The sequence below is a fragment of the Trachemys scripta genome, chromosome 6, assembly GCF_013100865.1.
Source record: "Trachemys scripta elegans isolate TJP31775 chromosome 6, CAS_Tse_1.0, whole genome shotgun sequence".
In the NCBI taxonomy this organism is placed as follows: Eukaryota; Metazoa; Chordata; order Testudines; family Emydidae; genus Trachemys; species Trachemys scripta.
The window spans coordinates 110573290-110861647 of NC_048303.1; the positions used below are offsets into that span (position 1 = coordinate 110573290).

At 42.1% G+C, this 288358-nt stretch overlaps 3 protein-coding genes and 1 long non-coding RNA gene across 8 annotated transcripts; all 4 read right to left on the reverse strand.

Moving 5' to 3' along the window:
• Window positions 1–1825: 1825 nt before the first annotated feature.
• On the reverse strand, window positions 1826–13277 carry LOC117879521. Its single transcript, XM_034774770.1, has 9 exons — window positions 13166–13277; window positions 9938–10054; window positions 8385–8459; window positions 7086–7154; window positions 5936–6004; window positions 4834–4893; window positions 3833–3907; window positions 3189–3354; window positions 1826–2149 (listed from the first exon to the last, which is right to left on the reverse strand). Exons 1-9 carry the CDS (start codon window positions 13242–13244, stop codon window positions 1876–1878), a joined length of 984 nt encoding a protein of 327 aa, XP_034630661.1. The 5' UTR covers window positions 13245–13277; the 3' UTR covers window positions 1826–1875.
• A 15616-nt stretch (window positions 13278–28893) lies between these two features.
• Window positions 28894–175332, reverse strand: MOB3B (MOB kinase activator 3B). 2 transcript variants are annotated; one of them, XM_034774049.1, is made up of 5 exons: window positions 175131–175332; window positions 128573–128654; window positions 118115–118694; window positions 57538–57740; window positions 28894–33542 (listed from the first exon to the last, which is right to left on the reverse strand). In XM_034774049.1, the coding sequence occupies exons 3-5, from the start codon at window positions 118530–118532 to the stop codon at window positions 33513–33515; spliced, it is 651 nt and encodes a 216-aa protein (XP_034629940.1). In that variant the 5' UTR covers window positions 118533–118694; window positions 128573–128654; window positions 175131–175332; the 3' UTR covers window positions 28894–33512. The 2 variants fall into 2 exon arrangements, with proteins under 2 accessions (XP_034629940.1, XP_034629939.1); XM_034774048.1 differs by lacking the exon at window positions 128573–128654.
• Window positions 175333–182675: 7343 nt separating this feature from the next.
• On the reverse strand, window positions 182676–190386 carry LOC117879675. The gene is made up of 3 exons (XR_004646340.1): window positions 189804–190386; window positions 189637–189718; window positions 182676–186444 (listed from the first exon to the last, which is right to left on the reverse strand). It is a non-coding gene; the product is annotated as an uncharacterized LOC117879675 (long non-coding RNA).
• Window positions 190387–208057: 17671 nt separating this feature from the next.
• C9orf72 (C9orf72-SMCR8 complex subunit) lies at window positions 208058–233131 on the reverse strand. 4 transcript variants are annotated; one of them, XM_034773795.1, is made up of 11 exons: window positions 232957–233124; window positions 227513–227999; window positions 223942–224001; window positions 222862–222957; window positions 222096–222160; window positions 219474–219546; window positions 214409–214525; window positions 212455–212690; window positions 211845–211902; window positions 210830–210939; window positions 208058–210733 (listed from the first exon to the last, which is right to left on the reverse strand). In XM_034773795.1, exons 2-11 carry the CDS (start codon window positions 227954–227956, stop codon window positions 210547–210549), a joined length of 1446 nt encoding a protein of 481 aa, XP_034629686.1. In that variant the 5' UTR covers window positions 227957–227999; window positions 232957–233124; the 3' UTR covers window positions 208058–210546. The 4 variants fall into 4 exon arrangements, with proteins under 4 accessions (XP_034629686.1, XP_034629687.1, XP_034629688.1 ...); XM_034773796.1 differs by lacking the exon at window positions 232957–233124 and adding an exon at window positions 232284–232724; XM_034773797.1 differs by lacking the exon at window positions 232957–233124 and adding an exon at window positions 230828–230847.
• Between the last annotated feature and the right edge of the window lie 55227 nt (window positions 233132–288358).

The following is a 288358-nucleotide window of genomic DNA, read 5'->3' on the forward strand; positions in this document are numbered from 1 at the left end:
CCGTAGTTTGCCCACCCCTGCTCTATTGAGAAGAACCATCAAATTGCATTGCATCCTTGACTGTTCAATAAGGAATCGGATATTAGCACAACACCTTTGAGCTGCATGGTCCTACAGTGTTTTACTGCTGTACCTACATAGAGTCCCACTGACTCCAGTGGAGCACCACTCGCACTCAACAAGTTGGGGTCTACATACAGGAATACTTCTGCTGAAATGCAGCCATAACTTACAAAAACATTCATTAAACCCAGGTTGTGACTTGCACTCCATATGTTTAATAAAAATATGTTTATAAGTGTGGATATGATGTAACTGGAATATGCTTTATGCAAAAGGTCTTTTGTGAACTATCATTACAATGCTTATGATCTACAGAGTGTGTTCATTCTATTTGTATGTATGTATGTATCATTCTTGTATCTAAAACTAGAAATATGAAGTATAACTCTGAGGTCCTATTGTAATTATGCAAAGTGTGGGCCATTAATGGTGGTTTAGAATCTTGATGGCTCCCATTGTCTAGGACAATTGACTGTAGATGGTGCGTTTACCTGCAAGTCTCCACTGCATACGTGTGGGCCAGTCATGAAGAAATCCCCTAGTTATCAGCTGAGCTGGAACTAACAAGATTTGTACCGGGGAAAGGATTGGGCCCAGACTAGGAAGGAATCTAGTCTGTGAAAGAAGCTAATTGCAACATCTCTGAGGGTGAGATTTACTTGTACTCAGTTTCTTAATGTATTAGACTTAGACTTGTGTGTTTTGTTTTATTTTGCTTGGTAACTTACTTTGTTCTGTCTGTTATTACTTGGAACCACTTAATCCTATTTTTTATACTTAATAAAATCACTTTCGTTTATTAATTATTCCAGAGTAAGTGATTAATACTTGGGGGAGCAAACAGCTGTGCATATCTCTCTATCAGTGTCAGAGGGTGGACAATTTATGAGTTTACCCTGTATAAGCTTTATACAGAGTAAAACGGATTGATTTGGGGTTTGGATCCCACTGGGAACTGGGTGTCTGGGTGCTGGAGACAGGAATACTTGCTAAGCTGTTTTTAGTTAAGTCTTCAGCTTTGGGGTCGTGGTTCAGACCGTGAGTCTGTGTTGCAGCAGGCTTGCGTGTCTGGCTCAACAAGACAGAGTTCTGGAGTCCCAAACTGGCAGAGAAAATGGGGTCAGAGGTAGGCTCAGCACAACAGGTGACAGTCCCAATGGGGGGGGGTCTCTGTGACCAAACCCGTCGCACAGGTATTCTTATTTGTCTTTCTCAGACTCGCAAGGCTATTCTCACTGGAATTCTCAGTGTCTATTTCAGAAAATAGTTTAATGCTAATATCTTTAATATCTTTTTTGATACAAGGTAGCTATTATTGAAAAAAATCTTTCAAAAATGTGATTTATTGCTCAGAGAGTACATCATTACAAACCTATACTGTATATGCCCCTGGTATTGGCTTATATGGCCTCTTGAATTTACTTCACAAGGTCACAATAGTAAATCGCAATAACAGAGTTCCTGGGAAAGACTTCTTAGGTCTTCCTTTTGCCTACATCTTGCATTGTGTAGATGACCGTATTTAAAAGCCAATTCTGTTCTGTTCCTTTCACCCTGGATTCTGAAGCACTTAGAGTATAGTATGCCTGCAAACATTTGTGATCCAGATTTAATTTCAAGTCCCTTTCCCGTCTCCCTTTTCTATCAGAATTTAAAGTTAGTTCTGCCTCCTTCATGTAATTGCAAGTTGTAAATTTTAATGAATCACAAATGCATGCTATTTTTATAAAAGTAGCTGCAGGGTTGTTGTTTTTTTATACCGGCAGCATCAGGGTTCAAAGGTTTTGTCAATCCTACACTCAGGTGATTGGTTTATAGCTCATTTTCGCCTGTTTTTGAAGCTTTATACAAAGTAGCTCCACTGCGAGTTGATTCATCAGAAATTGATGATACATCATCTACTGACTTTATATTGGATAATGTTCTTGTTTTTGAATGTCTAGACTGTGAATTGCTCCTTATCTCTGACAGTGTTTTTTCATCCCACATACTACTGTCTGCAGTCTTAGAAAAAGAAGGTTGAAAATAAGATAGAAATGCCAGTCTCTGTTGCTCAGCATGAGTGGTGGAAGCATTACTAGAACCCCTGAAACACAAAAAGAAAAAACATTTTACTCATTAAATATTATGTTGAGAACAAACACCCTAGAGAGACATTCTTGGAGTTGCATATAAATTACCAAGCTTCCACTTTTCAAAATTTTAACTAAGCAGGAAAAGTTCATGTATTTGATAAGAACGCTGTAGTACATACACTTCCTAGATTCAACATTTGTTTGAGCATTTTTTGGTGATTTTCTTGCTTTTCGCCTGAAGGGGAAAATGTTACCCAAGTGATTGAATGTGTGTGTGCCTTTTCCCAAACAGGAGAGAAAATAAAAGTTGGGTTTGTTTTTATTTGGTTACTAAACTTTTTGCACAGTTCTACATAATATTGTAGTATCACTTAAATGTTAACAATAGCAACCTTACATCTTAAAACCTTTATGTATTTCAACACATAATTATCTTTTCTTAAAGCATATGTATTTCAACATGTAATTATCTTCAATATAAGAATATTACCCTTCACTCTTAAAACCTTTATGTATTTCAACACATAATTATCTTTTCTTAAAGCATATGTATTTCAACATGTAATTATCTTCAATATAAGAATATTACCCTTCACTCTTAAACTGCTTTACCACTTCTGTGCACTGGAGAAGAGCAGTAGTTTTCTTTTAAGAGTTAATATTCTATTAGAATATTTTAACTTTAACAGAAACATATCAGGTGTGGGGGGCATTCTGGGATCTAGCAGTACATCCCCGCTCCATATACATGGTGCATTAGGCAACACTATCGTGGATAATCAGAAACAATAGGCTTATGCATAAGTCTGCCTTATACTTCCTAGGGTAAAATCCTGAGCTCTTGAGGCAACACAAAAGAGCCATTGTCTTATGGGAAGTAGAAATAACTCAGGTCTCTTAACCTGGATGTTGTCTCCAGCATTACACCAAAGAAAAACACAGCTATCCCATATGGGAGCTCAGAGGTGCAATGGGGAGGCCAGTACAGAACAGGTATTCTCATCATAGCCTCCTCCCAGGACTCAGACTCCATGTGATAGGAAGACTTACTTTTTTTGTTTGCTGAACTGGTTGAGAGTCACACCACAGCATATCATAAATATTATTAAAATGATAAGAGTTGTAGATGATACAGCAAGCATTAGTGTTTCCCTTACATCTTTTTTTCTTCCTATATTTGCTGCCTTCTTTTGAATAAGATCACCCTTATCCGACACTAGAAAAATAAAACAAGCCAGACCAATCAAATTCAAACAATGAATGCCATGTACATAGAAATGATGATTTTTTAAAAAAGATTATACCAGTAGGTTCTGCATCAACAAATGAGCAGACTGATAAAAAGGCTAGACATGCCTCTGTATAGATCCCATGCTTTAGGGCTGTTTATTTGACCTTTGCATACATGACCACAATTTGGCCTAAAGTGAAGATCTTCAAGTCACTGCCACACCCAGACCTGTACCTATGACAGAGGACGTTCTGGTAGAAGTTTAACAGCCCCCATGGAGTACAGAGATCTATGAACATTTTTAGTTTAATCAAAACACTTCCTCCCTGCCCTCCACATCCCCCCCCCCCTCCGATGACCTTGTGTTCTTGAATATTCTTGAGCTCTATCATCTCCATGATCCCAGAAGATTATTGTCTGGGAAATCAATAAGATTATAGTAAGTACTGTACTATGTTCTTACTTGGTACTGGTTTAAAAAACATGTTTCTTGGGTGATATTCTGTCTCATTGAACTCAGGAGTTTGGTTATCCAGTTCTGCTGGAAAGCAAAAAAACCTGTGATGCAGTGAAAACACAGGTGATGTAATGTGCCGTTTCCCTATCCCCTGACATATGAAGTTAATTCTTTTGCTTCAGAATGGAAGCAAAGACAATGTAATCTGAAGAGGCAAGGTGGGTGAGATAATATCTTTTATTGAACCAACATCTGCTGGTGAGAGGCAAGCTTTCAATCTTACCCAAAGCTCTTCCGACCCACCTTGTCTCTCTAATATGGGACCAACATTGCTACAACAACATTGCATACAGTAATGTAATCTGCAAGCAGTTGACCATATTATAAATTATTTCATTGCAACTATTATAATAGATCTTGATTTGGTTATCATAGAATATCAGGGTTGGAAGGGACCTCAGGAGGTCATCTAGTCCAACCCCCTGCTCAAAGCAGGACCAATCCCCAGATTTTTTCCCCAGTTCTCTAAATGGCCCCCTCAAGGATTGAACTCACAACCCTAGGTTTAGCAGGCCAATGCTCAAACCACTGAGCTATCCCTCCCCCTTTTGTGAAATTAAATGTATGTAAACATTTAGGGCCAGATTCTCAGCTGTTGTAAATTGGTTTAACTTTGTTTAAGTCAATGGAGCTATGCTGATTTACATTAGCTGGAGATTTGGGCCATTGACTTCAATGGGGCCAGAATTTCACTGTGGCCTTTAGTTGTTGTGCAGTCTGTTTTTTGCTTGCATTGATTTTTTTAAGACCTAGTTGCATCTGGATTCTCTTTTATTTCTTGATTGCAATATGTTCTAATAAGCAATCAGATTAACACACATTTAATTGTCTTTTAGCGCATCCACAGTTTCTAAAAACCAATTAATTTCCTGCCATAAGTGTTTTCAAAGGGGCAACAAAACTATTTGCATAAATCAGCCAAAAATTCCCTGTCTGTAGACTTTTACCTGCAGATAGGTCTTTCAAAATTGGGTCCTTGTAAATGTTCACAGGTTTTGCTCTTAGATCTGTAAAAGGATGACAAGAATCAGTCAGTAGTACTTCAGTCATTGCACAGTAAAACCAATAGCAAGTAATTTATTTTCATCTGTTTAGGTCTGATATACAAATTCATAATAAATAAGCAAGTTGTAGAGCCATTTCTTTCCTTATGAGTTGGATTAAATTTGGTCTTTAAAAATATTTTTGCTAAAATGTTCTTTACTTGGAAACAAAGGAAGTTAAGCTTATTTTTCAGAAACATTCAGGAGAAACAAATGACAATTTAGACACATGGTAGTTTGCCTTGCCAAAGGCATGAATTCTTATGTTATTATTAGGAACTTTGCAAGTGAGCCCAAACAGAAAAAGAATATATGACTCAAAAGGCCAAATTATTCCTTTACATACACAAGTGAGTCTTATTTACTTCAGTGAAATCCCCACGTAGACCTTTGGGATTAAGGCGGGTAATATGTTCTTTCGTGGCCAGCCCAGTTCCAAAATGGTAATAATCTTTGGTTGTTCATAGAAGGAAAAAAATTAATGCCAGAGATACAGACTAGAGAATTCTTCAAGAATTTGATGTGAGCGCATGTTCTAGGGTTTAAAGCACATGACGGGGTATCAGGAAACCTTGGTTCGGTTCCTTTCTCTGACTTGCTGGGTAAGTCATAACCTTTTTGTACCACAGTTGCCCCATTTTTAAAATAGGGAAAATAATGCTTGCATACTTCCTGGGAGTGTTGTGAGGCTTATTTAACCCTTTACACTGCTTTGAAATCCTTGGATGAAAGGGGCTACCATAAGTGCAAAGCATTTTTATAAAATCTGGATATGGTTCTCAACTATTTTAGAGTCAATGTAGATATTTTGGAGTCAATGTAGATGTAGAATTACAGTCTCTTTAATTCAGTTTTCTTTGTTAATTTCACTTTTGTCAATTGCATTCAGAATATTTTGAGAAGTCAGTATTGTTTTCTTGTGTAATTTATGATTACAATTATTTTAAGTTTTAATTTGGCCATTTTAACTGTGAAAAGATGTTTTGATGATTTCATCATACCATACCTCCACTAAGTGATTCCTCGACTGGGCCTTGAGTGATAATGTTGAGATAATGAGGTCCAAATTTGGATTCTAGAAAAAAGAGTTGCAAAGACTATTTACAGTTCAGAACAGCCTGGTCACTAAAAGCAAAAAAAAAAAGTTGTTGTGCTTGTCCTTATTCATAACAAAATGGGAAATGTTGAAGCAGCACTCCAATATCTCTTGACAGGATAGCGCAATGTAACACTATTACCCATATTTAATGAAAGAAAAATCTAAGAATCATTCAGTTACGAATTAGCACTGTCAAACAGAACTTTTGGTTTTAATGTATTACATTCCCTTGTCTGCAAGTCAAGACCTTTGTGCTGGTATAATGATATACATATCCCTTCAAACAGTAAAAAGAGAAGTTATTGTCCTTGTATTAGACATGACTTTGCTATCAACCTCCTTGCCCATCATTTTGTCAGCAGTTCTTTTGTTTTTAGCTAGATGAATCTGTGAGTTCTTGAAGTCAAGTACTGACTTGAATCCCCTCACTCAGGTCCCTTTTCTATTTATTGCTGTCCAGTTCAGTGCAAAATACTTGTATGTAATGGTGGTTAAACTCTGTAATTGATGTCTCCTATTCCAAATGTGTGCCTTTGCAGAACTGACAACATATGATCTAGATGCTACCTTCTTTTGGGCAAGAGAGAGGTGCCTCTATTAGCCTGGGGTTCACGGGGTGAACCTGCTCCTGGAGTTGGGTGTGTAAGCCAAGGCAGCCCAGTAGTGCAGTGCACTCAATCAGAATGTGGGAGACCCAGGGAAGATCCCCTCTCTGCATGATTTAGAGTACAGAGTTGAACGCAAGAGAGTCCCCTAATCACCAGGCTATTGGGTATTTGGGGTAAAGGAGGGGACTCTTTCAATCTCTCCTGTTGAAGCTGTTTCACTTTGTATACATAAATATTCATTGGGCCAGAGAGAAAGAGTGACTTGTTAACCCATTAGTTAGGGCACTTCTCCTGGGCTGCTGGAGACTCAAGTTCAAGTCATGGCACCAATGAATACAACTAGAAAATCATGTCAGAGCAGTGTTTTAAAGTTCTTTTCGTTTTTAGCGTATTACAGTAAATCATTACAAGAGCAATACTCACAATAACGCCTTCCAGTGTATTCTTACCTTCAGAAGGCTGTGCTTCAGAACTCTCTAGTTGTTCCTCTTCAGCTTTTTTGATGGAGAGCAATTTCACTAGAAGATTAAATATACAAATAGGTTTGAGTACAATAGGATCTTTTAAAGGTATGAAGTTACTATAGGGATGGACACTTGAAAAAATTCCAACATCTAAATATAGGTTTTTGCCAACCTATTCTTACTGATTCTGTATCCCCATTTGTACTTTGGCAGCCACATAACGGAAGACAGTGTGACTCATGCCACTGGTCTGAATGGCAGGGGCCAGGGGGATGGGACAACATGGCTTTTGATTGAGGTCATCTTTAATGTTTCTCCAGTATCAGCTGGTGGGGATGCTGATGGGTTAGCACTAGTCCATCACCCTTTGTGTGAAGTAGCTCAGGCTGCAGAAGCGCTATGTCACTACAGGCCAGCACAAATTCTCATTAACTTCAGTGGTTCAGAATTGGATTGTAAAAGAATGTACTAAAGAAACAATTTTGATCCAAATTGGAAAGAGTTTGTGTCCATGTGCACATACTGTCTTGTGCATTGACAAGAAATTATTGTACAAATAAATGAGAACATTAAATGTAACATAAAACAGAGAGTAGTTTTCTTAGCAGCAATGTTTGTTTTGTGAGAAATGAGTAAAGAAAGTTTGAAATAAAGTTTAGTTTGAAACTAGCACTATTCCAACTTTTTATCCCAAAAATACAATGTAAAAGTAACAACATGTTCTGGCTCCACAAAGTTATCTTACATTCCTATAATTAAATATGGATTGGGGTGTGGATTCTGAATGGTAAATATACTGGATTTAAATGTCTTTTAAGCATCAGCCACCAACAACGCTGATCTCTCCAAATTAGCAGGGAAGAGGAATCTTCTGAGCTTCTCAGTTAAATGAATGGGAAACTTGTGAGATCCCTTTGCTTTTCTCTTCTCCCCACAAGTCACACTGTACCACAAATGATTTCTGGATACTTGCCGTTGACACAAAATATTGTACTAAAAAATAGAATGGCAATAGAATTCCTTCCCTTCCATCCACACAGCCCAAGAATATGTTAATGGTTTGAGGCTACCTTAGGATTTCTTGTTTTAACATTCATCCATCTATCAGGTACTTACATCACAGTCATGTCATGTCAGTGGTATCTGAGTGTCATGCAAGGAAATACACTGTTTTTTCTTTACTGCATGTTTCTATCTTCCCTCCTGCCCCACTCCTCCTAAAGTGCTTCAAAATTATTCAAGTCCCTGCATGTAGGTTCTTAAATGGTGACTTCGGCTACTCACAGTACTCCCGTAAATTCTGCATACTGTTCTTCAGCATTAACACATCTTTGGACACAGGCGGATTTGTAGAAATGTCTAAATAAATTTTAAATAAATCAGTTAAATTCTTATTTTTGACATATAAGGCCACATTTTCAAAGGAGAGCATAATGCATGTAACTCTGAAAAACACATGCCCCCACTTGCGAATTTGGTTAATGTATATCTAGCTACCAAGTTGTGCATGCAACTGTCTGATTTATGGATGCAAGTGTGCATTTGTTGAGGCACAATGGGTGTATTATTTTTGTGGGTGCAGCCACGGTATTCTTTAGAAATTTGTTTTTTTACTGTTTTTTAACAGCTTACAGTACAATTAAGATATGTTTTAAAGATTAAAATTTATAATTCTCCTTCTTTGCTTAGCCTTCTTTAGCCTTCGTAATCTGTTTTGTTCCATTCTATAGTACAGATATTAATGTAATAACTGATATTTTAATTTCGGTAGTTTTGCTGAGAGATCTATTAAGTGCTGCATGATTTCAAAAAATTACAGAAAGAACTAGTTTAAAAGAAATCTATACATGTCTAGCGACCATTTTATACATCTATATAAATCTATACAGTTCTTTGTCCACTGCATTACAAATTCATGTATTTAAAATGTTTTTAGGGTTAGAGCAATGCTACCTTATCTAAGCCATGATGGTACTAATTTAGTCAGTGCTTAAATTTTACTAGCAGTAGGACAGGTACCCCAGGGATAAGGAAAAGACCGAAGAACTGCTGTAGAAGGCTTATTTCCCCCTCTGTTGGGCATTTACTAGTTCTTTGAAAGCCTGACAAATGAGAGAGACTCTCTGGATCTCCGGGAGGGAAAGTGACAGTCTATGAGCATCCTAGAGTTGAGTGTGTTTGGTTCCGTTGGAAGCAACTTCAATTCATTCCTGGATTGAAATGTTGGCCGTTTGTTGTCTGTTTGCATTATCATTTTGATTAAAGGTGGTTTTTCCCCCGACCGTGCTTTGCTGCACGTCTTCTCTTCGGCTAGTGTTGTGGCCACTCTCCTGCCATGATTCACGCACATCATGACTGATTATGTTTGGTACCTCAGGCTGAGATGTACTGTGTTGCATTCTTTCATGTATCTTTCTTATAATGGTGATGCAAACATTCTCTTTCCATCCTATGCATAAGAACTAGGAATATTGCATCACCGTGGAACTACAGATTTCTGTTGCTAGAATATAACTCATAATATATTATATATATATTTATATAGTCCTAATCTGCAAAGGGATCCACTGTGAAGACTCCTATGCCTATATAGCATCCCGTTCAGCAGGACTCTGTAGGGTGAGTTCTTTTGCATGGTAGAGGATTATAGAGAACAAAGGGTTCTTGATTAATTGTGAACATAAATTTACATGGAACAATTCATATGATATAGAAAAGGGAGAATTTCACTATAGGAGAACATTTTTAAAGCTGCAATTTGTAGATGATTGTACTGACATTGCTGGTATATTTCTGATGTTAGATCTATATTTTGGAGTCTTAAAACCTTACTTCACCTGTTTCTAAAAAGATCTCATGGTCCTCAGGACTTTGTACAACGTAGTTATTACCATCATTATCATCTTCCTCCTCCTCCTCCTCCTCCAAGTCATTGACAGGTAAGTTATGGTAGTCTAGAAAAATGAGGCAAATTAGTTGTCAAAACTGTGATTTTTTTTGTACTATATTTGCTGAGAATCAGAGACATGCTGTGAATTTTATTTGCTGCGACAAATGGATTTAAAAACAATACAATTCCATGGGCTGTAAAAATGCTGACAGTCTTTCTTTGGCAAAGATTGACATAAGTTGTATGCATTTCTAAATCCTGCGTATTTTTCTGCACCCAGGATGTAAAATATTGATCCTTAGAAATTGCATCCTGTAGTCCAGAGAAACTCAGGTGCAGCTTCCTACTTCATCGGCAACTCCTCTGGGCACAACATGCTGCTCAGAGCATTTCTCAGTTTGGTCAAGGAGTAGCTTTCACGCTGCTTGACACGAGGAATGCCGTACAGAAAGTACAGAATAATCTGTACCCCTTTCCATCTTTCCAAGCAGCAGGGAGAGGATAGGGATCATAGGGGGGAAATCTCTCAACCCATCCTCTTACCTACCGGAAGCCATTTATTTTTACTGGTATAAACTGGTCTTGTCCCTGTATTTCTAAAGGGCTTCTTACCATATGGTATTTAGGTGCAGAAGAGCTTGTAAATCGTATTACTTGTGACCTCCACTTTATCCCCCCACAGGTAAATCATTTAATGGTACAGAGCTGTCATCGTGGTTCCTACTCAAACCCCCCTTCCAGCTGCTCGAGCAGGGGACATGTCCAAGGCATACCTGCACCATAGCAATCCATGGCTGCTTGAAATGGTCCTTAGGGACTCTTGACAGCTAGTGCAGTATAGAACAGCCAGAATCATAGAATATCAGGGTTGGAAGGGACCTCAGGAGGTCATCTAGTCCAACCCCCTGCTCAAAGCAGGGCCAATCCCCAGACAGATTTTTGTCCCAGTTCCCTAAATGGCCCCTCAAGGATTGAACTCACAACCCTGGGTTTAGCAGGCCAATGCTCAAACCCCTGGGCTATCCCTCTGATCTGCACTGGAAGAATAGCCAACCCAGTAGCAGAGGGCTGCAAAGGTAACCTAAAGCCACCTTTTGCTCCCTCCACTTTGGTGATGAGCTGAGCATAATTTGGGCAAACTAGAGAACTGACCTGTGTCACAACATTTGCATCCTGCTATCCTAAATATGTTGAAATTTGCCTTGAGCAAAGGAAGGACTTGAATCAATACATAGCACACATACAAGGGACTCTATATAGAGACATTAAACTTGCAAGAGCATTTGAAGGATGTTTCAGTTGACAAATTACAGGCTGGATGACACAGTCATAGTGCCAGTGGAAACCCAGCTTGAACAACAGAAGCCTGGAACTACACAAGGACAAAATCAAGAAATGATGCAGAGAAGCTATGTAACCTTTCTATGACTTACCTAATATGACTGATTCCATATGTTAAGCCAAGAACAAGAAGTAACATCTGAAAATGACAGGTGGAATGCAATTCTGAGGTTCTTCCTTCTCTTTTAGGTTTAAAATATAAGAACCTGATTTTTTACCCCCAAACCTATGGTTTTGAATGAGATCGTGTAACAATTTGTTACATCAAAATTGTAGGAAATTGTGGAAGTAAATTCATGGAAGTCAAGACAGTTGAATTATCAATTTTGTCAATTTTTAAAAGACCTGCAGCCCCGACCAGTCAGCTCAGTGTTTGTTTGGTTTTAGCACATTCTGATTGGTTTGGTGGAAACTCCAAAATGTTAAGTGCCGAAGAAGCAAAGAAGTTGGTAAAAGTACACCAGACCCTCGCTAGAATGCGGGATTTGGGATCCATACACGGGACCGCGTTAAAATGAATTGTAATTAAAAGTAAATTAAAGTAATTAAATTTGGGATCCATGGCCGCGACCGCGTTATATGCGAATCCGCGCTATATAGACGCGCGTTCTAGCGAGGGTGTGGTGTATATCAGTATCTAAGGGCAGATACAAAAGGCTTACTGTAGGCCTAACGACTTAGTAGATTAGGGACTCAATTATTGTGCTTATATTTTACTTACAGAATTGCATGCTTTTCAGATCGGACAATGCGTGCATCTTGTGAAGTGAATACTATGATATAGGTTTGGTATTTCCTTTAGTATATCGTATGTCCGATTTTTGGATAATTTCACAGTTTTGTTTTATTTTTCTGGGACAAGTTATTTTTTCAGGTTGGGGAAAATCACACCAACCTTGCCATCCAATAGTGCAGGAAAAGTGGTCATACAATGAAATTACAGTTAACATAGAGCAAACAAAAGAAAATATTACTTCATGCAGTGTGTAGTCAGCCAATGGAAATGACTGCTCCAGGGGATTATCAGGTCAAATACTGTGTCTGGATTTTTAAAAAGTTGGATAACTTTATGTTCAAAAATAATTTTTATAGTTATGCATGGTAAGAGAAGAGTCATCCAACCTCATGCTTCAGAGCATGAGATAATTGTTGCCAGGGTAATGAAGGAATTATTCCCTTGCGTACAGCATTATTGGCAGACTATGTGCAATAAGAATTCATTCACCTTCCTCTGAAGCAGCAGGGATTGGCATCACCCCAGCAGAGTACTGGTAGATACTCATTCAGTATGGCAGATCCAAAGTTCCTAAGGACCAAATTCTGTCATTTGTGTCGTGAAAAGAGTACTGGAGTGGAGAGCAGGGAGGTTCAGGGGCAGGCCTTGTACCATACATATCAACTCAACAGACCCTTTGTGGTCTGCTGAGCATACTAGTCTGCCCTTCCTTCCTCTGAGCATGCTAGTCTGCCCTTCCTTACCCCATGACTGAGCTTTAGCGGCAGCATTCTGACTAGGTTCTGCAGAGGTGCAAAAGTAGGATGTTGGAGAGGCTCTGCACACTTCCTTTCTACCCTCCAGCACCCCAAGGGATGACTACACTGAATTTAGTTGTATATTTTCAAGCAGACACTGCTAAAAGTGCCACCGAGGGGAACGGATTCCTTAAGATTTCTGGAGGAAAAAAAACTATAGTCATTTAAACAAAAACAATAAACAATCAACTCCTCTCCCCCCCCAACAGGTTAAGGGAAAAATGCATTCAATCTATTCCTAGAAGTAACAATACACTTCCTTAACCATTCTCACCATATAGAGGTTTTGATGAGATCATACCTTTAGAAGATGAAATTAGCTTTTTGGTAGTCCCTGCAGAAATAAGCAGAGATAAAAAGAGAAAAAGTATGGGATTCATAGGGAAAACTGTTGTGCGTCTCCAGTCATTATCCTGGATCTGTCTCACAGTTTCCTCTTACAGTCATCAGTTTCACATTCCAAAGTAGATCATTGTGATGTCACCATCGCTTTTAGAACCAGCACAGACCAATCAGAGAAGAATATGCCTCTGAATTTCTGGAAAGAGATACCACAGATAACTTCTGAGATTTTTAAAATGACACTTTATCTTTGAATAATATGTTTGTTTTTTAATGTTAGAAATGGAACGGTCTTTGGGTAGATAAGAAGAAACAAACTTTTCTCTGAAAAAGTTTCCTCAGTGATTAATTACATTACAGCTTCTTTTATTTTAACAAAGCTCTGTGGGGCAGGTAGCTAGTGCACATTTTTATACCTCTTTAGACCACGAGAAGATGTGTCCCCATCTTACAATCAATGCAAATTTAAATATTTAATATTTTTCACTAGACTGCATGCTTTATAGTGATACAGGTTCAAAAAACACAGCATCTGAATGAAAACAAAGATGACCCAAACTTATTACTCTCTGATGCATCAGAATGTGATCCTCTTAGTTAAAAAAAAAAATGTTTCTATACAAGGTGTATTAAATATCAACATGGGCCAATTGTTACCACAGGTCTATTTTATTCTAAGGTGAAACACTGCTATCTCAGATACCGATGTATAATAAAATTGTTGGCCCGAAGTGCCTGTTTAATGGTCAGCACTGTAGATCCTCTTCAATTTTAAAATACCTCTTAAAGACGAAGAGAACCTAGAGTGTGAGAAGTATAACAGATAGAGAACAGAGATAAAAAAGGAGAAATTAGAGGGTGGTGGATGTGTCACTGAATCCTAGGGATCAAAGGAAACACAAATGGACGATATATTTGATTGTAGTGCTTTTCCTCTGTGCTTATCACATTGCAACCGCTGATCTCCATTATCATAATGATATTTTTACGTACAATACACAGACCAGTACTGTATTACAAATACATTGTAAGGAAATGAAAGGGCCCCCTCTTATGGCTATGATGGGAAACAGTAATTTTTCCTTTAGTTAAAATAAAATAGTAAGTACAAGTGCTTCTGGGGAAAGGAAAAATAAAAGTGATGAGAAATAAAAAGACACAGGAAGAACAAAGACTGAGAAAAACATAATAGCATAGGAAAAATTAAGGCTCGATCCTGATAGCCCTTATTAAATAAGTAATCATTACTCAGGAATTGTCGCACTGAAATCAGTAAGTGAGTGAGGGTTGCAGGTCTGGGACCTAAAATAGTTAGAAAAAGAACATGAAAAAGCAAAGGAGTACGAGAAGAGCTATGACAAACACTGTTCCATAGCTGGGAGATATTGGCAGGTCAGCGATCTGTACAGCAAACGCTCCCTGACCATACAACCCAAAGATATGTCCATAATGATCTTGTTAATTGCCCTTCCAAGAAGCATTAGAGTTTGGCTGCAGACACTTATTCTTCAAAAAAACACATTCGGACTGGCCACTTGAACCTCTTTGAGGTTGATTATTGTTTATGGTATCCCACAATGTGCTAGGTGCTTTCCAGAGCAGAAGTTTCAAGAAGTTTCAGTCCCTGTCCAAGCAGATCACAGTCTAAGGATAACAGAGAAGGAGACATAGGTTAGGGGAAGGAGAACAACAAATAAGTAATTTTTATACAAGTTAACTAGATTCCCTGTAGGCACAATGGCAAAAGTGGGTCTATGAGGACGGCTATGTGGACATGTGTAGGGGCCTGACATATGAGTTCAAGGCAGCCATACTATGCCTAGGGTCCACATGTAAGAAGACATAGAGATGACTGAATGAGAAGCTGACAGATGGGTAGCCTATGATGGAAACATTGGTGGAGCAGAGATAGTGAGGGACAACATAAAGCGAAATAAATAGGGAGAGGGAGAGACAGCTTTGAAAGGTGACACAAAGCTTAGATTGGATGTGAGAGCAGCTGGGGGAGCAAAAAGAGGTGTTTGAGTGGGCGAGTCCCCAGATCAAAGCAAAGGACAAGGAAGATAACTTTACTGTGTATAGCCTGAAGGGGGATAATGCGTATGTCAGGGAGTGACACTATTATGTCTTAGCTGTGCATCAACTCCCTTAGTAGTGCACCAGCAGGAAATCTCTTCAGTGAATCACACATACCTTCTATGTTATGCTACCCCTCCCCCCACACTTATGCTATACTTGGGGAGAGAGGAGGCAGAGTGCTGAAGGGAGGAGGAAAAATAATAATATACCCTTGTGGATATGAAGATGAAAGGGGGGCGACAGGCGAGTGAGAAGTTAAAGGGAGAAAATAGCTTTAAATTGCCACTTTGTGAGAATGGGGGCAAACTACCCTTATCCATACTGCGCTTTCAGTCATTTTCAGTTCTATTTCAAGGAGCTGTTCAACAATCCCAGGCAACTTTCATAGAGGAAACTAAATCAACACTGGCTGCTGAGCCGCAAACTTTTGCCAAAAGGGCAGTTGAGCCTCTGGGGACAGGAAGGTGGAATAAGGGGGCCAAATAGCCCAGGGAACCTTAAAAAGGGGGGAGGGGGCATTGTTTTAGGACAAATGAACAAACAAGTGTTTTCAAAGTAGAAGAGGGAAATGTGTAGAGTAGAATTTGTAACCTTTCCCTTATTATTTAGCTTCTCTCTATACTCGGAACTACTTTTCATAATGGAAGGATACATTGCATGAACACCACTTAACTATTTAGAGAGGGGGGAAAAGCATTTTTTAAAGAATAATATATAAACGGAATAAGCCATACTCCGGAAGAAATAAGTCACCTTATGGAGTATATTAGTTGAGTACTGGTGGTTGAATGTCTTTGACTGAGTGCACCAGAGGTGCCCATTGTTAGCTTACTAATGCCCGCTGTCTTGTGGGTTATTGCTATGTTAATGCACACCTTGAAGTGACTTATTGCTATGTTAATAGACACTCTGTGGTGGGTTATTGCTACATTAATGCACACCGTGGAGTGGCTTTTTGGTATGCTAGTTTTGTATGTCTGTAAGTATGGAATCTATATAAATTCTGTTTCAAAATTAGTTTATCAAACAAGTGACATGCACCCATGGGAGTCTCGTCTCCCAGTGAAATATATTTTGTAGGGTGGATAGGTTTTTGCCGGTAACTTATCACACGTGGAATAATGCTGTGACATGTAGACCTGACTCATGGAGCTATGCCTGCGTATGAGGAGAGGTACAAACAACAAACCCTGCACAAACAAAACAGGATTCTGATGACATGGTAACTACATTAATGGCATTCTGTTGATTTGTGATGTCATTAGAATTTGTAAACAGAACCTTTTAACAGGGTGTTTTTCAGTCTTTGCCTGTTACAAGATTTAGTTAAAAAAAAAAAAAAGATGTTTTTTGAATATAGAAAAATGTCTTTTTTTTTTTTTGTCTGTTTAAGTTTTGGAAAAAATATGTTTTGGAAATTAAATCATACCAGAAGACATTTATTTACAGTTTGATTCAAGAGAGTTCTAGAACTCTTTTGATTGTGGAATTATGACATCTATGGTAATTCAGCCAATCATCATAGAGTTAGCTTTAATTAATTTGCATACTATAAAATGTAAAGCCTGTATTGGCCTTTATATATATAAACAGAAGGGAAGATTGTGCCAGGAATCTCAGCCCAGCACCTGGTTCCTAGGGAACAATTCTGTTTCAGGAACTGACTCTAATCAGACACCAAGGCAAAAAGCAAACTCTCTGGCTGTTCACACAGCTCTGCATCAAGGACTCATGCCTCTACACAGAAACTAACATAGCAAAATACCTACCACCACCACCACAGCATCTTCCCAAGACTGAACACTTGCTTTCACGTTAAAAGGAACTCTGTGCAACAGTGACACGTGGTGACACCTGCCTAATATTATTTAATATGGATATTGCCATAGCCCCTAAAGATCAACCAGGATGGAGCCCCATCCAGAAATGTAGTAAATAGCAGTGATTTTCTGATTGTATTGCTTATATAGGGCCAGATTGTGGCCTGGTTTGCATACCCATGGATAGGACAAAAAGGGTATAGGTTGTTTCCTTATTTCTTGCACCAGCTGGCAGGATCACGGGTAGTAGCACAGGAAGGAGAGCAGCTTCCACGCAAAGAACACCATGCCGAGTAAAAATCAGCTGCAGGGTATTTGTCCCTCGGAGCAAGGGGGTACTCAGACGGCAGACTGTGATTCTGAGCGTCAGATGCAGGCTCAGAGTCACAATCAGTCTTTACATCTGCTCCTGGGGCAGTACAACAATGTGTAGTAGTTGAGTCCAGAGATGGGTCAAAAACCTGGATGTAAACACCCATTGTGTTTGAAATACAAATTGGGATCTAATTCTGGCAAATGGCCCTTAGCTTTTTAATGCGCTAAACCAAACCCCAGATTTGAACAGCTCTAACTTCAGAGTATTTGAAACTGGGTCTGAGTTTTGCAGCTTGAAAATACCTCTATCTAAATAGTCGGCTTATTTCTGCTTTCCTGAATCTTATCTATCGCAGGTTTATCATCTCATAGCATATTAATTAACTATCTTGCAATGTATCTGCAGTGGACTTATTGTCTTGTCATATTAATTATGTGTCTCGTTTTGCCATAAATCATTGATCTCCCCCTGCCCCCACCCCCTTTTCAGGAAATAATTAGTCTGCCCGCTCTTCTAATGAATAGGCACCCCTGAAAGATGGACCCTAATGAGATCTATCATGCTCATTTTTCTATTATGGGATTTGGACATTCTGCATATTACAATTATTCTACATTTATTTTATTTAGGGCCAATTCTTCTCCCCTGGACCAAGCCCCTGAGTGAATGGGTTTGCACAGCAGTATTCCATGGGAATAACATTCTCCCCCACTCCAGGTCATTCTGGATGACAGCCTCACAGCTGCAGTCCCTATCACATTTGCTGTGCCTCCCCGCCAGGGTGTGTCTCTTTGAGAAGATCTGTGTGGTTGTAGAGCTACCAATCACACCTGCAGCCCTCTCCTAACCTGCCCCACAGCACCTCTCCATTCTGCAGCAAATGGAGCCCTTAGGATGCCCAGGAGATATGGAATAATGAAGTTTGTTTTAGGGTGGTAACATAATGAATATAGGTGGGAAATGACAATCAGTCTGAAAGGGAAAAATAATCCGAGGAACCTCATAGAATGAATGTAGACATTTCTCCCCAAAACCCTTTGTGGCTGGCTCACTTTTCCGGTCAAGCAGGAAAATGTGCACACATATTTAATCTACCAGCCACGATTCACCTGTTCTAGGAAACAAGCATATTGTGGAAGAGTGACTGCCAAACATCTTCGCAACCAGTCTTGTCAACTCAGACCATTTAAGAAGGATTCTCATGATAGTCTGATGTTTTTGTAAAGCCCCAGCTCCTGGAATTGTGTGATTCTGTGAGATTCTTATCTTGCAGGGGGATAGCTCAGTGGTTTGAGCATTGGCCTGCTAAACCCAGGGTTGTGAGTTTAATCCTTGAGGGGACCACTTGGGGATCTGGGGCAGTAATTGGTCCTGCTAGTGAAGGCAGGGGGCTGGAGTCAATGACCTTTCAAGGTCCCTTCCAGCTCTAGGAGATAGGATATCTCCATAAATAAAATTTACTTAAAAAAATGGAAGTTTCTCACCCTCGTGCTTGCAGAGACACCTAAAGGCTCAAAAAAGGAAAAGAACCCCAGAATGTATTACTTTTTAATAATCTCATGATTTTTAAGCCAATCTAATGATTTGGTTGGCATGCCTCAAGATTTTTGAACATTTGGGTTTGGCAATATTGAGCAACTCACCTTAGAGACTGCACAGATGGGGAAATATGCAGGAAACCTGAAGACTACTAAGGAAGTGTTGTAAGCCAGTCTTAGCTCCCAGAAAATACTCAGTAATTCCCAGAGGGGGCAATGAGACAATAGATTGCAGTCCCTATCCAGTCCATCCTTTGTCCCAACTCCAATGGACAAACCAAAGCTGCACTGGACGTTCCAAAGGACACTCAGTATCAGTGCCCAAGCAAATGTACCAATGACCTTAAGTATTACCAATATTGATGTGTTAGATGTAAACATTAAAATAAAAGTCATAAACAAAAAAATTGACTATTTGCTATTAAAAGAGCACGAAGATGCTGCAATACAGTTTCAGTTTGATTGATGGCTTTCACCTGCCACCTTTCATCAATGTTAACAGGAATAAACCTGAAACTTTGAACGTGAATATAATATTTTTGCCTTGAAACTGGAAAGCTAGACAGCAATTAGCACATTTTCAGAAAAGTCCATCCAGTGAGGTTTGTAGTTTGCTCTTCGGCGTAGGTTTACCTTAAAATGAAAGCAGATCAATTTGGGTTTTGCTAACTAGGAAATGGTTCGTTAACTTCTGAGCTAGTAAATTTACACTCAGATCATATTGACATCTACCTTGACCTAACAAAAAGCGAGCGAGGGTTCAGGAAGGCCTACCTAATTTTCTTTCCATGTCACAGCAGACTGTTAACCAGCGGTTGCAAAGTGCTGTGGCTAACCAAAATAAAAGCCTACTTTAAGTTATGTTTCTATTGTAATCATTTCTACTGTAAAAATATCGAGTTATTTTGATGGCATTTTCACTGCTAACAACACAAATGTTTGCAAAATATTTCAAAGTTGTTTCCATTTTGCAGCATTCAAACTGGGGCCTATTTTCAAACTTCTGTGAAAATTTTCTGTCTACATTTTTATCAAAACGTCATCAAAATTGTTAACGATTTATGAAAATTGATAACATTTTGAAAACAACAGATCTATTTTGAACCCTGGAAAACTAAAATTTACCTTGAAATTTCATTTTTTTAGGGTGATTTTTAAATTTGTTTTGACCACCTCCACTTGAATCTGTATGTGAATGAGCTGGTGCTATTGACATTTACAAAAGCAAGAACAAGAGTGGAAAAAGGTTCCACAGATATGAATTTGAATTCAAACGTGAGTTTTGATTCAACCATGATAACAATACTACTGTGTAACCACACATATCCTTGACCCACAACGGATCAATTTTTAAGAGTGGTAATTGAATCTCTGTACAATTTCTTCCTCACACGACAATGTTAACTCATTGCTTTCTTCCCATGACATCACTGGAAATGGCTCTCCTACATGCTAATTTTTTTAATTTTAGAAAAAGAAAGCATCAATTATCTCACCACACTATTAAGAAGAGTGTAAATATCAGAAACTGGGCTGGCTCTGGTCATGCCTAATGGTCAGAGCCAGAATCAGGAGCCCAGGGTGGTACTGGAGCAAAGCTGGAGATGCACTAGGAGCAGGGTGGGGGCAAGAGCAAAGCAGGAGCAGGCTAACACCTGGGGAGTCTGTTGCCCCCATCAGGCAGAAGAGACTTCCAAGCCCTGGAGTGACATTGAACACACTGAGCTGCTTGTCCTCGTGTGGGGCTTATATACCTGGACTGCGAATCACATGACCAGTTCCTGCCTTGTGGATTGGCAGGTGCCTAGCACAGGAGTCACTCATCACCAAACCAATGATACACTTTTGGTAGAGTCTTGTGGGAATTAATTGTATGAGCTCCCTACCTCCCCATAAGCAGGTCATTTGGGACCTGACCACATGGAGCTGCCACTGAGTTGTTCTGTGGCCCATAATGCATCATCCTTGTCGAGTTCCTGCCTGATTGTTCCATCTGAATGCGGAGGTTTGCTTCCGTCTGGAATGAGCCCCCTAGAGGATGCCATGGGATCCACGTGGATCCCTTTGGAATGTTTAGGAAGGCAGGGTCCTGTGCCCCCAGAGCACCACTCAGGCAGCACAGAGCCAGTAAAGCACATTGTCATGAACTCCCTGGCTTCAGCTATGTTGGGACCACCCCACTAAAGGGATATTCCCTACTAGAGGGGCTTTGTGGAACTTTCGTGGGTAGGCTGTAGGGCCCAGGTCCTCAAAGGCTTCTAATTTCCACTGAAATAGAGTCCTCCTCCCCCTCCGATCCTAACCCCACTTATGGACTTTTCCTCCCTGAGCTCTTTCTTGTGGAAGAAAGAGATCCAGCCCGATGCCTTAATTTTTTTCCAGTCTCTGTTTACTTGGCTTTACATTTGGATATACATAGCAGGGATCATGGGTTTATCAGACGACATTTGTTTTCACTGCAATAAGTATCCAGCGTGTGCTTTTGTTTTATGTATCTTACACTAGTAAATGCTTTAGCATAACACAGCCGTAACAACTTTTACAATGAAAGAGTGATTTTCATTATGACTATTACATTCCTGATGTGATATCCAGAGCTGCCTCTCTGTTGTCTGCAGATTAATTCATTCCCAGGGGGAATCTCCATTTCATAGCCTGCTTATTTGGGCTCAGCCCAGGTTTTGGCTCACAATGAAGCTTTCCTATGAAAAATGACTTCTTTATAAGAGACTTCTTCTGGAAGGGCCCCAGTCAAAAGACTAGTGTGCACCCTGTTGTGGATTTGACCGTAATCACAGTTAAATGGACATGCATTGCTGTGCAATCTGTAAAATAAACACACAAATTGGCTACTGTGCACACAGTCGTAGCAGCTAATTTTGTAAGGACTTGCAGTGTGTACCCGCAAATCTGTAGCAGAGCTCTTCTGGCAAAAAGCAGTCGGCTTGGCTCTTGATCTTTAGACATTCTGTACAATCCATGTAAGGTTTCAATCGTGTAAGGCACTGAGCACCCTCAATGGGAATTGAGAATGCTCAGCTCCACACAGATGGTGTTCTGCTCCTTATTTGAACTTGTCGCATCAGAGTCTGTACAGGGGCTGGGTTTGCTCACATCAAGGAAATGTATTTCACTTCTTTCCGTTTTAAGTTACCATTGTGACCTTGTTGATAGTGTTGTTGTAGCTGCGTTGAACCCAGGATATTAGAGAGACAAGGTGGGTCAGATAATATCTTTTATTGGACCAACTTCTGCAGGTCAGAGAGACAAGCTTTCAATCTACACAGAGCTCTTCTTCAGGTCTGGGAAAGATATTCAGAGTGTCACAGCTAAAAACCAGTAGTTAACACACATTGTAAGAAATCATTCACGGTGAAGTGGGCAGTTAACACATCTGTTGTCATAGGACAAAATGGTGGGATTAGCGGGTTACAGATTGTTGTAATAAAACATAAATCCAGTGCCTTTTGGAAATTCACTTTATCAGAGATCTTGATCAACTGCAGCTCTTTCAGTCCTGAATACTATCCCCTTCCTGCATCCTTCACTTTCCCTGTAGACATCTGTACCAGTTTTAAAACTGAAAAACAAACTCGCTTAAATTAAATGTGTCTAAAGTAAAACTTAGTATTACTAGCTTGAGGTCCAGGAAATGAGATACGGGTCCATGTCTTCCACAACACAAGTTTGCTGCAAACAAAGGAAAAATTAAGGACCTGATTCAGCACTGCCTTGCATCTTGTGCAATCTTTCACATCAGCGCAAAGCTGGTGTAAAATGATCCTACAGCTGCCTAGTAGTGTTTCACACTCATTTTTTAGTAGTATAAAGGACTCTGCAAGGGGTGAGACAGTAGAGAATCAAACTCACTCCTACCCCAAATTCCACCAAGTGCTATTACTGTACCTGATGTCTCCCATTCTTTTGCTTCTCTGGACCTTAAGATGGAGCCACAGTAATGACTCAAGTGTTCAATCCTGCAGGTTCACTTCAAATGGTCTCATGCACCACAAATGATGTTGATTTTTCTTGATGTTTGCAGATAAAGCAGATGGAAAAGCCACAGTTCTTGGACTAGCTGTCTCATTGCTCTTCCCTGCTGGAGTGAGATGTGCTGTGGGAGGAATCCCTGGATGGAGAGACCCATAGGTTGTGCTGTCTCTCTCTCCTGTGTGATCTTGTTCATGGGTGTGGGCTGAGCTCCGAGGCGGTCTCTTGGCACACTTCCAGGATCAGATTTCATAGATGCGGAAGGACGTGAAGGCAGCAGCGACAATGGAAGAAGCGCCAACGATGTACCACCAGGTGAAGAGCCCAAAGGAGATCCCTTTCAGAATGCAGAGAAGGCCAAAAGAGAGCATGGCCGATGGAGACAGTTCAGCTGGTCCCGAGACGAAAGTCTGAATGAATCCGTCTCTTTCCCTCACTTGTGTCTGCCACCAATACACCCACACAGCACACAGACAGCAATAGATTCACTTTAGATTTCTATACAAAGTAAAGTGTAAGAGGACGGTGCTTTGTGAACGGCTCACATGCTATTGTGGCACACACACAGTTCTAGCTATATATAATAGCACATGGCTAAAGAGAATAAGATTGGATGGATCTGTAATCACTACTTGCAATTACACTAAGTGGATGATAAGCCTTAGCTTTTTATCCAGGTTTTTCCCCCCCCGTGCCGCAGATTTACAGTTAACTCCACCCCCGCCCCCCCCTCCTCCGTTTGCTGAGTGTCATTTGTGCACTGGGGCTTACAAAGCACAAATCTTTTATTTGTAAAAGAACTAAGATCCCAAAACTTTAGCAGAACATGGGCTCAATCCTGCACAGCAATTAAATATGGCCTGCAAATCTTTCACTTGAAGAGTGGGTGAAATAAGAGCCTCGTTCTCCCCACTAGTGGAAATGGTGCAGCTCCTCTTACAGAGCACCCTGCTCATTAGTGCGCAGGCGAAAGCTGGAGTAGAGGGTAGGGCCAGAGGACCTACCGCAGTGCAAATCCTACAAGAATCTACACTTATTGCAGGGTTGGGGAATATTCTTTCCTCTGCCTCTGCTGCCTGGCCACTTGCGGAGATAATTATTATTTTTGGACCAGCCCTATTCATTCATCAGTCCCTAAAGGCTCAAGTCCTAAGATCCTTCACCTATAACACCCATTCTTTTGATTAACCCTTGCACTCGACCCCCAGATATTTCATTTAGAGCAGAAGAAACATGTTTGGTAGGGGTTTGGGAACACAAATATTAATTAGGCCAGAGAAAGCATTAGACTGACTATAGCTTAGTGATTAAGGCTAGGTCTACACTACGGGGGAAGGGAGGTCGACCTAAGATACGCAACTTCAGCTGCGTGAATAGCGTAGCTGAAGTTGCGTATTTTAGGTTGACTTACCTGGCTGCCGTGTCCGCCGTCAACTCCGCTTCCGCCTCTTGCCGCGGTGGATTTCCGGAGTCGATGGCAGAGCGATCAAGGATCGATTTTATCGCGTCTTCACTAGACGCGATAAGTCGATCCCCAATAGATCGATTGCTACCCACTTGCCTGAGGGGTGGCCGATCCTCCTGAGGGCGGAGGAGGGATTTGAAGATGGAAGGGCCGATTGAGCCATTTGTCTCCCATATCCGTGGCTGAGTAACCTATCCACTTGACCTGAGGTTCCCAAACTTTTTTTGTTTGTTTGTTGCTCAGTCGCCCTTCGGAGAGCCATGTCACCTGCATGCCAGCTTCCTGGGGTCTGGGGTGCCAAGTACGCATCAGGGGCAAGAGAGGCTGTGCAGTACCCATGGGGAGTGTGGGGGGAACTCACCATGTGGCAACTGAGGAAGCCTTCTGCTCCCTGCAGCGGTTGGGCGGTCTCGGCTGCCTGTGCAGAAGCAAACAGGGTGGTGCTGAAGGAGTGGGGTCAGGAGAGGAGCAGAAAGCTGAACCCATAGACTCATAGACTCATAGACTTTAAGGTCAGAAGGGACCATTATGATCATCTGGTCTGACCCCCTGCATGCTGCAGGCCATAAAACCGTCCCTACCCCTTCCCTGGACTCTGCTGTTGAAGTCCCCAATCCTGTTTTAGGTGACTTCAATCGGCAGAAACCCTCCTGCTAGAGATCCCTGCCCTATGCTGCGGAGGAAGGCGAAAAACCTCCAGAGGCTCAGCCAATCTGCCCTGGAGGAAAATTCCTTCCCGACCCCAAATATGGCGATCAGTAAGACCCCGAGCATATAGGCAAGAGTCTCCAGCCTGACCCCTGTCAGCCATTATACAATTTACCTACCATTTCATAAGTATTGGACCCCTGCTAGACACAGCCCCTTCCTAACCCCGGCCCTTCAGCACAGTCCCATTTTCTTCCCCTCCATGGGCTGTCTGGCAAGGGCAGTGGCCGGGGCTCCATGCCCTAGGGCCACGCTGAAGGACTGGAGTCAGGAGGGGACTCTGTCTGGAGGTGTGGTCACAGGGTGCAGCCTTTGACTCTCCACTCACAGAGTCCCCAAGAACATCCTCCCCAGGAGAGGAGGGTAACTGCTCATTGGTAGCTGTGGCTAGGAGGGAGGCGAGTAAGGTTGGGAGCCTGTTCCCTCAACAAGACTGCCTGCACAGAGCCCTATCCACTTCCCCAGCTGGACAGAGCCCGCTCCTCACCCCAGCCCTTCAGTGGAGCTCTGTCAGATCCTTGCACTCCCCTCCAACCACCTCATTGTGGAGATACACCTCAGTTTGGAAACCTCTGCACTAGGATAAAGATTATAAGGGAGGTCCTCCCCCCCATTGTTTTGTGTGAACTTGCCTGAGGGCCCCAAGCTGGTAAGTGTGGCCAGATCCCACCTGCTGGACCGGGTCCCTGCACACCGGTTGGCTGCGTGCATATCTTTCCTAGTTTGTGAATTATTCTGGGGCTTAGGCAAGAGACAGGCACCCAGACACCTAGCAATGCGCATTCTCAGGCGGGAGATAGGCACCTACAGTGAGGCTGCAGCGTGCATGCCCAGAGGGAAAACGTTGGTGTCAAAGTGAGCGTAGGAACCTACCAGGTTAGGTGACAGTCGAGAAGGAGTTTTGTAGCTCACAATGGTACCTAAAAATGGGACTTAAGCACCAGCGCACCTTTGTGGATCCCACCCTAGGCCTGTGCGTCACTGAAATCCCACTTCAGGATTTCACTATTCGGAACCACAGGAGCAGATCCTCAGCTGGTGTTAACTATCACAGCTCCATTTGCAGCCGTGACCATTTACCTCAGCGGAGGCTCTGTCCCAAGTGAGTAAGGTTTCCATTCAGGTGCAAAACCTATGATTCCCTTTTTTTAATAATTTCAAGATCAAATAACGTAAATAGAGACTATCTTCTAAAGGAAGCACAAAGAACAGACTCCTATCCATTACGAATCACAAAAGGAAATGTACTTTTAGGCTAGCCGCCAATCCAAACATTTCAGTTTATTTCAGAGCCCAGTACACTACTACAGGAAGATTGGAAGCGTATAATAACCTGCTTCATGAATTCAGCTCTTGGGAGATAGCATTTGATTTTCCTTAATCATGTGAAAATCCAGGATGTATTCTCTTGCTCTCAAACCAGATTGCTCCTGTTTGCTAAGCCCACTTTCTACATCTGAGTGATGCAGAAGGTGCCTAATATGGATATAAAAAGGGATTTTCCTCCATTTGTATTGATAAATACATTGCAGAGAATTTCCACTGCAATGTAAGTCATCAATGAAATGTACCTCTGTTTACAGGGTGTAATTCTCATCTGTGGACATGGCTCCATTCGCAGCAGCTGAGCATCTGTTCCTTGGTGTTTATCCTTCGTGGTATCATACTCCTCTAACATATCTACCTCCATTTGTTGCCCTGGATTGATTGTGTGCTTGTCTAGTGGTTATGTAGAGAATTGCTTTTTGTGGCTCCAGTACTGAGCAAGTTTCCTTCTGCTACTGACATTGCTACAATGGAATCTTTAAACACAGAAGTACACCTCTACCTCGATATAACGCGACCCGATATAACACGAATTCGGATATAACGCGGTTTTACTATAACGTGGTAAGATTTTTTGGCTCCCCAGGACAGCGTTATATCGGGGTAGAGGTGTATAATTTACCTTTTCAAACTGTATCCGTCGGCAGCAGTTCTCAATCTTTTTCTTTCTGAGGCCCCTGCAACATGCTATAATAATTCCACAGCCCACCTATGCCAAACAACTGTTTTTCTGTATATCCAGTAGATTAAAAGCTGGGGCTGGTATTAGGGGGTGGCAGGCAGAGTAACTGCCTGGGGCCCCCATCCCACAGGGGCCCTACGAAGGTAAATTGTTCAGGCTTCGGCTTCAGTCCTGGGCAGCGGGGCTCGGGCTTTGGTTTTCTGCCCTGTGCTCCAGCGAGTCTAACACTAGCCCTGCTCTCTAGATTATTTTGGCAGACCACCTGAAACCTGCTCATGACTTCCCAGGGGACCCTGGACCTCTGGTTGAGAACCACTGTCCTTCATGATCCATTCAGCTAATGGTCCTTAATCAAAGTGCAATATAAGGGCTAATGTTATGGAAGGAAACTTCTGTTACAATGGTTTGGTTTGGTTTTCAAAATCAATCTTGTCTATATTTCTTAACATGCAAGTAGCTGTTTTTCCCCCCTACATCTTTCTGTCTTTTTTCATTCAAATCCAGAGTCAATCTTTTTCATCTTACTCACATGATGAGTCCCACCCAAGTCAATGCTTGAGTGACTAAAGCGAGCAGGATTTGGGGCCTGATCTTGTAAAACTGTAGTGACATACGGCAAAATGGCCCAGTTCACGTTAACACAGGGAGCAAATAAGTATAAGGCATCCCCTTTCACCCTTGCGTTGGCTACCCAAGCCATGAGTAGCTGTTAGCAAATGAGGGGGCGGGAACTGGGCAGAGCCTGGGCTGTATCGCCCAACACACCAGCAAGCATAGCTTTTCCGGCATTTCGAGGGAAGTATGGTGGGTGCGGTATAAAAACAAGCCTAGGAGACTTCTTCAGAGCAGCAGGGAGACTGAGACAGAATCCTCAAAGATATTTATTAAGGTGCCCAACTCCCATTGAAATCAATGGGAATTAAGTACCTAACTACCTTTGAGTATCTGGGCCCCTTCCACTGGGCAGATCACAAAGTGACAATACAAGCCATAATCCTGTGGGACTACTTGCTTAAGTAAGGGCTACTATTCAGCTCCCACTGCAGTCAATGAGAGGCTGGCTATTGCTTTCAGCGGGAGAAGAATCCAACCCATTGTCGCCAGTGTTGTGTCAGTTCTCAGGGGCCTATATGCAGCGGGACTGACACAGTAATCTAACAGGTCTTTTCCATCTCTCATTCCTGTGATCCTGACGGATTGTATCTTGCAGTATGAAAATGACGCGTGCATTTATTGCCCCAAAGAGTTACATACAAAACAACTATAGGCAACGTAAGCAGGGTTATGCATCTTTTATTTGTGATGTTTGAATTCCTCAGGTTCACAAACTAGGATTGATTTGACAAGTAGTCTTCCATTTTATCCTGTTTTTTGTTATATGACTTCAACAGTTAGTGTCGGTCTCGCTTTTCATACAGCTGAACCCTTCATTTAATCACAAACAGAGCTAAAATAGTCTAAAATTTCTTGGACATTGCTAAAAAAATTAACATGTTGAACAGCACTGGTGCATGGAAGGAAAAAAGGAACAGTATATTCAAATCATTTGTTAGAAAAAAGCATTTCCCCTAAAAATTATGAAACAAAAAAGCCTCTGTATCTATTTAGTGGTGGGGAAAAACCACAAATGCGCACACAGGCACGCACACAAGCTCAGATATCTAATTCATTTCTTCCCAGGGAGAATATTCTGTTATAAAACTTTATTATAATATATCCATTTAAAAACAGGAAAATCTGTTACACAGAAAAGAAACAAACAAACAATCTCCCCATTTCAAAGCTCCAACTTTGTTTGGCTACCTTCCAAATAGCATTGCCTACCTCTCTCTCTCTCTCTCTCATGAAGAAACACAAAGATAAATTGGATCACACTAAATTTACATTAACAAAACTACAAGGTTATCATTAGTGATTCAGAGGCCACTCTTGGTTTATTTTGCCTTTGGAACCAGTAGGAAGATCCCATTCTTCCTTCTGATATACGCACTGCCCCATTACTGACAGCTTGCTAGTGTTGTGTGATACCTGCAGCATAAACCCATTCCTAAAGCACTGCACTTGGCAGCAGACACATTCCTATTTTATACACATTTGATCCAATTCTGTAGTTCTTACTCACAGCCCTCACCTTCTTTTCCTTTATAGAGCGAACGAAAGGAACAAAAACCAAGCTCTTGGAGCTAAATGTTGTCAAAGGGCAGGAATGGAGGCTGTTTGGTTTGGGGAGGCATAGCTCGGTGGAGCTGGGGAAGAAATCTATGGCAGCAGCATCCTCCAAACTCAGAGGAATTTCCCCATATAGGATAATCATGACAATATGTGGGCACCGGGCCGTTGCATGAATATACTAGCTCTTTGTAAATCCCCGTGGGCTTACCCCACAGATCATGAGGTATCCTCGGGTCAGGAGAGCTGCACATCCCACATTGTGCAAGGCTTGCTGCCTACTGGGGGATAACTTGGAAGGAAACTCAGTTTCCCATGTGCAGTTTCTTAGCCTTCCCATGGGAGCACATGATTTGGCTCTTAGCTGTCACTAAGGCAAAACTCCCACTGAAGGTCAATGGGACTTTTCCCGGAGTAAGAACCAAGGGAGGACGTTAGCATTTGGCCCCATTGTCATTAGTCAATGAGTAGTGCATGTATTACACCCAAAAGAAAAGTCCTTCCCAAAATTCCTCATCACTGTGTGTCTTGGGGTGTTTTGGTCACACAGCAACATCCCAAATCCTGGCATAAAGCTAGCAATACTCTTGATGAACAAAAGCAGGTTTCTCTTGTTGGATTCCCCTGAAACTGTTATCTTTAGCATTAAGATCAGGTAAGCACTGGAATAAAGGTTAATCCTTTTTTAGAAGGCAAGAAACAGAAGACACAATGGCTAAAACCTGGTTGAAGTATTTAGGGAGTTAATGGCAAAAGAACAGAAGCATACATATTTGAAGTTGAGCCCAGAAGACAGTTAAGAATTCTGCCTATCAGTGAAGTCTAGTGGGTGGACTTCCCCTCTTAGGTTAAGTGGATTAGTTAGATGTACATCCACTGAAGTTTTAGCTACTCTCTTGTTAAGTATCCCGATGAGTCTGTGTAAAATAGGGCCTGTGATTAACAACTGAAATAAGATTATATTTATCTCTGACGCTAGGTGGATTATCAAGGGTGAAATTAGAATCTCCTGGACTAATGTTTACAGTACCCTGACTCTGCTCGCTAATGCAGGGATTAATTTAAAACTCGCAAGTCTGACGATACTCCACATTCTACCCTTTGCTATTGTTGGGCTGTTAAAAGTCACAGAGATGGAGAGGGAGGAAAATGAGCCATGCCACATTGTTTGAGGCACCCAGGCCAGTGCTGAATTAAACACTTATACTATCTGCAGAAAGATATAGCAGACTCTTGTTGGGAAATAATCTGCCAAGTCAAACCCCAGAAATGACAGGTACATCCAAAATGGTCGTGCAATAACATACATTTCATTATTTCCTAGCATTGTTAGCTTTAGGGATGAAGGTTTGCATGGATTTTTTTGTAATAACAAACTTACTCGGGCTGCTGTGAGATGCCCATTTCATAATTGCGCTTTGGGCCAAAATGTGCTTAGCCTTGCGCATGAGAACAAAGAGGAGGGAACTCAAAGAGCCGTTCCTTACCTCCTGTACGGGGGTCAGGCACGATCAGGTCCTGGTGTTCCCTCAGCACAAGGATAAGACTAATATTAGCAGCAGCAGGACTGTGCCCAAACAGAATGGGCCAAATGTGGGTCTATGTCTGCATCCCTTTTCTACATAGGTCTGTGTAGGCAGCAAGCACACACTACACCTTTCAATGGCTGGTGCCGCTCCTGTTTTGCAATGGACTCTCCTAGTGCCACCCAATAGGAATTCTGGCTGAGACAGCCAGGATGTCTCTGGGGTCTCTCTCTGCTGCAGAATCTATAACAGCCATTAGGGAGAGCACAATAGTTATTAAACTGAACTGGACCTAATTTAAAAACAAACCAAAAAAAAAATTAAAAAAACAGTTTTTCAAATTTGGTGAAATTATCACCATCACAAAAAAGTTATTCAAAACAACAGGGAACAAATTCCTGCACATTTTAGAATAGAACTATGTTAATTAGACCCAGACAGTATATAGTAAGTGGCTTTAGTGAAAGGTAAAATAAAAATGACTTTGTAGATAAAATATTAGGCTTTTCAATTTTATCTAGTCACGGTTTGATTTTCTGCCTAAAGATTCCATGGATTCACATCTTCTTTATATAAACTTTCATTGCATAGGGCAAAGCTGTGGAAATACTGGTAGTGAACCGCCATTTGTCTTAACCCTTTGAAATGCTAGAAATTAACAATACAGGATATGCCACACCAGACCAGCAGTTCTGTCTGTGATGGTGGCTAGAATTAGATGCTTCCAAGGAAGGTACAAGAAATCATGTGATGGATTATTATTAATATTCTCTCTAACCATATAACTATTTTTTTAAACATTCCTACTAAGCTCTTGGCCTCAGTGATATCTTGTGGCAATGAGTTCCACAATTACACAGTGGGTAAGCACCAGCCAAATGAATGTTAAGAAGATCATGTGTAGCATAGTCCCTGTAGTGCATTCAAGAAGTAGCTTGATTGCAAAAGAGCAATGAAAGAGGAAGGAGTACTTTAGTTCAATGTAACAAACTGAAAGTTGAACATTCCTTGAAGGCAAGGGTTAACACTATTTGCGTAATTCTAAAGATATGGAAAAACTTCCAACTTAGCAACAATGAATTTTCATAGCTCAAACCCTTTGTCCCTGCATATATGTGATCATTGACTTCTGCACCTCTGCTGCAGAGCCTATTAAATCAAGCAGGGGAATAAGACGTTATCATTATGTGCAACAATATGAGCTCAGATATTTGCTGTTATTCTTTAGTGTCTGCTATATTTCAGTCTATCATATATCATCACTAGTACTCCATCACTGGATACTCTATGAAGTTTGCTTCCAATACTACCTCAGAAGAAGCAGAGACTGTTAAAATCACTTGGTGGGAATAAATGCTTAGGGGCAGCAGGAATCAGCACATGATCTGAAAGAACATCTTTATTATCGAACAAAAGGTCCATGCCAAATTCCTTAGAAGGCACAGAATATATGGGACTATTCTGTATATTTTCCACTTGTTAAAATGTGTCTCTAGAGACCTTCTCTCAGTAAATACGATTACAAATATTTCTAATGGGCCCATCACCATGGCACCAGGCACACTGTACATAAGTTAATGAGTTTAAGATGAATACCTTAGGGCAGATGTTGAGGTCACTGATTTAAATTAGACTGTATACTGGGAACTGTTATACTATATGTTTGTAGTGTGGAAGACAGCCTGTCTTATTAGACAGTATTTACATGCAATGCAGTCATGCATTATGGTTTTGACCTCACCTTCTCCCAAATAGTCTTCGTTAATTTACAACCCCTTTTCCCCCCACAAACGGAATATCTCACCTTGAAAAGAATGAGGTGGGGGAGAAAAACAAACAGGACAGACCTAAAATTACATGCATGCACCAAACCCCTGTGGTCACCGGTACATAGGGCATTTCATTCAACTCTAATTACCACCACCCTTCTTTGTACAGATACTGGGCCAGACTGTGCTGTCAGTCACACTGGTGTAACTCCACTGAACTCACGGATGTTACTCTGGGTTTACACAGATGGAGCCGAGATCAGAATCTGGCCCATCGTCACCTAACTGAGAGCTGAACCAAGAAAACAAGCAAAGTACACACTGCCAGATCTGCTGGGGAAAGCAGCTGTGTTCCTATGGATGTTGAGGCTCAGTGGCATTTTGGAATATTTACCCACAAACCTTGGCTGGCGTCTAAAGTCCTATGCAGACACGGAAGGCTCCACCTGAAAATCTTGCTGAAGTTCCAGAATTCTTAATATTGTGCTGAACTTGGAAAACAAAGTACACAAAATCAAAGTATACAAAATCTTTTCAACTAACAACACAGGTTCATTTCAAAATTACAAATATACAGGCCAGCCTAAAAACCTGAGTTCCAGTAAAGCTTGCACAGCAGGAACATGGAACGTCACTGTGACCGAAGAATTCCTCCTCAATAATTCAGGAACCAGAAAAAAAATCCAAGACAATTCTTTCTCACTTGGTAATCCACATCATTCAGAGGAGGCTCCTAGCAGCATTTTCAGGGTTAAGAGCATACATAATGTTGAGAAGCATCTGTGAAAGTAACCTTCTGTCCTTGACTTTCCCACCCGTGGGAATTAACAGGCAGGTTCAGCCCAGGAGGTCTCTCATGATCTCTAGCTTTGCAATAAGGATGAAATTGGATTTCTCTTCTGTGCGACAGGTGGCTCTTTAGTGACACATCCTGGTTGTCATCTCTTTCTGTAAAACAAAAGAGGGAATTAAAAATCAAAAGGTCACTGGCTTTACAATATGCTCACAGCTTCCGCACATTTATTATCTGCACATTTCACCACACCACAAACAGCAGTGTAGCTTCATGTGTCACGTGTCTGTGCTATTCTTTGTTATCTTCAAGGACAGTGCACGTAATTGGCAATTAGCATAAAATCTTTTATCATTTCTGACATTTTTAATACTATCTTAATTCCCTAACTATGGCAGCTAAATGGCACTGTGTCCTACATAAAGGAGATAAATCACCTGCAAAAGTTCTCTTCAGCTATCATGCTGGAAGCATTTTAGGTTAAAGTAAGAAATGGAATTCCAATTTGTCACTGAACTCAAAGGCAAGAGGAATAATCCTCAATTCTGAAAGATAAAGGTAAATATTCTAGCTAGTTACACACAGAGAGACACAAATGTTAGATCTTCTCTAGATTTAGGCCAGAGCAGCCGAGTTTGGATTCAGAACTGGATCTGGGAAATTTCCCAAACTTCAGCAGCGTTCTGATGTGGGATTTGGTTCAGTCCATTACAGAGGTGGATCCAAGCCATGAAGTTTGGATCTGGACTTCAATGATATTCTGGTACATGGTTGTGGTGTGGAAATACCTCTAATTGTATTCCATATATCAGAAGAAGAATATTTTACATTTAGATGGCACCTTTCCACCTGAAGGACCACAGAGCATCAGTCCTATCCTGCAAACTCTTGCTACCAGGTATAGCTATTACTACTACGAATAGTCTCATTGACTTCAGCATACTAACATCTATGCAGTGTGCTGCAAGGACACGGACTATAGTGGGGTTACTACTCATGACAGTAAGTACTAAGTAATATTTGCAAGGTGAGGCTCTACCGAGGGCCAGCACTAGTGAAATGCAGCCAGGTGGAGGGTGGCAGTCAACTGATATAACAAAGTACAGGGAGAGGAAAATTATGGTGAAAGACAAACTATTACCCATTAAAATTGCTGCAGGATCTTCAGTGTCAATACACAGGATCTCAGATTATAAGGTTGCAACCAAAAAAAGATTCCACATGTGATCACAGATATTTTTTATTATACAGTTAAATCATAGTACATACATTAATAAATGAACTGTATGGTCCTCAACTAATCTACCTCTGAAATATCAAGGACTGAGCTACTTAGATCTGAACTCGAGTGGCCAGAGAAGCTAGCTGTTCCAAAGCTGAGCTCATATCACTCGCTATCCACACTGGCCAGCAGTTTTTAATGACTCACGATAGGATTGGTTTATACATCTGTAACTAGGGATCTAAGTGTTCATGCGTGCTAAAGTATACTGTGCAATGCATAGATACATACTCAAGAATATAAATTAATTCTACATAGGATTAAATAACACTGCTGAAATGTAAATGTAACATCTCACTCGCAACCATGTCAATTTAACACCTGATTGGGGAAGTGGATAGCATAGGGTTTGGAAATGAATTATGGCATCTCTTCTCCAGAGCACTGCTTCATATCCAGCCCACTTTGGTAGCACCCACTATCACGTGACCACTCTTTGGGGCTTATCTGAAAGGAGTTTGGTAGTCTCAGTTCAATTCCTAGAAGGCCGGATTCATATCACAACTAGCAGTGTTAGCAAAAAGGCCAAGGATTAACTAGATTTGGAAATTAAGTTGTCCTCTCAGCCCTAACAGGACTTTCTCTGGCTCAGGGCTGAGGTACATTGGTATAGTCACCGCCTGCGTGTACCTAGTCTCTGGATAAGTAGCAGACTGTAATCTATCACTATAGCACCTTTCACAGCATGCATTAAATTCACTTAATAAAACTGGACCTTGTTACACCGGCAACTGCTTGTCTGGATCAGGGACACTAGCCCTTAATTTGCATGGGTGGCTTTTGGTATTTAAATAATATCTAAGGGATACGTCTTCTATGTCTTCCTGCAGAGTGGAACCAGCACCCTTCTGAGGTAGGGAGTTCCAGAGCTGTGAAATGTTCCACCTTCCTCCTCAAACACATCCAGCTCCTTGGAAATGTGGCTGAGCTGTGTTTCCAAGGGTTAGCAGGAGCTAGGGGAGCAGCACAGCGGAGCCAAGAGATATTCAAGCAGATGCCATGTAGATGACTCTAATCATAATGTAAAGAAACTGAAATGTAAATAAAGGTCATCCAATCCACTTTAAGGCGCTGTTGGGAACCTGTGCTGAATGTAGAGATATTTCTATATGTATAAGCTAAATTCATGGCACCCCAACTCTGCTAAGGGACCCCACAATCTAAAGATTTTAGCTTGAGAACCTTCGTCTATGGTGGAATTTTCTTTATTCTTTACTTCCCTCTATAAAAACGACTCAGCTGAGGAGTCACCACCACAATGAAAAACCTGGGGATCCATGTTCAGACGGCTCCTCCACACATGGATTGAGGAGACGTGATCATACCTATTGTTTTTATTCATGTCCAACTCTCAATCAGCAAGTACACATCAAATTAAAATTCTGGCGTGTAGACCAGAGATTCTTTACATCAGCCTCTTAAATCCATCCATTGTCTGGAAAATGTAAATTGCATTAAAACAAAACAAAGCTTCTTATGAGTTCCTAAAATTCACCTTATTTTATCATTTGTTTAATAACATTAACATGCTGATTACTTCCCAAAATAAAGGGTTTCCTGGCAATCCTGTAACTGAAAATTTATCTTGTACTTTATAACTCATTCCTTCAGGATGCTTCTTTGTTCTATAGCACTGCACAGATTTTATGCCTTCCACATCTGTAATCAGCTTCTACATCAGCTTGTTTCGGAATTTCTATAGCATCTGATATGTTGCTCTGAATCAAAATGTTGGATGATAAAAGTAACCGTACAGAAGCTGGTCCAATAAAAGATATTGCCTCACCCATCTTTTGTCTCTAATATCCTGGGACCAACCCAGCCACAACTACACTGGAATATGGAATGCTGTCATTGAAGGCTGTTTTAAAGCAAATCATAAGAATGGAGTAAGCTGCTTTGCTATTGATATTAAGAGGTGGTTAAAAAACCAAGATGAATGTTTCATGAATATTTTCATGAAAAAAAAACTGCAAATTTTTCAACTACCTCCAAGCCACAGGTTTTTCCTCCAGAACAATGAAAACTAAAAAGCCACATTCAATACAATTCATTACACTGCTGTTTGCTTTCTCGTACGCAAGTGTGATCCCTGTAATCTTACTACCTTGGAAGGTCAACAGAAATTTCTACCAGCAGACACACAAACAATCATAAGTAATTTATAGTATATTAATATCATGCTCTCTTGCTGCACATTGTTTCCTGAAAGAACAGATTTTAGGACCTGAGGGGAATTCTGCAGCATCAGTTTTTATGTTTTTTATTTTAAAGGATCACAAAGCACCAAATCGTGGTGGGGACAGTCAAAAGTTGTTGAAAATACCGATCAGCTTTGCTAACTCTCAGAAGTCTACTAGGAAGAGCCTTCAGAGTTCATAATACTCGATTTTTCCAGACAACACTGTTAAAAGAATGAATGGATATTCAAGTGCCTCAGTGCTGCTACAGGCCCTTCCAGGCCACTTTGCATTCTGAGTCATCTCCACTGAGTGGAGCCAAACACACTGATATTAAACTAGCAGAGTAAATTCTAGAACTTAGTTTTTCCAATTGTATAATAACATCATCCTCTGAAAATTTTCCACATGCAGAAATTCACCCACACGCACTCAGGAAAAACAGACTATTGAACAACTTCTTAGCAGCTGCAATGTCAATGTCTTCATCCTGGCTTCAGCCAGCCCTGGTGGTGTTTCCCCCCTGTCAGCAAACTGTTGATGCTTCCTGAAGCAGTGTTAATAGCTGCAGATGCTTAATTAATGTATTTGGAGCCTAGATACCAGAGCGATGGGCTCTCTGTAAGTCTGATACACGGACCAGGCAGACAGACACCCCTCCTTCTGCCGCTGCTTCCACACAGCAACTAGAGGAGACAGTCAACAGTTTATGTTTTTTAGGAAAACAAGAAAATAGTTTTGCAGAAGCAGGGAATTGGTGTCAGTAAATCTGCCCATTTTGCAGGATCAGAGGGAGGCAAACTCTTCCTGCCCAGATCAGTAATGAGCAGAAAAAGCAACAATTTGAAACTCAAACGTCCTGTTCCCTGCTCAAGAAAAAACAGAGCTCAGATAGTGAGGGGATCATTAGAAATAGCTCAACAGGCAGCAAGGGGATCCTATGAGATATGGAGTTTATGCACACTGCGTCTACTGAAGGTTTTTAAAACACGCCCCACGTTAATGCCTGAAAGGTAGCATTTGCAAAGCACAACTGTGAATGCTTCACCTCTAAAGTATTCATGGAGTGTAAGTCTGCATTACAAGGTCTCAGGTTTTTGCTGAGGCAGAATTTTTCCTGTATGTTAATGAAAAAAATCTCATCTTGTATCATAAAATATGTAGGGTTCTGTCTGGCTGCATAATTAGTTTCATGGTCCCATCCATCCTGTGCCTTTCCTCCATCCTCCACTTGGCTGTGTTGCTGCAAGCTGCTCTGCAGTTCCATCCTTGCCTTCACACTCCTATTGAAATGGCCTTCTGTTCCAACACCTGTTTGGCTTTGGTGTTGGAAATGTTTGTAGGAGTCGGAGATTCAGAAAACGACACTCAGGCTGACAATATCACCACTGCTGAAGCAGAGAAGAAGCCGTTTCTAAATGGATACACACTGTTCCCAGGAAGTTAACAACAGAGAAACAGTCAAAGAGACAAGCAGGGCTAAATTCCATCCTATGCATAGGTACAGGTTCTATTGACTTCAACTGACCTCGGAGTGATATCAACAAATTGAAGATACAGATTATTTTCTTTAGAGGGGAGTGTGTGAAGTGTGTGTGTGTGTGTTGTTTCCCTTAACGGAAATTTACAATAGGGAAGAAAAATAACTAGGAAATGGTTTCTAGAATAGCAATAGAAATTATTATAGAGGCGACAAAATATGTTATCGTCAGTCACGTTTTTGATGGGGTGTTTTTTTGGGAGGAAGGGCTGCACGAAAGGAATGTGACTAGAGATGACTTCTTGTAGGAGCAAATGTGGAGTATTCCATTATAAAATGTGGAAACAATTAAAGCCTTTTGTTTTTGGTTCTTTCCACAGCAGTCAGCTTTTTCTTGTCAAATTCACAGCACCGTCTTCAAAAAAGCAAAATGATTATCCTTCCTTCAAATATTTTAACACTGTGGTTTTAAATCTTTATTCATTTATGGACATATACAAAATTTTGAATGGCAGTGCAGACGCCTTTGGAAATCTTAGACATAGTCTGCGAACCCCCAGGGGTTTGCGGACCACAGGCTGAAAGCCACAGTCCTATGGAAACGGCAATCTTTTGCAGACTCCTTAGACATAGATTGCGGACTCCCAGGAGTCCGCGACCACAGATTAAAAACCACAACAAACAGTCTCACCAACTCTGGTAGACACTAAGAAATGTAAAGCCAAAGCCCGGTTCCATTTAGGCCAATGCAAAAATCCCACCTAAGTGGAGGACATTATGCCTCTATAATCTCAATGATGCATGGAAAACTTACACAGGAAGTTGCCATTAACACAAATTGGAGTCTAAATCCTCCCACGCTCTGATGGGAGAATAAACGCCATAGTCTTCATAGTACAGTGATTATCTAGAAACGTAGTGTTCATTTTAGCTGGGGGACAAGAGTTGGGGGACATTCTAGACAAGTAAAACCTATCATAGACAATGAGGGTATAAGGGGAAAGAAGCGAAGTGAAGAGAGTCAATTTGCTGGCTAAGGACTTCTAAGGAACAGTAACACAGGAATTTGCTGACTCTCTGGTCTGTGGTGCTATGATCTTGAGCCCCAGGTGGGAATTAATTGGTACACAGATAGACTAGACAGACAAATTAGAGTCAGGTAGACAGAGGAATAGAAAGTGAAAGATTAAAACCAATTTTAAAATATATTAAAGCTTATTCCTGTGCCAAATAAATGTTCCCACAGCCTACTTAGTGGGGACAGTTAGTAATGAAGTCTGGACTTAAATAAATTTTTGTTTTGTTTTTGCAGTTCCCCTTGAACAGCCATTAGAAGCAGTGATAGAGTATTGACTTGCAATCACTGTGTGGCCAATGAATCAAGAATTGTTGCTCCCCGTGGTGTTGGATTATATAATTAACTCAACAGCTGATGGCAGAAATGATTGGTGTTGTTTAAAGATGCCGTGCAGAGCAAAACCAGAAATTGATTCAAGAACAGATTTACTTGCCAAATATGCCCAGGGACCAGGCTGTTGGGGCATTTAAACCCAACTAATTTGTAACTAACTTAAAAAAAAAATCCTTTATTCTGCCCTGTCAAATCATTTTGTCACTTCTTGGTTTGCTGGGATCATCCCAGAATGCAATTTCACAAACACCAGAAGTCTCACTGCAGTCCCTGGTTTTGTGTTGTCACAGAACGATGCATTATGGGATATTTTTCAGGAAATACCAAAATGATTTCCCAAACAGAACACACACGTTTCTAAAAAGTTAATTCATCTTTCTCTGTCTAATGAATGCTTTCTCCTCCCTCCAACATTAAGCACATGCATCTAGACTTAACTCAATTTTTATTTTTGCTTCTCAGTTCACCTGTAAAGAAAGCAAAAAACCCAAAGAAAAAAAATTGAGCAGTTTACTGAGTCTGTGAGGACGTCAAGAGCTTCCAGCATTTCTAAAGGGTAAATTCACTTTGGGGAAATTCCAGAGCAGCCTGATCAGAGTTCCTCCAGGGAACAACATGGTCCCATCAATGTGACTCGGCTGCCCCAGTAAATAATCTTGTTCTCCAAAGGAAACTCTGTTTCTATCCTCACATGAATCAAATGTAGAGTGTGCAAAACATCAGGAATGATAATTGAGATCTTAGCTCAATCTGGGTACTTGATGGAGGCATAGATCTATGTTTCTGCCTTAGAAGGGAGCTAACAGGAAACTAGGCTAAGTGTCAGGGATGATTAAAAAAGATGGCAAATGCTATAAAACCTCACAGGAAAAACAATTAAAAAATAATCCCCTTCAGAAATACTGGGACTCCTGCAGAGATTCAAATCCTCATTCACTCCCCCTGTAATTTCACAATCATGTCAGACCCAGGGTGTCTACTGACAAGCACCAGCACAGAGGTGGCTTGGCCACGTTTTCCCCTTACATGATGCTACAGCTGCTAGTTAAATCATGGGGGCAAACTGCCCCTCTTCACCATCCTTTGAAAACTACCCTGGCTCTGGAAAGAACAGTAAGAGACAATTATGGCTGTCCCAGCATAGGGGTGCTACTGAGGGAAGGGAGGAAAGGGCACAGGAAAAAACGGTTACTCACCTTCTCGTAACTGTTCAAGATGTGTTGTTCATGTCCATTCCAATCAGGTGTGTACGCGCTTATGTGCATGGTAGCCAGATTTTCCCATAGCAGCATCCATTGGGTCAGTCTAGGTACCCCCGGAGTTGCGCTCAATATAGAGCCCTGTCAACCCGCCCCACTCAATATACAGCCCTGTCGACCCGGCTACTCTGACAGAGGGGTAGGATGGTGGGTATTGGAATGGACATGAATAACATCTTGAAGAACATTTACGAGAAGGTGAGTAACCGTTTTTTCTTCTTCGAGTGCTTGTTCATGTCCATTCCAATCAGGTGACTCATAAGCCCAAGTTCAGGAGGTGGGGTTGGAGTCATCCACTGACTGGAGCATCGCTCTGGCTTGCTGGGTGATTGCATAGTGCATGGCGAAAGTGTGGATGGAGGACCACATCACCGCCCTGCAGTTTTCCTGGGTGGGAACCTGAGTCATGTCTGCTGTTGAGGAAGCCGGTGCCCTGGTGGAGAGCGCAGTGATCAAAGCAACAGACACCTCTGCCAGGTTGTAGCACTCCTGGATGCAGCAGGTGATCCACAACAAAATCCATTGAGAAGAGACAGGAAGACCTTTCATTCTGTCCGCCACAAATAATTGGACCAAGTTTCGGAAGTGTTTCATTCTCTCGATGTAGAAGGTTAGCGCTCTGCAGACATCCAGAGAGCGCAGCCTCTGCTCCCTGCCGCTGGAGTGTTGGCGAACAGGTCTATCTGGGGAAAACCCCACTGATGGAAGACTGAGTTCATGACATCCAGGTGACGGGACCACTTGTGGCCGTGGAACGACCTGCTGAGATGGTCCGCCAACTCGTTCTGTATCCCAGGGAGGTACGATGCTTGCAGGTGTATCGCGTGCTCTACACAGAAGTCCCACAGCATGAGGGCTTCCTAACACATGTGGTGTCGTCTGTCAGGACTGATGCACATCTCTCTGCTAGGTGGGCTCGGAAAGTTTGGCACGCCAAGAGCACCGCTCTCAGTTCTTTGACGTTGATGTGTAGAGCGAGATCCACCTGAGACCTGAGGCCTTGTGTTCTGAGGTCTCCCAAATTTGCCCCCCAGTCCAAGTCTGATGCATCTGTCACTAGTGAGAGGGATGGCTGGGGGCTGGTGAAAGGGACCACTGCAAATACTACCTGCGGGTCGAGCCTCCACAGGAGGGAGTCGAGTACCGGGCGAGGCAGGGTTACAATCCTGTCCAAACTGTCCTGGGCTGGCTGATATACTGACGCCAGCCACATTGACACCAGCCATGACTGAAGATGTCAAAGTTTGAGTCTGGCATGCTGTACCACATAGGCATAAGCTGCCATGTGTCCTAGAAGTTTCAGGCAGTTCCGTGCTGAGGTGGTGGGGAACTGTCGGAGACCTCAAATAATGTTGCCCAGGGCTCGAAATCTCGCTTCGGGAAGGAATGCCCTGGTCTGTGTCGAGTCCAGTACCGCCCCTACAAATTCTATCCTCTGAACCGGGGACAGCATTAATTTCCCCTCGTTCAGTAGCAGGCCCAGTTCACCGAAAGAAGCTCTTATGAAGGCGACTTGCATCTCTACTTCAGTCCTGGATTGGTCCTTGATCAGCCAGTCGTCGAGGTACGGGAACACCTGTACCTGCTGCTTGCACAGGAACGTGGCCATGACTGCCATGCACTTGGTGAATACTCGAGGTGCTGCTGACAGGCCGAACAGGAGGACTGTGAACTGGCAGTGGGCGTTGTTCACCACAAACCTGAGGTATTTTCTGTGGAACGGAGTTATTGTTATGTGAAAGTACGCGTCCTTCAAGTCGAGGGTGGCATACCAATCTCCTGGATCCAATGAAGGTATGATGGAGGCCAAAGAGACCACACGGAAATTGAGCTTCTTCATGAACTTGTTGAGTTCTTGCAGGTCAAGGATGGGCCTTAGCCCACCTTTGGCTTTCGGTATTAGGAAATACCAAGAATAAAAACCATTGCCCTTCTGCTAAGGAACCTCTTCCACTGTCCCTAGCAAAAGGAGTGAGTGCACCTCCTGAATAAGGAGTTGCTCATGGGAGGGGTCCCTGAAAAGGGACGGGGAAGGGGGAGTGGAAGGGCACAGAATTGGATGGAATATCCCCTCTCTACAGTGTGGCGCACCCAGTGGTCCGAAGTGATATGGGACCGAGCACGGTAGAAAGGGGATAGTCGGGACGAAAAGGTAAGGCAGGATAGATCAGTTTTTTGTTCTGCTGCGCCATCCTCGACCGCACCTTCAAAAAGCCTGTTTCGGGCTGGAAGGTGGCTTGGATTGGACAGGGGAGTTTGAGAGGGAGTTTGACAGAGGGAAGCTTATGATGGTTAGGAAGACCCGCAACACCCGTGCCAGCACTGCTTCTGTCTCCTTCACCTGCACCTGTAGCCAGACAGAGTGCCTGAGCATGGATGCTTCTACCCAGATCCTGGTGTGGTTTTGCAGAGTCTGTAACTTGCAATTTCCACTTACTTATATCCAGGCTGGGGGGACCATCCAATGTAAAAGGTGCCTGCTGGTGGAATCTCTCAGGCAGCAGGTGGGAGAGCTACAGGAGGAGGTGGCTAGGTTGAGGAGCATCCGAATCCACGAGCAATTCCTGGTCAGTGTCCATGTGGAGACAGCTGAGATAGCTGTCCCAGTACACAGGACTGCTCATACACCACTGGTGGAGGAAGAGATGGTTCAGGGTGGACACTGGCAGCTGGTTACTTCTGGCAGCAGGCAGTGCTCCACCCCTGCTCTGAACCCTCCCGCTGTGGTAATAGGTAACCGTTATGCTCTTCTTCATACAGGAAAGAAGGAATCACCCCCTACAGTAAAGGAGGAGAAGCCTCGTACCCCTAAGGCTGGGAGGTCTGCTGCCACCACTGTAAATAGGAAACATAGGGTAGTGGTGGTCGGAGACTCTCTGCTGACGGGGACGGAGGTGCCCATCTGTCGCCCTGACATTTCATCTCGGGAGGTATGCTGCCTGCCGGAGGCCCGATCCGAAATGTTACAGAGGCATTGTTGAGGAGCCCTCTGACTACTACCCCATGCTACTCATCCATATGGGCACAAATGATACTGCGAGGTGTGACACTGAGCAGATCAAGAATGACTACGGGGCTCTGGGAGTACGGGTGAAGTAGTTTGGAGCGCAGGTGGTATTCTCTTCAATTCTTCCTGTCAAAGGTAGGGGCCCAGGCAGAGACAGATGCATCATGGAGGTGAATGCCTGGCTGCGAAGATGGTGTCGCCAGGAGGGCTTTGGCTTCCTCGACCACGGGATGCTATTCGAGGAAGGACTGCTAGGCAGAGATAGCGTTCACCTTTCGAGGAGGGAAAAGACCCTATTTGGACACAAACTGGCTAACCTAGTGAGGAGGGCTTTAAACTAGGTTCGACGGGGACAGGTGAGCAAAGCCCACAGGTAAGTGGGGAACATAGAGACCAGGGAGATGGGTCGGAAACAAGAGGGAGTGTGGCCTATAATGGCAGACAGAAAGGAGGGTCAGGGCAAAACTGGGAGGGAAGATCGAACCAGTATCTTAGATGCCTATATACAAATGCAAGAAGTATGGGGAATAAGCAGGAAGAACTGGAAGTGCTAATAAATAAATATAACTATGACATTGTTGGCATCACTGAAACTTGGTGGGATAATACACATGATTGGAATGTTGGTGTGGATGGGTACAGCTTGCTCAGGAAGGATAGACAGGGGAAAAAGGGAGGAGGTGTTGCCTTATATATTAAAAATGTACACACTTGGACTGAGGTGGAGATGGACATAGGAGACGGAAGTGTTGAGAGTCTCTGGGTTAGGCTAAAAGGGTAAAAAACAAGGGTGATGTCATGCTAGGAGTCTACTACAGGCCACCTAACCAGGTGGAAGAGGTGGATGAGGCTTTTTTTAAACAACTAACAAAATCATCCAAAGCCCAAGATTTGGTGGTGATGGGGGACTTCAACTATCCAGATATATGTTGGGAAAATAACACAGCGGGGCACAGACCATCCAATAAGTTCTTGGACTGCATTGCAGACAACTTTTTATTTCAGAAGGTTGAAAAAGCTACTAGGGGGGAAGCTGTTCTAGACTTGATTTTAGCAAATAGGGAGGAACTCATTGAGAATTTGAAAGTAGAAGGCAGCTTGGGTGAAATATCGGCAGAGCATCATGGCGGGCTTTCTCCTTGAAGGTGCGCAGGGAGCGACCGGTGCTGGCAACTTGTCCTGTTTAGGAGGGGAGAACAGTGCCGTGAGATGGAGCAGTTCTTGGGCTGCCTCAAACGCCTCCAGAGTCGAAGTAGGTACAGCTCCCGACTCAGCCTCGGTGAACGAGGAGGGTCCTGACTCAACTGCCCTTCCACACAGGGCAGGAGTCGACATGACCATCAGCAGTGGTGGAGTGGAAGTAGTGCGGCCCAACTTGGGTCTCATAACGGCTGGCTCCTTAGGCCTAGCAAGGGGAGAACGACCCCTCTCTGGCCTCTTCTTCTTCTGTGGCACCTGTGTGTAGCATGTGGGCCATGAGTGGAGCTGGGCCAGTGCCGTGAGTCCTTGTTCTTACTCGGCACTGGTGCTCATGACGACAGTGCCAGAGTGTTCCGCACCAAGGAACAGGAACTCGGCACAGGGTCCCTCGACCCAGGATTGGACTGGGGCAGAGTGCAGCCTCCATTAATAGGACCTTCAGGCACTGATCTCTATCCTTTAATGTCCTGATGGCACAACGATCCTTCTGATAGCGCTCTCCTAAACACGAAGTGTGAGGATTGCTTCTGGGCATACACTTGCTGCAGGCTTTGAAACCCGGAGACCCCGGCATGCCCCACTGTTGAGAGAGCGTAGGAGGGGAAACCAAGGGAACTTAATCTAACACTAAGGGCTACTAACTATTTAATTAACACTACAGAGCTAATGAAAACTATTTATATAGACTGCTAAATGCGCTTGCCGAGACAAGAGTACAGGGAAGTTCCAGCTAACCATCACCGGCGGTAAGAAGGAACTGAGGGGGTGGCGGATCGGCAGGGCTCTATATTGAGCGCCATAAAGGCGTGACTCAAGATGGCACCCAGACCGACTCGACGGATGCTGCTATGGGAAAATCTTCCAGCTACTGTGCACGTGCCCGTGCACACACCTGATTGGACTGGACATGAACAAGCACTCGAAGAAGTAGTTACATTCCTTCTAGAGAGCCCCATTCAAGGAGTCCATTCAATAACCTGGAAGGTGTGTATGGAGAGGGAGTTTATAGCTGTGCACCAGACTGCATCTGGAGGCCAGTGCTGGGTGCAGAATATAACAGACCTTTCAAAAAGGGTGTAGCAAAGGCCACCGGTGATGACTTATAAAAGACATTATTCCATGAACAGTCACCCATCCTGTCATAACATTGCCAACCACAGCCACTCAGGAAGGGTCCCCCAGCCAAGGCTCCAACTTTTGGAGTCTTCACGTGGCCCTAAAGACAACAGCCCTGTGAAGAGAAATTCTTGTTGTGAGAGACAACGTGAGGACACTGACAGCAAAGGGAATTACCGTGGTGCGAGGCAAACATACACTTCTCCTGGCCCGCAGTAGTGGCTTCTGTCCCATGGTGCTGGGCCCAGCTCCCTGCTCCGGCTGTTGAGTCCTGGTGCACTGGGTCAGAGCGCCACTCAGGTCTGGCCCAGCTGCCCCTCTGTCATGACCTGAGTGGTGCCGTGTCCCCATACATCAGGTTGCAACATCCAGAGTGGGGAGCTGGGCCCAGTCCTGCAGGACAGAAACTGATGCTGCGGGGTGAGTGCAGGCAGGGTGAGCCTGCTCTCCAACCCCATTCCGCCGAGGGCCTCCCCTCAGAACTGGGCTGGGATTATGGTTGTGCTGCTAGGGAGGACAGTGCACATATGTAATGCAGGGGTCTCAAAAGGGTCACCTTAGTAAAAAGATTAGGAACGACTGCTCTAGACAGCACCAGAAATACACAGATCCAGACAAAACAAGAAAACACCTACACACACTTCCCTGCCTCTGTTTCCTCACCCCTTTTGAGCATTTTTGGGGGTTAGGCCAGAGCCCTGTAGGGGGTCCTGGATCCTCCCCTTTCTTCTCCTGCACAGCCTTGCCTTCTGCTTCTAGTTCCTTCTCCTTCCCACTAATTTGGCTTGGCTAGTGAGAAAGTCCTCCTTTTATAAAGTTGCAGGCCTCTTTGTCAGGTGACCTCAATCAACCTCATCGGGTGATACATTGCTCAGTTACAACCCTACCTGGAAAAAGAACAGGAGTATTTGTGGCACCTTAGAGACTAACAAATTTATTAGAGCATAAGCTTTCGTGGACTACAGCCCACTTCTTCGGATGCATGGTTTTCCTGGTCTGGCCACCTTCTTTGACTAAGAGGGCTTCCATTTCAATAGAAGACTGCCAAGGTTTAATGACCCTCCACTGTTAGCCCTGTATTGCCAAGCCTTGTAATTTTATCCCTAAATAAGTAAAAAGATGCCAGAGATGGCAGGCTAATCTTACAATCAAAATGGAGTTTGTAGTTTGATAAAGAGATCAATACAGAGAATTCATAATCTCAAACTGGAAGTCATAAATTGTACACAGATTCCCCAAATCCCCATCAATATTAGGCTAGATGAAACAACAGGTGGTTAAAAAAAAGTTTCAGATGGAGGTGCTATTTTTAATATGACTGTGCCCTTTTAAAGCTCTTCAGCATTTTATGTATTTGGAGGAATAAAATCCCTGCAGATTTGTCTAAATATTTGTCTAAAGTTTCCCACTGATTCCTACTGCCTCTAGTTTATCTTTATTAGACTGGGAAATTGTAACTCTTGCTTTTATCATGTCTTAATGATTGCCTTTGAAGCAGATGTATTTATTTTTTAACAATTTGTGAAACGTGAATTCATTTTAAAGGAGGACAAGTTCCACAGCAGTCTGCAATTCAAATGTTAATGGAGCAAGCTTTAAGGCAGGACCTATTTAGTACGCTCCCCACAAGAAACAAACATACATTTATGCACCCACAAGAAAGAGACAAACTGCGTCACAGCTTAATACAAGTCAGGTTGGCAGTTTGTCCAAAACATTATCAAAATCACAAACTGTACCACCCAAAACCTGGCCTGGTTTAATTAGACAAAGGAGATCATCAATAGGAACATTCTTGATGTTTCCTGTCCTTTCCATTACATATTTGGACACTGAGCAATCTAATCATCTAATGCACTAACAATAATCAATAAAATATGCATGCAGAAGATGACAATTTTGAAAACTCTGGCACCATTCTGTGGCTCGGGCCTTGCCTTTTCTGTTCATCACAGCTGAGAGTAAAATTTTTCAGCCACACAAGTCCTAGAATGCTAATTTTTGTTTATTTTTTACATGGGATGGAGAAAATTTGTAACTGTCAAAATCTCTGGTCACTTTGACAACATGTAAAATAGAATATTGGTCAATAGGACTAGTGCTCACAAAAGATGAACTCTAATTGAAAAAGATTTTTAAGAAGGAAATTCTTCTAAAAAGAAGAACAGCTGGGTTAACAGCAAGGAGTCTGGTACTGGAACACACGTGAATGAAAAAGTAAAATTTACACATAAAAACATCTAGTCATTTATATTCTCTTGGATATTATTTCAGACTAGCAATATTCTATTCTTCCACTTTTGTATTAGTATTAGGACTTATATCCACTATATGCAACAGGCACTAAGAGGAACACTTTTAAGAGGTCAGTATTGTAAGCTTGCATAGTAACATTATAGCATATGTGCCTGACTTAACAAATTACAAGTGTATGTCTAATTTATATGCCCAACTGTAGTCAAATAACCATTATTAGCCAGTTGCACACACAATTAAAATATTTGCATGCCAAAATACTATGATGGTGAATGCAAATTAGATGTGTAATTGTACATTCAAATATATAGCAAATTTGTTCTAAAAAGAAGTGATAAGTCTTTAGTGGACCATTCTGAAATGATCAGCTGTAAATGGTGCATTCCATCCAGTAGAGATATCCAATTTTGTGGGAGGGTAGACAAAAATATATTAGAGAAGGGCCTAGGAATCAAGATTTCAGTTTTTCAAAAATAACTAGTTGGGTGTTGGTTTGGCATACCCCTAACTAGGGCACTTCCAATTCTGTATCCTTTTGATCTGAATGACCAAAGTGTGATGCATTAGGGAAGGAGGTAGAGAAAAGTTTCCAGTTTCTTGAACAGATTTTAGAGTTAGAAGTTGTTGATTGTAAATTATTGATCATCATTCATCACCATCATCATGTTGCCATTACGCCTGTGGCAGCTAGGGCAGCGATGAAGTTCCTCCACTCCTGTCTGTTTCTGGCAAGTCTTTCAATGGTTCCCCAGCTGTGCCCCCGGTTTTTCAGCTCAGCTTCCACAGCTCTTTGCCATGCTGTTTTCAGGTGGCCTAGTTTTCGCTTGTCTTCAGGTGTCCACCTTATTGTTACTCTGGTGATGGAATCAATTTCCATCTGAAGCACATGGCCGATCCATCTCCAATACCTCCTAGCAATGATGGTGCTCATATCCTCTTGGCTGACTGTGCCAACAGATCTTGGTTTGAGATTCTTCTGGGCCAAAAGGTACGGAGGATATTTCTGAGGCAGGTTATGGAATGAAGACAGTTTGTACATATCATTTATCATCATTAAGCACCAACCATATACTTGGACTCATACAAGCCCAAAATACAGGCTGTCTCGCCCCCCAAACAGCTTACAGGCTAAACAAAGCAGAGAGAGTACAGGACACAGTGGAAAGTCCAGAAGAGGGAATGAAGAGGATATTTTAAAAACAATATGTTAATGTTATTGTTGACTCACTTCTTGTGGGCAGAGCAGAAGGAATGAGTCTTCAGGGAGGATTTAAGTGAGGACACGGAGATACCATGGTGATGGTTTTATAAAATCAAAATATACGGAGAGAGGGGATAGGATAGATATAAAAGATTTGGATAATGAGAGCATGGTGGCTTGAGTGAAAGGACATGGTTTTCTCACCCTGCAGGCCAGATTCCCCTACTGCTGCACTGGCAGTGCAATAATATTTCTGTTTTTTTTTTAATCTCTCAGTCTATTGCTCTAGAGATGACCATCCCATGTCTACATGCAGTACCATCACTTCACAGTGGGATGCAGTACAGTAGAGAGAGACAATGGACCGGGAAGGTGCAAATTCTTGTTTCAGCAGAAACTTCAATAAGAATGACCAAAGATGATCAAAAAATCTAATGAATTATAAATGAATTTATGTTTTAAGTTAAGTTTGAAAATTCCCCAGGATGTTTAATCATTGATTTTAACCAACATGCCTTTCAGTTCAATGTAACTGGACAAATGTAACGAACTTGGCTCTTTTTTTAAAAACAAAAACAAAACATCCCCAAAAGCTTGCTGGTGCTAATTTCAGATGGGGCTATTAACAGTACAACTGAGGAGATATAGTTTTAGGATTTCTGAAGAGGAGCAGTCTGTCAGTAAGCTGCATGATTAATAAACATTTTATGTTACATAGATAAACACACAGCAAAATGGCCAATTGTTTTGTGAAAGGACGAACTGTTTGCTGTAAACTGGATAGTAACAGTAGCTGCTTGTGGCTCAGCCACAGCGACAACAGTGTTGTGTGATAGAAAAGCAAAGTGGTACTTGGTATGCAGTGCTGCGGTCTGGGGATCACGCTAGTCATGCCATGGGTAAGCCAACAATGGGAGAAGAGTAATCTTAGTGTTTAATGTGCGCTGTTTGCCCAGAATACCTCTAATTAATACACCCTAATAAACATGGGCTGGCATCAAAAGTGCAGTTGAACAGACAAAGACACATGGAGAAATACTGACTCAGTATCGTGAATCCTGATCATGACTTCATTGGGCTGCCGGTTCCCTCAACACACTGTTTGGGCAAAATCTGCAAATACAAACATAAAACGCTATGCGAACACAGATGTCCATGTCTACAGTGTTTGGGAAAAGAACTACACTTTATGTGGGGTTGGGTTTTTTAGTGTAAGGAAGATGTTGGCCTGACAGCCCTGGAGACTGAAATACTCTGTCCACAGAACAAGTTATGGCATGAACAGAGGCAACTCCTGCTTCCTGGCTAGGAGCTGCAACCGTGCTGGAGGACTTGGAGAGAACATCTCTTCAGTTTTCCTGCCTGTTCAAATCTCTGGCTGCTCCTCCGAAAAGTCTACCAATTAACGCTAATTAACATGCATCGGACAAAGCACATTTTATAAAGGAAGACACAATAGTGCCTGATGTTAATTTGAGAAATGATCATGTACTTCAAAAACAATGAGGCTAGACTTCACTTTAAGTTATACCTGTGTAAATCTAAAGTAATGATATTGACTACAAAAGTAATACTCTGCATTCACATCAGTGGAAATATGAATAAAATCTGGCCTTGTCATCACACACAAGGGACAGAGATAAGGCTAAGTTACACAGTCTGAACCGTGGAACTTCCTGAATTAAAAGTGCGCAACTATACGTGTTGGGGGTGCTGCTGCACCCCCAGGCTTGAAGTGGTTTCCATTATATAGATGGTTTACACTTTGGTTCAGTGGCCCTCAGCACCCCCACTATAAAAATTGTTCCAGCGCCCCTGTGTGCAACTGTGAAACGTTAATGCTGCCCAGTGTAGTGTACGTTTTTTGATGTAATATATAGCATTGATTACTGTAAATCAACAGGACATACAGCTATTCTGATTAGGTTAATGTAATAAAAAGCCATCGCTTTACTCTTTGGTTTGTCTACTCAAATTCTTAGACTTGTATTAGAGTAGAGTTTTCTATAGAAAAATGTAAAACCATTCTCTTTCAGCAATTTTAGATGCTTATTTTTAATTGCATCAAATGTTAAGTGAAAACTTATTGGAGCCCCTGCCCTGTTTTGAAATCAATGGCAGTTTTAATACTGAATATAATGGAGCGGATAAGGACATTTTATATTTGATCACTGGGGGACAAATTTAGTCCTAGCATGAGATGGTACCAACTCCACTGGATTCATTCCATTAATACAACTCCACTGATTCTACTGGAGTAGCAATCGCTTACACTAAGGCTGAATGTGTCGCTGTATCTTTAAATGAGAAACTGTTTTTAATACATATGGTAAGCAGACATTTAGAAAATATCTTGCTTTAATTTGCTTCATCTATGTCCCATTTTATTACTTTTTGTTCTCATAAAACAAAATACTTGTAAGAAATGACATCTGGGAGCAAGCACAGATTTCCTGAGGGAGGAGGAGAAGTAGAAGCCACATCAGGAGGAAAAGTGAAGCAGAGAGCCAAATTCTGCTATCACTTACACCAATGCAAATCAGGAGTAACTCCACTGATGCCAGTGAATTTACATCAGTGTAAGAGATCAGAATCAGACCCATAGTTTGTAAGGCACTTTAGGATCTTTCGTGGGCTAGTCTACCCTAAAAAGGCGTTGTTGCTATAACTACATTGGCATAGCTACACTGGTAGAGCCCCCTATCTTGCAGCTTATGCTGGCATAAGGAGATCTTTTGCCTGCCTAGTTAAAGCAATTCCCTGAACAACACAAGATCAAGGACGCTTTTGCCAATCAGGGCCGGCTCCAGGGTTTTGGCTGCCCCAAGCAGCCAAAAAACCCCCCCACGATCTGCAGTGGCACTTCAGCGGGAGGTCCTTCGCTCCGAGCGGGAGTGAGGGACCGTCCGCTGAATTGCCGCCGAATAGCTGGACCTGCCGCCCCTCTCCGGAGTGGCCGCCCCAAGCACCTGCTTGCCAAACTGGTGCCTGGAGCCGGCCCTGTTGCCAATATAGCTGTGTCTACCTACAGGGTTTTGCTGGCATAGCTATGTTGGACAAAGGGTGTGGATTTTTTTCACACCTGAGTGACACAGTCATGCCACCAAACATTGTAGCATAGTCCTGGCCTGTATGAAAAGCATTATGTAAAACATTGCTATACTTATTAAAACAGAAGAATACGCACACTGAAATATACTGCTACCTATGGCCAATAGGTTGCCCAGCACTGGTATAGGTATGTTTACATTTCAATACAATTTTATCTAGATTTGAATATAAGCTCATGTGTGTGCTGGGATTTCCCAGCTCCTAGCACATGATGGGAGAATCAGAGCTAGCAGGGGCGAAAGAATCACTTTGTTCATCCCCTGGCATTTTGCAGGACTGCCCCATCCATCACTCCTATGAACCTCTAGTGCAGGGATCGGCAACCTTTGGCACACGGCCCACCGGGATGAGCCCCTGCCAGGCCAGGCCAGTTTGTTTACCTGCCGCTTCCGCAGGTTTGGCCGATCACGGCTCCCACCGGCTGCAGTTTGCCGCTCCAGGCCAATGGGGGCTGCGGGAAGCCGCAGCCAGCACATCCCTCGGTCCGTGCCGCTTCCCGCAGCCCACATTGGCCTGGAGCAGCGAACCGCGGCCAGTGGGAGTCGCGATCGGCCGAACCTGCAGACGCAGCAGGTAAACAAACCGGCCCGGCCCGCCAGGGGGCTTACTCTGGCGGGCCGCGGGCCAAAGGTTGCCGATCCCTGCTCTAGTGTAACTTGTAATGCAGGAACTCACGGGAGCCCTGGATCTGCACACAGCTCTATGACATTGTGCCAATGGAAAACTTGAGTAGTTTTGCTCAGGTAACCTGAACCTTTAGATTAAAACCCTGGTTTCAAAGTACACTTTGGGTACCCAATCCCAGCGTATGTTCTCACCCTCTCTGGGACCTTGCACAGGATTCCACAGCAAGGAGACTGGGTATATTTTTTGATTCATCTCTCCTCCTAATGAGATCTAATGTAACTGCATGTTAATCAGTAATGTTCAGTAACCAGAAAGTGTGCTTTTAAAAACTCTTCTGCCTTTGTGATCCTTGTTCCTTCAGATGAACTCCACCATATTCTGAAGCTAAATTTAGCCTCAAACTCCCACCATTTAAAACAAATTCCTTTAAAAATGCTAATAAATCTAAAGAGCAGGAGACAGCCCTGCCTGTAAGTTGCAGGCCAGCTCAATGCATTGAGTTAAAAAAAAAAAAAAAAAGAACACTGCAGTGCATCAAGGACTGTGCTCACGGCTTTTCAGGAACAGATTTTATTGCACTCCCAAGTCACTGTTATCCAACAAAATGCAACGTACTGGGAACAGACCCTCAAAGCTCACAGCATCTACATCTGACAGCTAGAAAGTGACTGAACTGACACTCTTACTACAGCTCACCATTTTAAGGTGTTTTTACCATGTGCAACTCCCACTGTCCTCCAAGGGAAAAAATCTTGAGGTACAGGGCTGGCATTAGATATAATTCTTGTAGGCAGCCATCTAGAGCACTAACTTTTTTTTTAGGAGACCCTGCTCCAGCCACACTAATCCCCAGACAGGAGAGTTTTCAGGAGCACAAGTGAGAAGCTCTCCCACCAACATAGCGCTGTCCACACTGGCGCTTATATTCGTGTACCTTATGTCGCTTGGGGGTTGATTTATTCACACCCAAGTGACATAAGTTATGCCAACATAAGCAGTAGTATAGATGTAGTCTGTGTTTATACATTTCAATTTGTTACTGGTGGAAGCACCTAAACTGGCTAGAAAGCAAATCCCAAAAGGCCTCGCTAAAAGGCCAACAGTTTTTCATACTTTTTTTGGAAGTCAACAGAGCTAACCTGAGCTGAAGGCTCAAGTGCCAGTTTCAGGGTCTTCTCTGTGGAGGAAGAGGGGATAATTGTCATACTACAGCCACTATGGCATTTTGCACTTCTACGGTACCTTCCATTCAAGGATCACAAAACATTTTGCAAGCATTCATGAATTTAGCCTCATAACACCCCTGTAAAGCTGGTATTATTATATCGGTTTTATAGATGAGGAACTGATGATAGAGATGTTAATTGGCTTCCCCAATGTCACACAGGAAATCTGTGGCAACAGAGTGCAAATTCATTTACCAAGATTGGGCTTGAACCACAAGACCATGAATGACTCAAATTAACGTCTGTAAGTCACTCTAAAGATGTAACGCACTATACAGTTGCCTATTATTTATTACGAATGGCACTTGGTTCGCTGCAGGAAAAGAGAACAAGCATCAGGAGTGAGGCATTATACATGCAGCAGGGCTGGTCAGTATATTGCAATCTCTCTGGAGTCCCATTAGAATTTTTACCAAGAATCAAATTTAAATTTCAAAATATTTACAGTAATGTCTCAGGGCGTCCTGCTTATCAGCTGTTCTGAAGGGCACATTTTCAAAGACTTTCTCTAGGATTCAATCATCTGTCCTTGTATTTCTCCTTTAGAACTGCCTGCAGTGCTAGCAAGTGAGTCAGCTCTCCCTTTTGCCACATGGGACAAAGAACTTTTAGAACTCTGTCAAAATAACAAGGTGTCGGAGGTGGAGGGGAATGACCCACTAATCAGCAGGGCTTAAAAATACAGCCCCCATCTTTTGGTTGACTCAAGAACTAATCAGGTAACTGCCTAAAGGAAATCATCTATGTACAATCCCAATTTGCTCTTTGATTTTACAATTGCTATACTGGGAATTAAAAGTCAGATAAGCCCCATTTTAAAAAGCCATCATCCTGCCTCCAGGCTAGTCTTTGTCAGCTTTATTATTATTAATCCAGTACCAGCATTTGGAGTTGTTTCTCTTTTTCAAAAATACTTTGATTTATCAGCCGGCTTTTGGTTTATAGAGCGCATGGCAATCGGTTTATTTAATCAGAGCTTGGCCCATTTTCTAATTTAGTGGGATAATTTTGGCTCATTTCCTGCAACGGTGAACTTGCTGGGGCACAGCTCATCCTTAGCAGTTGCATTAACGTTTGAGATGATTTGTCATGTCTGTGTTCACTTTGGCAATCAGTTCCCTCCTCTCTGCCCAGAAGAAGAGGAAGATACAGACATATGTTTTTATGCATTTCCATGCTGTGGTCTAGGCTGATGGTTGCCAAGAAGATTCTGGAAGCGAGGCAGCGAGAGCAGGTGGGGCTCCATCAGCCTGCTGACATGGTACTTCCTGATGCAGGTCAGGGACATAACCTCTTTGAAGTTGTTGAATTCCATCAGAATTCTAAATAGAATTTCCATTCCCAGGAGCAGATTGCTGGAATGCACGAGGATTTGCACACAATGGACATATCATCAGCTGGATTCCATTCCTCGCTCTGCAATTGACTCACTCTGGACTTGGACAAGCTCCTTCGTCACTCTGGCCAAATTCGGGAATAAGGGGGTTACCAACTGAAACCGTCTTTACTCTCTCTGTATTCTGGGGCCAGCACAGACCTCAGGACTGCTCTAACTTGTGGAGCAGTGTTCTCCAAACACGCTCTGGTCTACTTCTCATATCTCCTGCCTCTGACATGTACCCAGGCTGGGCACTGAGATGGGGGATGAGGTTGAGCTGCTTTAGCATCTCTATGCCTCTTTTCTGTAGCCATATCCTCAAGGGCCTCTTTTCATCCCTTTAAGGCCCCTTTCTGCTGCCGGTGTGGTGTAAAGGGGCCACAGTGCAACAGAGAATCATCCCCTCTATGCTTAAGTTTTCCCATCTGTAACATTGGCATAACAGGTACCTACAACAAAGGGATGTTGTGGATTAATTAATATCCTAAAAGGAAATTTCTTAACTGGTCATTCCTTTCTGGGGACCATTGGGAAACTCTCGTCTCCTTTGTGTCACTCCACATTTCCTGCTCCAGTCAAGATAAACACATAACCCTTCCTCCACACACAAACAGAGGCATCTGCTTTACACACAGAGGCATCTACTTTTTGCACATGTGCATGCAGACACAGAGAGAGAAAGACACAGAGGCAAGCGTCTGCTTTCTACACACACAGGGATGCCTTTCTGGTCAGCCATGCTCGTAATGTGCATTTAACCATTAAAAAAGCATAACAGTGCCAACGCTTCCTTAATAACTTGTAGGATACAGAATTGCGACTTCGGACTTGTGGAGAACCCTGAGCCCCATCCATTCTAAAGGTGCCCCCGGGCCCAGTGCTAACGTTTGCACAGAGAACCCCTTTCCAAATTGAACCTTCCCTCTCCTCTTGAAGATGTTTTTAAACCTTCAGGAAATAGTGAAAGTATGTCCCATTTCTGGAATCTCATCTTTGGAGACAATAAGTTAAACATTGATCTATCTAGAGCCAAGTCTCCTAAATCAAGGGAAGTGTCTGGTTTTGTCTGAATCTCTGACTGAAAGTGAATAAATCCAAGTGCAGCACACCCACTACTTTTACAAACACCTACATAATTATTACAAAGGAAATCCTACTTCACTGTTATACAGGTCACCTCCGCCCTCCCCTCCCTCATCCTGCACTCTATTCTTACTACTTCCCCAATTGTAAATGCTGCAGTAGAGGGAATTGGCCTATTGCAGAGGCATGAGTTCATTTATTTAAATAGTCTGTCTTGAAACACAGACATTTCATTCCTAGTGGAGATCAACTGTGACAGGTTTGGAAAAGGCTCAATTAAGGGAAAGAAAAAGGAGAATTCTCCACCACGTTAGGCTGTAGATTACCACTTACCAAAGGCTCTAGCTCCTTGCGGTCTATGACGTTGAGCTCTGTTACAAAGTAATAAAAGTGCTTGTAACAGGTATTGACGTGGGCCTCAGCTCCCATGATGATGATGCGGTCGAAGTGATGAATGTAGACGTGAACGAATACCCGGAACAGCCTGCACAGGATCTTCTTGCAGATCTGAAGGAAGTTCTTTGGAAAGGGAACACCTGTGAACAAAGAAGGGAGGATAATTGCTTTAGATTAGATCACGGCTTTCTGAAAGGGAGTTCTGAAGATTCAGTCATAGGCTCCAATCCAGCAAAGCAAGTATGCCTAGAGCCCTGTGCACATACAAAATTTGTATCTGCATCCAATCTGCACATATGGTCTGTGGATATAAAGCGGATATCCGCAGATTTGCAGGACTCTAGATATAAAATTTGGATCCTCATCCATCCACGAGTTGCAAACATGGTCCATGGAGATCTGCATCTGCAGATCCAAAGTGGATATCTGCAGATTTGCAGGGCTCTATTTATGCCTGTGCTTATCTTTTTACCTACGGTACTGTGATCACTCACTGTAGTGGGGTGGCCACCCCGCTCCTGCCCAGAGGGGTTAAAACAGACCTGGAGAGGGCTACAGCTGGGAAAAGAAAGGCTGATTGGGGAAGCAGCCACAGGTGAGGCCACGCCCCAATCGGGCCATGGCTAGCCCTATAAGAGGGCTGAGAGCCAGAGGCTGAGAAGACACTCTCTCTAGCCTTTTGAGAGAGAAGGACCTGGCTGCCTGGGAAGCTGAGAAGGGTATCTAGGGTGGAGCAGTGCTGGGGAAGGGCAGAGGGAACTGGGGAGCTCCAGCCTAGCAAAGCCCCAGGCTGCAGGCCGAGTTAAGGGCCCATAAGAGTACTAGGGCAGCCCAGATATAGGCAGAGGCAGCTGGTTCAACCTCCCTTGCGGATGATGAGTGGTTTACAGACTGCAGTCGGCCCCAGGGACCAGGGGCTAAATGGAGACGGGCGGTAGCCACTGAGGCAAGGTGGGGGAAGGGGGTTGGGAGTTCCCCTGGGAGAGGAGACTCAGACAGAGGGAGTACTGCGGTGGGCAGAACCCCTGGGTAAAGGGTACCAGGGTCCGGGAGGGACGTGGGGGCCAGCGGCAGTCGAGACATCAGACAGCAGAGGGTGCTCCGGAACTGGAAAAGAGCTAATTCCCTGGACAACCAGCAGGAGACACCGTGCCAGTGAGTGGTTGTCCCGCCACACTCACGTTTAAAAGTGATCATGAGCTTAAGTGCTTTGCTGGATCAAGATTATAGGCACTGGTACTGGTCCCACAGACAATAATGAGGGCCTTGCCATTTACTTTAAGGGGGGCAGAGCCAGATGCTTAATGTCCACGAATATGAATCTGATTCCCAAGTGTACCATCTTGCTTAGGGCTTGGCTACACTTGCGAGTTACAGCGTATTAAAGGAGCCCCGGGCGCACTAGCTCACTCCCCGTCCACACTGGCAAGGCACGTAGAGTGTTCTGACTCCGCGGCTACAGCGCTGCTGGTACTCCACCTCGGCGAGTGGAAGAACGTTTGCTGCACCCCCGCTGGAGCACTGCAGCACCAGTGTGAACGAGGTGTTGCATTATTGCGCTCTGATCGGCCTCAGGAAACGTCCCATAATCCCCGTAAGTCAAGTGACACTCTTGTCATTGTTTTGGATATGCCCTTTGAAAGCTCCGTTTGACAGCTGGCTGCTTATCTGCTCCGGGACAAAGCAACCATCAGTGTGGAATGCTGTGTGAGAGAGACAGAGGCAGGGGGTGGGGATCTGCTGCTGTCTGAACTTACAAGACAGCATGCTGACATGCTCTCAGCTCCCCAAAAACCCACTCTCTCCCCCCTCACATACACACAACACACACCCTGTCATAGTCCACCTCCCCACCCCCATTTGAAAAGCATGTTGCAGCCACTTGCATGCTGGGATAGCTACCACAATGCACTGCTCTCTGTGGCTGTTGCAAGAGCTGCTAATGTGACCACGCCAGTGTGCTGTCAGCTGTCAGTGTGGAGAGACTACAGCGCTTTCCCTACTGCCCTCTACAAAGGCTGGTTTAACTCAAAGCGCTCTACATCTGCAAGTGTAGCCATGCCCTTACACAAATCATTTTCAGCTCCAGGACTATGAGATTAAGCCCATGATGCACATGATGAGCTTGGTTCCAGGGGATGGATCTCATTGACTGTGTTGCCATCTTTATACAAAGTCTAAGGTGGAAGAGACTGCTCCAGTCACTTTTTAATCTTCATCCCTATTCTATGCACCTTTTACAATTGTTATTTTAATAGAATGTCTCTTATACATTTGGGGCAGCTGTCCCAGTGTCCCATGCACTGTAATGAACAGGCGCACACTCCAAAGCAAGCATTGCTGCACCGAAGAGCACTTCAAAATTCTCTTAAACGAAACCTGATCTTGCAAAGTGCTCTCTACATTCAATTGTCATTGGACTTCTGTAAAAGTTGAAGGCCTTCAGCTCTTCACAGGATCAGGTCCTTAATGAGCAGATATAGAGATAAAACAATTTACTAGCACCCCATCTAAAATTCTGACCTAGAGCCAGCTTTGCAAAGTGTTTTAGTGTGAACTTCATCACAGTCACTTTGCATGGCATTTTGCGCCCTCCTGATTTTTGCTTGGATTCTGGGGTTTGAGCAGATCCAACAGGAAAAGTTATATTCACCATGTTTTGCAGAGATATCACCCACTGGCCAGGTTCATTTCAAACTTGGCCTGAGTTCATCTGAAACTTGATACAGGTTCCCTCTAAAGGGTCCCAAATGCTTGGCCCAAGTTTCCAGTTCAGAATGAAAGTCAACACCAGGTGAACACTCACTTGGGCTTGTGTCATGAAGGTTTTGCACAGCTGTAATTAGAAACTCTGCAGCTCCCCTCACAGTCTTTTGTTCCAACTGCGATAGAGCTTTCCTTACTATTCCTTTATACCCCTTCTGAAGTGTTTTACAGTTACACTTGAACTTATACAATACAGCAATTGATGTGAAGGCAGCAGCTGTGTATGTTACACATTATTTCAAAAGGGAGAAAACACTAATCTTTTTCCTTTGCATAATTTATTACCAAATGATTCATCTGGTTAGTGAGAAACCAACCAGGCATTTATATAAGGAGATTTACTCCTTTTTAAATGTTTGGCGATACAAAATATGTCTTCTCTATAAGTAACTCAAACACCAGGCTGACAAAACCAAATAGGGAAAAACCCATGTTCAGGATCTTTCCCCTCCACTTCCAAACACCAGTGTCCAGACAGCACTCTCAGTAATGTTGCCACCTACTTACATTTAATATTAGTTGAAAGCATCTGTTCGTCTCCTTTAAAATATTACTCAATCCTCGCATCATCCTTGTGAGAGTGCTACAAGAAAGTATATTATCCCAACTTTACAGCTGAGTAAATTGAGGCACATAGAGGCGAAGGACTGCCAAATAAGTACGGAAGAGAACAAAGATAAGAACAAAGATAAGATCAAATCCAGAAAGCAGAAACCACTCCTACAAGAGCAAATTCCAAGCTCGTGGAGGGAGAAGGGACATGGCCACATAAATCCACTGAACAGATGGGAAAAATATAGACATCCTGCAGGAAACCTATGAAGGCACATTGCCAGCCAATCCACTTTTTGAAAAGAGAAAGGGGTGGATTAATTCCCTTCTGATGGAGCTCATAATGCCAGGCCCTGGTCTGTAGCAACTCATCAAGTCATACTGAGACTCCAGAACAACTGGAGCCATTTTCAAATGCTTGAATCCCAATGCACAGGCTGCTCCATGTTAGTTAATGCTGCTGTAGTCAGCATTAATTTACAGGGGAAATTGCACCTTATTTCTACTACCTTGGAAAACAGCATAAAGTGGCTGCTCCCCAAGTCCTTCTCCGCTTCTGCCAGACACACAGCCTAGTGTTTGCAGCATTTCTCATTCATGTAAATGGAGAGGAGTTGGTGGCAGCTGTTACAAGAGAGCTTTATCTTGGTGGAGGTGTAAATAGTTAATAGATACAGTGCCATTAGACGGTGCTCAAGAATATGCAGTATAGCTCCAAGGTTTTGCAGAACTCAAAAAACCTGGTGAATGCAGCTATTTACATGAAGCGCTTAACAGCGGCTATGTAGTCTACGTTATGGTTGCATAGCTGCGTTTTCCCTCCAGAGCCACCTTCTCTGGCCCTTCGCTGTGTAAATTAATGCCCATCTGTTACCCTGCATGTCACATGAACAAGGAGAGCAGACGAGTTTAAGTATCTTGTCCAAGGCCACAGAATGAGGCTAATATCCAGTACTCTCAGGAATAGAACCTAGAAGGGATCTTGCCTCCTAATCCACTGCTGTGACCACTAGAACATATTCCCTTCCTACCGTATGCATTGATGACTTACACTCAGAAATGGTTAATCCAAATCATTTGTCAAAATGTCATGTTTATCCCCGGGCTGTGGATAAACCTCAATTAATAAGATCTAGCTGCATTAATTCAATGGCAAACAAGACCACCAGTGAAGTCCTCCATATTTTGCCTCATGCTTCCATCCGCCCAGCACCAAATTTGGCAAGACAGGAATGGTTCACATCGATGTTCATGAAAAAAAAAACCTCATCACCACAAGCGAGAGAGCCAGGGCCGGCTCCAGGCACCAGCGCAGGAAGCACGTGCTAAGGGGCGGCATTTCGTCCATTCTTGGGGCGGCACAGTCTCCGAGCGGCTTTTTTTTTTGCTTCAGCAGTTCGGGTATCTTTATTTATTTATTTTTGCTTGGGGCGGCAAAAATGGTAGAGTAGGCCCGGGAGAGATCTAGGGATTGGGAATGAGAGATAAAGCCGGATTCTGCAAGGTGGTGGAGGTGGAGAGCTCCCTTATCTCTCATTATAATTTCCCACGCACCTAACTAAAATGTATCCATGATGCTCAATCCTTAGCTCTGCTGAGTTGAGAGCTGTCACAGCTGAGGAGGGGTTTCCACATCATCTTTCCGCTCCCCACCATCTTAGACCAGTTGAAAGCCAAAACACCCGCTGATTAGGGATGTAAATAACATTTAAAAAAGGCCAGCAGCCTGTGGCAGTTGCCAAGGATCACAATCCTTTACTCCACTTCTGGCATGCACACGCGCCCTGGGGGCCAAAGGAAGGGGGCACAGAACTGGCTACAATAGGTCTAGCCAATCATAACTGCTATCCATCTGTAAGAAGTGCTGGACTCCCAGGGCACAGAGCATGCAGTTCTGGAGCTGTGAATTCGGACCCCACAAAGCTGAGATTTCGAGGAGGTGGCACTGTATCGTTTTGCCTCAGCAATAACTGAATCCAAATGGGTAGAATTATCCCAGGGCCTTTAAAAACAGCCATGATTATTTCAAATGATCCCAATTACTTTTCTTCTCAGGCCAAGTGAATACAATATATCAGGAAATGACGGGGACACCAATTAGCCCCTTGCTAATAAGGTGGATCAAATTTCAGCCTTTGGAGTGTTGCCTAACTCCATGAATGACTGCCCCACTGCTGTGCTCCAAAAATTAAAAAAAACCCACAAGAATCTCCAAAAGAAAATGTTTTAAAATATATTTATGAAATGTTAAGGTCTGAACAGGAAATCACCTAGGACTGATTTGTGTTACTATAGGTTTGCTCAGATGGATAAAGCGTGAATTCTCCACGGCTCCGTGTTCTGCTGTTTCGACATGCTCCATAATAGAGAGTAATTAGTTCCCTTTCCCCTGGGATTGAGTGACATGTCATTGCTAGCATACTGTCAAAATGAAGGAAGAAATTCGTAGGCCGTTATTAATTAGCTACCATTAGTTTAATAAATCAAACCAACGAAGGCAAAGGGCCTGATTCTCTACTGCCTTGCACCCTGTGTGCCGATTTACAGATGTGCAAACTGGGTGTATAAACCTACTGCTGGTGTGAGTGGAGAATTCCTGTTGGTGGCCTTTTACATGCACTTTGCACTCGTTTTGTAGAGGTGTAAATGACAATCAGGGGGTAGGGCAGTAGAGACTCAGGCCACAAGGCTGCACATGTTCAGTGTTACCATAACGACCTACAGGAGACCAATTTTGGGGGGGAGGGACAGCTCAGTGGTTTGAGCATTGGCCTGCTAAACCCAGGGTTGTGAGTTCAATCCTTGAGGGGGCCACTTAGGGATCTGGGGCAAAATCAGTTCTTGGTCCCGCTAGTGAAGGCAGGGGGCTGGACTTGATAACCTTTCAAGGTCCTTTCCAGTTCTAGGAGATAGAATTTATTTAATTTAAATTTTCACAGCCCCGAGACACCTACAGCTCCTCTGGACTTCAGTTGTGGATGCTCAGTACCTCTGGAAATCAGGCTGCCTGCAAAATCCATTGCACTTACTGTAGATGTAAAATGGACTGAGGCATCTAATTTCCATCACAGATTAACACATTGGTATTATTCATCCTTTTCGAGAGTGTTAGGGAATTCACAACACTGTATATTAGAAAGGGAAATCATTTGAATTCCACAGGTTTGTTTTTTGGTTTGCAGTAGTATGATCAGATCACTGGCTTAAGCTTGCTTTTATCTAGCGCAGGGGTTCTCAAACTGGGGGTCGGGACCCCTTAGGGGGTCGCGAGGTTATTACATGGGGGGGGTCGCGAGTTGTCAGCCTCCACCCCAAACCCCACTTTGCCTCCAGCATTTATAATGGTGTTAAATATATAAAAAATGTTTTTAATTTATAAGGGGGGGGGTCACATTCAGAGGCTTGCTATTTGAAAGGGGTCACCAGTACAAAAGTCTGAGAACCACTGATCTAGCGGCTTTATGGCTATACTCTCTCCCTCTAAATCCTTAGCATGTTAACATGTAATGCTAGCATGTTAAATATATTTCTTGCTACTTTATGGGCTATTAATTGTGCTCTGAGTCCTGAGGTCCTTACTCCTTGGGATTTTGCCTGACTGAGGGCTGAACAATTGAGTAGGACCTCAGGATTTGGCACATACCAGTGTAAATACGCAGTGGCTGCGGCTTTACACTGAACAAATGTCAACGGCCTTCCTGCTCTGTTTTATCCAAATCAGCAAAAAAAATGAACACTCCCTGGTTTCGGCGTCTGCCTAAATTTGAAGATAGGCTCAGTTACACTGGGGTAAACCCAGAGTAACTTTTTAATGTTGATGTTAATGTAGTCAGTGGAGTTACTCCAGATTTAAATTGGGATGTGTGAGATCAGAATTTGGCTGAATGTTTTGATCCCATTGCAGCACCCACTGTTTAGATGTAAACCAGCTGTGGAACGCTATTAGTTCTCAGGAGTCACTTGTATTGATTTCACTTAGTTCTCTGACTTGGTAGATCCCCATTTTTCACTAGCTTGGCTTACCAACAACACTATTTACCTCCCTCTGCTCCACAATCCTCTATCTGACACACAGCCCAAATTCAACCCTTCCTTTTCTGGCACTTTGTAGTAAAAAAAAATAAAATAAAATAAAATTTATTTAAACAGTTGGACACTATTTTTTAATATAATAAATTCCAAAAGAGGAGATTACTGTCTTAATGTAAGACAAAGGATATTGGAGGCAGAGGAAGCGCAAAGGCACTGGCTTAAATTGTTGAGCTATGGATATTAAAAAGCAGAACAACAAAAAGATGACAATGGAACTTCTGAGCTAGCTGCTACTTGCTGGAAAAAAAAAAAAGTGGGGGGGACTTTTGGATGAACTGACTGGCCTCAATTCAACTCCAAACTGAGCCAAGGCTCAGTGCTGTGTGAGAAGAGGAGCGCCAGAAAGATTCTCTCTGTTAACCTGGAGTTCAGAGACCCAGGGCTTCTGATTATGTCCCAAAAATATGCCAAGTTATGCAAACGGCTCTCAAGCATTCCAGCCATGCAGGTCAAGCTCCTTTGGTTCTATCCTTGCATGGATACACGCATAACCCATAAACAATTCTCTGGGGATACAAAGGTCAACTATATCAGAGGCTCTCGGATACCAAGTGATGGGTGCAGCATAAAAACAAGGTAGTTTTATTTTATATCCCCTCTCACTTGTCCATACTCCCCCATTTTTCTGTTGCTGTTTGCTTGCACTGAGAAAGGCCTAATCTGAAAAGCTCCCACTAACTTCAGAGAAGAAGAAGAAGTGGGCTGTAGTCCACGAAAGCTTATGCTCTAATAAATTTGTTAGTCTCTAAGGTGCCACAAGTACTCCTGTTCTTTTAACTTCAGAGAGCTTTGTAAGAACTTCAGAGCCTGATTTACTGAAGTACAGAGTAAGAGCGCTACTTCTTTCTTTCTTTTTAACTTGAAAAGTTATTTTCTTCTTTGCAAAAACAGCCTCATCTCTCCTTATCTCTACAGGTTTTATCTGAAACAGGACACGACTTCACACTTTGCACAAAGTTACTTTGATCTTGTAGCCAGGCTGGGTGAGTGCACCCACACCTGACCCCCAGATTATTTAATACACTGGTAAAGGGAGTGACACACCCCCTTCTAGTAGCTGGTCTTCAGGCTTTTTCAAATTGTGACCTAATGTTACAACAACAAAAATTTCAGTACACTGTGGAAGTAGAGAAGTAGAAAAAAAATGGACGGGAATGTAAAGGAAATTTCAAATCCATGCAGTCCCCTTATGTAAGCAAAAGTCAGGCTAGCTGTAACCCTAATAACGCAAAATTTGTAAAAGCAAAAATTGTGTAAGAATTGGAAGTGGAAAAAAAAACGGTGTAAAAAGTTGTTGTGACCTTGTGTTAAATAAGTATGGAATGCAGACTATAGTCTAAATAAAGGTAACAAAAATAAAATATCAAAATAACCTATGTATAAACAAAATGCAGCTGTTGCCCATTATTGTATGTAACAAAGGTATAAATGTTTGCTGTAATTGTGTACCTAAGGAGAGACCTGTTTTGCTCTCTCCCTCCACACAATTGCTAAAAAAAATAAAGTATCTAACTTGCTGCACTGAACCTGAAAGTAAAAACTGTTTTTCTCCAACAACACTTTGCCCATCTAATCATAAAGACTAAAGGATAACAGCCTAGTACTGCTACCAGCTAATGAGATAAGTGGTACCTCAGATTATATATTACAATGGAAAAGTGTGTGCACATCCCTTGCTAGTGGGTGGTCAACTAGAGGATAGCAGCCTATTACTCCCACCAACAAATGATCTGTTAGTTCACATGGTAGAGGTATGTGCTGTTGTGAGGAAGAGCCTGGGTTCAAACACTGCTGGTGTCCCTCAAGGGGGGTTGTAATACAATTGCTCTTCACAAGACCAAATGGAGCCAGAGTGAGAGAGGGTGAATAGATGCCCTGAGTTGAATGGGAAGGCGTTCCGTTTTAAAAACTCAGAGACTAGACCTTCTGACGCTTCTCCCTGTCTCAACATATGCAGAACTCCCAAAGGGCCTGCAGAATGTCAACTCCGAAAGTCTGCACAGTCCTATGTCTACATGGGGAAAAGAGCCACCCTCGATACCGTCTGAAATTTTTGTTTTTGAGGAAGCCGGTGGTACATTTCAGACTTGTTACATAGATGTGTAAGGTTCCTTAATGATGTACACCTGCCACATGACATGGAATGAAAATAAATCCCCATTCCAGTGAAGTCTTCTGGGATCCTAATGGTATGTTCGCAATGATTAAAAATGTCTGTTTCTGGGGTTGTTGTTTTCTTTTCATTCTAGTTCTATCTGGGAGAGTCTGGTGAGTACCTTGGTGACTGTGCATAGAAATAACACTGGATATGTGAAAATCCTTCCACAAGTTGTAGAAATCATTCATTCATTCTCAATACTTCACTTAAAAATACATATGGGAAAAGAAAATAGACGTCCCTTGGCAAAGAGACTGAAAACATGCCATTTCAAAACTAAAGCTCAGCTTTGTAATAAGGAGCAAGGAATAATATTCTCCTTCCCCCGCCTCCTACCCCCAGCCCCAAACAAGAGTCTTGTGAAAGATGCCCTAAGCTATTGCTCCTGGAAACTCTTCTGCAAAGAATCAATCCTTCCAAGCAGATGTTTCATGTTATCCGTGTGTTACTCAAGGAAGCGTCTGCCCCAAGTGCCAAGGAAAACAACCCCAGTGTTGCGGGACTTTGTTCCTCCCCAAAATAAGCTGACAGCTGCAAGTGGTTAGAGATAAACCAGGCTACTATGTACTTGCATCTTCTCCACGTTGCCCTCCTGCCTGTTATCACTGCAGCTGGGCCAGAACAAAGAAAAACAGACTAATCTATAATTATTATTTATTATTATTTTTACAGGAATGCCATTAGCAGGCAGATGAAAATGCTGCTGCTCTCAAATTACATCTGATGTGCCTTCAAAGAATGAAATGACTAGTTGGGCTACCGTGTACTCCCGTACTCTAATGATGCTCAGATACCACACTGATGGGCTACACAAACATAAGTACATTAGACAGATGGATTTTGTTCTTCTGTCTCAGATAGAAGAACAAAAAGGTCAGAACTCTGTTAAATGAAACCTGTCTATATCCAACCAACAAGCATCTTCCCTATATAACTACCTTGTTTGGTCTTACAGTAGATTTGAAGACAACTTTGCCGCCACAAGTCAGGAAGAGGATGATGTACTTTTCTTTCGCTTGTTCAACTAGCTTAACAACAATCTAGCCAGAGGAGGTATCTTCTGGGTAAGACCTAAAACCACAAATCCCACTGAGGTCAGTGGAATCAGGCTGTGCGCGCGCTCTGAAGATTCCCTGGCTGTTTTCCTAAGCAAATTTAACCTGGTGTCCTTGGCCAAGATTTCACCTTCTCCCAGTTGTGCTGTGTGTTAGTTGGTTGCTGCCCTCTCAAATGAGAGCTGGCCACATTTCAATGATGCTGTATGTATATAGGGAGGGATCTTCAAAAGCTTGCAGCAAGGGGGGGCAGGGCAGGGTCCTAGCTGAGCCTGTAGCCACTGTGGAAGCAGAAAAACTGAAGGGAACTTGAGAAGGAAGGGCATTTCCAGGCTACCAGTGACTGACAGGTCTGGTTCTGCCCCCAAGCTGTAAACAGGTTTAAGTATCCATTGTAATGGATCTGTGGGCCTTAGCACAGTGAAGGCACTGGGTGTGATGAAAAGGAAGGACAGAGTTATGTATCCAAGACATTGAAAATCATAACGCCTTAGCCTCCGCAAGCAGCTCTGGATGCATATTAACTAAGCAGGGTGACATGATGGAATTCTGTGGCACTCTGCATTTGAGCGTCTTTACACAGCATTAATATATTATTCCTCTTATTCCAATTGGTCCCAAAATATCTCTCTCTCTCACACACACCACTGAATCACTCACTACTTAAATGCAGCCACCTTGGGGCAGGAACGCAGCAACCATTTAGCAGTTTAACCATTTAAACATAAGAGTTTAGCGCATGAAGAGAAGAACACCATCTTCAGATGAACCTGCAGGGGGAATTTAGGTAAGCAGAATGTAACTGCCCCATGGAGGACTTTGGGCAAGACATCAAGATTAACATCCCCCACTGCATGAGGAGCCATAGGTTCATTAAATAACTTTGTCCTCAAAATGCTTGTTCTGGCACTGTGAGCAGTAACACTGCCTCAACGTTCCTCTGTGGTTGTATCCTTCGTCAGCAGAGTCTTTATTTTTGTTAGTAACACTCAGTATATTTAGAAACAAACATTCTGGTTTTCCGTTTATTGCACATGCGGACTAGAAAATGAAGCCATTTCAACAGCCCTTTTTAAAAAAAAAAAGCATATAATTTTAAAACGACAGATGTTTATTTTCATAAACCTGTCTCTTCCCTGGTACCACACTGAGGTTGGTGACGTTACAGCTGTCAGTATGAATCTGAATGCTCCAGACTGGGAGTGATACAAGGTAAATCTCAGAAGTAGCTGTCTCGGGGGAGGGAGTCTGGAAGGATTACCTCAGGCCCTGTTGTGGTACCAGATTGTGCTAACTACTCTGGGATTGCATTGTGAGGCAGCCTGCAGGTACCAATACTGTTGAAACAATGGATGGAGAGATATGTCTTTGGGAAGCCATTCCCTTCCTCTCATTTTTATCTGTCAGAAACAGTCCCTGAAGAATTCACCACTCTGATACACACTGTCAAAGACAGCTGGTGGATATAAAATATGTCCAACACAGCAACCTCTAGTGTTTATAAGACAGTCATAATAGGGAGTGAATCTATAATCTTCATCCACAGGGTGGTTGGGGCCAGTGCCCAAACATGAACTCACTCAGTCAGCAGCCTCTTGGAATTAAAGGGAGGGGAAATGGTCAGATGGAAGACAAAAGTTTCATGTGCCCTCTTGGACTGTCCTGTCTCGCTCCCAACATGTGACTGGGGAAGTACACTCACACAAGAGGCTTTGTGTTTGGGAACACTTCACAGTGCAGAATTTGCACCACAGAACTCAAACTACTAAGGCAGGGGTACCCAAACTTCCATGACACCACGAGATGCTGTGGGAACTCACCTGTCAGTACTCAGATACCATGGTGACGAGCACAATGCAGACAGACCACACAAAGAGGGAAAGGGCTACACTTTTGCAAATAAATATTTTAAAAAGCTGCACACACGGACGTATGTAGTCTTAACATTTGTTTGTACTTATATCGGCCTTAAAGGAAGAAAAGAAATTGCTTGAGTTCCCCAGTGTTAAAAACACGCTGTTGATCAGCTATTTTCATCCTGCAGTTAGAGGAAAGGGGCCCATGGGCCACATCTGGCCACTGAGTGGCGCTTTCAGAAGGCAAACCTATTGTGATGCCAACTTCTTTGAGTGTAAAAAAACACTTTAAAACGCATAAAGAGAAGAGCAAACCTCAGCAGGCCAGGATGGATTTGCAGTAAAAAGGGATTAACCCTCTTAAAGATACCGTAGACTAATATTTAGCCTTTTAATGTGTTTACATCATCTATCTAGCCTGGAGTCTGGTGGCACCTTAAAGACTAACAGATTTATTTGGGCATAAGCATCCGAAGAAGTGAGGTTTTTACTCACGAAAGCTTATGCCCAAATAAATCTGTTAGTCTTTAAGGTGCCACCAGACTCCTTGTTGTTTTTGTAGATACAGACTAACACGGCTACCCCCTGATACTATCTAGCCTGGGTATTTCTAGTGCAGCCATCACCACAATATTTACACACCAAACAGAAAATTAAGGGTATACCTATACTGCAAAGAAAAAGCAATCGCACCAAGTCTCAGAGCCCAAGTCAGCTGACTTGAGCTCTACATTGCAGAGCTAAAAAAAACCAGCGCAGATGTTCCCACTCGGGCTGGAGCCCGGGTCCTGAGACCCTTCCCCCTTGCTGGGGGTCAGGGCATGGACTCCAGCCCAAACACCTTCTGCACTGCTGTTTTTAGCCTCGCAGTCCGAGCCCTGCAAGCCCGACTCAGTTATCCCTGGCTCCGAGACTTGACGCTGTGGGTTGTTCTTTGCAGCGTAGACATACCTGAAGAGTCACTTTAGTAATATTTGTTAAGCCAGGGGGTCTCAACCTTTTTCTTTTGGAGCCCCCCCTCCCAGCCCCAAATGCTATAAAAACCCCATGGCCCACCTGTGCCACCACAACTGGTTTTCTGCATATAAAAGCCAGGGCTGGCATTAGGGGGTAGAAAGCCGGGCAATTGCCTGGGGCCCCACGCCACAGCGGGCCCCCGCAAAGCTATGTTGTTCAGGCTTCAATTTCAGCCCAGGTGGCAGAGCTCAGGGCCCCAGCTTCAACTCTGCACAGTGGGGCTTTGACGTTCTGCTCTGGGCTCCAGTGAGTCTAACATTGGCCCTGCTTGGTGGACCTCCTGCAACCTGCTCATGGACCCCTGGTTGAGAACTGCTGTGTTAAGTGATGACAGTGTGTTTGGCCATGTATAAGACAGAGGAGAGTCTGTTCACCTATAATCTAAAGAAGACACACTGTTGCCAGATCACTTGGAAGCCAAGAGAAGGGAATAATTAGGATTTTTCTTTCACCAATATTATTATTCTATTACCTATCTGCTTGTGAGTATCAAAAAAGAAAGGGACAGCTGGTCAGCTAGCATAAACCAGCACAGCACTACTGAAATCTACAGGCATGAGGTGAGGATCTGGCTCTTTGTCTTCGGAGAGAGGGTTGGGCCAAAACTGGGAACCAACAATCAAGAAAGAATCCTGCAGTGTCCATATGTTGTTTCTTTCTCTCCCACTATCACAGATTCATAGATTATTAAGGCCAGAAAGGGACCATTCTGTTAATCTAGTCTGACCTCCTCCATAATTCAAGCTATAGCATTTCACCCAAGGATTTCTGCATCAAGCACATAACTTGAGACAATAAACATGTGCCACAGCTCCAGTACTGATGGGCCTAGGGCTAGATGAGTTACATCAGTCATTAAACGCTAAAGTCTTGCTGGGTGGACAACCTTAGGCTAAATCACAAGACCTGCCTATGATCAGCTAGTGTTACTTGTTTCCATCCACTGTCCCCACTCTTCAGTCTTCATCACTGCACACAGGTTTTGCTTCTATTTTCCTGTTTTGCATTCTTGTCTCCCCCAGGAAAGAGTTCCACCCTCCAAGCAGAATGCTTGTTGTCCCTTCCCCTCTGAGATTTTCACCGTGGGCACCACCACTAGACATTACATCATTAGTCCTGCTACATCATTAGATGTAAACATCCCAGGCTTTGCTAATTAGAGCACCATAAATACTAAAACTACATGCCATATGAATCTATACTGAGCCTATTAAGTGGGCATAAATCAAGTTCCACATCAGAGAATGGTGAGATCTTCTCATGTTTGGCATGAATCATCACTTTGCACAGTGGGGTATTTTCCACACGTAGAAGGACTTTTTGTTTTGTATATAGGGTTTTTAATAAAAAACAACAAATGACAATTATGTCACTTTTTTATGGTGCACTGAGCAGTTTCTCTCCATCTGATCTGTGCATGTCATGTTCAACTCAGACAAACCCCAGGTCCCCTAAAGGCAGCAGAATATATCCTGTTATATAGATCCCAGCCTTAAAGCACACAACTCCAGCCAACTACTCTAGCCATCGTCTTTCATTTTATTTTCTGCAGTATTCCTACATTTAAGCAGATTCTCTCAGTTCAGTTCTATCCTTGTTTACACAGATCTGTCTTATCCCTTAGGTCATACTTCACATCTGTGACTAAGTCAGAACACTAGATTGTCTAGCAGCTTGTTCTATCTACTTCACATTACAGTACAGCACCACCACCGAGGAAACGTGGTAACAGCGATACAAAGAGAGCTCTCCACTTAATATAGATGGTTCCATACGTGAATATCCCTCCTATAATATCCCTCCTATATCAGAGGGATATTAAACCCCCAAGTCTCCAAGGCCATATACAGAATCACAAGACAAATGTAAATACTGGCACGACTCAACAGGTCCACATTTTTTATTTATTACCCATTAAAGTACTAGATCCATGTGGCAAAAGGCAGCTCCAGCGCTGCTCCGCTTGTCAGATTATGCTGCGTTTGCACTGCTAATGACCCACTGGAATAATGATTTTTAAAGAGCAGCACTAAACATCAGTAATGCATATGGGGGGCTGTGTTATTTTTCATCATCACAGAAAAGATTAAAATATGTTCCTGCTACAGATTATTTTTGCCTTGCTCAGTTACATTCTATCTATCCACCCATCATCATCCCCCAAGAGTGGAAATTGCAAACGTTTTTATTAAGGCAGTTGAAAAAAGTTATCTAGTTTCCCCCTACATTTTGCATGAACCTGTGTATCCTTGGCTGCACTGATGAGCTTACTGTTCATTGGTCTCCGTCTAGTTCCCAGGGGACCTGGGTTCACCGCAGGACAATCTATTATCACAAGTGGCAGTCTAAGCAGAGGCCAAAGAATGAATGGGCATGGAGACTGATCTTCCCTCTCATTCCTGGAGGTGCCCTCTCCAGACGAGGAGTAAGGCAGTGCAGCGGGGAGACAGTTTCACTGCAGCTGCCCATGCTGCACCTGCTTCTGTGGATAAACAGGACTTGAATCTTCAGGGCTATACGGCCAGTCCCTTTCACCAGCACTAAATTTGTACACAGTTTATTTGCAAAATTAACTGCCCCTGGACATACTTCTCATGGCATCACAAGAGACATGCCTATATTTCCGACAGAAATAGCATGCCAGTGGGACCCCACTGCCTATCAGGGGATGGAGAACGCTGCTATCACAAGCATAGTTGTGCTACTGAATATCAAGGTCTGGCCTGTTCTCTGAATATACCTATATATCCTGCTTTTCAAAGGGCAGACTCAAAAGAGTTTCTTTGTCTGAGAACACTGGAAGAAATTCCCACCACAAACTGATACTAGAAAATTATTTCTGAATTTCTGAAATTTCAAAATAATTATTAGATGGAGCCAAAACTCCTAAAACAACAAAAATCTCTACATATACGGCAAAAGATATTTAATAAAAAAACCAATGTACCCTTTGAAAGTTTCCACTATTTGTAAAACAAGCTAAATCAATTATTTAAAAATAATTAACATTAATTATTACTGTTTCCAAGAGCCAGTGATGTACCGCTGGGACATAAAGGCTTTCCTTGTTAGCCTATTACAGCTGATATAAAATGGGTGGAAAATAAGCAGGAAATAGTTATAGACCATCTCGCTCATGAAGGATGCACTACAACTTCCTGAGAGAAAAGGGCGGAGCTCTCACACGTCCCATGGATTTACAGGACCTTGGAAGCGTTTTCCTTTATTTAAATTTAGGAAACAGGATGTTGGATTATGGGGCCAAACTAACTTCTGGTATAATGTAGGTGCTATTCCCATCGATTTCAAAGGGAACCACACCAGAGCAGTATCGTCTGCATTATCTTATCAATTGAGGGTATGTCTACACTGCAATAAAAGACCCACAGCACTGAGCCTCAGAGCCTGGGTCAACTGAGTCGGCTTGCAGGGCTTGGGCTGTGGGACTAAACATAGCAGTGTAGACATGTGGGCTCAGGCTGGGCTCTGAAACCCAGCAAGGGCGGGGAGGGGGCTGTCTTAGAGCCTGGGTTCCAGTCCAAGCCCAAACATTTACACTGCAATTTTATAGCCCCCTAGCCTGAGCCCTGTGAGCTCAAGTCAGCTGACCCAGACTCTGAGACTCTGTGCTGAGGGCTTTTTTTATCCCCGGGTAGACACACCCAATGTGTCATCTTTAACAGAGGTGGATATGACAAAGCAGAGTACGTGCATGGAAGGAGAACTACTCACTACACAAGCTCCAGGGCAACTGCATGTTATTTTAGGCTTCTTTTTTGTAGCTACTCTGCAATTCTTGTGGCTGTGAGAGTCGTGGGGTAACAACTGTAGTCAGTTTGTCAGAATCTGCTATGTGCATTATGGGGGATTATGCACCAGCTATTAGCTGAAGGATATTGCCTTTAATGAACCAATGATCTGATCTAGTAAATCCTTTGTTCATATGTAACTTATTCAGGGAGAGATCAACTAAAGCAAACCACAAGTTAAAGACTGCACACAAAAGTTAATGAATCATACAAATCTTCTCCCCTGTCCCCTCCCATCCCATTCCCCCCCTGGCCAGTTTGCTGCAAAAGCAAATATTGTTAACAGTTTATTTGGGATTACTTCTCACTGCAGTTATAAAGGAGGTACAGATCTGTCATTGGAAACAGTGTTTCATTAATTTTTCTAAAGCCATCTCAAGCCTAAGGGTTGACAGTGACCTCTGGAATTGTTTTTACAACTTATCAGCTGCTCCCTGACATATTTTATTAGCTCTTTGTGGCACCTAATGAAGTCTTAAAAAGCTGTCTGGCATGATAGACTAAAGGAACTTCCAGAATGATCACTCTCCATGGATGTAGCAGCCATGGGGCCTTCAGAGAGAAAGCCAAATTGGACTGTGGTTTAAGTGGCAATCACCTTAGAAAAGTCATGCTAGGTTTGAATTCGACCCAACCAATGTTCTCCGACGCTTTCCTTATTAAAACCACGTGAGTGCATGCCTCCAGTATGCAGAAAGTAAGAAAAGGGAGGTGATGTACTGTACTGATGTATTTTGTTGAAGTAGTCTCTAATTTTGAATCCATCGTCTATTGCAAGCGCAAATGGCAATATTTAGATACATGAAAAAGGGCAGAAAAAGAGGCCATGTGTTATCAAATTTTCACTGTGGACTAAAGCACAGGAGAAATTTCTAGTATGCATAAACAGTATATTGGTTATTGAAGTGCGTGGCTTATCTTGTCTTCTGTATAGAGTATTCTGATCAATTTCCTTTTCCAAACCAGTGGCATCTCTAGCTACTACTAATGGGAGAGAAAGCAGCTTTAATTTTGATTTACTGAGTGCAGTATTTGCTACACACAGATTTTTTCTTATGGTCATAAAAGACAATGAAGACATTTCATTGCAGGGTAATGGAGATGCTTTTAGATACATTCTGGTGGGAAGCAACTCTACCGACTTTCACATGAAATATTTTTATTGTGTTTTATGGCAGCAATATGAAAGAATCAGACAAGCTGTATGCAGAGGTTTTCTCCTCCAGAAATATCCATATGGTGATTATTTTATTTATGGGCATGCTGCAAGAGTGGATTCATCAGTCTCCTATAATGCTCTGTGTTATACATAGAATTCATCAGGAATGCTGTATTTACTTTCACGGGATATTTTCTTTTTTGCCCTCCAAGGCTGATCCTACTTATAGGTGCTGCTGTCACAGGGTGCTGTAGTATTAAGGATAAACTGTATGAAAATTAATTAAGTAGCATGAGCTCTCCACTCCCTCATGGAGCAATGTGGCTCAAAGCCATAAATCAGCGGGAAAAAAATTACTACTGCAGCCCAGCTAAATTACACCTAAATACGTTAGATGGCCATAGACCTATGTTCAGTCACCTTTCTCGCTGACTCAATTGTATGAATTATTATATTATGTTACTTACTCACATCTCATCTTAGCTGCATAGTAAATTTTATGATCTGCCATATTACTCTCCAAATAGATATGATTTTTCTCATAGATTTTTTCTGGGTCTCTGGTTTACAATGAAAATGTAGAAAACCGTTAGCAACAAATTGCTATTTACTAATGAGATTTAAAAAAAAAAAAAAGATTTACTTATCTTGCCAATGTTACCTTATAGAATGACATGTTATAACCCATCATAGCCTGGCTGTGTGCACACACACATACAAAACAAACAATCAAACCTTGCTTATCAGAAGACAACTATAAAAATAATTTGAGGTCTGGAAAATATGTCCCACAATGAGAGACTTAAGGAGCTCAACCAATTTAGCCTATCAAAGAGAAGATGCGGCAGGGAGCGGAGCCGCACTTGGGGCCAGGAGCAGAGCCACGGCCAGAAACTGGGCTGCAGCTGCAGCTGGGGTGGGGCGGTGGCCGGGGGTGGAGCTGAGCAGAGCTGGGGGCAGAGCAAGGCTGGGTGGCACTCCCCTCCCCACCCTCCCATGGGGGCTGGCCAGGGCTCCGCCCCACCCCGAACATTCCTCTGTGTCCCCCTACGGGGGCATGCCCCACAGTTTGGGGATCACTAATCTGTAATACCTACACAGGAAGAAGATCTCTTACATTCTTGGATCTGTTAATCTAGGCTGTATTGAGTACAAGGAGCCATAACTTGATCCTATGGCTAGAAGCTGAAGTTAGAAAAAATCCAATTGGAAATAAGATGAAAATTCTTACCAGTTAGAGTAACTAATCATTGGAAAAGCTTACCAAGGAAAATGGTAAACTCATCATCACTTGGTGTCTTTTTAAATTGATATTGGACGCCTTTCTGGAAGATCTGCTCAAGTTCAGCCATACATTACTAAATATGATAGTGGTCACTTACATGGCGAGGAAAAGCACTCCAGACATACTGGGCAAGAGTCTGTGCCATGCAGGAGGTCAGACTGGATCATCACAGTGGTCCCTTTTATCCTTAAAAATCTAAGAATTGTTGTTATCCCATTAGTTCTTGAGATATTGTAGAATACGCATAACCCTGTGATTAAGGAGGAGTTGTAAGAGGGGTGAAAACAGATCTCTTTACCTTACCTGCAGAGACTGGAGGAAAATGGGTGAGAGGAAATGATGATTGTGGCATCTTCTGGCTTCTGAGCTGTGGTCATATTGCAGACACTTGCAAATACACTGAAAGGTCCTTTGCTTATCCCAAATCCCATTTATCTGAATTAATTTTACGTTCCCTATCACAGTCAGATGAACAAACTTTGACTTATATGTGAGGTGTGTATACAATTTTATACTCTGAAGTGTGTGTCAATGTTTTAGGGGGGAAAGGCTGGAGAAGGGGAGAGGAATCTGGTGCAAAAGGGGATATATACGTAGCTTGTCACACAGGAGTTGAAAATCAATCAAGATGATGCCTTAGCTGACGGGGAGCTGACTGGACAATAGTGTTCTACTTTATTTACTTCATTAATATGGTTTACTTCCAACAATCTTGTGCTCAAAGCAGAGACAAAATGAAGTGTGCTCTGAGTGATCTCCTTTGAGAGTCTTGTTAAAACTCTGCCACCAAACTGAAGGGATGGTTGGGGTGACCTTCACACCTTTAGTATTTTCCCTGCCTTTGTAGATTCAGCTCAATCATCTCTACCCCCAGTGCCCATCAAAACGCTTCCTGAGAGGATCAGATTGCATCCAACAACAGTTGTACAAAAAAAAAAAAAATCTTGTTCTGTCTATGAGGTCTTCACCTGTGTTTCACATTACAAAAACGGAGTACTGCACCATACTGTCAATATACTCAGAAACCAAGTAAACTTCTCTGGCAGACACACAGTTTAATAGCTATTATCCTCTTGCTTGGTTATGAGGAAGAGGTTTTGTTTAAATAGTTCCCCACTCTTCCACTCTGCAGACATTCATGCCCCTAGAATGTGGGGTTTAATCAGACATTAAAGGAAAATGATTTTGCTGGGAACCCCTTGTTAAAATAGGTGAACATTGCTTCCCCAAAGAGAACGGCAGGGCAAGAATAAAGGGTAGATGGCAAAGTCCTGATCCTAAGCCCACTGAAATCATTGGAAAGATTCCCATTGACTTCAACAGGCTTCAGATCAAGCTCTTGCATGTTTTCATGACACTTTACCAGAAACCCATTATTTGTGGGGATGAAAAGGCCAAAAAACCATTTGAGCAGTTGAGAAACGTCACCACTTTCCAAATTATCTCCCAAAATAAAGGGTTACATTAATAGGCTTTTACAGTCTCAGTGTCTCTTGGGCCTGTCCCAGATGGACAGAAACAATAATATCAGAGGAAACAAGTAGGTACCTGCACCATTACATGACTGAAGATGTGCTCAAAGCCAGGCAAAACATTCTGCTCTCTCTGAGATGCACTTAGCTGTAATTAACCATTAGTACCTAGATTCTTACACCAGCCAAAATCCATTCTGTGACACTAATACTGGCAATTTCATTTAGATTCTTAATTTCACAAAAGCAATTAAAAATACAGGTCACAGAACAGGAGATATCACCACAGAAGAAATTAAATGTTCTGAACACTTGATTTTTACTCTTAGGATACATACTCGGTTTAGGTTGATTTTCAGTGAGCAATTATGAAATATGTCCAAATAGTTTTAGTAACTGATTCAGTATCATAGATCAGGTGTCCCCCTTGTGGTGAGTCTAGCTCCAATTACTCCTTTAGTTTCTCTGTTGAGTTAGACAAAATCTTACATGTGCAAAAATAACATCTTATGTCTACCTGGGCAGTTTCTCAGGAATGATCAAAAGGCACGTTGCAAATGATAGAGGCATCAATTCACTCTCCCATGAAATGCAGCCACTTCTTGAAGTGGAAGAGACAGCTGTTTAACAGTACCCAGCAAGTTCAGAACCAGAAGTGGGGTTAATCGAAATATACACCAGTGGAAACGAGAGCAGAATCTGGGTCACTGATTTTGGTGGATTTAACGGGCGCAACTGAGACCATGATCTGGCCTATGGGTTTGTCAGTATGATGTCTGACAGCAGAGAATTCTACAGGTTGTCTCAGGCCTGAAGGGTGAGGCTACTAAAGGCTTTTAAAACTTTATATTACCTGTTTAACTCTCTGTGTTTTTATAGTAGCCTGATAATAGCATTGGGATTGGGTGTAACACAATGAATGTTTTCTGTAAAAGCAAAGCATTAAAAAACATCCAATGGAAGAGACCATAAAACTGAATGAATCCACCAGCTGAAGAAAAAAAAAAAAAAAAAAATATCAGGCAACTGTCTTTAAATTGTATTCAAGTGAACAGGGCTTCCATTTATATTTAAAGACCTTCTCCTTGCTGCAAGTGCATTATCCCCAGATGATGAATATTCGGGGTGCTAGTCTCTTGTGATACCTCTGGGGAATAGACAGAGTCAGATAAAACCCTGAAGCAACCAAACTAGCTGGAGAAAGAGAGGGTGCTGTGGCCTGTTTCATTGCATCAGACATTTCTAGCACCATCCACAACACTGAGGATACAGCTACACTACAGGGGGGGGTCGATTTAAGATACGCAAATTCAGCTACGCGAATAGCATAGCTGAATTCGACGTATCGCAGCCGACTTACCCTGCTGTAGGGACGGCGGCAAAATCGACCTCTGCGGCTTCCCGTCGACGGCGCTTACTCCCATCTCCGCTGGTGGAGTAAGAGCGTCGATTCGGGGATCGATTGTCACGTCCCGACGGGACACGATAAATCGATCCCCGAGAGGTCGATTTCTACCCGCCGATTCAGGCGGGTAGTGTAGACCCAGCCTGAGAAAACACCATTGCAGACGTACAGTGGTCTCCAAGTGGACCTACTTGAACCTGAAGAACTAAGGGCCTGACCCAAAGCACAGTGAAGTCAAAGGAAAGACTTTGGATCACGCTAAAATGCTAAGAGACAAAACGAAGGAGCTAAATAAGGTGATGAAGTAGCAGGTGAAAAATGATCTGAAGTCTGAAGTGCATTATTTCTTGCTGAGATCATTCAGTTCTGTTTTCAGTTCTGATAGCTATCGAAAATCACCTTCAGATTAGTAAGCTTTCCCTACTATCCTTACCATCCTTACTATTCCTTACCATCTTAGGCTAAGTCAACATAGGGCACTCAAAGCGATTTAAGAGTACCCACTCAAAGGGGTGGTGACAATTTTGATACATTGGTGCGACATATGTCTATAAGGAAAGCCTCTAACTTAAAATATTAAAGGCTCCTGAAAGTCGTCAAAAGCTTTGAAATGGAAGCAGGCCCTGAAAGTCATCAAGCAACAGAGCATCATCTTTATTGTCATGGGTTAAAATATAATGGCTCTGAGTGGAATTTCTTTATTTTAAAATCTCTAGAAAAAGGACAATTGCAACTAATTTCCAACGTTGTATTAGCCAGACCTTAACCAATGATTTTTACCAGATAAATAACCCTACACTATATTTAAGGGTCGCTGAATAAAGGGGTAGCCCAGCTGAGTTAGGTGCTCCACAGGTCAGGTGAATTTCAAAAACAGCAAACAATTTACAAAATTGTAAATAAATACAATTATAATTATCCAACAACAAGTTACCTGCCTGTAGCACCTAATTAGCATGGAATTTTGAGCCTTAGAGCCGAATTGAGCCCTGAAAGAAATGGAGTTGTCACTGCTCAACCCAAGGTAAAAAATTCATCCTTAAAGTACTTTTAATACTAGATGTGAAAATGGAAATGTTTCTTTTCTGCCTTTCCTTCAGCTCCCTACCCAGCAACAAGGAAAAGACTTTTGAAGTATCATCTGGATTATCTAACAAAAGGTACAAAATGTCTACAGTATGTGGAATGTGCCTAGTGCTGAAAAGTCATTCAATAGCACATCTAAACGGAAAATTCCTCCGTAATAATGAAAATAATTTCTGGCTTCCACAAAAACATAAATACCATTTAATTGCCTGGGGACCTTCGAATTCCTGAGAGCCTTGATTGCTGCTTTCAAGTAGAAATTTCTTGGCCAGTGCTAAATGGAGGCGGCTCAGCAGCATCAAAACACGGGTCATGTCATCACAAGTTATTTTAATTAAGAAAAAAATATTTCTGTATGGCAACAGTTATGTAAAAAATTCAGTTGCTTGACATCTCTCCACTCAAGGTCTCACAAAACCCACTTAGAAACCTGTATTGTAATTCCTACCAAACATGGCAGATCTCAAGGGAAAAGAGGGGGGGGGGTGCTTTTAAGCTTAGTTTTAGTCTAAAAGCTATCATGAGTCTTCAGGTGATTGCTTTTTTTCTAAAAGCCCCAGCTCCTGGAGTCATGAGATTAAAGGAGAAACTCAGTTTTCATTAAAAATAAAACAAAGTGAAGTTTCTAGCCCTCATGGCTGCAGGTATAACCCACACACCTACTGGGTGTGGTGCTCTGACCCATCTAGTGGCACCGAGACCACTTAAAGAGAGAGTTTAATGAGTCTGCTAACAGTCATATGGCTTTTAGCTCATGCAGTAGAGGCTCATGCACTAAGCTACAGAAGTCCCAGATTCGATCCCAACCACCGATGACCGGGGTCTGTCGGTGTTATACAGAGATAAGCTTGAAAATGTGAACTCTAAGGACTCAAAGAGCAGAAGACAAGTAAAAAGAGCCCAGCATTTTTTTAAAAAAATCTCTCACAATTTTGGGGGCCTGACTCACAGTTTTTGAATGGTGACAGTACTGTAAACCCTCACTACAATGCAGTGGGCAAAGAACAACTGTTTAAAATGTAAACAAATTGTAATGAGAGAAACCTGCTCTCACTTGGTCACCGGAGTTAGAGGTGACTAGACCCAGCCAGGCGTCCTCCCAAATCCTGAATGGTAGTACTGGAATAGTTTGGATTTTTCCCCTTACCCTCAACACCCACATGCATTCACTAGGCTGACAGCTTTTTCTCTTCACTTTTAACTAACTCTGATATGTCAAAAAGAGCAGGGCAGGTTGAAAAGTTCCCTTTGAAACTTCTCAATGGAAAATTAGGTTTTTGACTAAACAGAAATTTTTAGGTAAAGTGTCTGATTTTCCTTAGGATACTTTTGGTCAGCATAATCAAAGGGTTGTTTTGTTGTTTGGTGTTTTGTTTTGGTTTTTGCTTTTTCAGCACAATTTGTTTTTGATGAACATTCAAAATTTGAGGCTGAAAATCTGATTTCTTTTAATATTTGCCATATTTTTTTTGGGGGGGGGGGGGGGGAAATCCAGTCAGCTCTACATAGACAAAGTAGCTGTATTTTTTTCTTTATGTTTCTATCATGCAACACATTCCCACCCTTGCACACACTCAGAGACATTTTGCTAGCTTGCCACCATCATCCCCATCCCCCTTTCCTGAAATCTTAAATGGGAACCCGCTCTCCAGCATACCATTTTAAAATTACTCTGGGGCAACCTTATTTACATATGCTGCAGGAAGGTGTTTTTTGTTCCTTACCAGGCCTGTTTATTAATACACTGTGAGATCTACAGTCTAGCTCAGGGGCAGGCAAACTTTTTGGCCTGAGGGCCGCATCGGGTTTTGTAAATTGTATGGAGGGTCAGTTAGGGGAGGGGGTCGTGGCCCGGCCCCCACCTCCTATCTGCCCCTCCCCCCCGGGACTCCTGCCCCATCCAACCCACCTGTTCCTTGATGGCCCCTCTGGGACCCCTGCCCCATCCACACACCCCCGCTCCCCGTCCCCTGACCGCCGCCGCCCCATCCAACCCCTCCTCTCATTCCTGATGGCCCCCTCGGATCCCTGCCCCATCCAACCGCCCCTTCTCCCTGTCCCCTGACTGCCCCTGGAACTTCCGCCCCGACTGCCCCCCGCCGCCCAATCCAACCCCCCCCTCCTTCCTGACTGCCCCCCAGGACCCCTGCCCCCATTCAACCCCCTTTCGCCCCCGACCCTTATCCACAGCCCCGCTCCCTGACCACCATCCTGAACTCCCCTGTCCTCTATCCAACCCCCCCCTGCTCCCTGCCCCCTTACTGCGCTGCCTGGAGCACCGGTGGCTAGCAGCGCTACAGCTGCGCCGCCCAGCTGGAGCCAGGCCATGCTGCCACCACCGCACAGCACAGAGCACCAGGTCAGGCCGGGCTCTGCAGCTGCGCTGCCCCAAGGGCTCACAGCCCCACCGCTCAGAGCACCTCCTCAGGGTGTCCTGGAAAGTGTCTGAACATCAAAAGAGCACTACCTTGCTCTCTTCATCAGTCAAAAATAGTCTAGTAAAACCCAACACCTGGTTTAATACTTCCAGTGAGGCAGCAGTGACTCAGAAGGTTTTCAGAGTAAAGCTTCAATGCTTCTCTTATGTAGCTGTCAGATTGCCTCCTGCAGAATAGGAGGAACAACTAGCCATGCAATGACCGCCATACAGCTACCTCCCTTATCTACTGCAGAACTATGAAGTGTCTTAAAAGATCTCAGTGCACAACAACTGGAGACCAGCAAAAATCAAGCAGGACCCGGTCCAGTGTTGCTGACATCTCACAAAGGTGTTGTGGGGATCTGTTAGCTGTCTGGGCAATTCTTTGAAGATATAAAATAAGCACTAACTATTGTCATCATCTACATGAGAGAGAGAGAGAGAGAGAGAGAGAGAGAGAGAGAGAGAATGGCCAATAAATGGTCAGGATTAGTAATTACACCAATAACTTGAGAGGTGTAATAATCGGTTTCCTAACACAGTGGCGAGCTCTCAGCTTGAAGCCCATGACCAAAATCCTCTTCTCTGAATCTTATCTAGAAATGAGACGCATCCTGTCCTCGGGACTTGCTGAGAGATTTAAGAGATTTTTCTTAGCCTGCATCTCTTTGGTTCTATAGCTTTGCAACACTAGCCTTTGAATTTGCTTGAGTGCATCCATCTGACTCCACAGAGGTTGAAAATCAAGAGGACAATTTTACAGGAGGGATCCATCACAATCTGGGGCAAGAAGTGGAAAGGTGAAAGCCTTTGTGCACTATGCTTTGGAATGCCATTCATTTGCTCTGGACTCCTCAATGGTCCTATTAAAAAAGGGGGCTATAAAGTCAGGAGGTAAATCAACACAATGAGTTCAAGGCCAGGGAAGAGAAGCATGAAATAAAATATCCCTCACGCAAACCTTCCAGAGAAGGAGGGGTGGATGTGCAGTAGGAGCAAAATGACCCCAAGAGGGACTAGGCACAATCTAGGTATTTTCTGTCCTTCCAAACCCCCTCTGTTGGCCATAAAAATAACCATGTCATCAGGAAAAATTATTCTGGAGATGGTCAGACAGCAATCAGATGTCTGAGTGAGGAGACAAAAGGAGTTGGAGACAAAGCATGAAACAAAGTTCAGTTAATATTTACAGTATCTGTATAGCCACAAGTGCAGTACAGGAGAGAGTGTGGGCCTGATTTTCCATTGCACTGCACCATGTGCAAATATATGAAAATCAGGGCCCTTTAAAAAGCTGTCACAACTGGGCACCCAAAACTGTAGCACCCAAATCACAAATCACTTTTGAAAATCTTGGCCAAAATGATTACAGTACAGAGATTTTAAAAGCTACAATAGATACAATACAATACAAAAGTTAAGCCCTTGATTGTCTCTGAGGTTAAAGCTAAAGACAATTTCTCAATGTTTGTGTCTTTGCACTCGAATTTATTTAGGAAAAAAATCAAAAATACTAAAACAAACAAAAAGATATGCACTGTTCAAGACAAAGTAGACAACTGGAAATGTGAACTTGGAGCTCTTTACGCTCGTCTCTCTTGTGGTAATAATCCTATTGGTATGTGGCAGTAAACTGATTTCAAATGTGGTAAGCAGATGGAAAGCTTTATAGGTATCTTTAAATATCTTCAGATGATTTTACAGTTGATGTTTGTCCCTGGTAGGGGAGGGGAAGTAGCTCATTAAAGACCCAGTGCTAAAAAGAAGAAACATCTGCTGAAGCCAACAGAGGTCTGTAGGCAAGAGTTCAGCAGCTGGAGTCTGCAGCTAATAGTCTTTACGTTCTTAGTCTGTCTTCAGTCACTGGGAATCACTATGGAGAGTTTAAAAGAAAGCAGTGCCCCTTGGCTTAGAGTATCCTGGAAAATCATATGGAAAGCTCAACTTGACTCTCCGTGCATATAAACTGACAAATAGGTTACAAATAAAATATTTCAGTCAGGGAGAATGGGATTTGTAACAGGATATGGAGCACTGTGTCTCTGATTTGCTGGTTTAAAACTGCTCCAGGTGAACGCGAATGCTTGTCAACTCTCAAAAACAAAAATGTGTGCAAGACATCGCGCCCCAAGAGAGTTCGGAGCTGATCAAGAAAAGAGCTGACGCCACACCCAAAAGCTGGAAACATTTTTCCATTTAACTTTTAAGGATAAAATACCAGAACTAGAAATACTGGCTGCAGATTAATTTTCATCATATCTACTGATATGAAAAAAAAATAAGCATAAAATAATCAACAGCCATTGGGCCTGATTTCCATTGCCCTGCATTTTGTGTAGTCACTTACACCACTGCCAAGTCATTTAAACGACCATGATTCTGATTAAGTAGCATTTGATACCATTTTCCATTGGTGTAAATGACTACACAGGGCTCTAAACGGACACATGATTTCTGGCAAAAGGGAAGCAGCAGAACGCCCCACCAGAGGGAGGCTGAGAACATGAAAATGATTTATAGAGCGTGTGTAGTTGGCCTCTTTTGTACTAAAATATAAAATGCTACAGAATGAATTTCTGGGTCCTGGACTCTGCTCAAACCCTATCGGTTTAAATAAAATGGACCTTACTGTTGCTGTCAGCTAGTGCTAATGGTGAAGAACTGTTGGCTTCAATGATTTGTGATCTGTTGTCCCTGTTGCATTACATCGTTACTGAGCATTGAACTATCAGGAGCTTAGTTACATCAAGATACATTTAATTTGTCTTCATCCTGTCTTTTTCTCTCTCTGTTTGCAAGACGTGGGCCTATCAGCTGAGGTACATTTCTCTTCCCCTTAAAGAATATGAAAAGGAATAGAACTAATTGTACACTGGAGAGATTTTATAGATCCGTATACTCTTTGCTACATCTTATCATGTACCTGTGAGACCCTGGCACCCCAATATTCACCACTGTCATGTAATTAGGATATGTTTGGTACAAAGTATGTCTTGTGAGGTATCATTCTAAAAGTCTTGATCTGCTAGACATTAATATCTCATTGGATGGTATACGCTATCGTCATATGTGAAGTTATGAAGTTTGCCTATGTATGGGTTACTGAAACATGTTGTGAGGCTGAAAACACCCACAAGCAGCCTTTCAGGTACAACAGTAAAAAGGCCAAACAACGTTAATGGCTTATTGAGGAAATGCACACAGGTACAAGGATTACCCCAGGAACTGCGTACAATAGAAACCTCTCAGCGATAGCACTACACAATGGGAACGGTTTGGCCCAGCAAAAGAGTTTTCCAGCAAGTGGGGAGAAGATATAAATGGGGGACAATGACATCATGATGGTACCTCACTCTCCCTCCAACAACACACCTGGAAACACCTGAAGGGCAAGGATTGATCTGTGGGAAGTGATGTTCCCAGGCTAGAGGGATTTTTAGCCTGTGTATGAAAATCTGGGAAAGCCAAGGCAGCTTGTGCCTTAATAATCTGCCAGCCTATTTATCTCTCAGGGTGAGAACTTGCTAATTCATATTCTACCTATTTAGTGTGTTAAGATCAGTTTGCAGTTTTGTTTATTTACTAAGGTAATCTGCTTAGATCTGGTTGCTATCACTATAATCACTTCAAATCTATCCTTTTGTAGTTAATAAACTTGTTTTTGTTTTGTCTAAAACCAGTGTGGAAATCATACTTGGGGCAGAAAGTTGTTGCATAGCTTCCTCCACATTGAGAGAGGGGGCGAATTTCATGAGCTTAAACTGTGCAGCGCAAGACGGTACAATTTTGGGTTTGCACTCCAGAAGGGGGGGTGGCGTGCCTTAGCAACTGGGAGGTGCCTTAGTTGAGCCTTCCCATGCAGAGCTGATCTCAGCATCTGTGCGGGAAGCTGCAGCTGGGTGTGTCCCTATCTGTGTGTATGCTGGTGAAAGAGCAGGCTTGGAGAGCTTGGCAATTTATCACAGCACCACAGTGTAAAAGGGAGCCCAGGCTGGTGGGCTCAGTGGTACCCCAGTTCCAAATAGTACCCGGGGGGGAACCCATCAGAGTACATCCTAACAATGCTCATAGCCTTTCTGCTTCACTATCCAGTACATCCGGAATGAAAATTAATAATATTCCAGAAGACTTAGAGAGATTCCAATACAGTGGTTGGGCCATGTAACAACCCTGGTTTTTAACTGTACAGTGTCATTAGCAGGCTAGTTTACCAGGTAAGATTACACTGTTATACTGGCAAAAAAAATCATTAAAGAGAAGTAACTATAATCCCAGTAGTGACTATAATACTAGCTTTAAGTGAAGGTATCATAGGACTCAGTCCTTCAAGGTGCTGACACTCTGGCCCTGATCTAACAAAACACTTAAGCATGTGCTTAACTTTCAGCACACAAGTGTTTTGCTGGATTAGGGCCAGAATGCTCAATATCTTGCAGGATCAAGCCCATTGTCCCTAATGAAAATGTTTTTACCCTGCCCTGGTGCTGGTAGAAAGGCATTATCCATTATCCTTTGTGACAGAGAGACTAGCAACCCTGCTACATATTAACTGGGGAGGTTGTTCACCATATCTGCTTAAACGTTTTTAAAAACATATTTCTTTTCTTTTCAGAACTATATCCTGGAGACAATTCTGGGCATAGGAGCTAGTGCTGGCTCAGCAAAGATGGATCTAGGCGCATGAGCAGGCCGAGAGAGGAAACACGCACAGTGCACATACTTCCACTGCAGAGACCCAGTTTGTACAGCAGGAACGGAAGCAGGTTCAAGGCATGGGGGGTCTGGGCTTATGGCCTACACTGAAGCAGCAGTTGAAGCTGGTTAGAAGAAGGGGTAAAATATCTTCTTGTGGGCACAGATAAGGTGGGAGGTATAGCCTCTCACCCATGCAGGTGCCACCCATCCCAGGGCATGGTAGGAATCATTAGGCTAACACACAGCTAAAATCATGGATCTTACCAGAATAAGAGACATAGCCTCAAAAAGAAGCAAGTAAACAAAAGCTCAGTGGTTTGAGCATTGTCCTGCTAAACCCAGGGTTGTGAGTTCAATCCTTGAGTGGACCATTTAGGGATCTGGGGCAAAAAAAAAAAATAGCTGGGAATTGGTCCTGCTTTGAGCAGGGGTTTGGACTAGATTATCTCCTGAAGTCCCTTCCAACCCTGATAGTCTATGACATAAAAGCTTAGACCCAAATGCTAACCTCAGACCTGTGCATAAACCTCACCATGAACTCTGGGAGAGCTGTGTCTGACCAAAGGGCAGAATTTGACTCTTGGACTGTACAGTTTCTTTAAGGCCATTCCAGCTACCGGAAAACGAAGATGGAAGTCAATTGACACTAGGGACTCTTTGAAAGGCTCAGAAAGCGAGTCCCCACTCAATCCTCTTGGGCCAACAGCATGGCAAGTAGTGGAAACATAGGGGCCATTTCCACAATACAGCAAAGGGTTTTTAGCAACGTAGCTCCCAAGAGGCATTGCCCAGCTAAAGCACCACTTTGAAAATGTGCCCCAAAGGCCCCAATGTGGGATACGGAAGACTCTACCCTGGGGAAAAAATAATAGCACACTGCAATCTCTGATACACGAATAACTAGATCACTAACTGCACAAATAACCTCAACAGCAGCTCCTCTCTCTTGCACTGAGAGTATTACAAAGGAGCTGTAAGGTCTATTAAAGGGTCTAAAATGGCCCCCAGGGCTACTCTAATTTATGGCAGTTTCCCCAGGGCTCAGAATGCTCAGCAGAGCTGAGTGATGCAGCTAATCTCTCTTCCTCTGACATAGTCTCATAAGACAGAGTCTGCAAGGGGGCAGTGTAGTGCCACTTTTGTCGGCCCTACATAACTCATGCACTGGGGAAATTCTCCCTGGTCTCTTGCATCTCATTGCCCAAGTGTCATAGAGATGCGGGTAGCAGGGGGCACAAAACCAGCCACTATTTTTGAGACATATATGTATGCTGTCCTAATTGCTCCTGGCAGTTTGCTTCCATATTCTGAGATTCTTGCAAGAACAGAAATCATTATTAGCTCACCCTTCCCTTTCACCTTTCCCCAAATTATGAGACGTGGAATATTTGTTTTTAGGGAGATTTTTGAAAGTGTCCAAGGGGTTTAGGTGCTCGAGCCCCCACAAAAATTCAGTGGGTCCCACGCTCTTAAATCCCCCCCATATTTCTTTATCCCGACTAAGAAGCCCATGTGATTCTGACAATAAATAGCAAAAGAAATATAGATGAGAGAAAATAAAAGCAACAAAATCCAAATGGAATGAATACATCTTTTGTAAATAGAACCATAGAATCATAGAATATCAGGGTTGGAAGGGACCTCAGGAGGTCATCTAGTCCAACCCCCTGCTCAAAGCAGGACCAATCCCCAACTAAATCATCCCAGCCAGGGCTTTGTCAAGCCAGGCCTTAAAAACCTCCAAGGAAGGAGACTCCACCACCTCCCTAGGTAACGCATTCCAGTGTTTCACCACCCTCCTAGTGAAATAGTGTTTCCTAATATCCAACCTAGACCTCCCCCGCTGCAACTTGAGACCATTGCTCCTTGTTCTGTCACCTGCCACCACTGAGAACAGCCGAGCTCCATCTTCTTTGGAACCCCCCCTTCAGGTAGTTGAAAGCAGCTATCAGATCCCCCCTCATTCTTCTCTTCTGGAGACTAAACAATCCCAGTTCCCTCAGCCTCTCCTCATAAGTCATGACCCCTAATCATTTTTGTTGCCCTCCGCTGGACTCTTTCCAATATTTCCACATCCTTCTTGTAGTGTGGGGCCCAAAACTGGACACAGTACTCCAGATGAGGCCTCACCAATGTCGAATAAAGGGGAATGATCACGTCCCTCGATCTGCCGGCAATGCCCCTACTTATACAGCCCAAAATGCCGTTAGCCTTCTTGGCAACAAGAGCACACTGTTGACTCCTATCCAGCTTCTCGTCCACTGTGACCCCTAGGTCCTTTTCTCCAGAACTGCTACCTAGCCATTCGGTCCCTAGTCTGTAGCAGTGCATAGGATTCTTCCGTCCTAAGTGCAGGACTCTGCACTTGTCCTTGTTGAACCTCATCAGGTTTTTTTTGGCCCAATCCTCTAATTTGTTTAGGTCCCTCTGTATCTGATCCCTACCCTCCAGCGTATCTACTACACCTACCAGTTTAATGTCATCTGCAAACTTGCTGAGAGTGCAGTCCACACCATCCTCCAGATCATTAATAAAGATACTAAACAAAACTGGCCCCAGGACTGACCTTTGGGGCACTCCGCTTGAAACCGGCTGCCAACTAGACACGGAGCCATTGATCACTACCCGTTGAGCCTGACGATCTAGCCAGCTTTCTATCCACCTTACAGTCCACTCATCCAGCCCATACTTCTTTAACTTGGCGGCAAGAATACTGTGGGAGACCGTATCAAAAGCTTTGCTAAAGTCAAGGAATAACACATCCACTGCTTTCCCCTCATCCACAGAGCCAGTTATCTCATCATAGAAGGCAATTAGATTAGTCAGGCACAACTTCCCCTTGGTGAATCCATGCTGACTGTATGGATAACCCCTATGGGAACTCTGGGTGTAAATCAAAGTCTTCTTAAACACTTAAAAAGAAGTATCATTTTCACCCATGTTAGCTTCGATAATGGAAGGTCAGAGATTTTTGTTTTTGTTTTAGAAACAGAACTGGTAAGACATATTAATAAAAAGGAATGAAAGGAAGTTTTGTCTCTGTTAACAGCTGAGATCCCATAATAGGAGGCATGCTAGGATCAGCTCAGGCAGATGACAGGAGAGAGAACAAGTAAATCCTTCATTTCAGCCGAAGGCTACATTCCACAGGAAGATTTTTTCAGCCTGAACATTTATGTCATCAGTTATTTCACTGTAAGGCTTCCCAGCTCTTGTGCAGGACAGCTGCTTCTTCAAAGGGAAGTCCCAAGCGCTCCGTGATCGAACTGTCTGCACAAGGCATGGAACCTGCAAAGCCAAAGTCTTACCGTGCTTCTGCTGACAAATATTTTACTTTACACAAGTGACTGATGCTTTGGTGTCAACAAGCTGCAATTTATTTGTTTTCAGTTTTCCTCTCAGAAAACAATTAAATGTGCTGCACAGTTCTCTTCGGGGTTGTCTCCGCCAGAGATTTTGGTCATGCTGAAACTCAGAATGGGAATATGTGTGGAACATCTACGTTAGAATTTATGAATGTGTTAGTTAGCCTGAGTTATTGGCGGTCTCTTAGCTTGAGTTACAGCATGGCCAAAAACTCTAATGTAGCCTGTTTATTGCAATCCCTTCATGTGTCTCACCACTTGGAAATGATAGGCACGGTTACCTTAAGAGCCTTAAAAGCTCCACTGGTCAAAGTGAGCCAATTTATGAAGAACACAAAGGGCCTGAATCTCCTCTCATTATACTGGTTTTACACCCATAACTTACGTCAATGGAGTTTGCTTTTCACTTACAGTCCTGTAAAGGAGAGCAGAACGGGGGCCAAAGCCTCGAAATCATTGTTGTCCAGTTGAAGAAGAAAAGAGGAATTGACATGTCCCAAATAGGAAGCTGTCCATTTCAAATCGGTTCCAGTCTAGTGTGCTAAGTCTCACTGCCTCCAACAGCCTCCTTCCTCACCAGCATTATTTACAGGGAACCCTCTGGGCAGAGACACTCATTGCAAAAAAAATAAGATGAAACTAAACCAACTGAAAACTGAGATTCCTAAAACACTAAGAGCGTTTTGTCAGGGTAAGGAAGCAGCATGCTCTAGCACAGAGGACATGGGACTACAAGGCAAGAGACCTGAGCACTATTCTGTATTTCCAACCCCAAGCATTCAAAAATCATGAATCTTGCACCAAAAATTATGAGAAGTATATGAGAAGTATATGTTTTTGTTTTGTTTTTGTTTTTTAATAATACACCTGGGGTTCTTTTTATGTATCTTCAGTTTTCTCTCTGCAACCAGGGCTAGAAACTTATAGTTTTATTTTAAATGAAAGTTGAGACCCTCATGTATTCACATGGCTCCAGGAGCCGGGGCTTTAAAAAATACCAAACATTATGAGGTTTGGTAACCATTTATTCCTGGCTCCGCCACTGACTTACTGCGTGACTGTGAGCAATGGCTTAGGCCCATATTTCGAAGAGAGGCTGGATATCCAAAATTAAGGCAGAGAATTTTGGCCTTATAAATTATCTCTGTCTCCATTTTCCCATCTGTGCCACAAGGATAATCATACTTACCTTCATTTGCAGAGCGCACTTTGAGAATTGCAGTTAAAAAAAACAAACCCTATATGACTTCAGTTTACGTATAAAGACAGCTTGGTATGTAACTAATTTTAAAGCGTATAAATTTTAAATTGCCTTATTGATCTAATGCCTAAAAATTTGCTGACACTTTATAAAAGGCCTGACTTCATCCAGGCATGTGGTTTGGATCATCCTCAATTGCTCCACACTTTACAGATTTGTCTATTACTGGGCAAATTTCTTTGTGTTAAAGCTTATTAGGATTGACAGTATATGAACATTATTTCCCATTATTACACTAAACTAACATTGGTATACACGTTTTATGGTAAACTATATAATACAGTATCTGGACTCAGGTGACCATCTGGCTATTAAAAGAGGACATTTTTCCCTTACCAACAGTACAGTTTGGCATTTAAAGAAAGCAAGATGTACTTTTTAAAAAACTTCCATCTATTGTCAAACGTTAGATTTCTTTCATCCTGGGTGTTTCTGACTTCATAGGTCAGTGCTGGGTCTACTTCCCTTGCCCCGATTCTGAGTGCTGCTGATTCATGTTATGGGAAGAAGGAGCTGAAAACTTCTGCTGTAGCTTTGTGAACAGCCATGACTGTGCCGGCGCTCCTGAGGCATGCAACTAATTGTGAGTCCCAAGGAGGAAGAAACAGTGTGTGTCAGAGGTGGAGTAAACCTGACTCACATCAAGCTGCAGGTACGTTTGGCTTTTTTTTTTTTGGTCATCTCTTTTCCCCCACTTGGAAAGTGGGTTCTCATTCAAAGTCACATCCAATAGTTACCAGGCAGTCACCTCAGCCATTCATTTGCTCATCATTCCAGAGATTTTAAATATGCCCAGAGGATCAGCCAAGTAAAGGATGACACCTTTGATTCTTAGAATCATAGACTATCAGGGTTGGAAGGGACCTCAGGAGGTCATCTAGTTCAACCCCCTGCTCAAAGCAGGACCAATCCCCAACTAAATCATCCCAGCCAGGGCTTTGTCAAGCCTGACCTTAAAAACCTCTAAGGAAGGAGATTCCACCACCTCCCTAGGGAACCCAGTCCAGTGCTTCACCACCCTCCTAGTGAAAAAGTTGTTCCTAATATCCAACCTAAACCTCCCCCACTGCAACTTGAGACCATTACTCTTTGTTCTGTCATCTGCTACCACTGATAACGGTGTAGATCCATCTTCTTTGGAACCCCCTTTCAGGTAGCTGAAAGTAGCTTTCAAATCCCCCCTCATTCTTCTCTTCTGCAGACTAATGAGGGTCTGTGTTCTAAGAAACTCCCATCGCTTATTTGCGTGGGAAGGACCTCACTCTTGTGGTTAGGAGCGTGTCTTCTGTCAGATCTTCGGAAAACAGAAGCAGTCACAGCTTGGCTTCATGGGGTCTCCTTCAGCTAAAAAGAATTCTTTGAGGTTCAATTATAACCATAGGGCTTTGTTTCTCCCACCAAATGCATCTGAAACGAGGAAAGTGATTTTATATTTCCCTACTCTTGCTGCATAAGTAAGCTTTGTGGTGGAAAAGAAAACCCACAATAACAAAAAGGTTCAGGGGTCTCTCTCTTGTGAGGGATGCCTGCTCAGTTCCTCTTTGTGGCACCAAATTATCAGTCCAGCTCAACAGTGACTGGGTCAGACTGTCTAGCTCTTCTCCAGGAAGTGAGACAGTAACATGGGCTGCAGTCTATTAGCACCTGGCTTACTTCTAACTCTGCTCAGGCATGGGGAGGCAGCTTTGCCCAGCAATAGCGGGAAGGGAAAGTCTGGTGCTTGAATGGACACACCTAAAGGTGGTTATCCCAGGCTGCAGCAGGATGGGGAAAATAAAGTTAATCCTAATACAGGGGGAAAACCTTCTGGCACTTAAGAAATGGGAGAGGATTATTTCATTTTGACAGCATGACAGCCAAACAGTATTTCAGCAACCCATCAGCTCTCTTCCTCGTCTGCAATTAAATGAGCTTGCTTCGTCACAGCCACACGGCTGCGATTGTGTGCCATCTGCAGCCTTCCAATAACAACCTGCATAGGCGGAACACAGATTGTGGTTCTCATCTCACATTGTTGCCTGTGCTTCTAACATTGTGTTGGCTGGTGGGTTTCAGTCACAGCTGCCCAAGCACAAAAGCGCTCCCAGGGTCTGTGTCAATTCAGAGATGCTTACAAACACAATCACGTGCAACCACAACGCAAGGGAACAGTCAGCCAAATCCCAGCCTTAGTTACACTTGCGCAACCCCATTGCAGTCACTGGGTTTTGTGTGTGCAACCGAGATGCACAGATGTAACCAAGGACAGAACATGTCACATCCTGGTGCTCTCTCTTTGGGGCACTGTGAAGGTGAGAAGTAGTTCAAGGGGCTGTGTGTATTTGTCATGGTCACATTTTCTATAGGGCCCAAGTCATATAGTAACAAGAGACACAAAAGGCTTGTGTTCAGCAGTGAACTGAAGAAATATGGCACATAAGCATCAAAGGAAAAACAATCCTTTTGCTCATCACCCGTCTATCTCCACAGGGCTGCTCCATATGGTGGACATTTTTAAGAGGTATTTGCATCACTGCTTTCAAATGCTGACAGCCAGCTGTGCTAAACAGCACCCCATATGAAGACTACGGTGTCATGAGCTGCAGGACGTTAATGAAGGCAGATGGGAGAAGCTTTTCCCAGAGGTCAGCCTTCTTACTCAGCAGACGGTGCTGTCCAGTGAAGACTTCATTATCATCAAGAGACAGAACAGGAGGGTTGAGAGAAAGGATCTGATGGGAAGGGTGTCCCTGAACAGAGGGCTAATGTTTATCTATCGTTGGGTTTTACGCTGCTACACAGTGGTGAGTGCTGCACAGTACCTGAGCACCTTCTATGAAAAACCAATAGCTGTAGAATTTAGGAAGACAGACGCTTGGACATAGCAGCCAGTGATTTACCAGGACTATGGAGTGGATGGGAAGCAGAAGCAGAATTCAGTGACTGTAATGCATAGGAGATGGCAAGCCTGATTATAGCAGTTATATGGCAATATGAAACCACTGAAATCAGTGGAGTTAGCATTCATGTCACGCTCTCAGTCAGTAGGGGAAGCTAATGATCCAACCAGCAGAACAAATTTGGTGATGAATCCTGGTCACATGCCACCTGAGGCATGTTGCGCATATGCTAAGAAGAATGGAGTCACACCCAATGTAAAACTAGTATAACAGAGAGGAGAATCAGGCCTTAACGTCATAAAAACTTAGGGCCAGTTCCACAACTGGTGTGCATCGACACAGCTCTATTAACTTCAAAGGAGCTAGGCCTACTTACACCCACTGAGGATCTGACTGCTGGATGTTAGAGATGGACTGGACCTAGTAAGGGTCAGCTAGTCTTCCCTGGAAACACAGGCTCTCTCTATATATATATAATCTAGTTGCTATGTTAGTTTTAAACACCTCTCGAGATGGTGCTTATACCCCTTCCATAGCATAGCCTAATAGGGGGTTCATCATTAGGAAGTTTTTCCTGATATCTGCCCATATTTCCCTCTTCCATTCCATCACAATTCTAATCACCCCAAACAATTAATTTCTCTTTGTGATGTTCAGGCCCTTCAAACAGTGACTCTGCTCCATCCCCTTAGCTGTAATTCAGCCAAATGTGACAACAGTTCAGCCATCAAACACTGGCAAAAAGTTAGTGGCCAGCTTTAAAAATGTTTAATTGTTTGGGTTGATATCAAATCATAAATGTGAGTTAAATATTATTGAAAAGCAATTATGTTGACAAGGAGGAAGGATGGTCTTGTGGTCAATGAACTGGGATTCAGGAGAATTGGATTCAATTCCTCAACCCAAACTCCCTGTATGATCATGGGGTGTCACAATCTCTTTACCTTGGTTCCCTGCCCGTAAAATGAAGATAATAGAACTACCTATCTCCTACACTTTGTCTGCCTTGTCTGTTTGGATTGTTAGCTCCTCATGTCAGGGATCCTTACTAAGTGTGTGTACATCAACTGGGCCTCGATTTCCGTCGGGGCTTCCAGGTCCCCACTGTTATACAAACGATAAATAAATAATCATGTACTAAAATCCTCTGAAAAACGGCCAGATATTATATTTACACTGATGCAGCCCACTGATTTACCTATTATTCTGGCTTGCTATTGAGATATCTGGTGAGAACCCACAGAATATTAAAGTGCCCAGAGCAGGGGCTGTGACGTTACACCCCATATCTTCATAGAAATATGGTTATGATATGAATATGGCATAACTAAGGTATAATTTATGCAAGATAGCTCATGTAAGGTATCATTGGAAAGGTTGTGATTTACTGAATGGGATTATCCAATTTGTATGCATGTATCAATTCTGTATCTGAAGTTAGAAATATTGACTATGTAACAATTACAACTGTGTGTGTATTTGGGAGACACCCACAAGACAACAGGCCATCAGCTTTGATAGGCCATTAGGAAGAAACAATAAGACGTTAAAGATACTAATCTCTCTCCTTCCTGAGAGGGGTCCTGGGACATATCTGTGACACTACTGGGTCAGGTGGTCCTGTCACCTGGTACTCAACACTACCTTGGACTTCTAGTAATTTTCCACTAAAAGCGGGGGGAAGGTCAAGACTGGGAAACAAAAGATTCCCACCTCATGCCTACCCAAGAATTAAGACTGCTGAAAATACCTGAAGAGACAAAGGAACTAACTTGAGGGGAAAGGCAGGGGTGAGTCCAGATTGAGACAGGGGTCCAGTCTGTAAGAAGAGATAACTGGAACTCTTAGCTACAGAAACTCTGCAACTTGCCTAAAATAACATTTAGGGTGAAAAATTACTTCTTGAAACCAGTCTCTAAGATCTTAAGCTTAGTATGCGAGTTTTGTTTTATTTGTTTAGTGATATGCTTTGTTCTGTTTGCTATCCCTTATAATCACTTAAAATTTACCTTTTATAGTTAATAAACTTATTTCTTGTTTATAACATAACCCAGTTTGTGCAATTTAAACTGCAGGGGCAGGAGGGGAAAAAGTTGTGCATATCTCTTCACATTGAGGGAGAGGACAAATTTTTATGACCTTGTGCTGTGCAGATCTTTCTATCCAGCACAAGACAATATTATCTTGGGTGTATTTTCCAGAGGGAAGCTGCACTTGTGTGCTGGGCAATTTCCTTGCCGAACCTTCCCCTGGAGAGCTGTGTGCAGCCTCTGTGTGATTCTATAGGTGGTGCTCCCTACCTGTGTGTGTGTGCTGCCAGAGGCCGGAGAGCCTGATTCAGCAAAACAGGGAAAGGGAGTCCAGGCTGGTGGAGCAGGCAGGCTCAGTGAAATCCCAGTACATCAGGTGACATCCCAGAAGGGGGTTCCAACCCGTCACAGACACACAGAAATCAATGAGAATTTAAAACAATAGAAGTCAGAGATGTGAAAGACCTAGCAGGTCTAGTCCAGGCAGCTATCATATCAGGATTGTTCCTTTTAGTATATTTGTTCATGCTGCTTCGTTCATTCTAGTTTATCGTGGCAAAGGGTGATAAATGGTGTGTATTGAGAGTATCACAAAAAACAAATAACGCCCTCTCTCCCTAACCAGACTTTATCAAGGGAATGAAAAGCGCAAAAATCAAGGGCTTCTCAATTTCTTAGGTTGAGATTATTTCACTTGGAAACTGAAAACTGACTGACCATGAGACTGGAAGGTGTTAATCCCCTTTGCACTGCAAAACGCCATCCAGCCACTCACATTTGGTTGCTGCTGACACTTGTGTTGGGAAACTGGAAATGTCAGATTGGAAGAGGTTGGTGAGGGGCAGGGGGACAGGAAAGAAGATAATATCAAGTATTTCACTGCAATATGTGAAAGGCTCCTAAATCCTATCTTTACCCTCTATTCCATACATGCTGCTTTTTTCTCTAGAGTGGGTGGAAAGATGTTTCAGCCTAACAAAATTTAAGACAAAATATCACTACAATGCTCTAGCCTGACCTAAAGATCTCTGGTGACATTTCAAAATAAAAATAAAGTTTTTCAGCAGAAATGTTTCAGTTTGGGGTCAAAAACTCAAAAGATTTATATTTTTCAGCGGTGCGTTTTTCAACAACCAGCAAAATAACGATAATTTCCCACAGAAAGCAGATACTTTTAGTGAAAAAATTAATTCAACCAAAAACCTAATTTTCTATGGAAAAACAGTTTTGATAGACAATTTTCAGCCAGCCCAATAGTACAGTATTATACTTAATTTATATAGTGTTTTCCATGTTTGGAGCTAAGACACATAACAAATATTCATAAGTTGAGCATTAGGGGACCCCATGAGTTGCATAAGCATAATTATGCCCATTTTATAGATGACTGCATTTGTGATCTCTGTATAAACCAACACAAGTTTTCATCTTTGTTAGTTTCTGGTTTGTGTGCTGAATTATCCAGTGTTGTCACTGATTGTATCATGAGTTTTACTACATTTGCTATTTTTCTTAACGCCCCAGTAGCTACAATAAGATTATTCTGCAAAAATCTCAGCTTTCGTTTAAAAGTAAGCTTCTAGCTCTCATGGTTTCAGTGAAAACCATGGACTCCGAAGAAAATAAAAAGAACCCAAATTTATAAATTTATTAAATCTCATGGTTTTTAAGCCAATCTCCTGATATTTTAGGGCCTGACCCATGATTTTTGATTGCTTGCGGTTAGCACTTCTGATTACCTCATACGTAATAACTAACATTATTTTGCCTGCGTTATGAACTTGGTTATATTGACCAAGAGAGATCTGCTCTGTTTATAGAACGGACAGACATTCATTTGAAATGGGACCAGACCTTTTGGGGAAAGTAAACTTTCCAAATCACCAAGATGGAAAGCCCCAAACTGTCCATTTAAAAACAAAACAAAACACAAAACACCTTGCCCTGCCCCTTTCCCGCAGGAGAGGAGGTACTACACTACTATACCCTAACAATGGGTTTGAGGCTGGCAACCTACTCACACTGAGGCAGAAGGCAGAGCACTCAGGGCCCCGTTACTGCCATGGTCCCGCCCCTTCATTCAGTCTTGGACTAGCAGCTAAAGCCTGGAATAGGGATCAACCACCACACAGAAGGCAGCATGCATGTCAGAGTGAGGAGAGAGGACTGGTGACTGACTGGTTCTCAATCAGATTTGGGAAGGGGTCTCTCCTAGTATTGGGATGGTCATAAGATAGCTAGAGACATCTTGAGGAGTCTCATCAGGCTCAGGAGAGGAGCTAGGAGCAGGGCTCCTAATGGGATGGGGTAGAAAGCAGTGAAATGGGTCAGCCAAATTGACTGGGTTCTCATCCCTAAACGTAGAATCTGAAAAGTTGAATATCTGTTCAACTTGAGGACTGTAAGGGTTACACATTCACATGGCCAGATGGTTTGCAAGCACCAGCATCGTATGGTTTAATGACTAATAACACTAAGAATCCAAACAGCCACTCAGCTGTAACAGCACTGCGTTCCCCCTTTACACTGTTCAGCCATCACAGCACTCGCTTTTCATCCGCCCCAAGGTGTGTAAAGCTAAATTCCTTCTCCTTTTCTGGAGCAAACAGCCAAAGCTATACTCAGACAGCAGACACGGGAGGTAACTGCTCTACTCAGCACTGGAGTACTGGGACCCGTTTTGGGCACCACACTTTAAGAAAGATGTGAACAAATTGGAGAGAATCCAGAAGAGAGCAACAAAAGTAATAACAGGTTTAGAAAACATGACCTCTGAGGAAAGGTTGAAAGAACTGAGCGTGTTTAAATACTACAGCACTGCAGGGTACTGTGACTGACAAAGCATAACTTTATAACAGTCATGTTGAGATTTCTGAACTGATTGTTTTACCCTCACTGGCAACATACAATGAAAATGCTGTCTTTCATTCATTAGAGGTGATAAATATTTACACACATGACTCAGCTCATTTAGTGGAGTGCTCCTCACTCTAATACGGCTTTGTCTGACACGCTGCTGGTGAACACAAACTGCTTGTTAATTTGGCTTCATGAGCAACAAAAACCTGGATTAACTGGGTGACATTTAATGGCCTGTAATATACAGAAGGTCATAATAGATGATCTAAGGGTCTCTTCTGACTTTAAACTCGATGAATGAGAAACCGGAAGTCGATCAGCTAGACCAGGGGTGAGGGGTCAGCAACCTTTGGCACACAGCTCGCACGGGTAAGCATCCTGGTGGGCCGGGCCGGTTTGTTTACCTGCCGCATCCGCAGGTTTGGCCGATCACGGCTCCCACTGGCCGCGGTTCACCACTCCAGGCCAATGGGGGCGGCAGGAAGCAGCATGGGTCAAGGGATGCCCTGGCGAGCTGTGTGCCAAAGGTTGCCGACCCCCGAGCTAGACCCAGGCAGGGCAGTTACAGGCAGAAAACCGCGTTTTAGGGCCCCATTTGTCTCTCAAGTCCACATCTCTGTATTCCAGCCTATTTTCAGCTGTGTGCCCAGTATCAAAGTTCTCAATGATAAACTGGTCGAGGCTCCAAGAAGAAGGGTTGGGATGGTTTCCCCCTTATTTCAGTATTTGCCAGATGGCTCTGTGCTTTGTGTTGCCGCTGAACAAAGAACAGCAGTGGATGGCCAGTTAAAAGCTAATGAAAATAACTTGTCTGCCACAGAGTTTGTAGTGTTTTTGTTCTAACTGCCGGCACCTATGAAACCTCCGATATCTGGTTCCCCCTTCCAACTGGTACTCAGAAACAGCAACTTGTCACTTGAGACAAGTACCTATTAAAATTACATAAGCACAGGTAAAAGTGATCCCAATGCACAAGGCGACAGCAGGCAATTAGGATCAGCAACAGACCACACACTTTCCCTTCCGCCATCTCACATATGGCATTAGTCTCTCCAAATGTCTTTTCTTTTCTTCTTAATAAATTTGAGTGCAAGATTGTTCCCCTGCCTGCCAGAAACCTCTGGGTCCGAGTCTGAGCATCTTTTAGGCTTCTGAATGGTGTTTTAATTTTGATCTCCATCAAATAATATCCAACCTGGCACAGCATCCCCTAAATAAGAGGGAATCTGACATCAATACTTGGATATTAGGCCAAAGTCTGTTATCAGTTAAACTGGTATTTCTCTAGTAAGTGGCAGTGGCGTTACTCTAGATTTATACCTGTGTAACAGAAGAATCTGATCCACTAATTTTAGGAAGGTTTACTATGTGATATGCTGTTAATTATTATGCCTAATAGTTCATTTATTTACCAGAGTGTCACATCTGAACCCAGAATTTTTGCAGATGAGATGAGTATTCTCTACTTGATCTGTGGCTGAATTTAGGGCTGAGCATCTAACACATTCTTAATGAAGTCAATGGGAGTTACACATGCTCGCCACTTCCCAGGATCAGGCCTCTCCCATTCATCAGGCGCTGACAAGAAGTGACCTGAGCCCAGTGCAAAGCAGGCAGGCTCTGGTGTGAATTGTCTTAAATGCTGTAGCATTGCCCATGAATTTCAGTTCAGACCTGCAATAACTTTGGCTGTTCCAGTGCTGGGCGGTCTGCTGAACAGAGACTGCCTCCCGTGATGCACAGTGCTAAGCTGTGCAATAGTTCTGACACATGAAAAGAAGGCACTACACACTCATTTTCATTTGTGCACCATTCTTCAGGGGCAAAAGGCTGCCTAGGTGTCATTAAATGTAAAAGTTAGTGCACTCGGCCTCATGCTCTCCACTTTAGTTACTGACTAATACATCTAGCACGGGAAATACAATCTCAGAGAACAGAAACTATATCTAGAACAACCACTGACCTCTGCAGAGCAGAAGACAACTGATAGTGACAGAGTACATCACTGGCATACAAGAGTTATTGCTATGAAATGACTGTCACAAAGGATATGCTCTTCTTCATTTTCTCATTTGCTGTGTTCCCTAACCAGTGTTCCCTTAACCTAACTCGGTGTTTAATATAAACACACAACAATGTTATGCTTTTACATTTGGGTCTGCAACTCAACTGTGATCTAGGAGAAAAATGCAGGCAACATGGCTCCTTCAGTACTTCATACCTACCGGTACATCAGTTAAGCTATTAGACCTGTCACACACATTCAGAAATTTCCAAAGTGGTGTATAGCGATTGAATTGCACTGGTCCTTATCTTCAAGCCAGGGCCCAGTATACCTAAAAGATCGCCTAAACCTCTGAGATGAACACTGAAAACAATAACTCCACTCATCAGGCACACTGGAATTTTCTAGCACCGGGATAAAGCTAATCTGTGCACGAGACAGAGCTTTCTTGGGGGGCTAGTCTGAGACTATGGAACTCCGACAGGAACTAAGGACCCACCATCACAAAGCTCACTACCTTCCACTCCAAGTGCAAGGCACACTCCTTCAAGCTGGCTTCTCTAATATAAGCACACCGCATTGTATACATTGAACAACATTCTACCAAACTAAAAGACTATATTGCACACACAATTCTCCCCAAGGGAAGAGGATTAAAGAACAAGCCACATGTGACAGATGTTAGTCACATCACTCAATGCACTACCAGAAGGTGCTCAGATACACTGGGAATTATGATGATAGAAGAACCTATACAGAATAATTCTCTCCAGCACTGAGGAATCCAAGAGTGGTGTGAACTAATGTTTTAAACTATCTGAGTATGTGGTCCCTGATGTATATATATTTTTAAGCATAAGGGATCACACATGGCTTTTATTATAAGAAGTTTAACCAGTTACTTTTTAAGCACATACTTGAATTAAGACCAAAAATGTCTATAAAGACACGAGGGTTGCCTTAAAGTAAGCTTTTGTCTGTTTGATTTCTAATTCTACCATTTGTTTCCAAAAAAATAAAAATAAAAAACAGGTCCAGATTCAGACCTGGTGTAGCCGGTGCAACTGTGGTGTAAATGGGTGCAATGAAGTTATACCTACTTACAAAGCTTTGGAATTTGATCTGTAGTGCATATGACAGAGGCAGCCACGCAGATCCATAGGGAAGACTATATTGAGATTTGCACCAAACACTGGATTAAAATTCCTTTATTCCTTAATGATTAAATTGTATTCTGACTATTATTAATGCACGACTGTAGCATCTGAAGGCCCCTTTATGATCAGGGCCCCACTGAGATTGGTTCTGCACAAACACACAAAGACATACATGGTCACTGCTCTCAAAAGCATGTTTTCTAATGTAACACACTAAATAACTCCTCCGAGCACAACTGAATTTTCCACAATATGTGTGTGGCAAAATATTTACTAACTTTTGCAGAGCAAACATGGGGAAATGAACCCTGTTTGAAAATTTTCTCTGCGAGTTTCACTTTCTTCGGGTCCTTCTTGCTAAACAGCAAGAGACACACCAAATCCAAAACGTCACCGACATCTGAAGTCTCATTCGTGGACACGAGAACGAATGGATATAAACTGGCCGTGGGGAAGTTTAGGCTTGAAATTAGACGAAGGTTTCTGACTGTCAGAGGGGTGAAATATTGGAACGGCCTTCCGAGGGAAACGGTGGGGGCGAGGGACCTGTCTGGTTTTAAGATTAAGTTAGACAAGTTTATGGAGGGAATGGTTTAATGGTAAAACATATTAGCTGAGGAATACTGAGCAATGGTAGGTAAATATTATAATGGCTAACAAGGGTCAGGCTGGAGACTCTTGCCTACATGCTCGGGGTCTTACTGATCGCCATATTTGGGGTCGGGAAGGAATTTTCCTCCAGGGTAGATTGGCTGAGGCCCTGGAGGTTTTTCGCCTTCCTCCGCAGCATGGGGCAGGGATCTCTAGCAGGAGGGTTCTCTGCCAATTGAAGTTACTAAAACACAGGATTTGGGGACTTCATTAGCAGGATCAAGGAAAGGGTAGGGACGGTTTTGTGGCCTGCAGCATGCAGGGGGTCAGACCAGATGATCATAATGGTCCCTTCTGACCTTAAAGTCTATGAGTCTATGAACATCTCAGACACAAACCACTTTTCAAAGGTTTCACACAAAGAGTTATTCCCCTGATTCATAAGAATGTCATTTAGCTCTGCAAAAGAAAGTCACTCACAGACGCTTCAGCTCATTAGCAAACTTGCTTTCCATTCTAATAAATAACCCGCATGTAAGCAGCCAGTTCCTCACACTCAAAACAGACCATGTGAACTCCAGTACCATGTACAAACAATATACTGCTGACTTTACCCCTGCTGTACAAATGTCTCAATGCAATAGCTCCTAGTCTAGGTGAGTGTGGAGTTCAGGTTGTGAGTGCGATTGTGAGCCCTCTGTGTGACTAGCCCTAGTTAATGCAAGAGGCATCTGACCCTACGTGATCAGGACCTGCTAGAGCAGTTACTTCCCGCTGGAACAGTTGAACTCTCTAGCTCAAGAGTAAGACCTATGTATGCAGGCGACAAAGCTCTTCTTGTGACTGGCCCACAAATCTGCATCCTGCTCCCAGGAGAGATCAGAGCACAAGTCTCAGCCCCTTTGGAATGAAATATCAAACCCACTTATTGGTCCTAACCGTGAACTTTCCTTCATTAACCCCACCATTAACAAAAAAACTCTACAGCATGGAGAAAATCTGAAACCTTCTTAGGTTCATTTTAATAAACTTTCTCAGATACCATGGTGATGGCCATGATATAAAGGAACTAAACAGATGGGGAGCCAGCCTTGTAATATACACTCTCCAGTTGAGAAACAATTCCACCCTCATGCCAACTGAGTGAAAGATTCCCTTGTGAAATAATGTCTAAGAACTGACAGTTGTTTTCTGCTGCAGACTCTTGTCAACAGAGGACTGAGATAAGGTGTAATTTACATGTTTGAACTGAAGCAGACTTTATCCTCCATTAAGCTGCACACATGGCAACAAGCCAGCAGCATTCACTGGGGAAGAGGACTCTGGTGAACCACAAAGCCTTTTGTCAATGCGGAGCTTGCACTTGGAAAAGGTTCTCCTCGTTTAGATCATTAGGCCTTACATGCTATACCACTAAAAGTGCTTATTTGAGGTTTACTGCATTTGTACTTATGGCAGGGGGAACATGAGATCTTTTGATTCCTAATTTTGGGCAACATGGTCGTTTTCCAATCTGCTCTATGCAAGTGGAGAGTGCGGGGGGCTCAGAAACAGCCCAGGGAAGGATTCACGCTGCACAGAGGTACTATTCCTTCTCTCCTTCCACTTTACTCCAACACACCGCCCCTCAACAATAGCAAATAACTGCCCTTGAGCCCATATCAGCTCATCCAGGGACTGCAGCAGGCACTGCTGCTGATGGATTGTTAATGGTCACCATTTAAGAAGTGGGAAGCAGAGTCTGATTTTCAAATTTCAGCTTGAGTGTATAGGGCTAGCAGTTCGAAAACATACCTTAGAAATGGGGCAAAGCTGCTCTGAATGCCACTGAGAGAGACTAAATCTGGGACTCACAATGTCATTGTGAGAAAGCTTCAATGATGATGATATTGGCACTTTCAAGTGTTGAGAGCTCCTCCAAAGGAACGTTTACATTGAGCGTCCAAGTGACAATCTCTGCTCTCGGTCACTCCAGAGCAGTCCCACTGAAGTCAGAATTACACTGGTCTACATGAGAGCAACAGTTGGCCAAAGCTGTCCTGTTTCTGACCTTGTAGCTGTACACTAGCTAGTCGCTGAAAACTCCCAATATCCGATCCCTAAAGAACATACAATGTGTTCTGAACTGCGCTGTTTCCATACTGGATACTTACAAACTCACAAGTAGCCAGTGTTTTGAGTCTTGGCATTAGTCTACTAACTAAAAGAGCAGTGCTGTCGCTCCTGATTAAAATGGCACGACAGATGGGATGGGTGATAGTAAGGAGCTGTGGTGATCACTATTACCCCGAAGTAATTAAGAGTGATTGGGCCTGGAGCTTGTCTAGACTACTTCTATGCTTTGGCCCTCATTCTTTCATAGGCACAGAGCCTGAGGTGGTTAACGCATGTTATAGAACACATAAAAACAAGGATAATCAGCTACACAAGACAGGCGTTGAAGTGGTGAAAAGGCCAGGCTTCTAATTATCTTGTAAACTGCATTGTTCATTATCCAGAGGGGGCTCGTGGGATGCTTCTCAGGCTTGCTGGAGGAGGCGGCAACTGTCTTTTTTTTTTTTTTTTTTTTTAAGTTTGTGAGTTAGTTTATCTTCTGGCCCAGTTTATGCAGAGACAGGTGTTAGCTCCTGAACAATAGAAACAAAAAACTGAGTGGTGGAGACTGACATATAACCTAGGTCGGCAGGGCCTCAAAACCTTTCTTGAAAGCAGAAATGTTCTGCAATTGTCACACACACACACACACACACACACACACACACACACTTGATGTGGTTTGATGACTGGAGAGATGCAATGATCACACACCTGTCCGTGCCCTGTTGATTTCTTCACTCATGCAGGGCAAAGAGTGCAGAAGGAATCGCCCTCTTTTAACCTATCTCACTTCCCAAACACAGAAGGAGAAACCTATGCTTTCCCAGATCAGAGAGTTACGATACTCTGCTGCGGTATAGAACTGGCTTCCCCTAGTAGTCCACCAAAGTCCAGGGCACACTGTTTACTCAGGCCTTTAATTAATAACCAGTGCCAGGATAGGGTGAGACAAGGGCATACAATATGTTTTATACCTTTTGGTTTAGTTTATCTTTTATAGCCAAATGGAAATTGTTAAATTAATAAATTCTATTGAAAGAAGCCAATTCTTCCTTAATGGAAATTCCCATGTAATTTAATAGGGATTAAACTGATAAGGTATTAATGAAATTTAACAGGACTAAAGCTCTTAAAGCTCTCTCACTCAACCCTGAGGCACACTGAAAAGAATCCTGGGATAAGCTAACTTCTCAAACACGCACCCGATTGCCAGCCCGACAAAAGATCTTCCAGGCTTCAGCCTACCCTGGAAACAATGGTCCATATTGAACCATTTCAGAACATTGCTTGGCAGATGCTGTCGTCATCTCATACACCCCTGGAAGATGAGAGATCACAGTCATATTGTGGGTTGACACCACCAGGACACTATGGTCTAGACCATAAATTCGTGTTTGCTTTGATTGTTTGCCAGTGGTGTCAGATTTACACCAAGCCTCTTCTGAAGCTACTTATAGGCTCACTAATTTGGACTTGGTTATTTGAATGCTGCTATTCCCTCTCTTGCGATCCTAAAGAAGAAAAGAACTGGCTTCTATAGAAATTACTCTTAAAACCAGTCAAATTTAATAGAGAATTAAATCCTTGCTATTTTGTTTTTGTAGGATTCAACAATAGGGTTGCATCTGAAGAAGTGAGGTTCTTAATGCTTGCATCTGAAGAAGTGAGGTTCTTACCCACGAAAGCTTATGCTCCCAATATTTCTGTTAGTCTTAAAGGTGCCACAGGACCCCCTGTTGCTTTTAACAATAGGGTTACAATTCTCTATTCTCTATTAAGCTGTATAGGACGGCCGCAAAACAAAGATTTTAGTATTTATTCTATAGGATTTTCCCAAAAGGTTGTTACTGGAGCTAGTTGATCATGTGGGTCATTACTCTTTTTAACATTACCCAACAGCCTCAATATTGTTGTCACTTCCATGACAACAAATGTGCTGTCCCAAAGGCTAAAAAAGGGTATGTGCAAGTGAGAGTGTAGGGGTTGTGGTGGGAAGAAGATCGAAGTGTGAGGAGGAAATGGACTATGAAACAAAGCTCTTCTTTAAACCAAATCCAGCCTTGGCATAAGCAGATGAGGAACTAATGTACAAGGGACCTGCTTTAATTTATACTCTCTTGTTAGCTACTTTCCTGCCCATTTGGAAAAGTCTTGTATTACTACTGGAAAAGTAACACTGCTCTACAGCCAAAATGCTTCTGAAATAAATGTAGTCAAACTTTACTAATTCTGGGTCACTGAGAACAAAAATGATGCTTACAATTGTTGATTGGCTCTAGTTTTCAAGATATGCTATTGGGTCAGTATATACGACCCTTGACTTGGGAAATGGTGGAGGATAAGTGAGTTATAAAGGGAAGGGATCTCAATTTAAACCAGAAATGACTAAAATACATCTTTGACTGGATCTATGAATAAATCTATGACTGGGTTTGGACAGTACTTGCTTTTTAGGCAAAACAATGAATGATGCAATCTGAAGCTAGTATTGCATCATACATGATATGAATTGCATCATGTTATTCCTAGAGGTCATGGATGATGCAATCATAACGAAGCTTACATTACTCTGCTGAACAAATTGCCCTATATCAGCTCTAGAAATCATACAGTGTCGTGCTCTCTTATTTGTCAGTATTTGATTTTGCAAAGGGACACATTTCTGTTTAGCCAAAGTGAGCAGAGATGCCTCGTACTTGTGTGAACAGTGCGGATAACTTCTGCTATGTTTGTGGTGAAGTGACTTTTGCATCACAAAAGCACAGTATAACCACTATGGTTAAGAAAGCCTATCACCTTTATTTTGGCTGCAAAATTGGAGATCAGGACAAGAGGTGGGCCCCACACATATGCTGCAACACTTGTGCAACAAATCTTCGCCAGTGGTTGAACAGGAAAAGGAAAACTATGCCTTTTGCAGTGCCAATGATTTGGAGAGAGCCAACAGATCATACCAGCAATTGTTACTTCTGCATGGTGCCTCCAGTTGGGAAAGGTGTGTCAAAGAAGAAAAAGTGGACTGTGCATTATCCAAACATTCCATCAGCTATACGCCCAGTACCCCACGGAGAAGGACTGCCGGTTCTCGATGCACCAGAATCATTCTCACTTGAGTCAGACGAGGAAGAGGATGAAACTTCTGGTCCTGAACCATCAATGTCACAGGACCCACATTTTCTCCCATCCTCCTCCTCTGAACCACACCTCATAACACAAGGTGAACTGTATGACCTTGTCAGGGATTTGGAACTACCCAAGAGTAAGGCAGAGATGTTGGGCTCCAGACTACAGCAGTGGAATCTCCTGGCAGGTGATGTTAGGGTTTCCATGTTCCATGACCGTCAAAAGGATCTTGTCCCATTCTTCTTCATGGAAGGTGATCTTGTAGCCTGCAACAACATCGATGGTGTGATGGCAGCCCTCAACATCGTTCATGATCCAGATGAGTGGAGACTGTTCATTGATTCATCGAAGACGAGTCTTAAAGCTGTTTTACTGCATAATGGCAATGTTTTGCCATCAATTCCAGTTGGTCATGCAGTCCATATGAAGGAAACCTATGACAACATGAAACAACTTTTGAGGTGCATAAACTATGACCAACATCAGTGGCAGCTTTGTGGTGATCTGAAGGTTGTTGCTCTCTTGCTTGGTCTGCAGACTGGATACACAAAGTACTGCTGTTTTCTCTGCGAATGGGATAGTCGTGCAAGAGATTCCCACTACATCAAGAAAGATTGGCTACTCCGACAGTCATTGGAGCCTGGGAGGAAAAGTGTTCAGCATCCACCATTTGTTGAATCAAGGAAGATTTTGTTACCACCCTTCCACATCAAGCTGGGTCTGATGAAGAACTTTGTCAAGGCCATTGACAAAACACAAGCAGCTTTCAAGTACCTCCGTGGAAAATTTCCAAGGTTAAGTGAAGCTAAGATAAAGGAAGGTGTCTTTGTTGGTCCTCAGATTCGTGAACTTCTTCGAGATGATGCATTTGACCATGCACTGCGTGGCAAGGAAAAGACAGCATGGAAAGCCTTCCAATTAGTGGCAATAAATTTTCTCAGAAACAACAAGGCAGACAACTACAGGTTGTTGGTGGAAAACCTCCTCAAGGCATACAAAAGCCTTGATTGCAACTTGTCACTAAAGATACATTTTTTGCACTCTCATCTAAATTTTTTTCCACTGAACTGCGGAGCAGTGAGCGACGAGCATGGTGAGCGATTTCACCAGGACATTGCAACAATGGAGAAACGCTATCAGGGCAAACGGAGCCCATCAATGCTTGCAGACTATTGCTGGACAGTGACAAGAGATGCTCCATTTAATGAATACAAGAGACAAGCCAAGAAGCGCCGAGTAGACACTGAATAGGACTAAACTATGTACAGAATAGTTTTTTGCCTTTTGTTTCATAATAAATTTTATTTATATAACCCTTTTGCTGATTTTTAAAGTGTTACATAAACAGGATAGATGAAATATTATCATGTAAAGCAACCATAAACACATGAAAAGACCTAGGTTTACAATTTATGATTAAAACTCTATCTATACAATATACATAGACATAAAATGTAAAAACTTAAATATCTTAGAAACAGTAGCCAATCAGTTGTTCTAATTGTCATATTTGAATTCAGCACATCAAAATACATAATAAATAGCACATTTTCTCTCTGAAGCAGACGACTTCTCAAAAATTGTAGACCAGTGTAATCGACAATTGTAACTATTCTATAGGACTTTTTTGAACCATTCTATGTAACTTAATAGAGAATCATATCCCTGTCTTAAAATGCTCCTCAGCAATCCCTCGAGGTCAATAATGATCTCTTTCACAGGTTTTATTTTTCATGGGGCCTTTCGTGACGGAGGAGTCCGATCCTTGAGCCACAGGCTCGTTGGCAGATGCTGCAGGTGGTGTTGGAAGACAGGGTTGGGCTGTGATTGCTGCGTGACAACTGTCTTTCCTTTCTTTCCTGGCATTTTTCTGCAACCAGGGCAAGGCGATTTTCCTCAAAAGTGGACGTTTCTTCTCTGACAAGTCTTCACCAGTTATCCTTATCCTGGGCTGCTGTCTCCCAGTGTCTGGTGTTAATGCCACATCTCTTGATGTTTATCTTGAGAGTGTCTTTAAAGCGTTTCTTTTGGCCTCCCCATTTCCTTTCTCCTTTGGGCATACAGCAGTTGTTTTGGTAGGCGTACATCAGGCATGCGCACACAGTGCCTGCTCCACCTCAGTTGGTGCTGGATAATCAGGGCCTCAACACTGAAGATGTTGGCCTCTGTAAGGACACGGACATTAGTGCGACGATCCTCCCACTTTACGTTGAGGATCTTCTGAAGAAAATGCTGGTGCTGGCATTCTAGGTATTGCAGATGTTTTCTGTGGGTTACCCAAGTCTCACGGCCATAGAGGAGAGTTGGGATTACCACCGCTTTATAAACTAAAAGTCTAGTGTGTGTTCTGATGCTGTGATTGTTGAACACCCACCTGGCGAGATAGTCTGCCAAAGGCAAGGCTGGAACAGCGGATTCTGTGCTGAATCTCAACATCTACGTCTGCCCGCTGTGAGAGATGGCTATTGAGATAGGCAATGTATTCTACATTTTCCAGTTCTTCGTTGTCGATGTAGATCTTCCTTGATGGGTCTCATGATTGACCAGGGACTGGTTGGTGGAGACCTTGTGTTTTGCCGATGTTCAGAGTTAGCCCTAGGCTTTTGTAAGCTTCAGAGAAGCGATTAAGGGCTGTTTGAAGATCCTCCTTTGAGTGTGCAACTACAGCACAATCATCTGTGTACTGGAGTTCAGTTATTGTTGCCGATATTACTTTAGTTCTGGCACGGAGACGAGAAAGGTTGAAGAGGTTGCCATCAATCGATATTGGATGCCAATGCCCTGTGGTAGACAGTACTGGGTTAATGTTTTATAGCTGCTAAGAAAATGGAGGAAAGGTTGGTGCCACTACATAACCTTGTTTTACACCAGTTCGGATGACAAAGGGCTCAGAGGTAGAGCCACCGCGCAGGATGGAGGCAGTCATCTGGTCATGGAGGAATCTTACAATGGTGATGAATTTGCTTGGGCAGCCAAACTTTGACATGATTTTCCACAGAGCCTCACAGCTGACAGAGTTGAAGACTTTGATCAGATCGATAGAGGCCGTATACAGCTCCTGGTGTTGGTTAAAAAGAAACTATACAAACCCTACTGAATGTCTGTTAGGATCCCCGGTTTCATCCATATGACATTCTATAGAACTTTTCCCATAGAATACTATACCACTCCCTCACCTCTCAGGCCTGATCAACGCCAGGATCTGGAAGGTGTTAGCTACCACGCATTCACACCCTACCATACACAGGGCAGTGTACTTTTTAAGATGTGTTAAACTGGTCAAGTGAAAGCCTAGGGAAGAGCCTCAGTTTTAACACTGCATTGGCTACACTAGGCTGTTAACATGTGTTAGCTAACACCTTCCAAATCCTAGTGTAGATAAGGCCTAGAGCATAAGTAACTTTGCACTTCCACTGAATGCCAAACCGGTGCTCCTTTAGTATTTACCCAGTTTCTGATCAATTTATTCCCAATGTGTAACTTACACCATCACTTAAATAACTTATCAGTGCTGGAACTATGATGCAGAAGTTCTTGGCTCCCAGCCCATGTTCAATCTACCAGAACATACGGTCTCTCACATGGAATTCTCATCATTTCAAGTTACATGCTTGATGCAAAGTCACTTGGTGAAGTTCTCTGGGTTATGTTATGCAGGAGGTCTAACTGTCCCTTCTGGCCTTAAAAATCTATGAATCTGAGTATTTTTTTCAGTGACTCTTCAAAGAGAAACTTTTCCCCCCCAAAATCTCCATGAAAAATAATTATGCCCAATGTAAGGCTCCGGGGGAAGGGGAGGGGGGGAGAGGGGAGAAGGAGGGAGAAAGAAGAGCCATCAGTAATTTAATTAATTTTGTGCACACAATGAGCACATCAAACTGCTGTTAGATCACCCAGTTCCCCTCTCAGCACTGTCTACACACAGCATATTGTAATTAATCGCTCTCAAAGATGAAAATTGCAACTCACCAAATACTGCAATTGTTCCCAGGATCTACTATTTCCTGATCCTCGAATATAAAAATGTTCACCATGCCTTTTACCTGCTGACCAAAGATCATATGGAGGGGAGGGGGGAAAAGAGAAAAGAAACTGGATGGTCCAAGAGATACATAAGAGGGTATGGAGCCTTTGGTTGCTAAGTCATCAATTTGAATCCAGTCTGGGTAGACAGTCACTGAAAGTTGGTGCCACGTGATGGTTGTTTGAGGGCCTACATGATGAGTTGGTCTCCACTGGAGAAGAGTCCACATCAATAGTGCTAGGCTTCAGCAGCCAAACCTCAGCCAAAAATTATATCCTAGGTTATCTACCTGCTAACCTGGGTTTAACTCTACCACAAAGACTGGTTCTTGACGGCTGCAATCAGTCAAGCATGAGTTTACAAAAAAGGGAAGAACAGGCTTATGTCCAGAATAGAGCAGCGGTATTCAGACATGTCTGACTTATCAGCCAAAGAAAAAAGAGCTTATCGCCATAGAGAGCAATGACATGAATTCTACGAAACTCGAACCCCATTTCTAGATACATTTGTATATTAAAAAAAAAAAAAAAAAAGTTGAGATGTTTCAAACCAGCCATTCCACCAAACCTCTTCTCATTTCCCCTCCCCCGACTTTCCGCCCTCCCTGCCTCTCCCTATTCATGTCCACAGTCTCCTATTTTATTACTGTTATTCCCACCCTAACATGTTATGTTTATGTTGTCTGGCTTTGTGCTGCTTGGCCTTGCAGCTTTGACATGTTGTAAAATTGCACAATTCTATAATTCTGCTGGCGATCCCATGCAACATGTGGTATTTGGAAACATATACAAGCTGGAAACCATTTAGCTTTTTGTACTTTTCATTGTCTGGTTGGTTTTTTTAGGAAAATCAAAAAATTACAAAAAAAAAACCTGCCATCAAAACCAGTGTTGATGGCCTCAACACAGTAACCTCGAGCGGGCACAGAGACTGAACTATCTTTCACACTACAGATATAAATCCTATAGGCAAGGATTGAGGCATATGAGTAGGGGAATGCAGGGAGCTTGAAATTTGTGGCTATATAATTTCAGTCTCTAGAACTGTTAGCCTCGGACATGCTATAATCTCACTTCACAAAAATTCAAACAAACTGAGAACAGTGGGGAAAAATTAAGGAAACCGCTCTTCACAGCAAGAGGCTATCACCACAAGAGACCCTTTAAGGCTTCACACTGTCAGAAGGAAGTGCGCCTTATCTTCAGCCAAGTGGTTTTGTTAGCCACTCACCACTCTGCTATCAGCACCTCAAGTCCCATACCAGGTCCTGCTCTCATCCTCCAGTCATTCCTGTGTGCTAGCAACAGCAGATGCTAGCAGGAGGGAGAGAGAGAGAGAGAGACTGTGAGATCAGCAAATGAATGGCTCAGAATGACTGCAGAAAGCACAGAAGGAAATGACCATAGACCACAGGAAACACACAGACTGACCCTGATGGGGGCCCAGGGATGAGAGTAAATATATACAGATGTCTGTGTTATAAATTGGTAACAATCTCATTTTAACTCACGCAATTCCTAGTTACAGTTTTTTAACCACAAAGGAAAGGAAAACAAAAACAAAAACACCCAAGACCCAAACAAAAAGAAATCCAACAGGACTGGCCCTCCTGACATTTTTCAACCCCTTCAAGTAGCTCTTCAGTAAAAGCTGTGTTTAATAGCAATTATGGAAATCCTACTCTAAATAGTCTGCATGATGTATATAAAATTAAAGAGGGTGTTATTGAATAGGATTAGTTTTGGAAATATGTACAGTTTCTATGGATTGCCATTACAAATCCCTCCCTGGATTTCCTTAGGTAAATTCATTTGCTAATGGAAACGGCAGCTCAAATACTGTACAAAGGACACATGCTTTTTTTAAAGGAATCTATGGGAACTGTGCACTGCAGAGATGCACAGCAGTAAATTAATCCCTCCATTAACAGCCAGACTTTTATGATGACAAGTTTCTTTTTGCAGACCCTTCTCTCCCTCCTTTTTATGATCACAGAGGTAGCTGCAGCGTAAAGAAGGCCTAAAAAGAGGTATAACAATGCTCGCTGTGCTCTAAAACTACTGTGGTAGCAACAATAGTGCATGGCACAAGATAAACCTCTTTTGCTCAGATATCCGTTTGTAATGAATTTCAGTTGCTTCAAGGAAGGAGCATTTGGAATTTCACTGTGATTAATTTTTCAGAATGAAAATAAGGAGAATCGAGATCATAGAAAAGAGAACACGCACAGGGGAGCTGCGACTCAGAGAGCAGCAACCAGGGCCAGATTTAGGGGCAGTGACCCGCCTGGGGTGCTGCAAGGTATTCAAAAGTTTCACAAATGGAGGGGGAGGCGCCAAACACACTCCTTGCCTGGGGCACAATTTGGTCCAGGGCCAGCTCTGGCAGCAACCATGGCACAGCACAGTCCCAAAGCTTCTGTCTCGTACAGTGGGGCAGTGAAAGGCAGAACATGGATGGAATGTGCCAGCTAAGCACAGCTATTATTCCAAGAGCTTTCCAACCAATACGTTAATCGTTGGGTGGCAATTATCTCCATTTTACGTATGTAGAAACTGAGGCACAGAAAAGTTTCCCAAAGTTTCCCAAGGAGTCACTAACTGATCTTGGAATGGAACCTAAAAATTTTGATGCCCGGGCCTCAGGTCTAACCTCTGTGGCACTTTCCCATAGAGCTCTGAGAAGTTCACCCTGGACTAAGCAGCGGGGAATCCATCTCGCAGACACCAGCTAACTGCTTTTATTAACAACGAGGCTTTGGGAATTTAACAACATAGTGGACGAGAATAACAAGATGATTCCTCTCATTGGACTAACAAATAATTCATAATTCACAAGCTTTCAGGACAAAAAGTTCCTCCAGTCACCTCTTCCAAAAAAGAGGATTATTAGCACTGAAAGCTTGGGTATTATAGATTATTTGTTGGTTCAATAAAGCTGTCAGCATGTTATCTGCCTCTCCCAAAGCCACAGAATTGACCATAAATATTTTCTGCACATATAAACAAAGTCACTGATATTACCAAAGGGAAGTGAAACACTGCAACGGGCCGTCACACAACCACGGTTCAACAAAGCCCACATACATTTCAGTGAAAGTTCAAAAATCAAGGAGACCTGGAGAAATCAAAACCGCTTCCTGCTGCCCATAAAATGAGGCGCAGCTTCCTTTGAAACCTGCCTTCTTCCTGCTGTACAATGAACTGGGGGAGTTTAGGTTACAGCCTGTAACCACCACCTCTCCTACTGATGTGCAACAAGAGGAAAGGAATAGGGACAAGTCTCTGGAACACAAACCCACAACAAGTCTGCCCACCCACACGATGATCAGAGCTGGGCAGTAGGCAATCCAAAGGTCAGCAGAGCTTACTGATATTTGCAATCTCGCTGCATGCCCTCACCTCCCAACAAACCCTTCTAAACTAAGCCAGCCTGAGTAGTCTTTCAACCACTTGATTTCAGTATCGCCCTCCAGTTGCTACTCTTTACCTCAATCAAGCCAGATCTTTTCTGAAACTCACGCTGATAAACTCAACATTCCCTTATCCCTTAGGATAATCACACAGCTTTGAGATTTGCAAGAAGTTAGCAATAATAAAAAGAAATAGTTAAATCAAACCTCCTCTAAAGTGCAGTTCTACCTTGAAAAGTGACTAAGGAAAAATGTCGCATCCACAGTTAGCAGCAGTAGCCATCATAAAGACTTGGGCACAGACAAGATTTAGATTTTTTTTTTCCTCCGGAGGTTCGTTTCTCGCTTTCCCCCGTCGTCTTCTTTTCATGGGGGGACAGGAGAGGGGGTAAAGGGACCATGGATAACAGTCCACACTGTGATCCAGATTCTCCACTGTCTTGCACTGTGCACAGCCATTTCCACCTTAGAGAAGTGGATATAAAACGCCACCATTCTGATTAGGTAACTTTTTATGCTCATTTTGTATAGGTGTCAATGGCTACTTAAGGTGCAAGGGAGTGAAGGTTCAGACCTGATTAGCCTCAGATAGGCTACTATGGTATTGCTGCCCTTGCTGTTGCCACCCCTAAATAATTAAGCTAAGTGGCTTACCAGGGATGAGTGGCTGGGCTGAAAAGATTTTAAATATTTTTAAAAAAAAAAACAAGCTAACATTTCATTTTTTGACGTGCTACCCCTATGGAATGCCTGACACCTCCCCAACAGCACTCCAGTGTCCAACACTCTGAATTCAAGAGCCATTACTATTAGGAAAAGAAATGGAGCATTCCAGGCACACAGAGTGAAATACAGTTTGTGGCTCTAGGCTTTGCTTGGACTCACCCACACTAGTAGGGAATATGTCCTCATTGTTGATCTGCACCTCGATCCAGTCCATGAGAAGGTTCATATACTGGGGTGCTGGCAATGCAGTGGGCTTCTTGTACTTCAAGTCATCCTGCCACCGGTACTCATACTTAGGGCCCCCAGACATCATCGGGCAGGTCCTCTCTGTGCAGAACTCACAGATAGTTCCATAGATCAGGTTGATCCTGTTGAAAAAGTCAACCACGTGAACTGCCACCCAGTCATTTAGGTCTTCTCCATTGGGCAGCTGCACGGCTGCTTTCAGGTCCACTCCCGAGTTCAGCGAGGCCTGTGCTCGTTTATGGAGCTCAAACCTCTGGGTCCCAGGTTCAAATTTGCGTTTGGGACGGAACGTCTTGTCCTTATTAAAAACTTGCTTGAGGGCTATGGACATGTCTGGTAATTTTCTGCCCTCTAGCAATTGGCTAAGATTTAAAGTATATATCCCAAGTGATGACTTTCCTGTCGCAGGTCCCACTCTCGTCACACAAATTGTTGTCAATGTCTATGCAGTCCACCAGCTCTTCCTCTTGAAAGCCCAGAAAACCTCATGTTCCTAAAGACATGGAAAGGTATGTTAGTGTTAAGCCCAGTTCTGGCCTTGTCAATTTGCTACTGTTTTATCATCACGCTCAAAACCACGGGAAACATATTTTTAGGGAGCTGAAAAGCAAATTTCCAAAAGATATAAGCCAAAATTTTCAAAAGTGACCAGGTATTTTGTGTGCCTCCATTTTTTAGTGCCCATTGTGAAAATCCTTAAAAGGGCCTGATCTTCAGCATGCCCTGAATACCCGACCACTTTAAAATGTCTCAAGTTGGGCACCCAAATCCTGAGGCTCTCAAAATCACTAGTCACTAGCAAAAGGGGAACGAAACATGTCATTTATAATATATTCCCAGGCTCTTACTGCATCCATAATTTCGGAACATACCTTTCAGTTGTGCTTAATTTTACAGTGATCATGTCTCCTTTATTTATAAATTTAACCAAGAGTAATACTGTATCTCACAGTATCGATACAAAATCTTAATTATAAATCCATGCTCTCCTCTCTGTGTCTATAGATTACAAGTATGTTTTTGCAGTATTTGTTGAACTCTGTATTTTTAATTAGTGAACCTAATAATTTTACATATCCTATAGGATTTAATGGGATGAAACCTATATGACTTTATTGAAATAATTCTTAAAATGTGTAGAATAAATGGAGAATAACATCCTTTATATTGCTCTTTTGAACCATTCTGTGTAATTCTATAGCCCAGTCCTAATTTTCTATTAAATTCTATAGTGGTTTAAAAAAAAAAAAAAAAAATCTATGAAAAGATTGTCACTTTCTAGAAAATTCTACAGGGCTTCTCCACAAGGGAATGCTACGCATATTGATCCTCAAGAGTTTGCGGTGTGTTTTCTGAATAGGTCTGACAGGACACCATTTATGGTTTTCATAGTTAGCCTGTCTGAGGGAGAAATTATTCCTTCCATAACTGCGTTCTATGTACATGTGCCCAGGGATTATTATCATAAGTAAATGAAGCATACTAATAGCTGATGTGGTGGTTGGTGGCTAGTTTAATGGGAGTTTTTCTTGAGAAAGAAGTAAGGGGTTTACGAATAAATCTCTAGAGAGGGGGTGTTTCATGCAGCGTGTTATTCAAATACAATAAAAGTTTTCAAATATGCAGAGAACTACAAAAATCTTGTACCATTAACTTCTAATGAATTCTCTTTAGGGGATTATGCTGCTCCACTGTTTTCCTCAAGACATGCACGCACACACACACACAAATTTTGCTAGATCACACGTGCAAAGCACTAAATCTACATTATTCTGAAAATTATCTCCCAGGCCTTTGCCAACTGGGTAGGAGGAGAAAGGAAATACCCTCCCCCCATTTTCTATCAACACAAGATACCAACACAGACCTCTACAGACAGTAATCTGGTGTGCGAGGCATCCTCTCCAAAATAAAGCATTTATAACCATAAAGAAAACAAAAATAGTCAGAGATTGGCATCCTGCCAATTTGTCAGCAAGAGCAGCTAAGCAATACTGGCACATCCTTGTGCTGCTGCTGGCACATCCTTGCACTGCAAGGGGAGCTAGCGAACAGGGGACTGCAAAACAGGAGAGGGGTTTGTGGGAGGGAGTCATAATATAATCCCTATGGTTAGGAAGGGCTGCATCGCCAGAGACAACACTGCTCCTGTCACCTCCACTGTATCCAAACAGACAGCCTGACCATGGATGCCTCTACCCAGATCCTGGTGTGGATTTGTGGAGTCTGTGGTCTACATTTCCCACTCACAGAAAGCCAAGCTGGGGGGACCATCCAGTGTGAAAGGTGCCTGCTGGTGGAATCTCTCAGGAAGCAGGTGGGAGAGCTACAGGAGGTGGTGGCTAGGCTGAGGAGCATCCGTGCCCATGAGGAATTCCTTGAGAATATTCATATGGAGACATCCAACGCTGAGGGAGCTATCCAGCTAGAGAGGACTGCTATTACACCACTAGGGGAGGAGGATATGGCTCTGTCACAGGGAGGACACTGGCTGCTGGTTACTTCTGGCAGCAGGCAGTGCTCCACCCCTCTCTCCCAACCGACCCACCATGGTGATGGAAAACAGATATGTTGCCCTGGCAACGAGTAATGAGGAATCACCCCCAAAGGTGCAGGAGGAGAAGCCATGTCCTCCCAAGGCTGGGAGGATCGCAGCCACCACTCCCACAAGTGACTACAGGGCTCTGGGAGTAAGGGTGAGGGAGTTGGGAGCACAGGTGGTGTTCTCTTCAATCCTGCCAGTCAAGGGTAGGGGTCCAGGCAGAGACAGATGCATCCTGGAGGTGAATGCCTGGCTGCAAGGATGGTGTCTCCAGGAGGGCTTCGGCTTCCTTGACCATGGGGTGCTGTTCCAGGAAGAAGGACTGCTAAAGATAGATGGGGTCCACCTATCGAGGAAGGGGAAGAGCATATTTGGATATAGACTGGCTAACCTAGTGAGGAGGGCTTTAAACTAGGTTTGATGGGGGCAGGTGACCAAAGCCCACAGATAAGTCAAAAACATGGAGATGTGGGAGAAGGGTTGGAATTTGGGAGGCGCATGGGCTGTTATTGCAAGGATAAAGGAGAGAAGACAGAATTGGGAGAGAAACTCAAATCAGTGTCTTAGATGTCTGTATACTAATGCGAGAAGTATGGGGAATACGCAGGAAGAACTCGAAATGCTAGCAAATAACACAACTATGGCATAGTTGGTGTCACAGACTTGGTGGGATAATACCCATGACTGGAATATTGATATAGAAGAGTACAGCTTGCTCAGGAAGGACCAGCAGGGAAAAAAGGGAGGAGGTGTTGCCTTATATATTAAAAATGTATATACTGGACTGAAGTTGAGATGGAAATAGGAGACAGACTTGTTGAAAGTCTCTGGGTAAGGATAAAAGGGATAAAAAAACCAATGGTGATGTCATGGTAGGGGGTCTACTACAGACCACCTAACCAGGAAGAAGAGGTGGATGAGGTTTTTTTTAAACAACTAACAAAATCATCCAAAGCACAGTACTTGGTGGTGATGGGGGACTTCAACTACTCAGACATCTGTTGGGAAAGTAACATAGCCGGGCACAAATTATACAACAAGTTCTTGGAATGTATTGGAGACAATTTTTTATTTTAGAAGGTGGAGAAAGCTACTAGGGGAGAGGCTGTTCTAGATTTGATTTTGACAAATAGGGAGGAAATGGTTGAGAATCTGAAAGTGGAAGGCAGCTTGGATGAAAGAGATCATGAATGATACAGTTCACAATTCCAAGGAATGGTAGGAGGGAGAACAGCAAAATAAAGACAACGGATTTCAAGAAGGCAGACTTTAGCAAACTCGGGGAGTTGGTAGTAAGATCCAATAGGAAGCAAGTCTAGGGGGAAAAACAATTGAACACAGCTGGCAGTTTTTCAAAGAGATATTATTAAGGGCAGAAGAGCAAACTATCTCACTGAGTAGGAAAGTCAGGAAGTATGGCAAGAGGCCACCCTGGCTTAATCAGGAGACTTTCAATAATCTAATACTCAAAAAAGAGTCCTACAGAAAGTGGAAACTAGGTCAAATTACAAAGGATGAATATAAACAAATAACACAAGTATGTAGGGACAAAATTAGAAAGGCCAAGGCACAAAACGAGATCAAACTAGCTAGAGATGTAAAGGGTAACAAGAAAACATTTTACAAATACATTAGAAGCACGAGGAAGACCAAGGACAGGGTAGGCCCATTAGACGTCCCCTCAATGAGGAGGGGAAAATTACAGAAAATGTGGAAATGGCAGAGGTGTTTAATGACTTATTTGTTTCATTTTTCACCAAGAAGATTGGTGGTGATTCGACGTCTAACATAGTGAAGGCCAGTGAAAATAAGGTAGCATCAGAGGCTAAAATAAGGAAAGAACAAGTTAAAAATTACTTAGACAAATTAGATGTCTTCACATCACCAGGGCCTGCTGAAATGCATTCTAGAATACTCAAGGAGCTGATTGAGGAGATATCTGAGCCATTAGCAATTATCTTTGAAAAGTCACGGAAGACCGGAGAGATTCCAGTAGACTGGAAAAGGGCAAATATAGTGCCAATCTATAAAAAGGGAAATAAGGACAATCCAGGGCATTACAGACCAGTCATCTTAACTTCTGTACCTGGAAAGATAATGGAGCAAATAATTAAGCAATCGATTTGCAAACATCTAGAAGATAACGTGATACGTAACAATCAGCATGAATTTAAATGTCAAGAACAAATCTTGTCAAACCAGCCTGATAGCTTTCTTTGACAGGGTAACAAGCCTTGTGGATAGGGGGGAAGCGACAGACGTGGTATATCTTGACTTTCGTCAAGCTTCTGATACTGTCTCGCATGACCGTCTCATAAACAACTAGGGAAATACAACATAGATGGAGCTATTGGGGTGCACAACTGGTTGGAAACCGTTCCCAGAGAGTAGTTATCAATAGTTCACTGTCATGCTGGAAGGGCATAATGAGTGGTGTTCTGTTCTGTTCAAGATCTTCATCAATGATTTAGATAATGGCACAGAGAGTACACTTATAAAGTTTGCGGACGATACCAGCTCGAAGGGATTGCAAGTGTTTTGGAGGATAGGATTAAAATTCAAAATGATCTGGACAAAATGAAGAAATGGTCTGAAGTAAATAGGATGAAATTCAATAAGGACAAATGCAACATACTCCATTTAGGAAGGAACAGTCAGTTGCACACATACAAAATGTCAAATGACTGCCTAGGAACAAGTACTGCGGAAAAGGATCTGGGAGTCATAGTGGAGCACAAGCTAAATATGAATTAAAAGTGTAATACCGTTGCAAAAAAAGCAAACATTATTCTGGGATGTATTAACAGGAGTGTTGTAAGCAAGACAGGAGAAGTCATTCTTCTGCTCTACTCCGTGCTGATTAGGCCTCAACTGGAGTATTGTGTCCAGTTCTGGGTGCCACATTTCAGGAAAGATGTGGACAAACTGCAGAAAGTCCAGAGAAGAGCAACAAAAATTATTAAAGGTCTAGAAAACATGAATTATGAGGGAAGATTGAAAAAATAGGGTTTGTTTAGTCTGAAAAAGAGAAGATAGAGGGGACATGATAACAGTTTTCAAGTGCATAAAAGGTTGTTACTGCAGCAAGGGAGGTTTAGGTTGGACATTAGGAAAAACTTCCTGATAGGTTGGTTAAGTACTGGAATAAATTGCCTAGGAAGATTGTGGAATCTCCATCACTGGAGATTTTTAAGAGCAGGTTAGACAAACACCTGTCAGGAATGGTCTAGATAATACTTAGTCCTGCAGGGGACTGGACTAGAGGACTTCTCAAGGTCCTTTAAAGGCCTAAGAGTCTATGATACATGGATCATGGGTTGACAGACACTTTCCCAGTGGCATCTAAGTCAGTGGAGAGTGATGGATAAAACTGTCCAAGTTTCATGCCCAACACACCCCTTGAAGCGATGTTAAACCAAGACCCAGATAAACCGCCAGGCAGGGTAGGGAAGGAGATTCCACCACCTTCCTAAATAACCCATTCCAGTGCTTCACCACCCTCCTAGTGAAAGTTTTTCCTAACATCCAACCTAACCTCCCACTCTGCAACTTGAGACCATTACTCCTTGTTCTGTCATCTGGTACCACGGAGAACAGTCTAGATCCATCCTCTTTGGAACCCCATTTCAGGTAGTTGAAAGCAGCTATCAAATCCCCCCTCATTCTTCTCTTCTGCAGAACTAAACAATCCCAGTTCCCTCAGCCTCTCCTCATAAGTCATGTGCTCCAGCCCCTAATAATTTTCACTGCCCTCTGCTGGATTCTCTCGAATTTGTCCACATCCTTCTTGTAGGGCCCAAAACTGGACAGAGTACTCCAAATGAGGCCTCACCTATGTCGACTAGAGGGGAATGATCACGTCCCTCGATCTGCAGGCAATGCCCCTACTTATACAGCCCAAAAAGCCGTTAGCCTTCTTGGCAACAAGGGCACACTGTTGATTCATATCCAGCTTCTTGTCCACTGTAACCCCTAGGTCCTTTTCTGCAGAACTGCTGCCTAGCCACTCGGTCCCTAGTCTGTAGCAGTGCATGGGATTCTTCCGTCTCAAGTGCAGGACTCTGCACTTGTCCTTGTTGAACCTCATCAGATTTCTTTTGGCCCAATCCTCTAATTTGTCTAGGTCCCATTCATCGCCCTGCCCCTTGATTCAATATTAAAAAGTAAAACTATTCACTGCCTTTGCAAGGCCAGACTCTACATGTCAGATTCATGGGTCATGTTCAGCAAAAGGTGATTTTGATCTCTGCTAAATGTGACTGAAGCAAGGAATGTGCAAAAAGGCAAAAGAGGCTATTTTCAGTAAAAAGACTCATTTTCTCTCTTCGTGGGCTCCCCCCCCCCCCATGTGGAAGTTCAATGGGAAAGAGCATTATCTGACTTCCATAGGATCCTGTGGTGAACCAACCCATCTGAGATAATTCTGTGAGCCCTGCCTGCTGTGGGTTTCTGCCAGTTTATTAAACACCCTCTTGACCCAAACAGCAGTACAGAAAGGAAAGCATTTTCCTCTCGTGAAACAGCCAGCATTCCCACTTTTGTTACATTTTCCTGCCCCCTCATTAAAGCAACCAGCTCCATGTGGTTTCCAGAATTTAACTTTTTTAAACTGAGTGCTCATGAAAGGCAAAACCTTAAGAGCCCAGGAGAATGAAGCTTTCACATCATTTACAGGCAAGGAAGGAGCAGGGTAAGCTGTCCCACACTGCTTGCCAGGTTGCCTCAACTCCAGCCTGTAGGGATGGTCCCATGGATGAGTGGATAGTTTAGGCTGGGATTTCCAAAGGAGTCTACGGGAGTGGGGCATCCAACTTGCAATGGAATTCAATGGGACTTATGGAGACGTGCAACTCTTTTAGACTTAATTTGAAAATCCCAGCCAGTCTCTAGGCTCAGTCCAAGCCTAAAAAAACCTCAGCTTCAGAGCTCAGACTGCCATCAAAGGCTGCTAGTGGGGGTGGGGGTTAGGAGTGAGGTACAACATGAAATTGGAGTGAGACCACCAAGCCATTTCACACAGGCCACCCAACGGCCATTAGATGGCAACACATTTCAGCCACTACTGAACTACACTGGTACCAGTGATCTAGCGATGGCAGGTTCAACATCCCCTCTACAGTGTTGGAAATACAAACAAAATAAAAACTTATTGGTGCTTCAGAATCCGACACTATAAACAAAAGGGAAACCCCTCAGTCTAATTTCAGGCAGCTTGAAGCACAAAAAGTAACATTAAAAAAAAAAAATTAAGTCCTACCCCCAGCTGGTATAAATCAGTCTGGCTCTGTTTACTGTCAATAGCGCGAGGCCAGTTTTCATCTGCTGAGGAGGAGTTCTCAGTTTTAATAGTCTGAAATATTATTGGTAACAGATTACTTAAGCCATTTTGAGCCTGGCTTTCCTCAGGCTTATACCATTGTAACTGCATTGATGTCACAGGAATTACTCCCAATTAACACTAGCGTCAGCAGCAGCAGAACCGGGTCTATTATTTTTAATAGCAATATCCTTTGAAAGAGGCGTGTCTCAGTTACCATCAACTACCCAAGGGGTAGATTTGTATCTGAGGAATAATTCAGTTCAGTGAACTCCCCATGCATGGGAGGGATAGATCAGTGGTTTGAGCATTGGCCTGCTAAACCCAGGGTTGTGAGTTCAATCCTTGAGGGGGCCATTTAGGGAACTGGGGTAAAAATCTGTCTGGGATTGGTCCTGCTTTGAGCAGGAGGGGGGACTAGATGACCTCCTGAGGTCCCTTCTAACCCTGATATATTCTATGTAGACAAGTGCTATGGATGATGACACTAACTCTGTTAGTGTCTGATAAGCAGATGCTGAGATCTCCTCACGAAGAAGAGGTGGAATCCTTACCGGCTTCACCAGTGGCACCACGGAAACAGAGGCTGCTCTCACTGCATCTACCACTCAAATACGGGACTTGGACAAACTTTGAAGCAGCTTTTAGTGAGAATATCAGACGGATAAAGGTCACAAAGGAATAGAAAGCACTTCTTAAGCACCCAGTCACCACAAAGAAATCCATGTACAAACATATTGTCTGAGTGACTAAGGACAAAAACATCATTTGCCATTTGTGTAAACACTTTTAATTAAAATTGCACAATTCGACTGAGTTGTAATTGCAGTCAATAAAAAGAGGATACATTGTGCGTATGAACACACAGTGTTTATGCACATACCTTTCCTACAATGATGTCACACCACACTGCAATCATTCATTAAGCCTCATCATGCCCCTGTGAGGCAGCACAGTACTATCCCCATTTTATTGAGGAAGGAATTGGAGCAGGGTGAAGTGACTTGTCTAGCCTCTGTTAAACAGTGAGCCTCTATTGGTACCCGAGTTGGCAATATACTCGAAAATTCCTCATCGCCAGCCCTAATGCTCTCCTCTGCCGTTCCAAACGCCATTCTCTGTCTTGAGTACTCTACTGGCCTGATTCAAAGCCCAAGGAAGTCAACAGAAATATATGTTGACCTTAAGGGGCTTTGGATCAAGCCCTTTATACACTTTTCAAGTTTGGCCTCCTGCCTCCCTATCTGTTCAAGGAGCTACATTCATCCCTGGCATAATTCCAGGATGTAATGGAGTTAAACCAGGAAAGAATTTGGCCCACGAGTGCATGTGTAAGTGCACATTTATAGCATCACCGGATTCCTATTTGCAAACCACAAGGTTTCACAAGCTAAAACGCATTCTCTGTTTGAAACGTCTAAATGCAGCAAACCTACAAAACAAGAAAAACAAAGCGTTGTCCTGAGTTCAGAATAAACTTTTCCTGGTTATACAAACGGGGTGCGGGGGGCGTTGTCTGAGTAGCTAAGGACGAAAACATATCATGCCATTTATTTATATACTTTTAATTAAAATTGTGCAATTTGAATTACACTCAAAAAACAACACACGTATCTATATCAGTGTAACTACATCACAGGGAAAGAGACAACATGGGGAAAATTCCCAACTCATCTTCAGTGTAGATCAGGCAACAGAGATTCATACAGCAGACATGGTTGTGCCTGTATTAAACCGTGTAGGTAACAGGAATCATAAAGGAAATCCTAATCCATTGGCGAAAGGGCCCTAAAATGGGCACACAAATAAGCGTGGAGCTCAATCATGCATGCATGCAGGTTCTGACCAGCAACATCCCCTCTCTTCCTCCCCACCCACGTCAGACACACACACCTTCCACCCGGATTATTTGAGCTCCTAGCAACAATAGTAAAAGGTACTTCATTGCCATTGCCAGACTAGGCATAAATACAAATGCACGGACCGCACCTCTGGCCCCTCTACACGTCTTGGGGGGAGAGGTTTTGGGAGCAGGCAGATGCAAATGTTTTTTATTTTATGCTCCCCCATCCCTTTGTCCACAGTTTGTGAGACTACTTGGCAGCCAGCATATGCCCATACATAAAATATAAACACTGGAAGATTAATACATCCAGTGAAAGGAAGCTGTCTGCGGCTTCAGGGCCAGATTCTGCTGGCATTCTAATGGTGTAAATCTCACTGGAGCCAGCGGAGTTCAGATTTGGTTCAAAGTTATTTTCATTAAGGGATTACAGGGTTTTTTTCACCCTGCATTTTTCCCTTCCTTCATAGCTGTTGGAAGGCTAACTTTAAATCCTTACATGACAACAAAAAAATCAACACTTCATCAAAGTGCTGACTGAAAATAAGCTTTTCCAAATGTTTAGAAGTGTTTGCCATGTAAACCAAAATCTGATTAGCAAGCAATAATGTGCATTCAATTCTATGTGTGCAAGGAAAAAAAATGGGAAAATTGACTTTACTGACTTACCCCATTAGTCCCATGTTGTAGGATCATGCCCAGTGTAAGGGACCACAAGAAAAAAACCCACAATATTTGATAGTCTATTGATCTGTGGAAAATTAAATTAATTCATATAAATGACACAGGATTTGAGTCTGATCTTATTTACACCAGTATAAAATCAGGAGACCAGTGATGTAAGATCAGAAATAGGGCCACAATATGTAGAACAAAGTATTGAGGAATGTACAAGGAACCCCAGCATTTTATCTACTATTGACCCAATCCTGCAAATACATATATGAGTAACTTTATTTATGTGAGTAATCCTATTGACTAAAGTTACTCAAAGACGTTTGTAGAATCAGGTCCTCAATCCTGAAGCCTACCAGATCCACAAAACCTACTAACCCATGCACAATGGGATCAGCAGGGTTTCAAATATCACGTGTAAAACCCTGATACAAAAGCCTAATTGGCCTACGCTCCCTGTGGATTACTGAAAAAACAAGGGGGAAAACATTAAATAAATCCAAGGTAAATAATGACCAATACAAATATGTTAAGAAATTGGATGTGACTGGAGCATAGCTAGCAAACATCAGGTAAGCAAGATACAGCCCAACAAAGGGACAATAAATCCATTTATTTTGACTGGAAGCTCTGTAGGTTAGGAGGGGCCACCTTTTTGTTTTGCCTTTGTACAGCACCTAGCACAATAGAGCTGAGGAAGCATTGTTCTAAGTCCCTGCTGTCAGGGCCGGCTCCAGGCACCAGCCGAGCAAGCTCGTGCTTGGGGCGGCAGATTCCAAGGGGCAGCATTCCATCTAATCCTTTTTTGTTTTGTTTTGTTTTGCGCTTCACCGCTTTGGCTGCCCCTGCAGGTTTCTTCTTTTTGGTTTGCTGCTCCCGCCGCCCTGTAGAGGGTGGAGGAGGGGAGCGCCCTGCAGCAAGCCCGGCAGGGCAGCCCACGTCCTTCCCTGCCTGCCGACCGGAGCGGCGAGGAGCCCTCCCGGCAGGCGGTGCAGTGGGAGGGGCCGCGTGGCAAGCATCCCACTTAAGGAAGCCCTGGCCGCCCCCCTTCTCATTCTCCCCGCCCCCCCCCCACTAGCTGGGGTGCGCACTCCGCTGCCCGGGGTCTGCAGGGCCAGGAGTCCCGCTACACCATGCTCCCACCGCCCCGCAGGTATTTTTTTTTGTTTTTGTTTTTTCTTTCCTTCGCCGCTCCGGCCGGCCAGCCAGTTTGTTCCCCCACCAGGTTGCCGCTCCGGCCGGGGGCAGGTTTGTTTCCCGCCCCTCCCCCACCTCCTTTGCTGCTCCGGCTGGCCGGCCAGTTTGTTCCCCCACCCCCTTCACTGCTCCGGTCGGCGGGTTTGTTCCCCGCCCCCCGCCCTTGGCCGTGCCGGCCAGCTGGCTTGTTTCCCCCTCCCCCGCTGCTCCAGCCGGCCGGTTTGTTCTCTCCCCACCCCTTCGCCGCTCCGGCCCGGTGGCAGGTTGGTTTTCCTCCTCCCCTCCCCCACCTCCCCTTTACTGCTCCGGCCGGCCGGGCGTTTTTTACTTGGGGCGGCAAAAAAGCCAGAGCCGGCCCTGCCTGCTGTAGCAGGGAGTTTGCTACTGTAGTCATCATGAATAGGTCGGATTATGAACAGGAGGCTGCCAGGCAACTCTCCAAGACCACATTCTACAGGCCACTATCCTCCAATCCCACTGAGGAGAACCAAAAGAAACTACACCATCTGCTCAACAAACTCCCTGCTACAGCACAGGAACAAATCTACACAGACACACCCCTAGAGCCCCGACCAGGGGTATTCTATCTGCTACCCAAGATCCATAAACCTGGAATTCTTGGATGCCCCATCAGCTCAGGCATTGGCACCCTGACAGCAGGATTATCTGGCTATTTGGACTCTCTCCTCAGACCGTACGCTACCAGCACTCCTAGCTATCTTCAAGACATCACTGACTTCCTGAGGAAACTACAATGCATTGGTGAGCTTCCTGAAAACACCATCCTGGCCACCATGGATGTAGAAGCTCTTTACACCAATATTCCACACGAGGATGGACTACAAGCTGTCAGGGACACTATCCCTGATGAGGCCATGGCACGCCTGGTGGCTTTGTAACTTTGTCCTCACCCACAACCATTTCAGATTTGGGGGACAACTTATACTTTAAAGTCAGAGGCACTGCTATGGGTACTCGCATGGCCCCACAGTATGTCAACGTTTTTATGGCTGACTCAGAACAATGCTTCCTCAGCTCTTGTCCCCTAGCGTCCCTTCTCTACATGCGCTACATTGATGACATCTTCATCATGTGGTCCCACGAGAAGGAATCCCTTGAAGAATTCCACCTGGATTTCAACAATTTCCACCCCACCATCAACCTCAACCTGGACCAGTCCACACAAGAGATCCACTTCCTGGAGACTACAGAGAAAATAAGCGATGGTCACATAATCACCACGCTATACTGGAAACCTACTGAACACTATACTTACCTACATGCCTCCAGCTTCCATCCAGGACACATCACACGATCCATTGTATACAGCCAAGCCCTAAGATACAACCGCATTTGCTCCAATCCCTCAGACAGAGACAAACACTACAAGATCTTTATCAAGCATTCTTAAACTACAATAACCCCCTGGGGAAGTGAGGAAACAGACTGACAGAGTGAGACGGTACCCAGAAATCACCTACTACAGGACAGGCCCAACAAGGAAAATAACAGAAAACCACTGGCCATCCCGTATAGCCCCCAACTAAAACCTCTCCAGCATATCATCAACAATCTAAAACCTATCCTGGACAACGATCCCTCACTCTCACAGACCTTGGGAGGCAGGCTAGTCCTCGCTTACAGACAGCCCCCCAACCTGAAGCAAATACTCACCAGCAACTACACACCACACCACAGAAACCAATCCCTATAACAAACCTGTTGCCTACTCTGTCCCCATATTTACTCTAGAAACACCATCAGAGGACCCAACCACATCAGCCACACCATCAGCGGCTCATTCACCTGCACGTCTACTAATGTTATACATTCCATCATGTGCCAGCAATGCTCCTCTGCTATGTACATTGGCCAATCCGGACAGTCCCTCCACAAAAGAATAAATGGACACAAATCAGACATCAGGAATGGTAACATACAAAAGCCCGTAGGAGAACACTTCAGTCTCCCTGGACATTCTCTAACAGATTTAAAAGTAGCTATACTTGAACAAAAAAACTTCAGAAACAGACTTCAAAGAGAAACAGAAGCACTAAAATTCATTTGCAAACTTAACACCATTAATTAGGGCTTGAATAGGGACTGGGAGTGACTGGCTCACTACAAAAGCAATTTTCCCTCTCTTGCTATTAACACTTCCTTATCAATTATTAGGAGTGGACCACATCCACCCTGACTGAATTGGCCTGGTCATCACTGGTTCTCCACTTGTAAGGTAACTTCCTTCTCTTCATGTGCCAGTATATTTATGCCTTATTTGTAATTTTCACTCCATGCATCTGAAGAAGTGTTTTTTTACCCACTAAAGTTTATGCCCAAACAAATCTGGTCGTCTTTAAGGCCACCGGACTCCTCATTGTTTTTGTGGATACAGACTAACACGGCTACCCCTCTGATACTAAATTCTCACACACTCTCACAAAATATCATTACGATATAGTGATGATGATTAAGATGTCAACAGTTACCACGCAGCTGTACCCGCAATACCTGAAGTATTTTCCTGTATTTGGGATATGGATTACTATTATTATTTAATATTTATATTACAGCAGGACTCAGAGACCCCCGTTCAGGATCAGGGCCCTAATATGCAACAAACCCCACAGAATTAGATAATGCTGACATCTACCATGGAGGAGGTCATATAAATAGATGGGTTAAATTAAAGTTCAGTCCCTGCCCCTATGTGTTTTCACAACCTAAGGCCCCGACGCTGCAAAGATTCATACACGTGGTTAAATGAATGCATATGAGTAGCACCATTTGAGTTTATTGGGATTACTTGCATAGCTGCGTAGTGACAGTTAACAAATGCTGAATTTTTTAATAACACCTACAACAGATCACATCATGAAGCCTATAATTTCTGACTGTCCTTTTAAGCATTGCAATTTTGCTATCTATTGTGCCCTGTCTACCTCTCCCTCCATACTCCCTTTGGGCATGTAATGGTCTCAATTGTAATTAATCCAGTAGCAGCTGCAGTTATTAGAACATGCCCTCACAGTAGAGGAACAGTATATGCTTTCAGTTATCAAGCCCTTGTGACCCAGCACCTCCTTCTACTGCTAATAAAATATGGCTATTATGATGGCGTGTGCTTGGTTTGGAAAGCTGTTCTTATGAACATCGCTTTTATAAGTTGTTAATGTTTTTATACTAGATTTGATGCTTGGGCTTGGTTACTGTGGTATGAATGGAAATGGAACGGACTTGCTCTTCCAGAATTCTACCAACTATCTTTACAGATGTAGTTCTCACCACAATAATTTTTGCTTCTCAATTGTTTTGCATTACACAGAATTTGGAATTTGCAGTAACTGTTTAGAAGGAAACACCAAGGGCTGTTATATTCCTGTCTTTCACCCTTTAAAGAATGGGAGGGCAGGGCAGGTGAAAGGAGAGAAAAGAAATTCACAAACAGCTTTGAAATTAACAGGTCATAAAATAATTATATACATGGTTTTCCACTAAATATATTTGTTTCCTTCAGGTTTGATTTGGTTCCATCTCAATATGGACTCAGAACTGGCTCTGGATCATGGGTGCAGCTTACTGAGCTGAATTGCATGCTGGGACTGCTGGAAAGGTGCACACCAGCATGGGGCCTACCGCACCCTTTAAAGGGTGCAGCATGAACTGCCCCTGCTCCAGTGGCCAGCGTGGAAAGAGTTGGTGCCACAGCCTGCCTGCCCCATTATAATGAATGTTGTAATATTTAACACTTGCATAGTGTTTTTCATTCATAGAGGAAGAAGTATCTTTAACCCCATGTCACAGATGGGAAGACTGAGGAACAGATTTCCCTAAAATCACTGAGAGTCAGTAGCAGAGATAACAGAATCCAGGTTTCCCGAGTCCCAGCTTGCAGCCTTATCTGCTTGATGACAGATGCCCTTCCACTTAGAGGAGTATAGCACCTGTCAGAACTTGACACACCCAGTCTGGAAGTGCAGGACCAAGAATGTGGTTTCTACTTACAGAGGAGGGAGATGCGTTCTGCCTGTTCCTATTAAGCACCTAAGCAGGGCTTGCCAAATCTAGCGCGAAATTTCTAGTTCCTTACAAGATTAATAAGTATGAAAGAAAATGAATAATTACCTATAAATATCAGCAATAACGCAAGCTAAGTCAAAAACTTTGTAATTTTCTCCTGCTTATGGATTAAAAATGTTAATTATCCTGGTGACTGAAGTTTCCACATATGTGCATCAGAGATCATAATACTTAACTCTCTTAGTAAAACAGTGCAAAATCCACAGATGAAAGGTGCTATGTAAGTGCAGAAGATAATTTCTGTTATTCCAAACTTTCCAATGCTTGCGTATTACTATTCAGTGACACACGGTGTGGACCAATGCAGGACTTGATGTGGTGACTTTAATTGTAATCTACATCTCCTAATGGATGCCACATGGTCAGTACTGGCAGAAATCTTGTTTTCAAGGGTTTGGACAGAAATACTCAAAATGATACGTGGCAGCATCGTCCTGAGTTGCAGTAATCCACTGCATCACAAAGAATGTCAGACTCAGACCAAAGAGAACCTACTGCAAGATGCATTCATTTCAGAATTCCAAGGGAGAATGTATCTTTCCAAGTACTGAATGGAATAACTGTCTTGTACTTAAGGCCCTAGACTAGAACCCAGGAGATCTGGGTTCAGATTCTGAATCTGCCAAAGACGCCTTTTATGTCACAATCTCACTCTACCGCTTCCCCACCTGTAAAAACCAGGTAATGTTACTTCTATGTTCATCTTGTCTATTTCCATTATAAACTCTTCCCAGCATGGACTGTCTCTTACTATGTTTCTGTACAGTGCCTAACACACTGGGCCCAGGATCTTAGTTGGAGCTTCTAAATGTTGCTAAATACAACATAATAATATACTTGATCCTTAGAGTGGGCAGCTATGATAATACTGTACTTCACGGACAGCTGCTCGCTTACAGCTCTTACAGGGACAGCCCCTAGTCAGTGGTGAGGTCAAAGGGACTGACTGGTCATGTGCCCTGTACTTTCAACAATCAGTGAAATGAAGCTGCCACAGAGTCTGTGGAAAGAACTCATTTCAGAACCTGCTCTTCCTACGCACAGCCAAACATTCCAACCCTAGCGCTGAAGAGATTTTCCTCCAAAAACCTCTCTGATCACTGCCCTGTAATTTCATCATGTTCAACCTTATCATTTGGTTGAAATGACCTAGTATTATGCAGTAGGAAAACAGCGAGTAAGCTAAATATATACCTCCTTAAATAAGGATAGAAACATAGCACCTGAACTTTGTTGTCACCTACATTCTAAAAGCCTAAATCAATATACTTGCTGGGTCCATCTGCAGGACCACACCTGTTAACACAGAGCTTTCAAGAGCATTTGCTGTACCTGAAATCTGATCAGAGAAACTACATACAGACAGATCTCTGTCCTAGCACATGCGCCCACACACCAATAAAACCTACAACCTCTCCCTCCCAATGAAATATCTACGAATGTCTTCCACTTCACGTTCCCACCCAATCATACTGAACACAATCACCATAGGAAAAAAGGTGGAAACCCTTGTCAATCCCCTCACATTCACAATCTCACACCTTCCCTCCCATTTGGTCACATTACTGTTGTACCTACAGTGAATGATCACTTGTAGAAGTCACACCAAAAAAGTAATAAATATGTTCATCTTTTAGTGCAATTTAGCAGCTAGAAAGCAGGAAGAGAAGCCAGCACTATTTAACCAGCCAGCTCTCCAGCAGGCTTCCCAGATCATGGTTCTGGGACCTCTGCACTAGAAAATACACTGTGGGAAATAACTCTGCATTGACATTCTTCCCCCTTCAAGCTCAAGGGGAAGTCTATAATTCTATTTAATATTTGGATTGAATAATTAAGGTTGCTTAACGAGCTTTCAAAGGCTCTTCTCTAGCTTTGCACAGTGTTTAATCACTATACTACTTAACACAGCAGGGGTAAGTAAAGAGGGGCCTTGTCCCAAAAGCACCAGCATCAATCTGAGAACAGTTTCATCTGTCTCTGTAAACCAGTTTGCACAGGTGAATCCAAACCTTTCTAGCCACTTGGAACAGAGGATTTGCCACACTAGAGCTAAAGGGGCAGATCCTTACTTGGGACAGACTGGCACAGCTCCACTGACTTCAAGCTGAGGATCGCCCCAGCAATGCCCACTACCTGATGATTCAGAAGGGAGGGAATAAAAAATCCATTACGTACATGACTGTGAAAAACTGATCAGGAAGGAAGGTTAGCGGTGTTCTTTCCTGTCCTTGTGGTAAATAGCTTATGTCTTGAAGCTTAATATCTGATTACCCTTTGTGGTCTTTGTGGTCACAGCAGCCAACCGCCAGGGTAAGTGCAGATGATAAATGCTTAGGAGGGTGCTATTTCACTGAAGCCAGTTTGAACTGGAATCAGCTCCCTCCTAACGGAGGAGATGAATTTAGTCCTTGCTAAAAAGCAGTTGCTTGTTTTAATTTAAAATCTTAACTGTTAATCTGACACAATTTAAAAGTGGGAGTTTTAATGATGGCTAAACCCCCACCCCACAGAACTAGTTTGTGCTGCAAATTTCCCACACCATAATTTCACTAGCTCCCACACAATCCCTGACCAAGAAAAGAAACTCATGGCTTCCTATTTATGCTCATGCGTATGTGCACATGAAAGTGCTGTATAACGCTACAGGTGGTTTTCTATTTGTTACAGGATTAATATCTTCCTCCAGAGCAACAGTGACAGACAGGCACAAATGATGGTCAGGAAAATGTGAATTCAGTAGCTCTGACAACAATCCAGTTTGAAAGTGCATAGCACCTAGTGGAAACAAAGGAGTACTGTAACTTCAATTCCAGTAGCTAGGGTTGTCAACCCTCCAGGATTTGCCTCGAGTCTCCAGGAATTAAAGATTAACCTTTAATTAAAGATTATGTCATGTGATGAAACCTCCGGGAATATGTCTAACTAAAATTGGCAACCCTGCCAGTAGCATCCACATGGGCCCTGATACACACATGCTTAAGTACTTTGCTGTATCTAAGAACATAAGTAGTCTGACTCGACTTTTGGTAGCCAGTGGGACTCCTCACGTGCTTAAAGTAGGGCTATCGCGCGATTTAAAAAAATTAATCGCACTATTAAACAACACTAGAATACCATTTATTTTATTCCCTCAGTCAGAGACAAACACCTACAAGATCTTTATCAAGCATTCTTAAAACTACAATACCCACCTAGGTAAGTGAGGAAACAGATCGGCAGAGCGAGACGGGTACCCAGAAATCACCTACTACAGGACAGGCCCAACACCACTGGCCATCACGTACAGCCCACAGCTAAAACCTCTCCAGCACATCATCAACGATCTACAACCTATCCTGGAAAACGATCCTTCAATCTCACAGACCTTGGGAGGCAGGCCAGTCCTCTCTTACCGACAGCCCTCAAACCTGAAGCAAATACTCACCAGCAACTACACACTACACCACAGAAACACTAACCCAGGAACCAATCCCTGTAACAAAACCCATTGTCTACTTTGTCCCCATATCTACTCCAGCGATACCATCGGAGGACCCAACCACATCAGCCACACCATGAAAGGCTCATTCACCTGCACGTCTACTAATGTTATATATGCCATTACGTGCCAGCAATGCCCCTCTGCTATGTACATTGGCCAAACCGCACAGTCCCTACGTAAAAGAATAAATGGACACAAATCAGACATCAGGAATGGTAACATACAGAAGCCAATAGGAGAACACTTCAATCTCCCTGGACATTCTATAACAGTATAAAAGTAGCTATACTTGAACAAAAAAAACTTCAGAAACAGACTTCAAAGAGAAACAGAAGAACTAAAATTCATTTGCAAATTTAACACCATTAATTTGGGCTTGAATAGGAACTGGGAGTGGCTGGCTCATTACAAAAGATGCTTTGCCTCTCCTGGAATTGACACCTCCTCATCTATTATTGGGAGTGGTCTACATTCACCCTGATCGAATTGGCCCTGTCAACACTGGTTCTCCACTTGTGAGGTAACTCCCTTCTCTTCATGTGTCATTATATAATGCCTGCATCTGTAATTTTCACTCCATGCATGTGAAGAAGTGAGGTTTTTTTACCCACGAAAGCTTATGCCCAAATAAATCTGTTCGTCTTTAAGGTGCCACCAGACTCCCAATTTTTTAAAATACTTTTGGATGTTTATTACATTTTCAAATATATTAATTTCAATTACAACACAATGCAAAGTGTACAGTGCTCACTTTATATTTATTTTTATTACAAATATTTGCACTGTAAAAAACAAAAAAAAATGTATTTTTCAATTCACCTCATACAAGTACTCTGGTGCAATCTCTTTATCATAAAGTTGAACTTACAAATGTATAATTATGTACAAAAAATCTGCATTCAAAAATAAAACAATGTAAAACTTTAGAGCCTACAAGTCCAGTCAGTCCTACTTCTTGGTCAGTCAATCACTCAGACAAACAAGATTGGTTACAATTTGCAGGAGATAATGCTACCTGCTTCTTGTTTACAATGTCACTTGAAAGTGAGAACAGGTGTTCACATGGCATTGTTGTAGCTGGTGTTGCAAGATATTTACATGCCAGATGTGCTAAAGATTCATATGTTCCTTCATGCTTCAACCACCATTCCAGAGAACGTGCTTCCATGCTGATGATGGATTCTGCTTGATGACCGTCCAAAGCAGTGAGGACGGACTCAAGTTCATTTTCATTGTCTGAGTCAGATGCCACCAGCAGAACGTTGATTTTCTTTTTTGGTGGTTCAGGTTCTGTAGTTTCCGCATCAGAGTGTTGCTCTTTTAAGACTTCTAAAAGCATGCTCCACACCTCGTCCATCTCAGATTTTGGATGGCACTTCAGAGTCTTAAACCTTGGGTCGAGTCCTGTAGCTATTTTTAGAAATCTCACATCAGTACCTTCTTTGCGTTTTGTCAAATCTGCTGTGAAAGTGTTCTTAAAATGAACATGTGCTAGGTCATCATTTGAGACTGCTATAACATGAAATATATGCAGAATGCAGGAAAACAGAGCAGGAGACGTACAATTCTCCCCCCAAGGAGTACAGTAACAAATTTAACTGACATTTTTTTAATGAGCATCATCAGCTTGGAAGCATGTCCTCTGGAATGGTGGCCGAAGCATGAAGGGGCATACGAATGTTTTGCATATCTGACACAAATACCTTGCAACGCCGGCTACAAAAGTACCATAGCCATGCAAATACCTGTTCTTACTTTTAGGTGATATTGTAAATAAGAAGCAGGCAGCATTATCTCCCATCAAAGTAAACAAACTTGTCTTAGCAATTGGCAGAATAAAAAGTAGGACTTAGTGGACTTGTAGGTTCTAAAGTTTTACACTGGGTTTTTTGAGTGCAGTTACGTAACCAAAAAATATCTGCATTTGTAAGTTACACTTTCACGATAAAGAGATTACACTTCAGTACTTGTATAAGGTTAATTGAAAAATACTATTTCTTTTGTTTATCATTTTTACAGTGCAAATATTTGTAATAAAAAATAATAATATAAAGTGAGCACTGTGCACTTAGTATTCTGTGTTGTAATTGAAATCAATATTGAAAAGGTAGGAAAACATCCAAAAATATTTAATAAATTTCAATTGGTATTCTATTACTGTAAGCGCGATTAATCGCAATTAATTTTTTTAATCATGATTAATTTTTTGAGTTAATCTCATGAGTTGACTGCAATTAATTGACAGCCCTAGTTTAAAGTTTAAAAAGTGCTTTGTTAGCTCAAAGCCCTAGGGCATTTCCATTATGAATCCTATTTTTCAAGAATTCTAACTCTGCCAGAAGGAGTCGCTCCAGGCACGACCTTGACAGAGAAATCTATTTGCTCAGGGTTCTTTTTTTTTTATTATTTTTTATAAAGAAATCTTTTGGCCACTTTCTGTTTTTTCATTGCTGTCTCTGTTCAGTGTTTGTTAGCATAATAAAAATGCATGAATTGAGGACAAGAGGCTCTTTATTCACTGTGCACACTGTGGTTGGTGGGGGTATAGTTTACAGGGCAGTACATGCAAAAAAAAAAAGGGGGGGGTAGCTTGGTACGGAACAACACACAGAACTGTCACATCAGTGTTGGATCATTCATGAAACTGGTTTTCAAAGCCTCTCGGAGATGCAGTGCGCCTCGATGTGCTCTTCTTATTGCCCTGGTGTCTGGCTGCTCAAAATGGGCTGCCGGGCAATCTGCCTCAACATCCCACCCCGCCAGAAACTTTCCCCCCTTACTTTCACAGATATTATGGAGCACACAGCAAGCAGCAACAACAATGGGAATATTTTTTTCACTGACGTCTAACCTAGTGAGTAAACTGCACCAGCGCCCCTTTAAACATCCAAAGGCACATTCTACCACCATTCTGCACTTGCTCCGCCTATGGTTGAACTGTTCCTTACTGCTGTCCAGGCTGCCTGTGTACAGCTTCATAAGCCATGGGAGCAAGGGGTAGGCTGGGTCTCCAAGGATAACTATTGGCATTTCAACATCACCAATAGTAATTTTCCAGTCTGGGAAGGAAGTTCCTTCTTGCAGCTTTCTGAAGAGTTCCTAAAGATGCGCGCGTCATGTACCTTTCCCGACCATCCCATGTTGATGTCGGTGGAACGGCCCTTGTGATCCACTAGCGCAGGGGTCGGCAACTGACGGCACGCGAGCCAATTTTTGATGGCACGCTGCTGTCTGCCAGGGTCCTGGCCCCACTCAGTCACCAATTTCTCCTGCGGGGGCAGGAGGCAGAAGCTTGGTCATGCCGGCAGCCAAGCTCCCTCCTCCCCCACTTCTTCCCCCAGTGTGGTGCTTTCCTGCCCCTCCCACTCCCTCTCCCTGCTGCTGATCAGCTGATCGCCCTCGGGAGCGGAGCTGAGCCGAGCCGCAGCATGCTCGCTCTTCTAGGGAGGAAACAGAGAAGAGGTGGGAACGGGGCCCTGGGGAAAGGGGTGGGGATGGGGCATATTCCCTCCAGCCCCCTGCCGTGAGCAATCCCAGGAGCCGAGCACCCCAGCCCTCTGCTCTAACCCCTGCACCCCCCACACATACCCAGCCCTCCCACACCCCATGCCCTCCACACATCCCTGCACAACCTCCACACACCCAGCCTTCTGCCCTGACCCCTGCACTCCCTCCACACACCCAGCCCTCTGCCCTGACCCCTGCATCCCCTCACACACCTCCAGCCCCCGTTCTAACTCCTGCACCCCCTCACACACCCAGCCCCCCATGCCCTGACTCTTGCACCCCCCCACATCCCCACCCTGAGCAGCACATGGGAGCTCCTGCACCCACCCCCCACATTCCCACCTGCATCCCTGGTCTGGGGTTCCGGCTGCCAGCCTGTTGCCAGCCGGGGTCCCGCAGACCCCACTCAGCCCGCTGCCGAACTAGGTGAACGGAACCCCAGGCCGGCAGCGGGCTGAGTGGGCCGGTGGCGTAAGATCAGCATTTTAATTTAATTTTAAATTAAGCTTCTTAAACATTTTGAAAACCTTGCTTACTTTACATACAACAATAGTTTAGTTATATAATATAGTCTTATAGAAAGAGACCTTCTAAAAAACGTTAAAATGTATTACCGGCACATGAAACCTTAAGTTAAAGTGAATAAGTGAAGACTCGGCATACCACTTCTGAAAGGTTGCCGACCCCTGCACTAGCGCTTGCAACGCCATTGAGAAGTACCCCTTGCAGTTTATGTACTCTTTGGCCAGGTGGTCTGGTGCGAAGATAGGGATGTGCATTCCATCTATCGCCCCACTACAGTTAGGGAACCCCATCGCGGCAAAGCCATCCACTATGTCCTGCACATTTCCCAGAGTCACTACCCTTCTTAGCAGAAGTGAATAGATTGCCCTGGCTACTTGGATCACAGCAGCCCCCATGGTAGATTTACCCACTCCAAACTGATTCCTGACTGACCGGTAGCAATCTGGCGTTGGCAAGCTTCCACAGGGCTATCGCCACTCACTTCTCAACTGTCAGAGCAGGTCTCATTTTGGCATTTATGCGCTTTAGGGCTGGGGAAAGCAATACGCAAAGTTCCATGAAAGTGGCCTTACGCATTCGAAAGATATGCAGCCACTGCTCCTCATCCCATACCTGCATAACTATGCGGTCCCACCAGTCCGTGCTTGTTTTCCAGGCCCAGAAGTGGCGTACCACCGTGTCAACAAACCCGGCTGCCGCTGCCAGCATGTGCAAATTGCTCCATTCCATGGCTTCCAGCACGGCTATTTGTGTGGTATCACAAGCTTCCCCATGGTGGCTCCGGCTAGGCTCTGCAAATACTGCAGGACGATGCGCAAGGTGTTTGTGACGCTCACAACAACAATGTACAGCTGAGCGGGGTCCAGACTTGCCATGCTATGGCATCCGCACGAGTAACCCAGGCTTAGGCGCAAAAATGATTGTTTGCCGTTGCTTTCAGGAAAGGATGGTGGGAGAAGGCAAGTGCATCAGGGGCAGATCTGCAATAAAATGTAACCCGACAACATTCCTTTTTTTTTTTTTTTTTTATCATGTGCATATAGATCCAGTTATTGTGTTTGCATCTATGTGCATGAGCATATGTGTATGAGAGAGAAAAGTATTCATAGTGAAAATGTATTATGATAATGGGACAACATATTACCATGCATGTTATATAGTCCTCAAAGGCCAACTTTTACTCCTTTACCCACTTTGGGACTGATTCTAGACTCACTTACTCTGGTACAAATCAAGATTAACTTCAGTGAAGTCAAGAGAGTCACACTAAGGTGGATATGCTGTTAGATCAGAAACAAGTCCACTGAACAAAGCCTTATTCTTTCAATAGTCCCAATGAAATCAATGTAAGTAACGATGGCAGAATCTGGCCCTGACTTACTACCACGATGAGGTTTCTATATATCTGAATTTAGAGATATGATGGTACAGTGATAGCTAAGAGAAGGAGAGGTAAAAGATCTAAGGGGAAAAACAGCAAGCACAAAGAGATTAAACCATCTACTCTACAGCTATAATGGAATAACCTTATATCACAATGAAATCAGGAGTTTCCAGACTTTGGTAAGTGTCATTACTGTTCCATTTCTTTCAATAGCTACTTTTTTTCTCCCAAATGTACTAACTGCTATTTCTTCCTGGGCTGCACACTCTGAAAACAGAAGTGACTCAAACAAATTGACAGCTCTGAAAATCAGCCACGAAATGTCTGCACTCTGCCAATGGAAAACATGCAATAACAAATATTCAGATATATTCATATTAACATACATTTTTGTATCACTGGATTTGACTTTGGAGGCCAAATTCTGTACATAATTCCCTTAGGGACTAATCCAAAATCCATCAACTTCATTGGGCTTTCAATCAGGCCAATGCTGAAAAGTCTTATAGAATGTAGTAAGGATTAAACCTATAGGTTCTATGGAAATGTAACAGCGTTCTACAAAAGGTATTAAAAGCTAGAGAGTTTTACAGTAAAGAATGAGAGCCTTTCTACAGTTTTTTTGAATCAGCCTGTAGAAATCTATAGCAGGGATCTAATTCTCCATATAGTTCTATGAGCTAGTCCAAAGGGCATTTAGAAAGGTGGATCTGCTTCCATTAAATTTTATAAGGCTTTCCCATAAGGGGGTTACACATCTGGGCAATCTCATTGTTTTTAATAGGGGTGTAACTGAGCGCAGAACATGGCTCTCTCTGACTAGTTTACAACATATCAATTCAATACCTGCTTCCATGGTACACAACATGGGAGAGATATCAGTGGCAGGTATTAGGGAATAAGGAATAACCCTACCTTTCTTTTTTTATTTATCACGTCCCTTGGCTAGTAGAATTGTTAGCATCACTCCACTTGGAACTTCATTTTTTCATTAGCAAGCAGATGTTATGTTCACCCAAAGGGCACAGAAAACTGTGTTTCAAGCATTTAATTTGTCATCTGTTTAAATCTTCACACAGACTTGGCTACCAGGACACTATCAGATGACAACATCAATACTGAATGAAAGCATTATTCGCTGCAGCTAGTGTTCTCATCAGAAACACCAGGCCTTGCTGAGATAGGTGACACTTCTCTCAAATCATTTGATTTCTCTTTCTCTCTCAGTGTCTCACTCAAAACTGATCATTATTCTTATTAGACAGATTCCTAAGGCACCCATCAGCACCAGATTATGGGAGGGCCACTTAGCTAAGATCAGACAATACTTTGCAAATTGGGGTACATTGGGCCTAATGCTTAGCCATGTTGAGCACCCACAACTGCAAGTGAAGTCAGTGGGAGCTGTTCTGTGCCCCTCCAATTTAGATTGTAAATTCCTTGGGGCAGGGACTTTGTCTAAGTACAATATTGTCTCCGTTATACCTCTCCTGAGACTAAAACATAAGGAAGGGGGGAGGGAGAAATAGAGGCATCTACAACACAACATAATGAAGTCAAGTAATTGAGAAATGCAGGTGTTCGGCATCTCCAATAACCAAGCCCACTATGTTTTTTACTCAATACTTTGATATCTCTCTCTCACACCCACACCCACCCGCCCCTTTAAGAATAATTTTGTCAGGTACTGACAGCACAAAGAAGCCTACAAATTCACACTCTGGCATTCTCAGCAGAGTCCAAGTGGACTGGTTAATGCTCTGCCTTCCTAGAGGTGGGTGTGTGATGAAGCACATGGCTTAAGGGAAATTAGCTTCCCGGGACTTAAGCTTCCATTGCAGTCAAATTAAGACCTTTCATTTTCAAAACCAAGGTAATGATTCCCTTGCTGTAATAAACTTATTTTCACTTACGCCTGAGCTCCAAACAGAGCTCCTATGTCCAAACTCAGAGGTTCAGAATTTCCAGAATGACTAGCAGTCTCCTTCCATTTCGTACCTTTATATGTTGTCACAGCTAGGTTCACTCAGGTTTACAGAGCTGTGGTCCATGGTTGGTAGTTGTGCAACAGATATCACTGTTACTCACTAGGTGAGAGTGATACCGGCTTTGTTTCTAGTGGAAGGTCAATAGTAGGAATATCTATTTGTATTGCCTTTACCAAGGGGAAAGAGAGGAGTAGGTTCTGCATGATGCCATGCATGAAACACAACGGAACATTAAAGAACTCTTCTGCAGGAGGACAGAAAGGGGCAAATTTTCAAAGGGGCTTCCATTTTTCTGGGAGTGTGCTTACAATTCTTCAGGTTTACGTTTCTGTGCATGTAACTCTCTACACTTAAGTTTTTGTACAACCAAAAACTCAGAATTGGGCACTCAGTAGTTTTTTTGTGCACAGCTCTGAATTTCTGCATACACAGAGACATAGGGCCAGACCCTCAGGTTCAGCTGAGCTCCAAGTAGTACTGAAACCTATTGTCTTGGAGGATGAGAATCAAAGATGGCTTAAAGATACCTTTTTACACCTACCTCTCCCCACCTACCCCAATCCGGGGAGAGTTGGGGATTGGTTTAACCTCCAGCACAATTTAAAGGAGCCTTCGGGATGCTTTAACTTACTCCGTCTGCAACTGTCCCCAATAAACCATTACATAAGTAGGGATTGTTGGAGTGCAAAGTCGTACACAAAGAGAATCCTTAATAGCCCTGTTAAGGAAACTCTCTACCCCTCTTGCATGGCATGGAAATGGCACAAAAGGGACAGAGGGGAGACCAAGGACCTGGCCCTTAGTTAGGAGAAATTGTAGGTGTGATTTTTAATAGGCCACTGTCAAAAATTTGCCTCCAAAAGATTTTTTTTAAATGAATTTTATGGAAAGCAGAACATATTAAGATGGTTGACTCTAGAGACTAGATGCTTATGAAAGGCAGCTTTCACACTGGATAAATATTCTGAATTATTGCATATTCCTTCAGTTAGTTACACTAATCTAATCAAATGACACTGCCCTGTCTAAGCAGAAGCTTATCTCAGGTCATTATAAATGGTACAGATGGTAGCTGGCTTTAGTACTAATGCCTGACAGCATTAGTGCAGGGATATAAACACAGCATTTGTACCATAATTAAAACACACCGCTGTATAAGTGACCAGGTCATTACAAATAACATGACAAATTATAATGCCTATCAACTTAGTTTACTGCACTAACTAACGATACAACCTCACATCAATAGCGGCTAATGGCACTATGCTATAAATTCAATAATTACATCAACAAAATTTAAAACTCAGCTATTTCACATTTCTAGATGAAAGGTCAGAATCTAGCGGATATAAATAATCACACAAATAAAACCACACAAATGAACAAGCAAACCTTCTAAGCAGCAATTAACGCTACGTACAGACACTGCAACTGGGTCATACGTTCAGATTTGGATCTTAATGCTAAAGATGGTACAGAGATTTTTTTTCCATCCTATTAGCATTGAATATGGAGAGACACACCTTGGTCAAGATCTTCAGAAGCGAGTAGTGATTTGCTGGGTGCCCAGCAAAAGGCACGTTAGAAGTGACTGATTTTCATACACTATTGAGCACCCACTGTATGAAAATCAGGTCCCTTGAAGTTGTCTATTCCGGAGCCACTACCTTTTGAAACCTTAGCCCTTGCTTTCAGTCTCACCCAGCAAGATCAGGCTAACCACCACAGTATGCATGTGGATGACCCAAATAGGTCTCATGCCATAGTCAAGTTCATAAAGTTGTGGAACTGATTTTGTTGGGTACATTCAGTCCCTTTCCTCATCATCGGGATGAAGTGCCCTGTAGTGGTAAGAGCCAGGTAGTCAGGATCCTTGGAGTCTATTCCAACCTCTACCATTGACTCACTGCGAGACCTTGGGCAAGTCCCTTTGCTTCTCTTACTTCAGTTTATCCAACTCTAAATGAAGCATAATAATACTTACCTGCATTTAAGGTGAGGCTTAATTAATTTATCCATGCAAAGTGCTTTGAGATCCTGAGATGCAAGTACTTTTAGAAATGAATATTTATTATATTTTCAAATACTGTATAACGGGGGGGATGACACATAGGGTTCAACAGAAAATTAATACATTTTCTACAGAAATTACTAAAAACCTACGGCACTGAACAGTGAATTAGATCATTACTATAAGTTTCATAAACCATTTTATAGGATTATCCAGCAGGCATATAATTCTCTATTAAATTCTATAGGATAGCCCAAAAAGCTTCCAGAAACATTGTCAGTTTCTATTAAATTCCATTGGATGTCTCCATAAAAGGGAGGTCTCATGATGTAAAGCAAACCTGTCTGCACTCAGACAGACACATAGTGCTGGCACTTTGACGTTACTCTCCCTTTCTCAGTCATTTAACTCATCATAAGTACATTGCAGTTTGGTTTGTTCAACAGAGCATGATCTAAAACGTACCACTGACCAGAGACACGGAAGTGTGCTGGCCTCTGTTAGTGGAGACACAGGCTGTGCAGCAGAATGCTAGGCCCCTGCCAGTATTAAAATATTGATTATTATGCTAATTGCCAAAAGCAGCTGTAAGGCCTTTGTAGCAGCCTTAGCATAAGTAGGCAGGCCAGGGGAGGAGATGAGTGACAGGTGAAAGGAGAGCGGAGGGAGTGACCGGTGAGAGGGACTGACCACGAGAATTGAGCATGATGCTGCCCCACCCTGTCTTGCTTCTTTCAAACGGCTGGAGTTTGCAGTTTTGGAAAGACAGGAAGTATATCTATATTTGAATTCTGGTGTGTGCGTGTCGGGGCCCATGAGACTGCAGACTCTGCAAAAACACATCTGTATAACTAATGGCTTGAAACTTCTTGCCCACCAACTGGTTGCTCAGCCATTACTGGCTGATTGACAAACTATGTGACATTTTGAGCATAAAAGGGGAAAGAGGTCTGCATGATTTGGATTTGATCTTCTGGCCATCTCTTGGAATCCCCAGCAACAGGCGGGTAGCTGGCCATTTGAACATTGTCGTTTGATCACTCAAGACCCTTTCAGACTGTGGATAGCTATTGTTTGGGGGCACTCTGCATATTTGTGTGTGCTTGAGATCTAATAAAATAGTAAAAGCAGCAAAGAATCCTGTGGCACCTTATAGACTAACAGATGTATTGGAGCATGAGCTGTCGTGGGTGAATCCCCACTTCGTCGGATGCATCCGACAAAGTGGGTATTCACCCACAAAAGCTCATGCTCCAATACATCTGTTAGTCTATAAGGTGCCACAGGACTCTTTGCTGCTTTTACAGATCCAGACTAACACGGCTACCCCTCTGATACTTAATAAAATAGTAAGTTCGGATGAAAGCACGTTGGGTTTGTGCCAATATTAAATCAGACGGATGCGCCGTGTCCCCCTTTGATTTGTTCCTGACACTGTCTTGCAAAGAGTACAGTCACCCCCAGCTTTGGGTTAAGAGAACCCTGGGTAACAGCCAACCGTGGGTAACGGTCTCCAAAATTTTCAAACCTGGATGTCTAAAGTTAGGCTCTTAAATCCATATTTTGGTGTTTAAATAGAAGTGGCCTGTCTCTGAACGGTGTGGAATACCTGCAACTCCAATTCAGTTGGAGCTGATGGGTACTTAGCAATTCTGAAAACCAGGCCATTTATATCTAGGTTCCTAAATATGAATCTGAAAACTGAACCTCGGGCACCATGCTTTGAAAATGTTGGTCTCACCGAAAGAATTGGACAAACAACTTTCCTCTGCTTCCCCACACCAGCCATCAACATGGTATGCCAACGCCTGCATTCCTTCCTCAGGAAAAATGCCCACCAAAATCAAATAGTGTATAATACAACTAAGGACTCTGGGTTTGGCCCCTAAGTGTGCAACACTCCATCCTTCGCCCATCCCACTACAAAGGGCATATTTGCCAGACCTGTATACTCAGCTACTCCAAACCATCCCATCCAATCTTTTTTTTTTTAATTTCATTTTCTGCTCCGGGTCTGGCATGTTGCCAATAGGAATCCTGACCTGGCATTAAAAGGCTGAATTTAACGTCTTTGCTGGGAAGCAGACAAAATTCACACCTGAGTTGTAAAATTCAGACTTCACAGCTGGGATCCTGATCCAAAGAAATCTGTTGCATATTCCCAAACCTGCAGATGCAGCCTTTTGCTCCATGTAGTAATTAACGCCTATAACATACCCTCTCTCCTAGCAACCCTCAAGCCCAGCAAACATGACTGCCACCATCTTTTATCCTAGCCAGACTGCTAAATGAAGAACAAGATTATGCCTGAGTAAGGAAAACAAAAGCTGGATTGGTGTCCTTCCATCACAGCGCACTAGTACTGCTGTCTCTCTAGTCTAGGCCATTATTATGTGGTGAAGTCAGTCCTGTTGCCAAGTGAACTTCCTGTATCAAGGGATGATCTATTCAGAAGATAATCTTTTATGACAGCCTTGTTACTGGATATCCTCTTTGCCGAGTAATCTCATCAATAGTTCTATGCAGATTTTGCAACCTTTGGGCATGATGCAGCAGAAAACACCCATTGCCTTCCAGGCCGCATTAGCCCTGGGATGCTTACTCTGCACTGGCCGATCTGTTCAGGGAAGGAGAGCCCAAGTATATGAGTATTTGACCTCAAATGCTCCATTTTACTGCTCGGGATTGTATCATTAGTCACAGACCTAATGATGATTTTGAATTGGCAATTCAGCCAAAAAAAAAAAAAAAAAAAAAAAAAAAAAACAGCTGGCACCTGCACTAGGTAGATTAAAATTAAAAAGCAGAACTTCATGAAACCTGAGGTGTGATACTGCAGAGTGCCAAAAGCAGCATAGTAGGATCTGCTACCAAAAATACTTCCTTGGAATAGGGAGCAGGTTCCCCAGCTGCATGGCCAGGAAGGTCAGCAGAATTCCCATGGACTTGCAGCTGTAAAAACTTCTCTCTGTTAATTCCCTCTGCCTTCAGAATCTAGAAGGATTTAAATCATAAATCCCATATACAGTCCTCTATGTACTGCAGTCACATTTTCCAGTGGACCCCCTCACACTGCTCTTCCTTGTTTCCAGAGGCAACAGGCCTCAGCCGATTTCTCAGCCTGAACAGCTCCCTCTAGGAACCACTAACAACAGTCTGGCTCTGTGATAGATTCAGTCTAATAGCAGGTGTCTGATCACAAAAACTTTCGACACTACCCACGACAAAAAATCCTAATTATTCCCCTGGAATTGATAACTAAGGAACCATTACCCATTTCTGCCCCAATGGATGCCTACTGCCTTTGAAATCAAACACAATTAATGATCCTGAAGTAGCCAGTATCTTACCAATACAAAGCACTAGAAGATAACTGATAGAAAACAATCTTGCATTTGCAGGCAGACAAACTACATGACCTCTCTCTATACCTCTATGATTGTATAAATGCCATTAAGGAAATCAAGTTTCTTGGGGTGGAGTGGGGAGTTTCCATCTTCCTTCCCCTTGGCTTTGATGCTGTAGCAGTTTACAAAGAAAAATCAGACTTAACAAGCATATACATACCAGACAGACAGACAGACAGAGACAGGATACCCTCCAACAGCACTGTCTAGTAATTGCCATGAGGTGGGGAGATGGATGGCCAAGAGAAGGAAACCAAAGATTTGAACAGATGGGGGAGGAGAGCTTGGACAAATGGAAGAGAATGAAAGGGGAAGCTTTGCATTGTTTCCAATTTCCCACCCACTTCCCTCTCCCAGCCACCCCTACACACACATTGGCAACCCTTGGCAGCTCTGTGATTAATGCAGAAAGTTGTGATTCTCACTTACTTAGGATGCTGGAGAATAACAGGCTCCTGGTTTTAATATCTGTACCTCACATGATTCATAACTACTTAAGCACTCGAAAAAATTCTTACTGCTTTTCACATCAATCACAGAGCAGTTGTTACTTTTCCCCAAACCAATGTGGTGCAAGAAAATTGTTTGACTGGTTTTCATAATCCTCTCAACAGTGGAGCAGTCAGTGCTCTGTTCTAGTGAGAGATTTTCTGGAGCCAAGGTCTCTGGGTCTGGTCATAAAATGCGGCTTCTTATAGCGGATTGAGACTACTGAGAGGACATATGCTGAGAGCACATATGGGAAAGCAGCTCGTTTGCATTTGGCTCAAAGAAGTCAGCTGAAGGGCAGAACCTAAATGAGAAGGAAATTCCCCCAAATTAAAAGTTATTTCCAGTCTCCTCTTAATAGAAATGTTGTGTATTACTCATTTATAATAGTGATTGTAAGGAATTTAATTGTGCACAGCAAAATACCATAGACCTCCTCTGCTCAAGAGGTGTGGCTCTACCCACATACCCCCTCCCAGTGCTTCAGAGATTGGAACGAGGACACAATTAAGTCCCAGCCATAATAAGGATGCCATGCATGAGGAACTCAGATCTGGAAGTTGGGAGACACCCCTCCACGCCTACCCAGTGCTAGGGAAGAACTGGTATGTCATATAATTATTATTATTTATTCGCTAGGCATCAACAGTTGCCCTACCCATCCCATAGAACACTCTAATTAAGATGCTGCTTAGGCTACAGCAAAAAGAACTCGCCATACAAATTAATGGGACATTTCTCTGCCATCAATACAAAGTTCCCGAATAAAAGAAACCAAAAATGGAGAGGGAGAGGCGCTGGGAAATCTGCAGTGGGATTCTCACTTCATAGATAATGCCAACTATTCTGCAATTACAAGAACCCTGCAATAGGAATCAAGCCATGGAGGTACCACTTCAAATACAAGCCTAGCCCTGGAGTGCAACAGAAGCTTAAGCTTAACGTAACTTTAAAAAACAGCTACTGTATTACCTTGCCTGAGAAATGATGGTCTCACAGACCCTGAGCGAGAAGGAGCAGAGTCTGAAAGGCCTGCTGTCAGGCAACAGCAAATCCTTCTCTTTATTCATGGAGGGAGGATCAAGTCAGGAGAACCCCATTTGCTTGTAATGCTTCGCTTAGCAGACAGCAGTTCTCACACTGCCCTGCCCACAGCTAACCTGTGCAAGTTCCCTAGAGACCCAGAAACTGATGTGCACTCCTCAGTGAGAAACCACTTCAGCTCTCAATGGAGAGATTAGTGAGAGATGGTGGGGCATAATGTGGGTGGGGTGTGTGTGGAGAAATATACACTTTGTTCTCTCTCTCCCACAGATTGGGGTGGGTCTGTCTCCCCGGTCTCAAAGGGTTGCAGTGCTAGACCGAAGAGGGAATGTCACTCTTTAGAGTTAGCCCTATGAATGACAATTTAAGCCCTTACACCTCAAACTGAGAACCAATCAAGAAGATCTGGGAGGACCTCAAAGGATTATGACAGATTTCAGAGTAGCAGCCGTGTTAGTCTGTATCCGCAAAAAGAAGAACAGGAGTACTTGTGGCACCTTAGAGACTAACAATAAATTTGCTCTAATAAATTTGTTAGTCTCTAAGGTGCCACAAGTACTCCTGTTCTTCTTTTTTCAAAGGATTATGCTATCCCCACACTCATTATATCAAAAGTAAACTCTACTGAAGTTAACGGAGTTACACCAGCATGAAACTAACCTGAGAGGAGAATCAGGTCCTCAGTCTGCGTGCAAACCTACCAGCAACCTCACATCCCGATTTTATAGGGACAGTCCCGATTCTTGGGTCTTTTTCTTACATAGGCTCCTATTACCCCCCCACCCCCGTCCCAATTTTTCACATTTGCTGTCAGGTCGCCCTAAACCTCACTGGGAGTTCTACATCCAGGACAAAGACAGGCTGTGGCTTCAAACACCTTCATTAGCAGCAACAATGGGAAGTTAAAACGTTCTGAAGAGTTGGTGTTGAAACAGATCTGTTCTGATGACGCTGTGGGCTTGGCATTTATTGATCATACTACTTTTCCTTTCACTTCATAATTCTCATATACACAAACACTGCAGTCACCTCCCACTTCGCATAACCCACACTAACACAGACAGGCTCTCTGTCCCACCCAGTGAGAACTAGTCCTTTAGCTCTGACAGGAGAGATTCATGCTTTCAGTCCCAAAGGTGCCAGTTTCAATCTCTGCAGAAGACCCAGTGTGAAAGTGAAATGAATTATATTAAAGAAATAGAATAAATTAAAGAATGCTGTATGTACCTTTAAGTAGAAATGAGAAATGCTGCAATCCAGGTGTCAGGAAAACAGACATTAACTGTTCATCAATTGCTCCACTTAAGGGGGATTGGTGAAGCATTAGACTTAGATCGATAAGAGTTAATAAGGAAGCAGGATATGCATATTGTGCCCCAGGCAAATTTTACAATTTTGCTCTCTCTGTCCCTTTGTCTAGTTCGCAACCTTTTATCTGTATAAATAAGACTGTTTGAATCTTGCATGGTGCTCACATTATCTGAGTTTTATTAGCAGAGCGTTGTGCTAATAAAACAGAGTGGTCTGACAAACTGAGTCCTAAGTCTAACTTTGACACTAGCCAGCAATAAAGACATAATAACCAAGTGCAGTAGTGTGGACTCATGCTCCTAGGACTTAGTTACTTTTACAAACAAACTACTTGTCTAGCATGAAGCATGAGAAAAAATAATCAACACTAAACTGCACTTGTCAAAAGAAATGTAAAGGATATACTATTACTAGGGCCCTACTAAATTCGTGGCCATGAAAAACTTGTCACGGACCGTGAAATCTGGTCTCCCCACCGTGAAATCTGGGCTTGTGTGTGTTTTTACCCTATACTATACAGATTTCACAGGGGAGACCAGCGTTTCTCAAATAGGGGGTCCTGACCCAAAATGGAGTTGATTGGGGGGGGGTCACAAAGTTATTTTAGGGGGGTTGCGGTATTGCCACCCTTACTTCTGTGCTGCCTTCAGAGCTGGGGGGCCGGAGAGAAGCAGCTGTTGGCCAGGCAGTGTAGAAGTAAGGGTGGCAATACCATACCATGCCACCCTTACTTCTCACTGCTGCCTTCAGAGCGGGGCAGCCGAAGAGTGGCGGCTGTTAACTGAGGGCCCACCTCTGCAGGCAGCAGCGCAAAAGTAAATGTGGCAATACCATATCATGTCATCTTTACTTCTGTGCTGCTGGTGGCGGTGGCTTTGCTTTCAGAGCTGGGTTCCCGGCCAGCAGACCCCGCTCTCCAATTGCCCAGTTCTGAAGGCAGCACCACCGCCAGTAGCAAGGGTAGCAATACCACAACTCCCACCCTAAAATAAGGAGTTGTGGAGGGGTCACAAAGTTATTCGGTCAGGACCCCTACAATTACAACACCGTGAAATTTCAGGTTTAAATAACTGAAATTATTAAACTTATTTTTTAAATCATAATTAATATACACTATATACTTTTGCATGGTATCTTTGTGACAGAAAGGAGCATTTTTAAAATTTGCTGATTAAAAAGCAACTGCAATCTGCACTGGATTCCTCCTAAAGAAAAGCATCAATGACATTCAACAGCACTTTGGGGAAGATCAAGATATGTAATTATTAGGGTGGGGAAGCAACCAACTCTGATTTTTCTGGCACTTCTGCTTACTACAGTCATTGCTCAACATTCCGAAGAGCATCCTCTGACATGTATCAGTACAATCGGTGGTGATTTAAATTCTAGATTCACTGAATGTAACTATCAAGTCATTAGCACAGTCCATTTTTCTTCCCTGACCGTGCACTGTGGTGTGTCTTCAGAGCTCACGCGAGAGGAGCTGTGTTGGCCTTTCCCCACTGTCAACTGTCTCAACCCACAGCCCAATCAACACACAGCTGCAGCCCACGTAGATGTACAGGTATTGTATATTGTGTGTGGACATGGCCCATAGAACACAAAGAACTGCATATGCGGCCCACAGTGGTAAATCGATTCAGAACCACTGGTCTACTGAGACCGGTCACAGTTTGAATCAGTTGCCTGGGCAGGCAGATGGAAATGAAAACTCCTGGAACTGTGGCAGCAGCTTGCAACTTAACTGCCTGAAAAGGATTTCTTTTCCTTGGTGATAATTCAAATCTACTTCCAGCGAGACTGCAACAGTCCTATGTTACACCCAAGGGCCAAACTTAAAACGTGCTACTCATTCCAGGCCTGATCCAAAACTCACTGACATCAGTGGAAAGTCTGTGATTGGACCAATGGGCTTTGGTTCAGGTGCATACTCTTTTGGGGAGCACCAAGCATACCAGGATGAAGAAATTTACAGCAGAGTGGCATGTTCTGGCAGCCCACCAATGACGCACAGTAGCCCACTTGTTTGCCTGATGTACAGATTTCCAGCTAGAACAATATTTTGCCATATTTCTTTCTCTACCATGGGATTTAAAGCTGGCAGCATTGTAGGCTTTGAAATAAACTTTATGAAAAGCTGGTCTGCAGCCCAGTTTTGGCACGTCCACAGCTACTTGGTTCCCTCACAGTACAAAATATTGCTAAGTTGCATGGAAGCCCGCTCTGCTGACTCTGCTACATTAAAAGCTGTGATGAGCCATTTCAAAATAAATCCTCCGAGCTAAAAGCTTGGGCTGCTCACTGACTTCACTGCAATGGAAAAGGTACTTGCTCCACGAACTCCTCCCTGTTTCAAAAGAGTTTCCTCTCATGGATTCCAATAAAAACACTTGAGACCCCGCTCCTTAGGAACAAAGATCTACAAACAGCTCAGGCAATCAGAGGGTGGCTAGATCGGTTTGTGTCTGTAGGACAGCACGACTCTAACTCCCACACAAATGAGTTGCAAAGTGGGGAGGCAAGTCCCAAATCAGCATGCTGGATCCCTGATTCTATTTCTATGCCAATCACATACATCATGTATTGGCCAACAGTGCTAGTATCAGGACAGGGTGAGCATGAGCCAATTTAGTGCTAGTGCAAGATGCCAGAATGGCGGACTCAGATTGCAGTCCTTTGTTACGCACACAGCAAGCCAGGGCCAGGTGCTAATCCGGGGTGAATCAGAGTAGAATAATAATGTCAATAGAGCTACGCTGATTTGCAACTGGTGAGGATCTGGCCCACAAGATGGACAGCACGTGTTATCCCTTGCCACTCCACCAATGTGAATCAACCTTCAGCGTGTGGCACCCCCAAGCAAGAAAGGAATAACGTATCCATGCCCCATTCAATCTTTGGCCTTTTAGCCAAAATTATTAACCAAGTTACCTACTAGTACTGCTGGTGGAGGCTGGTTATGCAATGTGGACATCTGTCCAGTGGGAACTGGCCTGATAAACTTGGAGCCACATCACCAGATCCTCAGCTGGTGTAAATGGCTGTAACTCCATCTGGCACCTCAAGCTGATGGTACCACCCATAATGATAAATCAAACTAAGCAAAAGTGGACTCCCTCCTCCCCTTATGTCCTATTTGCCCACACATACCTAGCTCTTGCATAAGTTACATAAGAACAGCCATACTGGGTCAGACCAAAGGTCCATCTAGCCCAGTATCCTGTTTACTGACCGTCAGGGCCGATGAGAGGGGGGGAAGCCAGTACAAATTACCGGGGCCCGGCAGTCTGGAAGGGGGCCCAGCTCCCCCCCCCGCCCGTCGTTGGCCCAGTTTAGCCAGTCTGCCCTTGCTGGGGGGCCCGAAAAAATTTTTTCACTAGAGCCCGAACCCGCTCTCGGCGGCCCTGCCGACGGTGGCCAATGCCAGGTGTCCCAGAGGGAGTGAATCTAACAGGTAATGATCAAGTGATCTCTCTCCTGCCATCCATCTCCACCCTCTGACAAATAGAGGCTAGGGACACCATTCCTTACCCATCCTGGCTAATAGCCATTAATGGACTTAACCTACATGAATTTATCCAGTTCTCTTTTAAATGCTGTTATAGTCCTAGCCTTCACAACCTCCTCAGGCAAGGAGCAGTAGTACTGGGACAACAGTATTGTATATTTACTCACTGACAAAGACATCCCATATAGCATTTGCTACTAATGTCTTAGTTATACGTGGAATTAATTACTAGTGACAATTTTTAAATTTAATTTAGCTAGCTGATTGAGACTTGAAGCCATTTCAGATGGGCAACAGCATGTCACTAAACTTAACAGTCCCCTCCTCTTTCTCCAACCATGATGGCCAACCCTTTTCTAACCCAAACCCATTCCCATATTAAAACTGCAAAGGCTTGTCAGCAGCACATCAATTTTTTTCTAGATAAGACAACCCCATTGCTGTGTACTGACTGGCAGCTGTCCTTCACCACAGAGGTGGTGTACGCATATATTTTTTGATAACTCGGGACTATATTGAGTGTTATACATTACATATTACAAGATAACAATATTAACAACATAAATTGCTTTAATATTATATATAACATAGGATATAAATATATATTAACCTTATTCTATCTTCTATTATTACAGGACATAATAATCTAGAACATAATGATACTAATATTATATTGCTTTGCAGGTAACTGGCCCCCATCTTTGTAAGAGAGGAACTATAGCTCACACTCAACAGGCTGCAATCTCGGCCCCAGCTAATAAGATTTCTCTAAACATGCAAATAAGGAACGATTCTGTCTTTAAGAACTTAAGGAGCAGGATTTCTATTTCATTACTCTTCTTTTTTAAATAGGTTTTGCTTGTTCAGTCCTACATTCTGCAGTAAAGCAAAAGCCCATCCCCTGGCGGTTAAGAGCCGTGGTGGAGGATGTACCACTACCACTCCACAATATTTCTAGGTAAAACTTCCTGAAGGTGGGATTCATAGATTCCAAGGCCAGTAGGGACCATTACAACCATTGGATCTGACCTCTTGCATAACACACACCACAGAACCCAAAATACCAAGTTTCCTGCCTCCTGGTTTGGAATCTCCTTTGAATGAAGCACACAGGGGCGAAGAGACATGTTCAAGGCCAGAGAGTCACTGCTAGAGCTGAGAATATAAGCCAGGAGGCTCAACTCCCTGCTCTAATCACTAGCCCATATTTCCCGCACACTAAGGACCCCTATAGGACATCAGCAGGCTTTGAAACTTTGACCTTCAGGCTTCTATCCCTAAATGTACAGAAGTTACCAAAGTCCCATTGAAGTATTCAACACACTCACAAGGGAAGTAGTGGAAGCCTTATTGTTTGAGTCATTTGATTGGGCAAAGATCTAAAAAAAAAATTTAGAGAACACTTCTACACTGGCAGGGGATAGATAAGGTTATTGAGCAGTGTTTTCCCTCTCTAGCTTATTTGATCCTGCGATTCAAGTCCACAGGCCTTCCACCTCTTTGAGAAGAAAGAGGCACCACAAAGTTGCTTGTTTATGGGAAGGGAAAGTCACTTGGTATGCAAAGTAACTACAAGAGATTATGTTTCTCTTGCAGAATCTATGAGGATATCTTGATTTTTTACCTGCTAGGGGATAATTTAACTATACAGATACATGACGTTAATAAGGCTAGACTCTTCCTACCCCTCCCTCTCCCCCCTCCTCCCCCCGCCCAAAGAAAGATGAAAGAAAGAAGACTAAAATCCAGATATTGCTAATTGGTGCAAATAGGAAAGCATCTGGAACCTTATACTCCCAGACTAAATCACCACCACCAATGTTCTGCTGAGTGCTAATTTTACTGGCTGCCAAGATGACCACTTTAAAGACAGAGCAATAATGTTAGCCCAACTATTTATAACGACTGATTTATTACGTGTTTAACAGATGTTATGGTAACTGAAGCCAGGGGCAGTCTAAGGCACAGCAGCAGAGTGGTTCACAGACACATACGTCTGCAAGGAGATTTCTGGGGACCAGCACAATCTTGTTTTTAAGTGTGGACATTTGAGCGCCCCAGGTTTCTTGATATCTTGTTATTTTCACAATCATTAATTCTCCTCCTAGTAGAGACTTTGTATCCCCTGTTTCCAGAGAGGCCAATCTCCTGCCAATTTTGAGGCCTGCTCTATATTAAGGCTGAGGCAGGTGAGGTCAGAAGCCACGAAATCCCTCTAGCATGTGTCAGGCCATCCAAAAGGTCTTCTCTATCCAGATTTTGTTGGCACAAATGCATAAAGCTGGCAGGCTGGTATGGACTCCGGCATACGGAGCAGATGGCCTTCTTGTTCAAAGGGTCTGGCCAATATCAATGAATTTGATCCCCTGTGCCCACCAGGTCAGCCCTGCTCCTCACGCACCCGCTCAGGGGATTGTGGGAAAGAGCAGGTTGACAGATAAAACACACAAAACAGTTGTTAATAAAACCAAATTGAAATGCTTTTTGGAATTCAAACAAATATCAACAGAGTATTTTGTCCCTTCTTTTTGTGCCATCTATTGAGACCTTATTATTTCCCCTCTGTAGATACTCCATGCTCTAGATGCAATCTTGATTATCCCTCCAATTTTTTTCTTGACTGAATCGAACCCCCCCCCCCCCCCAACAATGCTTATATACATAGTAGATAGGTGCCTTATAAATACTTTAGATTACATTACAGGTTTTATATTGCAACCACTGGCCTTCATCTGAGAGGAAATGAAGAGAACTGCATTCAGAGTCCAACAACGTTTCCACTTAACTAACCACAAGGAGTTCAACCTGTTGAAAGGCACAAGACATTCCCACAATCAAAAGCATTTCTTTTTTGATGAACAGTGTAAAACCAGGGCTTGATAAAGTTTATCAGTCCTGAAAGCACTTCAGCCAGACTGCAATATCCAGAATCCTATCAAATCATATAATTCTGATTACCCATCTCAAGAAACATTCCAGTTCAGAGATAACGTTTTGTACCATTTGAAAACTGGGATCCCAAGCTTTCAAAAAAGTATAAAATCTCATTTTTAGCTCTAATAACTCGAGCCAGTGGCTACAAAATTCATGTCATAACAGAAACTAGGCAAAGAGTCAAGAATGAGAATGATGTGAATTTATGGGCCAGTATCGGACAGTCTGCCAAGGCTATGAACAAATGTGAAAAAAACAGCACTCATCTATCCAAAGATACAGTCTAAAGCATTTATTTGTAGTCCTGGTAATTCATAAAATATCAGATCTTAAAACCATCATTATTTCTTCAGACTAATCATGATTTTTCGGCCACCAGTTCAGGAATTAATATAGCAAATTTCAGCCCTCTGACCAGCATAATTCTAATACACCACCTCCATCTAACAATATCAAAGTGAAACATCGATTGACCTTCATGACATCCTGACCACATGAGCTAGCGATGAAATTATTATTATGCCCATTTTAGAGAAGGGTGACTAAGACAGAGAGACATTAAATGGTGTGCCCTTAGTCACCATCAAGATGATGTCGGCTTTGGGCTTAGAACCCACATTTCGGGACGCCTAGTCCCCAGGTCTAACCACAAGACACCTTTGTCTCCACAGTTTTCAAACCCTGCAGTTTGTCTCCCACTAGTGAAGACTGAACTCTTGACCTATGCAACATTCCCACTCTCAGAGACCCTGGGAATAAAAGGTCTGGTCCAAGACCAGTTCCTAGACATCCTACATGGAAGCACATACTGCTAGAGCATGGCAACAGCAGAAGGGGATTAGGTATTCCTCCTTCAGTGTGAAACCAACATAATGAGGGGAATAGGCCCTTTTGTTTCTGTATTATTAGTTTTAAAAAAATGCGATCTAAAACGTGAGATCTTTTTTTAAAAGTCACATTTTCTCTCATTTTATGGCAAACAAGTTCTTTTATGGAACACGAGTCACCTGCCAAACTCCAGGGAGCTTTTTAAGAGATGAAAAATTAATGTGGGACTTGTTTAATTATTCTTTTTTAAAAGATTACAGACAGTCACAGTTTCTAATTTGATCAGTGGAGTCTGTGACACTACACCCCATATTTTTCATAGAGATATTGTTATATGATATGATTATGGCATAATTATGATGTACTTTGTGCAAGATAAGGCATGTGAGATGTTATTGAAAAGGTTATAATTTATTGAATATGATTATCCTACTTGTATGCATGTATCATTCTGGTATCTGAAGTTAGCAATACTGTCTATGCATCTATTACAAACGTGTTTACACCTGGGGAACGCCCGCTAGCCAGTATGCAATCAGTTTAGATGTCTAACTGGGAAGGACCATTAGGGAAAACAATACGTCTTGGAAGATGCTAATCGCCCATCGGGGAGCCTTCCAGAGTATGCTACAAGCAGCCTCCAAGTCATGGTTGCTATGGCCCTACAGAGACATGTGACCAAGTCACCTGGTACTGGACTCCATCTTAGAATACTACTGTTTTAGCACTGACCGGGCGTGGGAATCCAACTGGGAGACAAAGGGTTCCCGCCCTATGCAAAAGTTTTTTAAGGCAGGTGAGTGACATCATCATGGTTCTTCTTCACTGGCTCTCCGCCCAAGAAGACAGCTTAAACACACCTGAGAAACAAGGACTAAACTGGGGGAGAAGGGCTGAACCCAGGTTAGAGAAATGTCTAGCCTGTAAAAGGAATACCTAGAGTTTTAAGCCGCAAGCAAGGACAGCTTGCCTTCAAGAATCTCTGCAATCTGCCTAAAACAACAGTTAGGGGGAAAACTTGCTACACATATTCAATTTCTTTAATATGTTAAACTTAGATTGTGTTTTTGTTTTATTTGCTAGGTAATCTGCTTTGATCTGTTTGCTATCCCTCATAATCACTTAAAATCTATCTTTGGTAGTTAATAAACTTATTTTGTTTTGTCTAAAATCAGTGTGTGAAAATCATAACTGGGGGGCAAAAAGCTGTTGCATATCTCTCTCCACATTGAGGGAGGAGGCGAATTTCATGAGCGTATGCTGTACAGTTCTCTGTGCACCATAGGACGGTATAATTTGGGGTTTACCCTTCAGAGGAGGGGTGTGCCTGAGAAGCTGGTAAGTGCCTTAGCTGTTTAGCTTTCCTGGTCAGAAAGCCTGTTTGCATGTTACTACAGCTGGGTGTGTCCCTCCAGTGTGAATGCTGGTGGAAAAACAAGCTTGCAAAGCGTAGCAACTTGTCACAGCAGCACAGTGTGAAAGGGAGCCCAGACTGGTGGGCTGAGTGGTACCCCAGTTCCAGGTGGCACCCTGGGGGGAACCCATCACAGAGTCATTTTCCCTCAGTCCCCTGGTGCAAGTACTTACACATCTGCTGTGACTGCATATGTGTAGCTAACACTAGGTTAGTGAAAGATCAGTGTGTAGAGACTGGCCTCTACCTAGACCCTTTACTTTAAAAGAAAAATCCCTGAAGGAGAAATGTGTAAGAAAGCTCTCTCTTTCTCTGTGTTTTCAAGAGAGGAGAGTTTCAAATCAAAACCTCTCTCTTGGGTAAAGTAGATTTCTATGTGTGCAAAGCAAACTGGAGGGGTTACAAGCTACTGCCATCTCAAGTAAAACTCTGAATTTACAAACAACTCTACTCTCTAGGGTAGGGATGGGATCATCTTTACTTATGGGTGTGTGCACAATGCCTAGGGACTCAATGGGGCACGGATCTCAAATCAGAGCAACTGCAAATATATTTATTTGCATTTGGATTTATTTTAATAAACACTTACGGAAAATTATAATAGTTCACCTGCTCCCAACAGAGCTAAATATTGTTATTTTTATTATTACTGCTTGTTCCTCGCTTTAAATCTTGTGTTGCTCCCCTCTACACGCCCCCCTCTTCTTCCCCCCCCCAACACCACAGTAATTTCCAGATCAACTGATGGAAGGTCATAATAAACTCTACAGAACAAAGAATTTGGGCCTGATTCTGTTCTCCAACTGGTATAAATAGATGAGAGAAGAATCAGACCTCAAGGAGTTTTGTTTTTTTAAAGGAGGAGGGAGAGCATTTGTTCCATGAGCATAATTGTGACACATTTTCCTCTTACACTTCTTTTACACATGTGAAATTAAACTGCAATCAGTGAATTAATTCCTCATATACAGGCACAAGACAGCAAAATCAATCTCAATTATTCCTAGCTATAAAGGCCCTGATTTACTACTGTGACTCCCGTTTTATGCCATTGTCACCCCATTGAAATCATTGGGGTTGTAGAAATGTAGTAGCAGTGCTGAATCAGGCCCAAGTTTACCATGGGATGGTTAAACTGTTTTTTTTGTTTGTTTGTTTTTTTAAAGATGAAGGAGCTGATCCCCATCTGTTATAAATTGACACAACTGCTCCACTAATTGCAATGGAGCTATGCAGATTTATTTACACCAGATGAGAATCTAACCCGGAGAGTTCCATTACAGTTATTGAGCCAAATCCAAGTCCAGATATTAGCAGGCATTTGTTCACTGAACAGCGTTCTATCTGCTTATGCTAGGGCTGAACCTGGGCCATCTATATTGTGACTGAAACTTTACAATGAAGTCCTGTAACATTTTGTGTTAAAGCTCTTGCACCAGTGTGAAGTCTGCATACTTCCATGGCGTTATATGGAGTTGCCTTTACAACAAGATAACCAAGCTCAGAATCTGACCTATTTTACTCACTTTAATACTCTGTACAAATCGATTCAGCCCAACATACTTAGCTAATCTCTCTCACCATATGCTCCTAGCCACGTATTAAGATTTGAATCAGCTGGTTACTTCATCTGCCCCAATTATAATCTTTTGTCAATGAGAGCCAGAGTTTTCTGCCACTATGCCCCCTCAATTATACAAGGGGCATCCTACCACCATTCATGCTGCTCCCTTTGTGTCAACATTTCAAATGAGAGTAAATAAATATATTTGCTGCTGCTCTGAACTGTGCTTAACTACTGATAAATGGGCAGTGTTTCATCAGACTGGCCCCTGTGACCCTTTTGGGAAGGATGCTAGGTCACTGGAATTGGTTGCTATCCCTCTAAGATAAACTTCAGTTACTTTTTATTACTTAAAAAGTTCAGATTGACATTCCCAACAGTTTAACACTGCCTAGTCTCCATAGCAATAATAAGCTAGCTTCCTCACAGTTTGAAGAAAAATTGTAACAAGTCTTTCTAGCTTCAGAGCTGCAGAACGACAGCATGTTTGGCCAGTACCCCACTGTCTACTAAACATCTTTTGAATAATGGTTATTGTCTTTATATTCCCATTAGACAATAAAGCGGTCACCATCACCACCGAGGTACTGTAGCCATCACTTGGCCCTGATTTATGGCTTAGGGTTAGTTGTTGTAATAGGCTGCAATTTGTCTTTGAGGAATTTTAATCTACTAGTGGAGAAAAAACCCTAAATCTTTGTTCTCTAGTTTCACTGCGGCATTTTGATTATTCCAGCTTTAAAGACCCTGCATATCTTAACAACAGGTGAGAAAAAGAGAGGGACTAAGGTGAGCCAGTGTCCAAACCTCATCCTTCACCTGCAGGACACTAACAGTGTGCTGCATAATAAATAATAATGCTCAAAACCCAGCTCTTATGCTTTTCATCAGTGGATCTCAAAGCATTTTACAAAGGAGGTCGGTATCATTAGTCCCATTTTACAAATGGGGAAACTAAGGCACAGAGAGGTGAGGTGTCTTGTAGGCCTGGAGCAGAACCCAAGTCTCTTGAGCCCCAGTCCAATGCGCTGTACACTTTGCCACATTGCCTTCATAGGACCACCTCCTAATGGAGGAGCACCAGAATCAGCAGCAGCAACAGGTATACCCGACTGGCCATAGGAGCTTTAAGTACTGTCATCCTCAGGCTCCTGATATCTAGATGACTAAGCCAACCCATTACTACCTGAAGAACAGCCTATCTTCCCGGGTCTAAAAACTTTAGTAAGAACAAACGGCCCTCTCCGAAATTAAATCTACACTTGGTCACTTTTCATTTCCAAGAGTGTTAGTGTGTTTCTTTTGCTGCTTAATTCAAACAGTTCCTTACCCAAGGATTTTGCAATTTCTTTTAAGGTACTTCTGCTGTGAAAGCTGATTCCCCCACACTCCTGTAGCATTCTGTTCTCCAAACCAGAATACAACTTATTCTCCAGTTCACCAGCACTGCCAAGATAAAGCATTTGGGAGCAAGTGCCATTTCCAATCCCATGAGAGGGTTTTGGTTTTGTGTCATGACTTGATGCATCACAGAACTTTACTGAGATGCAAGGATGGAAAGAATACTGCATTATGCTATATCTGAGTCTCCATTCAATGGCAGAGAGCTATTTCAGGACTTACCCAATTCAGAGATTCCTGCAGAGGGTAATTGTCCAGGGGAGAACCTGAAACAACTACTATAAAAGATGTATCTTTGCATGAATCTTTTCTGATTGTTACAAGAACACAAGCTATATTACATACCATATATATTTTACTGGAGGAACTAGATGGGAAAGGGAATTAATAATGGGCTACAGAGTTCAAATTTGACCCAGGTCTGTAGTGGCTGAAAAAGTTATCATAGCATTTCCGTGGTATCTTGCCAGGGTTCAGTGACCAACATGCAGCAAGTTGATGGTGATTTTGGTTTAGTTTCTAGCAGATGATCACTAGCACCAGCCACCTTTTTCAGCAGTTTCCAGGGACATGCCAAACACGAGAATCTCGCCCCTTTGAGGCACCGTGACACTGTGAGAAAACTAACACCAACGCTGCCCTGTGTTGAGGATTGAGGATTTCCCCCATTCAAACTGGTCAATAAAGTCCCCTCAGAAGCACTACACTTACCAAAAAACACAAACAAAAAAAAGAGGAAGGCTGCCTATTATGAGTAACAAATGATAACTGTCTCACTCCTAATCCAGATCACAAAGCTGTCTTCCTTAAACACTAATACTTTTTCCCCACAGTTGCCAGTGGCCAGGTACTGTAATCAGCACTACGCGTCTGAACTGCAGTGTCTCGTCTGTATCTTCATGATCTCATAATGTCTAGTATATTGTTAATCACCTGCCCCATATAAGTTTGCAAAGTGATGGGGGTGGGGGACATATCAGTGATATCATTTATGGCTCATGTCCAATCATAGTAAGTAGGGTTTATGTATAAACACAAAAAGATTTTCAAACACAAGGAAGTAAAAATTTATGAAATGGAAAATATTAGTGGTTGTATTTTTATGCATAAATGTAAACAATAATAAACACTTTAAAATATACAGCCATTCGCAATTAGCTCTTTAAGAAAGACCTACTCTGTCTAACCATTTCCTTGAGCCTAGTCTGCAACATGAAGTCAAGTTTGGAGAAATCAGGTACTGCGGTCTTCGCATACATACAATTTCCAGAAAGACTTGCCCGGTACATGCAGATATATGCAGGGGCAGAGCTTTTCTTAGGGGCAGAGCTTTTCTTGACCTGCTGCTCACAAACAGGGAAGAATTAGTAGGGGAAGCAAAAGTGGATGGGAACCTGGGAGGCAGTGACCATGAGATGGTCGAGTTCAGGATCCTGATACAAGGAAGAAAGGAGAGCAGCAGAATACGGACCCTGGACTTCAGAAAAGCAGACTTTGACTCCCTCAGGGAACAGATGGGCAGGATCCCCTGGGAGAATAACATGAAGGGCAAAGGGGTCCAGGAGAGCTGGCTGTATTTTAAAGAATCCTTATTGCGGTTGCAGGAACAAACCATTCCGATGTGTAGAAAGAATAGTAAATATGGCAGGCGACCAGCTTGGCTAAACAGTGAAATCTTTGCTGATCTTAAACGCAAAAAAGAAGCTTACAAGAAGTGGAAGATTGGACAAATGACCAGGGAGGAGTATAAAAATATTGCCCAAATACGGGATAATTAGGTAACTAATGTAAAATATTTTAATTTTCCTCTTCTCACTTTTTAGTGAAGAAACACTACCACCCTTGGTTGAAATCTAGTTTAAAAAAAAAAAAGAAAAAAAGGGGGTGGGTGTTTGTGTCAAAGGGTTTACAATTTTTTTTTTCAAAAATTTACAGTAATTTTTTTATTGAAAATGCTAAAATTATTATTTAAAGTTTATTTACTAAAAACTTGATTGTCAGTAAATGCTTAGGTCACATTTTCAAAAAAAAAAAATCTATTAAAATATTTCACAAATTCCACCCCCAAATGAAAATTGTTGCCAAATTTTCATGAATAATTTTGTTTTCAAAAATGGTCATTTTTCAACAAAAAGAATTTCATGTGAAAAATTTTAAACCCATAAGATCCCAACTTGCCTGCTAATGCTATGTGTATTTCCAATTGAAATAAACAGGAGTGGCACACATACATTTCTGGGCATGAACACACACACACACACACACACACCGTACATTTATTTGATTTACCCTAAATTGTAACTACAGGGGAGCATTCCAGGAGCTCAATCTTGGGATGAACTAGGCCCTAGGGAACAGACCTGACAGTCAATCAAATATTCATTTTTCTCCTTGCCCTCCACTCGGTTTCAACAGCATTCAGTTAAATGAGCTCCCAGAATGCGCCCCTGTAGTTAACACCTATAAATTCCCACAGCTGGTAACCAAACTCCGTGGAGACTAATCAATAAGATGCCTCATCCTGTTAACCATCTGTGCTTTACTAAAGTTTCAGTTAACTTCTGCCCAGTGATTTTTGGTACCAATAAACAGAGACCTGATCAAAAACTTTTAATATGTTTAGTGTAAAAATCCAAACAAATTTGAAAAAGAACAGTTCAGCGCAAGCGCTATAAAAAACTGCTATATTAGAAAGAAAAAGCCATTCACATGGCCAAGTTAAGATAGTGTTAAGTGTAAGAGTCTAATCCAGCCTTCCTTGCGCACCCAGACCACTCACCAATTTCAGTAGTGCAGCATTAGGCACTAGATCCCCATATGAAGAGTAATTAAAGCCAGACTTTGTGACCCAAAGAAACTGAGGTAAGGGCTCTGAACTGCAGATTGAAGATTTCTCTCAGTTTCAGAATATCAAGGCAGCCCAGGAATTTGTAATAGGCTGATCCAGGCCCTGCTCAAGCCAATGGAGTTTCACCATTAACCTCTACAGATGAATGTGAGTGGGCAGCAAAGGGAAGAAAAACATTAGATTAATGCTTCAATTACCACTTGGAAGCAAGGTCAAAGGTGAGGGAGGGACAAAAACAAAAACACAACAACCACTCTGAGCAAGAAACCACTGAAGATCTGGGAGCAGACAGTATGGAAAAATGCTTTACTCCAAGCACCCTAGGGAGAGGAGGAGAGGATGGGACGTGTTTGGGATCTGCTTAATCTGTTATAGGATAGTGTCTATTATCTGTCCACAGTATATTACTTAATATTATACTTTTTAACAGGGGGCAAAGAAGGTGGCAAAAGTGCCAGACAATTAACTCATTAAACAGAAGCCTCAAAGGCATTAAAAAGTGAGAAAACCACAACTCTCCGAATATGATTAATACAACTGTCTCATGCAGAATAAATAAATTTAGAGTCACGGAAGAGCAACAATGGAGTCCACAAAAGGCATTTAACAAAACTCTATCCTGGCTTACAGTTCTGCACAAAGACAAGGAGAGATGGACTGATAACTTCATCGTCATGATGATCTGGGCTCAAAGACATTTCTTGCAAATTTCTCTTGCGCTGGTGTTCTCTATCAAACTCTTATCCTCCACCAAAATCTCATCTCCAGACTGCCACTTTCTTCACTGGCAAATCGAGCAGCTGGACACATGTCTGGGTGCAGAGACGCAGAAGGCAATAGACACCTCAGGAAATGTGGTCCTACAGAGCACTCTGAACATGAAGAAATACTTCCAAAGAATCAAAGATTTCCTAAAGAGAAGCACTACACCAACTGTTCCCGGGAAAGAGTTCAAGTGGAAACGAAAAGAGTCTGTTTATTGACCATCTCATTAAAAAAAAAAAAAAAAAACTTAGAAATTAAAGGTAATTTTCCCCCCCTTGGATAGAAAATAGCCATTTCCCGCTTTAAAAAAAAAAGGTAAAAGGTTTAGGGGCAGATTTTCAAAAGTATCATGCCCTCATAAGCGGGGCTAGCTTCCCAAGAGTTCAGCTCCCATTTCGGCAGCTAAATGAAATGGACAGAATTTCAAAAGCACTCAGCATGCAGCAGTTCATACTGCTCTCAGTGGGAGCTGAGCTCTTTTGAAATTTGGCCCTAATACATTTATCCTAAAAATAGGTGGAGCGTTTTTAAAGAGTGCTCCTGTATTCTCTCCTGGAGCTGGGAAAATGTTTTATGTCCATTTCACCGGGTCTATCAACTGTTTTATGGCTTTTAGTTATTTACTGTTGCCTTTTATCATTACATTGATTTTGTTCTTTTCTGATATATAGGGATTTCTTCATTAAAAAGAAGTCTCAGGGGCACACATGCCTGAGTCAAGAGGACAATACACCTCTGGTATGGGTTACCATATGGTATGGTATGGGTTAGCTATGATACATAAGATCTGACACCGTACCAGAATTTCTTAAACTGATTGATTAAAATATTGAAAGGGCACAACATATACAAACTAAGGGTATATCTTCACTACCCGCCAGATCGGCAGGTAGCAATCGAGCCAGCGGGGATCGATTTATCGCGTCTAGTCTAGACGTGATCAATCAACCCCCGAGCGCTCTCCCTTCGACTCCTGTACTCCAGCGCTGCGAGAGGCGCAAGCAGAGTCGACGGGGGAGAGGCAGCAGTTGACTCACCGCGGTGAGGACACCACGGTAAGTTGATCTAAGTACGTCGACTTCAGCTGCGTTATTCATGTTGCGTAACTTAGATCGATCCCCCCCAGTGTAGACCAGGGATAAGAAAAGCTCAAGAGCATTGGTTGGCAGAGGTTCTGACCTAGAAGGTTAGTTTCCAGCTACAATTATCTACTTTCAAATGCACCTGTCCCTGTAATCTCTAGGGTTGTTTTCTCCCTATTTACTATGGCACATTCAATAATTGGTACAGATTTTTGGACGCAATGGTTTACACCAATCCAGAACACTAAGAAGGAAGTTTTTATTTATATTGTCAAGTTTACACATAAAAGCAATGGCAGTTTTAAACAGTTCATATATTGGCACTAATGTAATCAAATATCTCCCACCCTCCCCTTTTTTCTTACATGGATCAAACAAATGATCGTCTTCAAACATCCGTCAGCTTATTCGCCATTCAAGAGACCTCAGAGCCCATCCACTGTATTCAAGTAAGGACTACTGTATATGGCTTTTAGATCTGCTCAATTTTTCCCCCTCTGACTATGTAACGAAAGATCTCTAAATATGCACAGTTCTGAAAGAAAATTAAAATCAGGACAGAATTAAAAGTTTCCATGAATTTACAGAATCTGGAGGGGAAAAAAAATCTAAAATCTTTTGCCAGTCAGATTCAGAAGTGCTGTTATTATTTCACACCTGTGCAGAGTTGTGGAGATTTTCAAAGCAATGCAGGAGTTTAGTCACTCATCTTCCCTTCACCTTAATGAAAAATGTGCACTGTTTTGAAAAAAAAAATGCAATCTTTAATTCTGGATAGAGAATGCCTATTAAGATGCGTGTCGCTTCTGTGCACAGGATATGCCTGCCTAGGTGTTACAGGATGGCAGTGAGGAACCACATCTTAAAAGCAGCAAGATCCAAGGAAAATTTAGTATTATATACACTGCAGATTAAAACCTTTCCAGATTAAAATGATTAATTAAAAAGAAAAAAAAATTGACTACTGTTAAACAGCTCTATAGCCTTAAAACAGCAAAGTACTTAAGCACATGAACAATCCCATGAGACTATTCATGTGCTTAAAATTAAGCATGTGCTTAAGTACCTTACTGAACTGAAACCTATGTGCCTGAGGTTTCCCCGTGTGTATTGTACCATACAAGAGATATGCAGGTCATATCTATATATTTAGATATATGCTGGACATATCTAAACCTCTGTGCTTAGACTTTATGCTGGACTAATTATATTCATATGCTTGGTCTTTATGCTGGACATATATCTGTACTTAGATTATGCAGGACATCTTTTTTTTTGCCTCAGAAAAGTAAGCAATATGCAAAGGACTTTGTAGAAACTGCAGGGTACAACCCTGCCGAATTTACTTAGGCAGAACCCTTGCTGAAGTCAATGGGTACTTTGGCTGAGCATGGATTGCACCACTGGGACCACAGACTGTTATTAGAGACCGTTAGATTAGATTTACTGTTTTGGAGAAATACTTCTGTAAGATTTAAAGCAGCTCTGCCTGCAAGTCTGTTTTCTCTCCAAGTGTAACTTGTCTTTGTTGGGTCACTGTACACAAGATAGAGCTCTCATTCTGGCAATGAGATTCAAAAGCCAATTTAGGTTTACATTGGCACAAGAACTAAGAGCTTAGCTACCCTAGAGGTTTTTCCTGTTGAGTTAATGGATTGTCAGGTGTCTTGAGGTAACCATGAGTTCATAAAGGCTGGCGTGTCCTGGAACAAATGTTTGTGAAATGTCCACTTTAGCCTTTACAAACATGTTAGCTACCTCGAGTTATAAGGTAAAAAAAAAAAATAGCGTAGACAAGACCCATGTTAAAGATCTCCTCTCTGAAACTCAGAGTTCATCCGCAATGGGGGCTTTACAGGTAGCTGTCCATTCTTATGGAGAGGGTTTAATTGCCTGAGATAGCGGAGTGCGTGTAGACTTCTCTTATTTGAGGTTACATAGTGTAACTCTTAAACTTTTATTTTTAAAGCAGCACTTTCAACTTAAATATCACCTATACTAGTAAAAGTGTTTAACTCTACTGTTAAAAACAACATCTAAACATCACCATAACTGAAGAATCAGAGACACAAAAATATGTCTGTTTATTCAGGGGTTTGTCTTCTTTGTGTATTTGACAGCTGTGAGTGTTGACCACTTCATTGATTCTTCCATCAGCCATTTCCCCTTGTTGCTTGTGTGGCTTTTTCCACCCAGCAACATGACAAGGAGGACATTTATTTAAAAAAAAAAAAATGGAAATTTTGAATGCAAAACCACAATTGGTCAGGGGATTCCAGCAGCTGAAACGTCTTCAGTTTTTTGAAGAAAAAAAATTTTTTTTACCACATTTCCAGATGACAGTATCCCTTTAACTATGACATTGCTTGTGCATTTTGCTGGATTATTGGATCAGAAAGACAGAAAGAAAGAATACAAGGTATTTTTGTGAGGAAAAGTTATACATCTGGATTATTCACTATTAACATTTAGACCATTCTGTATCAGGTCAATAATGACAAACAATTTAATTATTTTGTTATTTCAAAGTGATCCAGGTATTGCATGAGATGGAGCAGATGGACTGCAACTTTCTAAGTATTTAGCGTTTGCGCTACCCTTATATTCATTCTGCTTATATTCATTCCGATATTTCACAGTCCTCATTAGGACTTGCCTACATTCACTTGTTTGTGAACACAACAAAACAAGTTAATAAAAGGTTTTACTTTTTTTAAAAATCTACTACAGTAGAGGGTTTTCAGAGTAGCAGCCATGTTAGTCTGTATCCGCAAAAAGAACAGGAGTACTTGTGGCACCTTAGAGACTAACACATTTATTTGGGCATAAGCTTTCGTGGGCTACAGCCCACTTCTTCGGATGCATAGAATGGAACATATATTGAGGAGATCTATGTACACATACAGTAGAGAGTGACATCTTTTAAGGCAAGAGGGGACCATTATGACCAGCGAGTCTAACCTCCTGCTTTAACCAGTCCATAGAATGTCACTCACTGATTCCGGCATTAAGACCAATAACTTGTGGTTGAGCTAGAGCAGATCTTTTAGAGAGGCATCCAATCCTCATTTTAAAACTTTTAGGTGATGGAGAATCCACTACCTCTCTAAGTAAATTATTCCAATAGTTAATTCCCCCCATCCCGTTAAAAATGTGCACCTTATTTCTAGTCTGAATTTCAGTTTCTAGCCATTGGATCTTGTTGTTCCTTTGTCTGTTAGATTAAAGTCCTCTGCTACCAGGAGGACGAGTTCTACCTCGCACTATAATTATGCTGGTGATTTTTACCAAGGTGTGACTAGGCTAGAGTTGTATCTTACAACTATTTGAAACATTCTATTTATTGCTCCCCTTGGCCTGCTTTCATAATCCTGGGCTAAAATGACCCACGCTGTACACCGAAGTGTAAAGGACACTTCCCAACACCAGCTGATTCTTTATGCCCCACTCAGAGGGAAAGCAGGTGGTCACCAGGGTTGGGCAGCTGTGAATTGCAGTCAGGACTTCACAGGAGCCATGCCAGCAGAGGCTGCTCCTTGCATGGCAGCTGTCCTACTCCTCTCCTGACCTAACACTGGCCACTTCTAGGCTCCTTGCACTGCACAGCATCTACACCAGCAGTCTCACTTCAGTAGCTCTGTGCCTGGGGCTCTATTAATAGTAATAGACGCTACTACAGGCTTAGTTATTAACCACAGCAGTTAAAGGGAACCACAGCACCTTTGTTCAAGTGTCATTTAAAAGTGGGTAAAATGATCTTAAAATTCAAGAAACAACTTCAGAAGCATTTGTGAATTATGAAAAAAATTCACAATTTGTGAATTATGAAAAAATTGTAGAGTGCTTTTCACAGTGGAGTCCTGATCTTGGGTGCTACCCAAATACAAATAATCATTATCTGATTAGGAAAGTTTTCCGGTTGGTTTATAATCAAAACTGATGATTGAACCTGCTCTCTGCATTGGGCCATAGATTAAACGCTGATTATTCATCTCTCAGCTACTGATCCAGACTCCAAAAAGCCTGCGCATCTGGCTCATCACACTAAGATTCATAAGGAAGATTTTAAATCCCTCATTCCATCCCTCAGTAAAAATCATTCTTCTTGAGAGAGAGAGATCATTTAAAACATCACTCGGAGAAGGAGTCTGTCTCCAAATGAGTAAGACTTGGCAGGTTGTCTGTACTAGGCTGAAGCAGTAAACTCAGCCCTGGTAGTAAGTATTGTGCAACTTCAAGATGTAAGGAGTTGTGCCTGAAAGCTGCCAAGGAGGGGTGACAAGTCGGTCACAAATCCCCAGGCTTTGGCTCTGGGACTCCCTTCCCCTTAGTCAGTGTCAGCACAAAAGCATCAGAGCAGCTATACTAGGAGCTCACTCATTTGAGACTCCGGCCTTGCAATTTCAGAGCAATCCATAGAGAGAGGCTGGGAGAAAACCACCAACCAGTGTTAAGCACGGAGAGGGGGAAAACCTGATCACTTTGCTAGCTATCCTCCTCCAAGCTCCCTTATTCCACTGTCTTCCTGTAAATCCTCCCCTCGAGTGGAACCAGACACTCCCCTTTGCACATGGCTAGAACAACAGGATCAGATGCACGCACTTGTTGACCGTTTTTATTTTCAACTTCATTCGCTTTCAGAGGCATCGATCAAAACCACACGAGCAATTTACCCGGTTGATTCCCCAACCCCCAATCTCCTGAAGGCAGTAAAGTGGCAGCCACTTCCCCTAAGGGAAGCCAAGCAAACTCCCACAGGCGCTGAAGGAAGGAGTCATGATCATTCACCAGCACAAAAGAGCTGCCCTTCTGAGCAGCACAGCAAGAAAAAAATCCCATGGCACCCAAGGAGCAGGAAAACACGCTTTGCCACTGGCTTATCGCCCTCCATATATTTGACTATTATACCTGCCTTGGGTTCCAACGACAGACAATTAGTTATTTCGCTTTTGCTATTTCAAACCTTTGGCTCCCAATCTCCATCGCAGCCTCTCCACAGTTTGATTCAAACAATAGGCAAACAAAAGCCCATTCATTGTTTTGTTCTGGTGGGTATCCCCCTCCCTTTTTTACTACGAATGCCAGAGACTTTAAAGGACAACCAGGACCCTACTTGCTTGGATAGAGGTAAAGATTTGCCGTGTAATAGTTTCGTTAGTTTGGGTTGCTGGAGAGAAGGAAAAACATCAAAGGAAACGAGCAAAGCGATTTAAAAAAAATTCTCTTTCGCTGCATTGAAGAGGGAGGGGCTGCGAATCCAGATGTTTGACAGTTGTTGCCCAGCGGCTGGAGCAGCCTTCCTTGTCACCCCCTACCCCCCACCCCAAGAGAAATCAGGATTTAGTTGGAATGGAGATGGGGGAGAAGTCTCTTTAAATACAGGGTGGGGCTAAAGAAATCAAGCGAAATCTCCACGTTATTTTCCTCTTTTACACACAAGAAAAACTCCCCCCCCCCCTCTATGCACTCTATCCCCCCGCGCAGACAGCAGGACCAGAAGCCAGTCAGTCTATTACTGACCACACTTCAGCAGCATGCGGCTTGCATCGCCCACCCCGCAGGGCCAGCAAAGCAGCCGGGGGCAGCGAGCACAGGACGGCGAGGATCCTGGCTTTTCCAGAAAGCGCGTTTCGCCCATCGCGCAGCGGGGCCGTTTCGGGAGGGAAGTTAGGACGGAGGAGAGGGACTGCAAACCCCATTGCACACTCGGCAGAACTACCCCCCTCTTTTGTCAACTTCTGCCACATTGTTGCACAGCCATTCGGGGAGGGGGGGAGTTACCTTCAAGCCCTGAGCCCCGCCGCCTCCTCTCTCTCCAAGGCTTCTTCCGCGTGGGGTGCAGGGAGGGGAGCAGAGAGCCGGGCTCCCGCCCACGCGCCGCGCCCGGCCCCCGGGAAAGCCCCGCATGCACCGAGCCGCGCTATCAACACACGCCCGGGACCTGTGCGCCCGCCCGCCAGCCCGGCGCTGCGGCGCGTGGGACGGGCAGACACCCCCTGGCGGTCACCGCGGGACGCTGCAGCCCCTGCACAGCTGGCCGCGGCTCGGGGGACCGTCGCCAAAGTTTTCAGGCGGTGCGAGAAGGAGGCGGAGATGAGGAGCGGGAGCGGGGGGCTGGGGAGTGGCTCCCACTCTGAGCAGAGGGGCTGGGACACGTTTTGTAACGGGGGCGCTGAAAGCGGAAGCTATGTACTGTATTGGGTGGTTCGAGGCGGGGGGTGCTGCTGCCACACCCCCAGCAGCACCCTTACTTCCAGCACATACACCTCTCGGGACATATTCACGCTCCTGGCTCAAACCAGGGGGCCAGCGAGTCCAGCTGCTTCAGGGAAAGCCACTCCCGAAGGCAGGTATGGGAGCACCTGCCTCACTAGAGAACCTGAATTAGCAGAACCGTGTCAGTGGAGAGATCATAGACTCATAGAACAGACCCAGACACACAGCAACTCCCTGGCTTCCTCCCTCTCATCTAGAGAGACCAGATAGCAAGTGTGAAAAATCGGGACAGGAGATGGGGGTAATAGGCACCTGTATAAGAAAAAGCCCCAAATATCAGGACTGTCCCTATAAAATCAGGACATCTGCACACCCTACTCTCATCTCACATACACCCCTAGTCCTTACAGTGCAGGAGATTTACAGGGAGGAGGATTGAGCCTCCTTGATCAAGGTGAGATCCCAGTAATCTCAAATGCAAGACTGGCTATTTTGCACACACAGCTCCCCAGTACTTGCGCTCCTAACCAAGCAGGCATATGTGTAATCCCCATACCTGGTTGCTGACTAACAGAGTCTTTCTCCTTTCCACAATAATTTCATTAATCTAGAGTTACGGCCTATCAGGTTTCTTTTACAACTTGTTTCATTTTACTTCCCCCCCCCCCCCCCCCCCTCCTCCTAGCACAAAGAACCGCCCACACTGCAGGGAAGGACTTTTGACAGAAAATGTTTTGTTGCATACTTGGTATCCCACTCCTCAACTGCAAAACAAGCAAGGTCAGATTTTTTTTTAAACCTTTATAATCATTAACAAGGCTTACTAAGAAATTTATCTGCAGGGGATGGCTTAGGTAGCAAACACATGATTTCTTTGAAACTGTGATTAAAGATGTAACAGGCAGCAGAAAACCTCTAACCATGAAAGTGTGTAAAGGGCCTCTGTCAAGGAGACCAAGCTTTGGGCTCGCTTACACACACAAATTGTACTATTTTAACCATAGTAGAACAACCTCCTCTACCGTGGGTGCTTTTATACCAGTATAAAAGTGCTCCAACCACACTAGCTTATTCCTATACCTCTTATTTCAGTTCTATTTGGCTCAAATTAAAACAAGTGTTTCATTTCAAATCATTTTGTTGGAAACAAAAACCTGGAAAATTTCATACTGTATAGAAAATGGGTTTCAAAAAGCCATTTTTTGTCAAAAACACCCTCTTCAACCAGCTCTGACCTTGCAGAATTGGGCCTTAAGCACTCTTGGAAGGTGTTAGAGTGACTGCCATTGGAACTGAAATGCCTTATTTATCCGCAGAACAAATACAGCACAGGCAGGAGCAGGCAAGCATCCCTAACTGTTCCTCTGGGGCACCTTATTTCCCCACTTGGGAGAAATCGTTACTAGGAGAGAGAGAGAAAGTCCAGTTGCTATCACCATTCAGGCCTTGGTTTCCCTGCTAAAGCAACCATCAATAGAACTAATGGTTATTGTAATTTTAGTATTGGGACACTGGTCCATTAGAAACTGTGCTGAGACCATTAATTGCTATCCTGTAGGTGTCCAAACAGATGTTAATGGTAAAAACTTACAGTCTCCACCAGCATTATCCTGGTTTAAACCACTAATTTAGGCACCTTTGAAAACTGCCACTAAAGCCAATAGGTGTGCATGCAGCAAGTTGCCTAATCAAGTTCATTTATCAATAAAATAGAAATCGTGCATGCAAAAAAGTTACAAGCTAAGAGTTTACTAGAGTTGTTTTGTTTTTGAGAGAACTATTTCCTCAAGTATTTGAAGACAGACAAGGTTTAAGGAATTATTGGGATACACCTATGCCAGAAGTCACCTGTATATTGGCTCACCCAAAATATAGCATTAGAAAAAATCAGATCCTAGAATGGTTTTCAACAATCATCATAAAAAAATGGAACCACCTACTCAGGCACTTGCATATTACCCATGTTATCCAAAGCAAGTTCAAGAACCCTTGTCACCTAGACACAACAATGAAGGATGATCTAAAAATGCGTCAGGTTAGATTGATAGATAAAAACAATCTTGAAAACCATTTTATGATCTGAAGATTTGCTAGGGCAGATGGGGCCTTTGAACACAACATTGTCCGCTTTGTACTTCACAGTCATTAAACTATATCAAGAAACTGATATCAGTAAGTTATTTTTGGTATCAAACTGGAGCCCAGAGAACAGAAACTGTAGACACAGTTCTTCTCCAACTTCAATCCATGACCACTTTGTTCTTGTGGTAGTAATCACAAACAGCTGCTAATGGTGAGCATCTCTCCGTTCACTTCACACTCTTTCAAAGTGTCTTACAACACTTAAAGGAGATCTCACTTTCTGAGGTAGAAGGAGTATATGTGTCATAGCTTTCTACTGACTGGAATAGACCTGCAGATCTTACCTGCTCTGATTTAACAATGCCTTGGTCTGGCTGGGCTACTAGAGTTGCTCCTTTAGCTCATGCAAGAGAGGCCAGAGTCAAAGATCAGAGTGTAAAGTTCATTTACTTCTGTGAAGTTACATCAGGGATTGCTGTATTATATTCCCTGTTCTGTATGTATGGGGATAGCTATGATATGTGTCTGTGGTCCAGGGTGTGGGTGTCTCTCTCCACCTTAAAATTGTATTTTAAAATACGGAGCTGAAATGATTGAATGGAATCTCATATTGGTGTTTTGTCAATAGTAGTACATGGGGAAATGGAATGTCATTCACGACAGCATTGAATCAATGGAAATCACTATTCAGTTTCCAATGGGGAAAGGTGCTGCAAGTAATCCCTCCTTTGAAAACAAAATTCTGAGTTTGCTTTTTCTCCAGCTGTCTCCAGTAAATGGCACATCCTGATATGGGAAGGGACTGTGTTAAGTTTGCAGTGAAAGATAATTTTGCAAGATGTGCTAATGATCCTACCTTGCTCAGGCTGATAGTCTCAGTACCACCACAGAGACATAGAACACCATCACTACCACAAGGATGGCCATGTTTTGTCATGCAGTTCCTTACCCATCACTTGAGGTGCCAAATTAGGGATGCAAGTCTAGGCAAACACGATGTTCTTCCAGACTCCGCACTCTCCAGTCTGCCCAGGCAGCAACACATCACGGAATGCTGGGAAACCAAACCTGTGATGGGCCGTACTGACACACAGCCATTTCCAGCTGGCCATGTGACCCATTGTAGGCATAATCCAGAGCCAACAGAAGTCACTGGAAAGACTCGCATTGACTTCAATGGATTTGGGATCAAGGTCCAAGACTGGCTTCCTTTGATACTATACCCTGTAGTGAAGGACAGGGAAAGGGGTGTTTCTCGGGCTATACATTTGGAGAATGAACCTACGATTGGGGAGCATAAAGCAAAGTCTAGTTACAGATAAGCAAAATTGAAAGGAGCTCGTTTTAGTCTAATGACAGAACTTAGTGAGTTCAGCTAGCCTTGTGCTGGGTGGAAGGACATTTTCAGCTAGCTCTCTTTGAGCCATATTGTCATGTTCGTTTATTATATCCCATTAATATCTGTTGCTATAAATAACTGGCTGAGGAATAACAACCACCCACAGTCCAATATCCCAAGCACACCTATTGTACTAGGTAGGCTAAAGAAGCAATGTGCTTTTGACTTGAGTTGGTGACACTATGACAATCTAATCTAAGAAACCTCAGAAACAATGGCTAAACTACAGAGTAGAAAAATCATGCATCTTGTAACCTCTGCTGTAGCAAAACTGGGTTCTGTTAGCCTTTGACCCACCACCGTGGACAGGGCCCAACGAATTTGTGATCTAACCTAGGTACAGGAGGCTAGGGCATGGTTCTAATGCCCCATCTTGCAGCAAATCCATGCTTTAGCCATAACCAAGTTTAAAAAAAAAAAACTTACCTAAATTTTAAAATCTTGACACTTGCTTATGTGCCTAAAATTGCACATACTTGGACGGTCTTTTAAAAAAATGGACTTAGGCCCAGTTTACACAAAGATTATAAATTGATTTAGTTAAATTGGGATAAACCCCTCTGTGAACCCTGTGAGTCCCAATTTTTTCAGATCTATGGAAGAGTCTTGTGGTATGCCAAGCCCTAAATGCTTCACATAGAATTAAAAAAGAAGAAGGAGAGAAAAAAAAAAAAGATACATGTATACATAAAATCTCAGCTGGGGTGCTCCTCCTGTGTCTGATTGTCTCTTAATATAAATAGTTTGTATTTAAAAAAAACAAATGGCACCACTCCTCAAGCAAACCCTACAATGAAATTAACAGAATTTGCAAATAATCTCACTTGGTCTGACCTGGTTTAGATTCACAATGTTAGCAGCTGTTGGCCTAATGTCCTTATGTCACCAGCTAGGCTTCTGTGCCTGTGTCTAACTCACACACTGGACCTCACTGGGATCTCACCACAAGGTAAATCAGGAGCAATTCCACATAAATCAACAGCGTTGCCTATGCCACTATAAGTGAAATCATGTTTGGCTCCATTGATTGCTTCATCTTTGCTTTGGGTAATGCAGGCATTCCTCCCTTACCTCTTTGTACCATAGGGATAGTATTAATGAAGTGATGCGTGTTAAAAAAAAAAAAAAAAAAAAAACACACACACACCCCAAAATAGAAGGGGCATTGCTAATTGCAGTGTCCCTAGCAATGGAGAAGAGATGGGGCTTGAGAGTAGTTAGCACAAGGGGAGTCTGCTGGACATACACAGACCCAGTAGCACCCAGGACCACAGCCAGCACAGATCCTGCCTAAATCCTGGCCCAGATGAGCTGTGCACAGAATGGATTGCTGACTACACTAGACAATTTAATCCTCATTTTTACAGCACCTAATGCCAAATTGTTTAAAGAACAGCAGGAAATACTCTCTTGATTTGAAAGGCCACATTATGGCTGCTCGGCTGAGCTGTGCTGGGAAAGGAGAGGTCACAGGGATGCCTTCCCCGCTGTGCTTTGGAGCACATATGCCAAAGGCAACCATAATTTGGATATCAAAGGTAGGGGAAGGTCAACCGGTACTGGCAGCACCACTCCACAGCCCAGAGGGGTGTGAGAGGTGGCGAGGGCTCCTCCATCAGTTTGCAGTTCCAGGGCAGCGTCCAAGTGACACCTACTATATAGAATAGGTATATCAAATGCTGCAGGTAAGCATGCTCCCTCATCACAGGAAGCTTCATGGGCTTGATTCTGTTTTTGCTCAAGAATTAGCCAAGATATAAGACTGCCACCTTGGAATGATGCCCCCTGTATCTAGACTCTCTCTGGTATTTCTAATGCCTCTGTCACCTTGGTAGCTAAGTGCCGATATTGCCAACCTCAAGCATTCAAGAATCATGAGATAGGCCCCCCTCTATCTCCAAATCATGAGGTTATCTTAAAAATTAGATTTTGGGGCATCCTTTTCTTTGGTTTCTGAACCTCTAGGTCCTATTTGCTTCATGTGTTCAAACATTTCTTGGTAGCAAGGAGGGCCAGAAACTTACCTTTTTACAAGTAAAAGCGGAGATTCTTGTGCAACGTCTTCCATTCCTCAGCTGGGGTTTTAAGAAAAACACCAACTATCACAGGACTCAGAGTTGGCAATGCTGCAACCCCTTATCCTGGAGCTTCCCTCCCATCAATCCCATCCAATAGCTATTTTTTAAAATAGCCACTTGATCACCAAAGTGGTTCTGGAAAACAGCCATTTTTGCAGTGGTGTGAACATGCCTGGCGGAAGGCTGGTTGACACTGAAACACCGTCTCTGGGCCCAGTGCTGCTTCCAGTCAACGGCCACCAGGTGCTAACAACTTTTGGTCACTCCTGATCTGGGCTGAGCTATGGTGGTTGTTTCCTAACAAGATGCTGTGGCAGTGGCACATGTAATTCGGGTCATTATTCATTAAGTCCAACACAACACCCTACTAATTGAGTATCTGCATTTAGGTTCTTGAAGGATGTGGTATTTGTAGTCAGGTTCCCAGATATCCAGCGGTTGCCATACATAGCAACTTCACTTCCCCACCAGTGCTACCTCCTATGCCTAGGTTCCCACTACCAGCTCCTCCCCGCTGCCACCAGACATTTTCTGAGTGTGAACCTGTCTCTCCTTCCCCACCCCCACCAGGCCCAATGACACCTCAGTGTCATGGTTGTATTCCTTCATGCTCCTCCTTTCAGTTCCAAGCCTCATACGCACAAAGGAAAGGGATTCCCCCCTCCCATCTGTCCCAGTCACCATTTCTCCCATTAATCTACATCCTTGTCCTCCTGTTTCCTCTCTGGTAGCCGCTCTCCTGTCCCTCCCATTTTTTCCTTTCCCTTCCTGGCTACTCTCACCACCACCTCCACTTCGGGGAAAAGCAGTTCACATCTCTCCCTCCCCACTGTTTTTTCAGGGGAAGGAAATGGTGATCCTCAACCCAGGAGAATGAGCCCATCCATCTCCTTCGATCAGCTCCTCCAAACAGACAGTTACAGGGGAGAGGTTATTCAGCCAAAAGAAACCTTTTTTTGTGGAGGGGAGACCCTTATTGCTCCTTTCCTGCTCCCTTTATTTATGTTTTTCCTTGGCTGTGTTAAGTCTAATTTAGGCCCAGATCCTTTTTTGTATCTCTTGAGTAGACTGTGTGTCTATGCAGAGTCCCATTGAAGACAGGGGGACAGGAACAGGGGTAGACCATAGCGGGGATGGAGTCTTCAATGGTAAGTTCCTTGGAGCCGGGATCGTCACCTTGTCTACAAGAAGTGACCTGGGCACCTATGAAGCTTTACAAGTAATAGCAGCTCTGCCCTGGATCTGTCTGAATGACTTCAATATCCTATGAAATGGGTCAAGCATTCCAGTGGTTGTTGGAGGTTGTTTGTTTGGTTTTTGGTACAGAAAACTTAATTTTGTACCTGTACCGTTACCTTTCATTTAATAGTTATACAAAACAATATTTGTAATTCTCTTATATTCTTGTAGCAACATAACTTTCAGTGTTTCTAAAATCATGTAGGTTTGCAGAAAAAAAAGTGACAGAATGTCATGTTATTTATGGTAAAAACACTAGCAATCTTAAGGATTACGTTTTATGTAGTTCAGTCTAGCAAAGAGTCAGGTTACTATCTTTGATATCACAAAATCCACTCTTAACAAGGAAGTCAATGATGCTTTTCACAAATGACATTTCTGTTCTGTGGAACTGGCATTTACATTTCCTTTCATCACCAATGGTTGCTGGATCAAGACCGTAACGTATTATTTGTTTAGTGTCAACCCTAAGTTCTGTACAGCACCAAACAAAGTAAGGCAGAGTCTTTGCCCCAAGACGATTACACTAGAAGATCCTGCGGAGCTCAACTCAACATAATAGTCCTTATTCTCACAAACAGTCCCCATGAGATTTTCTTACACATGAATGAGACTCCACAGAGTTGCAGCCTAGGTGATTACAGTAGCACTTGGGGTATGCCTACACTGCAAAACAAAAACACAACCAATTCATAACACGACAGGAAAAAGAAAAAGCAGCACATTGCGGCAGCAAGTCTCAGAGCCTGGCTCTACCGACTCAGGCTTGAGCTATGGTGCTGAAAATTGCTATGTAGACTCAGACAGAATGTCTACATGGCTATTTTTAGCACTATAGCATGACCCCCATGATCCCAAGTATGTAGACCTGGGCTTTGAGACTCTCTGCCATGGGTTTATTTTTGCAGTGCAAACACATCCTTAGAGGCATCAACTTAGAACAGGGCCCCACAGTGACAGGCACTGTACACACACATAATGAGAGACATTCTCTGCTCTGAAGAGCTTACAATCTAAATAGGCAACAAAGTGTAGGGGAAAGGGTACATTATCATTCCCATTTAACAAATAGGAAACTGACCCAGATTAAGCAACTTGGCCAAGTTGCCCAGGAAATCCATGGCACATCTGGGAATGGAATCCAGCTCTCTTGAGTCCCACTCCAGGGCCTCAACCCCCCTTCTCTGCATTATGACAAAGTCTTAATAAAAAGACAGTTTTACAAAAATAATTAAAAATAGAAAGGGCCTGATCTCTCCTAAGATGACAGTTACACTTCGTCTTTTGTTATTTGTACTGTAAATATACCTAGCATATTTTTGGGTGCCGTAAAAATAATAATCACTAAACAGTTTCGATACGCTATAATTTTCAGGGGAAACAACCAAGCGCAGGTATCTAAACTTTCTTTTAAAGGCATACTGATTTGTTAAAAAATAGATCAAACCTTTAAACTATTAACGTTATTGCAGCAGTAAATTCTGCTCTCAATCACACTAAAGAATTACCCCAGTTTCTTCTCTCATAGCAATGTAAATTAGAGGTCACTCCCTGGAAGTCAATAGTGTTATACCAGTGTAAGACTAGTACAAGTGAGTGGCATTTTTAAATCCAGATTTCTGTTGGGGTGACGGGGAGCAGAATCTGCCTCTCTTGTTTACATCTTGATTTAATTTGATTTTTTTTTAAATGTAAAAAAAAGATTCTAAAATTTAGACAACTTCCATCTTACTTACAGTGGTGGCAACCAATAGCCATGCTGGTGATGTGGAAGGCAGTTTATCCTAGCTTTGTCATTCTTATCACATCCTTCCAGAGCATCAAATACTGCCTAGCAGAAGCTTGACCAGCTCCTTAGTCATGGCTGCCTCTCCAATCAGAGCTCACTGAACACAAATTTGTTGTGAGTAAGGATGTAAGAAGGGAAATGGAAGATGAGAGAATTATGAATAAATTATACATAATTGAACTGCCCTGCCATAGTTTTCTTAGAACTACAGTCTTCATGTTGTTGTTAGCCAGAGATTATGATGATCCTATAAAAAGCCTATTTTCTAGTTCAGTGGCTCAGAAAGACAGTTTTTCTCTCTACTGATTCCCCAGATAATTACAGCTGGCTGTCGAGCGGTTCATTACCATCAGCTGGCTGGTATTTAGCAACAGCTTCAGTGGCCCCTCCATAGTGTGTGATGCAGTTGGAGCGTGTTTCATTGCACCTTTTGTCACAGGGTAGCCTGCCTTTATTCTAGGGTTCATATGCTTTTCTCAATGACCGATCCTGGGCTGTAAATTGGGTGAAGGGAAAAAACAACCCTAACTGAATTGATATTGGACCATCAATGCTAACTTACAGTTAGGATACTCTGATCAAGTTTGTTGTTGTTGACATTAGAACATCCATTTTTATGGCTTGTGTACTGTAGCCAAACTAGAAAAGCAACTAAACAACATCCAAGGACCCACTCTGCTCTTAACTATGCTACTGTTAGTAAGAAGTAACTCCACTGAAATTACATGGGTGTAAAAGCAGATGCTGCAACAACTACTTACTGTACCAAATGTGCTCATTTCACAGTTATCTTATCTTACCTCCCTCAACACTTGGCTGTCTCTCCACCTTGTGTGGTCTAGGCCTCCTTCTCCAGCCACTACAAACAATAATTAATTACATTTGAGGAAGTAAGCAGAATAGTGACTGCAAGGGAAAGGCTAGCGTGTGACTGATTTAATGGTATTCTTCCTTCCCTACATTTTGTGGAGAAAATGACTTTTGTTACTATACTAGGAAAAGCTCCCTAGAAACCCTGCTGTGAACCTGTAATCAGTCTTTCGGTTTAGGATAATACCTAAAGGGGCACCTAAATTCTGTCCTCAAACACACTGGGCCAAATTTTTGCTCTCAGTTACACTAGCATAAATCTAGAGCAACTCCACTGTCAGCAGATTGTCCAATGAGAATAGAATGAGAGGAGAATTCAGTGGCCTTTGTCCATTTAGACTTATGATATTGTTTGTTTTCACTGGGTGGAGAAGACAAACAGTGAAATCACCACCTTACTGTTTCCTCTAAATCAAGCACCGTTCAAGGCCATCTCTCTCGAGTAACAGCAATGTGCGCACACCACTCTATGACACAGAACTTTTTTCTCCTCTCATAATGCATAGGTCTCTGTAAAGCTATTTCAAACCAATGTATGGGCCAAAAGGCCCCATATCCTTACTGTGTTATAGTTAAAGTTTTCTTTCCTTTTATTTGTGCTATCTGGAGAGCCAGCTGAATTTCTGTTAGGCATTTAAACCACAGCCACTTATTCTGAGTAGCACATGCAAGACACAAAAGCCCATTGACAAAAGCCAACGGTCTTCAGCCATGGGACTGTTTAAATAAGTGTGATCATCAACAAACAATTGTCAGTACAATTCTAAAAATGTCTTATTGGAACCAAGTGGCAAAATTCTCCATCCCACGACTGGGATTAATTTTACAGCAACCCATCACAAGGGTGGCATGGCAGATCTACAGAGCACACAGTGATTCTGAATCTTTAAAAACCACAGTTATAAAGGGGGAAGGATCCCCTCCACAGTAGTCAGAGAAACTGTCCTCGAACCCTGAGTAAGCAGGCAGAATATACTCACACTGCATATAGTCCAAACTTTCCCCTTCCTGGAGTTTGACATCAGCTTAAAGCTTTTCCCGCGCATGTGGGAGTTCCTTGGGCCTCTTCAGATCTAGTTCTGTGGATCCCTTTGCTCCAGCTTGATCCTCCAGCACCTTTCAACTCCTCACAAGCTAGTAAGATCCTCCCACTATCCTGAATCAGCACTAATTACTCTGCCTCTAACACAAGGTCCTAACACCTGCACTAAGGGCTGGAACCTCACAGATGCAGAGAAGAGTGGCTTAGCAGAGGAGCCTGCATTACCATGCAAGGTCCTAAAAACTGCCCCTTTGTGACCCTTGCTGTGGATGGGGAGTTTATGAAATATTTCCACGACTGGCCCCCGCATATCATCATACAAAGACCTGAACACCCAGCATTTCTAACTCAGTTGTTATGCTGACATCCAGTTTTGAGCCCTGAAAACATATAAACACACACATGCTCGTTTAGTGAAAAAAGATTCAGCATTTTTAAAGAATATTATATGAATTCATGCTATTCATGAAAAGAATCAACTACTTTTTTCTGAATCCACCTTTACTGAAGATCATTTTGGTAGATGCAAAAAGGCTTATAGAAACCTAGAAAACACTATGAACCAAATTTATCCATGTTATACCTCAATGGAGTTGTCTAACACACCACTTGCATGCACAGAGTATACAAAAAATCTACACAATCTCTTGGATCTAAGTAATACTGTATTTAGAACATACTCAATGTGAGCACACATAATTTTATCCAAACAGACACTCACTGCAGCTATTCTTGCCAGCAAGTTAAAGAAGTATGGGCTGGATGAATGGACTATAAAGTGGATAGAAAGCTGGCTAGATCATCGGGTTCAACGGGTAGTGATCAATGGCTCCATGTCTAGTTGGCAGCCGATATCAAGTGGAGTTCTCCAAGGGTTGGTCCTGGGGCTGGTTTTGTTCAATATCTTCATGGATGGCGTGGATTGCACCCTCAGCAAGTTTGCAGATGACACTAAACTGAGAGGAGTGGTAGATATGCTGGAGGGTAGGGATAGGATACAGAGGGACCTAGACAAATTAGAGGATTGGGCCAAAAAAAAATTTGATGAGGTTCAACAAGGACAAGTGCAGAGTCCTGCACTTAGGACGGAAGAATCCCATGCACTGCTACAGACTAGGGACCGAGTGGCTAGGCAGCAGTTCTGCAGAAAAGGACGAAGGGGTTACAGTGGACGAGAAGCTGGATATGAGTCAACAGTGTGCCCTTGTTGCCAAGAAGGTTAACGGCATTTTGGGCTGTATAAGTAGGAGCATTGCCAACAGATCGAGGTACGTGATCATTCCCCTCTATTCGGCACTGGTGAGGCCTCATCTGGAGTACTGTGTCCAGTTTTGGCCCCATCCTACAAGAAGGATGTGGAAAAAATTGGAAAGAGTCCAGCAGAGGGCAACTAAAATGATTGGGGGGGCTGGAGCACATGTCTTATGAGGAGAGACTGAGGGAACTGGGATTATTTAGTCTGTGGAAGAAAAGAATGAGGGGGGGATTTGATAGCTGCTTTCAACTACCTGAAAGGGGGTTCCAAAGAGGATGGATCTAGACTGTTCTCAGTGGTACCAGATGACAGAACAAGGAGTAATTTTCTCAAGTTGCAGTGGGAGAGGTTTAGGTTGGATATTAGGAAACACTATTTCACTAGGAGGGTGGTGAAGCACTGGAATGGGTTACCTAGGGAGGTGGTGGAATCTCCATCTTTAGAGGTTTTTAAGATCAGGCTTGACAAAGCCCTGGCTGGGATGATTTAGTTGGGAATTGGTCCTGCTTTGAGCAGGGGGTTGGACTAGATGACCTCCTGAGGTCCCTTCCAACCCTGATATTCTACGATTCTATAAAATATACACACATATTTTTGTTTGCACTTTATGTTATTTATTGAGTGGTAATACCGTTCTCTGCACTGTACAGAATATGGAGTAAGACACAGTCCCTGCCCCCGAAGAGCTTGCATAGGTGTATTCATATTGCTTCAGATGCAGACCTGTCTACATTTAGAATCATAGAATATCAGGGTTGGAAGGGACCTCAGGAGGTCATCTAGTCCCACCCCCTGCTCAAAGCAGGACCAATCCCCAACTAAATCATCCCAGCCAGGGCTCTGTCAAGCTGGGCCTTAAAAACCTCTAAGGATGAAGATTCCACCATCTCCCTAAGTAACGCATTCCAGTGCTCCACCACCCTCAGATTGAAGTAGTGTTTCCTAATATCCAACCTAAACCTCCCCCACTGCAACTTTAGACTATTGCTCCTTGTTCTGAGATCTATCCAGTCTCCTCAAAATCAGACTCCTACCATCTACTCTCCTTGGGGCTACATCTTGAGACCTTTCAGAAGCTGAAGTTAGTTTGGAATCCCGCAGGCCACTTATTACATGGAGCTTTATGTTGGGAGCACATTACTCTGATCTTCAGACAGCTGCTCTGGCTGCCTGTGGGCTTTTGGGGAGACTTCAAGGCCTTTAAAGCTCTAAATGGTCTGGGCTGTTTTATCATCGGCAGAGGCACTCAAGCTGGTGCAGCCTCTGCATAGAAGAGGAGAAGCAGGTGGCAAGGGTCTTGACTCTCAAATATGTTTCATCCCCATAGCCACCACAACTCAGATTTTTTCAGCCTTTCAGACACGTGGCAAAGTTAATCTTTTAAATCTGGCATTTGAGAGAGGGCTGAGCAGAAGGTTGGATGGGGTGAGTTGTTAACAGAGTATAATTAATTTGTGGGGCTGGAATGGATTATGATTGTATGGACAGCTGGTAGTGAATTTAAGTGACAGTTATACAGTTTTTTAAAATTATGGTTGTCTGTTTCAGCGATTGGCAGTTGTGGTCAGAGCTTGGGACGTCGTTTCTAGTGCTTATGTCTTAGAAACTGAAATAGACAATAACTAAAATATGTTCTGAAAAACTTTTCTTTGTGTTCAAGAAAACCAGAAGGTTCCAGTTCAAACCAGCCAGATCTGAAATGGCAGAGCAGAGATCTGAGGAGCAGGGGCAGCTCACCTTTAGGGGAACCTGAGCTATTCCCCCATTTAAAAAAAAAAGAGAGAGAGAGAGAAAAGAGTTAAAATAAATGTACCTTCCTTCCAGTCCCATGTGCCACTTGCAGCTCTCAATGTAACATATCCATCTTTCATGTGGGAAAGCTACCCTGCAATCCAAGTATGCATAGCCTACATCCCACAAGGAGTTACCAACTCAGCCATAGTGGGAGGTGCCCACGCTGCACTGAATACCTGGCAGAGCAGAGCAGAGGACTGACGTTATAAACTAAGGACCATTCCCGTGAGGTGCTACATAGTCTCAACTTCTGTGGAGGCTGATGAGGCTCAGCAGAATGACAGAGATGCTCAGCACTGCACGTTCTTAGAATAGCAGGAGCTAGGGTTGTTCCAGTTTTCCACTGTCACCTACTGAAACAGGACTGGGCCCTGTGTGCATCTCTGAGTGAGAGGGAGTCGGATACCAGGGCACACAGATTTTCCCTGTAAGTGCTCCCTGTTTTACTGAATGCATTGATAGGAACACCCAGAACGCACAACCAGCCTTTTATTTTTTTAAACACACAAGCACTGAGTCCTACCATTTTTGCAAGGACATTTTCATGTTAGCCAGTTGAAGAAAAAAGTCCCGTTCTGCCTTCAGATGCACACGCCTGGCTCCCACTGAAATGAAGGGAGCCACAATTAGGGCAGCAGGTTTACAGTTTGAAGGTGACTGTCACTGGATCGAAGAGTGTCAAGACCTCACCTGAGTATTGATAGCTAGGACCTGACGTTCTCAATCTGCCTCCCTGAACTCGCTCCTTCCAGAGCAGAGGACTTTTAAAAACTGTTATATTACTGAGGTAAAAATAGCTCTGCTGGAATCCACTGCCAAGTCAAGTTTGTGATTCGATATAGTTATTCCGTAACGAGCAAGTAGCAGTGCAACTCTTTGAACTCCCTGAAATACATGAAGGACAAACTGATACATCACAAGAGATTATACCGTGTGTTCCAACTGGCGAAATATCAAACATGAATGATTAATGTGAACGATACAGTAGCTAGCTTAGTCATTCCAAAGCCTAATTCACTGATACTTTGTGCTTGTATTGTTGGTTTGAAAAGTATCCTCTCTTTTCAAATTGCGGGGGGATGGAAGGACGCAAGCATGATTGGGGCTTATCTACCCATAGAAGTTGCACCGGCTTAACTTAAATCTGTTTTTAAACCAATTTAGTTAAATCAGTGCTAAACCCTGGATAATCATTTTAATTTTGTTTTAAGGGTGACTTGTACTTATGAATATTACATCTTAGTGTAAACTTGTTCCTAATCAATTTCAGCTAAACCACTTTAAGCCAGGCGTATATGTATTTATGGGTGCCCATACAGCCTTTTTCACCAGTTTAACTAGATTGATTTTAATTCCCACTTGATGCAACTTTGCATGTAGATAAGCCTGAAGTCCTTTTGTATCTCGATTATGATCCTATGTAGCCAAGGAGCTAAAAAAATAATATATATTTAACCCGAATGTTACTATGCTTGAATGTTACGGTCCAATTCTGATCTCACTTTCACCAGTGTAATTTGGAGTATTACTCCACTGAAGTCAATGAGTCAGATTCTGATATCAGTTTCACTGGTGTATTTCTGGAGTAACTCAAATGATGCCAAGTCTTTTTCCTTTCTGAGATTTTAAATGGTCATTAAAAAAAAAAAATCCCGATCTCAGGTGAAAGCAGAGCTGGAGAAGTCTGAGCTCTAGGGCCTGGTTTAGAAAGATCAAGTGAAAAGGGAGTCCTCTTGGAAAGCCACCAAGAAAGGAACATAGGACATAGCACTGGAAAGGTCATCAAGGCTAGGTCCCTGCAAACGCAGGCAACCCGCTCTCATAGATATTATACATATATTTTCATATCTATGAAAGAAAAGAACAATTTAAGCATTTCCTTCTTTGTGTGTGTGTGGGGGAGACGGGTAAGTAACAGCCTATGTAAGGAACTGAAACTGGAATATTGGGCTCACTCTTACCTTTTGTTCCCCCTGTCCATTTAGGTAGTCCCTTGTTCTGCATTGTGACTGTAAACTGTTTGGGACTGAGTCTGTCTCTTTGTTAGTCTGTACAGTGCCTAGCACAACAGGGCTAGAGCTTCCAGGTACTGCTCCAATACAAATAATAATGAGTAGTGGCAATGGAGGAGTATGGTGTGATAGACAGACACTGTTCTGATCAGCTTGTCCCTGCAAAGTGCTGAGTGCTTCCTTCTAGCTACTGAGCTCTCTCTACTCCCACTGAGGTCAGTGGGAATTGGAGGCCTTTTCCTAGCAGGACTGGGCGCTGTGTGCATCTCTGAGTGAGATGGCAAATACATTCTGCTGCATTCTTGATTTTAATTTTTGATCTTTAAGCACCTGTCTTATTCAGCAGGGATTGTCCATGCAGCCTAAATGATCTTCAGATAAGCAGTACAGTGCACTGTATTGCTCTACCTGGGGTACCTGACTGCATCTCATACAGCTTCACTTTCACATTGTGCAGGAAAGGGAAAGACTAAAGAAGAAAACCTAGCTTGCAAATGTAGTGTCTTTTTACACCTTGCACTAGAGACCTCCTGTCCCACTGTCCTGTCATCACTGATTGTAGAGTACCTGTAAAGTAAAAGTGAGAACGTTGCTACATGTATTTACCTCCTAGACACAACCCAGACACAAATAGGGCCCAGTTCCATTAGGTATTGTGAGCCCTCAATGCCAAGTAACTCCAGTCGGAGTCAAGCGAGCTCATTAATTAGAATGAGGCATGCAACATGATGATGATAAAACATTCTCAGATAGTAGTCTCCAAATCTCTCTACGTATTATAGATGTCTGTATTTCCAATCACAGTGATGTATTCTGATATGAGCTGGGTAAAACCTTTGTTCTAACTGATGTGTGAATCAGGGCCGCCCAGAGGATTCAGGGGCAATACTATATAATACTATATTCTCTGGGGGCTCAGGGCAAATTGCCCCACTTGCCCCCTCCCTCTGGGCGGCCCTGATGTGAATGTGCCCTTCTCTTAAAATAGTTGGAAGAAACTAGCGGGGTGTGTGTGAGTGAGTGTGTGTGTGAGAGAGATATCTACTGGGTATTGTAACCAGGTGTGTGCGGATGTGAGAAAACACACAAAAAGTGAGAAGAGACAAAAACAGAGAGACTACATAGCCTCTGAGTACAGTATGAATTGGGAAAAAAAAGCTAGAGATAAAGCTTTTGCATCTGTTGGCTAAAGAGGGTTGGGGCAGTAAGCTAAAAAAACACTCCTTTTGTTCTGAGTTCCTCCTGCATTCAGAGAAGCAGGACTTTGTACATTTCTTGTAAATAAACAAGAGTACATCAAAGAATAGCAGCCTCCATCGATTCTACTTCCAACTGGAACATTCCCAGGGCCCCGAAATTTGACTGGCTCCTTGGGTTGAAAAGGAACAAAAACATTAATTCCAAATTATTCCTCGTCTTCCCCGCAACCTGAAGCAAATACTCACCAGCAGCTACACACCACACCACCACAGAAACACTAGCACAGGAACCAATCCCTGTAACAAATCCCATTGCCTACTCTGTCCCCATAGCTACTCTAGCGACACCATCGGAGGACCCAACCACATCAGCCACACTATCCGGGGCTCATTCACCTGCACATCTATTAATGTGATACATGCCATTATGTGCCAGCAATGCCCCTCTGCCATGTACATTGGCCAAACCGGGGAGTCGCTATGTAAAAGAATAAATGGACACAAATCAGACATCAGGAATGGTAACGTACAAAAGCCAGTAGGAGAACACTTCAGTCTCCCTGGACATTCACTAACAGATTTAAAAGTAGCTATACTTGAACAAAAAAACTTCAAAAACAGATTTCAAAGAAAAACTGCAGAGCTACAATTCATTTGCAAATTTAGCACCATTCATTTGGGCTTGAATAGGGACTGGGAGTGGCTGGCTCACTACAAAAGCAATTTTCCCTCTCTTGGTATTGACACCTCCTCCTCAATTATTGGGAGTGGACCACATCCACCCTGATTGAATTGGCCTTGTTATCACTGGTTCTCCACTTGTAAGGTAACTCCTTTCTCTTCATGTGCCAGTGTATCTATGCCTGTATCTGTAATTTTCACTCCATGCATCTGAAGAAGCGGATTTTTTACCCACAAAAGCTTATGACCGAATAAATCTGTTAGTCTTTAAGGTGCCACTAGATTTCTCATTTTTCCCATTGTCTTTGTGTTATTCTATGTAGTGTGGTGTTTTTTTTTAATTCTTCCACTGATCGGTTCTGACCATAGAACAATGTGACATTTTCCAATTATATCTGTAAATTGCCCATAATGCCAATCTCATCTTTTTCTCGAGGAGGTTGAGGTAGAGAACGTTCTTTGTTCACAACTAGGCCCCCGAGTGGTCTTGACTCCCATACAGGTGCCCAAGCCTATCAGGTTATTATTTGGACTCCAGTTGGGCACTTAAGAGGCAGCTTTTTTTAGGCATTCTGTCTGTGGAGCCACTCGACCCAGGATATCTTGACCCGAGTAAGTCTATCCATTCAACAGCTAGCTAGAGTCCCATATTGGTTTTCATCATTAGTATCCAAGCACCTTCCAAGTAAAAAGACATATCCAAGAATAATATCCATTGACCAGAGGCAGACACCAGACACCTGCCTATGAACTGCATTTCCCTCTCATATTCAGAACTACAATAAAGAAAGAACAAATGAGATCTACACAGGCTGTAGTTTGTGTTATTTTTCATCAAAGAAAACATTCCAAGTACATTTTCAGGCATGTGTCACTATATAAAGTCATTTTCACATGCATTAAATAATTTTCATAAATTATACAGATTGTTATCTTGTTCCATCAGGAATGATTTGGGCAACCCTGCCCAATGATCACTTTTTCTAATCTAGTGCCAAAACTACAGTGAACTTCACAAATCAGAAATGGGCACAGAAGCAACATGTCTATCGTGCAATAACATGACATTTCAATGCTAGAACAAGTCAGTCAGGTTATCACAACTGTAATATTCTTACCTAAAGTCAAGTGGCACTCAGAAAAAAAACAAATACGTTCCTTCCAGTCGAATCCTTACAACTCAATGATCCCTGAGCCGGCTATACCAAGGACAAATGCATCAGCACTAACATGAAATGGCTTTTGGAAAGTAATTATTTTTTTTTAAATCCAGGCAGCTGAAGTATCACTCCAAATGGCAATCTCCAAAACTGAATTCCACTGTATATTTTTACACACCGATCTCTTGACTGGTACTTGTTTTACAAATACTTTGGAGATATCACATTGAGCCTCAAATCGGTTTCCAAGTGTCCTACTAAAAAACAGCACTATGGCAACTTCCCAACAATGCAATTAACGTGTAACATGCTGCTTAGTTTTTGTGTTAAATGCTTTGCTAGGAAATAAAATGCAACTAATTATGGACGCCAAAAGGAGGAGGGAGAAACTGAATATTTAAAACACACAACTGAGGCTACATATGGGGCGGTCCAAGTTTGAACTCTGAACGTGCTGCTTGTTCCAGGGTTGGGTGCATTGTAAAGGCAGCACACTGCGCTCCTAGGGTGGGGGGGGGGTCGGGGGGGAGGTAGAGAGGAAGATAGCCTCATGTTGCTTTCTGATGCCCTCCCTCACCCTGGCTGATTCAGGAGCAGCATTAACCTGTAGGACTCGGGCCCTCTGTGTTATGCACCTGTATGCCGTTTTTAGTACCTCTGCACCTCTCTCACACCTCCTAATGGAAGCATCCTTCATATTCCCTTCTTTCCCTTCCCAGCAACAGGACAAGACCCCTCCATCATACCTACACCTCCTGGCCTCCCACTGAACACTCCTCTGTAGTGAGAGAAAGTAATGTCACTATCAGAGATTTCAGCATATAGAACAACACCACTTTTACTCCAACAGCTGCATGCTTCTTGATCGTGGGAGTAAATCAGAGTCAGCAGCCACTTAGGCACCCAGTGTTGATTCTGAACTCAAACACTGGGGCCAAATTCTCTGGTGGAGTAGGTGGGCTCTACTGACTTTAATGGCATTTTGCACACTAACCCTTACCGAGAATGAAAGTCTTGTTTTTTGTGGTTCATTCTTTCTTTGGCACAAATTTGCTCCTTCCTCTTTCTATATTGTTTGGCCAACTGTGCGTTACTGAACGGCCAGCCCACTGAAATACACATTAGGCTGACTGTGGCCGTGCAAACCCAGCTGTTTGTTAAAATGCGTTTAGGAGTCACTCACATTCACATAATCAATGGCGAGGATGTCTGACTGAGCCCCTTTACTCACTCCTTCTGCAGCATCGGCCAAACCCTGGGAGCTTGAGCAGCAGCCTGAGGTGATGTCCCCAAGGTGCCTGCCTGTGATGTTCCTTTTTCAGCCACTGAATGTCTGGGTGCTGGTCCCTGTAAAACAAGGCCCACAGGACTGGAACTTGAGCTGGGCGGAAGCCCATGTGTGTCTATGTGGTTGTTTTCTTTTATACATTCATCCTATTTAAGTTGGACTGCTCCTCCTGCCCACAGATTTGCTAGCCTTCTCCTCAATCAAAAAAGGGGGGAAAAGGTTTTCCATAACTGTTTTTAACTGATGTTTCCAACTCTGTCTACTATCCTGCTCTCTCTAAGGCAGCTTTTTTAGCAGTCATCATAGGGAACCAAATAGAGCTCTCCCAGCTGAGGATCCATTCAGTTAAATTTGAACAGTCCATTTACTACAAAGCTATATGACATGCTGCTTCCTCCTTGGGCTCTACTAATATGTTCTTGTAGGTTTTTGTCCCCATCTACTGGCTAGTCTACATAAAAAAAAATGTATGAGACTATTGCTGGCTCCAGCTAACAAAAGTAAGCGTATAACGAAGGGTTAAAGCAGGGGTCGGTAACCTTTCAGAAGTGGTGTGCCGAGTCTTCACTTATTCACTTTAACTTAAGGTTTCGCGTGCTGTGATCCAAGTAGCCAGGGCAATCTATTCATTTCTGCTAAGAAGAGTAGTGATTCTGGAAAATGCAGCAAAGCCATCCACCATGTCCTGCACAATGGGGTTTCCTAACTGTAGTGGGGCAATAGATGGAACACACATCCCTATCTTCGCACCAGACCACCTTGCCAAAGAGTACATAAACTGCAAGGGGTACTTCTCAATGGCGTTGCAAGCGCTAGTGTAACCTTTCAGAAATGCTATGCCGAGTCTTCACTTATTCGCTTTAACTTAAGGTTTCATGTGCCAGTAATACAATTTAACATGTTTTAGAAGGTCTCTCTCTATAAGTCTATATTATAGAATTAAACTATTGTTGTATGTAAAGTAAACAAGGTTTTCAAAATGTTTAAGAAGCTTAATTTAAAATTAAATTAAAATGCTGATCTTATGCTGCTGGCCTGGGGTTCCGTTCACCTAGTTCGGCAGCGGGCTGAGTGGGGCCTGCGGGGTCCCGGCTGGCAAGGGGCCGGCAGCTGGGACCCCAGACCGGAGATGCAGGTGGGAATGTGGGGGGATGGGTGCAGGAGCTCCCATTTGGTGCTCAGGATGGGGGTGGGGATGTGGATGTGGGGAGTTCAAGAGTCAGGGCATTGGGTGTGGGGGGGCTGTGTGTGTGGGGGGGTGCAGGAATCAGAACGGGGGCTGGAGGTTCTGAGGTGGTGCAGGGGTCAGGGAAGAGGGCTGGGTGTGTGTGTGTGTAGGGGTTCAGGGGTCAGGCCAGAGGGCTGCGGTGCTCAGCTCCTGGGGGTGCTCACGGCAGGGGGCTGGAGGGGATATGGCCCATCCCCACCTCTTCTCTGCTTCCTCCCCAGAGGAGCAAGCACGCTGCGGCTCAGCTCCCCCTCCCCAGGGTGATCAGTTGATCGGCGGCAGGGAGAGGGAGGGGAGGGGCAGGAAAGCACCACACTGGGGGAAGAAGTGGGGGAGGAGGGAGCTTGGCTGCCGGCATGACCAAGCTTCTGCCTTCTGTTCCCACAGGAGAAATCGGTGGGCAGGGGGGCTGAGTGGGGCCAGGACCCTGGCAGGCAGCAGTGCGCCATCAAAAATCAGCTCGTGTGCCGTCTTTGGCACGCGTGCCGCAGGTTGCCGACCCCTGGGTTAGAGGCTTATGCTTTTGGTGATGAAGTCTAGAATTCAAATTGCACTGTCAGCCCAAATAGATTCAGTTATATTATGACTTAAATATTGTCCTAATTTGGACTAATATTGAGGTTTATAGGCTTTTTAGTCCACCCCAAGGATGAGGTTGGAGCATAGGCTTGGTTTTTACTGAAAAGCAGCTGCTCAGCTTACATTGACTGTGGGATTGTTTCAATGTTCAGGACACACTGTTGCAACCAACAAAAATTAATTTAATTTAATTTAAAATTAAATAAAAATAAAAATTAAATTAATAACAAAAATGGTTATATCTCAAAAGGGTTTTTCAACCACCCCTTAATACCATCATGGCTTTAGAAGCTGTTATTAGTTGGTATGTGCCAAAAAACATATGAGGAATAGATAAGACAAAAAAAACCCTCTGAGGGAGGGAAGACTGATTTGGAGAAGTGATTTAGAGCAAAGGATTCACTAGGTGTGCAAGACGGGATGTAATCCGATTCATATGGAATCATGGCGCTGACCAGGTGACTCTGTGGCAGGTAGTGATGAGACTGAATCAGGAGTAATGGTCCCTCATTAGCAAACAGGGAGTGCAGCCTCAGTCATCCCCAGCCCGGCTTTATTGTCCTGCCAGTTGTTTGATCTTTTCAGGACATGATACTAATACCAAAGGGGGCAAACATATAGATATGTATCTGTATGGCGGCATGTGCACTGCAAGCCAGATCTTTGTTCATTTCAGTTTGGAAGTAGATCTCCTAGGTTCAGATTGGTTTATCTTCAGATTTTCAGCTCTTGGATTTGGCAGTACTGTCACCAGTCAGTTGGGGACTCTGATGTGTTGCTGTTCTATGGGCATCTCCCCAGCTCGCCTTCCAACGTGTGGATGCATCACACACCACTGATTGGCAGACGCCCCTTATTACCCATTTCTGGTACTGCTGTCTGCCTATGGAATCGTTTGTTCAATGACTAAAGAGGAGCCACCGCCACTGAGAAATATGGCAACTGTTTAACAGTTCAAAGCCGCACTATATGGGTATCTGGGAAAGGAAGAAAAAAAACCATTATGAGAGGACTGTAAAAGATCCTGATATTTCTGAGCACAGATGCCTCCAACCGAAGACTGCAGAAGTTGCTCAGCACCTTTGGGAGTCAGGCCTCCATTTACTCCTTTGATGTTAGAAATTGTCATCAGACTTGTGGGAGATACCACACCTTCTCCCGCCTGGCTCTGAAAAGATAAAAACGAAGCCTCCTCTTTTAGGTCTCCTGCACCAAAGAGATTTGAAACATTAAATGCTAAAAATATCTTCTAGCCTATAAGTGTGTTCCCATGTCAGCAAAGAAAAAACCATCTACCTTCTGCACTGGACAAGCTCACAAAAGTTGTCTTCAACAGTATATAAACCAGATGGGGCTTTTTGTGGTTTTGCTGCAATTATAAATTACAATGCTGTTTATAATAAGGTTTTTATTTTTCTCCAATCATATGGGAGTTTTAAAAACTTGAAATAGTCAGCATTCCACAGTCTCTGCCCACAAGCACGTGTGAGACGGCTCCAAGACTCTTCAACTTGTTTGCATTGCAATATGTTTCTAATGAAAAACCAAGCTTCTGAAATGCGGAGACATCACAAATACAGGACTTCTTCATAAGAGCGTTGTGTAAGATGAAATAGAGATTGAAACCACAGGGCTGTACAGAAATGCAATAGAGTTCTATTATGCTAGAATCCTGTAGAAATTAAAAAAAAAAAAAAAAAAAAAAAAAAAAAAAAAAAAGAGTATGAGATCCTTTCTATAGACTATTTGAACCACCCTATAGAATTCTATAGCTAGGATTCTGTATAAAATGGGTAAAATAAAACCCTATAGGAAAGCTAGCTGAATTTTGTAATTCCTTATTGGCCAACCTTTATTTGACTATTCTAAGGCCCTTATCCAAACCCCATTTGAAGTCAATAGTCATATTTCCACTGACTTCAATAAGCTTTGCATCAGGCCATATATACTTACAAGCATTTGCATGCCTTGGCATAGTTAGCAAAATCTAGTTACAGTAAAGCAAATGCAGAAAAGAATGGTCCATGACATGCTCCTTCCCAGCTTTTTAAACACTGTGGATGAAGCAATTTTCTACTAGAAATAAAAAACAGCACAAGTCCTGTGATTAGCCCTGAAAGCAATCACCCAACATAGATGCAGCTAAACAAATTTCCATCACTTCAGAGAAAACTAATCTTAACCAGATGTAGAAAAATGAAAAGGAATGTAAAATATAATCAGTTTGAAAATGTCTATTTCATTCCCCCCCCCCCACACACACACGCAGCTGTTTTTTTTAAAAAGTGTGACGTCAAAGCACATAAATGATAAAAACAGACCTTTTCTAACCAGAGGCCCAAGATCTCTAATTTTTTGTGCTTCCCCCCACCAGACTTCGACAGATACTTTCTCCCTCTCCTCTCTTTCCCGATTCTTCTCGAGAACTCCTCCTTCCACTCAATCTTTGCTTTTATCATCACCCCCATATGTTATTCCCTCAGAATCTCCTTTCTTCCATTATCCTCAGGTCTCTTTCTCTATTACCTAGCCAGACCCATTTTCTCATATGCTGCCACTAAAAGACTCGTAAGACAACCATGCACTCACTTGTCCTAATCAAACTCATGCACTCACCAAACCCACATACCCATGTACCCATTCACTAATTTCCTTCTTGCACGTATCTTCCTCTCCGAGACGCAGCCATTTATCACTCACTAGATATCCCTCCACACCCCTCCACTGGGCTTCCCAATGCACCCACCAATTTTCTCCTCCCCCCAACCAGGCATGCACCAGTCTCCCACATACATGTGCATGTGCACCATGAACATCACTGGTCCCCAAACTACTGCAGCTCTCTGGCCATCCCTCTCCCCACAAGGCTGGACTCTTTGGATGCTCCAGACACTCACATGTGGGGCTTTCAACCTTCCCTGCTTAGGAAGATTTTCAGGTCTAGCCATGCAATAAGTTGCCACCTTTCATGGGTTGTTCTCACACCAATCCTTTGTTTGTATTAGCAAAGTGAACACTGTTGTGCTGTCCTTTAACTGTGCCTGTACGTCCACTGCAGTTAACACAATTGCTTTTTGCTGTGTCAGAGTGCTGGTTTTTTCCAATTGTTTTCAGAACATTTTATGAATTCTCTTTGCATTACACATATTTGAATCCCATCAGCTATTTCTTGAGTGGGTCAGCAAGAAACGCTCAGTGGATTGCAACAGAATTGTTTCCAGTAGGCATGGTCCGCAAAGAAAAAGGTCTTCTCTATGAACAAAGTACAAGCAAATGGAAGAGCACAAAGTGGTATTTAAACCTCTGGCATGTCAAGTTATTTAAAAGCCTCCTTTCCACAGTCCAAAGAATTGACCTTTCATTGCCCAGCAGAATAATACTAACTTTTGTTCCAATTATGAGGGTTTTTTTTGTTTGGCTTAAAACAAAAATATTTTTAATCTTTGCACAATAAGGCTATTTGGATTTGAGACCAGAGTCTGCAAACAAAAAAAAAGCACAATTCTTCTTCTATACAAGCTTCTGAAAGGGCACACAAGGAACTAATTTCTCCACGAGAAAGCTAGTATTTAAGATTATTGAGCCAGCCAGAGCATTTTGCAATGCTAGGTCACAGAACTGATCTGCACCATGGTTATAACATAAAACAAATCCTTAGTCATTAGTTGGTGAATTGTGTTTGGACCCTGCTAGCTCCCCTGATCTGCATGCTGGACTGGGAGCAAAGAACTCCAAAGTCCTAATACAGCCCCTAAAATCATCTCTCTCTCTCTCCGAGATCTTGAGCAAGTCACAATCTCTCTGCTTCTGTAAAATGGAGAGAACAGTGTTGAACTTAATTTTCACTTTGCATTTATTTTCACATTTAAAAAAAAATCTACAGCAATACATTCCCAACATGTTTTACATGTTCAATAATTTAGTCTAAAAACGGACACGTGAGTATGCCAGGAACAACGAACAAAGATAAAATAAGCAAGACTGTAATCCAGGGGTGGGCAAACTTTTTGGTCCGAGGGCCACATCAGGGAATAGAAATTGTATGGCGGGCCACAAATGCTCACAAAATTGGGGTTGGGGAGCAGGAGGGACTGTGGGCTCTGGGGTGTGGATGATGAGTTTGGGGGGTAGCAGGGTGCTCTGGGCTGCAACTGAGGGGGTTGGAGGGGAATCAGGGCTGGGGCAGGGGTGCGGGAAGGGGTGTAGGTTCTGGCTGGGGATGCAGGCTCTGGGGTGGGGCTGGGGATGAGAGATTTGGAGTGCAAGAGGGTGCTCCGGGCTGGGATAGAGGGATTTGGAGAGCGGGAGGGGGATCAGGGCTGGAGCACGGGGTTGGGGTATGGGGAGAGACTCAGGGGATGCAGGCTCCAAGCGGCGTTTACCTCAAGTGGCTCCCAGAAGCAGTGGCATGTCCCTTCTCCGGCCCCCAATCCAGTGTCCCGGCTGGAGCGGGGTCTGGCCCCCGACCCAGTGTTCTGGTCAGAGCGTTGGAGCAGGGCCAAGCCTTGTGGTCCGGCCCCCAACCCGGAGCAGGGCTGAGCCATGTGGTGCAACTTGCGGGCCAGCTTGGAATGGCTTGCGGGCCAGATCCGGGCTGCACGCCGTAGTTTGCCCACCCCTGCTGTAATCAGTACTAGTCTTTCTAATGGTCGCAGTTCCCACAGCTTGCTGAAGTGGGCTCAATTCTTGGCCTCAAAGATGAAGTGTCAGATCTTCAGCTGGTGTAAATCAGCACAGAGTTAGTCACAACAGGACTGCAATGGTGTTACACTAATTTACACAAGCTCAGAATCTGGCCCACCAGGGCTTTAAAGTCTAAAAGTTTATAAACATGGTTGTTGCCAGACCATCTCAACTGCAGTGTGGACAAAGCTTTAGTTGACTATTCCAACGCCTCTTTATTTTACAGTGTTTGTGGCTCCCGGTAATTTCTCCATACTGGAAATCAGCCAGGACAACTGGATTAGCAATGTTTAGCGTTGCCAATTTCTGACAAAATGCAGAAAGTGATGCTACCATGCTTCATAAACCTGTGACCTGAAAGAAAAAACAAAAACAAAACTGCAATACAGTCAGACGACAAGCATACAAACTCACGGAGTACTGGACTTTGTAATGCAGGGTTCGCCACCAAAATATACATGCAGTTTAAAAAATGCGTCAGCGCTGTAAATCAGTAAGCAAATAAGTGAATGCAATTTGTAGTAAATATTTAAAGCCACTTCTGCAGATTTGACATTAGCTTCTGCTAATGAGCATGATGTTGCTTTTGATGCCAATGTTTTCCTGGAACAAATACATTGGATCCTCATTTTGTCACATCCATACGACTAGTCAGGCAAACCACATGTTTCCTTAAACACATGACAGTGAAATAGCATGTTTGTTCACACAGACACAAAGAGACCCATTGAGATCTGGCAGATAGATGGGTCGAGAACATTGAAAAAAAATTCACTGAAATAAGGCTTGAGCTGTACTGGGAAAAATATATTTTGAAAGTGAACTGTGATTTTTAATTGGAATAACTGATTGGGAAAATTATTTTCCCATATCGCATCATAAGGGACGTCACTGTTAGCCATTTCTCTATCTTCCCCTGTGCCTCAGATCAACCTGCAGAAACAGTGTTTTATCTGTATATAGACCAACCCAAATAACATGAAAATACTTTTAAATGTAAATACTTGGACAGAAATCAGATACTACAGTCAGAAGGGCTGTACCTACCTAGACAGAAAACCACAGGATATAGTTTTTTTCTTGAGCATGAAAGATACCTGGGTGAAATGTAGGTCAGTAGAACAAAATGGCGTCTAATGAGTAGTGTGCATTAGTAAGACACTGAAACAAATGGCTTCTTATTAACTAGCGCCAGCTCTTGAAGAGTCAACATCAAATGGAGTCACAAGAAGCTTTAAAGTAATTGAAGTGCAAGGTCCAGACAACGTTGTGATAGCATAATCATATGGTTAGCCTTCACCATCATATCAGACCAACATCATGACAAGCACAGATCAGCGCAATGTCTGTCGTATCAGTTATTCTGTGACTTTCTGCCATTCAACTTGGCAGAATATTGCCTCCTTCTGTCCTCTCTTCTGATGAACAGAACAAGCTTGAGTACATTCCATCAGCCCATAGGACCCCACAGTCCCGCCATAGAGGGCACAACAGAACATTGTTCCCTATTGGCAGGACCCTCTGTATTCTTTGGCTGCATAAGAAGCCTGTGTAGTCACCTGGAGCTGAAGGATTGTGCTTCAGAATCTAAAATTATATTTTAAAAAGCCTGTTTCCAAGGTCCATGGTAGTGGAGGTAAGCAACCTGAAAAACTCAGAGGGGTGTGAACTGCCACATTCATCTGAATGGGTGTGAATACTCACATGGTTTAAATGTCATTTTAAGATGTCACTACTGATCTTTTTTAGCAGAAATATCCAAGTAATGTACATATCCCACAATCCTAAATTGCTCCTGTCCGTGTGCCACAAGCTCCAAAGGTATCTCACAGAGCTGCCAAAACCCGGTTTTGTGTTGTCTGCAACATTTTGGACACTATGTAAAATAAATTGTATTTAATTAAAAATAATGGGGGCCCTACTCTTTTTACTGTCAGGAAGGAGTTAAAATTCAGCCAGCAGAAAAGACAAACTGCTGAGAAGCAAGAACACTAACAACTGTAAACAATTAATAAGCTTATATGGTCAATGCCCGCCCAGTAGAACAATGCTAACCCTCCCTTCACAACCCACTGGATGTCTGTAAGCACTCATCCCTGCCCTCCCCACTCTGCCTCCTTCCCCCGCAAGGTAGTCATAGATGTTTAATTCAATTAGACTGACCTCTATATGTACGTACTGGTCTTATTTTTATTTTTGTTCAGGGTTCTCTCTTGACTTGTAACAACGTCTGTCTCTGTATGTACAAATAAATTAATAAAAGAATGTATATAACTGGCCACTATGGCACCATATTTTTGAAGCTGCTTGTCAGTCTTCCCGATACTGTAAATAAATCCCCTTCTGTATTGTCTGTGCTTGCCTGATACTTGAGGAAAAGAATCTTTTTGCCTAACATTACTAAGGGTTATTTTTCATTTTTACATAATTAAAAGTCAGATTTTTTAAATGTAACTGAAGCTGGCACAGAATTAAAGTCCAGCGGATGGCATTTTGTCTATTGTACATTTTCTAACATTTTATCCAGTCTAGTTTTGTATGTGCCAAGTGATGAAGCTTCTGCCACTTCTTTGAGATTATTTCATAGCCTTACAAAACTCACTGTCAAGAGAACAGGAGTACTTGTGGCACCTTAGAGACTAACAAATTTATTAGAGCATAAGCTTTCATGGACTACAGCCCACTTCTTCTTATGCTCTAATAAATTTGTTAGTCTCTAAGGTGCCACAAGTACTCCTGTTCTTTTTGCGGATACAGACTAACACGGCTGCTACTCTGAAACCTGTCACTGTCAAGAGTTTTCTTAATATTTATTCAATTTAAGGACTCTCCTCTAATTTCACCCAGTTACTCCTAGTTATATCCCTGTGCTCCACCTGTGAAACATGTTACCTCCCTTCTTCATACAGCTATCTGTAATTTAATGCCCTCCTGCTCTCCCCCAGTCTTCTGTCTAACCAAGGTGTATAGCTTATTTTACTCCATAAATTAATCCTTCTAGGGCCTATAATCATTCATTTTTGGTGCCCCTTTGACATTCTCTGTTACTCAATGTTATCCAGGTAGTAAAGTGCCTAGAAGTTGATAGGATAAGACCAGGCCGTACAGAGACTATTAAATCTCCATGCTGTCATTATAATGTTTATATAGCCCCAAGTTGCAGTGACCTTACTTTGCTGGTATATTTCAATCATGAATCATGTCTAATTTGCTGTCCAGTATTATCCTCAAGTTTTTTTCAGCATTACTGCTTTACAGATTTTTCTCCTGTTGAATATACACGTCTTCCAACTCTATTAACTCGCCCTTCCATTTTTCCAAGACATTGTTATTGTCTACCCAGATTGCTAATGCCTCTAGGTTCCTTCATATTATTGCTCGGCCTATCCTGATGGATGTTTACAACCTTCCTCGATTCAGTGCATCTGCAAATGTAATTTGTGTTCAACTTTACCCTGCCATCCTGATCAATAATGAAGATGGTACATAAAATGGGAGCTGCAATATACCACTACACACTCCTTGTTTCCTTGGGACAGAGATTTGGCTCTTTTACAACCCCTTCTGCTGAGCAGTAATTGTTCTTCCTTGATGCGTTTAGAAACACTCTTTCTAGGGTAGTTCCATTATTGAACTGGGATTGAAGCCAGATTTACTCAACGGTAACTGCCAGGATCATCAAGTATCAGAGGGGTAGCCATGTTAGTCTGAATCTGTAAAAAGCAATAGAGGGTCCTGTGGCACCTTTAAGACTAACAGCGGTATTGGGAGCATAAGCTTTCGGGGGTAAGAACCTCACTTCTTCAGATGCAAGGCTTTTTGCCAGGATTATGCTTTTCTTTTCCACCCACTTTTGAAGGTTCAAGGAAACTGAACAGATCTTCTACTTCTGGTACCCTCCTACCCCCCCCCCCCCACGTGCATGTGACTTTTCATAAATATTAGCAACAGTTCAACGAGTAGGTGAATGCTCTTATCTTTTAGGACAAATACATGGACTGAAACATATAAATTCCACCACTCCATTCACTTACTGTTAAAGAAACTGAATGTTTGCTCATGAAAGTGGCCTTCTACACTTGAAGGAAATAAAGGACAACTATATGACAAATATAGGACAGTCTACAAAGCACCCCAGAATGTTCTATTTGTGGTACAAAAATAACTATCCATTGTCTGTTCCTTAGCATATTTAATGCTGAAATACAGGACAAAGGACAATCGATATTGACATATATATTAGGCATTAAAGCGAGATCTCTCTCAAATTAAGTAGGGTTTTACCAAATTCACAACCATGAAATCTGATCTCCCCCGTGAAATCTGGCTAGTGTAGCAGAGAAGCAGGTCTGGGGGCTCTTACCATGCGCCCGACTCCAGATGCTCATCCCGGCCAGGCTGGGCAGGGATGGGACTTCCTCTTCCCCTGCAGGGGCCACTCCTAGGGCCAGATCAAACCCATCTTTGGGAACCTCTCCCAGCTGCTGGCTGGGAGCCCAGCTCTGAAGGCAGCGCAGAAGGGTGGCAATACTGCAATACCCCTACAATAGCCTTGTGACCCCCTCCAATGGCCCCTTTTGGGTCGGGACCCCTACAGTTACAACACCGTGAAATTTCAGATTTAAATACCTGAAATCATGACATTTACGATTTAAAAAATCCTCTGACCATGAAATTGACCAAAATGGACTGTGAATTTTGTAGGGCCCTAAACACAAGAAACACCCGCAAACATTGGCTAAGTATTTGAGTTATGCTTTCACTCTTGGGGCTGGTCTACAGGGGGGGGGGGGGGGGAGGAAATCGATCCAAGATATGCAACTTCAGCTACGCGAGTATCTTGGATCGAATTACCTGGGGTCCACACGGCGCGGGATCGACGGCCGCGGCTCCCCCGTTGACTGCACTACCGCCGCTCGCTCTGGTGGAGTTCCAGAGTCGATGGTGAGTGCGTTTGGGGATCGATATATCACGTCTTAACAAGACGTGATATATTGATCCCGGATAAATCGATTGCTACCCGCCGATATGGCGGGTAGTGAAGACGTACCCTTGGTCTTAAGCTTGGATTCCTCTTCTCAAAAATCGTACACTCCCTGCGCTGGAAATGAAACTGTTGTGGTGTCAACAACAGCACCCACTCCATGGGGTGTTGTGCTTTAACCATGACAGCATATCCTACTGGTGGGCTGGGGACAAAAACAAGATTGGTAAGAGTGCACATACACATACAGGATTGAAGTCATTATGGTGTCCTGCTAAGCAGTAGCAATCCTAGATAAATGTGCAGGGGAGAATGCAACTTTTTCTAACATCAAAACATGGGGTGCTTTGCTGCCAGTCTTGCTGCAAGCAGGGTGGGAAGAGAGAAAGACCCCAAAGAAGTGGATATCAGTTGGGCAAAAAAAATCAGGACGACTTAATAGTAGATGAACGCCATCCTCTTAACCACCACTCCCTCCCCCGCCCAGAGAAATCAGTAAGAAACGTTGTTATTTTCCTGAATCCATGAGATGCGTGTCAACAGGTAATACAGGACCTTGTAGAAAGGCTTACCGGGGATATGACTGAGCTGCCAGCATTCCCTAATATACATAACCCAAGTTTTCAAACCTTAAAACAAGATTTTCAAAAACAGGGACCTGGCTTTAGGCTCCTAAATCTATATTCGGGCAAGTAAGTGGCAACAACTGAGAACCAAATAGCTTCCACTAAGCTCAGCTAGAGGTTGATCGGGCCCCAGTACAATAAAGGGAAATTTAAATTAAGTAGTTTTCAACTGCATTTGGAATTTTAGAAGACTAACATTTTTAAACAGTTACCACAGCCATCCTAGATTTGCTCACAAAGACACCCGAAAGGGTTGGTTAAGAGTTTAACTCTGTCATTCCAGCCTAAAACCCTGCCTTTGGAAGAGTAAAAATAATATTTTTCTTTTGTGAAAAAGGGTCTTTCCCCCATTTTTAAAAGGGCAAATGATTACATAATTCACTCCATCTTGAACACAGAAGTATAGTTCTTCAGCAGAAGCTCCAGAAGGACAAACAAAATCCACGCGCAGTTTACTAAAAGGCCTCCCTTATACCACGTAATAAAATTTACAGCACAGCATGCAAATGCATTAATAATTTATTCACTGTACAGTCCGCATCCATGACAATAGTGCAACAAAACTAGCATTTGAATGAGTTCCAGCAGTTAACTGTTTCAAAGTGAAAATGCACAAACATGTTTTCAGTAAACAATAGAGCTTTGCTGTTAGTAGTGTCAGTATTAAGTTTTCAAAGCTTTATCATGCTACAATAATTAATTCCAGCACTGGGTCTAAAGTCAATTGAACTTTAGCACCTTACTTCCATTTCAGAAATGTAATGTCATCTACTTTTAGTCCTTAATGCCATCTGAGAAGCCAAGCAGTAAAAATAATTTATGAATTATGCCTTTTTTAATAAGCAAACTGATTAAATATATATAATGATAAATTGGTGACACATTAAAATGATCTCTGTATCATTGAGTTAAGTCAGCATAATTCTAACAATAGTTTTCCTGATGAGACGCTGGCAGAAGGAAGCCCAACAGCATGAGACATTTTGCAGGGACTCTACAAAAGTGTATTATGTTTTTATTTTTAAGATTGACTTGAAAAATATTTTTTTTCAAAAAGAAACTTTAATTTGTGAGAGTAATTATGCACGTAATAAGGTAACTATGCATGCACACAGTAAGTAATGGTCATTCACATGTATGATCTTATTTTCATATGAAATTGTAGTAACTGCACATATGTATTAAGTACACAATGGCATACCTTACTTTTTTTCCTATTAGAAGTCCTAAATATTTAGATTGTAAAATACATTTTCCTATAAGAAAATGACAATCACATTTTGGACATTAGCTATTTGACAGTATCCCTTTTAAGGTCAGAAGAGAGGATATTTTAGAAAAATCTATTATTCTGAAGTGTTGTGTCTTATGTCTCAACTAATGAAACTGAGTTTGAAAATGAGTAGTTCACAGAGCAAACCCATCCTATTAAAAAAAAGTTATAACAAGGGCTTAAGTAGTAAAGCAACAATGGCTTTGCCTAGACTCCCAGTTACCAACATAGTTCTTTGGCAAGGAATCTCTAATCATGGAATTTCATTAACACACTACATTTACAGAAGTAGATTCCTGATTTTTTTTTTTAGGGGGAGGAGAAAGGAAAGGGGAGAAGACAGATAGATAGCAGCACGCAATGCAGATGCATCACTTAGCATAGTACACCATGTAGCACATTGGCAAAACCTGAAAAGCTTCTGGGGAATCTGAAAACTACATCCAACAACTCAGATTATTCAAGTAAGAAATGCTGTGAAAGCAGGTAAAGTACATTTCCCGACTTCCTGCTGTTCTTTATCTTCTGTATGCAAAGCAAAACAAGTGGACTAAGAGGTGAGTGTGTTGGTGTGGAGGAGGGAGATTAGCATCTCACTGAACCAGAGTTTGTTTTTCCATCAACACTGTTATTCCTATTAGCTAACAGCCACATTGATTCCTGAATGAAGTTATGCTGAACATATGACAAAGGTAAAATGAAAAGAAAGTGTCTATCTTGAAGTTTGGCTATATTCCAGGGGTTATTTCCAAAAAGAACAGAGGCACAGTTGGTCTAGTGTTTTAATGTGGCCTTTGTTTTTATTCATAAAAAAATAGGAGCAGATTATAAAAAGAAAGGTTGGCAATGGCTGTGCAAGTGTAAAACCTAATTTTCCTGTTTTATTTTTTGAAAGAGCTCTATTACATTGGGTCATTAAGCACTGAAATGCATGATGGTTCAACATAGTCAGTGACAGAAAATCCTGGTTGGCACTTACACACGCAAAACAGCTTAAATAATGACCCTGTTTTAAAAGCAGCATTCTTCAGATCAGTTTGGCTTTACAATCCACTAAAAGGCAGCACTCTGGCTCCCAAGGATAACGCTGTACAGTACTCCTTCATCTTTAGTTTCTTTATATGATGCATTTGAAAGGATATTAAAGTAGCAAAAAAGCTTCTGGTGAAGTTGGAATGGGATGGGGAGCAGAAAAGGTGTTTTTCACACCAGCCCCACACATAGGAAAGAAGACAGAACAAAAAAAGAGTTAAAACTGTCCTTCCAGTTTCTGTTTCACAAAAGGCAGTGCCCTCCATAATGGAGAGGACAAGAAGTATGGTTTTCCATGACAACACTGGGAAATACTGATAACAGGATAAGGAGGGACACAAAATTGAAGAGAAATGGTGTGGAAGCTGTATGATCTCTCTAAAGAGCCAATACAAAAGCCTCCCTTTAAATCAGTTTAAGCCAGGACTGTGGCAAAGTTTACACAACAAACCCAAAATATCATAAAAACTACTGAAATATTTACTTTCACTGTAAACAACAAAAAAGGCTCTTTTGAAGTGTGCTTCCCTAACTGAAGTGACTTTCCCTCGAATACTCCCTCCCCATTTCAACTGGATTGTAGTGTAACTTGCTTTCAGTCACTGCATTTGAGTGCAAGACTGTGCTTATCAAAAAGGGAAAAATGGTGTTTACATTACTAGCTTTCTTTCAGCAGCATACTGGATCTTTAAAATGTCATTAGTACATCACGTTCTTGTACACTAGTGTAGAAGGGTCTCCCAAAGATAAAGGAATGTAGACCAGGTTTGATCTTCTCAGCTAAAGCCATTATTATGTTAAGATCGCCCTCTGCTGTTAAGTCAAGGTCTATTTTTAAGCTACGGAGAGACTTAAAAGGCTTTTTTCCTTTCTGCCTGCAAGAGTAAAGAGAAAAAACTGTTACAACATAGAAAGATTTCCTAGTGAACAAGAAATCCCCACCCCCTCCCTTCTATTATCTTTTTACTTACGTATCATCCTCTATGTACTTTATAAGAGTTAAGGCTTTTCTATGAAGGACTAGCAGAAACTGGGCAAGGAAAGTACTCCTCAGAGACAAGCCAGGTTTCAAATGAAAGACCTGTTAAAAATTACAGCAGAAAACGATTACATGCAACTCAAGTTTCATTCCAGGAATGTGGAAAACTAAAACACTGAACTAACATATATGTAGCAGTTCCTAATTGTGCTAAAGCAAATGTATAATCATGAAAGGATACATTTTGGACAGATGTGATAAGCTGTTCTGACATTCTATGAAGACAAATCATGTTTTTGCTCTTTTTTTTACATTACTTGAAATGGATCAGACCTGAGTGATTATACAATGCTGCAAGTTCAAGCAGTATTATACAGCAATAAGGGGTGTGCCTTGTTCTTCATAATTGTGTCTAGTATTTTCAGTGTTACATAGTACTGCAAATTAAGCTTGCAGTGTTTAACTGCCATCTATTTGTATTACACGGTTACATAGGCAGTGTCGTTGTAGCTGGGTTGGTCCCACTTTGTCTCTATTACACAGCCAGACATTTTAAACCGACACCAATTTCTAATCCTACACGTGGTTGGGTAACAATCCCATGCTGAAAGGTACTGTCCTAGCCTGAGTGCACCTGGGATTCTACCCCCCTCTCCCCCCCACACACACATTTTCACCTCCAATAGTCATTCCTGGATGCAGTCCCTCCAGTAAAGTACTTTCCAGGAAAAGACCACAGCTCAACAAGAATGGCATATTGGCACTGTACATACTCAGTATTATATTACTTTTTGATTATTATAGTCATAGAATGACAGATATTTTACAGGAACCTGTAATTAGCAGGTCATTACATTTCTGCACGTGTTCAGAGGACTCTCTCGTGTACTACTATTGTTGTGTTTTCAAATAATGCAGGGAAGGATCTATTTGTGTTAAAATATTTGTTATATGAGAGTAGAGAATTGTTTTTCATCTTTTGCTCATTCTGAAAGAACAGCTATTACCTGCTCCAGGAAGGCTTTTACTAATGTATCACGATGCAGGACATCTTGAAAAACATTCCTGTGAAGAGACAACAAAGAAAGCATGACATAATATGATAAGGAGGCACTAAATATATTATATTGGTGCCTGGTAATAGCATTGTAGTTAAGGGTCTGACAGAATTTAAAACAAATTTAAAAAAGTCAGTTTTAGTGAATTATGATATGGGCTTTATTTTAAAAAAGTTACTATAGAATATGAAACCGAACTTTTTCAGCCCAGATGCACTTAATAACCAGGTAAGCCAATGTCAGCTGTAAATGTACTTAGCTATATAGCATACTTATTTATTATTATTCAATCATATCAGATTGGATGGAATGTTATCAGGAATTTCATTGGGATGGAGTGCTAATGAAATACTGGGCAACAGGTACTACTTCTGAAGTGGTTTTAACCTCCTATAACCCATTCCCCAAGAAGAAAACAGAGGCTGTTTATCCTGATTGAGGAAAGCATTTGCTGAATAAAACAGAACTGTATTTTATAAGAAAAGGTCTGACAAAATGCAACTACACTGTTATGTTGTCCTAAGCAGTATAATTTTGAAAGTATAAGGATAGTACATACAAATCAGGAGTGAAGCTTTCATCTGTATGGATAGTGATATCTTGAGCCATCTCTTCATCTGAATTGGCTCTCCAAAATGCTGCCAGCTCGGACCTCATGTATCGCCGTTGGTTATAGATATGTTCATGGCAAGGGGGCATCTGCTTCACTGTGTTGACATCCACATCTATATGCGTAGTAGGATATGGAGCATACATTACTTGACGGAAGGGCAACACAAAGCTTCCAGTTGCATCCTGTTACAGCAAAAAAGAGTTAGAGAAGTCTCCCAGTTACAAAAGAATACCGGTATTTGAAACAACATTAAAGCACCAGTCTTAAGTTTAAAACAACGTGTTTAAATGCATTTCATTTTTGAGGTGTGTGTGTTTATAATTGTAGTTAAACCCTGTTGTAAAACAGGGTGGTTGTTTAAAGTAACAGTATACACATAAAATATCAATTTTTGGAGGGGGTGTTGGAAAATAGTGATGTGCACATCACTGCATTGTTTCATGACAGTCTTGTTGCTGGTAACACCTTTCCAGCAACTCCCTCGCACCAAATGGCACACCGTTCTCATGCTGCATGATGCTTGATATTAAAGTGAGTTACAAAGCCGTATGCGAAAGGAGATCAGCAACGTTACAGCCATGAATGCAGCTTTAAATGAGCAAATACCCTACCAAGTGAATTGATCAGAGGTCAGGAGAGAATACCATAGAGCATTATACAATATTAATCATGTAGGAAGCATGACAGCATTTAACTTTAGCCTTCTGAATTTGAGAAGTTTGAGCATGCACAAGTTTTTTTTCTTAAAAATATTTTCAGTGCTGAGAACATCATTTATCTTCACTCCTTGTAGAAAAGCTTTAGAAATTCTCTCAACATGTAAGTAGGTAGCGTACATAATCAGCATTTGAAGTTAGGAACCCTCCACCCAAGTGCACACTTGCTACTGAGAACAAAGAACTACTTAGTCTGCCTAGTTAGGAAGCAAACAGATTGAGCTTTTATTTGGTTTTGATAAAAGGCATTGTCCCGTTCCTCCCCCCCCGCAACGATATTGGTACTGCTAGGTAAATACAATAAAAGTTAAATGTAAAAATGTGGTTCCCTCAGGTCCCTACTCCTCTCCAACAGAAGTCAGAGTGGGCAGGCAGGGACAGAACATTGGCTCCATCTTCCGAATGTGTTGGCCAGCACAGGTTCCACAATCTGTCCCTCAACTTCATATCATTTAGCTATAGTTTATCATCATCTGTCAAATTTAGTCTGAAAGCTCCTTGGAACAGGGGCCTTGTAATATTATTTACCTATGAAGCACCATCCACTCCTACAGCCCTTCGTAAATATTTTGAAACTATTTTTCATAGTATGCTGGAGTGCTGGAGACTAACATTCTTTTCTCTGAGTCTGATTTAGCTAGCATATGCAAATCTTAAACTCTTGCCTGTATGTGTCTAGGATCCCCCAAAAGTAGCAAATCTATAGATTTATTCCCAAAGTGAAGGAAAAATGACAAAAACTATTCCTAAAGGGAACGGACAGTACAGAGGAAAAATTATATTGAATTTTTTGCATCCATAGAAACAGCTTTAAGCCATGGAATATAGGTAATAATGTATTACTTGTATTACCATAGCACCTAGGAGCTCCAGTCATAGACTAGGACCTCATTGTGCTATGAATGTACAAACATCAAAGAAAAAAGGATAGTCCCTGCCCCACAATGCTCACGCTCTAAGTACAAGACAAGACGCAACAGATGGATACAGACATATAGGAGAGAAGTCATGGTTATAATATTGGCATCAGAAATCAACAAGTGAAGAGGAAAAACTTCTTAAGACAACAATATATTTAGGTATTTTCAAGTTAAGATGATTATATTAAGAAATTGTAGGTTTCTGGATACTGGAGAAAAGAATTTGGAAAAAAAAATAAAAAAATCACAATAAAATTGCCTTACCTTAAGCAATCCTTGAACAAAGAGTCCTGATTCATATTTGAAGGAAGATTCATTTCTACAGAGTCTGGAACACTTCCGTTCTGATGGAGTAAGAAACAGACACAGTGTCCTCACTATCTGCAATACAAAAAGCTTTGTAAAAAATAGGCAGACGTATAGTAAAGAAAGTTTTGATCTTAGAACATAATACAGTACAGATTTCAAATAAGTGATTATCCAAGAAGTTCACCACACATTAGAAAAAAGAATGTTACAATAATGTCAAATAGTTACATACTGACATCTAAAAGTAGGAGGTATTAAAATTAAACTACACTCCTCAAGACTACATATTAAATGAAAATAACACAACATCTAAGGTGGCATAGTTTAATTGTTTAGAGTCAAGAAACACAGAAGTTTAGGTTACCACGGCAACATCAGCTTTGGCCATATTGTACATCAAGTATAATTTTTATGATATGCTTTAATAAGTGTTCTAAATGCTCTTACTCAGAAGATGAAAAAAAGCATGGTCCATGCTGCAAGGAAACATTCAGTGGAAATAGATAATGAGCAGTTGAATGACACAATGAAATAGAGTAGTAAATCAATTATTTGAGTTGTTCAGCAAATGTCTTGCTCAAAAGATGCTTTTGCTGTAGGAACTTTGACAGCTAATACTTACGTCAGAAAATGCAAAAACCTGCTTTAATGATGCAGTGATAGGTGGTTTTGCATTTTCAGAAAGACTAAAAAAAAAAAAAAAAATCACTAAAGCAGACTTCCTGAAGGCATAAGTATATGTTTATTTTAAGCACTCCATCTAGCTGCACCATTAACAGAAACATAGTTTGAGGAGAGAGTATTTAGAAGTGCTGCTGTAGTTGTTACACAATATGCTCTTAACCTGTTTTCAGACATGCATTTCCCCAGCTTCTTTTCTCAAAAAAAAAAAAAAAAAAAAAAAAAAACCTGTATGCACAGCATGCAATTAAGATGCCCATAATTTTTTCCACTAATTTAGACTTCCTTTGCCACAATAATGCACATTTCATGATATACGTACATTCTCCTGCTTCTACAACCCCAAGTATTCAGCAGCTTTTGTCCGAGAGCTCAATCATTTTATTTTTTCCTCTCTTTAATCTACTTCTCATTGATCTGATCAGAGATGCTCTAAGTATTAAGCGCAAAAAAGAAGAGCAACAGCTCTTTACTAATTAGTTATTTTAAGTATCGTGTTTAGAATACACACATATTTTATCTGAACAATTTACATATAGATTATTATTTAATATTCCAGTAGTGCCTAGGACTCCCAGTCATGGAGCAGGACCCTATTGTGCTAGGCACTGTACAAACTAATAAGATGACTCTACCAGCCCCAAAGCTTACTATAACCATGTCCTCTTGTTGTAAGCATATTATATTAATTATTAGTGAGTATTATACACACCCACTTAAGAGACTGACTCCCAGAACTAAAAAGAAGTCTTACAATGAAGGAAAGTTCAATCTTGTAAAATAAACTGGAACTCAATAAGAGGTGTACCATTAATTCGAAGCATAATTAAACAAAAAGACTGCATATGGGTTTCTTACATATAAATGGAGTTCTATAGAGCCACACTGCAGTGTCAGGCCATAGTTTCATGAGACAAACAGTAGTAGTAGTACTAGTAGTAGTAGTAAGTATTTACATTACTGTCGAACCCAGAGGCCCCAATACAGATTGAAACCCTATTGTGCTGGGTGCTGTACAGACCGACAAAAGACAACCCCGGCTCTAATAGCAGTGGTGCAGGTTGCAGTCATTAATGGCACATCTGCCTCACACCTAAATGTTCTAGGACTACATGTTACTACATAGTCCTTCTCAGCTCCTCTCTGACTTAAAGGTGCATATTAAAGGCCCCCCTTTTGGCGGAAGGACAGAGAGGCAATTCATCTGGAAAATTCAATTTACTGATAAAGATAGCTTTATTTTCTCCATCATGAGTTGCCTCTGCAATTCTCACTGTAGGAGATTAACTAGCAGTATTCACACTACAGGGGGTGGGCTGAAGAATGGCTTAATTAAATAGGAATCAAAGGACAGTCCTTCTGACCCAAGCATCTGATATATCCCAGATGAATGTAAGAATAATGTTTTGTGAAAGTGTGAATTCAACTCCCAGCATCAACCTGCTATTTTAAGAGACACCTTTCTAATAGAGACACAAGGTGAGTAAATTAATATCTTTTATTGGATCAACTTCTGTTGGTGAACATGACAAGCTTTCGAGCTACACGAAGTTCTCCTTCAGGTCTGGATGCCTTTGTGTAGCTCAAAAGCTTGTCTCTTTCACCAACAGAAGTTGGTCCAATAAATGATATTACCTCACCCCCCTTCCCTCTCTAATATACTGGGACCAACACTGCCACATCATCATGCCAATAACCTTTCTAATAGGGACTCTCAATACATTTAAAACTGGCACATCTGCATAACTGTAACCAATTTGTACATACAAATCCATTCAGAAAGCCTCAGAGTTAAAAGGGCTTCCTCCATTTCATTTTTCCAAACACAGCTGAACAGGTTTTCTAAAAGTATTATTCTTTTAAATATGTAGATATGCAGGGTGGTTTTGATTTAAATCATTAGTCAGGAAGACTCTATTTAATCATGGTTTTCTACATAAAAGTGCATTCTTGTTGGTTGTTATAACCTTAATACACATTTTTCACAACTCAGAGATCTCTCAGATGTAGGTTTCATTTTTAGAAGGTACACACTATACATTTTTAAACAGTGATTTAGTTTGAAAACTTTTTTAGTTTTACAGCTATATCAGAAAATGAATGAGTGTTTGGTTATTTAATTTACCAAAGGTAACTGAAGCAGATATTTATGAAGTCACTGGGAGATGAACTATCTCCAATTCAACAGGTTAATCATTAATATTTGGAGGATTTTCTTGCCATGCTGTATTAGAAGGAGACCATCACCAAACATTTAAATTATTTTATTTAACGAAAACAACAACGTTAAGTATTCTGGATTTTTTTTCTTCAACAGCAAACATATAATATTTTTAAAAAAACAAACATATGTCCCTTGCTTCTCATATTTATCTCCAGACTTCTTCTCCTTGTCTGGATCTATTACGCCCCCAACAATCTTCTATTCATTGAACTTTTTGAAACTTTACACTTTTAGAGAGAGGTAAGGGATTGACTCTGTGTACACAAATTTGCAGCGGGACAACAGAGTTGAGGTCTGTTATTTCTCACCTCTATATATTATTTATTTAAGTAATAACATTTTTGCTGTTAACAAGCATGTTACCTCTGGAGACACAAATCCAGTTTGAGAACTGCAAAACTAAGCATCTCTGATGGTATCTTCGAGAATGAGCACTGAGTCCCATTGGGTAGATAGAAAAATTAACCTAAATCTATACAGAAGCCTCTGAACCCCGTAAGATTGAGTCCTTAATCCATGAACTATTGGAACTCATTTACAAAACCTTTCTTAAACATTACATGAATATATTGTCTCATACTATAGAATTAGAATTTATAATTCCTATTCCATGATGAGATATCTTTGACCTATAATGTATCTTAATTAAAACTATCTTTAGATAGGTTTCTTCCTCAAAAGCATTTTATCAAAAAAAAAAAAAAATCCAATTGAAATAAAACAAATCCGATTTTTTTTTTTTAAATCATGGATTTTATCCACCCTGTAGCTGTATAATCACCTGACAAGTTAGTAGGTTTAGGAAGAAACAGTCACTTGCTGTAACTATGGTTCTTCTAGATGTGGTGCAGACATGTATTCCATTTAGGTGTGCATGAGCCCAGCCCACCCGAACTGGATAAATGTGCCTAGCAGTATTTGTAGAGAGGTGGTTATTGGCGCCTCATGGCCGTAGACCCTCCCCGGCTACATGAGATGGTACCGCCCCAACCCTCCCTCCGTTCCTTTGCACCTGTCTTTTTTTCAAAAAGTGGTAGGTGTGGGGAGAAGGTAGTTTGCCATAGGAGTCTGCAACCAGTTATTCTTCTGATTAATGGTAGCACCACTGAGAAGGCTGTCTTCAGAGAGAAAGCATAAAGAGCATTATCCTGATATTCCTGGCCTTCCGCCTTAGTCCTCTTCCATTAAGAAGGCATTCAGCCAATGCTTCCTATACTTTCTGATCGTGAAGGTGTAGGTAGGATAAAGCAAGCATCCTTTTGATAAGTTTGTTCCACAGACACCAAACATGCCAATCTACCAACGGATATCTTGCTATTGCAGGACTCAAATTTTATAAGTTTGCACCTGCACTTTGGATCTTTCACGTCTCCACTGAAACCCAGAACCTAACTGAGTTTACTGACCAAGTCACTAACATAATTCAGTTAGTCCTGTTTTATTTTTTACATTAAATTATTTAAAATGTGTCATTTATTTATGACTAAGGCTATGAGGATCATGGAGAAACTGCAGCACAGAACAGAAGTGCAAGGAGAAATCAAAGAACTGAGGGTGGGGACCTAGAAAATTTGCATCTTATATATGCACGAGTGACTCATAATAGTTTGGTGCTCATTAGATATTGTGTAAAGGCAATTTGTGATCCAGAAGCACAGCAAGTTTTACTCTGCAGTTGGGTATTCAATATGATAAAATTATGCATAGATTCGTTTATTTAGATAATATCCATTGCAATAGCTGAAGAGCTAAATGTTAATCCAGATGCCATCAATTTATGCATATGGCTAATAAAAAAATCTAATCCTAAAACTATAGCCTCATTTTCACAATTTCATATGCACAATACAATTAATTAGTTGCTAAGAATTGTCAGAATACAAATGATAAATTATTTTTCATACTCAATTCCCAACCAATCATACAAATAAAAAAGTTCAATAGCAATACAGTGCTGCTCCCGCCACATCAAATATATTTCTGGGAAATATAACATTTAACTGAATAATATTTTACTTCTCATTAATTGCCACTTTTACATTACTGCAGATAATCTGCTGACAGTCCAAATACAATAATCAGAATCCAATTTTGAGAATTATAAAATGCATTTACCTTATTTACTTTCTCTGCACTGCTACCTATAACCACAGAGCAACCACAAGTCTGCAGGTGTGAACTTATGGCACTGCAAATTAAAATGAAATACAGATTAATAAATACAACAGACTACTCCAAAACAGGTGCTGCAACATAATTCTATATGCAGAAATGAAAAACAAAACAAAAAGAAGCAGGCTTCAAACAGACTTTTTTTTACTTACATTACTAAACCTTTGGATTTTCATAACATCTAGATTTTAGTACGATTCAATTAAGAAATAGGAATCTGGTTTTTTAAATATTACTATGAAGCCATCCTGGCTGAACTGAATTAATTTATTGGAAGGATAACTTAATTATGGGTTTAGTGTCTAAGAGTATAAGGTAATTTATTTAAGACAAGCAAAAGTAAAACTATACCTTCAAATTAAGGGAACTTGAATTATACTGTGATTAAATAGCTTTCATTGGTAAAAGAACATAGGTTCTGAGTCTTGCTTTTTTCAATTACTGAACACATCAGGGCTTTGATCCCACAAGCATCTGCTACCACATATCTCAGTACAAAAAAACAACAACAAAAAAACCCAACACCACTTCTGGATCTAAGGTAGTACACAACACTGAAGAGTTCTTTGTATGTATGAATATACTTCTGCAGTTGCATTTTGGAGTTCCACAAGGACGCATGACTGTTCTTAATTTACACGGTCAGAATTATTATAGTCACTTTGTCAAGTCCAATTTTTATGCAATGAACAAAAACAATCAAAATATATACTGAAGCCATGATAAGTTTAAAATTTTAATCTGGCAAAAGCCAGGAAGCTCCCCTATTCCTCAAGGGCATAACTGTGAGTAGTGCAGCACAAGATGCTCAGCTGAACAGGCTATTTGCCATGTGTAGCTCTGGTGCATACACCATGTTGGTTTACTGAATCAGTTATAATGCAGCTATTTAGTAATGAGAATATACAGTGACAAAGTGCTATTCTCTGTACCTATATCTTAATCAAAAACAAAAGAGTGAGGTCCTGTTATTTGTTGTATCAGAGCCATACTAATAGAATGCTGCATTAACACAGGCCCAATTTCTTTTGATGTATCTTGGTGGAAAGCAATTCACCTACAATAAACCATGTAGTGATATGCACTCAATGTAAAATTGTGCTCTATAAAATCATGACTGGTGTGGAGAAAGTAAATAAGGAAGTATTATTTACTCCTTCTCATAACACAAGAACTAGGGGTCACCAAATGAAATTAATAGGCATCAGGTTTAAAATAAACAAAAGGAAGTATTTCTTCACACAATGCACAGTCAAGCTGTGGAACTCTTTGCCAGAGGATGTTGTGCAGGCCAAGACTATAACAGGGTTAAAAAAAACTTGATAAATTCATGGAGGATAGGTCCATCAATGGCTATTAGCCACGATGGGCAGGGATGATGTCCCAAGCCTCTGTTTGCCAGAAGCTGGGAATGGGTGACAGGGGATGGATCACTTGATTATTACCTGTTCTGTTCATTCCCTCTGAGGCACCTGGCATTGGCCACTATCAGAAGACAAGACACTGGGCTAGATGGACCTTTGTCTGACCCAGTATGGCCATTCTTATATTCTTCTAAAAGCTAACTTGCCTCAGGATTGAAAACCTAAATAAATCCTTGCAACAAAAGTGCTTTATGAACACTAAATGCTATGAAACTGCTAGGTATATGAACATAGTCACTATTTGATTTGTGTAGTGGGTGTTTGGTGCTGTACAACACAGTGACGGTTCTATGAGCTAGGGACTATCTAAATTCACCAGGTAATTACACAGAGATGTTTTGAGGAATGACAGAAGATCACTAAACACCCCCATTAAAGATGGGAGTGTTTTATGTGATTTCCTAACACAAGAGACATTTGTGTACTGATTTACTAATGGTTAACTATTTTTATGTTAAAGAAAATGGAAGAATTAAACATTCTGAGTACAGAAGAATGTGCATGACATTTATGGATTTGTCATTCTTTATCTGTGACTTTAACCCATGACTTTTCCTAAACTTCCTACGACATAACCACTACCTGACTTACTGTGTTAAGAAACTCAAAACCCTTTGTCTATGTCCCCCTTTATCGCTTAGGCAGACATATAAAGAAGCAATACGAGCGCTAACGTCTCCTCACCCCAAATTAACTCTTAACCACCAATACAACTAGACTTTGAAGAACTGGATTTTTAAAAAATTATTTTGACATATACTGATGTATAAATTTTCACATTGGTGGGAAATTATGGGGAGAGGGGTTTCAGACAATTATTTAATGACAAAAGATATTGAGATTCAAAAAGTTAAAGCTTTATAACTGGTAAAACACAAATTGTCAACATTTCATGTCAAAATATACAAAGCAAATATCAAATCAAATGCTTGCAAGCTCTGAAGCAGCATTTTTCTTACTTGCCTATCTGTAACTGATTATCATTGATAGACAGATTTTTTTGTTGCTTTGTGCATATCTGGAGAAATCAACATTTACCAATAAAAATCTAATCCTTCCAAGCCTAAAAACAACCAATTAGGAGACACTGGCACTTTTAAAGTGGTTTCACAACAGCATAAAACAGAGAACAAGACCGTACTTGAGGAGAAAACCTTCATGGCAACTGTCCCCAATGTCATCATCATTTAACACTGTGTCACTTATCTGGAGTGCAAAGGAACAGAAAGAAGGGTTAGATGACGTGGTGTAACAAGCCACATTAAAAACATTTTATTTTGGATTTTTAAGGATATGTGGTGATAGTTTAAGTGAATCCTAGACAATCTCAGTTTCATAATTGTGAGGAATCAAGCATGTTTAAGACTCACAAAAATACAGCTCTTCCTGTTTTAAACCATTAACCTCTGAAGGAGGTCAACAGATATTAAGAGACAGAAAAGAGTAATTATATCATCTAATCCATTTCCCCCCAGCTCAACCACCACTGATATCGTTCCCAAGAGTATATTTTTAGTGCTTCAATCAAAATATTTTAAACTGGCCCAAGTGATAGTGTTTCCTCTCCTGTCCAGGGAAGAATTATTCCACATGCTAATAGATCTCACCATTAAAACTCTTTCCCCTAATATTAATTTTATTTGATGACATCCTTTCCTTTCCCTTTTTAAAAAGCATAATACAGTTGACAGCCAATTTTGCTAAGTGTTGATCAAAAATTATTGCTACTGCTCAGATATTTATGAGAAACTGCTATTAGCAAAAATACCATTTAGGAGAGTTTCCAGTGCCAAACAGTTAAAGAGCATAATGACTTATGGTATCAATGATTTATTTTACCAAAGGCAGCATTAATAAGAGTGACATAGTTGCTTCCTTTTCAAAACGCAACCAACATAAGGACTTACATTTATTTCTTCTGGAACACTGTGTGATTTCATAGATGAAAGAAGTTCCATTACAGGAATAACTTCTCCCGTCAGCATTGGAATGATGCTTTGGCCCTGTGCAATAAATAACATGTTGTGAAATAAAAGCATAGCATGCAGTATAGAAAGCTACTAGTAACAGAAATTTTTAACACTAACGACAGAATAATTTTAGCTTTTTTATTTTTTGGTGGGGAGGGCGGCAAGACCACAAGACTAGAAGGGAGCAGGAAACTGATACATATGTTTTTCATATATACATACGTTTTTTCGGTTTTGCTCATCAAAAATAGCTAACTGGAAATAAGCATCTGACCCGGTAACAAGAATGTTTATAATTAGTTTCAAGGCTTTTATTCTAAATACCCAATCAATTTGGCTTGACTTGGACAGGGTAGATCTAGAGGTAGGTGACTGTATCATAGTGTATTAGATGTAATCATCAGTATTATATTTCTAAAAGTACATGTTTTGGAGACAAACAGATAGAGGCTTATTAGCTAGATTAGCATCGGAATCAAATGATGATTTCTCTGATCTTATACTTTGCAACAAGCTCTAGGGTTGTGCTTTCACATATATTGATTCAGAAACCAAATTCTCTTTGTAATCTCAGACAAGAAGTCTATAATGACTTCTCTCTTGGACAGTTACAAGATAATAGTTACCAAGCATCAGTTCTCTGATCCAGCTGACTAATGACCTAGCAAAAACCTACCCATGAGTAAACAAGGGTAGAAGAGTATAAATGTAAGGAAGCTGCTACCTTTGGAGAACATCATGTTCGAGTAAGTGGCCTCCCCATTTCTGAAAGGTAATATTCTTCACAGATTTCCACTTTACCCATAAAGCGACGGGATATAATTTCCTTCAATTTGGTCATAGCTTCCACCATCTTATCTTCACAAAGACTGCCTCCTGTGCATGGCAGCTCACTCTGCTAGTCCAAAAATATCTTCCTGGATCCCAAAAATAAACAGCAGTACCGACTTCTACAGTCACCAGTTCCAGTAATAGCTTTCTGATGGTATGCCATATGCATCAGTCAGTCACTCTTACCTGATCCTCCATTCTCTCCGTGCTTTCCAAGACAATCTTCTGGAAATGTTCTTGCCTCTCCTGAGCAAGAGAAGCAGTTAATTTTCACACAAGTTATAAAAGCGCCAGTATTTGGCTATACAATTATGCACCCATCATCAACTGGTAAATGTTCTTCCCTGTAGAGTCACACTTCTTTGATTCACATTTTGATGTTCAAGGCATTTTCCTTTATAGAGCTATTTTGTGGCAAATACTACCCCCCCATCACCCACCCTCCCCATAAACCTCTAACTTGGGGGGGGGGGAGGAGGGAAGCTGAAATAAAACAAAAATATCCTTCACTCTCTGATCACGAAAATACCAGATGGATCGGTCTCAGGGGAAATAAAGATGCTAAATTCAGCTATGCTGATTTTTACTTATTGTTTTCACTGCAAAAGGAGTAAGTTGTTCCAGCTTAACAAAACAAGGGAAAAATGCAATCTTCAGGAAGAGGAAACTTATTTGCTTTTGGGAAGGGGATTTGTTCCGTATCTTGAGATACTGGCAGATCTTCAATACATTAACTGTTCTAGAACTAACTATTGCAGACATCCATGGAAACGTCAAGGTACTTCACCACAGGATACACAAGAGGTCATACCAAAAATTCAGCGAGAACTCTAGTAGCGTCAAGTCATCAGAACCTCAGTAGTGAATGATGACGATGAATGTAATCATTTACAACAATTCAGCATAATATGCTATGAAAACTTGGCCCTAATGAATGGCGTAGTCAGAACAACATTATAGGCAATGAATATTTTGCACGCTCCAGAGATGTCTTCTTATAGAAGCTGAAGTGTTGCCACATCTTTCGCAGGTTTACTCATTAATCTCCTGTGACTGAGCTACTCAAGGCTGATCAACTGCAGAACAGAAAGCTTACATACCTCCTCAGAATAGATGAGGAAGAAACAAGTTAGAGTAGATTTCCTCCTGCCAATGATAAAACCTAAATGAATCTGAAACAAGTGTCTTTGAAAAACAACATTAGTGCTATATAGATTCCTTAAAGGCACTTCCCCTCCTTGACTTGGGCTCCAATGAGAAATAACTTCCTTGACAAATAAGATTCTTGGTTTTAAAAAAATTTCAGTCTTCATGTAGTTGAAACTGAACAAATTACTAGAATCCCTTTTCTCTTTTGAAATACAGCTGCTAGGAATTATTGAACAAACACATAAAACTTCAAATATCTAGCTTTGTAAAAGCTAAACAAGATTCTAGACCTATTTGGAATGACTTCTAAACAGTTGCTTGTCTGTCTATGTCCAGCATTCTAAACATTGCTCTGCATACATCTGAATCTAAGTGGATATGCCAATGCAGGATGCCATTTCAAATTTGTAGCAAGTTTCTCCCTCCTAATACAATCTGGTTTGAACTGCTGATCATCCTATGACAGAACTCTTGAAAACCTGGAAGACGTGGTATCTGGTAGGAATGCCAACACACATTGGTGGCATCAATTAAGGCAAGACTTCAAGACATTTGTTTTCCATTTTAACGTGGCATGTTGGGTTCATTGATAACTGATGTAGAAATCTGCCTTTGTTCCAAGAGACACAGTATTACACATTTTCCCATTTTAATAATATTTAAATTTTATATTATTATGCCCAGAAACTGTCAGACACTGGTATCTAAAATATATACAATGCTATATTTGTAATCTACATTTTTAGAGCATCTATCACTGAGGTGTCTCTATTGCGGGCAAGAACTGAGCTGGGATAGAGATAACGTATGTAGAAGGGCTCATAACTGCTCAAGAAAAAACACAGATAAATAACTTTCTTTCAGAGCTTAGCACTCTGCCACTGACAGCCTGTCTGTTCTAAGAACAGCTGGTGGGAAAACAAATAAAGTCAAAGATCTCACAACTAGTTTTTTGGGGTTGACAGAACATTTTCTGCATGTTCCAGTGCAGCTACAACTCCAGGATTTCATCATGAAAATCTTTAAATCCGTACATCAGGAAACAAATAAATGACTGCTTCCAAAAATGAAGTGTCATGTTGAGTTTGATCATTTTGCCTCTAAAAAGGTCAAAGCGTAGAACAACACAAAATGAAGAAAAGATCTGTCCACAAGCACAAGATCATGATAAACATAACTAACCTATGGTTGTTACAGAATTAACTGCTAAACAACATATTTGAGTTTTAGGAGATAGGACTGGGCATGAAATATTTGTGACATTGCCCTCATCTAGAGAAAATAAGAGTTTAAATACCTTTTCTTCCTTTGTAAAGTATGACAAAAATATCAATACTAGACATGCTGGAAGACAAGTTTCCACAGGGTTATCCTATGGAATCAATAAATTGAGTACTCTGACAAAATGGGAATTAGGAGATAAATTACTTGAGTCTCCTACCTCAAAAATAGAATCAAATAACTTTTAAGAGGTGCTCTTTTATAATATTATATATTTTATAAAATATATATATATATTTTATTGTCTAGGTCCTAGTACACAAGATAAAACTAGAATTCCCTTCCCCACCCCGATCAGACAGACACTTTAAAACAACATCAAAGCTTACCACTTTTTCAAGCAAAATTGTAAGATGCTTATTATCTATGAAGCATTGGGATTCTCTTGCACAACAGAATTATACTGAAACAACTTTTACTGTATAAAGATAAAGCAGCTTTTTCTTTTTTTCTAAAACACATTCAGTCTGCAAAGAAGCTTTTACAGCAAGACCAGAACTGAGTTATGTAATCCTTGAACACAATTTGATTAATAAAATTGCCTTTGGGATTCCAAATGAACTGTTCTTGCACTAAGTGGGAACTTGTGTCTTGAATCCTTGCTTTCTGTTATGAAAGTGTGTTTTTTCATTTCCCTTGGTTCTGTTACTTTTATGCAATGTTCCTGTTTTAGTCTAAAAGTTCATATTTTCTTGTCATTTTAAGTACTTACGTTAGTCATCAATATGTCTCAAAAACCCTACGTGCAGGATGTTAATACTCTGTATAGGGATTCAGCTTACTCAGCTTTTCCTGTTTTGGGATCAAACACACTGACAGCATCTTTCCAAAAGGTGTTGAGGACGTACAGATCCAAGTACCTTTAAAGGCTCATATACATTTTCTTAGCTGGTGCTTCAGTGCAGCATAGGGAAATTACACAGGGTTTTTTGTGCCCCCAGTGTTTTATTTTATAAAAATAAAAGCAACACAATTTTTATCATAAGCATGGGGAGGTAAAAAATGTTTCCATAGGATGCTAGCATCAACTGAATAGAACTGTAGGGGACCTCAGGCAAGTCGTTACCAGCCCTGATAGGAGTTGCATGCGTTCAGGTGCAAGCCGTGAATTTGGTAGCATTAGGATCAATTTTTAACATACAACTCCAGCAGTTGAATTGAGGTAGAGATTTTATTTATAGATCTAAGATCAAGTTTGTTTCTTGAATTGTTATGTAATGTGACTCAGGGAGACTGTTGCCTTTACAAAACATATACCTATTTTCTATACAATGATTAAAGGTCTTACAGGTTTTTAACATTTGGTTGCAATAAAGAACAAACCTACCTTATGCATCCATATCCTTCCTTTCCTTATAATATGCGTTAACCTATCAACACACACTCTGTGAAGAGGAAGATAGAAGCCAAGTTCACTTTGTGGAAGTATAATTGATAGTCCATATGTACTTCTGTCCCCATTCCAGTTTCCATCAAAGATTAATGACACAATAATTACTCCTTTTTCTGCCAAGACAAAAAACTTCACATCTATTGCTCCACTCTCTGCATTCCTAAGTATTTCCCCATTCAATGTGTGATTTGCAAGAAAAGTTATTTCTCCATCACTGAGAAGCATCTGTTCCGTCTTGGGGGCCCAGATGTGTCTGACTCTAGGTCCAAGAATATTGTCCCAGTAGGCAAAAGTAGCTGCTAGTAATGGTGAGTCCCCATTCAAGGAGATCTCTGTCTTGGCAACTGCAGGAGAAGGAGGTGGACAGAGAGCTGACATGACTGCTTCTTAACTGTCACATCATAGAGATTTTTTCCATCACCTAGAAAAAAAGAGTTTTAAAAGAGAAAAGAGTGGGATTAGCACTGGTTATTTGTTTGCCCCTTTTCTTCTTCACTAAACTGATGACAGACAAGTTTTGATTTCTACCTTACGCATTTGGGATTCTATTCTAATCTCCGTGTATGGATGAAGTCTGCAAGCGCACTTTTGACTTAAGTATAGTTGTGTGCACAAGTCTATTACATACGAGTGGGATAATAAAATAAATCTTTACATTTAATTTAAAGACCTAATTGTTGATTAAGGCTCTTTCAATTCCCTATATGAATACACTAAAACCAATTAGTATACATCAAATATGAAGCTACAGCTAATTTTTGAGACATTACATATATCTTGAATATTTTCATGAAACTCAGAAATCAAGTTTATGTGCCAGACACTTAATTTACAGTGTTGATTTCTCATTAGAAAGCTGTAAATCTTGACCATTTTGTGTTAATTTGTAAATGATATCTAGATACCATGACAACTAAACAGACAATTTATAAATGCTATTTAATAAATACAGATACCACATACTATTATTAACGGATAGACTTGGTATGATCTTGGCAAACGTCGTCTACCGGCCCCACACACAAACAAAATAATGAAGTTAAAATCACCATTGATTTAGCGAGCAGCTACATCTTCCCCATATAAGAAAGAAAGGTCCTTTCTGAGCAGAAACCTAACACTCAACCACTAAAGCATCTCTCTTGAACCAGTTACATAGTTATCTACATCCTACAATTTCTGCACATGAGCATCAATTGCTAGTGCTGTTTATCATGTACTGCTGAAGAAATTTCTTCCACAAAAGTCAGATTGTTTTATTCATCTCTGCAAAAAAATATTATAAGTGCTTATACACTTAAAAAATAGCACATCTGCTTAAGTATTTTCCGTTCCTGCACTGAAAACCATGCAGGCAGATCTATGAGTCTTTGTAGTTTTTAGAGCATGACTGGAACTTAAAAGAAGAAAAACATTCACTTAACAAGTTCAAATTCTTAAAACAGAATACATAGCGTAACGACAGATGCACTTCTTAGAATAGATACTGGCGAGACACTATTGCCTCACCCCCAAAAGTGTCCAACTGTACATTTCTCAAAATGTAAATAATTTTAGGAAATACAGACTTGTTCATAGTTGAACTACATATACCTTTGAGGTGTGCAAGATATAAAGCATATATTCAACTGCAACATTCCACATAGAGCCTGCAAGAAAGACACCAGCATATTCCAAAGAGAAAACTAAAGTTTAAGGTTGCTTGCCACAGAACTTGAATTGGGATTGAGGGAAACAGATATTTTTGCTGATACAGACTAACATAGCTACCATTCTGAAACCTGTCACAATGGAGAAGAATTCAAGATAGCAGGATATTAGAAGTACTAATAGAATATTAACAGTACCAACCCTAGGCATTTATTAAATTACTATTGAATTTTTTTCATTCTTAAAGCACAAGACCCTGAGTTATCCGGGTGCTTACTACTGACTCTTTTTCAAACAGCTCTAGTGCTTTCTGGTTTTAGTGACTTATGCAAATTTCAGAATGTTTTTCTCCTTCATCCTACCATCTACAATCAGATCCATTTTATTTAAAACATAACACTTGGGTGGCTTATTATCATTACACCTGGCTGAAAAAAAAAGATACCTTTTCACAAAAAAAGGTTTTTGACCAACTCTAGTTGTAATATTTTTGCATTAAGCTGTATATTAAACAAAATTTGAACTTATCCCAAGTGTTTGTCTCTTCCCCCTACCCAATGTTTGTCTACACTTGAAATGCTACAGCAGCACTGCTGTAGCTGCACCGCTGAAGTCCTTCAGTTACTCCTGAGGGCATTCTGAACCAAAAAATTAAAAATTCTGCACACAATATTTTGAAATTGTGCAAATTTTATTTATCAAATAAATGTGGAAGCTCCAGCATGGCATTGGGGAGCACAGGCCACTGGCTGCACAGAGGTGGGAGATCATTGTGAAGCTCCCCACGAGGCACGGACTCAGCAGTGAGGCTGCACCCAACCCTGTCACAGCGCAAGGACTGGGCCTGCCCCAGAAACACCCCAGGGCCATGCCCCTCTGTGCCAGGTACACCAGGTGTGGGCAGGGAGGCTCAAGGCAGGATCCAAGTGTGGAGGGACTGAGGTGTGGGTTGAGAGGGTTCTGCGTGGGGCAATCTGGATGCAGGCAGCTTAGTGCGGAATCCAGGTGCAGGGGGGATCTGGATGCACAGGGGCTTGCTGGGGGGTTCTGGGTGTAACGGTAATGGGACTCTGCAGGGGTGTCCAGGTGAAGGTGATTGGGGCTCAGCGGGGAAGGGTACAGAGCTTGGCAGGGGGGTCTGGGTGTGTGTGTGGGGGGGTCCAGGTGCAGCTGTTGGGACTTGGTGGGGTGGGGAATCTGAGTGCGGGTGACTTGTCTGGGTGGTCCAGGTGCAGGGGGAGTGGGGCTCATGGGTGGGGTTTCTGAGTGTGGGGGGTGACGCTTGGCAGGAGGGTCTGCGTATGAAGGGGTCTGGATGCACGGGAGTTGGGTGAATGGGGGAGCAGCTCCCTGTACAGGGGGGATCTGTCCCCCTTAGAGCTGAGGAGTGATGGGTGCAGGAAGTGGGAGTGGGGCGAGTTTGCACAGCTTCCTTCAGCCAGGGGGGAAAATCTGGGGGTAGATCTGACCCGGCCCCAGATGCTGTGCAAGGGAAGAGGAAGTTCCGTCCTCCCCAGCCCTAGAAGCTGAGCCCGGTGCAGAGTAGGAGCCACCAGCCAGGTCTTCCCCAATCCCTCCTCCTGCTCCACAGTGATTTACCTCTCTGCCGGCTGCCCTGGGCCCCCGAAACATACTGCTGGGGAGAGTCGCATGACGGCTCTTGTGGCTTCCCTGTCAGAAAGTCATTTTTCTGCGGGGAAGCAAAGAAATCTGAAGTGGGACATGGATGCACAGGAGTAATTCAGTGTACACTACCTACGCCAAAGGGAGGGATTCTCCCACTGGTGTAGATAATCCTTCTCCCTAAGACGACATGTGAAAAAATCCGCAACCCGATTGACACAGTTAAGCCAATTTAATTTTCTAGTGTAGACCAGGCCTCTATCTGTATCTGGGAGTCTCTTCCTCTCTGTATTCCACTGTCTATTTTCATTTATTCTACAATAGTAATTCCATCTCTCCATTCCACTCCCTTTTCCTGAGTTGTGTGCACTTTGCCTTTCAAGCTCTCCCTCTAGTTTTCCCAAAAAATCTCCTCTCTTTTCTCATAGCCTCAATCTCTTCATTTTCTAAAAGAGCGTACTGACTTAAATACAAGCAATTTAAATCACTGATTTTAATAATTCTTTAAATAATCAATCTTAATTCGGTTTTGTGTTTGTATGTTCTTTCTTTAGGAAAATAACTGTTTAGTCTCACTGTCTGGTAACTATTAAGCCATGTTGATTAAAAACTAAATATAGCCTTTGCACTAAACTTGGTGTTTCTTAATGTTAACCAGGATACGCTGTATTTATACACATTTTAAGTTATTTAACATAACTTACATTTATTGATAGTCTTTTATACATTATTTTGTTAGAAAATGGTGTATGATGCATTTTTTACTTGATTAAATTCTCTACTTTTATGGAAATTCAAATACATTAATTTTTTTAAATGCTGTTTTTGTGCATTTTAAGTGTACCGGATACATAAGAAAAAAAGTTTATCAAAACATGTTTTGCATTTAAAACTAACATTTATTAAACAAAGGAATTATTAGCTACTGTTGGTGAACTGAACTGATTGTTTCTGTTCATCACGTACTCCAAGATTTTAGAACTATTAGATCTCATCCTTATACCCAATTTTTATTCATAGACTGGAAAACAAGTTTTCTTGCTTCTTCAACTCACAATTGGTTTCTTAATAAACTAGTCATTGAACTACTTGAATGAACTAAATAGTCTGTCTGTACCAGCAGAAGAGGCTAATGCTGTCAAAAAACTGGCGAGTGACTTTTGCCAGTTCTGTGGTTTGACTTTCTTTAAAGCACAGCAGCAAACACATACTGCTTAATATTATTTTTTGTATTTAATTTAAACTTTAATCGATTGTAACTAGCTTAGGCCTTAACATAGGTTGTCAATTTCAAATTTAAACTTAAATCTAAATTATATTTAATTTAAACTAAAAACCAGTTTATAGCGACGCTACTGAGTTATCCAGCCTCTCCATTCCAACAGGTTATTTTGACTGGAGTGAAATCTGCAAAGCTCAAGCAAATGCTTACCCAACAAGGAGAAGAAAGGCACCACAGCACAAAAGGAGGAAGAGGTGTGAAAGTTGTTACTGCGCAGCCTGTGAGACAGATCCCTCCTTACCCCAGGCTCAAAACCACAGACACATGAAAACATAAGCTACCAAAAGCAATGACACACTTTACTGGAGAAGGCGGCTACTCACTGCACTGGGGCGGTGGGTAATGGCCACAGGTGGGCACCAGAGCCAGGCCCCCACTAATACCACCCCCCACCTCTTGTGTGGCTCACTTCACCTCTAGAGCTCGATGCACTTTGCAAAGGAGGCCACGATCACAACCCCTACTTCTCAGGTGGAGAAACTGAGGCACGGGCGGGTGACGTGAGGTGCACAAGGTCACCCACCAGGCTAGTGGCCGAGCCAGGGACAGATCCCTGGTCTCCCGTGCCCCAGTCGAGGGCTTGGTCCACCGAGCCCACACAGCCACCCCCAACCCCCCGTATACGGCCCCCCCCCCCCCCCCCCACCCCCCCCCCCCCCCAAGCTCGCGGCTGCAGCCCCAGCTGCGCGATGAGCCGCCTGGCGCCAGGCCCCGCCCGCTAGAAGATTCCATCTGGCCCTGACGGCAACGGCCACAACGTCCCCCTCAACCGCTGCGGGGGAGACTCGCCCCAGTTATTCGCCCGCCCAGCCCCCAGGCTCACCTGCGCAGCCGCACTCCCCGCAGCCGCCCGCCGCGCGCCGGAACCGCCACACTGTACGGACAAACAAGCCACGCTCGCCGCCGGCCTCAGACAAATCCCCTCGCGCATGCGCCTCCGCCCCTGCCCCCCGCGACCTCGTCTGTCTCGCTGGCGCCCCAGCGCTGGCAGCCGTGGCGCGCGGGCTGCCCCCCGCTCCCGCACGCGCAGGCGCGCGAGGCGGGGAGAGAAGCCAGTCCGTGCACGTGAGCGTGCTGCTGCTGCTGGCACTGGCAATATACGTGTATGGAGGCGTCTGTGGCTGCAGGGTCATGGGGGAAGGGGGAGGTTACTTTGTAGCACTGATTTTTGCAACCCCATAACTTCCAGCCCCTGCCCACCGTAAAAGCATGTTAGCTCATAATTCACTAAAAAGAACGGGTACTTTTTACTTGCCTCCTGGATTTTGGCATTAGGGGTCAGGTCACATTTTCAAGCTTTTCTCTCTGTGCCTTTTTCTTTTTCTAAAATGAAAATCTCATGTCATCCTATGCAGCACTTCACACAAGGAACTTGTTTTAGGTCTTTATGCCCTACTATGACACAAATACAACAACAGAGTCAATCCCAAGCATTCAAAACTCATAATTACCTTAAAAACAATTTTTTATTTGATGTCTCCGGTTTGACCTGTCAAGATTAAGGACTCCAAGCATCCATAACCATGAAAGATAGATACTTTCTTTTCAAGTACAAGATGATAGTTCCTTGTAATCACATAACTCCAGCAGCTGAATCTGTAAAAAACAAAAACAAACAAAAAATGCACACCAAATGTTTCAAGAGTTGGCAATAGGAAAAACGGGACACCTCATCACCCTATTTGGCAACACTATGATGCACTCCCTGGCCTGAAGATCTTACAGTCTGACCAGACAAGACAAACAGTCCCATTTTACAAATGAGACACAGAGAGGTTACAGCTCTATTGCTAAAAACTGCCCAGGAGTCTGGACATTTAGTCAAATTCTTTGTGGGGTCCTGGCTTAAGTGACTTGCCAATGTGCACAAAGGAAATTTAAGGCAAAAGCATGGAACTGAATTTCAGTCTCCTGTGTCCTAGGCCACTGCTGTAAGCACAAAATCATCCTTCCTCTCAAAATTCCTTTAAAATTAAAGAATATAATTCCAGTTTCATAAAGATTTAATACACTACGCTGTTATGCAACTTTTTGCCATACCATGGCAAGAAGCAAATCTCTAAACATATGCTTACTGTGCTTTTGTTACAATATAGCCCTTTTTTAGTTTGTTTTTAGTAGTTGACATGGTTTTTATTTTTTACAAAATACCCCTTAGAAAAGCCTATATACATTTTTATTTTATATCAATTATGTACATTTATTGGATTATGCTATTGTTTTGTAAAAGGTAAAATTTCAATTTAAAAATCATTCAAAAATGTGTACAACTGCTCTTTGAACAGTGGAACAAATCGCAAAACTAGCTTGTAGTGATAAAAGCTGTTGAAATTTAAATTGTCAGGCTAAAAATCACGCATTAAACTCAAAGCTAACATGAACAGGCTCAGCAATTTTGACTACAGTGCAATCCTTACATCAAGACTAAATTTGACCATATATATATATATATATATGTTTGTTTATTTTAAATTCGTTATGCTAGTTACTAACATACTAAATTATTAAAATTGAAAGGATGATATATTTATTTGTTCATTATTTATGCAGTTTACTGTTTATATTTCACTCCTTTTGGACAGCAAAAGTAGATTGGGTAAACCCTACCTCTGATGTATGAGCCAAACAGTAAGCTCTATAGGTTAGAAGCGTAATAGGAAATTTGAATCTAGCGGCATACAGCCTTAGTGAAGCAGCAGAGCGGTAAAGAGGATATGGTATTGGAGGAAAAAGTTAGGGGACCTCAGCTCTATCTATTGTTTCTGACATTGAGTTGCTATGTGACCTTGGGCAAGTAATTTAACATCTCTGTGCCTCAGTTTCCCCACCAGTAAAAGGGGAGCCTGCTTTGAAAGCTATGAATAAAAATTATATCAGTGTTAAACATTATTATTAAAATAAGTAGACATGTTTCCTTTTAATATATATTGCGGTTTGGTTGCCATGCTGAGGTATCTGCAAGGGCGATTCATTTCTGTGTCAGCAACTTTGCCCTTTGCCTTTTTGTTTTTCCGTCAACTCTTTGGGTTTTCTTCATGTAGCCAACAAAATAGGAATCTCATTTTACATGATCTGAAAAGACTAAAAATATGCATGCAGGTGCATTTTGCAGAGACAGTAGAGAAGTGGTGATTGACAGATTGCTATGTAAGCAGATATTTTTCCAAGCAGAAAATACAGCTGGTGGCAAAGCTTAACCCTGCATTTCTATGTCAAAGTTAATTATAAAGAGTACAAAACAAAGCAAAAAGGAGGAGATGGTTCAGTTCAGGCTGTGGGCCAGGGCTTAAGCAACCAACCAACCAAACACCTTTTTTAAAACATTTGCAGTGTCTCTTCTCCTGAAGAACGTCATTTTTAAATAAAGGGAGGTTTGGGTGAATGGAAAAAGAGACTGAATAATATTTACTAGAACTCCACTGTGAGGACTGGTGGAAAAGCAGGCATTTTCATTATCTCGTCTTTGCATTTGTGGTGTGAGATAGGGGTAGATATACTAAGTGATTTGACCTAGAAACACAAAAATGGATTTCTCCATTTCTCCTCAGATTCCATACCCTGGGCCATATTCATCCGACATGTAACTCTACTGAAGTTAGTAATGAAAATGGATATGAATTCAGGGATGAATTTGCCCCAATATGCTCACTATCACAGCAGTGCAGATAGAACTCTATATTGTTAATAGGCTCAATAAAGAAAGAAAACTTCTGCTTGAAGTTTAAGATTAAAATTTTTAAAATTAAAAGGAAAATTAAAAGGAAATTAAAAGCAGTACACTACGACCTACAGCGATATGTTGTGGGGTAAATTGTTTACCCAGCATGAATGTGAAGTGGTCAGATTATCTATGGGGACATGAAAGCTTACTAGTAAAGCATTAATTCCACATCCCCAAATTTTGCACTTAGCTTCTTATTATGCACATCTATGTTCTCAAAGATTGTGCCATGGTGATTTTCTTTGGTTTCCGATACTGCCTTACACTGCAGACCACTCCCCAACTCCTCTCAGTGGTACAATTACTGGAGCTGATTGACAAAATTGCCATTACCAGAGTAATGAGCCAACAAGTCCATCGCCCCTGTATTTCAGTGGTTCTCAAACTTTTCTACTGGTGACCCCTTTCACATAGCAAGCCTCTGTGTGCGACCCCCCCCTTTTAAATTAGAAACACTTCTTTACATATTTAACACCATTATAAATGCTAGAGGCAAAGTGGGGTTTGGGGTGGAGGCTGACAGCTCGCAACTCCCCATGTAATAATTTTGTGACCACCTGAGGGGTCCTGACCCCCAGTTTGAGAACCCCTGCTGTATTTGCCTCTTTTAATTGAGAGATGAGAGACACCAGTTGAAGAGCCCTAGAAATTGAATCCCTCTATTTCCCCCAAAAATATCACAGGCAGCAACAGCATATGTTTCCCACAGTGCCCTCACAGTGGGGTTTAGACTGAGAGCAGTTTAGGGTTAGGCAATTATGACAATTTGGAAAAGCAGTGCCTCTATTACTGTTGCCAGTCATCAATCACAGTGGTATTGGCACAAATGGAAATATGAAGATAAAACAAAGAAACCGTGAGGGTGTTAAAGTTGCTGAACATCTATCAACAGCATTTAGACCATGGCTGTTAAATATATATTATTTTTAACCAGGAAGGAGCAAAGGCGAGGTGAACAGAGTGTTCATTGTAGGTCTCAGAGGTGTGATTTCTCAGATCTCAGCAAGACAGTAACTGCTAAGGTAAGCACCAAAGTAATCTTAACAGCTAACTTAGCAAACTTCAATAGCAAGGATGCAGAATCAGCATCACTTATTTCTATAGTATTCATCATCACTTTGAAAGAGCTTTATAGAGTTACAAAACTATATATGTTGAAGAATCACTCCTACAACTGAAAGGAGCCACCTTTGGTGTTTTTAAACAGCACCTAGTAACCATATATGGTCATTTAGGACAACAAGTGAAGGAGGAAATCTTATTAAAGCAGTGAAGGAAGATTAGGAAAGCAGAATGTAATTGTCTCAAAGAGAAATTGGCTAGGAAACGTAGAGAGACATACCACACTAATTTAAAAACAAAACAGCAACAAACAGCACGGGATTTTTTTTAAATACACAAGTGGTGTTAAATCAAGGTTCTGATATCAATAGTTTGAGCAGAATTTGGCCCATTTTATACAGAGATCACTTCACTCATTATTGAAATGCAGCTACCTCAGGCATGGAGGCATTTAACAGCACTTAGCAATACTACACAACAGCTTAGGATAAGAATTAAAGACAAAGACAGATACTGTATCCAATTGAAAATGAAAGCAGGGCTGAATTTGGGTCAGCAGAACATAAGGACCCAAGTTGTAAATTGGGAATAAAGACCATGTTATTAAAAGAGACACAGAATCCTTATTGGCCACCATGGTCAGGAACTCTATTCAGAGTAGCAGCCGTGTTAGTCTGTATCTGCAAAAAGAACAGGAGTACTTGTGGCACCTTAGAGACTAACAAATTTATTTGAGCATAAGCTTTCGTGGGCTACAGCCCACTTCTTCAGTTTCTTCCCCACTCTGAACTCTAGGGTACAGATGTGGGGACCTGCATGAGAACCTCTAAGCTTAACTACCAGCTTAGATCTGGTTTTGCTACCACCACCCAAATTATTTATGAGTCATTTGGGAAACTTTGTCTACCTCCCCATCCAGAATATTTCCCTCCCAAGTACTATAACCCTTCCCTGGGTAGCCTTGAGAGACTTTTTCACCAATTTCCTGGTGAACACTGATCCAAACCCTTGGATCTTAAAAGAAGGAGAAATTAACCATCCCCCCTCCTGTCCCCCACCAGTTCCTAGTGAGTCCAGATCCAACCCCTTTGGATCTTAAAACAAGGAAAAAATCAATCAGGTTCTTAAAAAGAAGGCTTTTAATTAAAGAAAGAAAGGTAAAAATCATCTTTGTAAAATCAGGATGGAAAATAACTTTACAAGGTAATCAGATTCAAAGAGCCCATAGGAACCCCCCCTCTAGCCTTAGGTTTAAAGTTACAGCAAACAGAGGTAAACCCTCTAGCAAAAAGAACATTTACAATTTGAGAAAACAAAGATAAACTAACATGCCTTGCCTGGCTGTTACTTACAAGTTTGAAATATGAGAGACTTGTTCAGAGAGATTTGGAGAGCATGGATTGATGTCCAGTCCCTCTTAGTCCCAAGAGCGAACAACCCCCAAAACAAAGAGCACAAACAAAAGCCTTCCCCCTCCCCAAGATTTGAAAGTATTTCATTCCCTTATTGGTCCTTTGGGTCAGGTGTCAGCCAGGTTAGCTGAGCTTCTTAACCCTTTACAGGTAAAAGGATGTTGCTGTCTCTGGCCAGGAGGGATTTTATAGTATTGTACAAAGGATGGTTGTTACCCTTCCCTTTAAGTGGGCTGTAGCCCATGAAAGCTTATGCTCAAATAAATTCGTTAGTCTCTAAGGTGCCACAAGTACTCCTGTTCTTTTTGCAGGAACTCTATTGTATATCTTGGGAAAGCCACCATCCCCAACAGAAAACTGGCTAACAAAAGAAGCAAGATGCTAATAAGATACTAGCAAAATTCAGTGATATATGTAACATATGTAAGAGCAAGTTGTGGCTCACTGGATGTATGCACAAAACTGATGCTCTATAGCAGAGATTGCCAAACATATAGCAATAACTTGGACCTAGATCTTGTGTCCATCAGCCATGCCACTGTTTTGGGGTTTCTGCCTATGTCTTTTTTCTCAAATTCAAAGATCTCAGAATCACATGATTTATTTGATTTACAAAAGCAAGAAAACAAAAATGATCATTGCAACCTACTGCAACATTTCTAACTAGAGGACATGTGGATAAGTTTTTCAAATTGAAAAACTCTCTAAAACACCACTCTCAATGAAATCAAGGATTTTAACCTTCATTATAAATTAAGAGTGATGGGAAACACTGCATGTTTCTGCTTAAGTGATAGCAGAACTTCCTCTTTGTTGGTAATTTCATATAAGACCTTGTTTGTTTCTTGTTCAGACTCACTTCCTCTATTGAGTTTTACTTCTCTTAACGAGGGAGGACCTAGTGGTTCACTGTTGACTGATGATGTGTTGGGAAACATGTTGGTTTGATTAGCTGTAGATGGTAGAATGGCACAGTTGCATATTTTTTTTCCACGTGTTATATGTTCATTACATACAGCACCATGCACAGAAAAAAAAACATTTTCAAGAGGCAGCTAGTTTCCAGCAGTACTTACCTATCTCACAGTGCAAGGATTCAGATTTTACCATTCCTACGTTATCCACTATGCATCCACTGCAAGCAGTGACATTAGCTCCAAGGAATTAATTACGTGGAGGAAACCCTGTTCCTTCCTCCGTGGCGATGAGACCTTGCCTGCTGTGCAGATGGTGCATTACTACTACATGGGAGAGGTGGGATTTGAAAGCCCATTCAGGGAATCTCCACCCCTTCAGCAAACTGCAGAATCCAGGTCTGATGAGACTCCTTCTGCAACCCCATGTAATTGGGCTTGAGAATGCTCCATTTGCCGTGATCTCAAAGAACAGAAGCCCAGCCTCACAGCTGCCATGGAGTGGCTTCACATGGAACTTGAAAGAGGCACTTTTGAAAATGTTGGTCTCATTGTTTACTTACCATTACTAGCATGTGTATCATTGGCAGCGCTAGAAAAGAAGATTTGGATTCGATGAAGGTGGGATAGGAAAGCCAATAAAAACATTCACAATGGTGTTTAAAAAGCTGAGAGAGTGCATCATGTCAATACTAGCGAGGTGTGATTCTCATAGTGTTTGGAAGTTTTGAGTTTTTTGGGATCAACAGCCCGAAGTTCAGACATGCTTATTCAAACTTTATCCAAGCTTTTGAGATTTCCAAACTGGTCTTGTAATCCCCTTGCACAACTATAGTTATATTCAGACGTCTAAAGCATATGGTGCTCCAGCATTTCCAGTTCTTGCTTTTTCCAATTTGACAAATAATTGAGACACCTTTCTCAAAAAAAACCCCTTCCTCTCCAGTATTTCCAGTTAAGTGTCATAGCTTTCATCATACCATTTACTGCTGAATAGATTACAGTTTTGGTTTTTAAAACTCTTTGTCCCTTTGTTGACCGGCCCCTTCTTAACATTTTTAGCTGCTGTGTGTACTTGGTATTGCTGAGGGAAATATGCACTTTCTTGCAGAACTGTTCTCACAACTTGCAAAACTCTTTCAAATCATATGTTGGCAAAGAGGCTAAAATCACTGGTGATGTGAATTACTGATTAAGTTACATATTACATAAGATAGTCAGAAATGGGTGTGAGTGATAAAGCAGAATAACCTGCATTGATCTGGGGTTGGTAGCTATGCAAAAGAGGTGTAGCAGGAAAAACATTTAAGGGTGCAAGATAAGGAAGTTACAAGATAAGAACCTCTCCCCTCCCCCAACACATTAACTGACACTATTTTCAGCATTGCTGGGGTCAAATTCAACACTGGTAGAAGTAGGAGCATTTTTCAGTCTTAACCAATGGAAACAAATCATAGAATATCAAGGTTGGAAGGGACCTCAGGAGGTCATCTAGTCCAACCCCCTGAATCACTATGCTTAAGAGCTTGGTGATTTTTCTTAAAGATCACAGGTTATTAATATTTCCCCATGAACACAGCTGTCCAGGACTGAGCTTTGGAGCCAGGAGAACAGTGGCTATAGGCTCCTTGATTTTTATGAGGACTTCAGATCACTTTGCAGCTGGAGTTGGAGGAATGGAATCGAGACCACCCTAGAGAGAAAACTAGGCTGCCCGAAGCTCTCTCCCAAACAACTGCCTGCACCTTAGTTGGTTCCAATACAGAATAACTAGTATTATCTCTGAGCAGGAGGAGCAACTCAACAGTGTGAAAGGCAGCAGAGGCTAGTGGACTAAACATGGGGCCCGGGGAGAAAACAAAGGTGGTCCCTGTTTCCTTGCCATAGTTTTCCCATAAAACTAGGGTAATATTACTGATCTACAATACGACGACTGTTGTGATGAGGAAGCAGTGATGGCTGTAGCATTCTATGCCTCTCCACAGCGGAGGGCCTAATGGGCCAAAAGCTTAGTTGGAAAATTTTCAAATGCAGAACATTTTTGAAAAGGTTGGCAATGATGCACAAAACCCAGCTCAAGGAACTCAGCTCCACTTTCGCATCAGGAAAGTTGTGGAGTATAGAGGAAAAGGATGGGAACCTAAAGTTCCTCCCCTCAGCACATACACTTTTTATTTAAAATGACTGTTAGTTTAGGGCATATCCTAAAGAATCATCTGGCTAGCCCCTTGTGCTCAAGCCGGCTCTGAGCACAGTAGTATAGTCACAGTGAAGGAAAATCCAGTTACATTTGTCAGGGGAGTGGCAGACAGCCTCAAACTACAAAGACTGTGGCTGCTCAAGACTTCTGCTTTGTTGCTTTTAACCCTTAACATTATTTTAAAATACGAAAAATGAGGAAAAAAGTCAAAGGTGAGTTCCCAGAGAAGCACATTTTAACCACAGATGATGAAAAAATAGACTGTGGTATTTCAGGTTGATTACCATCTCAAACTAGATTCCTTTTGCCCTGTGCTGTGTCCAGTGCATTTATAAGTTAAACAGACTCATTATTATTAGGAACCCCCATAGCATAGAGAGATTTTGCTATTCATATATTTTCCCTTTTCACATGGCTTTCATCTCTGATTCCATGTCATTTGTATACCCCTGTTGAATTCTTTCACTGAAATGTGAAACTTTTTGCAAGCAGATACCTTACGTTGGCATACTTTAGATTTAATTATTTCCACAATAAGATCCCATTTGCTATTCACCTATAATCTTGACTGTATCAACATGTTCTCATTATTACAGTCAATGTAATTAAAGTACAAGGTAATGTGGTCAGTGCACACTTCATACATGTATGAATTAATCGTTTGTAATGAATAGATCCATTTCCTGAGCACAAAGTCCGGAATTAAGATATTATGAGGTTGTTGTACATGAGACTCATACACACATGCAGTACAGCGCAAGCTTGCTAGCAGGTTAAAATACCAGAATGGCAATATATTTTAGCCTCACCGAAAGGCTACCTCATAAGAAAATGGGATATTCCACTTTCCTTCAAAAAGAGAGTTGAAAGTTTCACAGAGATCCATAGATCAATCAAAATAAGAATTATTGTGTTACAGGAAAATCACAGCATAATAATCATGTCCTTTCACATTGAATTACATGTAAATGCAATATACTGCAGGGAATTATTGTCTAGTCTTTGGCTGCCCTGTTAGCACAGCATGAATGATATTACAGTCTTAACTCTTAATTTGCTAATTTTTGTGGATTTAAAGATGTTAGTGTTAAATTCTGACCTAATTTGCAACCCATTGGACTTGAGTAGAGTTGTGAGGGACCAATCTGAGGACAAACTTGTGCTCTTCATTGTTAGGGTGACTAGAGAGCAAGTGTGAAAAAAATCGGGACATCTGGTCACCCTATTCATTGTTTTATTTGAACAGAGACCCCTGTGCTGGTGATAAGGGCCACATAAGTATACAGATATCAGTAAGTTAATGTTAACTTTGCTCTTGACATCAGTGGGGGAAGGATTAGACTATTAGGAGTGAAAATCTGGCCACATTGTCAATGGCAGAACTCCCTTTGACTTCAATGGGTCTAAGATTTCAATTGTAGGTACTGGGGTTTTAATTCCCTCTGTCTGGCTGGGAGGTTTTTTGTATATAAGGACTAGACGACAATAAAATACTCACGATGAATGCAATACAGCAAGATGCTGAGCACTTCATACAAGGTGATTAGAACCTTCAGCTCCCATTGACTTCACCACTCACAAGACTGAGTCCTCAAAAGTGAGTGTTGACAAGAACGAGCGCAACAGTCTATAAATTAACTCTGGTATAAATACTGTCTAGAGTTGGACAGGCTTTTTAAAGCATATTATTTACTTGGCTTTGGTATTGATAAGTCAATTTATTATAGGCAGCAGATGTAGTGACACCTATAATTAAGATTGCCTGACAGTTTCCATGATAAGATCCTGTTTTCAGGTGCTTATAATTTTGCCGCTTGATCTGAAGTTTTCTATGCCAGGTGTCTGCCTCAGACTTCATTTTTTGTGGACAGTGCAGCAAAAATGATTCAGCCCTTTCCAAGCATGAGTTTCAGAAAAAAAAAAAGTTTTGCTGATATTGGAAAAATTCTTATACCTGTTTCATTGTGAAGCTCTAGCACCTCCTTGCTTTGGAGCAGGCACTCGAAATTTGAGAAGGGTTTGCTCTGGCATCAGGAATGTGTGTTTTTACATCCCTGTGAATATCTGCCCAAATCAGGACCCCCTGAAAATCTGAGTTTACACATGCTCAGCAGAGCTTTGTTAGAGTTTGGCAACTAAATTCTCAGATTACTGAATGAGGCAGGGGTCCTGTGGAAAAAGAGAATATGTGATCATGTAATTAAAGATTATTATAATACATATTCACAGCAAGCCTAATTAGCATTGTATAGGCAACTTGAATTCATTTCCTAACTTTTGAGTTCTTGACTTTGTGAACTTAATGTTCTTGCAACATTTGTGTGTGTGTATGCCGTTCTAAACAGCAGATGGAATTTATTGTAAAGCCAGGTTAGTTATAAATCTAAATAAATTAAAAACTTAAGAGTTACAGGGAACCAAAAGCCTAAAAACCAAAACATGGAGTCTTATTACCAAGTAAGGCAGATACTGACAAAATATTTGTTGGTAGTCATTTTGATTTCTGGATAAAAACTTCTTATGAGGGAAGTAAGGATGCACAAGCTACTCTTGGTTAGGTATACAACAAGACACTTTAGACCAAATCCTCAGTTGGATTGCATTGAAGCCAATGCAACACCCTCAGCTGAATTTGTCCTTTTGCCTCTCATTTAAGATCTCATAACTCTAGGAAAAGGCAAATTCTAACCTTTCCATCTCACAGTGGGTATTTAAAGCAATTCCCAGATCAGATATAGTGCCTTTGGTGCTGCTATGCTTGCAACACACAATCCGTCAAAACAAAATACTTTTAAGGAACCTTAATGGGAGCCAGTGTTCTCTCTCTGTATTTGCACCGGCTGGACCATGATCAAAGTCATGGAGTTAATGAACACTGAATGCTCCAGCTCAGCAGATGGATTTTCTTTCTTGTCGCATAGTCCCCAGCCATTTAGTGCTCCATATAAGGATTCCTTTGTGCTCATTAAGCAACTTGTTGTCAGCACTTGAGTCGTGCCCCAATGCTGCTTAATGTCATTCTGGCCGTTTTTTTGGGAAGCTGGAATGGTACTTCCAGTATTTGCATTCCAGCACTACTATTTTAGGACTGGAGCACTGCTTGTGGATACTAGCAATGTATGTTATTTTACTTTGCCAAAAGTATTGTGGTATCCCAGACACAATGTGCTGATGGGGTAGCATGCAAGTCTCTTCATTGCTTCTCTGTTTTCATGAGCTTCCACATTTGGATCAGTGGCAGAATGAAGAGTTGGAATTTATGGATAGTAAATACTGTAAATTCTCAAGTACTAAAATTTCCTTGCCCCTCTCCTATTGTGCCCCCCAAATCATTATGGTTATTTCACGATGACTCTAATTCTAGCTGTACTTGGTCACACCAAGCAATTATATAGCAAGGGAATTGGCCCTGCTTTGAGCAGGGGGTTGGACTAGATGACCTCTTGAGGTCCCTTCCAACCCTGATATTCTATGATTCTATGATAGTTGCTCAGTACCACTACAGTTGCCAAGAATCATATCCTTTCCGTATGGGAAAGTGCTAGAACTCTGGATACAACCCAACTAGATAATGGTCTTTTGGAAATAGCTAAATGTGAGAGCATGTCTTTCATTAGAGTGAATAAATTCCACCTAGCAAGATCTTTAAGTTATATGTTGACTACTCATACTGCGCTGTAACCTTTTATTACTAACCGTGCAGCTTGGATGCCTTTAAAACAATTACAGATACTGGCTTCTATCCTAGATATACTCTAGTAGAACCAACTGCTGCAGTGCTACTCAGGCAAAACTTCCACTGAAGTTTGAGCCTAAAGTGAAAGCTAAACCTAAAGCTCCGGTCATTTTGCTGTGGCTGTTTGTTCTCCATGTGATTAGTCTTGTTCCCATAGAAGTCTATAGCAAAAGCTCCCCTTGATTTGAATGAGAGCAGTCTTGGACCCCATATGCAATAAGAAATTTCCCACTCTAGCTATCAGGAGCGAATTTTCCCTTTGAATGAAACCTTGGGCCTGATTCTCCATTGCCTGTAACTTGTACAATCACTTACCCCACTACAAAGAAGGTGTAAAGTGCTACCATGTTGATTGGGTTTCATTTCACACCCATTTGCCTTGATCTAAATAACTGCTCAAGGTGCATGGTAACAGAGAATCATAGCCATTGTCTAGAATGTGCTGCCTTGCTTTCATGTTTATTGTTTGTCTAGGTCTGTCAGATACTATTCCTTCTTTGTGCTTCAATTCCAGGAGTCCATATATCAGAGGAGGTCTGTGTGGCTAAAAAAAAAGGAAAAATTAATTGAAATTGTTATTTCTGACTAACTAACTGTGGAGATTCCACAGAGAGTAGGTTTACGTCTGATGGAAGCTGCTGTTTATAGAGTTTGGCTTGTGCATTTTCTGTTAGGAATGTTATTTCTACCTTATGGACTCCTGTGTTATATCGAGGTTTATTCTGTATTCCTTGACTGTATAATACACTTATAATAATGTCGTCATTGTCATGGTTGTAAACAATACCTTGTTTATGTTCAGTGTTCTGCATAACTATACATGCTACTCTGTTTCTACCAGTGACTCAGTTAAAATGTATCAAACATTTAAAAATTAAAAATGAATACATCTCTGTACGGATTTGATGCTCATGTGACTGTATGATATTGTCTCACTTATAATATCACATCATTGCTGAATGCAGGGTTGAATTTGATATGTGGAGAATTTTCCTTAACTTTCTTAGATAGAACTTTAAAGTATTATCTGGATACCAATTATAGTATTTTTTTTGTGAAACGAAAAACACATACAAACCGAGAAGTGCTTAGATATAGATACTATGGAGAAAATATATACTGCACTGGCATTTGCTGTCAAAAACAAGATAAACGGAAACTAGGAACTAGTTTTTTCCATTTTGTTTTCTATACACAAGGGAGAAGAATTAAGACTGAAAAATAGGGCCTTTAACATTCTTCATTCAGGCAAAAATCCTCTTGAATTCTATCGGAGCTTTTTCTGAGCAAGGTGTGTTAAATAATGCCCAAAATATTGGCATAAATTTAAACCAGACATGGATCAACAACAAAACTGGTAATTAGACAGAATGGGTCCCTGAGTAATCTTCTTTTGCCCTGGAGGACAGTGATGTGTCTGTTTCCCTACAGTAAATGTCACAGGAAGTTATTGAATATTTTGTCTCTCTACTTTCAACTAAATCCAAGTAGAATTTCATATATCCTTGCTGATTAGAGTTTAATTTATAGTTTCTTAAGTAGCTGGCAGACTGTACAGAGCAGAGGAATAGAAGTATGTAGTATTATAAAAATAGTTTTCATAGGAGGAACACAAGAAACCTAGGTTCTGATGATGAGTTTGGATGGGGTTCACAGTCATTCTTATTAACAAGCCTAAAATACTAGATGGGACTTTGAACTCTAGTCCAACTGATTTTCTTTGTAAATACCACTATCACTATTGTCAGGAAATCAAAGGATTTTATTAATACCACTGCATAAGCAGCAGACTCTTATTGGAAGCAAGGATTAAAAGGGTGTGATTACCATCTGTTATTCTAAACCAAATTCAGACATCAGACAAGATCAGAAACTGCTCTTCAAAGATTTTTTTTTTGGGGGGGGGGGGGTAAAATATAAAATCTATTTATCTATTCTAATACAGTGGATGTACATAACCTGTCAGTCAACATGGACTAAACAAACAGTGGACTTCCCTTTTGTCCCTTGGCCTATTCTTACAATGCCCTCTGAAGAAAGATTGAACAACATAAGGCTAAATCCTGCAGTCCTCACTCAATACAAGGCTACTCTGAAGCCACTGGTGCTGTATAAATAAACATAACAACAGTGTCAGAGATTAAACCTCTCTCTCTATTGAAATCAATATTGGAGATGGGAAACCACAGCAGGGATTCACACAGCCTTTGCAATACATTTCTCTTGCTAATGATTTCACAACAGCCCATTGCTGAGAAGTACCTAAGGGACAAGGATAAGTGATAGCTGCTCGTGAGCAGTTAGCAGCTGACATTTGAGCTCTGGTGTTTAAGAAAGGTTCACTGAATTCAGGTGGGGTTCCTTGTGTGCTGCAGTGCAACTAGAAAAGGGGAATAATCCATTTGCCCCCATGGCCACAGCACATTCAGCATCTAGAACCAAGCAAGGCAACATGGTAGATCATCTCTATGCCACCAAATGCATGAGCACTTCCAGTAGTTCAAATCTTCCCTACCTGCTTGGAAGCTCTATTTTCTGATATGTTTTGCCTATGTAGCTTGTGAAGCACTACCACCACCAACAGCTTGGATCTCAGTTAATAGCTGCTAAGTTTGTCGGTGAGATGCCACATGAATTTACATGCTGGAGTACTTAATACAGCAAGGACATCAATATCTCTGACAGAGTAGTTCACAGTTGAGCCAACTCCTTGAAACCCTCCAATGTCATTACAGAAAGTGCACGTACATTTTAATAGCTGCCGTTCATTTGAAATTTCTAACAGGAATAAGGCTTTTTTTGGGAAGAAATGTAGTTTAATATCCTCTTTCATGCACGGTGGGCAGGTGCCATGCACTCAGGACATGAGCCACTGTGGTGCATTGTGAAGAGATTCTTATAATCTACCATATAATAGGTGGAATTCTACTGCCATTTGACTTGAGATAACTACAGAGCCATCAGCAAAAAGTGCAGGGTGTGAACATAGTCACCGTATACTGCTAAGTGGTCTGTATAAAATGGGTTCAAAAGGCTCACTCAATTTTCCTGTGGAGTGGTGCTGATTTCATTAACATTAATGTTGATATGTATTGGCACGGTTGTTTGCAGAACCAGCTGAGAGTCCACAGATGCAATGATCATGGAAGCTAAACTACACTCTAGCCCCACACTATGTGGGAGCCTGTCCTGCTGGTGCTTATGCTGAGCCTCTTTTGTGAATAAATAGAAGGGATTGACTTCCAGGGTTATCAATCAAGTACCTTTCATCAGCTATAAAAATCAAACAAAGCAAACAATCCACTCCCACCATATTGGTTGGTTTCATATGTTTGAAATGGAATATATTCTTACAGAGGTTTAAATTAGTTGATCCAGAGAATCCAATTCTCTGCAGCATGGACAATTTAGAAAGAATTTAGAATTCTGCAGCATGGACAATTTAGAAAGCTTCATCAATGAAGATGTTAAATTATTCTTCCCCCCCTTTTTAATTTATAGGGTGGCCATAAACAGACAGACAAAATGTTATTGGTCCAGACACTTATTTCTCTAAAACTCAAAGAAAACCTCCCCAACTATTCAGTTATTCCAACAAGAATGCTAAATACAACACCACCAGTGGCTTCTGTGTGGTGGATACTAGTCCCCCGTCTAAACTGAGCTCACCAGCTCATTTTACACAGGCCAGTAAACAGCCGTTTGCTGTTGCGGACTTCTGCACTCTTCTAATCTAGACCAGGTTTATAACTGAGATATGAAAGACCCATTACCAATCTCCTTGGCTATCTATTCTCTCTACATGTTCTTTTTATAAACACTTTATACAAAAATTTGAACAAGTGCACCAAACATCTTTAGTACCTAAAGTATGAAGCCAGTCTTGCGCCTTTTCAGAGGTTATGCAAGACTTGTCTGGGGATGTGTGTGAGAGAGGTGAGGACAACATTTTGTTGGTAAAGCAGCCAGTAAGAAAATGCTGAAGATGCAAACACTGTATTGCATCATCTAAGCGCAGCTATTTTGTAGCTACTTCAGTTCCCCCTTTCCTCAGAAGTGCATTAAATGTGTGGGGTGGGAAGTAGAAAGTTTTAGCTCATAAGGTGGGGTCCTGAGAGCCTTCCCTCCCATTGGTACTCAGCACCTCACTTTGCGTCTCAGAGGATTAGGCGACAGTCTACAAAAGCATGGCAATTCTTAGCAAAATAACCATTCACTTGTGCTCGCAATATCTAAGTGTGTTCCTACCAGTACTTTATCTACCAGTGCACATGAGTGATGGGATTTTAAAAGGGTACTAAGGAAATTCAGTGCCCAACTCTCATTGAATTTTTGGTGTGTGTGTGTGGGGAAGTTTTATTTTAATTTCCTTTTATCCATTCAATTTTAAAGGCTGTAGGTCCAGTGTTACTAATCTCCCACTCCATTGTATGTCCTCTCTAAAGACCATTCCCTTTATCTTCTGCTCATAGAGATGGCACGTAAATAGATGATGGTTCAATTACAGCAACCTTCTATTTAATCAGGGTGGGACAAATTCCACCCATATATATCTGTCTACAGCATCTGGTTCACATCTCCACCACTCTGATGTCAGCAGGATATAACCTTTTACAGAGCCATTCCAATTCCACAACTGATACTGTAACTGTGAGCCTTCTCTGTTTTGAGTCATGTGCTTTACAGTTCTTAAAATGTGTGTTCATCCTAAACAGTGTTCAAGGATGCACTCAGCATTCAGGCCTCTGTGTGGTCTAGCCATTAGAGAGGGACAAAGTGCCTTATTTTATAAGCCTTGGTTATATGTGCATGGAGAGAAGTGCCAGATTAGTAACACTGGACCCACAGCCTTAAAAAAAAAAATTGATAAAAGGAAATTAAGATAAAACTCCCCCCCCCCCCAAGTCAATGGGAGTTTGGCACTGAATTTCCTTAGCGCCCTTTGAAAATCCCATCACTCATGTGCAAATAGCCATTTGAGGACAAAGTCACTCAATTAACATGCAATTGTAGTTATTGTGTGCACAAGTTAGACAACATCTGCAGTTTTTTTTAAATCAGTCCTTCAATATCCAAAGCCAAAGTCCAACATGCAGTTTTTTACATTGCAGATATGCTGGTGACTCAGATGTTTATATAATGTAGAAAAAAAATTTCCTTCCCACTTCAAACCTAAAAGAATAATCAGTACCTGAGCATCTGGAAACTTCCTATCATGAAGCCTACAATTCACCATTTAAATTACTTGGAATAATTTAGGCTTTAATTGTAGTTAGTTTTAAAATATGAATGTTACTGTCCTGGTGCCATCTGAAAGATCTATAATTAAGTATCCTGGGTAACTAATTATGCACCGACACTCTCAGAATTAGTAACATCTGAAGCTAAAACATCACTTTAAGTGAAATATGTAACTTGAATCTACTTCCATATTAGTGTTATGCAAAAACAACACACAGATGCCTAACAGAGCTTCATAACACAAGTCAATAGAGTAGAGACATAACCAACTTGGTGGCAGTTAAAAAAAAAAGTTTTTCAAAAAGGCTAAGCCAAGGTATTTTAAAACTTGATCTAATTAGAGGTACAGAGAGTATACAGGAGTTCCTGGGGTTATTAGTCTCCCAGGTATCATGAGAGAAAGGTATGAGATCTGTACATGTTCTATTCAAACTCCTTGAAGCAAGAGGTGATTAATAAAAACCAACAGTTCATTTGGAATCACAGTAACCAAAATACAACAGATGCCAAAGTAAGAACACTAATGGGGAGATTTTAAAATGTACAAAGGGCAGTTAGGTGCCCAACTCAGACTGAAAAGTCCCTTTGTAAATATCCTCCAAAAACCTCCAGAAAAATTAATCAAGCTAATCATTATTTCCAGGAGCTCTGCCTGATGGGGCCCTGTGGTGCTTACATTGCTTAATGGAATAGGAAGGGAGGGGAAAAAACGCTACAATAAAAGTTTAAAAAAAAAAAGCAAAAGCAAAATGATGAATTTGTGCCATAAAAGAATTTCATTAAAAAAACACCACCACCACCACCACCACACGTTACCAATTTATAGAAGCTATAGGGAAACGAAGATCAAAATGCATAGGATTGTATTCTATCCATTATACCCACAAGTGGTAAAAAAACGTGTCTTAAAGTAATGATCCTCATTCCAAATCCCCAGGTGTAGAATGTGAGCATTTCTAGACAAACTCTAAGAGGTACATTGTCAGGAGACAGCCAGTGCTCTGAACATGGTCTGCCCAGTAATTTCAGTGGGAGGCACAGTTAAGATGCTCTAACTTTTGCTTTTGTCTAGGTGAAATCCTGGCCCCAGTAACGTCAATGTGAGTTTTGCCTGTATGAGGTCTAAAGGAGGTTTAATCTGATATTCAGGACTATGCTGAAAATTGTGTATTGGGTTAGAAAAAATCTAGCAAATGTATGTGTGGGGGAAAGGGGTGGGGAAGTCTGTGGAGAAGGTTGTCATAAGTTATTGAAAATAGAGGAACCCAAAGAAAAAGATTTTGAAAGAGCTATGAAGAAATTTGCAACCTCAATATTTGGTTGGTTTCTTTTAAAAAGAATCAGTGTTCTGCAATTTCTGGTATCTGGTTTTTGGTTTCTTTTCCTGTCTTCAGCTTGGCTCATTCTGCTACAGTGTATTGTAACCACAACATTAGGCAATTTTAAAAGGAAAACACCTTAACAAGATTTAATGAAGGAGAGCGCTCATTGAAAAGAGAAGCTTAAAAACATAATTTAATGCAGGTAACCTTTCCTGTCATATTGAAAAGGTTAGAGAAATTAAGAAAATACACAGCAGTAAACAACATTTCTCTCCAAGGAACTTTCCCCCTGCACTTTCCCAGCTGAACTGTCAGATGCAGTTTTTTAAATTAAATTCTCCAGGCCAAAGTAGGCCTTGGTATAAGTGGATACAATGCCATTTGTTTGAAAGAGGACACACTGTTGCAGAGTTTTAAGTGGGTTAACAATCAGGCTATTTGTGAAGGTTTTGAAGCTGGTTTAAGATGGCCAAAAGGCTGGGTTGGCTTCTTCCATCGTGTTTTTTCCAAGTAATATATTGAAAATTGTATGGATGTATTATGATAGAAAGTTTTAGAGCACACTTATTCCTAATGAGATTCTAAGGCCACTATGGTGGTAGCACTATGGGTTTTACTTATAAACACACACAGACACACTTTACTTACTTGAAAGGGATGGCTTATGACTTTTGAAGTCCACTGTTGACAGAGATTTGGTAGCAGTCTGTAGATGCCCCTAGATACACGTATGTACACATCTACCCCGATATAACACGAATTTGGATAAAATGCAGTAAAGCAGTGCTCCGGGGGGGGGGGGGGCAGGGCTGCGCGCTCTGGCAGATCAAAGCAAGTTCGATATAACGCGGTTTCACCTCTAACGCGGTAAGATTTTTTGGCTCCCGAGGACAGCGGGGTAGAGGTGTAGTTCAGTCTGGTTCCATCTGTCTGCTTTACCCCCCTTCTCAGGGCTGACACCCTACTCAAGAAAGCACTACATTAGTTAAGATGATAATTAAAAACAAGCAAGCAGAATATACTGAAATTGAACCAGCCTCTTTGGTCATTTCAGAGTAAAAATTAATACTCATACTCACTTTACAGTATCAAAGCTCTGTACAAATATTAACCAATGAAAGAAGCCAAGAAAGTTCTCTCACTTGGAGTAAGGTCTTCTCTCACAGCTTCATTTACATTACAGATGTAACCATGTTTGAACATGTCTCGGTTGTAGGTAGGGCAGGAGCCTGTATGGTTGTGGCCAAACTGTTATAACCATAAATAACCCGGCTGTAGCCCTGACCATTAAATGGTTCCATCCTTAACGGGACCATAACATGCGGCAAGTCCACACAAGCAAGACCAAGTCTTATTATAAAACTCTGGGGCACACAGCTTTAACAAGATAAACTGCATAGTGTAGATGAGGACTTAATAAGGCAGTGGCACATACTCTCTGCAGCGGAAATGAACTCTTCTTATTACTGTTTTACCAATGCGCCTAGGAGCCCTAGTCATGGACCCCACTGCGCTAGGTCCTGTACACACACAGAACAAAAAGACTGTCCTTGGACCATTGTCTCTTTGCCCTGCCCTGTGACTGCCACACTCCTGCCAGTGCTCCTGAGTTCTGACCGGCTAAACATCAGGCCAGGCCATGACTTCGCTTGAGCAGATTGCTAATCATTCCAAACTCAGTATGGGGGTTGTGAACGGGACAAAATGAGGCTTTAAAAAAAAAAAAAAAGTTTGGCCAGATTTCCAAAGACAGAAAGCAAATGCACTGCCCCACTGTGCCACTAGTCCTCAAATATTTTACTCATTGGTGCCTGGGCCCATTAATTTTTATATACAAGTATTAAGTATTTCTGTTTGATTAAGCTCTAGCACAATGAAATTTTCCAAATGCCGCAAGTAATAACCACCATCTTGATCTTAGTAGACAGAGTTTTAATTTATCTTAGCGAAGATTACTTAAGATTTCCCTGCAATGATTGTAAACATAAAACATCATGATGGCACTCAGTCACTGAGAATAAATTCTTGATGTTATTACCCTGATATAACTGTAAAATACTCCAATCTAATGGCTGTTAATTAGCCATTGTTCTTTGAATCTGCTGATTAACTGCTGGGTATTTCAATCAACGCTTTGTAGTAAAAACCTCTGAGTCTGCGTTAGTGTTTTACAGACCTTTGTCTTGGTTTGGCGGATGGATCCTATTATATGTTTAAGCAAGCACTCAAATACAACAGTTCCACTGGCAGTTTGCATTAGGGGGTCAATGTGGATAAACTCCACCTATATATATATATTTTTTTTAAGTCAAGAGTTGTTGGTATCAAAGGGCTGGTTTTGGAGTAGGGGTGTGTGTGTAATACTGCACCCCCTGGTTGGGTTGTTGGCAGCAGGGACCGAACCTGGGACCTGTGATCTAAAAGCACGAGCCTCTACTGTCTGCTTGCTGAGGTGCTCCTCCTGCAGCAGCCTATCCCTAGAGCTCTGGATCTCCTTCATCTTCCATTTCCACATCAGCCCCTTCTTGGCTTTCACATAGGAGTTGAGCTCACTCCGGCCACAGTTCATCTTCTCCTCTTGCTTCAGCTACATGAGCTCTTCGGTAGTGGCACTGAAGAAGGCATGCAGGCTCTCCAACTGTCGTACACCTTGGATGAGTTCAGCAGTTTCAGACCCTGCTCACCCAGGCATTCTTATTAGGCATCCCGCAGGGTGGACCATAGCTGGGCCTCATCAGCACATACTCATTTGATTTTGACTGGAACTCTCTGATGAGCTGGTGGAGGGCCCAATGGCTGCCCAGATGAGACTCCATAGTCCCATCTCACTTGGCACCATTGATCTGCCTATGGTTTTCCTTGACCCAGGCCAGCTGGTCCTGGAGGTTTTGCAAGGTGACACTGTCCAGCTCCTGCTGGGTGCCTGACGGGGTCAACTGGATGACCTGTGGGGACCCTGACTTCAGGACTGGTTATACTCTGGGCTGATGGTGACCAGGCACTCATGCAGTTGGTAAACATTGCAGGGAGGCAGGGGAGTGTGGCACTGCCTGGCTCACACTAACATGCTGTGGGGCCAGGGTAGGGTCTCTGAAGGATGGGAGGGGAGTGCGGCACTGCCTGAGTGCACGCAGGCCAAGGGGCCAGATGGGAGAGGAGTCACCTGGCACTACTTGGAGTGCACATGTGCTGTCAAACTAAAAGGGAGACCAGAGCCAGGGAGTGCTGCATGGTTTTCATTACATATCCCACCCTGATCTGCACTGGGGGAGTTGCAGGAGGAGGCTACCCTGCTCCATGGAAGATTTCTAGTTTATATTATTAATCCTTCATGACACAGGCTTGTCTTTCTATAAGTCTTTAAAGAACTCTGCATACCTATAGCTCTGTATCAATAGGTAATAGCCACGACTTAGTCCTCCTGACTTCCAGGCCCTCATGAACATCTGCAGCCAGCGTCTCTATGGCTCTGAGGCTCAAGCGGTTTTGCGGAGGGGAGGGGAGATATGCTGCCGTTGCTGCTTTTCCTCCTCTCCCTGCTGTGATCCTCCTTCAGTTACTCCATACAACATGAGGACTAAGCCTTAAGTGCAGCCACTTTGGAATCTGCAGGACCCCCCTCCCAAACGTCATTTGTTCCTGGTGATATGCCTTCTCACAGTATTTCCTCTCCCTCCTTATTGGTGGTTCTGTGTAGGTGGTTCAAGCTATGCCACTGCAAACAGAAGGCTAAGTGAGCGTGAACTGCGGGCCTGCTGACCTGTGGCCTAATCAAGTGACTGACTTCACAGAGGGTTCCAGGTTTGCTTAAATGGCCACATGTATAGGGATCAGAAGACCTGATATATTTCTCTCTTAACAGGGAATCTGTCAAGGTAAATTAGACCTAGATATTTACCAATCTTTCACCCACTGTTTATCAGAAGTCTTAGCTGAGGATTCCACGGATACATCTTGTCTTACCACAGTAGGTAAGATTTTTATCTTGGCAATGTTTCTTTTAAATAGCCTAATATCTTCTATTGGGTCTAACAGAGAGAGGGGTTGTATTTCATGAGTATCACACGTCAAGTGCAGCACAGTCTCTACAGGCACACAGCAAGTGTTGGCATGCTATACGATCAGTCAGGCAAACCCCCGCTGCTGGTGTTTTGTTCTTTTGAATCTTATAAGCATACATCTCCTCCTCCAAGGATAATTAAAACTACCCTAAACCTACCACACAAAAGGCCAAACTCAGACCTGGGGAAAGCAGGTGCTACTCCATTGACTCTCAATGGAACTGCATCTATTTACACCAAGACTGAATTGATATCATGTTCTTACTGACTGATATTTTGTGGTGATTTTAAAAAAAATTACCTACGTTTATTAGATCTCTGAAATAACTACAAAGACCAGGAGTCAAATATTTCATATGTAGAATTCTACATAAAAGAAAAAAATATCAGTCCCTGTTGAGAAGACCACAGACACAAATTTTAGCTAATATTTATACATTTCAAAAATAGAATTGAAGAGTTCTTAGCATACAGAGAAAAAACCCAAAAAGAATTAAAAAAAAAAGAGTATAATAAAATATTGATATTTGGAAAGCAAATGGATATATTACTTACATTCTAATCTCTCTGGGTCATAGCCTGTGTGTATGATACCTAACACAATACAGTCCAATCCTGATTAGGGCCTCTGTAATAGAAAGAATAAATAATAATAAAACAGCATCTGAAGCTAGAGTTTCATTTTCAGAATTTGTGGTTCTTTTCATTATTATTAAACTGAAGCAACAGAAATAATTTCTCTCTGACCTCAATAATGCTAATACTTTTAATCTTATTCAAGAAACTTGGGTGGGAAGTGATAGTGAGGTCTTTGGAGCCCAAATAAATGAATTCAGAACATGAAGTTAATACTTTTCTATATTGATTATGGGTCATTCTAGAAATGTCAGAGGAAATTAAAGTTGTTTGTACAGATGTGCAGGCTTCTTTTCTGAATCCAGACTTCAATCATTCAACATTGTTCATTATTCGTGGAGGTCAGTGACCTACTAAGTGTTCCGGCTCAGTTGGAATCCCTTAAGAGGGCTTCTCAGGGGATAGAATCATAGACTCGTAGGCCAGGAAGGGACTTTCAGAGCTCTTCTAGTCCAGTCCCCTACACTCAAGGCAGGACTAAGTATTATCTAGACCATCTCTCTCATCTTCTTGTATTCTCTAGTAGAGGAATCAGGCCTGAGAAGAGGTTGATAGTAGCCAGTCCTATGGTGGTAGACTGGGAAGCAGACTACCAATGGGGCTTAGCGGCCCCTTTTTCTAGTGTGTGGGGTGTAGGGTTCTGGGCCTCTTCCCCCCCCACCCAGAAACTACTTCAGGACAGCTCCCAGCTATTAAAGTGAGCACATTGCAGTCTAGTCAGTGGTTCACTTCTTTCACCCCCACTCCCAGCCTCACCAGAAGCTCCTTTCAATCAAGCATACTATGTTCTGTCCCCCCTCCAGCAACTCCCTCCATTATATAGATTAGGAACCACTTGATGGATGGGAGTGTGAAGAAAAGGCCCAGAAGTAGCTTCCCTAATCCTGCTAGCTGCCTCCAGGGCCAGGATCTCTCCCTGCTAGGCCGAAGAAATCTCCTGAGATTCTGCACCATTGTTCCATCTCCTGCTGAAAACATCCGCTGGCCCTCTAATTCATGTCCTCAATGGATGCTGTCCCTACATCTATACCAGGTGTGGATCTTGCAATCAGGAAAGTGGGGTGAAGAGAGAATAAGCAGTAAAAAATGTTTGTTTTTATTCTCTCTTGTTTGACTAGGCAGCGAGAAATGGCGAAAGACGCTAAAAGAAGCCCAGATGAAGGGGGCATAAGAGTTAGCCCTTCACAAAGCAGAACTGATGAGGTTTCTGTAATGATCCATTCATACACTTAAAAGGAGACAGTAGTGTTACAGTCTTTCAGCTTCTGGCTCTTTTTAATCTGCCAGACTCTGTTAGATCCCTTCTCTCACTCCTCTGTTGATGAGGTAATTACCATACAGTATTTGGACCTGCTAATCCCTCTCACTTAGAAGCCAACAACCGCAGATGTTGAGTCTGCAAAAGTAATGGTGTCTCTCCTATGAACCTAACTAAAAAAGGCCATTTGAAAAACTTACGTCCAGAGGAGTTCAATGAAATCACTTATTTGGAAATGTTCATAGCTGCTGTCTTGGAAACGAGCTCATTCCAGTGACCAGCATCAAGAAAAACCTGCTCCGCAACATTACGATCTACATAACATTTTCATTGGAATCTTGTTTACTCAGGTCAGGCCACCACAAAGTAAAACAAAATGCTGGTTTCTATTGATACTCCAATAAACAAAAGGTCTTATATGGAGTAGATTGTTACATTTCACAAAGAACATGACAAGATATTTTGTACAGATGCTCTAAGAGTAAAAACAATTCTTGTCTAATATGACTCAGCAGTCAGTCACTAAAAGATATATCAAGAGAAACCAAATTATGACATGCCTAAGACAAATGCTAACCCAGTCTGCAAAGATCAACATTATATTTTGTTCTTTACTATAGTTTCAATGAGTTTGTCCAGTACTGAAGTCAGGCTTACCGGCCTGTAATTGCCAGGATCACCTCTGGAGCCCTTTTTAAAAATTGGCGTCACATTAGCTATCCGCCAGTCATTTGGTATAGAAGCTGATTTAAATGATAGATTACAGACTACAGTTAGTAGTTCTGCAATTTCACATTCGAGTTCTTCCTATTACTCTGAGAGATTCTTCTTTAGTTTATACAATTGTACAGTAAAACCCCCTTGGACTGGGACACCCAATCATTCTGATTAAGAGTTTTTTAAAAAGAAATCTGAAAACACTTTGAGACATTAAATAAAAACACACAAACAGAAATTTAGTTCATTTCCCCCCTTCTATTTGGCAACAATTTAAAACTAAACATTGTAAATACTGAGAAGTAACACTTTCAATGTAGTTATTACAAAAATGGATATATCTGATAATCCATTCATAGCATAAACGGGGTCACTGTTGAAAGTGAATAATCTTTGTAAAGTTGTCTTGAATAAGCACAAATTTCTGAGCCTACACACAGAGATTTATAGATTCCCAGGGCAGAAGGGACCATTGTGATCATCTAGTCTGACCTCCTGTAAAGTTTCCCATAAAACAGGCCATTATTTCCCAAAATAACTCCTGGAACATATCTTTTAGAAAATCAGCCAATCTTGATTTAAAAAATCAGTCAGTGATGGACAATCCACTACAACCCTAGGTAAGTTATTCCAATGGTTATTTACTCCCACTTAAAAATTTACACCTTATTTCCAGTCTGAATTTGTTTACCTTCCAGTCATTGGATTATGTTATACTTTTCTTTGCTAGACTGAAGAGCCCATTAAGTAGTATATGGCCCCTATGTATATATGTATAGACTGTAACAAAGTCACCCCTTAATCTTCTCTTTGCTAGACTCAAAGAGCTATTTAGTTTATCCTTATGAGGCATATTTTATAATCCTTTAATTATTCTCCTGGCTCTTCACTTCTACAATTTATCAACAGCCTTCTTGAATTGTGGGCACCAGAACTGGTATTCTAGCAGTGGTCGCATCAGTGCCAAATACAGAGGTAAAATAGCCTCTTTACTTCTGCTCGAGGGAATATGTAGTAATTAAAAATCCCATTAACTGCTCCTCTCCATCTTGCAATGTATAATGTTTTTCCTCCAGTACTTAAGTAGCTCTGAAATGTCCAGTCGTAACTAAAACCTATACTTACTCCCTCTAGATCTATAGCAGTTGTAAAAAGATTTAAAAAAAGGTTCCCTCTTGGTGGTGGTTTTTTTTTTAAATTGTGTTGTGAGGACTGATTGAAATGATAGAGTGCTATATAAATCCCAAGTAGTATTTTACTGTAAGACATCAAATGTGCACAAAACACCCCTTTAGCTTCATATATAATCTCTCCTCCCCTTCCCGCCCCCCCCCCCACCCCCAAAAACATCTGAACTGAAGAACAGCTTGACAATCTTTAGGAGACTATTCACCCATCCTGCACAAGTGGAGCAATGTATTCATTAATATGACCCCCTCACTATGCTATGAGATATACTTCCAGTATATGCTGGGAGGATTTCTGCAACAGTCTGAAAAGAAGTGGAGAGGAGGATCCTTCAAAGGTCATTTTAAATGGATCATTGTTAAATGGAAAACTCAGAACCACTTATTTTTAAGAGGAAGCATATGCACAAGATAAAGTTGCCACAGGCATTTTACAGCCCAATGAGCCTAAGGTCTTACTGACCTTGGCAGCAACCCAGGCTTATGCATTATATGACGACGAATGATGTTTTTTTAAAAATACCCCTCCAATGTATATTATGCAGAAGCTACACAAACTTCCTGTAATCAAACAGGCTTTTCTTTTCCAGCTTGAGGATACATATTGATTATGGCAAATGCAAGGGGGGGAAATCCTATTTTTGTTTATAGAGTGAAGCCTGCTTTATGCAGCCAACCCAGACGGTCAGCAAAAATTGGTTCTTAGCACAGCTGGTCTTTAGTCAAAGTTCAAAACAAAATTGTGTAAAACACACACACACACACACCCCTTGGGAATATTTCATAAATTAATAGACTATTAGGCCAGAAGGGAGCATTGTGATCATCTAGTCTGACCTCTTGCATAATACAGATCATAACTTCACTGAATTGATTCCTGTTTGAATTAGAGCTTATGTTTCAGAGAATCTTCCTATTTTATTAAATATTTTCCAGCAATGGTGAATCCACCACAAAATAGATCTTGTTAAGTTGTTCCAATGGTTAATTACCCTCATTGTTAAACTAGGATGTAAGGTATACATTTTTAAAATTATCTAGCTTCAGCATCCAGCCATTGGATTGTATACTTTTTGTCTGTTAGATTGAAGAGCCCTTGGACATCAAACTTTCTACTCCTCCTTAATCTTCTCTTTGATAAGCAAAATAAATTGAGCTCCTGGAGTATCTCACTAACAGACATGTTTTCCAATCCTTTAATCATTCTTGTGGCTCTTCTCTGAACCCTCTCCAATCTATTAACATCCTTCTTGAATTGTTGACACCAAAACTGGACACAGTATTCCAGCAGTGGTCATACAAGTGCCAAATACAGAGAGGTAAAATAACCTCTCTACTCTTATTTGGTAATCCCCAATTCATATGTCAAAGGATTGCAATTAGCCCTTTTGGCCACAGCATCACACTGAGTTCATGTTCAGTTGATTATACACCATGACCACTAAATCCTTTTTCGAGTCGTTGCTTCCCAGGATAGAGTCCTCAATCCCGTAAGCATGACCTACAATCTTTGTTCCTAGATATATACACATTTAGCTATATTGCAACATATTGTTTGATTGCACCCAGCTTACCAAGAGGTCCAGATCACTCTGTATCAGTGACCGGTCCTCTTCATTATTTACCAATCCCCAGATCTTTGTCTCACCTTTAAACTTCAGTGATGATTTTATGTTTTCTTCCAGGTCATTGACGAAATGTTAAATTAAATAAAGCCAAGAACTGATCCTTACGGGATTCCACTAGAAATACACCCAGTTGATAATAATTTCCTGTTTACACTTACATTTTGAGACCTATTAGTTAGCAAGTTTTTAGTCCATTTACTATACCACATTGATTTGCATCATTCTAGTTTCTTAATAAAAATGTTATGCAGAACCAAGTCAAATGCCTATTGAAGCCAAAGTGTCCATGTTATTACCTTTATGAATCAAACTTGTAATCACATAAAAGAAAAAACAGATGAGATAGACAAGATCTATTTTCCATAAACCCAATTTGTTTAGCATTAATTGTATTACACTCCTTTAATGCTTTATCAATCAAGTTCCATAGCAACCATTCCATTATTTTGTCCGGGACTGATAGGCCTGTCAATCTGACATAATTACCTAGGTCATCCCCTTGATACTTCCTAAATATTGGTGCAACAAGAGGATTTCTTCAAGTCTTCTGAATCTTCCCCAATGTTCCAAGACTTAGTGCAAGCCTCTGACTGCCAGATGCTGCGACTGGAAGACAGGGGATTGCTCACATGACAATTGCCCTGTTCTGTTCATTTCCTTTGAAGCATCTGGTATTGGCTATGGTTGAAAGACAGGATACAGGGCTAGATAGACCATTGGCCATAGTTGGTCAGACCATTCTTATATTTGTAGACAGCTCTTTTAAAACTATGACCCATAAAAACAGGTCAGACTACATGATGACAATGGTCCCTTCTGGCCTTAGAATTATGAATCTAAATTATGCGGACCTACTGATTTTAAAATGTCAATCTTTAGTAGCTATTTTACTTCCTCTTTAACTTTGTTGGAATGAAAAGTATTTTATCATCATCATCAGAGAACACACCATCTGCCTTTTTCCTCCCAAATACAGAACAGAAATATTTATTAACTCTTCTACCTTGTCTGCATCATTGTTGACAAGTCTACCATCCAATAATGGGCCATTACCATTGTTAGGATTCTTTTTGTCTCTAATCTATTTACACTCTTACTTTAAAGTGACAAGATGGGTGAGGTAATATCTTTTATTGGACCAACTTCTGTTGGTGAAAGAGACAAGCTTTCAGGCTTACACAGAGCTCTTCTTGAGATTTGGGAAAATTACTGCAAGCTTGTCTTTCATGAACAGAATATGATCCAGTACAAGATATTACTTATCACCTTGTCTTTCTAATATCCAGGGACCAACATGGCTACAGTACTACTTTAAAGTGGCCACTTAAGAGTCTTTGAATTTGCTCCTCACTGCCCTTTTCACTGTAATTTACACTAAAATGTCTCTCTTACTATAGTGTAAGGTAATGATGAAGTATACCATAGCCAGCAATGCTTTTTTATTTTTAAATGTAGGATTCCTATTCATGTTTTCATTGGTATTGTTTAGTCATCTTCCACATGAACAGTTGGATACCCAAGCACAGAACTGGTTCCTTTATCTTGGCACACATTAAATATCCAAATCACCGTGTGCTGCTTGCGTCATTACAAAGTCACGATCTGTGATGTAAACACAAGTGTTGACGCACTTAGCTACTATTAGGACCTTGCAAGTGACAGCACAGCTGCATCTCGTGAACAGTTTGTGTTTCACAGAGTCTCATTCAACGTCTTTAGTAAGTTAATCATCTTGTATAGACCCTGCAGCTCTAGAGACTTACTGCTATAGAGTGTTCAGCTGGTGTTAAAATATGTCAAGTTTCCTTATTTAAAGGAGAATCCAGCTGCACACTTCAAGTTCTGCTCAGGACTGAATTCAGCCAAGTTGAATTCAAAGAAGTTGATTCTACATCACTTGCAGTCTTTACATCAAGTCTGAAGGTCTTTCTAAAAGTGATGCTATGGGCCTGATGCAGAAATCATAGGGTGAGGTTGTGTGTGTCATGCAGAAGGTTAAATGAGATTGTCCGAATGGTCCCTTCGGACCTTAAAAATCTATTCATCTGAATTACAGTGGTCTCCCACAGAGTTCAAAACTCAACCCTAACAAGGGAAATTGATGGTTTAGTTTTAGAGGGAAAACTAAATACTTCATGTTGACAGCAAAGTAACTACTGTTTTGTTGGTATAGAGTGTTCTGGGTTAAGGATGGTCCCCTGCACCTCTGGGGTGTCACAGTACCAAATATCAAATGCAGTAACAGTAGACTGCTTCCCTTTGTCCTCAGATCACTGTGCTCCTTTAACTATGAACAGCAGGCTGAGGTCGAGGAGAAATTAAAATCAGGCTTATTCATACGTCTAAGCTTGTGGCAAAGTGACTCGTCTGCTGGTGCACTGCATTGTGGTTAGGTGCAGCACTGCAGGCTTCTCTCTCTCTAGTCCTGCCAACCAAGGCTACTGATGGTTCCCTTTTGCCTTGTGAATCTCCCCCACCCCTTGTCCTGGGTGATCTTTGTCTCTTTCAGAGTAAAACAAGGTTTTCACCCAATAGACCCAGGACCTCACACCAACTCCACAGCCCTGGTCCACACCCAGTAGTCCTTCTGGCCCCTTCTGTTTGGGGTCTTCCCACCAGTCTTTCTGGTGAGGCTGCCTCTACCCTGGGTTCCAGCCCAAGGATCCTTACAGCAAGTGCTTAAGGTCTGTCTGGCCAGAGCTCTTGCTTCTTCCTTGGGGTATTTCCTGCACTGGCCCACTTTCTCTTCAGAGGGCTCATATTCTCAGCAGAGCTCTGTCCCAAGGTCAAGCCCCTACTCCCAGTTCTTAAGGCAACAAAGGAAAGGAAACTAAATTAACAGAAATTAAAGGCAGCACCAGCTCCTCTGTCCTACCAGATTCCGCCAGCCTTCTATCCTACCAGTCTGTGCTCACAGGCTACTGAAGGTAGGTTGGCTCTCTTGCTGTGCGCCTTTCTGAGAGCAGGGGATGAGAGCTCCATTTGCCTCCCTAAGGTGAGGCCTTCTGAACGGAACTTCTGCTTGTTTAAGTCTCCTCCGTCAAGAATGCCATGCTTTGCAAGTGCAGCGGGACAGGGCTGATGGAGCCCAAAGCTACTCTTTAACCCTTTCTTGCCTGGTGCGATGTCTGTACACCCAGTCACAAACCTATAAAAAGCTATTGGCTAAACAGTAACAAAAATGGTGTTAGGAAATAGAAACAGAACACAGTACTCCACCCTACACACTAAATAAGTGGAAAAATAATTCAAAATTAGGCACGTACTAATACCACATAAAAGTATGTGTAACTTCTGTGATTGTACATTTAAATCAGGTACTTGTGCATACAGATGGCCAGTTGCACCTCTAGTGGACCACTTTTGCATCGTTACTTGACATTCGTTTGCAATAGTACGTCTGCTGAGGCAGAGTAGGCACAGGTGCATGCATAATTGATCCTGTCCAATTTTGAAAAATTAAGCCTTTAATTAGCTATATACTCCTGCACTCATATATATTATATTGCAGTGCATAACAGGTTTTATTTATGTAAGATATATTGATAAGGATATATTATGAGGCTATATTGAAATATACCAAAGTTGGTTTTCTAACCCCACTATTAATACTGTGTAGATAACCACCACAGATTCACAAAACAATACCTTCCATTTTCTAGCCCCACAGAAGCAGGAAGTGTCTGGGAAGCTACAGGTCGGATGATGAAGAGGAAGCATTTAAAGAAGTTATTTAAAGCTTATTTCTGTGCTGTGCTCTCTGCAAAATGGTTTGGGGAGGTGTGTGTGGGGGGGGAATCCAGCACAATTGACACAGGAGCTTAAATAAGGGGAGCATGGAGTAGGGTAGCTCCCCTTCTCTGCTAAAAGCCAAGCACCAGTTCTCCCTCTTTGGGGTTACGGGGAGCTTTAATCTAGGGTGACCAAATAGCAACTGTGAAAAATTGGGATGGGGGTGCAGGGCAATAGGTGCCTGTATAAGACAAAGCCCTGAATATTGGGACATCTAGTCACCTTACTTTAATCCCACCCAAAACTTCTCCCTCCATCTGCCTCATCATGAGCTTGTGAAATCAGGGCTCAGTCAAGAGTATGTGCAGTGGAAGTGCCTGGGTGGGAAGTTTATGGGGCTTTCCCACTTTGTGGAGCAGCACTGGCACCTGTTGTCCATGCTGGGAATCTTGTCTGCCTCCTTTCTTCCATAGGGTGCCAGCTTTTGTGATTTTATTGTAAGCCTTACAATATTTGGTGGTTTTTTTTTTTAAAAAAGCCACAGCTCCTAGAGTTGCGTGATTATGTGAGAATCTCAGCTTTCATTAAAAAAAAAAAAAAAGATTATTGCCCTAATGGTTGGAGAGAATAGCTTGAAAATGTGACCCAACAGCTCCAAAAACAGAAGGCAAATAAAGTTAATTTGTAAATCTCATGATTTTTAAGCCACTCTATCTTTTTGCATATCTGGGGTAGTGTGACAGGGTCCACTCACCGCTAGCGGTGCCTCCTCCTGGCCATTCTGGGGATTAGCTCTGCGAGATGGTGCGTTCTCCTCAGTGGTCTTTCTACCCATCTTCTCTCAGGCTGTAGTCTCTCTCGCTCTTGGAGCAACAGCTTCCAGTTTGTGACTTGGCCCTAAGTCACTAAGTTCCTCCCTTTCTGGGGAATCAGTCCTTCTGGACTAGCTGTCTGGCTGATGTCTGCAACGCCCTGTGCCACTATCCAGTGTTTGGTAGGGGAACCCAGTCTCGTCCTCTACACTGGGTTCTAGCCCAGGACCCTATAATATGCAGCCAAGGCCGGTACGGCCCTAACCCTTGCTGCTTTTTCCCCCTGGGCTTCTTCCTACATAACTGGCTCCCTTCTCTCTTTGGGTTTGCCAGTCCACTCTCCATTCTCTCAGAGACAGACTGCAGACTCCTACCCTGCAGCCCTCTTTTCTGCTCGCAGCTCCTGCGCTTTATAACAGGCCCCTCCTGTTCCTGCCCAACTGGGCCTGCTTCTAAACAGGTTTCTGTTTTTATCTCCCAAGGGCAAACAAATGTTAAGCAGACACACCATATACACATTTTTAGGAAGAAACCTGATTGTGAAAGGAATGCAGGGCTGTGTTATCAGAGCAATACATCTACAAATAAAGTGGGCTTATAATAATCTTCTCCCATCTTTTCAAAGGGAAACCTAAGTTTAAACCCACACAAAACTGTAGAAATATCCTTACTGAAATTCATTTCTTTTGTAGACACACTAATGTCTTTATTCTTTAAACTTTGAAAACCATTTATGGTGGAAAGTGTTATACAGAAGATATTGGTTACTTTCAACTTATGTTTTCACTTGAAGGTGAAAACTTGTGTTGTTTCTCTAATGCTTAAAATGGCATAAGCATCTTTTAATACATATATTTGCAATCTAAATGCGAGCTTTCATATGCTAACTGCCTGACATGGTTATACAAATATAGAAAGGTAATTAAATGTTGGATTAATTACTAATGTAAGAAGCCATTTAAGTATAGAATACATTACTGGAGAGTTAATTAATTAATTACGGGCAGTGCTCAAGTCAGCCTTCACCCAATGCAGGAAGACAAGAAAATCATCCTTCTGAAAATTGTCATGTAAAGTTAAGACTGTTTTTAGAACTAAAATCCTCTTAAATAAAGAACAGGAGCATTTGGACTTTTTGAAAAAAGAATTTCATTTACTTTCAAACTCTAAGTAAAAAAAAATCTCAGAAAATGGACTGAATGAAAAGAAAGTTATCTAAATCTTTTCTGCCACAAGAAGAACAAAGGCAATTAAAAAAAAGTTGCATAGTCATTGGACAGACTGCACATCCAGGAGTTCAACGAGTCACCTAAGCAAACCCCAAAGGCCTGGAGCCAATGCAAGAGTAATAGCAACCAACTTGAAGGTAAACAAAAATTTAAAAAGTGTGTTTTCCTATCATTTAATAAAAATAAGAAGGGTATATAAAAGCACCCCACACTCACATCCCCGTGCTACTCTGCTTAGACCGCAAACTCTCCACAACGTATCCTGTCCATGTCTACAAGCAAGTTGCCACAGACCGATAAGAAAAACAGAAGACTCAATGTAAAACCATCCAAGGAAACAACTCCAAAACCTCAACATGGATTGGTGAAAAGAAGTTAAGACATTGACAAGAGATTAGATTTAATACTCTTAATATTCCAACAAACTCATTGCAAAATACTGATGTAATTTAAGACTAACTGTTAATCACCAAGTGGTTAACCCATGTATGCCTGGACAGGAGATGGGTTAATCACTGTTAAACAGAAAAAGTGGGATTTAATTGAATTTAAAATTCTTAATATTGATTAATTGTCCTGTTTCAAGACAGCTCCTTAAATGGCTTCTTCTAAGTAACTGATTTAAATATTTCCTTTGGTTTCATAGGATGGAGTCAAAAAAGCTGACTTTACTCACTATAAACTGGATCGTTATTTATAAATAGCCAATAGGTCCACCTGCTCCAAAACAAAGTCCCCTTTCTGACCCCCCAATCTACAAACATTCTTAGTTATCTAAGGCTACACTAAAGAACAGATTCACAATAATTTTGGAAAACAGTATATTTTGGTTTTCACATACCAAGAGAAAAACAAACTAAGATATACTGAAGAAATTGTAACAGAAGCAACCAGTTAATCATCTGTGTTCTGTCATTTGTGTTGAATGTTTTCTTTTCCTTTAATAATAAAATAGCCATGGTTAATAACTCTACTTATTTTGCTTGGTCTTGATCATGCTGTCACTGGCACCTAAGCTATGTAAAAAACTCCCCTGTGACTCAATAGTGGAAGTCGCATGCCTGAGATGGCAGCAAGAGAAACAATTACTAAAACCTGTCCTACCCATTTCTTGTTTCTTTAAAACTAAATATTATTAATTTTTAAAATAAAAATACTTTGTGTCCAACAATTTAAAACTGCTCCTTTCAACCCCACAGTGCCAACATCAAAGAGGGAAAGAAAACATTGAGAATGGCAAGTTACATTTTACTGCACCATTACAGTAAGAAATTGCTTAAAGGAATACAGAAAACTCCCAAGACTGTGGAATGAACTGCTAAAGTCAGTTGTGCAAGGTTTATCACTACAAATATTTAGAAGTATTCTAGATCAGGAAATATTCGCTTGTTTACACAGGGCCTTATCCAAAGTCTGTTGAAGTGAATACAGAAATTCCCATGGACTTTAAACAGGCTTTAGATCTGGTTCACATTATACTGGAGTAAGTCTGGATCCTGATTCAGGAAGACAGCCTTACTCAGAAATGCACTTAACCACATATTTAATTTTAAGAGCGGTTAAGTGCTGTCCTAAATCAGGGCCTAAATGAGCTATTTTTCTAATCACTAAATCCCAACTTTCTATGATTTTAATAAAAGATGCCACCTCCTTGCAAAAGACCTTTTACAATTAAAATAAATATACAAGATGTTCTTCTGCCTATTATTTCCCACAGTGCCCAAAAGTGTGTCAGGTGCTTTACTATACAGATTAAAAAACAAACCATTATTGCTGCCCAAGACATTAACAGGAGACATAATGAACAAGGATAAAAAACAAGACCATGGACGATAGCTGTGGAAAATATGTTGGGATAATGTAAGATTATGCAGTTACTCTGTGAGGATTAGATACTCTGATACCAGGATGACAAGAGCAGTGTATGAACCAGTATAGACTGGACTAGAGAGTCGGTACACAAAATAAAGGAATAAGGACTTACTTTCTTGTAAATGAAAGCACAAAGCAAATGTATAGCATTAGAGAAACAACACCTCCCCCACAAATACACCTGAGATTTTTTTTTTGTTTTAATTTGCATTTTAAAGTCAAGACATTGTTGACTAAGGGCAGTGGAATGCGACTTCAGAGAGCATCGTGAATCATCACAGAGTTCATACTTGCAGTCCTTTTTGTTTAAAATGCTGCAAAAAGTTGTCTTGGACTTTTCTTCTTACCTAAGGAAAGAAAGAAGTTTCACAGCTTTATTTCCATAGTCATGAAATGTAGCCTCCTGATGACACCATTGCTATCAGATGTGGTTTTTATTTTATTAGCCAGCAGTGGGATTTCTGCCATTGCTATCAAATAAAAACATACATATACACACATACAGAGACATTTTCTTATCTACCTCATTAGTTACAGTGGTTACAGTATATTAAACATATCTGAGAATGCATCATAATCATAGTCCATAACTGGTTTCAAGGGTTCCCAGCATTATATTTCATCCATCTTGCAGTCACAGCACTGTTTTTCGATTGAGAAAAGATAGGCCAATTATTTATTTACTAATTTAATTATGACTGGTGCATTCTAAATAACTCAGTAGAAATTGTATTTATTAGGTGCAATCTATTTCCAAGTAAGTGGCTGTAAAAACCTCGATTACATGCTGAATAGGAAATACCAAATTTATTTTTAAATATCTGGACCCAAAACTCTGCATAACAGACATGCTCTGGTAAGGCAGCCAAGTGACATTTATCTTATGAGTTAGGTTCTCACTTTTCTCAGTGGATAAACTGAGCACAATAAATATAATAGAGCTATTTTTAGTCATACATTTGATACATCTCCTGAAAGCTTACTTGCACAGATCAAACTTGTCCTCCATTCTCTCCACTGCTTTCAGCATATCTAAAATATCTCCTAAAGGTCTGGGATGAGGCCCGTGGTTAACAACTCTGCTCCTAAGGAACAATGGAACACTATACCACAAGGGTCAAGCTCATCTCCACAGAAGAGACAGCTCTGGGGACAGACTAGAGAACTCCCACAGGAACTAAGAGCCATTGCAAACCTCACCTACCATCTTCCACTCCAAAATGTATTTCCTTGACCTGCCTTCTCTAATACAGACACACAGCGGCATGTACACGTTTGTTACAATCCCCATCCCCCACCCATCCCAAACAAACCACCCATCCCAGCCAGAACACTGCTTTGCCTTGCAGAGAAAGAGAAAACGTATCACACTTGACAGACATTAGTCACACCACTTCACATACTACTGGAAGCCATCAGATACTACAGTGATTGGTACAATACAAGAACCTACATAAAATAAAATAGAATATGAGCACTGTTACATGGATGGAAAACTAGTTGCAGGAAAACAAAGAGGGTAATGATAATTGGTAGTATATTGACTCCGGGGTGAATCAGGGAGAGGTGCAGTACTGCAAGGATCTTAATTAGCATTAGCTAACATCTTCATTAATCATCTGGAAAAGGGGGGAAATTGCAAGTCAATGAAATTCACAGGCTATGAATTCCAATCCATAAGGGCAGAATTAAGAAAGGGAAAATGTAGACTGAATATCATCAGGAAAAACTGGATAGGTGAGCTCTACTAGTTTGTAAAATATCCTTCTGAGGGAAGTGATGGAAGCCACATCACTGCAGCGATACATACAAGTGTGTGGGAGAAATCCCTAGACAGTGATGATCTTGTATGTCTGCTATCTCTAATTTCCATGATTTTATGCCACTGGTGAAAACAGAGGAAGGAATAGGTAAGATATCTAAACAAAAGGACATCCAGGAGAGAGAAGGGTAGCATATGAATTGCCTGGGCTATCAGGTTGCTATCTTTTGAGTCACAAGTGCATGGATATACATACTCATGCCCATTTGCAGTTATGCACTTTCACAATATGTGAGAGAACTAATTCAAGAACAGCACTTTTAGTTTTACATCTCCTTATTGAGTGTCAAGTCTGGGAAAAGGCAGAAGAAAAAAAAAAAAACACACACATTCTCAGTCCCTCTCTGTGTAGTTAAGTTGATAAGGTGGCAAAAGGAATATCGGGTATTAGAAAAGTAACTGGAGTGTCAGCATCTGAAAGACTGCCAGCTCCATTCACTGACAACATAAAATGAAGCACATTGCTCAAAGTGTAACAACCAATGCATTTTTATTACCATAGATCAAATTGCATCAGCTTCAGCAAGAAGAAAAATATTACACATTCTCAGGATGTATGATCCATTTTGTGTTCTGCTCAAATATCTGGAAACAAATGTTTAACATTTTCAAGAGGCCACGGCAAATGAAGAAAATAAAACCTATTACACCTCAGTTGCTGTGCCACATACAAAATGGGGCAGGTTGCTCGATTCCCTGCAGACCAAATAGAATCACCACACTTAGAGATGGTAAAGACCTACTGTGCCACAGTTTCAAAAGGGCAGCTTCAATTTTGCCAGTGCAATTTGTCTTAGGTTCATATAAACTTAATGCATGATTGCAACACAACCAAGCCTTCTCTGCTGTATTCAATCTAGGTAGCTCTTCCCAGTAATTCAGTCACACACCACCCAGTGAACAAGATAGGAATCACAGTGTATTTGCCAGTGTCCATGCTAGACACAATAAAATGGAATGCTAAAGGATTAACAAAAGTTTCTCCTCACAGGCCTCTCAGTTCTACAGCAAATTCCTGTGGTGCAAAAATGCAACATGTTTAGATTTGCAAGAAAAAAAAATAGTCCAGAGCATTAAGAAAACAAAACAAAGTTACATCACAAGCACAACTCATGTCTCATGGTGGGAATACAGCAGAAAAGTCATCCAAGCAACAAACATTTCACAACATGCATGCTCTACACTGTATGCATGTGGATGGCAAGTTTCACAATTCGCACATCAGCAAAACAAATTACATGGGGCTAGAATGAATTGGGCTACCGTCCACCTCTACTTCTAAGAGACCTCAGATCCTGGCACACAGGAATAAGCAGAACAAGTTAGCAGAGAGGGGTGGGAAATGGGCCTTGGCTTCACCCTGTCCATCACTGGCTAGTTTGCGATAGGTCAGCAGTACACTATGAAGCCCTCTCCATTTCGGGAAGGGAAAAAAAAGAGGAAGCAGAGGTGAAACTGTGATTCTGAGGTCTGGTCTATACTACAGACCTATAATCGATATAACTACATTGCTTATGCCATCATGTGCCAGCTATGCCCCTCTGCTATGTACATCGGCCAAACTGGTCAGTCCCAACGTAAAAGGATAAATGGACACAAGTCAGATATTCGGAATGGCAGTATACAAAAACCTGTAGGAGAACACGTCACCCTCCCTGGACACACAATAGCAGATGTAAAGGTAGCCATCCTGCAGCAAAAAAAAACCCTTCAGGACCAGACTTCAAAGAGAAACTGCTGAGCCTCAGTTCATTTGCAAATTTGACAGCATCAGCTCAGGATTAAACAAGGACTGTGGATGTCTAGCCAACTCCAAAAGCAGTTTCTCCTCCCTTGGTGTTCACACCTCAACTGCTGGAAGAGGGCCTCATCCTCCCTGATTGAACTAACCTCGTTATCTCTAGACTGATTTTTGCCTGTATATTTATACCTGCCTCTGGAAATTTCCACTACATTCATCTGACGAAGTGGGTATTCACCCACGAAAGCTTATGCTCCAATACGTTTGTTAGTCTATAAAGTGCCACAGGACTCTTTGTCACTTTTTACATTGCTTAAGGGTGTGACAAATCCACACCCCTGACCGATATAGTTATACCAATCTCCCCCCTCCCCTTCCCCCCTGTAGACAGTGCTATGCCAATGGGAGAGCTTCTCCTGCCAACATAGCGATCGCCTCTCAGGGAGGTGGATTAATGATGCTGATGGGCGAGATCTCTCCTGTAGGCTTGTAGCGCTTTAATGAAGACTAGCGGTGCAGATGTGCTGATGAAGCATTTTACATGTAGACTTGGCACAATGCTTTTCTGGGCAACGTCTGGCATGGTGTCATTTAGGCAAGACCCATTGCTCTATTCCTGTACTTAATAACATAACCTAGACCAGTGGTTCTCCTGGGGTCCTCTGTGTGTACCTCCTGGGGTTCGCAGAGATCTTCCCGGGGCGGGGAACATCAACTCATCTTGATATTTGCCTAGTTTTACAACAGGCTACATAAAAAGCACTAGCGAAGTCAGTACAAACTAAAATTTCATACATACAATGACTTGTTTATACTCCTCTGTATACTATACCGTGAAATGTGAGTAGAATATTTATATTCCAATTGATTTATTTTATAACTATATGGTAAAAATGAGAGTTTTTTTTTCAGTAGTAGTGTGGTTGTGACACTTTTGTATTTTTATGTCTGATTTTGTAAGCAAGTAGTTTAAGTGAGGTGTGACTTGAGGGTATGCAAGACACATCAGACTCTGGAAAGGGATACAGTAGTGTGGAAAGATTGAGAGCCACTGACCTAGACCATAATTTATAATGCCGGTTGCATTTTCTGCAGCTCTTTTACACCGTATGGGATCCACAACAATGCACCAGGCAATGTCAGCTCTAAAAAGCACAAAAATCAAAAACTGGAGATCTGAGATTTGAGAGAACCCCATCAACCTTTTTAAAGATCTTTCTTTGTTTAAAAAAAAAAAAAAAAAAAGAGAAGAACGTAAATCTCATAAGAGTGCCTTACAGTTTATATAGGGATTTAAAAAAAAAACCCACTACGCTATTTTAAAAAACAGTTTGTGATTTCAATGACCTAAACATAGCATATGGAATATGGTCATGTTATCATAAAAGTACCCATGTACATATGTACATATGTATGTATGTACGTATGAGCACAGCCATGCTAGCACAACCATTTTTCTGTCTGGCTGTTTTGTACCCGGTGGCTGGGGGTGGGAGGAGGAAGGAGGGAAGAGAGACAAATTAGGTTCTCCCAGAATAGCCAAGTACATATAAAAGGCTAAGTACATATAAAATCCCAGGCCAGAAAGCAGGTCTGTTGTTCCCTTAAACTACTTGTCCACCTGCCATTCTAATATTCGACTAGATTTTATAAAATAGTTAGAGAAATTTATTTGTGATGAGCATTTTGATAATAAATGCATACTTAATAGGAGAGACCTTTGGTTTGAATAATCATATCAAAGACGCTTCTGTTCACGAAAATGCAGTATGTTATGTCTCATTGGCCCTTCCAGATTTGACCTTCTGTGTTAGCTAGTTTCTCAAATCTACCTTCTTGTCATACAGCACTTGCAGATCCCATTCATTTTTCCTCTATACTTGCTGACAGATTCTGGGCTCCTCATTTCAGCATCGCTTTCCAGAAATGTAATTGACTCCAACTACTACTCCATTCTTCACGTAATTTAATTACGGCAAAGCCAATTCGAAGGCAAAAACTCTGCAGATTCATGGAATTCTGATCAGTTCAAGACTTACTTTTCAATGCAGCAGCATCTATTTTCCTTAAAACTTATTCTATTTCCCGAGTACCAATTTGTCATTGATCATAGACGTCCTTGTGGGTTGTGGTAAGTTTTTGAATTCCAAATCTTTTTCACTGTCACTTTCACTGCAAATTTCTCTTACTTTTTTTTTAAATTTATTTTTTAAAATTCTTTAACCGCTTAATGATGTGGTCCTCCCTTTTCCTCTCCCCCCCCCAACAAAAGTTACAAGCAGTGTTTGATCATATAGTGCAGAGTCTTGGGGCCAGATTTGGCCACCCTTACTCAGATTGTGTTGCATCTTGCTCACGTTGATAGTTTCATAGCAGTCAATGGGCTACGTGTGGAATAAGGTCCCACCTAACATCAGTAAGGATGACAAAGTGGGGCCCTTAGAAAACATGAAGGGTTTGATCCTGCATAGGGTCAGGCCAGAGCAGCGTAAGAGTGCAGAGTAAAAAGCTATGAGCAGGAAAAGAGTGCAGGAGATTCTACATTAAGAGTGTTGCATGGCAACCAATTTATGTCCTTATAGTAGCATCAAAGATGGGAGCAAATAGCTGATCACCTCACTAGCATGAGGATGAGAGTGTAACCCACACATCTCCTGGGTGTGGTGCGGTGTTCTGTCCTATCTAGTGGCACCCAGATCACTTAGAGAGAGTTAAATGGGGTCTGCTCTGCAGCCTTAGCTAAGAGCCAGTTTGCTTTTAGATCACGCGGTAGAGGCTCATGCACTAAGCTCCAAAGCCCCCACCTTCAATCCCGCCTGCCTACGACCAGGGTCTGTCGGTGTTACAATGGCACCTAAGCTCATATTTCTTTAGTCACATCCATTGTCCATCCAGACCAGAGCACTCAACTGCACCACATTAAGCAGGCAACTGTCAGCAAAGCAGAACGGAGTCTCCCTATCTTTCTGCATTGCCTAGTCAGGCAGTGGTGGTCATGGCACAGCAGGGGCTGCTAGAGGAAGGAAGAGATCTACCTCCTCCTACTTTTTGGGCTTCCTGCTTCTGTGTTCCTCCCCTTCAAGAAATGGAGAAGGGTTTGCAAGGGAAGGAGGGGAGCAGCACAGAAGCGGACAGTAGATTTCAGATAGGAAAGAAACGGAACAAATACTATTTACACAGGAAGGAAGGGAGGGTACTGAGCTCCTAGGCTGCCTCCCTCTCCCCTCCTGTGCAAGATGGAATTGGCTCCACCCTACTCCCTCCAAATTTGAAATATATTGTCAGCTTCTCAATAATTCCCCCTTTCCCCAAAGGCCTCTCATTGGAGTGGAAGAGAGGGGGACACAAAAGCAGGGGCCCCAGAGCTGCAGCAACAGCAACTGGGAGCTTTTGAACCCCTGAATGGCAATATGTAGAGTACACAGTATGAAATGCATGTCCTACATATACTCTAGGTATACATAATATATAATTGGGTGCAGCAGCAGCAGCCGCCCTAAGGTAGGGAGGGTTAACATCTTAGAAGAGGCACTTTTCTTTGGTTACTTTGACCCTTTTCAATAGTTATAGCTATTTAGGACATATTTCAAAATTGCAGCCTCTGAATTTGCTGCCATATTTTTACATTTGCAAGTTCTTCTAGCATCAAGATTCTGATATATGCATGCAAGGAGCGTGAAGGACATGGGAAATGCTGGCATTATTTTATCATCACATATCTATTCATTTGTCATTTTGCTATAGACTTACAAGGGGGTTAACTTCAAGCAGGGGTTTACTGCACCTATGCGGGAAGGGAGACAGTGACTAAACAGATGCCCTTCAACTATCTGAGACAATGAAGAAAAGTGACTGCTGTGAAGCCTTAAACCAGTTTAACCAGGTACAAGAGACACAAGGAAGACAAAGGACTTTGGTTACACTTCCTAACAGGAGGCAGAGAGAACTGGGGAGCAGTCTGAATCTTACCCCCAGGAGCGCATGTATCTAGGCCAAATTTGAGTGAGTCGCACTGGGAGTCCATGTGTCACATCCCAATATCTAGAGAAGGGATCTGGGCCCAGCCACCTAGGACAGGAGCCACTGCTGGGTGAGTAGAGGGTAGACTCCATCTCCAGCCCCGTGTGAAAGTTTGTTATAAATCTTTTGTCAATTGCCAACTAGCCTTGAAAAGGCTCCACACATACACCTAAAGGTGGCGGGGGCTGTCGCCCTGTCTGCTCCCCATTAGCTCTGCCACCGTACTGAAGCCCAAGATGCAGTTTGAGAATGGGAGAATCATGGGATTTCACCCCAGGACAAGTGAAGGCAAAGGGCCTATCAACAGAACAGAGTGCACTTGGAAAGATTCGAGATGTCTCAAAGGGGTAGTTTGTATGAATATATACACCTCTACCCTGATATAGCCAAAAAATCTTACCGTGTTATAGGTGAAACTGCATGACATTGAGCTTGCTTTGATCCGTTGGAGCGCATAGCTCTGCCCCACAGGAGCGCTGCTTTACCATGTTATAGCCAAATTCGTGTTATATCAGGGTAAAGGTGTATGTGTCAGTTCAGGCTAAGGGCACGTGCCCATCCAAATGGTGTAACTAGTTGCCTAGAAAACCAGTTTGCGTGCACATATCTGAAGCTTGTAATTCTGTGCATGCAAAATTGCAGGAGAATACAGTGGCTCCCAAGAGCCCATAATTCCGATGCTACCAATGAGGGGACAGTTGTAAAGCAGACTGTTTGGGTTCCTGTCATGGGTTCTGCTCACCACTAGAAGTGCCTCCTCCTGGCCACTCTAGGGGTTAGCTATTGGCAGGTCTGATTCCCCATTCTGCTGCTCCCTCTCTCTCACACTCTGACTCAGGGTACTCTGTCTCCATGGCTTGGCCGTCTGGCCAGGTCACTAACGTCTTCTGTTCCAGGGTATCCAAGTCTTTCCATACCAACAGTCTTAGGCAGTCTTCTCATGCACTGCCCTGATGGTGCCACTTCCCCAGGGGCTGATAGGGAACCCAGGCCCACTCACAACTCTGCGTTGCAATTCAGGGACTCTATACCTGGCAACTGTGGCTTTACCTCAGACCCTGTTGTGCTTTCCCTGGATTCCTCCCTACAGCTTCTGGCTCCCCACCTCTCTGGGTGTACCAGTTCAAACTCTGTACTCCCAGAGAGGGACTGCAGACCACTGAACTCTGTAGCCTCAAAAACTCCTCCCTATTTCCAGGGAATGACTGTAGACTACTTCCCTGTAGACAGTGTCCTGGCTTTTTAGCCTAGCCCCACCTATTCCTTCTCAGCTGGACTCCAGTTATCGTTCAAGAGATTACTTAGGCTACAGCTGAGGGGAATTACATGGCCGATCTGGTTAATTGGCCCCATCACAGACTCATTAACCCCTTCCAGGCTGGTGTGGGGTGAACACCCCATCATAGTTCCCTTATTGCAAACAGCCTCCTCTTAGAAGGGTCTACCTGCAGGGTATGTTGTTTTTCCACATCACACCCCATATATATTAAATCTCTGATAGCCAGAGATTATTCTCTGCACCTGTCCTTTCTCTCTCCCCCATCAATTCTGTTCTTACAGCTCCTAACCTACTCAATGAGGGCAAAACTAGTGAGGAGAGCTTTAAACTAGGTTAAAAATAGGGCAGGTAGCAAAAGCCCACAGGTAAACGAAAAAAAGGGCCCTTAACGGAGAGCTAGATACGGGGGGGAGGGGTGGGGGTGACATGGAAAATTACAATAGGGTCATAGAAGCAACAAGAATGAAATCTGCTCAAAATCTTAGATACAAATACAAACAGTAGTTTGGGTAAACAGACAGGAAGAACTGGAAGTATTAGTACATAAACTAAATTATGACTTAATTGGTATCACAGACTTGGTGGGAAAAGTCTCACTACTGGTATATACAGGGATATAGCTTGTCCAGGAAGGAGAGGCAGCATAAAAAGGAAGAAGGTGTTGCATTACATGTCAAGAATACACACACTGGTTCTGGGGTCCAGAAGCAGACCAGTTGGAAGTCTCTGGGTAAACGTAAAGAATAAAATATAGGGGAGATGTCCTGGTAGGGATCTACTATGAAGCACCAAATCAGGAGGAGGTGATTGATGAGGTATTTCTAGAACAAGTAACAAAAATAACCAAAAGACAAGATCTGGTAGTTGATGAGGAGCTGTAACTACTCAGACACCTTTTGGAAAAGTAATACAGCAAAACACAAAATATCCCATTAGTTCTTGGAAGGTATTGGGATCAGCTTTGTGTTTTAGAAAGTGGAGGAAGCAACCAGGGGGACAGCCATTTCAGACTTGTTTCTGACCAACAGGGAGGAATTGTTAGCGAATCTGAAGGTTGAAGGCAATTTGGGTGACAGTGATCATGAAATGATGATTTCATGATTCTAAGGAAAGGAAAGGAAAGGAAAGGAAAGGAAAGGGAGTGAAAGCAGCAGAATAAGGACAATGGACTTCAAAAAAAGCAGACTTTAAGAAACAGGACTGGTAAGTAGGGTCCCATGGGAAGAAAATCTAAAGGTTAAAGGAGTTTAGGAGAACTGGCAGTTTCTTAAGGAGACAATATTAGATGCTCAACTGCCAACAATTCTGATACGAAGGAAAGACAGGAAGAACAGTAAGAGGCCAATATGGCTCCATCGGGGGCTTTTAGTGACCTGAAAAATCAAAAAGAATCCTACAAAAAGTGGAAACATGAATTACTATGGAGGAGTACAACAGAATAGCACAAGCATGTAGAGACAAAACCCAGGAAGCCGAAGGCATAACATGAATTACACCTAGCAAGGGACGTAAAGGGCAATAAGAAGAGGTTCTTTAAATATATTTGGAACAAGAGAAAGGTGAAGGAAAAAGTGTAGGTCTTTTACTTAGTGAGTATGACGGTGCGGGACTCATCCCTGGGGCGCCTCCCACTGGTCGCTCTGGGAATTAGCTCAGTCCATGGGGAGTGCCCTCTTCTGGTGGTGTCCCGTCCGTCTCTCGCCCTCCATTGGCGCCTGGACTTGCGTTGCTCCCTTCTGCTCACAGCGTCCCCTTCAGGACACTGTCCCCTAGTCTGTTCTCACCCCCTTCTACGTGGGGGTGGGAGGGGGTTTAACAGCAGTCCTCTACCTGCGACAGTGGCCATCCACACCCCAAAGTCTAACCCCTTCCATCAGGGGTATGGTGTAGTCCAATATGGCCACTTCCCACGGCCAGGTGCAATATAAGGGGGAAAGGGGCGGACCCAGGCCCACCTGCTACTCCAGGGACCCTCTAGCGGCAGCCTCCCTGCCCTGCTTCTCTCCCCTTGCTTGCTGTCCGCTCTCCCTGGGTCACTTCCCCTCTGACCCTTTGCACCCTTTAGGCCCTTTCCTCAGGGCCTGCAGTCTGGCAGGTAGCGGGCTGGAGTTCCCTTCGGCTCCCCTGAGCCTGCCCAACGCTGCACTGTCCTAGGTGCTAGTCTCCTTGCTCAGGAGACAGACCTTCCCTGTTGGAGGTCTGGGAGAGACTCCCTGCTCCTCTCCTAGGCAACCTTTATATAGGGCTGAGCCTGGCCCTGATTGGCCACCACTTGGCTCAGCCCTCATAGGCAGCCAATGAGGGAAGGCCTGTGGGAGAGCCACTCGGCGCAGCCGCTCTGGCCTGCCCTAACCCAATCTCATAGGGGTGGAGCAGTGGCCCCACAACAGTGAGGAAGGAGAGCTAATATTTGATGTCAAGAAGGCTGAAGTGTTTTGCTTCAGCCTTCAATAAAGAAGTTAATGGTGACCAGATACTCAACCCAATTTAATATTAAACAACAAGGGGGAAGGAGCACACACCAAAATAGGGAAAGAACAGCTTAAAAGAACATTTAAATAAGTTTAAGGTATTCAAGTTAGGAGGACCTGATGAAATTCATCCTAGGATATGTAAAGAAATAGCTGAAGCAATCTTGGAACCATTAGCCACTATCTTAGAGAATTCATGGAAGATCGGTGAGGTCCAGAGGCCTGAAGAAGGGCAAACATAGTCCCTATCCTTCAAAAAGAGAACTAAGGGTACGTCTACATAGGGATAAAAGTCCTGTGGCATAACCATGGTTCACCCAAGGCAGCTGACTTGGTCTCTGGCTTCAGGGTTAAAAATTGCTGTATAGATGTTCAGGCTCAGGCTCCAGTCCGAGTCTTGGACTCTCCACCCTTGAAGGGTCCAAGAGCTCGGACTCCCACCCAAGTCCAAATGTCTACACAGCACTTTTTCAGCCCTGGAGCCTGAACTGTGCAAGCCTAAGTCAGTTGAACCAGGCAAGCCACCGGTATTTTTTATCCTCGTATAGATATATGCAAAGAGGACCCAGGGAATTATAGACCAATCCGCTTAACTTCGATACCTGGAAAGATACGGGAAAGCAATATTAAACAATCTATTTGTAAGCACCAATAGGGTTATAAGGAATAGCCAGCATGGATGGCAAGAACAAATCATGCCAAATCAGCCCCATTTCCTTCTTTGATGGGGTTATTGGCCTATGGATAGGGGCGGGGAGCAGAAGAAGTCATATATTTTGATTTTTAGTAAAGCTTTTGACAAAGCTCAACAGGACATTCTCATAAGCCAACTAGGGAAATGTGGTCTAGGTGTGAGGTGGGTGTACAACAACTGGTTGAAATATCATATGCAAAAGAGCAGTTATCAATGATTTTCTGCCAGACTGGGAGGGTGAATCTGGTAAGGGTCTGCTGCGGTCAGTTCTGGGTCTGGTACTCTTCAATATTTTCATTAATGACTTGAATAATGGATGGAGAGTAAGCTTATAAAATTTTTGATGACATCAAACTGGGAGCGGTTGCAAGCACAGGATTAGAATTCCAAGTGACCTTGACAAATTAGAGAATTGATCTGAAATCAACATGATGAAATTCAATAAAGACAAATGCAAAGGACTACAATTGGGAAGGAAAAAAAAAATCAAATGCACAATCACAAAATGGGGAATTACTGGCTAGGGGGTAGTATTGCTGAAAAGGATGAGGAGGGGGGTTTAGAATGAATCACAAATTGAAAGAGTCAATAATGTGATGCAGTTTCAAAAAAGGCTAATATCTTTACATCTTGGGGTGTATTAACAGGAGTGTCGTATGTAAGACACAGGAGGTAAGTGTCCTATGCTACTTGGCACTGGTGTGGCATCAGCTGGAGTAGTGTGTCCAGGTCTGGGCACCACCGTGACCTAATGCACCCCTATATTCACACCTACACACTACTGTAGTAATATTTGTACAAAATATGCCTTGTGAGGCATCATCTGAAAACTAATAATTTGCTGGTCAATATAATCATGCTGAAATGTGTATAGCAGCATTAGATGTAAAGTTATGACATAAACTGAAATCATGACTGAAATAAATTTACCAGACAAGTCTGGGGAGTGAGTAAACCGGTTTCTCGAAGACAAATGACAAGCTGACGCTTCTAGCCAGGTGTCAACATTGACTGGCAGTCACCGGTCAAGTGGCCATTCTTTGGCAGCAAAGGAGGGCAGGAACAGATCGATTTGCATTTTAGCAAACATCAAAATAGAACCTCTTTCACAGTAGGACTCTATGTCTCCATCCTCACAGCTGGAAGGAACTTTATCTAAGGGTATCCCTCAGGAAAATGCATTTCAAAGAGTGACAAGACTATAAAAGGGAGGGGCAACCCATCCCAGGGATATTCTCTCTCACTAACTTTTTCACCTGAAAAGACAAAGGAGCCAGTCTTTGGACTTTGCAGAGAGATCCTGACTTGAAAATTTGATCAGCAATGTTACTGGGAACCTGTGGTAAGAATTCTACCTTGAACGGAGGCTAATTTGTTAAGTTTTAGTTACTAAAAAGCTTTTTATCTTTATTTTTCTTGTAACCATTTCTGACTTTAATGCCTTATACTTGTACTCACTTAAAAAATCACTTTGTTGTTAAATAAACTTGTTTTATTCTTTAAAGACAACAATTGATTAGTTTTGATTAAACTTAACTGTGTGGGTAACTCCAATTACATTAGCAAACCGTTGTACATTGACCCCTTACAGGGCCAACACACCGGCAATATCTGGACTATCCAGTAGAGGACTGAATAATGCAGAACACATTTTTTTGAGAAGGGAGGTGGGGCGGGGGGGAGTCTGGAACTGGGAGTGTATTGGGATCACCCTTTAAGTGGTAACCAAGGCTGGTGGAAGCCAGAGTGTGACTGGACTCTGCTAGCAGGCTGCAGGTACACACAGACACTCAGGGTGTGACCTGCATGCTGTAATATCCTACCTCACAAACAAGAAGTAATGGGCATAATCTGCAGTAAAGGAGATTTAGGTTAGATACTATGAAAATCTTTCTAACTGTAAGGGTAGTTAAGTTCTGGAATTGGCTTTCAAGGGAGGTTGTAGAACCCCCATCACTGGAAGTTTTAAAGAACAGGTTGGAAAAACACCTGTCAGGGATAGTCTGGGTTTACTTGGCTCTGCATCAGCACAGGAAGTTGGACTTGACTTCTTGAGGTCCCTTCCAACCCTGCATTTCCATGACTGTCAGCCTCTCCTTCAGCTCCCATAAATAACTGACATACCACTACACACCAGCTAGTTGGGGCTGCAAATTTTTTGTTATTGTACAATGAGCCAAGGATGGCAACAATGCATCTGAAAGGGTTACTGAATTTAACATATTTAAAAGCACTGAAAGAAAACAAAGAACCCAACACATAACACCACAGAGCAATTAGCAAAGGTGCTAAGTCAACTTGTTAAGCAATCTGCGATATCAGTCATTCAATCAACATGGGAGGCAATAGAAAGGAACTAATCAGTAATTAGGAAGGGCCACAGAGATATCGAGCTCAGGAGGGTCCCTCATTAACTGAGTTTGAGAGAGCAGATCTTTTTGTTACAATGTCTTTTTTGAAATCTAATATTTCCTCTGATAGGATTAAATCCAGGAATGTAAACAAACATTATAGAAAATCCGAGGACCAGCAAAGGCTGCTCTCTAATGTACTTGTGCTTTAAAATTTGAGGGTAAATAGATGAGAGTTAGTTTTATGATGGTATCCAGCAGCAGAGGACCCCAGAACAGTGGCATGCTCAATAGCAACATCACCCCTTTTTTGGCCTGATTCTCTAAGAGTGCTGAGCACACGCCGCTCTAGTTGACTTAACCAGGATTTATGATTGCTCAGCAGCTCTGAAAAACCAGGCGATTGATGTAGTGCCTTTCATAGCCCAGGGTCACAGAATGTTTGACAGATTTAATGTTGCTCCATTAAATAAAATAAATAGCAGCTACAGAATATAGAAAAAAATGCAGGAACAAAGTAACAGGGATTAAGAAATTAAGTATAGTCAATGGTTGAGTGAGTTTTTCGGAGAGACTTAAGAGGAAATGCATAGTCAGTGAGGCAGAAAGATACCAAAGGATGCAGAGAAGAGCACCGACCAGAGGTATCACTTTACACATCCATGTACCAGATTTGTATTTGCAGTCATGCTAACTTATGTGCAATTGTGCATGTAGTTTTCAAAAAAAATCAGACCTTTTATAGAAAAGGTACAGATAATTAAATGCACAGATACGATGATCTGCTCTTCTGGACTTACTCCAGCGTGGCTCCTTTGACTTCAGTGGAGTTACTCCTCACTTACACTGTGGTAGATACACCACACAGAGCATCCAGGTTCAATCATTCTAGTAATAAAAGGCAGTGCACTGAGTCCATGGGATGCGACTCAGTATAGAATGTATTCCAAAGTACATCAAAACTGGCTCCTGAGCTATGCTCCATTTTTATACAAACTTTGAAGGGAAGCTAGGCCCACAGTTGGTGGTGCCTCCCTATTCAAAGCAGGGAATTGAACCCAGATCTCCAAAGTCCCCTAAGCACAGCACCATACTTCCAGACTGAGTCAGAATAATGATCAAGTTTATTATCTGGAGCATCAGATTCTATTAGCCTTGTTATCTTAGCATGCACTAAACAACATGTGGGGTTTGCTGCCTGAGAGCATTCAGTAATTTCAGGCTTTTGTTCCACCTGGTTATAAAGATTTGGTTTTATGAAGGTAAATGTGAAGTTTCCTCTCCTATGTAGGTGACTGCTGCTGCTGATTATTTTGTTTTGCATATCAATGACTCATGCTGTTGCACAGTAAATTCATGTTAACGATCAGAACTGCTTCTGTATTCTGATACTAGAATGGGGTCCTGAGAGAGGCCATATTACAAAAAGGGTCATGCAAGGAAATTATCAGCATAAACCCCCAGTTGGCGAATAAGAATCAACCCTCTGAACTTATAATTATGGCATAGGACAAACTCATCCTGGAGAAACTCCTTGGAGGCTAATCATTATACCAGGGATGAATCTGGCCTCAAATGAGGTGTCTCACTTCACAGAGGTGGTCACCTAACTGAATGCTAATGGCAAAAAAATTATTAATGCTGTAACATTATGTAGAGGACAATGGAGACAAGGTCATCCAGAAAATCTCATCCTTTACCTCATTGGTAAAACAGCAGTCAACCTGGTCATTTTCTACAGGTGTCAAGGTTCCATTCCAGACAAAGCTCTTTTTCCAAATGCTAGTCTTGTGACGTTTAGCAGAGGGTCCACCTGTCACCTTTTCACTCCTTACAGCAGTTATGATCGGTAGGCGAGCATTTTTGATCAAGGGTTCATCATGATAGAGCTAATCTAAAATTAGCATTTCTGTCCCACATGAAATTCTGACTTTTCAACATCTGTTTTTGTCCTGAACCAGGACAAAAAGTGGAAGTAGCAAAGTTTTTCAATGGAATGAAAAGTTCCAAAAAACAAAAACAAACAAACAAAAAACACAGACTAGAAAAGGGCAAAACATTTTGTTTCAGCATTTTCACTAGAAATATAAAACGTTGATACTCCTGAAACAAACTGTTCCAAAACATCATTACAACATTAAAATGCATTTACTTGTGGTGCCTCAAAGGAGTTATAATTCAGTAGCCGCATACACTAATTATCCCCTATAAGCGGAGCTCCCTGACCAGTCTAACTCCCAGTCATGTGCTCTCCTGCCCCTGCCCCCCCAATGATGCGCCATGCAGCTAGGTCAGAGGCAAGCATGTTGCATCATGGGAGATGTCAGGGGGCTCAGGCCAGTGACTAAATTAAAATTACAGAATTCTCAGCTCCATGAAAACCAACTTCCTCCAATGACCCACTCAGCTAGGTGCTCTGCTACTCACAAACTTTCCTCAGAACAGGGTGTCTCAGATTGCCTTGCACACAGAGTGCGTAAACTAATACTACTATGCATTTATATAGCACTTTACATAATTTCAGGGCAGTGCATTGAAAAATCTAAAAATTGAGTGAGGAGACACCAGGATCTGATAGAAAGTCTGTCACAGCTCCTCAGTTCTGTAGCTTTTTCAGTAGAGCAAAAGGGCTTTTGGGAAGGGTGTGGAACAATGTACTTACCTGTGATCTAAATTAATATATGTTCTATTTAGATTATACCATGCTCATCAAAAGCTTTAAACTGGCTTCAAAGTAAAGGTCAGGCAGAGGTTCAGTCTTGTTCTTATACTACCCAAAAATAGTTTTCCTATAGCTGGTAATTATGTTTTGTATTCCTATATAGAAAAAACTGTGCTATTAGAACAAACTTTTCAAACAAACAATTATGGAGTAATTGCTAGTACGTTTCATGTCTCTCATGTTAGCAGCTGCTTGCCAGGCTTCCTATATATAATCATATGGCTGATTATAGAATAACATTCATTTTATTATCTGGAGCCTTTATAACTTAATGCATTGAGCTCCCCCTGCAGGTGTAGTCCCAGGCAGATGGGAACCCTGCAGCAACACAGGTCATCATTGGGAACAACACAAAAATGAAGGATCTTAAATAAAAAGACCAGCCAGTCCAGAGAAAGCAAGTATTTAGCTGTGGCTAATTAAGACGTGTAATGGAATATGGTTGTTTACCACCACCCACTCAGTGGAAGGACTTTACTGGGCCTAGACCATCCTGGTTAGATCCACAGATCAATCACCATTGCAGAAGGGGAACTTGGATTCCTCTGTATCATCACATATCACACCACCGATCTCTATTTAACATGAACTTCCTGAACGTTTTTACTATCGCCAGCCCCTCTACAGGGCTATTATAGATTGAAAATTGGGGAAGAATTGCAATTTATATTTTCTCTCTACAAAACAGCAGTGACTGAGCAAATACTTGACTAGTTCATCTACTGGTACAGCAGTTTTGGCCTGCCCTTGAAGAAAATATATCCTTTACAAAAGCATCTCTTTCTCTCTTCCTCTCCTCACAGTGTAAGTCAAACATGCAGACTGTTAGAAGAGATGGAAAGGCAATGTTTTGCTGAGGAAAAAGGAAAACCATAATGGCTTTTCACTCCCAGCAAACTAAGATGTGGATAGGCGTAGGTTCTATGGCAATAAGAAGCTAAGAATGGCCATACTAAGTCAGACCAATGGTCCACCTAGCCCAGGGTCTTCCAACAGTGACAAGTGCCAGATGCTTCAGACGGAATCAACAAAACAGGGCAATTTATTGGGTGATCCATCCCTTGTCGTCCAGTCCCAGCTTCCGGCAGTCAGAGATTTAGGGACACCCTGAGCATGGGGTTGTATCCCTGCCATCTTGGCCAACAGCCATTGATACACCTATCCTCCATGAACTCATCTAAATTCTTTTTTGATCCCAGTCATACTTTTGCCTTTCACAACATCTTCTGGCAATGAGTTCCATAAGTTGCTTGTGCCCTGTGTAAATGCTTCCTTTTCTTTGTTTTAAAACCTGCAGCCTATTAATTTCATGGGGTGAACCCTGCTTCTTGTGTTATGTGAAGGGGTAAATAACACTTTCTCCCCACCATTCGTGATTTTATAGAGCTCTATCAGATTTCCCCTTAGTTGTCTTTTTTTTTAAGACAACCAGTCCCAGTCTTTTTAATTTCTCCTCATATGGAAGTCGTGCCACACCCCTAATAATTTTTGTTGCCCTTCTCCATACCTTTTCCAATTCTAATGCATATTTTTAGAGATGGGGTGACCAGAACTGCATGCAGTATTCAAGGTCTGGTCTTACCAGAGAGTTATACTGTGAAATTTTCTGTCTTTTTATCCTTCCCTTTCCTAATGGTTCCTAACATTCTGTTAGCTTTTTGGACTGCTGCTGCACACTGAGCAGATGTTGTCAGGAATTATCCACAATGACTCAGATTCTAGGACTGGAAGGGACCTTGAGAGGTCATCGAGTCCAGTCCCCTGCCCGCATGGCAGGACTCTAAGATCTTTGAATGATAAAATAATTTACACTGCATCAGTTTGTATGTATAGTTGGGATTATATTTTCCAACGTGCTTTACTTTGCATTTATCAACATGGATTCCATCTGCCATTTTCTTGGCCAGTCACCCAGTTTAATGAGATCCCTTTGTAATTCTTTACAGTCAGCTTTGGACTTAACTATCTTGAGTAATTTAGTATCATGTGCAAACTTGGCCACTTCGCTGTTCACCCCGTTTTCAGATCATTTATGAATGTTGAACAGAACAAATGCCAGTGCTGTTTGCCTCTCTCCACTGTGAAAACTGACATTTGTTCCTACCCTGTTTTTTCGTCTCTTAACCAGTTACTGTTCCATGAGAGGACCCTCCTTCTTGTCCCATGACAACTTACTTTGCTTAGGAGCATTTGGTGTGGAAATTTGTCAAAGGTTTTCTGAAAGTCCACGTACACTACATCCACCAGATTAACTTTGTCCTTGTGTTTGTTGACCTCCTCAGAGAATTCCAATAGATTGGCAAGGCATGATTTCCCTTTATGAAAGCCATGTTGACTCTTCCTCAGCATAGCGTGTTTATTTATGTGTGTGAATTTTGTTCTTTA

What these genes read in the sequence shown, in the direction of transcription:
- LOC117879521 (XM_034774770.1), bottom strand. Translation starts at nt 13,244, where the DNA reads ATGAATCCCATACTTTTTCTCTTTTTATCTCTGCTTATTTCTGCAGGG. An exon ending in CGAGGAATCACTTAGTGGAG is followed by an intron (nt 4,894 to 5,935) that starts GTATGGTATGAT and finishes ATCCTTTTACAG; the next exon opens with ATCTAAGAGCAAAACCTGTG. An exon ending in TTTGAAAGACCTATCTGCAG is followed by an intron (nt 3,908 to 4,833) that starts GTAAAAGTCTAC and finishes GCTTTCCAGCAG; the next exon opens with AACTGGATAACCAAACTCCT.
- MOB3B (XM_034774048.1), bottom strand. Translation starts at nt 118,532, where the DNA reads ATGTCCATAGCCCTCAAGCAAGTTTTTAATAAGGACAAGACGTTCCGT. An exon ending in CATATTCCCTACTAGTGTGG is followed by an intron (nt 57,741 to 118,114) that starts GTGAGTCCAAGC and finishes CTTTGTTCACAG; the next exon opens with GTGTTCCCTTTCCAAAGAAC. An exon ending in GCAAGGAGCTAGAGCCTTTG is followed by an intron (nt 33,543 to 57,537) that starts GTAAGTGGTAAT and finishes TTTGTTTTACAG; the next exon opens with AAAGAGATGACAACCAGGAT.
- C9orf72 (XM_034773795.1), bottom strand. Translation starts at nt 227,956, where the DNA reads ATGTCAGCTCTCTGTCCACCTCCTTCTCCTGCAGTTGCCAAGACAGAG. An exon ending in CGGAGAGAATGGAGGATCAG is followed by an intron (nt 222,958 to 223,941) that starts GTAAGAGTGACT and finishes TTTATTGCACAG; the next exon opens with GGCCAAAGCATCATTCCAAT. An exon ending in CATGAAGGTTTTCTCCTCAA is followed by an intron (nt 219,547 to 222,095) that starts GTACGGTCTTGT and finishes TTTAATTTGCAG; the next exon opens with TGCCATAAGTTCACACCTGC.